General features: G+C 46.2%; 5 protein-coding genes and 1 long non-coding RNA gene across 10 annotated transcripts; 2 read left to right on the forward strand and 4 right to left on the reverse strand.

The window, feature by feature from the left end:
• Positions 1–32,399: 32,399 nt before the first annotated feature.
• On the forward strand, positions 32,400–42,082 carry Alx3 (ALX homeobox 3). The gene is made up of 4 exons (XM_038312065.1): positions 32,400–32,676; positions 37,778–38,094; positions 41,243–41,371; positions 41,774–42,082. The coding sequence occupies exons 1-4, from the start codon at positions 32,400–32,402 to the stop codon at positions 42,080–42,082; spliced, it is 1,032 nt and encodes a 343-aa protein (XP_038167993.1).
• Positions 42,083–49,368: 7,286 nt separating this feature from the next.
• Positions 49,369–67,903, reverse strand: Strip1 (striatin interacting protein 1). The gene is made up of 21 exons (XM_038311433.1): positions 67,718–67,903; positions 64,592–64,661; positions 63,794–63,868; positions 63,327–63,461; positions 63,107–63,227; positions 62,033–62,101; positions 60,968–61,074; positions 60,730–60,857; positions 58,207–58,389; positions 57,631–57,848; positions 56,695–56,760; positions 56,526–56,589; positions 55,567–55,638; positions 54,797–54,871; positions 54,528–54,625; positions 53,306–53,432; positions 52,992–53,092; positions 52,234–52,300; positions 51,658–51,762; positions 50,934–51,138; positions 49,369–49,809 (listed from the first exon to the last, which is right to left on the reverse strand). The coding sequence occupies exons 1-21, from the start codon at positions 67,895–67,897 to the stop codon at positions 49,562–49,564; spliced, it is 2,514 nt and encodes an 837-aa protein (XP_038167361.1). The 5' UTR covers positions 67,898–67,903; the 3' UTR covers positions 49,369–49,561.
• A 27,984-nt stretch (positions 67,904–95,887) lies between these two features.
• On the reverse strand, positions 95,888–130,647 carry Ahcyl1 (adenosylhomocysteinase like 1). Of its 3 annotated transcripts, XM_038311967.2 has the most exons (17): positions 130,255–130,646; positions 110,333–110,444; positions 107,914–108,057; positions 106,743–106,843; positions 106,212–106,314; positions 105,040–105,134; positions 104,150–104,256; positions 103,229–103,345; positions 102,922–102,985; positions 101,951–102,039; positions 101,481–101,551; positions 101,081–101,175; positions 100,903–101,001; positions 100,465–100,533; positions 100,058–100,136; positions 98,249–98,369; positions 95,888–97,862 (listed from the first exon to the last, which is right to left on the reverse strand). In XM_038311967.2, exons 1-17 carry the CDS (start codon positions 130,372–130,374, stop codon positions 97,856–97,858), a joined length of 1,593 nt encoding a protein of 530 aa, XP_038167895.1. In that variant the 5' UTR covers positions 130,375–130,646; the 3' UTR covers positions 95,888–97,855. The 3 variants fall into 3 exon arrangements, with proteins under 3 accessions (XP_038167895.1, XP_038167896.1, XP_038167897.1); XM_038311968.1 differs by lacking the exon at positions 95,888–97,862 and having other exon boundaries at positions 98,245–98,369; positions 130,255–130,647; XM_038311969.1 differs by lacking the exons at positions 95,888–97,862; positions 104,150–104,256; positions 106,212–106,314; ... (2 more) ...; positions 110,333–110,444; positions 130,255–130,646 and having other exon boundaries at positions 98,245–98,369; positions 105,040–105,098.
• Positions 130,648–130,766: 119 nt separating this feature from the next.
• On the forward strand, positions 130,767–217,555 carry LOC119801392. Its single transcript, XR_005283178.1, has 3 exons — positions 130,767–130,941; positions 188,568–188,694; positions 216,692–217,555. It is a non-coding gene; the product is annotated as an uncharacterized LOC119801392 (long non-coding RNA).
• On the reverse strand, positions 161,686–161,826 carry LOC119801391 (thymosin beta-10-like). Its single transcript, XM_038311970.1, has one exon. It carries the CDS (start codon positions 161,824–161,826, stop codon positions 161,686–161,688), a length of 141 nt encoding a protein of 46 aa, XP_038167898.1.
• Positions 174,928–193,934, reverse strand: Csf1 (colony stimulating factor 1). 3 transcript variants are annotated; one of them, XM_038311966.1, is made up of 9 exons: positions 193,456–193,934; positions 189,921–190,043; positions 188,664–188,729; positions 187,028–187,198; positions 183,693–183,840; positions 181,530–181,654; positions 180,845–180,897; positions 180,508–180,569; positions 174,928–176,972 (listed from the first exon to the last, which is right to left on the reverse strand). In XM_038311966.1, the coding sequence occupies exons 1-8, from the start codon at positions 193,492–193,494 to the stop codon at positions 180,521–180,523; spliced, it is 774 nt and encodes a 257-aa protein (XP_038167894.1). In that variant the 5' UTR covers positions 193,495–193,934; the 3' UTR covers positions 174,928–176,972; positions 180,508–180,520. The 3 variants fall into 3 exon arrangements, with proteins under 3 accessions (XP_038167894.1, XP_038167892.1, XP_038167893.1); XM_038311964.1 differs by having other exon boundaries at positions 181,530–182,539; positions 193,456–193,927; XM_038311965.1 differs by lacking the exon at positions 174,928–176,972 and adding an exon at positions 177,685–179,674 and having other exon boundaries at positions 181,530–182,539; positions 193,456–193,927.
• Positions 217,556–287,379: the final 69,824 nt, after the last annotated feature.

Raw genomic sequence — 287,379 nt, forward strand, 5'->3', positions numbered from 1 at the left:
AATCACTGGTTCCCCCTGGAGGGGAGTAGTCAGTCACCCTGTAAAAGTTTATTTTTATACATGTCTGATCTATTTCACATCCGCTCAGATATTTTGACACATATACAGGAAATGTAACTCTCCCCCATATGGCATGTTTGGTTGGCCAGACCTGAGGAAACTCAATAGGGTCACAGAGGAGCAGAGGAAGAACAGCAGCATCAGGGAAGGATTGCCAGAGGCCTGAGGCCTCATGACCATCTCAGGCCAGAAGACTGGGGACAGGGATCACAGTGAGGCCAATACAGAAATCCTTCTGCCTGAGTGCAGAGCCGAGGACGCCAGATCCTGAGTGTGTCTGTGGTCGCTGCTTCCCTGGTAGGATGGACCGAGGATGAAGTGAATCCAGAAGCAGACAGAGCAAAGAGAGGGATGAAAAGTACAATAGAGAGACCAGTCAGGCCTCAGGGACAGAAGCACAGTGTGGCACCCATGCCCCCAACTAAGCGAGGGGAAGAGTGGCTCCAAGGAGGCAGGAAGATGGACGAGAACAGGTCGGAAAATCACCAGCTCGGAGCCTAAAGCCAGAGCAGCTTCTTCCTTCGGTCCTAGACACAGGCACCGAGGATCTGGGTCGTGAGCTGATGCTCTTGAGTGTGTGAGCAGAGGGCTGTGAAGAGCAAAGACCAGCAGCTTCCTCCTTCCACACAGGTCAGGGAGGAACTTTTTTCCCAGTTCCCACATGTCGAGCCCACTTCTGCCAGGGAGAAAAAGGGATCAGATTGTGGACCTCACTGTTTCAAGAGGGGGGGGGGGGGCGTAGCGTGTTCATTTTGTGAGGCTTTTGTTTTAGGTTTAAATTCACAAATATCCCATTCCTATCAGACGTTATAGGAAGGCACGCTGACAGTCTCCTGCTCATGAAGTGATGGAGCAGACACTCCCAGGAGTGCCTTGATGCTGGCATGTGACACTGAGCATAGACAAGAGTCTCGGAATGAACCCTCTCCTGTGAAGCACTGTCTTAGTTTTGTGTAGTTCTGAGCACTTCTGACTCCACCCCGTGAGCTCCACCAGTGTCTTGGGCCTCCTCCCTGGCTGTGGATGCCACTGACCTGGACTGATGTTGTTGCATTGGTCAACATCGCTGCCCCTACTGGGGGTGGGGTACAGACTATTCAGGATTTCAAGGCATCCAGTCCCTGCCTGAAGTGGAGTGTGACAGCCAAGAAGTTCCTAGGCCCTCCCTTCCTCCCCTTTCCTCTGGAAGTCAGTATGTCAGTGCATGAAGGCTGCACTTGGCCTCACCGCCCCCTACCCCCCCAACTCCCCGTAAATCCTGGCGACACAACAGGAAGGCCCTTTAACTAGCACATAAAAGTGCTTTGGGCTTTCAAAGGCCCCTGCTCTGTGTTTACAGGGGGCCCAAGCCTTTTACTGGGCCATTTCCAGTCCTCCTTCTCCTGACCTACTGATGCATCTCAAGGGAATAGTTACAGCCCAAGCCACGTGACCATGGGGCACAGAAAAAGGAAGAGCCCTCTCCAGTCTGGGAGGCAAGGATGACCAAATGCACAGACTGAGCACCCATCCATCCTATGGCCTGGGCAGTCTGCTAGGGTCACACTACCCTTCAGGTAGGAACACAGTTGGACTCATCAAACGGTTGTTTAGCGGCTGAGTCATCTGACGTCATAGAAACTGAAGATGGGTCTTGAAAGGGTCCCAGAAAACATCTCTATAGGGGCAGCAAAGGTCCTGACGTGAGAAGTGCTTCAGGCCATGCCACAGGTGGGCAGGCAAGCTGTGGCTGCTGGGACTTAAATAATGAATCCTGGACATCATTTTGGTTCTCAAGAACTATAAGCCCGCAGGTCCACTAAACCCAGCTAGTCCTGAGACCTCTGGAGGGACCTCGGCACTCAGTGCAGAGGGCTGAGTGTCTCTATTCCTGGGGACAGGGAAAGAAGGGGCATTCAAGAGCTAGAGAGAAGTCCTCACCAGACATCTGTGAAGCCCCCACTAGCTGTCCTCTTATTCTGTCTAGCTCTTTCCCTAGCTAGCAAGTCTCGGTCTACCTCTGCCCAGTCTATGGTGTTGATCAAACCCAGGGCCTCACACATGCTAGCCAGTCACGGCCTTCTTGTGGCAGGTCACAGGCAGAGGCCAGTCTGTGCATCAACAAGCAGTCTTCCTGACTCAGTCTCCAGAGTGAGAGGTCACCAGAACTCACACCACACTGACCCCGTCCTGCCTCGCAGCCTTTCCTTCCCCCTTCTCTTTCATAGTACTTCCCCTCATTCCTGTCCCCTTCTCTGAACCAGAGTCTATTATGAATTATTTTACTTTTCTTCCTCCCTGCTTCTCTGTCTTTCGAATGATCTGATCTCTCTTCCATCCTCTCTTAGGTAGATAGGGTCTTCTCTTCTGGTCTCTTTTATAAGAAACCGTAGAATGCTAAGATTCCATGCACACTGGCCATGCTGCAAGAGTGTTTACAACACACGACCATTCTCCGAAGCTGTTTCTCCCCATTTCGCAAGTCCGTATCCCAGAGGCTCAAGGGATGGATGTGTTTTGCTTAGCACCATCCAAGCATTGTAGGCTAGTTACCTGCGTGTCCTCAGCAGTAGCAATGACAACCTGCATTTCCCCCAGGTGCAATACACAGAGCTGGAATATGCCGCAGACTGTGTCACATGCTTGGCATGGTCAGCACAGTAGTAGGGTGCCAATATTTTCCTTAGTGCCTCCAAGCACATGTATGATCACAATAACCCTGTAAAGTAGGTACTCCCTCTGTCCCCCACGTTATAAATGATGAAATTGAGGTGCACAGAGATCAGCCAAGTTTTCCACAGTCACACAGCTAGAAAGTGGCCGGCACAAGATTAAAAACTAGTCATTTGCCCTCCAAAGCACAGAACCCCCCCTTCCCTCTGCAGAGGGTCCCTCTATCAGGAAGCAAAAAAAAAAAAAAGGCAAAACAGGCCTGCGGTTTGCTGAGGACTGGGAGACTCGCCTGTGGGGTTAGAAGGTGCCCACAGAATGAGTCTGGGTCTGTGTGCCCCTGAGAAGTTCGGAGGCCAAGGGCTGATGGGATGTCATGGGAAGGCCTCTGCTGAGACAAGAGATTCTGTCTTGTTTCTGAGCTGGAGAGAATAAAAGCCTCTATTGGGAGCCCTGCCCCCAGCTGTTTCCTGAAGAATCTGTCACCTCCCCTTCTGGGAAGGCCCCTAGAACTTCCGACCCACTGGTCCTCCCACCCTTCCTGAGATCCACCGTGGAGTCCTGCCTGCGGGGGGGGGGGCATCACCACCACCACTCTACCCCCTCACACTCCAAGGGCTACCACCATTCTACTTGCGCCATGGCCCCCACCACTGCTGAGAACATGGGGCCTGTGCCTGGACCTGGTTCTGTCTCCTGGCATGGCTGGAAAATGTGCTTCTGTTGGTAGAGTTTAGGGGTCTTGAAATGATATAGTCTAGGGGTCTGGATTGGGTTCATTTTCTCTGTCAGTTAAAGAATTAAAAGGCAGGAAAGATCTGGAATACAACAGGTAGTAGAGGCAGAGAAATCTCAAGCACCACAGACGGAATCGACAGTTGGGGGGAAAAAAGGCTTTTATTGGGGGTGAGAAAAAACACATGTGCCAAACACAGAGAAAAAGACCCTCTGCAAAGCCGGGGGGTGGGGGAGACTTGGAAAACTGAAAGTTCAGTCTCTTCTTGAGGGCTGAGGATTTAGTCTCTGAAGTCCCCCAAACACCCCCCCCCTCTCTCTCTCTCTCACACACACACACACACACACACACACACACACACACGCACTTTAGGGTTGGTAGGTTTGAAGACAGGATGCTTGATTGATCCACAACTGTGTTCTGATCCAGCCTTGAACTTGTTGAGTCGGTCTGTCAGCAGGGGGCCTCCTGGTAGGGGAAAAGAAGCTACCAAGCTTTTGTCTACAATCAGAAGGTTGGGGAAGAAGCTGGCCATCTTGGGAATTCACCACCTTTATTTCTAGCCATGGCCGGCTCCCTATCTGTCTGCCTACTAAGGACTCCAATTCCTAGTCTCTCACTGTCACCCTATCCTCCCTCCTAGACCCTACCACAGCACAGATTGGATTAAGAACAAAAATATGAGCTGTGTTTGTTTTAATCAGCTTCAAGACACGGGGGCTTCTAAAGGGAAGGCAAGTGAGCAGGCTGGAGCTGGCCCCGGGGGCAGGCAGGCTGGGCGGTGATGCCATCCCGGGGTCAGGAGCATGCGGAGCAGAGAGAGCATCTGTGGGTCAGATCCCTGGCAGATAAGGGGAGAGGGAGAGGACCTGGGGCCCAGGAGGATGAAAAGGATGGGAAGGGGGGAGGAAAGAGATGCTTTTCCTGAGACATGAGAACTGGGGAGAGGCAGGACTGCCTACAATCCCCAACCTGGAGTGAGGGGGCAGGGAAATGGACAGGAGAGGAGACAGAGAACCTGGGGGGAGGGGAGATGATGGTGTGAAGCTCAGGAGCTTCCTGGAGCCTAGAGGAAACAACTGAAAGCTTTTTTTTTTTTAAACAGAAAAAAAAAAAATCCCTCCAAAGTGAGGGATGATGGGAAAGAGAGGCAGGGTCAGTCAATATCCTTCACTCACTACCAATGACAGAAGGACCCCTGCTGGTGCTGCCATAGACCCCAAGCAAATGGTCTCGAGACATTTTTGAGCATGCCATCCATCATTCAAGTAGCAAAATGTTATATTAAAGGCATCGTCTAGAAGGCAGTAGACAGAGACTGAGGGAACAAAGGCCTGGAAAAGCAAGTGGCTGGGAGAAAAATGACATCCTTAGGGACACATCAGATTGGATAAAGACCTGGAGCTTGGGGAGTGTGGAAGAAGAGCTCCAAAGGGGAGCCAGAAGCCTGGACCCTGTTGCCACACTCTGCCAAGTTTATTCTATGATCTCAGAGGCCACATTTTATCTCCAGGCTTGGGTCTCTTTGTCTATAAGTCTGAATACTAGCCACGCTGGAACTGTGAGATATTTATCAACTTTTCTTTCTGGGGTGTGAGTTCGCACGTGCGTGCGTGTGTGTGTGTGTGTGTGTGTGTGTGTGTGTGTGTGTAAGCCAGAGATCAACTTCAGGTATTGATTCTTTTTTTGCTGCTGTTGTTGTTGTTGCTTTGTTTGTTGGCTTGTTTGTTTGAGGCAGGGTCTAAATTGTAGGTGTAGCTGTCCTGGAACTCACTTTGTACACCAGGCTGACCTTGAACTCACAGAGATCCACCTGCCTCTGCCTCCCAAACACTGGGATTAAAGGTGTGCACCACCACATCCAACTAGGTGTTAATTCTTTAGATATCACCTACCTTAGTTTTTTGAGACAGGGTTTCTTGCTGGCTGGGAACTCACCAACTCGCTTAGACTGGCTGGCCAGTGAGTCCCAAAGGTTTACCTGTCTCTTGTCTTTACTTGTCCAGGAATGAGATGACCACTATACCTGGCTTTAAAAACAAAAACCAAGCACTAACCACCCCCGCAAAGGGACATAGTGGCTCTTTTAATCCTAGCACCAGGAAGGCAGAGGCAAGTGGATCTCTGTGAATTTGAGGCCAGCCTGGTCTACAGAGTAGTTGGCAGAGACTGCTCATTTGTTTCCAGCCACCCAGACCCAAAATAATCACACAGAAACTGTATTTTTACAATACGCGTCTTATTGGATAGCTCTTATACCTTAAATTAACCCATTTCTATGAATCTGTGTGTCTCCATGTGTTTGTGGCCTACTGGTAAAGTTCCATCCAGCATCTGGCATCTGTCTCCTGTGGTGGCTACATGGCTCCTCTGTGACTCTGCCTACTCTATATATCTTTTCCAGCCTGGCTATATTCTGTTAAGCCATTGGCAATAACCAATGGCAATAAAGCATATTCATAGCATATAGAGGGGAACCCCATACCACCTCCCCTTTTCTGTCTAAATAAAAAGGAATGTTTTAACTTTTAACATAGCAAGATTACATACAACAAAACAGGTATCAAGCAAGAATTATAGTTACAATATTTATATCTACTTTATCTTTTATCATAACTAAGGAAAACTATAATTATAACTATTTTTCAACTCCATCAAAGACTTCAGAAGAATATAATATTACCTAAGTAAACAGAAAGCGCATTGTAAACAACTTCCAAAACTCTAGAATTGACAGAGACATCTCACTACCTGGACAGTCACCCAAAGTTCTTCTGTAACATTTCAACATCCATCTTTAGCCTACAGGCCAATAGTTTATGGGAGACTTTTCCATGAAGCAAAATATTTCAAAGAAAGTTTCATCTATATTGGCAGTTTGTCAGTCACTTTCTTCTGTATCCTGCAGAATGTCTGGCAGACTCTTTTATGAAGCAGCAAACCCCAAAGGACCGTCTCACCTTTAGGCAAGTTCAGCAGCCATTTTTCTGTGGGTCCTCCATGTCCAATTCACACAGAATAACATCAAGCAGTCTAGACAAGAGCAGTTTCTTGCCCAAATGGCTAGCAAACTCCACAGGGAGCTTCTTTGATGCCCATCATCCTCTTGAAGTAAACTGGTGCTGCCAGGAGCAGATGTGTCTCATTGTCATGAAAAGTCCTAAGTTCTTAAACATTTTAAATGCCTTATTCTGTTAGTCTTTGCAAGGTTTGAAGAATAACTATTCATCTGAAATATATCTCTGTAGATCTAGAAAATCTAACATGACTACAAGCATAACTATTATAGATGACTATTAATCTGTATTTTTATACATTATATTTTTAAATGAGCTGCACAATAACTTAGTCAAGAGCTGAAATATACACAAAACAAAATTGACCTTAAATTTGTATCAATAAATCAAGATCCCTACCAAAAAAAATCTCTTCAGCATATTCCCCTTTAAATGTAAAGAAACATTTATAAACAATATTTGATAATTTGGACGTAGTTCTCTCCAAACTGCTTCCTGCTTTTATTGGGAGAAATAATTTTGGGAAATCACAGAGACCTTTCGGGGGTCTTGGTCCATCAAACCACATTAGTCTAGAAGGAATTCACAGGTTCTCATCCTCTGTGGAAAGAACCTCCTTTCCAAAGCAACATATCCTTAGACCCAAATTTTGAAGTCAAGATACATGTATGTTGTTGGTTTAACCTAGAAGCCTGTCCAATGAAATATCTCTCTGTACTTAGCTCATTCACAGTCAAAAAATTCAAGGAAAACATAATAATATACATAATCCACACTCTGTATATTTCATCTTTACATGGCTTATTTTCCTTTACTACTTTAATATATGACTATCTGTACTCTGTCTCTTTAAAGACTTTACTTTTTGGGGCTGAAGAGATGGTTCAGCGATTAAGAGCATTGCCTGCTTTCCCAAAGGTCTTGAGTTTAATTCCCAGCAACCACATGGTGGCTCACAACCATCTGTAATGAGGTCTGGTGTCCTCTTCTGGCCTGCAGGCACACATACAGACAAAATATTGTGTATGTAATAAATAAATAAATATTTATTAAAAAAAGACTTTACTTTTTAACCATTTGCTTCTTTTTACAACTGTTTCTTCTCTCTCTCAAGCCTATGTACATTTATCCAACACTGTGACCCATTTAGAGGTCTTTTCCATCTGGATTTGTCTTTATTGCATGTGTATCTGTAATTATTTTCTGACCAGGAGTGCTTTCCCCCCCCCCAATGCTAGCCAGGCATGGCTAGGACCAATTCTGCCATCCTGCCTGTTGGCTCCACCCAGTCCAACATGGCGGAGTCTCACTGCCTCTGAGACTGCTGGGTAGGAGCCGTCCTCACCACCTCAACTCTGGGTAGCACCACGTGGCATATAAACCCTTTTTATCTGAGTAAAGGCTTAATCTGCCCTGCAGTGCACCGCACAGGCTAGAAATATCTCTGTGGATGGTGGGAATCTGCCACGCTCTCCTGCCTGTGCACACACAGCAGACCCGATCCAGCGGCTTTCCCAGGCCAGTGTGCTGAGCAGTAGGCGAGCTCTCCACAGCTTTCCTCCTAACCCCAAGCAGCCATCAAAGCACCCAGACCTGAAGTGTGTGGTTTGCCATGTGGGTTAGCCTCAGTTGTTTGGGCGCCATTCTGTAGACAGAGACTGCTTGTTCATTCCCGGCTGCCCACACGGAGGCTGCTCATTCATTCCCTGCTACCCAGACCTGAAATAATCACACAGAAACTGTATTGGCCTATTAGTTCATTCTTCTTATTGGCTAGCTCTTATTTCTTAAATTAACCCATTTCTATTCATCTGTGTATCTCCATGTGGTTGTGGCCTACCAGTGAAGTTTTATCCACTGTCCAGCGTCTGTCTCCTGTGGTGGCTACATAGCTTTTCTGTGGATTACTCTATCTTTTCCATCCTGGCTATATTCTGTTAAGCCATTGGTCAAAAGCAGCTTTTTTTTTTTTTTTAACCAATGGCAATAAAACATATTCATAGCATACAAAGGGGAATCCCACATCACAGAGTGAGTTCCGGGATAGGCAGAGCTACATAGTGAGACCCTGACTTGTGGGGAAAGAAGTTCTGGAAAGCAAAGTCAGGCATTTGCAAGGAGAGTATTTTACTGACTGAGCTATTTCCCCAGCCCACATTTGCAAATGTCCTAAAGAGAAGTCCTGTGGGCCACAACTGTACACTTCCTACCATGAGTCCATGAGCCAACGAAAGGGACCAGAGAGAGCCAAGGACCGGTACGAGGTCACGCAGGTGGTGAGAGAAGAAACTGGCACAAGTGCCCAAGGCTCAGGGTGTTTGGCTAATGTCCCAGCTCCTCGGGAGCCAAGTAGCCTTAGGCTAAGTGCACAAGTAAAAAGACCCAGATGGAAACAGGCAATTTGGGCAGAGCTCCCAGAGCCAGGCACAAGCTGGGCATTGGTACCCAGCTAGGAGTATGCGCAGCAAAGAGCATCTGCAGGTCAGATCCCTGGCAGATAAAGGAAGAGGGAGGGGGCCTGGGGCCAGGGGGGAATGAGAGGATGAGAAGGAGAGAAGAGACAGGCTTTGAAAGTAAAGGACCAGAGCTACCCACAGTCCCCATCCTCCAGTGAGGAGGGTGGCTGGATTAGTCCCTTCTCCAACCTGACTAACACTCTGGACCACAGTTTCTGGGAGAAGGGGGCTCTTGGGGCAGACCCAAGGGAGGGTCTTGATGGTGGTAAAGGTAATGATGCTTTGGCAATAGGAAGAAAAAGAGAAAGAAGCAAATAACAAGCTCATATGGTGATGCTTTTTGTTTTAAAGTTTTATGTTCTACCCTCCTTTAATGATTTAAAGTGCTGTTTCCTGTTATATAGCATCATGAAGGCAGGAATTCTAAAAAGTACTGGCAAAGGAAAAGTTGTCACACCTATATTCATCCTTCAATTAAAATCGTTAATTGGTCTCATAAACCCCCACCACATTTGGAAACAATTATATTATCTTACCCAGCCTGGGGCACAGCACAGAGTTCCACATGCTGCTAGTACTGGATAATGCCATCATCATTTGGATTGCCAGGCTGGGGTCTAGAACCTCAGAGAGCTGGGCAGGGCTAGGGCAAACGGCTGCCTTTTTTGGATTCAGTTTTCTTTTCTGCAGAATGGGAGACAGCTACTAGGAGATGCTCTCCTGAGACTCCCAGCAGCAGTGGTAACCCATGGAGCTAATAGGGCAATTGAGCTTACGGGACCCAAGTTCAGAGCATACAGCTGTGCTCCTGGCTGAAAACTTAATAGGGAGGCAGCTTGCCCATGCAGAAGGTTTATCAGGAACAGCAGCAGAGAGTACTGCTGACCACAAGAAAAGAGCTCACGTGGACATTAGCCAGGACACAGACCCAGAGCAAACCCACAGTCCACCCTTTCAACCTCTAGCTGAGTCTTCCAGCTCTGTTCCTCTGCCCATCGTGAGTCATCTCACCCCTGTGGTCAGTCAGTCCAATTAGCCCCTGCCCTAAGCCAAGGGTGGGGACACATGCATGACCCAGGACATGTTCATGCTGTACAATATCCAATGACAATGTACAATATTCCCATGTATCTCTTGCATCTTGGAGATGCCATCATGAAGACGGAATTAGAACTGAAGAGACTATGATCTGTGCCGTGCACACCACTCTGCTTGCTACTGACAACTCGCTCAAGCTCTGGGCACATTTTTGCAGCATGAACACTTGATACCCTCCCCGCCCCCCACAAGCCAGTGTTTTCTCTATCAAAATCTTCAATTGCCTCTGTCATATAAGTTTTCCAGTCTGGTTCCCCAACTGTGTCATGGTCCTCTGGGAAGGGAGATTATCCAGGATTTGGGCACAGCTTCAAGTGCCACAGAAAAGAAGGCCCGCAAACTACACATTGTCGCAAGCAGTCTCGACCGTCAAGGACCAAACCGGTCCCGAGAAAGTAGCTCTGCTGACCTGAGGGTACAGAGAAAAGAAGGGGGTTCAAGCATCCCCTGGATCCTTCTGGCATCCAAGAAGGTAATTTGCCCACACATCCAGCAACAAGGCAAAGCAGAGGCAGAGGCTTGGCTGTGGTCATCCATGGGGTCTGCAGTGAAGATGTCAGAGGAGGGAAGGGAAGGGCCTGGGCTGTCCCGCCTGTCCCAGGTCAGTGTCTTCACACCATCTTCCAGGCACTGCTTTAAGGTGTGGGTAGCCTTTTCCACCCTTGGTCCTGTTAGGAAAAGAGGGTTGTCACCAGGGTTCTTGGGTGCAGAAAGAATGTGGGGTGACGGAGTAGCCATGGGGGAGGGGCGGTGGCAGTCTTCCAGGCCCTCATAGGCTCTGTATAGCATCAACCCCATTCCCCAGACACTGAAAGACACCCGCTACTGACACCATGGCGTTGAGTTTCCCCTGGGCCAGTTCAGGCTCCTGTCACCAGGCCTGTCAGGAAATTGCTGTTGACACCAAGGGAAGGGCCCCAAGACCAGGAACAGGGGAGGCTGGAGACTGTGGAGTTGGGTTTGGGACGTTCTGAATGGGCACTAGCCAGTGTGGGAGCAAGTGAGAGAGCTGTAGATCTGAGGAGGCCCAGGATGTCTGGGACCCTCGGTCTCCATCATGTCCTGCCTCTCCTGGACTCTCTTCAAGCGCCTGTAGGACCTTGGAAGCTTAAGGCCAACGTGGCTGTATGAGAGGAGACAGTGGCATCACTGCCCAAGGACCATAGGACCCCTTCCACATCCCCAAAGTTACACAGTTACCTCCCCTCCCTGCCAGCAATCTCAGAATGGAAACCTAGGGCTCCCCTACCCTTTTGCAGGCTCCAGGAATCCCAGAAGCTATAACTAGGGCAGGATCATGTCTTCTCTGGCTGGGGAGGGGTCTTGAGACCATCTTTAGATGGTCTCACTGGCTTTGGGCCCCCACTTCTCCACGGGGAAATGTATTTGTGTTGGGAAGGCTGGGGATGGAATGGCCTGGGTTACAGAGCATCCTGGGCCTTCAGGAACAAAGAAATGTCCATGGATTGCCCTGGTCTGCCAGCAGTCTTTCCTCCAGGTGAGAGCTCTCATCCTCAGACTGAAACATCCCTTGGGCTTGGTCCCAGATTGGCCCAATCCAGCCCCAGGTAGGAGCAAGAGGAGGGCCAAAGATTGGGGAAGGCTCTGTTTTGGGTGAAAGGACAATCTTGTTGCAAGAAAGCCGTAGAGGATGGCAGGACCTGGACTATAGTGTCGAGATGGTAATGCAGTGGCCGTGATGTGGACAGGGATACAGGAGCGTGGCAAGTGGCCTGCATGGATACAAAACAGTGGGAATCGTGGGAGTTCCAGAAGGCTCTGGGCAGTTTCAGATACCAGGTAAGCCGCCTGGGGCTGACCTCAGCAGTCATTAGCCGCACCTCCACGCCATACAAAGGAAAGTCACTGTGCCCATGTAAAGACCTGGTCGGGTCTGGGTGGGGATTCCAACTTGCTGTTCCCAAAGGTGGTATTCACAAATGACAAAACTGCTTTAGTTTTCTTACTTTTTAATGCACTCGAAAAAGGGGGGGGGCATTAAATAACAACCGAAAGAATGGCATTTAAGCACTTTGAAAAAGAAGAGGGGATGGTGGTTATTGCTGTGATAGAGGTTAAGCCAGGGCCACTCTGAGTGCCTGAAAGAATCCCCAGGGTGCCCATGGTGCACAGGTCAGGCTCCATCCAGCTCCAGGGCTGGGAGGATCCCGGGGTGGCGGGGGGGGGGGGGGGGGAGGATTCACTGTGTGCTTAGGGTCCACATACCTTGTTCACTCCTGATGAGACAACATAAACAGAAGCAGGAAGGAGGAGAGTGTATTTCGGATCCCGGGTCTTCCACTTCACACTGTGTGACTCCACACAACCGCCTTAGTCCCTCTGTGCCTCCCTTTCCTCCCCTCTAGGAAGAGTTCTGGTGAGAAGTGAGGTTCTATCCGCGAAGCCCGCTAACCAGCAAACGGCGTGCGGCTATGGCCGTCACCCAGGACATGGTTAGTCCGTGCTGTGACTGTGGTTCCAACACGGCCCAGCTGACAATTTCATGTTAAAAACAAAGTGCAAAAGCAAACACGGTCAATGAAACCTGATTTTATAGTATTAATCGCGTTGAATTGCACTGCTTCTTTCCTTTTTTAAAAGGCTTTCTTTTTCTTTCTCCTCCCATCCCCTACTAGCTGTCCTGGAACTTGCTACGTAGCCCAGGGCTGGCCTGAACACCCAGAGATCTGCCTGTCTCTGTCTCCTGAGTGCTGGAATTAAAGGCAGGTGTTACCGTGCTCAGCTTATTTTCTTCTTAATTATGTACATGAGTGCCTGTGTGAGGCAAGTGTGGTGAATGAGGGTCTCTCAGATCTCCTGGAGATGGCATTACCAGCAGTTTGTGAGTTGTCTGACATGGGTGCTGGGAGCCAAGCTCAGGTCAGAGAATATGCTTTAACTGCTGAGCCGTCTCTCCAGCCCCTAGCTTTCTTATACAAACTTACCATCCCGAAGATCTGTATTTGAAAATTTACAAATTATGTAGCAAGTATCTAATGCATGCTGCTAGCTTCCAAGAATGTTCCTGCCAGTAGGAAGCAGATAAAGCCCCCCATCCTTTTGAATTTAGTCTTATGACAGAGACAGTAGAGAAGAAAGCAAACAAATAGATAATATAATTTCAACAACAACAACAACAAAAATGCCAAATGTCCCACAATGAAACTGTGGGAAATCAAGACAAAGAACAAATCACAGAAGAAGCCAAAAAGCGCAAACACTTTCCTCACGGAGGAAAAAAGATTTGGATTACATCAGACTCCAGGGGATAGTGAGTATTTGAAGCCTTGACACGAGATACCAAGAATTCTGCATCCGGTGAAATTATCCCTTAAAGTCAAAGTGAAATAGTGGCTCCCGGACCGACAATGTCAGTAGCAGTCAGAGTTGGGAGGGAGAACTAGACAGGAGGGAGTCAGCATGCGACGGGGAGGGCTGTCTCTTCAGAGACCTCTCTCTAAGACGCTGCCTAAACAAAGCGAAAGAGTGGGCCATGGGTCGGGTGAGGGTGAGGGCGGAGGGTGCCCCGGGGAGAGGGGACAGCAGGGCAGAAGCCCCTGAATCTGGACAGGGTATGAGAGCCATAGAGAGGCTCAGGGAGGGGAAGCACACCAGGCCTTGGGTAGAGGGCGTGAAGAGAGACAGGTAAAGCAGAGGCTCAGGACACAGAAGGAGCTTTGATTTGCACTGTGTGTCATGAGACTCCGCGGCCGAGGGTGGTGACATCCATTTTAAACCTTTGAACGGTCACTCTGGCTTTGGGCTGTGGAGAAGACGAAGAGACTGGCTGGAGGGCATTGCAGCAGTCCAGGTTCCCGGGTAGCGATAGCAGTCCCTGGACTCTGGGTGTATCCAGAAGGTGCTATCGAGTGTGTGGGACCTGGAGTGTGAGGGAAAGAAAGAGGCTGTGTGGACTCTTGGCCTAACAGCTAGCTGTTGCGAGGCTCTGGGACACTAGCAGGCTGGGGCAGACTTTGTTTGTTTGAGTATGTGATGTTTGAGGTGTCTGTTAGGCCCAAACTTCTGGGGATGTAGGTCCAGGACTCTGGGAAATGAGAGAATATCATTTGGGAGTTGGCGGGGGCAGAGAGACAGCAGCTGGAACACTGGACCATGCTAAAGCTTGTGACTGTCTTGGAATCCTCAGGGGAAACTCCACACAGCTCCACCAAGGCCAGTGAAAAAGATCTTTGTACTGTTGTCCCAACAAGGTTGGAATATTCTGGCAACACCAGAGACCTGCCTCCTTCCCTGCCTTGTTTCCAGAGACTCCCTCAGTTCCTTTCACCCCCATATGCTGAAGAGTATAGGGGCTGACAGCAAAGCCCTGAGACAAGACATGCCCAGGAGCTGACTGAGAGGGGCAGTGGTCAGGGGAGGACATGCACACATCCATGAGCCCCCCCAGTTCCCCGAGAGGACTTGAGATCATCTTAGATGGCGCCTTGTATGCATATCCCTCCAGTCCTCGGTGCATGGGAACACAATGTGCCCTCCAAATAACAACTGCATCAGGTCCCCGAAAATGTGGCAAATGGAGGTTGAGACCCCCTAACACCCACCAACATTCCTACTAAGAAAAGAAAGCAAACCTGAGATCCAAAGCCCTGTACCCGGCTGCCTTAGTCACACTGCTACGGTGTCACCCTGTTTGTTTTTATAGCTGTTCTGTTTATGGCGAGTGCTACTCGTGTTCCATTTATAGTAAAGGAGTAAAATTTCCTCCCAAAGATGCACGTATGTGTATGTATGTGTGTGTATGGTAGGTTAAAGGAAAATGTTAGTGGTACAAGCACACTCAGATGGTAACCAAGACCACAGAGGTTCTACTCAAGTGATTAAAGTGTGAAAAAACAGGACCCTGAAAGATACAGAAACAAAATATATCCCTGGGCTCATCCTTGTACACACAGCTTATAATAACCCAACCTCCCCAGGCTGCAGGGGGATTGTCTCCTTTCCTTTGTCCCATCCATCCCTACTTCCTGCACAAGTGGATAATGCCCCTTTCCATGACCAATTAACTCCTCTCGTGGGAGCTCCCCAGGGGAAAAATTCTCTGCTTGATTCTTATCACAAGACCACAAATTCAAATGTTTGTTGTCACCTTCCTATTGATGGAAATTTGAGAGAGACTCTCTACATCAGCGAAGATTGCACCGAGCTCTGGGAGTAAAAGTGGCACCCCAGCACACCTCTAACTCTAGGGGAAAGTGTCTTCAGAATGGGTTTTAGTATGACATTGTCTCAGGCAGCACGTGGCCAAAGCCAGACCCCAAGCCAGCTCTAAGATCCAGGGGGTCCACCCAGTACTGTGGGTCAGTCAGATGAGCACACTGGGATGGAGTCCTCAGATAGTAATGAGCAGAAATCAGAGGATCATCGCAGAAGTTAATCAGATATGAGTCACGCTGACCCTCTTAGGACCTCATGGAAGGCCCTCTCTGGAGACCTTTGGCCCAGTGATGTTATCCCAAAAGTAGGAAGTGTGGGTTCTGGGCTCTCTCTACCTCCAGCTGCAGCCAGGCCAAGGGAGGCACAGCTGTATTGCTGGAGGCTGTGTCTCTTACGAAGGAGAAACATCCGGCCAATTCCATCAAGAATGTCAATCAAAGACCTGGGGAGGGATCAGCCAGCTTGCCATTCTCACTAGCCAGCTCTTGTGTCTTAGGAGCAAGCACTAGGACCTTCTTAAGCCAAGATAAGGAGCTGCCTGTCTCCCGAAGGCTATGGCCTCTGCTCCAACCCCCACCTCTCTGCAAAAGCTGGCTCACAACCTGTGGGAGGCACAGGGCCTCTCAGGATGTGACCCAGGATGTGGGGACCTGCAGGCTCCTCAGAGAGATATGCAGAGGTGAAAGGGCAAACCTGTTTCTAGTCTTCTTATCAGGGGTGGCTGAGTGAAAGGGAAGTGGGTAACCCTGGAGGTCAGGCTGGGGGATCGTGGCTGGGGGGGTCATGGCTGGGGCAGGGCTCAGCCCAGAGGACCTTGGAGGAGACCCTGCTTGGCAGAGAAGAAAGAGAAAGAGGTGACATGGGGGCCAGAGAGGGAAGGCCCTGGAGGGGCAGCCTGTTCCCAAGAGGAAAGAGAGTTAGGGTGACAAACCGTGCAGGTTTGCTCAGACTCCAAGAGACTCCACAGACCAGGACTCTCAGGTTCAAAAATGGGATCGTGGGTCACCTGAGGTGCAGCCTGGCTACGCGACTACCCCCCTCTACCCTGCTTCCCCTTGTTTGAATGTCTTTTTACTGCTGTTCTGTCTCACACACACACACACACACACACACACACACACTGTATGTATTCCACAGCATTAATGTCATGCCAACTGTGTGCCATGCTCACTACCAGGCACTTGGAATTCCCAGGGAAAGAACAGCACGCCCTAGCCTGTCCCTGAACTTGGAGATGACATATACTCTTCAAAGCCCGGGGGGGATCCTGACTCCCCAGCCCCTGCCATGGGGGGGGGTGTCTGAAAGACCTTCCTCCCTGTGGGGGCCGTGTCTAACACTACCCCACTTCACAGTGGCTGCCTAGCACAAGGACCTGAACAAGAAGGTACTTGTTATTTGTCTTGGGTATAGGGCCTGGGTACTGAGGGCAGGTTGGAGAGGTAGATGCCCCAGCAGTTTATCAGAGTTCCCTGCCTCTTACCCTCCTCCTATACCACAAGCACGCAGGAACACTCAATCTTCAAGTGACATTTTCCACACTTCAAAAAAGTGGAAGCAGGCACCCACTCTCAGACTGGGGAGCAGGGGGACACCAGCAGGACCTATGGACAGAGCCCAGCCTTGGTCAGAAGAAAGGTAGCATCTGGGATAGATGGACTGTGGAGAGTTGGGAGGTGGCTTGGCTTCTCCTGAGAGATCTTGGCCTTGGGCTGTAGCATCCTGGTCCCTCAAGGGTCCTCCCTGCAGAGAGCCCATAGTAAACACGCCAGGTAAACATGAGGGCATTTGGGGAGGACAGAATCCAGCCTAGGATCCTGCGTGTGAGGAAACTAGCTGTGAGTAGCCACAGTGCAGCAAAAGCTAATGATAGATAAGACAGGGTAGAGGCTGGGAGAGGCGGGGGGAGGGGGAGACTGTATAAAAGGGAACTTTTAACCTGTCTATACAGTTCCTCATGTTGTGCTGACCCCCAACCATAAAATTATTTCCATTGCTATTTCATAGCTGTAATTGTGCTACTGTTACGAATTGTAATGTAAGTATCTGTGTTTTCCAATGGTCTTTTAGGGTAGCAGGTTGTGGGAAGTTCTGCTCTTGGCAAATTCTGCAAGTACTGTGACCAAGGCCAAAGCATAGAGGGAAGCCCTGTGTTTGTGTTCTGCCCCCTAGTGGTAGTTTTCTATATTGCAACCCTTGGTGTTTAAGGAGAGCTCAGGAGGCTGGTCGCCCCTGTTTTGGGGCCTGGTCTTTCATCATTATTAGGATGGGAGCCCCTGAGTATTCTAGGAACAGCTGCAACCCAGTCATTCCCAACCAGCTGGGGACCGGAAGAAAGCAGGATGTGGGAAGCTGTGCCATAGAACCTGGCATAAAAAGCCTAATGCTTGCTTTATTCACAGGCCAGAGAGACAGGGAACGCAGAAGGGACTTTCGCTTTTGCTTTAAGTGTATTTATTTTATATGTATGAGTGTTCTGCCTGCTTAGATGTCTGCGCACCACTTATGTGCCTGGTGCTCACAGAGGCCCCTAGGAGGTGTTGGACCCTCTGGAAGTGGAGTTAAAGAGTGGAGTTCTGAGGCACTAAATGAGTTCTGGGGATCACACCCAGGTCCTCTGCAAAAGGAGCAAGTGCTCTTAACCACTGAGTCATTTCTATGCCCTCAGCACAGCACTTCAGTGTTCAGAACTGGGTTAGAACTTAATCATACTCTTTGGTTTCTGATACATTTCACACCTGCATTTGGCTAATTGGTCCCTTAGCTATTTTTCACAACACTCAAACTCCGATGAACAAGAGAAATTCTGTCTTCATTTTTAAGTCGAGCCTCCCCGCTTCCTGCCGGCCTTCTTCCAAAGGAAGCTTCACCTGGAACGCCAGTACACAGAAGCGGAATGGGTGTGACTGAGACAGAGGCCGGAGGCTGCCTGCTTGTTTGTCCTCTCTCTGTGGAGCAGCCCCAAATAGCTTCTGGAATGATTTAGAATATGCTCTAGGCCACAGTGTTTGAGCAGCAGGAGCCTGTCCTCTCTGCTCCCATGCCCCAGAGTCCAGAGCATGCCGGGTCTAGGCTGTGTTGGACAAATGGTGGGTGAACATAATAAATGTGAGAAACTTGTTCCAGTGTTCTCAGCTCTGTGGTGGGACTAAGAAGGGCAATGTTTCTCTGCTCCCCAAGAATCCCCCATATTGATAGTGCTAACACTGTGCCTAAAGTTCCCCAGCATCTCAGAGTCTGACCCTGAATGTCCTCCCGGTGCCAGAACAAATGCTATGTTCTCCAAGCAGCTTTCCCAGATGCTGCCTTTGAACACTGCGCCCATTTTATGACACCATTCTCCAGCATTCATCACACCCCGAGGGCTTTGCCGGTATACCTGCCTCCTTTCTCCAAGAGTGTAGGTGCTGCCTGCATGAAGAGCTGGAGATGAGGGGTGATGGTTGGCTGGCTTTGGGGTGCCTTGAGGTGCTTTCCACAGTGACACGCAGCAAATGCTGGGGAAGGAAGAAAAGGTCTCCGGATGCTCCTGAGGATGCTAGCTCTGCAGAAGTTCATGTGTTCCACCTGGAACCAATTTGACCTCCTATGACATAAAGTCGATGGGCTCCACAACTGTCACCAAGCAGAGAGCACGGAGGGGATCCAGGATAGGTAAGTTTTGGTGGAAAGGGGGTATCTTGGGTCCAGTGGTGTCAGAGCCATATGTAGAGGATGTGTCCTAAGAAGTAACAGTCGGCTTAGCTGTGGAAGAGCAGGAGGGAGGGGCCAGAGGCGCCAAAGAGCAAAGAACGGCTCAAGGAAGGTCTGTCTCCGTGGCACTGAGTCTGCCTTCCCACGCCTGTTCCCCCTGTTTCAAATGTCTGGCAGCCTGGGACAGAGGGGACTGCTTCCCTTTTTCTGCCCCCCCCCAACATCTGGGACTACATCAGACATTCAGATCTGGTAAAGAAAATTGTTATGGAAATATGTAACCGTGAGCCATTATCAAAGGAAAGGCGTCTTTAAAGTCCCTTTCAACCCCCAGCCCGGTGGAGAGGACTGGAAATTGGAAAACTGGGAGCCGATTAGAGGACCATCAAAGTGGCCGAAATTCAATCCAATCTGCAGGTTCTGAGGATGGCTAGCAGACCCCCCATCCCAGCCCAGAAGGCTGCAAATCTACTGTTTAAAAACCAAATGAACGGCATCATCAGATCCGGGTATAAAGCAGACTGTGCCCACAAAGTCTCCCCTGGATTTCCCTTACATTGGGGAAACCTGAGAAGCAGAGGCCCTTGGGGGAGGCGTCTGGCCCCGGGGAAGCTCCCACCTATCAAGGCTTCTGCCTTCTCCCCACCCCACCAAAGCCCCAGTTTGAGCAAGGGCCTTTTGTGTCTTCAAACCTCCTGATATATTTCTTCTGTATTTGTGCTTTCTCTGTTTCCTTCCACTAATCCATTCTTCTTCTCTTTTTTTCTTTTTCTAAGTATTCTATTTCTTTTTTCCCTTCAGAATCTCTGTGTGACTTTCCCTTCCTTTTGTCTTTCAGTGCTTTCTCTGTCTCTTCCTCCACACTCCCCCTCATAGCTTCTTCTTCTTAATTTTACTTTTATTTTTCTATGTTTACTTGCCTTTTCTGCTCGTGAATTTCCTGTAACTCCCGGCTTAGAGGTGAAGGTCTTTGGGCTGGTTTATTTATCGCCTTGAGTCCGGGGTAATTTCCACAGTTGTCCAAACACAAATGACCCTCCGTGTGCACATTAGGGACCCTTCTCCCGATGTGCATCATCAAAAGCTGTCCATCGCCACGAGCTTACTGTGCCAGCACACACAGGCACACACAAAACACATGTGGTTCCACCTATAAGCAAGCTCTGCAGGCATGGAATTTTATGTCGGGAGGCGTGGAATGCTACAGTGCATAAAACCGATACAGGCAAAGAAGTCCACGATTTATAATTCTTTTTTATATGGAGCGAGAGTAAGAGACTATAATTTTACTACTAATAAAATTCTTCATATTCATTCTCAGAATATGCTTCCCTCCATTCTCGGTTCTTCTCACCATAACCTTAAAGGCTCATTTAGATCGTAGGTTCACATTTGTTTGTTTATTCTGTTTTGGTTTTTTAAAGAGCTTAGTTTCCCCATGACCACTCGCATCTCCATTTTACCTTAGAAATTTGTCAGAAGAGTTTCCGAAGGACAAAGGGAAAGGTGGGAAACACACACACACACACACACACACACACACACACACACACCATGTTTACTGAAGAGTGCAATTAGGAAAGAGAAAAACGAAAGCACGCACACAGCTCGGCCCCAAAAGTCCCTGGAAAGCACCGAGCCCATGTCGCCAGCACGGATAACCGACGGGACCCAGTGCTTTGCTGCCGGCTGCCGGCGCCTCGCCCGCCGGGGCCTGTGACTCAGACGGCGAGAATGGCATCGGGGACCCGGTGCGGGAGTCACACACCCGCCTCTGAGAGTCTTTCTGATCGTGAGTCCGTGGATGACTCCTTGCATGCCGCGCTCCCTTCTCGCGGGTTTCACCTCCGGCCGCCTGGCTACAAGCCGACCGTGAGGTCCAATGGCACCCTGCGGCGGCCCCGAAGTTCACGAGCGTGGTGCCCCGTTGCTTTCGCGTGAGCCCCCCTCCGCTGCCCTTGAGTCCTCGCCCCGGCTGGAGAGAAGAGAGCGCTCCGCGGCAGCGGGCTGGACTCTGGAAGCGCCCCGAAGCCCCTGGCGATCCCGGAGGAAGCCGAGCGCCGGTTCCCTTTGATCTGATTTTATAGAGGCTTGTAGTTGACATTAAACTTCGAACGCTTTTTATCTATTTCAATCTCCCTCTTATTCCCATTTTAGAGGTGAACTGTGCCGCTGCGGATCAAACCCCGCTAACCCGCGAGGACGCGAGGGAGGGAACAGGACAGCCCGGCCTTTCAGCTCCACGGCGCGGGGAGCGGGAGAGGCTCCGGGGCATAGCCCCATCTCCACATCCACACTTAACTCCCACTTTCCCCACATACCTCTCCTTCCCCCACATGAGCCCTGCTACCTCTCCTCAAAATAATATTTGGCCCTGGGGCGGTGCAAGGTTGAGGAGAGACTTGGGCACCGGGAGGTTCCCCAAATGCTGTGAGTTGCCGCTGCGCAATCTTCACTCTGCAGCCTCCCGCGTCCACGCCAAGACTCAATTACTTTCAGGTGTGGACCACTTAATAAAATAAATCTTCCGGGGCAGGAGGCAAGGTTTTAGGGGCCAGAATCAAAACAGCCGACTTTGAAATCATAAACAGGGGCTTCCCTCGAGTCCAGTGTACTTGGGAGGGCAGGGAAGGAATCTGGGTACTCAAGAGTGTCTCTTCTTGGGAGCGATAATGCCTATCCTTGTCTGGGTGAGGAGGCCCAGAGACTCTTTTGTCTCCTGCCTGGTGCAGACATTTCAATCTCCACTCTGATGAAGAGAAACCAACGCTTGCTTGATCACCAACCAGAGACCCGGGAGCCCAGTCTGGTAGATGCAATGGGAACTAAAGACTTTGCCCCTTCCAGTCCCGTGTGGCCTGTCCTTTGTCTGTCATTCACTGGCCAGAATTCTCTTCATCTGAGATTTCCAAACCTGCTTTTGCAACGCTCCAGGGAGCTCCGGGTGATTTCTAGAGCTTTGTGGAACCCTCAAAATGAAACTTGAATTGGCACTAATTATTTAGCTACAAAATACAGATCTTGGATGTTGGTGAACCCAACAAGAAGGCTCATCCTCAGCACCACAAACACCTGAGGCAAGGATGCCTCCTTCAGAAAGTCCTGGATGGGGGCGGGGGAGCAGGGGCTTGGTTTGTTAAGCTTTGGAGCCAGAGAAAGAACCCTGACAAGAAGGGCAGGAACTCTGTCCCACATTGGGTTTCCTCCCTCACACCCTTATCTATCTCTTCCCAGACCTTTGGAGAAGCAAAGGCCTGGGTTTTTATCCTCTTCACGGCATTTAAAAATCCTCCAGCAAAGTGCAGCATACTGGACAAAGCAAACTGGTTCGTTCCCTGTTTGCTAGAAAATTCAAGCCAAAGAGAATTTTTATATGGCTGCCCTAAGAATCTGAAAGGATATAAAAAACACTGTCTATGGGGGCTCTACTCCTTTAAAGAAGTTATTCACCTAAAAGCCTCAGAGGGCCCCTTACTCCTTCCAACACAGGCTCTAGGAAACTACTCTTCTGAGCTCAGCCGGGGAAGCCAGATGTGGAGGGCGACCACTCATGCTCACTTTACTCATTCTCAGGGCCTCTGACAAGAACCCACATGTTTCCACACAGAGAACAAATCTGCCCCATCACAGAGTGACCCTGATGGTGTGATATTGGAAACATGCTGGGTCCACTCGTGAGAGCCAGCAAGAGAGGTCCTTCTCCTCAGGAAGGCAGCAGAAACCAGTGTGTGAAACTAAGTTCACCCTCACTTGGCAAGAGCAGACCGAGGGAAGGATTATTGACCAAAACATCTGTAGTGTGAGATCATGGAGCTCATGGGCTAGTTACAGAGAGAATCCGGCCAGTAGAGAGTAAGAGCGTGGTATTGGTGCCTTCGGGGCTAGCTACAGAAATACTGACTGGGCTTGGGGCCAAAGTCGAAATGAACCTTCAGGCTCCCCAGAGCCTGAACCTTACAGTAAATAAATTCAGCATTTAGCTGGATCTGTAGCTCTGCCCTAGAGTGCTTGTCTTACGTGTACAAGGTCCTGAACTGCACCCCCCAGCACCGTAAAGTGGGGGAGCACACAGTTTGGGCACCAGGGATACAACTGACCTAAATAGCTTATTAGCAATGGAAAAATATATAAACACACAACAATTACCTCTAAGAAACAAGTTATTAAAATCCCTCCTTGTGTAATTTGCGACATAAAAAGCTGAGACCATATGGGTGAGTAGGAAAGTGGCAGTGTCCTAATTAGCTATGAGCTGTTGGCCGAAGTCCCCTTTCTAGTCTCCAACCCCCCCCCCCTAAGTAAAGATGACAGACTCTATCAGTGGTTCTCAGAACTGTAGAATGCAGCCGAGTCACCTGGGGGTCCGGGTGAACCATATGCTAAAACAAAAACGGCCCGGCCCTACAGCAAGGAATTTTTTTTACTTGGTGTAAGATAGGGCCTGATAAACTGCCTTGTTCCTAACATAGTCCCTGATGCTGTTGTTGCTGGCTTGAGCAAAGGTTCACTTCAAGAACCTTTGCATATGACATTTAAACATTCATCCAGGCCTCGCACGCTGTTCTATTCCGTGTCTTTAAGAGCCCCTGGAGATCTTGGAGCCAAGCATGAACAGATAGATGTTTTACACCCAGGCATGTAGCTCCTTCTTAGCAAAACAACAAGGACTGACTACCCCACCCACTAAGGGATTCCTGATCATGGAGTGCAGTCTCTCCAGTTTGAATTGCCCCTCCGGTGGCTGATTACAAGACCAAGTCCTCCAACCATAGCCAACGCTGGTTTTCCTGGTGCCCTTGCATCGCTTGACCTAATCCTAGCTAAGTTCCAGGCAGGCCTGATGCGTAGACAGCAGCCTTCTGAAGGATTGGCAGCAGCCCAGGGGATATCTCTGGGCCCCTCCATGTGGACTAGTATCTGCCAAACATTTGCCCCAACACACACACGCACGCACACACACACGCCTGTGTGCACACATGCTCAGATACACACACACTTCACCACACACGGAGCCCCAGTCAAGAGAACTAGTTTTACTTTGATGTACCTCTCAGTGCACATTTGTTTCAGCTCCTCTCCTGGAGTCCCGGTCTTATTTATCTTCTTGGCATGGGTTCTTAGGATACTTCCATTCAGACAGCAGCAAAATCACTCAGCTCCACTGTTTTATGAAGTTTATCAAACAGCAAAATATCCGGTCTCTTTGTCCTAGAGGTCTGGTGTGAATGTGCCTACAGAGCTGCTTTTCCCCAGACGTCCTGGGGTCTGTGTGGATATGGATCCCTCTCCCTGTGAGCACCCTGCAAAATCCAGGGCTTGCACATTTCTTGCAGCAAGCCCCCCCCCCCTACACTCCAAAGCAGATGCGGGGCTTCAGGACTTCTGAACAGGGTCACAAGGCCCATATGCCACACATGCATACACAATGTTCTCACTCACTAGAAAGCCCCATGTGCCACGGCAGACTGGCCTCCCTATACACCCCCGTCTCAAGCAGCCTGGCACGGAGCCCATCCCAACAGTAGAAGCTGCTCCTAAAATCGTCACTACCATCTCAGACTAAAATTTTGGGATCTCTGTGGAGAGAGCCCCATCCCGTGCAGGCGAGACTTGGGCTTTCTGCACCTCTTTAAAAGGAATGTGTGCTTCATAATTATCTCAGGGAAACTCAAAACAGCCACAGGCCTGGGCTTTCCCAGACCTTTGCCCCCTCCCTCAGCAACCTTCTTGTATTGCTGGAATCATGTCAACCCCAAGGGCTAAACTCATCAGCAGCTAGGTGGTACTGTTTCTAAGCCTGGCAAGCCCACTCTAAGCTGTCCTCTTTCTATCCCCCCCCTACCATAACTCCTAAAGTCCAGAGAGTCACCCCAGGCCTTACAGATGCCCTGACATTGTTGTTTTCTGTGCATACGAGGCACGGGTATACTAGGTCCTTCCTGCATGAGTCTGGCTCAGAGGTTTGCAACACTCCTGAAGACCGGTTCCTGTGCTCTATCATAGGAAAACCAATTATCCCTCTTTTTAATGCCAGAGGGGCACTGTGGATCATATATACATCTCCCTAACACACACGCACACCTTACTCCAATGTGGAGATGAGTCTTGTCATTTTTTTTTTCAATAAATACCTTTTCCCTCCTAATCATCCTTCTCCATTTCCTAAGCCACATTCCAATGCAGGCCTTCTCATCTCCTTCCTGGACCAATCTCTCGTCTACTGAGTATGTTCAGTTTGCTTAGTATGCCCACTGGCTACTTTGGGAAAGTTACCTTTTTTGTGCCTCAATTTGTTAAGATGAGAACTCCTTCATAAGGAGGCGAGAACTAAGTAAAAGTAAGGCATTGAAAGGAGTCTCATCCCCAGGTAAGTGTCCGATAAACATTAGGTCTCATCGTTATAATCATCACTCTGGCCAAGCTTCCAAAATTATCTTACCAAAGCTCGTCTCTCACCTTCCAACTAAAGAACAGAGTCATTAATAATATGACCACCAAATCCTCACAATAAGCCAGGCCCTGCTCCAATTGCATCTTTTTCAAGACAGGGTTTTGCTGTCGCTTTGGAGCCAGTCCTGAAAGTAGCTCTTGTAGACCCGGCTGGCCTCAAGCTCACAGAGATCTGCCTGCCTCTGCCTCTGCCTCCCGAGTGCTGGGATTAAAGGCGTGCACCACCACTGCCCGGCTTCCAATTGCATCTTAACACTGTTTAGTGGTTCCCTACAGTCTACAAGAAAACAGGCATTCCTCGCATCCTGCCCGGCCTACCTGCTTCTCCTTCAGCAAACCCTCTGCTAGAGGTGGTCAGCAGGTCCCTGTGCTCAGGCAAGGCCTTCCACACATGGAATTATCTGCCCGCATTTTGATGGCCCTTCGTGTTTTCTCAGGCTGAAGCTCAAAACCTCTGAGGGTTCTCTGGGGAACTGTGGAGAATTCTTTTGTCTTAGTCTCCGTAGTTACACACCTGGGAGTCCGGGGACCTCTCATGACCACCTAGTGGTCTCCTCTACCTAAAAGTCACCTGGCGGTGTATGACAGCCCCCCCCCACCCCGACTGTGACGGCTTCTCACCAAGGGCAAGGACTCACATTCAGGCGACATACTATGTTGCTGGGGAATCATTCATAATTCTAAATCTTGTCTACCTAGAAGGAAAAAAAAAAAACTCTTAATAAGAAGGGTGAAGACAGGTAATGGCATGAGGGTGTATTTTTAGTTCTGTCATTCTGTTGGGTACAGACTCAGTTCCAGTGAATTCCCAGATCCTTTGAAATAGCTACAAAAGGACAACAACCACTGTTCATGTGAGATGATTCTGATTCTGACAGCACTGCATGCTGGAGACAGTGCACGCTCACCATGCGACTGCCGTGGCCTCCCTTCCCCAGCTTACAGCAGTGAATGTATTAGTCCAAGCACACTTCTCATGTTCTTCCTCTGTGGGATGGGCAGAGTGCTGGACACCTGTCTCAGGAGTGCTAATCTCTATCTAGTTTGAGGCCAGAGAACCTGCTTGCTACGACAACCGGACATAAGTGCAGAGAGAAAATCAGAACACACTTTTTCCCATTGTTAGCACAGTGGGCTTTGTCAGGGGCAGGCAGTGACCACCCTGTGAGCTTTGACACTTGCGCACCAAGCACCCTATGCCCTTTCCAATCATCTTAACCCATCAATACAGCCACTCCTCTGACCCAGCACACAGGACCAGCACCCAGCCTAAGACTATCTCAATAGCATGGAGCAGTAGAAGTATATGAGCAGCGGTCTGAATCAGTCTTTGGCAGCAAGCCTCTGAAGTGACCTCCAAGGAGCTCTGTCTGCCTCATGTAATCCTTGTTTCGCTCAACTGGGACTGGCCTAGGTAGCCAGCAGAATGTGGTGGAAGCAGTGGTGTGCTGAGCTGCGCGTGGTTGTGCATGCTTATACTCCCAGCCATTGGGAGGTAGATGTAGGAGGAGAATCAAGAGTTCAAGCTTTGGGTTCAGGAGACCTTCACTCAAAACACACACACACACGCACACGCACACACACACATTGCTTGGAATCATTTTCTCCATTTGTGAGATGGGAATGTTACCACTAAGTTTATAGCATTGTAAAAATTAAACTTGATTGACACACAGCGGGTATTCTGTAAACAGTGGAGGTGGTATCACCGTTCACTTCCTCTCCTTTCCAAATAGTCCAGAGCAGCTGAGAAAGCTGGGCAAAGCCTCCTCTACTTGCTACCCTGTATCATTCCCAATGAGAAGCTGAGAAAGCTCTTCTACTTGCTACCCTGTATCATTCCCAATTCCTCCTAAAGTTCAGGACCAGTCTCAGCTCTCTCTCCCTTCATGCCTGGCAGATCCTGGCCTAGAGTGGGTGCGCCTGAAACTCGGTGATGAGCTCCGTCAAGAACTCTAAGGTAGGTCCACTCCCATTTCTCGGGGTGTCCAGGAGGATACGTTTGCATTTCTTTCCGAGGGCCCCAAATGTGATAATTACATACTTATTAGCCCTATAAAATAACAAATCTGGAATCTGCACTCTGGAACCAATGGATTTCCTGCTGAAATGAGTTCAAGGGGTGCCCTAGCCAGCATCCTCTGTGAGAGCCAAAATCCTGCCACAGAAGGCTGCACAGAGGGACCCGCCTAGCCCACATCACACACTTTGCCCTGCTACTCATCTCTCCACTTCAAGGCGTCCATTGTGAGCGTGTTTTCTGGCTCTCTGTTCTCACTCTTCTTATCGTTGTTGCTTGTCTGCCAACTTAATGTGTGCCTGCTGGGCTGGGCACTAGTCTTGGGTGCCCCCTCCTCTTGGGTTAGACTGAATTACCAAGGACTGGCCCTTTCTCCTCTTCCCCTCCTGTAAGTGAAGACAGTTTTCGAAGCTGTATTCAGCAGACACTAGGAACTAGACTGATGCTCCTGCTGGCTAGAGTGTCTCTAGATCCTGTGGGCTCCTTCTCCACGTGGCTCCAACCTAGGCCCAGCAATATTCACCACATCTGAGTTCCCCCGCAGTGGCTTCCTCTCTCACCTAGGAGCTGCTCTTTCTGGGATACCCTCTCTTCCGGCCCCTCCATTCACCTTTATTTGGGCAACTTCCACTCTGCTTTCTAGATTCAACCTTAGAGTACCTCATGACTACCTGTCCCCTGCTGTCCCCATTACTGGGTTAGACATTTGTCTTGTGAGTCCCTTACAGCTTCCTGAATGTGACTGACACTCTGTGAGACAAAAGCCTGTTGCCTTGCATCCTTCTCATAGTTATCTGCAAAGGTCCCGGATGTGAGTGGTACCATTTCTGGCCCCATTCCCTGTGCAGTCCCACTTTCTGTCATGCGGCAGGCATTCAACACATGTCCGATGAACACACACCATGGCATAAGATCAATCAAGGTGTTAGAACTCCCCCCCCCCAAAGTCTAGAACTGCCCATTTCTGCTTTATACCAAGAATGCATCCCTAAAACTCCTCCACAAAGTGGCAACAGGGTCTACATGGGGCACTTGCTAGAGAATTCATTTCTTTCCACAAAAACATGTCAAGTGAGCAGCACTATTTCAGGACCTCTGGTACAGCCACCCTACAGCCGTCCTTCTACCTCTCTGTGTCTCTCCTCCCATTCCACCTAACCCTGGTGAGATAGATAGGTGTGTGTGTGTGTGTGTGTGTGTGTGTGTGTTCAAAGGTAGATTTAGGCTCAAGAAACAACTGTATAAACACTAGCTCTCCCAGCCCAGGAAAGCCGACTACAGAATCATTCCTCACACTTTAGTAGTATAGAAACTTAGATACAAAGAGGTTAAATGGCTTTTCAATCAAGCACATTAAGTTGATAGAGAAGGATAAAATAGTCCTTAAACTTCCCAGAAATTTCACCCTAAAGCATAGGATCCAACTTACACTGTTAGAATGTAGTCAAGGATCCTGGTTCCCACAATACAAACCTTTCTTAAAAATATCATCCATGGGCAAGGAACACCGGATCTTAAGGTTTATTTACCATTCCTTAGCCTGACCTTCCAGGAAGAATGTAGTTAATGAGAAACAATCCACTTGGGCTCCCAAACCCAGAATTTTCATAAGGATCAATTTAGGATTTCAGTGTCTAAATAGAACAAGGGCAATGCTGACTGTCTTCCCTTTCAAGGGAAAAACAAGCAACTGGAAGGCAGTCTTGTATATATTCCTTTGGATATCCACAGACGGACATTCAACTTCATGGATAGAGGCAGAGGGGTGAAGAAAATAAAGGGGAAAGGTAGCTGGAACTGTTGTTTCCCTCATCAAAGAGCTGACCTTATACTTGGATTAGAAGCCACGACTGACCCACACGGATTCACATCCAAGTGATGGTTTGCTTCAATACCATTGTCCCTCTTCACTTTAACAAAGCCCTGTGCAGGCAATCATACTTTTTGTCTCCTGGTGAGCTAACTTTCACCTGCAGATTCCCTTTTGATTGAATTAATTAAACAATCATCAATAAAAGTATTGTTTCCATTTTAAAACTTGTTCTACTTGGCAAGTGGAGAATTTTTTTTATTAAGTGGTATTTTATTGTCTGTTTTTTAAATTACAGAACCCAGAATTCTCTGGATAATTTATGGGCTCATCTCTTACTCTGTTGAGAATGGATCAGCAACAAATGCTATTAATTCAATGGTTATTAAACAGCATGAACAGTGAATTCATGAATCCTTTCAAAACTCAGCCCTACATCTAAATCAGTCTTAAAGGCACTCAGGTGTTAGTGTTTCATTCGGTCTCCATTTAGCAGAAACCACCTCGCTGCTCTCTCGCCTTTTCTGGCCACCATAGCTGGGTGCCAATTGGTGTTCCTGAAGCCACTAGTGCACCTCGTCTCAAACCAACTCTGCTCCCATCTGGTCTCAACTTCCCTTTGGGCAACAGGTCCCAGCTTTCCCACTGGGAAACAGAATGTATAAAAAATGATTTCTACCTTATTTTGTCATCTGAAAAGAATAGAGAACTCGTGGGGTGGGAAGAATGGATCTGTGAGCAAATTCTGATTCTTCTAACGAGTTACGTTCACCTTGAACAAACGTTTCTCTTACTCTGTAAAGGTGGCCAAATAATTGTGCCTACTTCATGGGTTGTTGTGAACATACATAAAGCCATGTATGTTGGATATACAAGCTAATTCCAGAACACTGTGTACACACACACACACATAGCTGTGAAGTGAGGGGCTTCTGGGTCTCCCAATGCTCCCCAACTCTCAGTCCACCTAGAAAAGAAAGTAAGACCTTGGACGTTCTCCTGTGCTATCTCTGCACCTGCTTCATCAGATGGTTCTCCACTGGAGACAGAGGCCTGCGTTTGGACCAGTAATTCAAAGGGGAGCAGGAGAGGCTCCTCTGGGCTTCTTGTTATCCACAGTTCTGGGAGGGGAGAAAAACCCTTCCAGAAGAGACAGCTCTTCCAAGGAGACATCTGGGCCCTCCTGTCTCCTTCATTCAGTTAGTAACACCATCACAGTGTGGAAATTTTCTCTGTGCAGAGGGAAAGAGCGTCAAGAGGAATCTCTAGGGCTGGGAAGGGGGTGGGTCTGTGGGGCAACAGACTCCTTTGTTCAGCTCTAGTGCTGGGGCCATTCCTTCTGGAATAAGGAGACTTCCAGGGATTCAGGGACAGAACCTTGAACTCTGGGTTTTCCACTTTCTTGAAAAATCATCATTGTCATTAAATTAACAACGTAGCATAGGAAATGCGAGTGCTTCTCAAAGCCCATGTCCATATGTGTGTGACCCATTTCTATGACAAGAAAACTGAGGCAAACGCTCAGCATTTAATCCAGGCTGCCTTGTTTAACTGTCAGTGACATTTTTCTTGGGTCACACTGTCATCCTCTCAATTAATTAAGCTGCTTGGTAACTATCCTAAAATGATACATCCTCCAAGACAATGAACCATATCCAATTGACACGTATTGAGAACTTGTATTAATAATCGATTCAACGGTGTCCATAACTGAAATCCAGTGGAACCCCCTCCAGTACAGGCAGAGGGAAAACCTCATTTTGAGCCAAGCTTCTCTAGCTGGAAATACCAGCCCCAGGTGCTCCCATCTCTGCCCAGCCTGCAGTCTGTGATTAGGGGCCCTAATGGCCATAATGCCTCCAATGTGGTGTTTAAGCCAATAAGGCTTCAGAGAAGTTATGGTATGTTTAATAATGGCTTAATGACTCCTTGTGAGATGCAAGGCTTCTGGTTCCTGTTTGGCCTTGATTTACAGCCCAACTCTGGCTGAGGACAGCCAAGAAACCCCCTCTAAGCCTCCAACGGAAGAGGGAGGTGTTCACACCAGGCCTCTTGGATTCCTTTAAAAATTGAGAATTCAAATGAAATACAAATGACGTCTGACTCCCCACCCCTCTCGCTAATCTCCAGGGGCACTAAAAATACAAATGGTTTAACCCAGACCTAAGGGATTTTTAAACTGGAGTCCCAAGGACCTCTGTCTGGTATTTCTTCCCAACTCTTAGAATGCAAAGAGCATTCTATTTCAGAAAAGCTAAACTATACTCTAATCCCATGTCTCCTTGGGGCTGGGGAGACTCACCTCCTGGGAAATGCATCCTACTCTCGCTATGTCCAAAATAGCAGGCCTGAAATAGTCCCTTTGCGTCCCTGGACACTCTGAGAGGCATTTATTTCATACTGCTCAGAGGGACAATGACCCTTCTACTTCTTCCATACCTGAACCAAGAGCTACCTTGAAAGACCACGGTGAAGCCCTGGGAACCTGTCTGCTGCCTGGCTTTGGAACTCATCACCAATATGTAGAAAGACCTCCACGGTCAGATGAAAACACTAAGTGATGGGTTCAAGGAGCCACAGCAGATTAAGGATAGTATCCAGGCCCAAGATCCCCAAGCCCCCATTAGCTTAGAGCTGTTACTACAGTGCCCAATCACTCACTCATAAGTCTGTGCAAAACCAGTGTCTAAGGGAGGTGTGATTGCTTCCCCCCCCCCCCACCAGCGACCCGCAAAAGACTCAGGTAAAGGGTAAATCAACCACTGTAGGGGGCTCTCCACTCAGGTCTCAGAGAGTATGTTGGAGGAGGGCGTCTACCCACACTGCCTCACCTCTCGGGGGACAAGAGCCACTGAGATGGATATCAGGACTCAAGGGTGCAGCTCAGAGCCAAAACTCACCCGGACTGGTAGACAAAGGGGATCCTGCCCTCGAAAGGAAGCTGCCTTCCTCTTCCTCTTCCTCTCTTCCAACTGCTTGTGATATCGGCTGGGGTGAATCAGGGGGATCCTGGGCTCCGAGGGGTTAACCCGCGCGGGGCCGCACGTGACGTGGATGGTTCCAGCATTAAGTCAGAGGCGCGGCCCCCTCTCCTGCCCCCCACCCCCCGCGGCGCGCGCCGCTCCCCGGGGCTCCGCGCCCCCGAGCCCAGGTCCCTCCCCCTTGGCAGGCGCTCACAGGCCGCGCGGGTAGCGGGAGCCCCGGAGCCCCGGCGGCCTGTGAGCCCGGAGCCGGCATGGACCCTGAGAGCTGCGCGCCCTTCTCCGTGGGGCCGGCAGCCGGTCCCTATGCGGCCACTGGGGACGAACCTCCAGGCCCCCAGGGGACTCCCGACGCAGCGCCTCACCTGCACCCCGCACCACCCCGAGGCCAGCGGCTTAGCCGCTTCCCGGCCTGCGGGCCCTTGGAACCCTACCTCCCAGAGCCCGCTAAGCCGCCCGCCAAGTACCTGCAGGACCTAGGGCCCGGCCCGGTGCTCAACGGCGGCCACTTCTACGAGGGCCCAGCGGAAGGTAACGCGCAGCAGGACCCCGTGTCGTTCCCCCTACACCCCCGGTCCCTCTAGGTTTCCCCGACCCCCTCTCCCGCTTTCCTGCTTCTCAACTTTGGGCCGGTCTCTTATTTCCCACGGTTCCCTCGCTTGATCGCTACTGGCCTGGACAGGCAAGGCCAGTGCGCTGGGGACGGCAGAGTTGCCCGTGTCCCCGGCGGCAGCAGCAAAGGGAGGCGGGAGGTCAAAGAAGGGTTGAGTGGCGACGATCTTGGGCCCATTCCGGCCTCGAAGGCGACAGAACCTGAAAGGAGGGATCATGCTCATCCCTAATCGGGCCTCTGCTGCCACCAACCCAGAAGCGGAGACTGGATCGAGGGCCCGGAAGCCTAACTGGGCCTCGACGCTGGGAGAGAAGAGCTCGGCTTTTGTGTCTGGCGCCCGTTGACAGAGCGCATAGACTGGGTCTCGACTTGGTGGCCAAGCTGGACCCAGCGAAGGGCTGTGGCCTGGACTTACCCAGCTCTCCACGTCGGGCCCAGACTCTTCAGGAAAGGGTGCTGCCGTTGCCCTTAGGCGCTCCGCAGAGTGGCGGTGGCCGATCGATTCCCTTAAGTGCCGGGGCCATTGTCAAGATCGCATAATTATGTTCTTGTTTCTCAGACTAACCTTGTCTCCCCGTCACGGGGATGGCCGCCCTCCTTGCAGTTGGCATCCCGGCACCGAATCGCCACCTCTGAGCCGTCGGAAGCTTCCCTGGACAGTCCTAAACCCTAGGGCGCTTCCCGCTCTGGGGGCAGTGTGTGCTAAGGCGGGTCGGACCGTGTTATTATCTGAGAATGTGCCTGACTGGCCGGGTCTGGCAAGACTGGCTTGCCGCCCACTGTACCCACTGACCCACCAGAGTCTCAGCGCCCACGCCCACCCCTTGTATGCTGCCACACTTCGCAGCCCAGATTCTGAGCTGGATCTCTCTGGAGATTCGCCCATGCGGCAATCGCTTGCACTTCGCGGGCCTCCTCGGAGTAGCTGGGCAGTGAGCAGCTTCGGCCTTCGTCCGGTTCGGGTGGTGGGAGTGTGCAGGGGAGGCCCGGGAGGTGTGTTGGGGTCATCGAAGGAAATGAGCAAGTCCGCTGAGCTTCTCGTCTAATGCCCTTTGAAAGAGGCTCTCCTGATAAAAACCACAGTTGGGACTTAATGAGAAGCAGTTGGCCTGGCTCCTCTGATCCCTGCCAGACGGCGGCATCCGCGCAGCGCCCAGAGCACCGCCAGAGACAGGTACCCGCTTGGATCGGTGTCGCACCCCGCAGCACCCATCCCACAGTAAGGAGTCTCCGCTGCGCAGCATCCTACACCTACTGTTCGGGTTCTTGGACAGCCAAGAAGCTGGTGGTCTCATGACGAAAAGCAGTGAGATTGAATAGGCGGGCAGCGAGTCTGTTCGCGCAACGAAACATGGCTAAAGAAAGTAAAACGACGCCAGCAACAACCCAAGGGGAGATGGGGAAGTTGAACAAAACAACGGATTAGAAGTTGAAGAATAAAGGTCACAGGCTAAGTCAATCGGTGGGGTGGAGAAACGAAAGAGAGTAAATGGACGAACGAAAAGAACACACCGCAGATCGAATGAAGCGGGAAAACGAGGAAGAAAAAGACAGACAGACAGACAGACAGACACACAGAGAGAGAGAGAGAGAGAGAGAGAGAGAGAGAGAGAGAGAGAGAGAGAGAGAGAGAGAGAGAGAGAAAGAAAGAGAGAGAGAGAGAACAAACGAAAGAAGGGGTACTTCCTAAAGGGATAGCGCGCATCAAATGCAACAAATGAGCTACGAAAACTAACGATTTGGGATTTGGGTTGTGCGGGGAGACAGGTCAAACGCAAAGGAAGCGCTGTGGAGCGAGCTCGAGCCTGGGCTGGGGTCCTGACCGCTGCTCCCTCTGACGCCCTGACTGGAGCTCTTCGGTTCTAATCTTCTTCGTTGCACATGGATCCTTAGTAAAGATGCTTTACACACCACACACACGTCCCTGCCTTTAAATTATCGGTCTCAGGAGCGTTGGCTGGTCTTTGCTGAGACCGGGTTGTTGCGCGCTCGGAGCCTGGCTCACATCGCTTTTCTCTCACCTGGCGTCCCCATCCCGGCTGCCTCCGGCCAGCACTTTGCAAAGAGCGTCCTGCCCTTCTCCCGACGCGGGCCTTGTTTTGTCCTTTCCAGCCACCCATCCACCCTCCTCGGGTGGTACCTATGTGTGCGGGGGTAGTTCCTTCCGGCTCTTCCAGGGTTGCCAGTTTGTCCTTAAGTTTGGCTCTCTGACCTGGGAACGAATCCTCTGGAAACGTTTCCTGCTAGAGTTCTGCCCGCCTGCCTCAATTGAGACCTACAGCCCCAAGACCCTGCCGACCGGGGAGAATTTAAACCTTTGGCTAAGAACCTCCGAGGAGAACACCACCGCTTCGCTGGCGTCCCTGAACTAGGTGCTTATTATGGACTTTAGGTCTCCCCGAAGAGCAGCGGTCAGAACTGAGGAAGCCCAAGCTTCAGAAACTACCATGACTCATTTAGAGACCCAAGCATGACGACAAAAAAAAAAATGGCGCATCTTAAAGCAAGGCTTCCGGGAAAGCTGAAAGCCAGGTGGCTGGTTCTGTGACAACAGTGGGTGCCACTGATCCGGACTTTGGAGCACCAGGATTGATGCTGCTCACCAACCAAGCTTGAGGTGACTGTAGACAGCTTATGGTAGGGCTGTGGTGTGCTTCTCCCTCGTCAGGGATGCTTGAAGGCCGGGTCAGAGATAAAGAATCTTGACCCCTGTTGGCATATTAAAGGTCCCAGTCCTTGCACCTGGCTTTCACTCCTACAGAGGGTTTTTTGCATTCCTGCAGTTGTGCAGGCTCGGGATCCTCTTTACGCTTAGCTTCAGGTTCCCAGTGGCCAACAACCAACTTGAGTTCTCTGTCTGGACCACCCCCAATGTGCTGTAATAACTGACAATAGTTCAAACCTCAGATGAGTTCCTTGACAGAACCACCTTCCCCAGGCAAGCTTGAACTGCTGGCGTCAACTCTGAGACTGCCTTCCTGAGGGGCTCCTTTCCTTTTCTCCCATTTGTCTCTGCTGTCCCTAGGCCTGACTCCTCGGGAAGCTGCTTGGGGAGCTCTGAAAAGCAGCTGGTTCCTGGAGTCCTCCAGCTAGAGCAGGGAGGTTTGAGGGAAGGAGTAATGAAGAGAGGGAGCAGTTGTCTGGCCCTTAGAGAGGACTATAGTGGAGGGGGGGACAGGCGTGAGAGAGGAGCAGAGGTCAGCAGGCTTAACCTCTCTTGAGGGATAACTGTTCTGCTGGGTTTTGATCTCTTGACTTTATCAGCTTATGGGCTCAAGATCAGGACTGGGCCCTAGATTTACTTTGAGCTGGCTCTTCTGGGAATAGGGAACAGACACTGAGAGTTAGGAACCAGAACACCTCAGGGAGCTCTCTGTGGTGGTGTTAGTATTCCCAAGCCCTTGTCCTGAGTTCCTCTCACCCATTTTCTGCCTGAAGTCCACTCTCACCTTCCTGAGAATCCGAGACAGCAAAGTTCTTCCCTGCCAGGCCATTTTGAGGGTCCTGATATCTCCAGGGTGACCCATTCCAAGCTCCCGGCTCTCTCTGACAATTCTTTATTATGTAGTTTGACTTCTTTGATTCCTCCTTCCTAGCAAGATGTGATGATGGGAGACGGTAAGGCCTGCGGTATGACTGCGTGACCTGTGTGTCATGAAGGAGACTGTCGCTACAAGCTGGCATAGCCTGAGGCCAGGCCTGGTGTGACTGCCTAGGTCTTCAGGACACCCATGGGAAGCTTATTTCACAGTCTGGGTGGTCCCGAGGGGGTCACTGACTACTTTCCAGCTGAAAAGGACTTTACCCAAGTTGCCCTCCAGATGGGGACTCCTCTTATTCAGGGTGCCCCTCCACACACACACACTTACAGCTGTGATCTTGACATTAAGTCTTCAGGAAGAAACTGCTTTTTGGTGCCAGTTAGCTAGGCCTCCTGAGGGCCAGGCCCCCATTGGAGATGGGCCTGGGGCCAAAGAAGGGGCCCTCTGAGTCAGCAGGGCGTCTTTGTGGCGTCGTGGCTTCCATCCCAGGAGACTGTCTAGGGGGAACTTTATAGGGACACTGCTGGGGGGTCTTTTCCAGAGGGAAAGGGTGGGAGATGACCGTGGTGACCTGTTTTCCACCATGCCAGGTCAGTCATGGGGTTCTGGAGTGAGAGCATATCAGAGGGAGGCTGCTGGGATCTGTTCCCGCCTGGCCTGTTAATGGAGATGATGAGGAAGCACTCAGACAAACCTGGGGGGCAGTAGACAATGCTGAGGGTAACCGGGAAAGGGGGTTGTGGTACTGGGTCCCTCAGAACCCCGTCAAAGCACAGCCTATCTGGCCTCCACCTTTCTGTGCTGGACCCTAAGCTCTTGCTCTGACCTCACAGCTTTAGAATGAATGAAGACCCGTGATTCCTATGGAATCGTCATTGTACCAGCTTGCTCTTCATACTTCAGAGTTGGGAAAGTTAATACTAATGTCAGTGAGACTTGGACTTCAGAGAATAAGGCACAGGGAAACCAGCCAAAGGTGGTCTATGCATCTCTGTCCATGCCTGCCTAGCCCTGGTAGCGAGCTCATGCCGGAGGGCCTGGGAAACCAGGCCGGCACAACCAGAACAAGAGAGCACTCTAGAAGGGGTGGGAGATGTCAACCACCCCATCCTTAACCCCTGCCCCCACCCATGGCCCTGCCAGGGTGGCAGTCCCTGCTGTGGCGCCAATCCTGGCACCTCCACACCCTCTGGGACACACCACCACAGAGCACTTCCCCGAAATGAACCCCCCTAAGGCCCTAGAAGATCTGCCCAGACCACAGAGCACATGGTTCCCCAGGGCCCCCTCCCCAGCTGGAGGCTCAACAGTCAGGACTCTGAATGCCAGGCTCCCAGGGAGGGTGGCTGCCAGGAGGAAGAGCAGGGGAAGGAGGAGGGGGCGGAGACTAGAACTTCAATGCTCCTTCCCTCCCTCGATTCCACCCACAAAAACCCCCTGTTAGGTTTTCATCCTCCTTTTTGTGTTCCCATTGCAGCTGAAGAGAAGGCCTCCAAAGTTGCCAGCTTCCCCCAGCTGCCCGCGGACTGCCGAGGAGGTCCCAGAGACGGGCCCTCTAACGTGCAAGGTTCCCCAGGTCCCTGCCTGGCCAGCCTTCGCGTCCCTCTTTCCCCGGGACTTCCTGACTCCATGGAGTTGGCCAAGAGCAAGAGCAAGAAGCGACGGAATCGCACGACCTTCAGCACGTTCCAGCTGGAAGAACTGGAGAAAGTCTTCCAGAAAACCCACTACCCGGATGTGTATGCCCGGGAGCAGCTGGCTTTACGCACGGACCTGACTGAGGCCCGGGTACAGGTGAGGCCATGGTGGGCACCAGATTTTCTGGTTGACACAGTCGCTCAGACCATGGACCAAGTCGCTCAGACCAAGGAAGGGCTAGGAGAGGTGGGCACTAGTGTCTCACAGCGTCTCCTTGCCCAGCTCCTCCTGGAGGCTGGCCTTTGGAGCTCACCCTTCACACTCAACTCTACTGTGACTACAGTCTTTTCTCTATTCCTAATGAACTGCATTAGGTTAGGGCCAGGCAGTCTTGCATTAGTCTCTGGGAGTCCTCTATTATTTACCAGCTAGCCAGATGATTTGGTGTTTCTGTTGCCCACTTTTGGGAAAGGAATTACCAGTAGCAAGCCAGAGAATTTTGAGGGCCACAAGGTGGAAGATGTGAGTCCTGAACACATAACAGTGCTGCTTCTGAGGTGGCTGGCCAGGGTGTGAAGGTGACTTCAGAGCGTGTCAGGCTCACCATGAGCCAACAACCAGCTTCTAGCTCAGAGGACTTGACCAGGAATGTTCCCCACCACCACCAACAGGCTCTTCTGTACAGAGACCAACCCTTAGGGCCTTTGGCTATTGCAACTGCTTCACATAGTGGGAAACCCAGCCAGTGAAGAAGGGGGAGAGAAGGGGGAGTGGATGCTGGGAGGGGGAGAAGGAAAGCTGTGCCCAAACGTGTTGGACGTGATGGAGAACATGAAGGTGACAAGCAGGACTGAGGTGGAAAGGACTTTCATTGAGAGTCTGGCTCGAGAGGAAGAGTGGTCACCCGTGGCCTTGCTTTGGTTCACAGTTTAGTCAGAACAGGCTCCCCAGTGGCAGAGAAGGGTTTGGGGTTCTAGAGAAAGGTGAGGTCACTGCTCTGGCAGAGGAATCTGCTTCTCCTTCTGTGAGGAAAGAGAAGTTCTTGTTAATCACTCCCGGGATGTGGCCCTTTAGAGACTCGAGAAGATGCTAGGGTGGGGGCCAACTCTGACAGACGGTGGGGCCCCACAGGCCGCTCTACAGAAGCCAGCACGGTTCATCAAGCAGGCCTGATAGCCAGATAGGACTGGAGAGGCTCAAATTATTTCCTCTCCCTGTCGTGTCCTCCTGCTTTCCTGTCCCGTCTAGGTGGCGGCTAAAACTGTCTTCTATGACTGTCTGCCAAGGTTCTTCAAGCTATGGAAACAACCCCAGATTTTACAAGCTAAGAGAGTCCAGAACAGGGAGTCTCTGGAATGTTGTGTTGGGGTGGTGTCTGAAATGCGTGGTGTGTGGGGCAGGGGCACCTCCCTCACTCCTCTCCAAGATCCTCCCCCTCTTCTTCCTCCTCCTCCTCCTCCTTTTCTTTTTCTTTTGTTTTTATTTTTTGGGGGGGACTGCTTTTGAAATAGGGTCTCATTCTGTCTAGAACCTATCCCAGGATACATTTGACAGCCCAGGCTGGCCTCAAACTAATGATCCTCCTACCTCAGCCTCCTGAGGGCTGGCAATAACACACGTTTTAGGCATGAGCCACCAGGCCCAGCTCCTAGGCCTTTCTGACCCTGGAATAATGAAGGAGTAATAATCATGGAACCCCCAAACCCAGTCCAGAAGCCTCCCCAACCACCAAGGCCCTAGAGAACGGGGAGGTTCTTCTCTGACAGGAGCATGACACTTACCATAAACCCCACCCCATGAAGGGGGCTAATTAAGACCACACATGTGACAATGGAGAGGGCGACTCCCAAGCCCAGGCAGAGGTCCAGAGTGGAGAGGCTCCAGCAGGAAGTGGATGGTGATAGAAGGTTAATTGCCAGTAAAGGCCTAATGCCTGAAGAGGAGGAAGAGGAGAGAGAAGGGCATACATGGTGGATACTCTTGACCCTGACCAGGCCTGCCCTGGGATCCCAACAACCTGGAAAAGAGGAGAAGAGGGAGATGCACAGCCTCTTAGCTATCAAGTTACTGGCCTGTGTGAGTAGAGGTAATTGTGGAGAAAGGAACATACAAGGGCTGAGGACGTTCTCATCCCGGACAGAGTAGCGGGGTTTTACACACATATAAAAACACAATCACTGCTCTTTCTATTTTTATCTCTACATGGCTCCCTAGAAAACAATGGTTGGTTTGTGTGTGGTTGGCTTTGACTTCGGTTTTGGATTTGAATCTTGGCAGGGTTACGCGTATTTTAGACTGACTTCAAACTCAGTATGTGACTGAAGCTGGCCTTGAACACCTAATCCTCTAACCCCTGCTCCCCAAGTTCTGGAATTACAGGCATGCGCCACTGCACCCACCTTGGTTTTGGTTTCAATATTACCAGCATCTATTCCACAGCTGACATGGTGTTAAATGAAAGAAATAGAATTATATGTGCCAATACAAATAAATAAAATAGGAGAGGGTATATGCCAAATTCATCACATGTGTGCTCAGATGTGGAGAAGACATATGACCCCTCACCTGCCAAGAACACATGAATGATGGAGAAGTAGATTCCCAAAGAGAGCATGAGGAAGGTCGGGACATTACAGAAGAACCCAGACTGGATGACATGTTGAAGAGACGGGCAGTCCAGGAAGGGAGAACTTACTCACAGGCGGGAAGGAACAACACAGCAGGGATCTGAAGAGAGAGGTGGGTGGGAGCTTGGGAGGCATGAAGGAAGAACAAAGAGCTATTGCATGGCAGGACAGAAGGCTATGGAGATGCAGGCAGAGACCTAAGCAGCCTTGCTGGGCAGTGGGCTCTAGGCCAGGGCTCCCAGGGAGCCACTGAGGGATTAAACAGGACCATAACCTGAAGAGGAATGCCTTAATTCATTGGATGCTACAAGGCAGATCAACCAGACTCCAACACCCGCACACTGGCGCACCTAGGAGGTATCCTGGGCCCCTGAAGTCCACAGGCCCCCTTTTCCTACAACACTATGACAAGACCTAGCCGGGCTGAAAACGAAGAGAGTGACTCAGCCTGGGAATGCTTGCTGGGGCTCCTGGGGGCCAATAGTACTGCTCTGGGATGGGACCTCTCCCAGGCTCCACTGGCTCTGGAAATAATGAGGATTCTCTAAGCTCCTGCCACTTGGGATTTTCTGACTTGATCTAGATCCCAGGAGAGGACTCAGTGATTACCCTCACCCATTAGTCTCTAGTCCTCAGGACTGCTCTGGCACCCCTTAACCCTTCCCAATGGTCCCCAGGTCTGGTTCCAGAACCGCAGAGCCAAGTGGCGGAAGCGGGAGCGTTATGGGAAGATGCAGGAGGGGCGGAATCCTTTCACCACTGCCTATGACATCTCTGTGCTGCCCCGAACTGACAGTCATCCTCAGGTGAGACCTTTAGCCCCACCCTTCAACAAGGCCTGACCCTGATCTATGGGGTTGCCAGTGAGAATATGCGCGCCGAGGGAGGAGGGAGGGGCTGCAGCATCTCCTGCAGCATCTGGGTGCTGTGTGATATGGGCAAATCATTTAATTTCTTCCTCTGCAGAGCAGGGCTATTGCCTACTCTGATACACACAGAACATGGAGGAATTAAGGAAGAAAGCATAGTTTCTGAGAAGCCATGGTGGGGACATCCTGGATGCCAGTATAGGAGGGATGTGACCCTGGGCCTAGTGGAGACTTCTAGAAAGTTTCTGAGGCTTCAAGGATAATGAGAGAGCCAGCAGGGTAAGATGCCAGCTTCTGGGCCAAGAAGTTCATAGCTCTTCTTTTCCCTTCTCTTTTCAGCTTCAGAACTCCCTGTGGCCCAGTCCAGGGTCTGGGAGCCCAGGGGGACCCTGCCTCATGTCTCCAGAGGGCATTCCCTCTCCATGCATGTCCCCATACTCCCACTCCCACGGAAATGTGGCTGGCTTCATGGGGGTGCCAGCCTCCCCTGCAGCCCACCCTGGCATCTATTCCATCCATGGCTTTCCTCCTACCCTGGGAGGGCATAGCTTTGAGCCGTCTCCAGATGGTGACTACAAGTCTCCAAGCCTTGTCTCGCTCAGGGTGAAGCCCAAAGAGTCCCCCAGCCTGCTGAACTGGACCACGTGATGGGTTGCACGAACACAGACTGAGCTGCCCGCTCCTCTTCCTTCTCTCACTTGCTCCTTGCCCATCTCCACCTGAACACCAGACAGCAAACCCTTCTGCATCCGTATCATGGGTGGTTCCAGAAGCTTGGGAGAGGATCTGGGACCCTCAGCCTCCTTCAGGGAACAGGCTACAGGGTCTTATCTCTTACAATAGGTGGGACTACTTGAAGAGACTTCAAAGCATGCAGGACTCTTCCTTATAAACCGGGTCCCCTCAATCAAATTGGGCAAGAGGAAAGGTGACAGACGCTGCCTTTTTCCTCAAGACTTTCTAATCCGGGAAGCCAGTCCAGGAAGATGGAAGGAGGTGGCAGACTGAGCAGGGAGGTGCTCTCTGTGGCATTTAGGGCTGGCCACCAGGGGACATTCGCTCAGCACCTGGAGCTGACATATGCCCAGAAGGCTATAGTCAGTTTGATAAAAGGTGGGGGTCTCCTCTGCCCCAAGCATCCCTCACATCTTTCTACCCTCAGCCCAGTCTACCAACATACTTGGAGTCATTTTCTCCAAGGGGCAGGGAAGAAATTCCACCAAACATTAAATATTTGGATTTGTTTTCACGGAATCAGGTTAGAACTATGCCATAGAAACCAGATTGGATGTTGATCAAAATAAAACAGATTTTTTTTCAAGCCTCTGAGGCCCTGAGATCCGGATCCCAATTTTTGTAAAGATGCCTTTGTTTTGTAGTAATAAACACAGTGGTGGTTTTTTCATTCTGAGTGGCTGTCTATCCCCAACGTGCGCCATCCTCCGTTGCTTTAGGATTAACCTGTATCTATGATCTAGGTTGGGCCAAGCCCTCCTGTGGAACAGCAAGAATCCAGGGGCTTCTAATAAAAGGTGCGGGGTCGGTGACAGAACCCTCAAGGTCAATGGATGCCATGCTTGGCTCTGTCACCTGCATCAGCTCACTGGCTTTGGCAGGCCCCAAGAGGCTTTAATGCACCGGGGCTCATTTATTTGGTAGGGAAATTCGAGGGTGGGAACAGAAGTAAGAAAGCTGAGGAAAGCTTGTGGTTGAAGTGACCACGAAGAGAATCGAAGGACAGGGATCTTATGGAGGTTTTGAGTGCCTGTGGGCTGGGACCCCAAGTGCTGGGGGCGGGGCAGCTGTCTTCTCCCAGATGCCCCAGAAGAGCGTGTCTGAGCTGTGGGGTAGAGACAAAAGCCAGAACTCTTTCTTGTGGTTTTAGAGTATTACCCATTCTACCCCTCATCCCCTGCCTTATCTCTGGAGCCTGGAAAGGCAGGAAAAAAGCAGGCCTGGCCCTCCCACCCTCCCAGTAAACACAACCACATTGCCCTGAAGAATTCCACTCAGCCCAGCCCTGCCATCCCCCACCCCACGCCTCATCTTTCAGGCACAGAGAAACCCAAGCATGCAAAGACACATGGGTGCTATGCTTATTATCAAGGAGAGAACAAGTCCCCCATCAGACTGAATTTCCTAACCGAGACAGTTACCATGAGGTGGCCGTGCAGCTCTATAGACGGATCCTCCTTCTTTCTTCCTTTCCCAGAGAAAGCTTCTGGTAACTTCCTTCTTCTCTATCCTGACACTGGCTGAAAGAGAGCCCTGTCTAGGACTGCCACTCACTGGTGAGTCTCCTAGACTTTTACTCACTGGTCAGTAAGGGGATCAGGGCTCAAGTCGCCATTTCTGATTCCGGGGTACATACCACTTTCCTAGAAATGTCTTCATTCAAGGAGTGGTCAGGGCTGTTTTGACCCTTACGCCCTGCAAAAGCCAGAGAGCCATTTGTACTAGGTGGTTCTCTTGCTGTGATATAAATCCCAATGAAAGCAAGTTAAGTAGGCAAGGATTTATTCTGGCTCAAGGCACAGGCTTCTGTTCTGGTTGTTGTTGTTTTCTTTCAGAGACAGGGCTCTCTGTGTAGCCCTGGCTGTCCTGGAACTCACTTTGTCAACCAGTCTGACCTCAAACTCAGAGATCTGCCTGCCTCTGCCGGGAATTAAAGTTGTGTACCACCGCCTCTTGGCTGCGGCCCAGTTCCTACTGTGCTGGAGGAAGCAGGGCAGCTGCAGCGTGAGGCGGCTGTCACATTGTGCTCACAGCCAGGAAGTACAGCGGAGTGTGCTGCCGCTCAGCTTGCTTTCCTTATTTCCGCCTGGGACCTCCGTCTGTGGGATGGCACCGGCCGTAGAGGTAGAAAGATGTCTAAGGCCTTCCTACTCTATGCTAGGCACTGTGCTACGCCAGCGACAGCAATGGCCAAGAAACACACTTTCTTTTCTCCTAGTTTAGAAAGAAAGATGGAAGGAGAGAAGTAGAGAGACCCTGTGAAGCTCAAGCAAACAAAGCTGACTAAGGACAGAAGAAAATGACATTGAGTCCAGGATGAAGTCAGCGAGAGCGGTGGAGCCTAGGGCAATGCTTAGAGGGCCTGCGGGGAGGGCACAGGGAGGCCGGATGCTGGCTACTGGCTCCCATCCAGGTGCATCTGCCCACAGCTCATATTTTTCTGTCCAGCGACAACTGAATGAAGAGAAAGCTAACTTTACAACCGCCCACTTCACACATAATGAATACGAATGGGCACCCCGGAGCCTGTCTCAGGGGATTATCTGTGAGCTGACAGGTCCTCCCACCGGCTGGGTCATCCCAGCCAGCCTGTCCCCTGGCTGGGGCACAGACAGCCCCTCACCTGCTTCCCATTAGCCATACACCCCTCCTCCTCCATGCCTTTAAAACACAGCCCCCAGGCCTCCAGATACCTCCAGATACCCTGCCTCCAAGCTCACTCTAGAGGTGACTCCCAGCTAGAGCCTGTCGTTTACCAAGGTCGGTGGGTTTCTCTCACTCCTGGGCAGGGAAAAGGAAGTGACTCTACCTGGAACCCCAACTTCAAGGGCCGAGTTGTACTCAATCTGTTTTTGCTGAGGCTCTTCTGGGTCCCACTGAGAGCCAAGCGCAGATTGAAGCTTATGCCTGTTATGGCGGTGCACACTAAGAGGGTATGCCGAAGAGACAAGGGTAGGAGGGTCACAGAGTCCGTCTCTAAATCACGGTTGTGGCAGGAGCATCGACTCCACGGAATTGCAGGGCCCGAGCCAAGCTGACACATTAGTCCAGGCTTCTTCCTCAGTCAGCAGTAGAGACTGTTTCCCATCAAAGTCGTCCTTCCTCACCTGCCTCAGCCATCGACACATCAACCTGAATCACCAACCCCAAGTACAGACTCTCTGTGCCCCAGATGGAACAGAACCCAGCCTAGACGGGACTTGAGTAGGCATTTTCCTGACCCAGCTGAAGAAGCATATAGCTCCTATCCCTCCAGCCTCCTCAGCTCCCTTCCCACTCCATGGCTGTAGGCTCTCCCAGCCCAGTCTCTTGTCCATGGCCTGGGACTCTGGAGCCCATGGTAGGACCTTCAGATGGAATGGTAGACTGTGGTATCCACTTAACCTGGACCTTCAAGATGCCTAACACAGCACCTGGCCCAGGGCAGAGGATGGGAGGAAGTTCCGTCCTTCAAGGACTTGTTTTCTAGGAGATGGAGGAAGCATATGCAAATTCACAGGTCAGAATTAGAAGGGCATCAGAGATGCTAATGGTTACCTATTTATAGCTGTCCCTTGCCGGCCAGGTATGAAACTCCATTACCTGTTACCCTAGTCAGTCTTTGCAACAGCTGCTATCACTAAGGCAAACATTACAGGTAATGAGGCTGAGAGCCTCATTAGCTCAAGGACAGTCAGGGAGTAAAGGTCAAGGCTTGAATTAAAGTCAGGGCTATCTGGGCATGGCAGTACCTACTTTTCATCCAGCATTAGAGAGGCAGAGTCAAACTATGAAGTTAGTCCCAGGCCACCAGAGCTACACATAGTGAAACCCACTACATAGTGAGACCCTGTTTCAAAATTGGGGGAAAAAGTCAGGGCTGTCTGACTCCCAAGAGAGCAAACCTCTTTTTAGAGGGACAACCTAAAGTTGACTGTACCACGTGCCAAATGATGATAGTCTCTACTTGCCATAAGTAATCAGTTCATTACACCACAGACAGGAAGACAGCCTCCAGAGAAATGAACCCAACAAGGACAGCAGGGGTAGCTAATGTAGGAGAGTCCACTGAGGCCAGGAGAGAAATAAATCCAGGCTCAAGGCTGGGCCAAATGGAACAGACCTATAATCCCAATTATTTGGAAGGCTGAGGCAGGAGGATTACAAGATAAGGCCTGCTGGGGTTACAAGGCAGTTCAAGACCAGACTGAGTAGATTTATTGAGCTCATGCCTCAAAATAAAAAGTAGAGGGTGCTGTGGATGTATCTCAGGGGCAGAGTGCTGACCGAGTGTGTATAAGGCCCTGGATCAACTCCTAATGTGTCAAACAGAACAAAACCCAAACACAGAAACACAGCAGTAATCCAAGTTACTGTGAGGGTACACTCAGGGTTAGCCAATAGCTAAGACAAGGCTAAGCCTGGGTGGCCCAGATAGGGCCTAAAGCAAGGGGCATTTGCCATGAATCTTCTGTGCTAGGGGACCATGTCAGAGCCCATACCAAGTAAGTACGGTAAACAAATGGATGACTGAGCAGTGGCAGCGAGTGCCAAGGGATGGCAATGATTAAGGGGGCAGGGGAGGGGAGTACATGGATACTGCAGAGACTGTCTGAACCCTGGCTCTGTCCCTTACTTTTGTTCGCCTTTGGGCAAGTTCTTTCCCCCTTTTGCACCAGCTTGCACATTTGCAAAACTGGGCTTGCGGCAACCTTCATGGTGCACTCGCTGCTTTTCTTGCTGCTGTGGCAACGTACCTGGCAAAAGTGACTTAAAGAACAGTTTTGGCTCATAGTTTTCGGGGACACATGCATCATGGAGGAGGAGGGTGAAAGGAGTGTGAGGTGGCTGGTCCACATTTTCTGCTCAGTCAGAAAAAGACAGGGACGAATGCTGGCGTTCAGTCCTCTTGCTCCCCTTTTCTTTTTCTCCGTCTATGCGATGGTGCCACCCACATTTACGGTTAAATCTTCCCTCCTCAGTTAACCCTCTCTAGAAATACACCCGGAAGTGCATTTCTTAGGTGATTCTAAATCCAGTCACGTTGAAAGTGAAGATCAACCATCCCATAGGGCTATTATGACAGATGTTCTGTTTAATCACTACTATGCAGAAAATGTGACTAAGAGACACCTAATGGTGCATCTGGTCCCTGTTTAGCATCCAGTAAGTGAATCTTTGAGAGGATACGGCCTTGGGGTAATCCATCCCTTGGTGCTTTAAGGAACACTGGACCCTTCTGGGTAACTCAACCATTTTCAGATTGCCTTCATGTACATCTATCTCATCCCCTAGATAAGATATCCAGTCTCCAAGATATTTACACACAAGGACCTGTGTTCTAAGGACCAATATGACAGTACCACACCACAGTTGTGAGAAGCTGTTTTGCTCCCCCTCCATGTGCCCAGGCTCAATGGCCTCTTGTTTTTCTGCATGGCAGAGGAGAGTCTGGGAAGTCTACAAAGAAGAGCAGTGGTGGTCAAAGCCTCAGGCTAAGCGAGTTCAGAAATTGAGCAGCATGTTGGAGTAAGACCGTGAAAACCCACTTTCCCCAGACAGAAACCTCAGCATCTGACCTTAGTTCCAGCTAGCAGCAGCAGATCCACCATGCATACAAGCAAAAGTAGATCCAACATGCATCCAAGCAGTAGCAGATCCACCATGCATACAAGCAACAGTAGATGTACCATGTATACAAGCAGCAGCAGATCCACCATGCATACAAGAATGATAGGGCTTCTTTGTCCTGTGCAGTTACTTTGGGGGAAAAGAGCCAATCATAGGGCCTTTCCATCCCATAAGGCTATGTGACTTTTAAGCTCTGACCCTTCCACCTATCGATGCTACATTAAAGCACAGCCTGCGGCTTAGCAGGTCACAGACCTAGCAGGCATCGAATCTAAATATCCACAAAACAGACTTGTCCTGGAATATTTCCTTTATCAGTCAAGACTCTCTCCCCCTTAGAGATTTAAGACCTCATGCATGTTGCCTTCAGGGAGCTTCTTGGAATTATGAAAAAAAAAAAGCCCTATCACTAAAGTCTCAAGGAGGATGAATCTGAGGAAAAGAAGGTTGAGGCAGATATGATCAGGTACCTGAGCCAAGTGAGGTCCCAGGACTCAGACGGACACTTTTCCCTTGTTTCTTCCTTAGCCATAGAAGCTACACACTTTCTCCACCACTCTCCCACCATGACACTGATTCCCGAGGGCATACAACTTTCCTCTTTGTCCCAACACCTCTGTTCCAATGCAGACCCAATCAACTGACTCCTCTTTAACTGAGCACTAACTGGCTTGACTGAGGACGCCCAGGAGTGTAATCCAGAGAAACCTGAGTTTTTTACAGAAACTATAGCAAGGCCAGTAGTTCAGAACTACAGTGACCCACACCCTAAAGCAATCCTAGACTGATGTGGGCAGATGATCAAAGTACCAATTTCTCTTTCCCTCTACACTAGATAGGAAAAGCAGGCAGGCAAGAGGTAAGTGGGTGGCCTCTCATGCTGGTGGGAAGTGGTACTTGAGAACTGGAGATTTTCAGACCATATTTCTGAGAATCTCATGCAGCCTCGGGTAGCCTTGAATTATGTAGACGAGGATGACATGGAACCTTTGATTCTCCTGCTTCCACCTCTCAAATGCTGAGATTACAAGTATACACCACCATGTGGTGCTAGGGAGCGAACCTGGGGCTTTTTTACCTGCTAATCAAGCACTGTGCCCTGAGCTACAACCCTAGCCCCCAGAGCCTATACAGACAACAATAGGGATAGTTTTGCTTTCTTTTAATGTAAACAGAATACACAAACACATTAAAAACCCCATCATGACACAAGAGAACACAGAGAATTTTTATATATTTACAGGCCATGGCAATCAAGAGGAAAATGGCACCTCTGACTTCAGGAAGCCTTGCCCTATCTTTGATCACATCCAAAATCAGGGTGCAGAAGCTGTGGTTTCTATCACTTCTGGACAAAACTCACCAGGATGCATCGATACCCCCAGAGCACAACCAAAGTGTCAGTTTTCAGTTCTTGACCCTCACACCAATCTCTCCGTCTTGACCAACGGACATGTCAAAACTGCTCAGGAGTCGGTGTGACCTTGAGATTCAGTTGTTGATGAGAAGGGATGCAAGGCCTATCTCAGCTTTCCCCAGCCTAGGGCTAATTGTGAAGTAAGATGCAATCAGTCATGTCCGAGAAGGGAGGGCACAAACTGGGGAAGTGGAGAAAGAGTAGATTCCAGCTTGGAGAAGACTGCTCCTGAGTAGGATGTTGGGAGTCAGGCCGAGGTCAGCCTAGATGTCCTCACAGGCCCAGGGCTGGCTGTGAGAATCAATGGAGCTGTGCTGCCATCTGGAGGGCATGAGGAGCACTGCAGCAATGATGAGGACAGTCCCTCACTGCAGCAACTCTTCCCAGGAAATGGGCTTAGAGAAGACCTCCCTTTCTAGCCACAGGTCATAGTTCATCTGGAAGTCCTCAGGTAGATCTACCCGCTGGCCCAAAACGCTCTGTAGGCAATTGTCCACTGGCAAGAAGTCAGGGTTGCTGTGGGTCCGGTCATAGCGCCGGGCATTGAAGCGTTCAATGTTGGCACGGAGGGCACACTCCTCTGCCTGGAAGTCCCAAGGCCGGGCATCAAGATCTGGGGCAAAGCAAAAAATCTCAGTTAGGAGTCCAGCTCTATAGTAGCTCCCCATGACTATGATCTTTAACCAGGAGATTACTTCCAAGCCCCATCCTCAGGAAGATGAATAGAAATTCTTTCCCAGAAGTAGAGGACAGACAAATATAAGGAGAAAATCCAGAACTACTGAGAAAGATGCTTGTTCTCCAAAATATGTAGACTCAGATGACAGCCCCTGGAAAAAACACTTTTCTAAACATGAAGTCTCCTTGGTTCCAGGGGACAGAAGTGCAGCCCTGAGACTCCCTCATTTGTCCCTCCCCTCACCTCCCTGTCAAGACATCATGTGCTAAATTGAGCCCAGATGCTGGATACAGTGTTGCAGTGCTGTGACTGTAACAATGTAACAAACAACACCCAGACAACAATTAGACGGAGAGAAGATACCAGAGGTATCCAGAGACCCGGAAACAGGAAGTGACATGATAAGGTTCAGGGACTAAGTGCAGTCTATTCTGACAGAGGGCACACTGGAGAGCACATGCACCTGTGTGTGCTGGGATCTGTACAGCAACCCTCAGCAGGTACTGAGGGATCCTACTCTGTGCCTAGAGTCCTGGGTGTGACAGAGGCCAGCTGCCAGCAGATAATAATAGGTTTGAAAAGAAAGTTGTGGACTATGGGACCAGGGAAGTGAGTGAGTGTCCTTTCCCTGTCTTAGTGTTTGACTTCATTCCTAAGGGAAATAAGAAGTTAACCAGGAATTTTACTCAGGAGGCAACAGTATAGGGTGGGTATGTTGAAAAGATTACAGGAGTCAAACCAGAGGCAGAATCAGAGCCGGTCAGGAACTCTTGAGTTTAGGCAGCCAGAAGGCAGCTGCAGTAAGGATGAAGACAGGCAGAATGTTATGGCAATTTCTAGAAATGACATGACTTAGAATGGAGGGACAGAGAAATGGATGAGCACAGACGCTGAGAAGCTTTCCAAAGTCTTGCATAGAGCTCCCTTATTGGTGCCACAAAAACTAGAGCCAGGCCCCTTTCTGTGCCTCAGGGCAGAGACAACTAAGGTACCACAGGCAAGGAGTCAAAGGTGCACCTTGTCCCACCCTCTCCCAACCCTGTTTCAAAGTGCCTCACCGTTGCCATACGCCCAGTCATCATTCAGCCGATGTCGCACCTTCTGGTAGATGGCAGACATTGTCTTCATGTTGCTCTTGCGCCACTGTCGCCCCAAGTACTTGGTCTGCACTTTGAGCAGCTTTAGCACATAGAGCTGCATCATGGCCTGCTTCACCTTGAGGGCGCGCTTCAGGATGGGTGCCGACTTGAACACCACCAGCATCTGGGCAGGCAGTGGCAGCGATGATGAGGGAAGGAGTAGGTGTGTGTGCCACTACATGGTCACTTAACCCTTCTGGGGTAGGGTTAGGGCGACAGGCCATGCAGTTTCTCTTGAACTCCCTGCTTGCTGGTACATGGAGCTTACAGGCAAACCACAAAGGTTGGTCACCCTAATTATGAATCACTCTGTAATCTAATTTCTGAGAACTCATGGACCTGCCCTGTCCCAAAGGCATCCCAGGGTTAAAGCTGCTCTTGGACTCCTGACTATCATTTCCCAATCAGGATCAAGAGGCTATGGAAAAGTATCTGTGAGGGTGGGAAAAGGTATTTGTTTCAGGGCATGACTGGGAGTCTCTTCCAACTTCCAGTTCTACTCAGCAAAGAACCAGAGTCTGAGGGAGGACAATGCTTTTTGCCAGCTCACCCTGAGGACCCCCTGTCCCAGCTGAGGAGAAGCATAGCATGTGGCACTGCTCTGTGAGACCCTGGTTCCAGGACGGCTGCAGCACTGACTCACCATGGTCCTTGAATGTTTCCACTTTGTTAGCTTGTTCAAGATCCGAAGCAGGTTGATGCAAGAAAAGAGGTTCCTCCAGCAAAACTGGTTGTTGTCCCCTGCTTCCTGCAGGGAAAAGCCAGAGACATCACAACTCCCACAGCTGCAGGCTGCTCAGCAGTGTCAAAGGCCTTGACAAATACATGGCAGCGACCGTGTTCCAATGCTTCTAGCACAAAATTCTCTTGTCTCACAGCCAAAGGGAAACCCCACCCCACAAGTTGACAGAGAAACAAGACTTAACAAACTTTTCCTGCAGGAAACATGGGCCACAAAACTAGGGACCATGGCCCCAGACTTTAGTGGGAAGATGCAAGCAACTAGAGTAGGCAAATTCTAGGTCAACCCCTGCCAGACATGCAGCCCTACCCTCACTATCCCTTACTAGCCCTACCCTCACCACCAATCGCTCTGCTCTTTAACACCCCTCCCCGACTTTATGGCCATTTCTGGTACTTTAAAAGCTAAAGGTGACTTCTTCTGGAAGACACCTCTAGCTATGTGTTGGGGGACAGCCAGGGCATCCCAGGCACTCACCAGACTCTCTGCAGTCAGCTCTGGAAGCTCATTGACCACGCAGTGAGGGTAATCCAGGACAGAAATGCTGCAGAATGCAACAAGACCCAGGTGCTCATCGTGAGCAAAGGCTGGGTCTGCCAGAGTAGCCATGGTTCAGTTGAAGCAGAGTAGCAATCTACCTCGCTTGCTCTAACCCAGTCTCCCTGACCGTACGATGAAAAAATATCTGCTACAATATGTGTAGTTTCCCTGTGACTGGACCAGTTTGTAATCTAATTAGTAACTGCAAGGCAGGGAGACATTACTGCATCTTTCCTCGTAACACAAATCAGGAAGGTAGGGCTCAAGACAACTGATTTATGACAAGCCCTCTTAGGAGCCACAGCTAGCCGGACACTTCCCTTGTGACGTCTACATTGATAAGCAGGTGCTGTCAGGTACAGCTGGCACAAGGTGGGTGCTAAGAATCAGACAGTGCTTTACAGTGCACAAGGCCAAGCTCCTTACAGAGAACTGGGAGGGAAAGGGAAGAACAGAAGTGGTAGTGAGGGCAATTCTAGAGCCTCAGATGAGAGCCTCCTGGTCAAACAGAAAGACACGAGAATAGCCAACCTCAAAATTGACACACTGTCATTCACTTTGACTCCTGATTTCCTAGCAAAGTATTAACCCACAGATGCTCAGAAAATGTCTGCTGAACAGTCTCAATGGAGAACCCAGCTGGAAGTCCTGCCATCTGGCTATACCACCCTTTCTTGGCCCCTGGTACTCATCACCTGTTCTTGGCAGTGATGTAGGACATGATATTTTGATTGAAGAACTTCAGGATCAAAGGGATGCAGTTGGCAAAGACCAGGTGTTGGGCCATGTATTCAAACTGAAACCAAGAGAAGATAAATAAACATGCCCTTTGGGACCTTATTTTCTTTCCTCTAGAGATAAAAAGCCTGGCTGGAGAATCTCATATTAGAATGCTCATGCAGAGCTCAAGTGGAATCAAAAGCCAAGCCCTACTCTCTTGGGCGAGAGGAGCAGCACAGACTGAGGCACTGGCCCAGTGCACAAGAAGGCAGACAGACCCTGCAGGTACCTGGTAGACATGGTTCAACTTAAAGTGCTTGAGAAGCAGCAGCAGCACGGCAGAAATGGCCTTGACGATGACCTCCTTGTGGCGGTTCACATCTACCCCCAGCTTCATGCTCTGCAACACTGTGGTGCTAGAAACAAAAGTGCCTGGTGAGTCACCAGCGAGCACGGCACCTTCTTCCTAGGTGTCCATAGTGGGGACGGAGTCCAGAACCCTCTGCCAAAGGCTCACACCTCACAAACATTTCAGACGTCAGCCTTAGGGATCCACCTACCCATCTCCTAAGCGATCCAGCTTGGCACAATTTTTGTCTTCCCATGATGCCACTCAAAACATTCTCAGTCCCTTTCTCTGCTTCTCCTCCAAAAAAGGAACTTCTTCTCTAAATTCTCCCTAAGCTTTGGCCACCCTATTAACTTGAGTTCCCTAAAGCATGATCTGTCGAACACCAGTGTGTGGAGATGTTTTACTCTACAGTGGTAAGATGGGGGATCCTGAAGTTGTATAAATTTAGGAAGCACTGAGTTATAGCTGTTTTAAATCTTCAGAAGAGGAACACAGTATTTCATTATATCTCCTAGGATCATCAAGACGGCCTACTGTTCTGTGAACCTCCTTGTGGTATGAGCCAATCTCCCTCACCTGGCCATCACCATCAGACCAGGGGGGATCCACTCAGAACAAGACACTCCTGGCCAGCAGGCCAATCAGGTGTGGGCCTGGGTCCTTTCTCAGTGTAGAATACAGTCTCAGGCTGTTCTCTCACATGGAAAGATCTGTCAGCCAGAGATGAACAAACCCCGGAGTTTTATTCTCTCCTCTGACATTTGCCAGCATTCGGCCTGCCAGTTCACTGGCCAGCAGGAGAGACTCCATACCAGCACAGGTTCTGTGGTGGCTAACAAGCAGACCAGAAGTTACCTCTCCCATGCAGGGTGTGCCAACCACATGGCTCTAGGAGGGCTGAGAAGTTCACTGCCCCATCTATTTTACAAAGGAAAACTGGCATTCCTAATTTACTGAGAAGTTCACTCGGTAACAGTCCGTGCTGGGATTCAGGCTAAGCTATTTCTCTCTTTATCCAGGGAAACTTATCCAGTAGTTCCCTTCGTCTGAATCAGAAATACCCTAGACTTAACCTGTAGTGAAGCTGGACCAACAAAAGAAAGCAACCTGAAAAACACTGGCCCTCTTCCTTCTACCCATTGATAGCACTGATACTCACGGCATCTCCTCAGGCAGAACATCTGCCAGGATGTTGATTGAGTCTGTTTTGGCTTTTGATGTGGGAGCTGCAGCCAGTAGGATCTTCAGGAGGGCAATCTGGGAAAAGCAGACCACTTAGATGGGCATCAGAGCCCAGGACCATAATGGAGTCCTGAGAAGTGGAACTCCTGCAGGTCTTCAGGGGTGAAGGAGACCAACCTATGGGGTATCTCACCACAGATGCCTACTGATAGGCCCCCAAACTGGTTCCAGACAGAGAGCACTCACCATATACTGAGGCAGGCTGGGGAGCAAGCCTTGGTAGAGGGTTTCTGCAGGAACTTGCTCAACTTCCTCTTCTCCCTTTAATACAAGTCACAGATACAAAACCTACACTCAGGAACAGTCTCCTGAGCAGGACCTCTAAGCAGCAAAGTGAAGAGTGACTCTGGTGACGACGCCAGGAGCCTCACTCGCAACAGTTCAGTTAGTTCTTTCTGTGCAGTGTTCTGCCTGCATATGTATGCTGCACACCAAAACTCATTATAGATGACTTTGAGCCACCAAAACTCATTATAGATGACTGTGAGCCACCATGTGGTGGCTGGGAATTGAACTCACGACTTCTGCAAGAGCAACCAGTGCTCTTAACCTCTGAGTCATCTCTCTAGCCCAGTCTAGTTAATTTTTATTATAACATTCTTCATAAGGTACCATAGTAACACATGAAATCCCAGCACTGGTTAGGCAGAGACAGGTGTTTACGAGGCCAGTCTGAGCTGTATAGTGAAGCCATCTGGGTTATAGATAGATGTTATCTCAAATAAACAAGTAAATAACAGAGAAAGGCACTGGCCTATCTGTAACAGGAAGGGAACAAAGCACCAAGAGATCAAGTTTTGTGCTTGAGTTGCTTGCTGTTCAGGGACTGAAAGACCAGGACATGGACTGGAATCTCTTCAAGAAGAGGCCAAGCCCGGGAGCAGCTTTGTGGGCCAGGTTCAGCTCAGAGACTGAGAGCAGTTGGGAACTCTATGGCTGTAGGCCCCTTAACTCACCCCTGAGAGAGGAGAGCGAAGGAATTCCTCCTCCATCTGTGCCTGGACCTCTGCAATCGACGTGTACTTGTGCTGAAGAGGGGCAGGAGAGGAGGTGCTGAGAAAAACACCCTTATTCTCTGGTCACACTCCCCCTCACCTGCCCACACACACTGGCAAAGACCCAAGATTTTATTCTGGTCTTCTGAGAGAGAGCTAAGTCACAGCACAGATCCCTATGAAACTGCAGACTTATAATAGCTTTCTAAGGAGGCATCTACTTCTGACAGCCTCTGTAAAAAGTAAGTTCATAGTCAATAAGCAAAACGCAAACTAAAGTGGGGGAAAGGGCTTCCAAAAGCAAAAATGACAGGGGAAAAGACATCAGAGGCAAAACTGTGTGCTCAAAATCCTAGCTGCAAAGACCACTTGGTACTGATTTCAAAACTGGACGTAAAACTATTACAGTCCAAATACATTAGAAGTACTCCTCCTGATCCCTGGTGTCTCCCCCGCCTCATCCTTACACCCACAGCTCCCCACAAGCAGTGAGCATGGAGAAAAACACGACAGTCTTGGCCCCAACCCTGTCTTTAGACTCCACCTGGCTGCCAGCCGAGAGCCGTGTCCTGCCTGCCTGTAGCTCTGTCTGGAACTGGGTAACTGAAGCTGCCCGATTCCTACAGTATGCTCTTAGCACAGCCACAATGGTGCTCATGAGCCTTGCTCCCCAGCCATCCATGGACAGCGAAGCTGACAACGTCATCTCCACCTGCAACTCCTCTCAAATCCTCAAACTTGGCTCAGGAAAAGGGAAGGTTACTTACAGGCTTCTTGAACTCTGAGGCTGGTGTATAGCACACCCCTAAAAGACGTCACGCCTAAGAAGAGGTGCTTCCAGGCTATTGCTGGCAAACAAATGTCCCTTCTCACTTGATTCACCTGGGACCAAAGGCCAAAAGTTCCCTTCGTCCACTTACTTGTTTCAGTGTCTTGATGCTTTCGTGGATTGGCCTTGGCAGCCCCACCACTGTGCTGGTGTCACTGGAGAATAAAGAAGGCCTTGTGCTGAGCCCAGACAGCCACACACCTGCCCGCTGCCCCAAGGCCAGGTGAGCGAACTTCAAAAGGAACTCAGGTCACACTCACCTGCCTAGAGTGTAGCCTATGAACTTGCTGCGGCTGGATTCAAGGAACATCTCGATATCTTTCTCTCTACCATAGGAAGAAAGAGGGACATTTTATCAAGTTCCGTCTCAAGGGGTGCTACTGTCACAGGCCTGTGTTCTAACAGACAAAGCAGCTCCAAATTGTGATTTCAAGACAAGAAAAGATCTCTTACAATAAGGGGGAAAAACTGAATTCCAACTACTTTGATTTTTATATAATTTTGTTGGGTTTATAAACTTGATGTTTATATTTCTATAAAATGCATGGCTAGCTGACTCAAATTCAGGGAGGTATATTAAACTTAAAAGCACAAATTAATCTAACAATAGTAATATTTAATGCTTTCAGACACCAAGAAGTTTGAGAGATATAAGCTACAGACTTCAAACAGGCCATTTTCTTGTCTCAACAGAAACACCTTGGCTTTGGGGTGACCTGTTCTACATTCTTCTCACAATATCCAGAAAGCTGAGGACTTGCCCCTTTTACATCAGTTTATATACACATCTATTCATTAAGCTGCTGCCTATAAAGATACACATCTCCAGCTACCTTCCCATCTACTGACTTACCAAGGATACTGTTCAATGCATTAAGTGGTTTTGTGAAACTCTTCATCTATCATTTTATATAAAATACCATATACAACTCCAATATGAGTGGGGATAGGTTTGCCTAAATACACATTTTATTTTTTTCCCTAACTCTCTTCACTATTGAGTTTGACCAGTTCAAATTACTGACGCAAGAGCTGCACAGGGTTGTTTTATGTGTCAGCAAGACCACCCTCCCAGAAGCAACCCCGATGGCACAGAATAACTTAAGGTCATCTAAACCTTGCAGAGGAGCTCAGGTCAGCACTGGCCTGAGGATTTGAGGGCTCACTTCAAGACTGCTCTAGAACTTGAGACTCACCTGACCTTGGGAGCCCAAGGGAGCCCTTTTGGGCAGGTGAGTCTGTCAGTCTGAGGGTGCTGTAGTGGGGGAGGCATCACCTCATCTCGCTCAAGGGGAAATGTCTCCCCCTCCAGGCTGTTGTCATCATCATTCTCCTCTTCCTCTTCTCGAGCGTCATCAGCCTTATAGGGATCCCGCTCATTAAAGGCATCTAAATTGTCCTGCTTTATCAGAGCCTGAAAGCAAGGGAAGGGAGCTGAGAAAGCTAGCCAACTAAAGAGATGATGGCAGAGAGAAACAGTTCAAATGGAACAGAAAGATATCAGATAGGGAGCTGTGACACCGGCGAATACAGAGAAGGAGCTAAACTAGAGTGACAGACCACTTCCTGCTCCAGCACCTCACAAGCTGCCCGGATCTAAGGACCCCACTGTACACAGGCTTGGGGCTGGAGACATGCCTCTGCTGTGGACTCCTGATCAGCCTGATGGGAGCTGATTTCTAATATCCTGCTTACCTCAGGAGCATGAGCTCCCACCCCACCCCGTGTACTCTGAGATTTCTCAGGAGTCCTGGGGTCCTCTGTTGCCTCACCTTGTGTTCTCGCCGGCCCCGTTTCTGCTGCTGCTCAATCAGGTCTGAAGCAGAGGCTGGTGGGGAGGCAGCCCTCATGTTGCGGATCACCTTGATGCTGTCCTCAGGCAGTGGGGGAAGGCCAAGGAGAGCACGCTTCTCAGCCTTCATGCTCTGCAGCTCCTCAAAGCCACCTAGTGTGCACTATGTAAAATGGAGACGCAGAGCCTAGGTCACCATGTCCTTTGTGATATCATTTTGCTAAAAAGCATGCACGACACCATCGGAACCCACACCTTATAGAGACCCAAAAGACCCACCCTTGGACAAAAACAACAACAACAACAAAAAAAACTAAAGCCATCCAAGAATTCAGTGCTCTGTACAAGGAACAAAAGGAAAGGGAGCAAGAAAAAAATGAACCAGCAGCTGGTGGAAGCTGGCACATGATACTTGCAATTCTGTACATATGATATAGTCTCTAATTTTAAAAAGAAGCAGATTGAGCAGGGTGTGGTGGCACATAATTTATAATCCCAACTCTTCTGAAGCAGAAGCAGGAAGATCACCATAATTTTAAGTTCAACCTGGTGCATATAGCAAGTTCCAGGCTACTCAAGGCTACACAGAGACCATGTTTTTAAACAAACAGACAAAAACTAGAGTAGAACCAGTTCTTAGAAATGCCAGCCGACTGATGCTTTAAGGCTGTACATGTCAGTCTTCCAAACAAAACCAAAACATACTATGTGCTGCTTAAATAAAATAATATACAAAAAAACCTCCTGTGTAAATTCATTAGAAGCTCTAGCCCGGCAGTCACTGTGTCTAACTAACTCAGCTTCCTCTCAGCCTGAGTGAGGCTTCCTGAGGAACCAGCAGGTTTGGTCAAGATAAAACTTGTGCACACCCTAAGAGGCTCTAAACTCACTAAGCTCTGGCTGCAGAGTAAAAGGGAGACTCCCCCCCCCCCCCCCCCCACTGAGTATGGTGCTCCTCCTGGAAAAAGTACTCCCTGCTTGCCCTGAGTTTGGAATCTGACAGTACCCCCCATCCTTAGTGTGATGGCTGGTCCACCCAGTGTCCATTCCCTCGCCATGGAGAAACCGTCCACTTCACAGTACACTCTGGAAACAGGCTAGCCAGAAGCTCACTCTTGTTTTTTCAAAAGACACCTTACTGGGTTGGAGAGAGAGACAGTGCTACTGTTCAAAGCTAAGCTCAACCCAGGTAACCAAAGTCATCTGCCCAGTGGACTATAACTACATCAGTTACATCTTTGTCTCAAACCACTTTACAAACACGGGCTTGGGAAGGGTCTCCAAAGAGGCGTCTTGTTTGAGGATGAATCTGCTGTACGATTAGAAATGGATTTACCAAAGTCAGGGAGCCAATCTAGTCAATCTAGTATGACTATGTCCTGCCATGTCCTGCCTGTCCCTACTCAGCTTTTTTTCTTTTCTTTTTTGAGACGAGGTCTTATCATGTAGTCCTTGCTGTCCTAGAACTCACTCTGTGGACCAGGCTGGCCTCAAACTCTCAGGGATCTGCCTACCTCTGCCTCCTAAGTCCTGGAGTTAAAGGTACGCACCACCATGCCCTGTATTTCCTTTTCATCTCTTTTCTTTAACTTTTTAAAAGCTGAGCCTGGTAGCAGATACTGACCAGGCTAAGGCAGGAATATTTCAAGTTTAAGACCAGACCTTGTGTCAAAATAAAAACTAAACAGCTAAGGAGATGGCTCAGTGGGTAAGAGTACCTGCCTTGAAAAGATGAGGATCTGAGTTTCAATCCCAGTCCCATGTAAAAAGCCAGATAAGTCACACATTAGCCTGTAACCCCAACAGAGCAGAGTGGAAGCAGTCGGACTATGGGGATTTGCTGGCTGCCAGCTTAGCACCAGGTTCAGTTAGAGATCCTGCCATAAGGGAATACACCAAAGAAAGATAGAGCAGGAAACTGGTCTCTGAGCATGGGTGTGTGCAACTATGCATCCATGTCATTGTACCAAATGCATACTGGCATGCACAAGAAATAAGTAAATAAATAAGCAAAAACAGTACCAGTGTAAGTAAATAGTCTGTTTACTTAGCATGTTCAAGGTCCTAGATTCAATCTGTAATATCACTAGACAAATATTTTTTAAACTAAGTAGTTACATATTTCATAATTCAGTATTCAAAAAATGTAATTATTCATCATTATCCATGGGAGACTGGCCCCAGGAATTTCCCCTCACCCCTCTCCCACAGGAAGGTATCACATCCCTCAGAAGATGGAATGGGATTTGCATACAACCTAGGCATAAACTTCTGCAAGCTTGAAATCATCTCTAGATGATTGTAATACCTAAAGCTTTGTAAATGACTGCTACTAGTTAGGGAATAATAACAACATAGTCTGTACAGCCTACAGACCTCATTCTATGACCTGCATTTGGATGCATATATGGATGAGAATCCACAGGTACAGAGGGCCAACTGTACAAAGATGCCTTTCCTGCCTCGTCTCCTAGCATATGAGTGCCCCCAAGAAGGTGCTCACCAATACGGTCTTCCAGAGCAGCAAGAGAACTTTCTTCATGGGGAAGTGGGGTGCATGGCCACTGCAAAATTTGGTCACCATCCCAAATAGCATGATGGCAAATGGCTCATTGTTGTACAGAGGAGACCCTGGAAGTGACTCAAAGATATCAGGACCTCAGCCAGTAACAGGACCCACCCAAAGCCCCCCAGTCTCAGCTCCCAGGTGAGGCCTTAACAGAGGATCCCCAGGACCCTACCTAGCTCAGCTCTGAAGGTCTGCCGCATCGTTCTCCACTCGGCCTTGTCACCCTCGCAATCCTGGTGAACAGTCTCCACAATCAGGTACATGATGTTGAGCAGAACCCTAAGTGTAAGACAGGGGACCAAGGGCACTCTCAGCCAGGAGGGGGTATGCTTGTAATACCAGTTCTTGGAAAGCTGAGGCAAGAGGGTCTCAAGTTTCAGGCCAGCTTGGGCTACACAGTGAGTACTAGGCTAGCCTAAATTATATATGGAGTCTGTCTCAAACAAACAAAATGTGAGGGAGGAACCGTTGGGCTTTCACACCCCCTGGCTAAGATGTAAACACTCATGCATGTGGTAGAAGGCTGTCACAGAGAGACACCCAAGAAGACAACCGACACCTGAGGATCCTTACTAGGGCCAAGACTATAACTCACTCTGTATCTGCAGTGTCTGAACAGAGCTTACTCAGAGCCGACAAATATGAACAAGAATGGCCTGCAGAATGTTCTGCCCTAAGCCTCCTGGAGAGAAAAAACAAAACTGACTAGAGGAAGAGACTGAGGTCAAAGCAGGGCAGGATCAGGAGGAGGGAAGAGTCTCCCGGGAGAGGGGAAGCAGGAGGTGAATGCAGAGACAGTGTCTACAGTGAGGAGAATCACACTCCAACTCCAAAACCAGATTTCAGCCCTACAACATGGGAAGAGGATCCTCTCTTTAGCAGTTCTAGTCCTGTACAGACACGAAGCATGGCTGAACTGTCAGGAAAACCAGTACAGACAGTGATCAAACTGTGCACAGTGGGTGGTGGGAGCCCAAGAGCAATGCCCTGGTTTTTGTCCACATAAAATATACTCTATGACCAATTTCTTAGCCACTCTATTGAGTGGCTTGAGCCTAGATTTCCTCTGGATTTTCCAGGCCCCTTCCCTCCCCTAAGACACCAGGGCCTACTAATGACTCCCGGTGAGCCTATCACCTGAGCCGATTGGTGTGCAACAGGAATGCACACAGCTAAGAAATGCTCAGCTTTGCTCTGAGCTCACTCTCTGGTTCAGGGTACTTGAAGCTTGTCTCACCTCAGGTCTGTGCTGTCAGCCAGGGAGATGGCAGGTTTCCTCACTGCACTGCTGCATGCGGCACTGTTACTGCAGAGGAGATATGAATCAGCTTGGCAGGGCCAGGGAGATAAGGGATGCCCTTGACAAGTACTGTCCCACAGGGCAACAAGAAGCTGCTATGTTTAGGCTTTACATGAGACCTTAGGATACCACAATGGTTAAGAACTCAAGCCCTCGACCAGACCATCAAGTCTTAAAGTGTGAATCCTGCTCTACTAGTTAGGTATATGTGGACAAGGTAGAGTCAATTTCTCTGTGTCTAGTTGTCTCATCTACAGAATCAGGGTGATAACAGTACTTGAGTCATAACATGATTCAGTATACAAAATGTCCTGAAAGCAGGATGAACATATGTCTGAAGATGTAGTACTAGGGGATTGCCTTTAGTTACTACTATAATTATTTGATTTAATTTTGTTGTTTCTTTGGCTTTGGATATCATCTCACTAAGTAGCTCTAGCTACCCTGGAACTCACTATGTAGACCAGGCTGGCCTCCAACTTATAGCAATCTCCCTTATTTATGACAGCTGTTAACCTTAACTGAGCAGTAACTGCCTTGTTCACAAGGACCAGAGGTGACAAGCTTTGTTGTGCCTACATGTTAGGTTTGGGCTTGGTGTCCTGCTGAAGGGAAAATACAGAGAGGAGCTCAAGGTGAGCAGTTTCCTTCTGAGGACTGTTTTGGGCATGAGTGGAACCTGCCCAGGTACCAATGCTCCAGCATTACAGAGCATGCGGACCCAGCACAGGAACCCAACACTACTTTCTATCAACAAGGGAACCTCTCACCTCTCTCTGTTATTTTATTTTCTCATCTCTCTCTCTCTACTATATGATTTTCCAAGGAATCATTAAGCAGCTTCTCCATTATTCAACCTTATATGTTCCAAATAGTCTGAGAACAGAGACCCTTCACCTTAAGTGGCCTATTCAGCTGTCTCAAATGTTGTTAGTTCTGCAAGCTCTAACCCCCTTCCCACTACTCCCCTCCCCTCCCTTCCCTACTTAGGCCCTCAACAGAAGTGCTCACTCTATTTCCATGTTCAGAAGCTCCACCAAGGCATTGAACGTGCCCACCTCCAGGAGCAGAAAGATGTTGTAGCGCATCCAGAACTGCACTTCTGCCTCTGAGCTGCACTCTCCAAAAGTACCTGCAAACCCAGAGCAGAGCTTACCAAGACCCTCCAGACACAACTAGGCACTGTCACAGGCAGAGGTGTCAGGGGTCCCTGGGGACATAATCACAGTACCTTGGGCAACATAGAGAATTGCTCGAGCCACCTTGAGTCTTTTCTCCCGGGCAGTGACTTCCAAGCCATCCAGAAGCCTCATGGCATGGGTACGGTGCTGGTTGGTATCCAGCTCAGTCCACTTCTTGTCTGTCACTGCAGGGCACGAGACACTTATAACTGAACCCACATAATTCCTTTCAATAGAGTAGGCTGTGCTAATCTTTCAAATCAGGTCAGGAACAGGACCAGAAAGGCAAGTTACTCCTTCATAAGGGATAAGGCCACACTGCTGTTCTGTGAATTGGAATTCCCATCAGAAAGCCCAGAATGCCCATGTGACATTCTACATGTCACATCTGGCCTTGAACAACTAGTACAACAGTTTTTTTTCATGTTCCTGGATAGATCAGTCTGATGATGAAGAGAAACCCTGTCCTCTCCTGATGCAGTGTGAAGTGAACCAAATAGGGGGGAAGTGCTCTTACCATGGATCCGGAAGTCCTCCTCAAAGCATTTTCGATTCATCAGGAATTCTGGTCCTTCTGTATAGCTGTAAAGCTCTGTCAAAGAACAAAATCTCCTCACCATTACCACACCCCACATCAGTTCTCACGTGCAGCAGAGAAAGTACGGCATTTGTTTCGAGCCCACCTCTACTCCTGCCTGAGTCACAGGGATCCTTAGACTACCCTCTCTGGTTACTAGTGGGGAAGGTCTTAGTGTTCTCATGTACTCGACAGACAACACTGGCCACTTGGAAGCTCTAACTGGAATGTCAGTGGAGCATAAATCTGGACATTTCTAGTATGATATGCATTAGACTGTGCTGTGTCAGAGGCTGGCCATCACCCTGAATACATCTTCAGTGTCACCCCCTGAATAAGGATCGTGAAGCCTGGAAAAGCAGCTTATGCTGACGTTACATTATAGATCAATGACGTTAGCTGTGACAGATGTACAGAGATTTAAGTGCAGTGGCTAGCATTCCTGGGACTCACCACTGTTTAGAGATCTCTGTCCAGTTGTTGTACAGCAAGGGGTACCACTAACTGTCTTACCCTGGGACTGGGCGATATCCAATTCAGCTGACTCTAAACAAGAGCCTTCATGAAGACAAAGGACCATCCAAAATTACTGGACACACTGTCCAAGTTAAACAGCCAACTAATGCTTTAGATATCATTAATAGGAATACCTATAGAAAAATTATATCTGGTCTCAATTTTCTTAAGAACCAAGTCAAAAGTCCTGTCAAGTGGCACGAAGGTCTATCTGTATGTTACCTGCGAGCTCTGCAGCCCACTTGTCTGTGTCGGCATACTCAAACTCCAGGTCCGGAGACTCAGAATAGCCCTAATGAATGGAAAGAACGTCACACAAAAGATCCTCCTGAGTGTTTTGCAAAGGGATAAACACAAATACCTCAGAGACACTGTGGCACTACGTGACATCACTGCCTCTCCTTTTTTCATGTTTTACCACAGTACTTTGTCTCCTGAGCTAGCTAGTCCCTTTAAGCCCTCTCCAGCACTCTGTACTTCACCTTCAAAGCACCTACTATAAACTAGACTTATTCACTGGATTTCTTTTTTCACTCATCCTCCTCTCCATAAGATGGTAAGTTCCTGGAAACAGAAACTCTGTCTGCTGAACAGTGATATTCACTATACACCTGTTCAACAACAAACACAAACTTGTATTCTGCACAGTGCCTGACCATTCCACGCAGCCCTGGGTATCTAGAAGTTGCACTTCGTTCTGAACTGTGGACTGTAAAGAGCTAAGGACAACATGAGTATTGAAAGCCTCAGCCACTTTGCTCTTATCTCAATTTTCAGTGAGAACTGACAGTCAGAGAAAGCAGAAATGGAACAGATTGGCCTTCCTCCCACACACAGGAGAGAATGCAATGAGAATCTGTTAGGGATAGGTGATTCCTGAGAACACGCCATCTTGGAAGCCTTGTGCTAGGAAGAGAGGATCAGAAAAAAAAATGGATAAAGCTAGTCTTGATTAAAAGGTACTTGAAAGAGCAGAGGGTAGAGTTCAGTGTAGGGCACCTCCCGTAGCGTGTGCTAGACCCTAGGTTTAATCTTCAGCATTGGGGGTGGGAGGAGAAGCAAGTGAGATGGAGGGTGGGTCAGGGAGAACTTTATAAAAGATGATGACCATGTACAAAATGACATAATATACCCACAAACAATAGCTCTGCTCCTTATTAATGGACAATAGTGGACAAGCTACTGAGTTTCTAGGCTAGGGATAAAGTGCTAGAATGATTACCTAACATGTGTAGAGTCCTGGATTCATGTCCCAACACCACTAAAACACAAATAAAATCAACAGTAATCATATTACTGAGGCTGAGTTTCTCATTTACAAATGGGAATGACAAAAATCTGCTTTTCTTACCACTTTTTTGACAATCTCATATACATTATATAATGTATTGTGATCATATTCACAATCAAATTCATTACCCTTTCTTCTCCCCTCCCAATGTACTTAAGTCGAGACAAGGTTTTACTGTGGAGACCAGGCCTTGAGCTCTGATCCTCCTTCCTCAGCGTCCTATGTGTTGAGACTAGAAGCCCACTTGGCTGCCTTGGCTAATTTTGAGGACTAACAAAATTTACATAGCACATACTGAGCCCTCCTCCCTGTCCTCTAGACACTGATTTCAGCTGTCACTAGGAGACATGAGCAGCAGCAGCATCTCTAACGCAAGTAGACAGATCTCACTATTTGACGGGCCTTCCAGATGTTGGCTGTGGTGAAATCAAAGGGTAGAAAGAGAAATTAAAATGTATAATAGAGGTTGAGGATGTAGCTCGGCAGTACAGTGTTTGCCTAGCTTGAACAAGGCTCGGAATTTGAGTCTCAGCATCACAGAATAATAAAATGCATGAAAGGGTATTTATCTATTTTGGGGTTAGTTAGGGAGATTTGAAACTTTTTTACCTGTTGAGTCATCTTGCCAGCCCTAAAACATTTTCTTAAATATTTACTTATGTGTCTATCTGTGTGTTTAAGTGCATGCGTGCATGCAAGTTCCCACAGAGGCCAGAAGGAGGGTACTGGATCCCTAGGAGCTGTAGTTAAAGACAGTTGTGAGCTGCTCAATATGGGTGCTAGGATCCAAACTCAGGTCCTCTGAGAGAGCAGCAACTGCTTTTAACCATGGAACCATCTCTCCAGTCCCCTAAAACATTTAAAAGAGAGAGTCTGGGGTATAGTTCGATTCTTGGGGTCCTCTTCAGAAAAACTGAGTAAGTCTGGTCATTAAAGAAGGTGTTTCACAAACTTAAACTTGCATATTCCTCCATACTTGAAAGATCACTGAGAAGTAGCCACTGATGAGCCATTGTTCCACAATAAAAGATTCCTAAAGGATCCATCTTCTGCTTTTTCAAAAAGGCCATTCTAAGCTCAATCTCTCTGCTCTGGGCTTGTTCAGTTGCAACATGTTTTAGCAAGGTTCGAGCCTGCAACAAAAATGTTTGAAAGGAACTAATTTCAGAGATATCATTGATCTCTGGTTTGAGCTGGAGCATCAAATTTGGATAATGAGGAATTCCCTCTCAGCAAGTGCCTGACTGCTCATCACACTGGGAATTGTCTCAGGTGGAGATTGCATAGTAAGTGCTCTGGGAATGAATGTGCTGATTAAGAAGCCCTAAAATGCTGCCACGGGTGTGTGTTCATTCATGAATTCTGCAAACGGAAGCAGTGGGAGGAATTTTAACTTGGGGCGAGGTGAATAGCTCCATACTGCGCGGGCAAAGGGAATGACAGCTCACTAGCAGGAAGGAGAATCCGACGCCCTTTGGGTACTTCTGATCCTTAACAATTTAGCATTGGGTCCACTGGGCATACAGACACTTGTCGGTGTCTGCCCATGGCCTGATCCTGCACTGGCTACAGTTTGGAGGGGAACCCAGGACTCTCTCTGTCTCTGCCTCTCTCACAACCCGGGCCACGCAGCACTAGAGATACAAGCTCTATCCTAAAGCGCCCTCTAAACTCTTCTGGGTCCCTTCGCTGACAACTGGCGTCGCCCACCGCCCGTCCAGGACCACAGGCCGGAAATGATGAGGGGCTAAGAACAGACCACCTACTCTGTACCCCAGGGCTGTGCCTCAGGCCACGCCTCCGGGAGCACACCTGCTGTCCCCGGCTTCAGGACCTTCCCCCGGGCCGCAAAGGAGTTCGAGGCAGCGCTCCGGGCTTCCCTCCCCGGGGCCGCGGGAGCTGCCAGTCTCCCTAGCAGCACGCTTCTCGGTAAAGTGACAGCCCCCAGCCCGCCTGTCAAGCCACCCGGAAGCCCGGCTGGGCCCGGAAGCTGTCCCGGCGCCGGGACCCCCTCTGCCACCCGCCCAGTGGCAGCCTCGCCCCCCTGCAGCTCTGACCTCCGAGTCTTTGCGCTGGTTGCGGTTAAACTCGCGAGTTTTGCCCCCCGGCAGGAGGCCTCCAGCGGCCCTCGGCGCCCCGGGAGGAGGCTGTGCGGTGGCAGGCGGCGGAGGAGGTGGCGGCTGGGGCTGCTTGTTGTTCACAATCAGAGGGCCGGGACCGGCGGCTGCCGGCTCCATCTTGGCTGCTCCACACCCCCGGCTCAATTCTCGGACGGGCTCCGTCAGGCAACTCTCGCGTGATTTCCTCCAGGAAATTTCCCCACTCGCCATGTTGAGTGTGGCGGCGCGGGTTGAAAGCCGGAACTGCCAATCACCTCCAGGTCTTTGTCATTTAGTTTCTCTTCCCTCCTTCCAGTGGAACTAAGGAAGAGACGTGCCACTGGGCTCGCAGGAATTCCTTTAGGTACCTTTTAATTGGCGACATTTAACACCTTCTGTTAATCTGTCCCTTTCTTTAACATTTCTTTGCACTGACGTCACAGCCCTGTCCAAGGTGAGACTAGCAGAAAGGGAAAATCAATAGACAAAGGAATCCCTTACCCATGGGTCTGGTTGAAGCCTCTTTCTAGCAGAGAAGAGTTTCATCACAATTAACAACTGGTTTTTGGCTCTTTCCTCTCCCGCCACCCCGCCCCCAGTTGAAAAACCTGCAAGTTTGTAGGACTCTACAAGAAACCCCTTGTGTAACTCTAGGGACTCCTGGTTTTATCAGATTTTAATTCCTCCCGAGACACCTCTGGAGCCTCGTTATAATTTTACTTATCAAAAAAGAAAAAAATGCAAGGGGGCAGGGTGGAGTAAGGGATTTCTTTTTGTTTGTTTGGTTGGTTGGTTGGTTTTTTCGAGACAAGGTTTCTCTGTATAGCCATGGCTGCCCTGGGCTGGCCTTGAACTCAGAGAGATTTGCCTGCCTCTGCCTCCCTAGTGCTGGGATTAAAGGTTTATACCACCACCGTTGGTCATGGGATTTCTTTGCCTTGTAACTTGAGAGCCATAGAAATAGTACCTATGGCTAATACTCAGACACTAAATGAAAACTCTTCCTTGAGGAAGACATACCCACATGTCTCACTTCCTTTCCTTTCTTTCTTCTAACCTTCACACCTAAAGTCTATATTAGATTATCTTTCCTAAAAAGCCCCAACTCTGCTTCATACTGGATAATCTTGAAATTCTTTTCTGCATTGAAGACACAAACTGGTTTGAGGGCATGCACACGGTGCAAAGACATACTTGTAGGCAAACAAACAAACAAACATACTGGATTGGCCTAAATTATGACCCTTCGATTGGGGTACTCCTTGGGCTGATGAGGATAGGGTGGAGCTGTGTCTCTGTCTCCAAACCACTGACAGGGAGACTTCAAGGCTGAGGTAGTGAACAAAAGAGATAGAATTCCAGTCTTCGTGGAGTTTACATTCACATGGGGGAGATAAATGAGTAAATAAAAACACAGAAAATGGAAATCTATGCACACCAGTGAAATCATGGTGAAGGGTGAAGGTATGTAGCAGACACTTAGACACAGCGCTTGCTAAAAAGCATCAGCTCCTTACTCAGGCCCAAAGGTAACGAAAAGCAGAAAACCCTACGTCTTTGCCTTCATTTTGTAGCTGTCTCATTTACTCTGGGTTACCTGCTGACATCTGCACTGAGGTATAATACTCGAGGAACATCTGTCTAAAAACTCATTTCCTTCAAATCAGAATGCCAAACACACAGGAGTAATGGAGACATTTTACTGTCACTTTTTACAGTGCCCTCTTCCAGAAGCCTTTCCCGAGAGGCACCTAAAAGTAGAACCAGCACTGAGACAATGATCAGTCAGACCTGCTTGACCAGGTCTGCTTCACTATTCCTATCTCTTTTGTTTGTTTTTGTCTTTCGAGACAGGGTTTCTCTGTGTAGCTTTGGAGCCTGCTCTGTAGACCAGGCTGGCCTCGAACTCACAGAGATCCACCTGCCTCTGCCTCCCCAGTGCTGGGATTAAAGGCGTGTGCCACCACTGCCCAGAAATTTTTCCTACCTCTTGTCCCCAACCTCAATTCTTCCTCTAAAACTAAAGCTCTTGTAAATTCCCCCAAAACAGATTTGGAGTGACTAGACCCCTTATCGGTTCCCTCTCCAATGTGCACGTCAATGAAATCTCTGCTTTTCGGCAACTTCTGTCTTCATTGGCCATTTTGGAGCAGGTGATGGAGCTGGACTAGTGGAGCTGTAAAATCCAGCACTTTTGCCCTAAACTTTAGGTTACAGGTACAGGAGTGTAGTTGGATGGAGTTATTTTGTGTGTGTTACTAGGAAGCGAAACTGAATCCAAAGAGCCATGTACATGCTTAGCAAGGGCTCTCTGCCATCAAGCTGTATCTTCGGATTGGACAGAGTAACTTCTAGCGTTTTCTTTAACGCAATACAATAACTATGGCTGACAACATATTTCAAGTAACTTTATAGAAAAGGATTTTGCATGTCCTCAATGCCAAGAAATTAATAAATATCTGAAATGATAGATAAGCAAGTTCATTTGATTTGATCATCACGCAAGACATTATACATTAAAATACATTTGTTATGTAAAATGTTGATACGTATTCAGAAGCATTAAAGAAAAATCGGACTTTTAATGATACTTGTTAAAGGTGGCAAGGCAAGCTTTATTCAGAAGGAGCCATGGCAACTGGGAGAGGAAGGTTTTGGGGGGGAAGGGGGGAGGGAGAGAGGGGAGAGAGACAGTACCTAACTCTTCTTCAGCAAGGTGGAGTAAGGGAGTGTTAACAACAGAAGCAGGGTGGGGGCCGTGGATGGGAAATTGCTAATCAGTGACACTGAAGAGGAGGGTTTTCTGGCTAAAGTGTTTAAAGGATTATTACCAAAATACACCAGGGCACCAAGGACAAAGGGCCTCGAGTTTACAGTGTAGTCAAAGTTGGTCTCATAGCAATCCTCGTGTCTCAGCTTCCCAAGTACTGGCATTGTAGACATGTGCTATTATGTCTGACTTTATTAGGACTCTTGCTCGAATCAGATTCAATGAGGACAGAGAAAGAAACTACAGCTGAGCCTGGTCAAGGAGTGACTGAAGGGAGCCATAGCAAAGGGAAGTCAAAGCTGTTTTTACCAGTTTCCATAGCCACTGAAGGAAGAGGTGATCTTTAAACAATGTGTGCTGCTCCTTAAGGACTTAGCCTAGTTGTTTGTTTGGTAAAAGTGAGTATTTTCTTTATTGTAGAAGCAGCCAGGCATTTGGTGAGGGGGAATTTCTATGAAAATAAAAAGAAGGAGGAGGACAGTTTGTCAAGATTTCTAGATTGAGCACTAAGCATCTCTAACCAATGGGATGCGGATGGCAGTTGCACCCGGACGATTTTCCTGGTTTGCACTGTGAGTGCTTAGTGGACACTTGGGTGAGCTTTCTGAATAACCACACAACAGTGCCGTGAGGTAGCTCATGCCTGGCCTGGTATGTGAGGTTTTAAAAGATCGTATCTAGTCTTAACATCAGTTTCCAAGGCATCAAGAAGATTTAGTTTCCAGTGATAGACAGTCAGGAGGGCGAGAGCCAAACCGGAAACATTAGTTTGAAGGTCTTTATAGCCAGATGTTGGAGGGAGCTGAAAGAATTCAGGTATCTACTACCTACCTAGGTAGGTAACAAAAGCTTGGGAACGTGATCAGGGTTACAAGCTCATAATGATTATGTTCGAGTTTTCTACTAAAACACAAGCTTTCTCTCTCCCATTTCTATAAAGATAATCAGAGTAAGCCAAATGTGGCCTGATTGTTTGCAAAAGTGCAGCAAGAACAGCATTTCACACATGGGCTCACTTTAAGTATTCTTTGCTAGAACTCTATATGGAATGTGAGGTGTGTGTGTGTGTGCGCGCGCGTGTGTGCGCATGCATGTATGCATGTGTGTGTGTCAATCTAAGGTCTCAGGCAAGACAAAGTGTATTAACTGAGCAATCCCCCCACATCACAGAAGGAACTTTTAAAACCCCTCAAGGATAGGAAGGCCAACCTTCATGTCAGACTCTGATTTGGTTAATTCTTCTGCTTTCAGGAGTCTCCTAAATATTCGTATGTTTTTAGGAGTGCCAGAAAGTGGTGTTCTTTATTTCCCTGTAAGGCTGGGAACATTTTTTTAAAACAAGCTATTAGCCTGTTTTGCCAAGGACAGTATTATTCAATCTTGGTTCCTTAATTCTCCAGAGAAACGTCGTCATCCTAACAGAGATGTGGCCAAAGTCTACTATCTGTATCAGTGTGTTTTATATTACATTTATTTAAAAACCTCTATAATAAAAGCATTTAAGCTTAGATAATTTGACCTCTGTCTTTTTTTTTTTTCTTGCTACAACTTCCTATGTCATTTTAGGGTTTTTTTTGTTGTTGTTGTTGCTTTTTAGTTTGTGTCCTTCAGCCTCCATTTTCGTTGTGAAACAGCCCATAGTGTGAACCACCACACCCAGCTTAGGATGCTATTTTTAAGTAGACATATAAAACATACATGAAACAAAACAATCATAGTTGAAAATTTACTTATTTATGTACTTTTGTCAAAAATTTGTTTGTAACAACTGTAGTTGGTTTACTAATAAAAATCTCCTGAGATAATAATCACCTAAAAGTCACCTCATTATGAGCCTTGTGACAGAGATCACATGAACTTACTTAGGAAATTCACGTGGAGTCCAAGGCATATGTCTGGATTATATTTAATGCTGACAACTCTGAGAGGTCATCTTTTTTCTTTCTATTTTACTTTTTGTTGTTGTTGTTGTTGTTGTTGGGTTCTTTTTGGAGATAAGATCCTGATAGGTAGTTCAGGAGACTTGGAATTCACTATGTGCTCCAGGCTAACTTTGAACCTGTGATTCTCTGGTTTTAGCCCCCTGAGAGCTGGGATCAGTTATGCACTACCACACCCAACTGTAAAATCACTCCACTAATCCAACAGTATTTTTATTTAATAAAGATTTTCTCAAAATCTTAAGTGTCTGGGTCAGTTCTTTTTTTTTTTTTTTAGAAATACTTAATTACATAAGAGCTTGTTTGTTTTAAGCTGATTAAGTAGAGCTTTTACAAGTTATTTTTGGAGATAGGAGGATATCATTCATACGACACATATGGCGTATATAAACATAGTGTCAGACACAAACGGAAGCCTCAAATCTTGAAAACTTCAGTCTGTATGTAGGAGTAATTGTACCTGACTCACTACCGTGGAACAGTTAGATCAAAGCTGTGCTCCTGACAGGTGGGTTAAGTTTATCCATGAAGAAGAGGAAACTTTCTTACCAGGATCTGTGGCACAAACTTTGAAGATTTAAGAATGCTTGCTCTGTCTCAGAAGGCCCTCTTTTTCACTGCCTCTCCTCTTCTCAACTCTCCATTCCTGAGGATACCCCTCAAGTCCTAGGTGGTGAAGTAGAACATTTATGTCTTAAAACACAGAAGTTTTTCTTCTGCTCTGTGTGTGCGCGTGTGTACATGTGTGCGTATGCACATGTGTGTGTGCACCTGTGTGCATGTGTGTACACATGTGCGCATTGTGTACGTGTGTGTGCACGTGTGCGTGTGTGTCTGTATGTGTGTGTGGTTTTGTTGGTTTTATGTTCCTTGTTGGTTTGTTTTGAAGTAATGAAGACTGAGCACAGGGCCTCTTTCATGCTCAGCAAGCACCTAACAGCTAAGATACATTCTGAGACCCTCGCTTGCTTTCTAAATTTGTGTTTTATTTTGTTCATTTGCTTTTTTATTCTTTTGGTTTTAGGGTTGGTTTATTATTAGGAGTTTAAGAAACACTTGTCTTGTCGAGGTCAGTTTTATGGGGTCTTTGGATTTAGTTTAGTTAAGAGACTGGAGGGAAGCCATGGCTGACTGAATGTTTCCAAAGTGTTGCTGAACAGACTCCTGGGGATTCCTGAGTCTTTTAAGAGCAGCGGGACCTAAAGCTCAATGACTCGAGTTCTGGACTGGGAAAGGGAGAAGTCTGGCAGTGCACAGAAGAGCTGAACAGAAGAAGGTCATCCAGCCAACCGAGAAGTTCCCGTGGGAGCTGAAGGATAATGGAGAGAACAGAAAGGCTCACAGATGCAGTAAGGACTTCAACCCAGGGAGGCGGGGAGTAATTCCCACTTAGGAAAGAGGCCCAGGAAGACCGCCCAGCCTGAAGGTGCCTCTCAAAAGAAGCTGGGCACACTTTGCCGCCGCTTCAGAAACTGTGCTCAGAATCTTAAGACTCTAATTGCTCCTTACCAGCTCCAACGATGCACACAAGCTCCAAAGATGCGCACCAGCTCCAAAGATGCGCACCAGCTCAACTCGTCATTAGATCCTTGATCGTCACTCTTCTTACCGCTGTGACAAAATACCTAACAAAATCAACGTAAGGAAGGGTGTGTTTTGATTCACAGTACCATGGTACAGTCTATGGCGGCAGAGATTTGGGGACAGGGGTGTGTCAGCTGGTCACATTGCAGCAGCAGTCTAGAAACAGACAAAGAACTGATGGAACTTGCCTGGCTCTCTCCCACCCCCTCACGGCAGTCTCCAGGATGGCACTGCCCAGGTTAAAGAAGACCTTCCCCTGTCAGTTAATCCTCTCTGGAAATGCCTTGACAGACATGCCCAGGGGGTTGCCTCCCAAGCAATTCTAAGTTCAGTCAGGTAAATTAACCATTACATGAATCAGTCCATCAGGAACAAGACAAAGATTTCAAACTCTCACAGCTGGGGTCTTGGGATTGAATGAGAAATCAAATCTTGTCTGAGCCACACACAAAGTAATTGCTAAAAATTATCTATGCCACTTGTTAAAAATGGTAAGCAACAGAGGGGGTGTAGGACCTGATCTAAATACATTGTGTACATGTATGAAATTACCAAAGAATTTCTTCAAAGAGGGCAAGCAGCGGTTGCAACTGATACATCTACAACACAGCTCCTCCACCTAAGAGCGAGGGATCACTATAACTACAGAAGAGGGAGCGAAAAGATTGGAACAGTCAGAACAGTTTGCTGTGAGATTGTCTCCTAGAAATGTCAGCAGCTACACCTATGAAGTCTCTCTCACCAGCATGACTGATTGAATAAGAATGACAGCTAACATGGACAGGGGCCCTAATGAAGCCTCGACCCTAGACAAAAAACTTCAGGCAACAAAGGGATGCTAAGAACAGGAGAAATAGTTTTCCCTAGGGAAGAACATACCAATTAGTTATTCAGTACCAAATGGTCAGCTTTGGAAACGTAAACGTAAAAGCAGCATTATATGAACTGAGTATATTGTAGTTATGTACTTAAGAATATATACATACTGGGCTGGAGACATGGCTCAGAGGTTAAGAGCACTGGCTGCTCTTCCAGAGGTCCTGAGTTCAATTCCCAGCAACCATATGGTGGCTCACACCCATCTGGCACCCTCTTCAGGCCTGAAGGGATACATGCAGGCAGAACACTGTAGGCATAATAAATAAATATAAAAAAGAATATATACATACATTTATATGCACATATGTAGCAACTAAAAAGAGCTATGAATTTGAAAGAGGGTTTCATGAGAGGGTTTGGAGGGAGAAAAGTGAAGAGGGAAGTGTAATTATAGCATAGTTTCAAAGGTTTTGAAAATTATTTTTAAAATTTAAAAAAAATGGCAAGAGATTTTATTTAAGGTGGGGTCATGGCGATGCTATGGCTAGGAGTCACGGTGATTGTGTTTTGCAATGGAGAGAGACGGGGGAGAGTGGACTTAACTCCGAGTCCAAAATAGAGAACTGGGGATCCTGTAATGAAGGCTCAGCGTGGAGGTCAGTGGGAACGTCAAGGACAAGGGTATCTGATTAATAAGATTAACCAGTGTGCGCAATTTGTGACAGAAGCAGCCAGGGTGCTAATAGATTGAGGGCGACAAACATCCCTACAAACAGCAGGCCGCAGTCTGTCCTGGTGAGCTTTTTCTCAACTTGACAAAATAATAGCAGGAGCTGTCTGTCTGGGAAGATGGGTCTCAGCTGAGAAAATGCCTCCATTGGATTGGCTTGCAGCCAAGTCTGTAAGGCATTTTCTTGATTAAGGATTGGTATGGGAGGGACCAGCCACTACTGGCAATGCTACTTTTGGGCAGCTGGTCCTGGGTGTGTAAGAAAGCAGGCTGAGCTAGACTCTGGGAGCAAGTCAATAGCTGTGGTCCCTGCTTCTGCTCCTGCCCGGCTTCCTTTGATGGTGGACTGTGATGTGCACGTGTAAGCCAAATAAACCCTTCATCTTCAAGCTGCTTCTGGTCATGGTGTTTTTATCACAGCAATAGAAAGCAAGCTAGGACACAGTCTAGACACTTCTCTTGACGGTCCATGGTCAGGATACGGTGATGTCGCGATGGGTGATATAGGTTCTTCCCTCCTGAGACCGCTGTGAATTACAGAGTTGTTTTTCATCTTTTCCCAAGATTACAGATTCAGAAAATCTACTAAAACTTTCTGAATAAAGCATTCTTTTCTACAAATAAGTTCCTTTTTAAAATAAAGCATTTGTTTGCTTGATTGTTTTTTTTTTAGTTTGTTGTAGCCCAGCTAACCTCAAACTCGCAGAAATCCTGCTTCAGGATCCCAACACAGGGGTTGGGGTGGGGCTTTCATCTGACTTCATTTTTTCAGGTGCATAGAAACCAGGATTTTCTTAATGTTAAGGATTATTATTTTGACTCATGTTTTTGTTATAGTAATAACATATTCCCAATGCAACTTCTGAAAAAAATAAAATTTTATTTTTCTTTAGCTTTTTTCTAGACATGAAGCAGTAAACTTTATTAGCAGTATTGACTCAATTTTCAATCACTGATAGTTATTTTTTATTTAAAAATAAAAATAGGAGTTTATTTCCAACAATAGTACTTCAATTGTCTATAACTATAAATTATATCATTACTGATAAATTAAACCAGATCGTCCCCAAGTATATGCCATTCTTAGCAAAACAAATCCTTTCTGTGAGAACTAGAGGCACAATAGCTTCAATGGTGGTGAATTTCTCTCAATACTCTCTTTATACACCCATAGCACTTCCTAATGTAAGACACTTAGCAGTTATTTCTGCACTGTGGTTATCCACATACATTGTTTTGGAGATCGGTTCTCATATAGTTCTGCTTGGCCTCTACCACAGCTGAGGCTATGCTTGAGCTCCTGATCCCCCTGTCTGTACCTTCAAATTACTAGAATCATACATCCAGGCGACGGTGCCCAGAGAGGCATTCCTTATTATAGAATTCTATTATCAGCACCATACACTGAAAGACTGCAGTAGACCAGGTTTGTTGGCACTCAGGAGGTAGAAGCAGGAGGATCAAGAGCTAAAGTTCACCCTCAGCTACTCGGCTGAAAAAGGAAAGACCACGAGGAGATGTCTCAGGCATAAAGGGCCTGCTGTGCAAGCGCGAGGATCTGAACTTGAATCCTCAGCATCCACATTCAAAAAAGGAAGAGAAGGGGCTGGAGAGATGGCTCAGTGGTTAAGAGCACTGACTGTTCTTCCAGAGGACTAGGGTTCAATTCCCAGCACCCGTATGACGGTTCACAAGTGTCTCCAGTTACAGACTGTAACACACAGACATACATGCAGGCAAAACACCAATGTGCATAAAATTTAAGAAAAAAGAAAGAAAGAAAAGGAAAAAAAAAAACCCAGAGATGCCAGTGTGGGCCTGTAACCCCAGAACTGGGGCAAAGAGCAACAGATGGCTCTCCAAAGCTCACCAGCTAGCCAGCCCAGCAGAGCTGATGAGCTTCACTTCAGGGAGGGAGACACTCTGTCTCAGAGACAAAAGTGGGTGGTGACAGAGGAAGACAGGACTTGCATGAGCAGCACATGTCATACATACTTGCACGCACACGTGCACACACACTAACACATACAACACAACATACAGACACAAGTGTGTAGAGAAAATAACTAAACTCAAGTCCTTATCTATACATCAAATAGCCCAACAATTTCCTGAAAGTCTCCCAGGCAAAGCCTTTCTGTCTGCATTATAGTTCTGAATGGAGCGTTCATCATCTGAATCCTAGTGCACATCTGTCCTGTAGCCCCTCTTGTCTTAAGAGTTCTAGTGTATCAAAATGCTGTCTTTCCTAGCTCTATACATACTGCATAAACATCTTCCTAGTGTCTGCGCTCTGAAGATGACTGGTGATCTTAACTGCAGAGTCTTGCTTCGTAACAGCCACTGACAGAACATAAACATGAATTTTGAAATCCCAAAAAATACGAACAAAAACTAAAACATTTAACAGGCTACTCAGATTGGACTAAAGGCGAGAATGGAAGACAAGCAGAGGACGTGGAGTAGCCTGACTGTGTCCGCCATGGTTCTTTAAAGCGACAGATGGTTAGAAGGACTGTATCTGTCCATGTATATTAAAAGGCGATCTATTAGAGTGGCTTACAGGCTGTGGTTCAAGTAGAACAACAATGACTGTCTCCCGATGGAAAGGCCAAGGTATTTGTTAGTCCATGAGGCTGTCTGGGCAGTCTCAGTCTGGAGCTGGAGTCCCGGGGAGTCCTAGAGAGCAGCCAGTTTCCAGTCTACGCTGGAATCCCAAACGAGAAGGTTCTAACACCAGCAAAGGAATGCCTCAGGAACAGGATAGCTGGATTTGCTGTCAAGAGTGAGGGCTGGCAGGGAAAAAGCAGGTGTGAGCTGCCACCAGAAGGCCCAGATTTAGGATGGGTCTCCTCACCTCAAATGATCCAATCAAAAGCCGAGCCTGGTGGCCCACACCTTCAATCCCAGCATTCAGGAGGTGGAGGAGGGAGATATCTGTGAGTTGGAGGACTAGCTGGTCTACATAGTAAGTTCCAGGACAGCTAAGACTGTGAAGAGAGATCCTGTTTCAAAACAAAACAAGACTTATCAAGAAAAATTCCTCACAGATACACCCAGCTGCTTGGGTTTTAGTTGATTCCAGATGTAGTCAAGTTGACAACCGAGATTAGCAATCACACGGAACAAAATTTTGGCCAAAAGAGAAAGATTTTTTTTTTTTCAAAAGAAAAAAGAAGTGTAAGGGATCAGGGTGCGGGAGAGATGGCTCAGCAATTAAGAGCACTGGCTGCTCTTCCAGAGAGGTCCTGAGCTTAATTCCCAGCAACCACATGGCGGCTCACAACCATCTATAATGAGATCTTCTGACCTGCAGACATACATGCAGGCAGACTTCTGTACTCATAATAAATAATTAAATCTTTAAAAAAAGGTGTAAGGGATCAGAAGATGGCAGTGTGTGTGGCTATGGATCAGGCAGGCTGCAGGGAAAGCAAGCCTGAGCATGAGAATTTGGAAGCATTCTGAAAGATTATAGGAGAGCTCAGCCAAGATCCAGGAAGGGAATAAGGGTAGAGGGGCCAGCTAAAGGCAGCAGCCCTGAGGCTATGGGGAGCTCAGAGAATACAGGGACTGTAAAACGCATCCTAAAGGACAGACCTCTTATTTTATCCTAAGCATTAACTAAACAGATACCATGGTTTGGTGCTTACAGCTCAACCTGACTGCTTTGGGAAGAAAGAATGAGAGGCCCTGCAAGAACGGGTGAGGGTAGGAGACTCTGTAGGTGGAGGGGATGGCGGCTCACACCAGCATGGAATGTTGGCTTAGCATAGTAATTCTTCTGTCTTGTGTAGGCAACACTACGGCTAGCTTTAATTGTCAGCTTGACCTAATCTAGAATCGCCCTGGGAAGAGAGTTTCAATGACGACCTGTCTAGATCAAAATTGGCGTGTGGGCAAGTCTGTGGGGGGTTGACCTGATTTAAAAAGGGGTGACACCCTTCCCTGGGTCTGAGTCATGAGCTGTCTAAGAGTTGAAAGGGAGCGGAGTAGCAGGCATGCATGCTTTCGATCTTTCTCTTTAACACGCAAGGAAGGCAGAAGAAAAAGAACAGGTTTCGGGGGAAGGCCTAGACTTCTGTGTTGGATGTGTCCCACTGAGGTGGCTGTTATTGCCACCTGTTGCTATGCAGTAAAACTCTCACAGGTATCTCCTTCATCTTTATCTCTCCAGTGTTCTACCTTCGCTGCTCCAAGCCTCGGGCTGAAGTCTCTCTGACTTCCTGTGATGGAACTCTTGTGTGATTTCCTGTGAGTCTCACCTTCGAGGTGTTTTTAAAGTCTCTGCTGTAAATTAATGAATGCATCCGGAGCTGCCATTTGTTACTTCCTCCTTCCTGCCGTTGGGCCCCTTCACATCCAGTAATACATCTCTAAGTTAACATTTCACCCATCCTGGGTTAGGCCAAACAGGTGGGCTAAAGTAAGGAATCTGAAGGATGTGTCAGTATCTAGAGGCTTTCTCTCTCTCTCTCTCTCTCTCTCTCTCTCTCTCTCTCTCTCTCTCTCTCTCACACACACACACACACACACACACACACACACATACACAAAGCAGAAAATCATACATGATCCAACACATATCATTTTAGTGAGCATAACTTGGTCAGGTTCTAAGACTGAGCTACTATACATTGTATTAATGGGGAGAAACATCTTAAACCTTGAAACACACGTGACTATTTCAGTAAATAGTCAGGATAGCAGATTCTGAATCTACTACACTATACTACTATCATATACTAGATGTGGGCTCAATTATTTCCTAGTAGTATTATGGATCTTAAGGAAACAGCAGAGATTTTCATAAAGATGAAAATGTCCCAGGCAGGGTATTCTTGGTGGTATAAAGTAAGGACATATATAATTTGAGAAATAGGAATAAAGTAGCTAAGCGGAGCATATGCAAGCTAGAATATGAAGAAGCTCTAGCATTTGTATGAAATATTAATATGAATGCTTGTTTGCTTTAAATATTCTTATTCTATAGGCTGACCCAGAACTCAATACATAAACCAGACTGGCCTTGAACTTGTGGTAATCCTCCTGTCTCAGCCTCCCAAGTGCTGGGACTGGAGGTAGGTACCACGACACTCAACTGTACGGTGATGATTTAGTAATATGTTTTTGTTTGTTTGTTTTTGCCATTGGCTACCCATTGAGAAAGAACAATGAGACAAAATCAAGTATTTCCTTTATAACTTAGCCAGTGGTGTTTCGTTTTTAGCATCGAAAACAGGCTAATACAAACTGGTGAAGATTTTCAGACATGAAGGCCTTCCAGTGCAGCTGCAGACAAAGCTCATGCCACCAATTTGTAAGGAAACCCCAGGAAGCTACAACCGAGAGGAGAAAGGCCACTGCGGAAGTGTCTTCAAGTATTGCCCGTTTTGCTTGTATGAAAAACGAGGACCATCACACCTACCCTCAGAAGCTATGGATCAAAGCAGACAGATCTTTGGGATTATTCTGAAAGTTGTTCTTAAATGGGAGTGATTATTGTTATGAAGAAGGGATGCCTAAGGCAAGAAGCTTTCCCACCACCACAAGGAATCCTGGTTTGAGTCTGGAGGAGGCAAAAGTTCATAGTGGAACCTTCACTGCATGGCGGAAGCTGCCCAGATCTGATGGTTGTCCCACTTGAGTTATGTAGGACACCAGCCAGGGTTATAAATGTATGGGGTGTCATCAGGTGCTGGACAACAAGGTGCTTTGGAGCCACTGCTGCCTAAGTACATGCTGGAAGACAGAATAAGCTTGTTTCTGGCAATTTCCACCCTGTGTCCTGGCTAAGATGTTCTTGCTCACTGAAATACACAATACAAGCCATGAGCCATGGAATATCTGTAGATCTATCTGGTCCTGTATTCACATGGTGGTATGCGCAATTCTTTCCATTAGTAGCCATGAGAATGAAAGAGTAACAATATTTTAATGAGATAAATTTGCTATGTAGCTGAGGGATGGCCTTGAACTTCTGACCTCTCTGCCTCTACTTCACAAGTGATGGGATTACAGGCATGCACCACCACGCCTGTTTTTATGCAGTACTGGGAGTTGAACCAGTGTTTCTTTGCATGCTTAAGTAAGCACTCCACCAACTCAACTTCTTCCCTAACCTGGGTCAGATTGAGTTATAGTCTTCCAGCTTTTTTTAAGCACTATGAAGTAGTCAAAAGAGCCCACATACACATCCAATGGCTGACTTGGTCTCTCAGATGTCATGGATATTTCAAATGTGGCTGCTTACTGAGTTCTGTCTCCCATCCTAAACCTGCTATAATGGTTTGAATAGGTATGGCCTGCCGATAGACTTGTGTGTGTGAATGCTTGGTCCACAGGGAGTGGCACTATTAAGTGTTGTCTTGTTGGAGGAAGTGTGCCACTGTGGGGTTGGGCTTTGAGGTCTCATATGCTCAATCTATGCCCAGTGTGGGACAGTTTCCTTCTGTTGCCTGCAGATCAAGATGTAGAACTCTCAGCTTCTTTTGCAGCACCATGTCTGCCTGCATGCTGCCATGATTCTCACCATGATTATAATGGACTGAACCTCTGAACTGTAAGCCAGTCCCAATTAAATGTTTTTCTTCATAAAAATTTCTGCGGTCGTAGTGTCTCTTCACAGCAATAGAAATCCTAATTTAGACACTACTCTTCCTTATTTCAACAAATATTGTTACCAAATGCCTATTTTTCTTAAGCCCAAACTTAGCTGCATTGTTCTTCTCTGTTCTTCACCCTTTGTATCTAATCTGCCCATTACTCTTGCTCTGAATTCAGATGATCTGTGGGGCCATCCAGGGCTCTGCTTGCATCTCTCAGCTCATCCCTCACTATGCTCCTTGAGAATGGCTTCATGGCCGATCTCTCCCAGGTCATGCTTACTGCATTGCAATACTGTCTTTTAGGGGATGACTGTTCAGGGAGGGTTGGCTTGCTATTTCTCTAGATATTAACATTAACAATGGCAAATATTGATGTAGGCTGTTGGTGTGACAGGCTCGCCATCAAGGGCCTAAACTCGCTCAGTCCTCACAGCAAAGCAATGAGCTGGGCACTGGCATATCTCCCTTCGCAGATAGAAGAAACCAAGATATGAAGTATTTGCTCACTGTCACACCACTGTCTTAGTGCGAACACGCTTTCCAGGGAGCAGGGCCGTGGGCAGACATCTGTATTTAGCAGGTGTGTTGGGATTGCCTGGTAATGCCTAGGGAGGTGAAAAAGATGCAATGGCAGAGGGAAGATATGTCAAACCATGACACTGCTGAGAAGCTAAGTGGGGACTCTCTGTACTCATGCATGGACTTGTCCTTGGTAGTTGTTTTTGGAGGAGGGGCCAGGAAGCTCCTTTTCTAGAGCTAATAGCTGGAGAAAGACTGCAAGACATTCACGGCAGTAGGAGAGCAACAGCAGTGCTGGAGGGAACTTGGCCATGTGGCCACCGCGCAGCATACCCCATGAAGCACCGTAGCCTCTGGGGTTAGTGAGAAGTCACTAACCCTAATTTTAAAACAGAAACATTATCTCATAGCTTCTATTGGCCAAGAATCTGGGGGTGTCTTGTTTGGATCCCTCTAACTCAACCCTGTTGATGAAAAGCATGCTGACACTTGTTAGACGTGTTTCAGCCAATAAGGATGACATCAAGGACAGCTGCAACAGGTAACAATGACTTTTGTGCTTCCAGAGAAAGCTCTGGCTCAATTCTGAATCCGGTACCAATGCAAAACACAGCTACCACTCCCAAACAAGAGGCAGTTTATTCTCAGCCAAATGTGAGTTCTCAATGTCTGGGAACTCAGATTGAAGGTGCCTTGAAAAGTGTCCTCCATGGTGAAAGTGGTTACATGAATTTTTTTAATTATTGGGGGGCATTGTGCATGTGATGCATACTGCTGATGTCAGAAGAGGGTGTTGGGTCCCCTAGAGCTGGAGATGCAGGCAACTGTGAGCAGTCTGACATAGGTGCTGGGAGTCAAACTCAAGTCATCTCCATTGCTTTCATTGGTTAATGAATAAAGGAACTGCCTTGGCCTTTTGACAGGGCAGAACTTAGGTAGGTGGGGAAAACAGAACTGAATGCTGGGAGGAAGAAGGCAGAGTCAGAGAGAGCAGCCATGGAGCCGCCAGAGTCAGACATGCTGAATCTTTCCTGGTAAGCCACTGCCACATGGTGATATACAGATTAATAGATATGGGTTAAATCAAGACGTGAGAGTTAGCCAATAAGAGGCTAGAGCAAATGGACCAAGCAGTGTTTTAATTAATACAATTTCTGTGTACTTATTTCAGGGTTAAGCTAGCCTGGTGGCCGGGACGAACAAGCAACCTCTCTACAAGTTTCTGTGGCTCTGGCTACATGAACTTTTAATAGTCACAGAAAAAAAATAAAGGCATAATTTAAATGTATGTGTGTGTACACATAGATCATCTTAAAGTCTGATTCTGCATCTAAGAGAAGCCATATAGTAAGAAAGCCATAAATTAAGGAATTTACTAAATATATTAGTAGAGTCAATAGGCAAGTGAATTAAAGAAAATGGGGAGATACCTGCCATAGGCCTCAGATGCTACCAGATGATACTCATAGTTTTTGGGTTAGTACAAGTCTGTGATCTCTTAAGGTAGTATATGTAGGCAGATTTTTCTGTCCCACCTGCCAGCTTCCAAATAATCACACAGACACTTCTTATTAATTATGAAAACATGGTCAATAGCTTAGTCTTGTTCCTAATTAGCTCTTATAACTTAAATTGACCTATATTTTTTATTGATCTCATTTTACCATGTGGCTTTTACCTCTCTGTCTTATTTTCTGTGTCTGGCTTGTCCTGTGTCCGTCTGGTTTCTCCACCCTTCTTCACAGCATTTTTTTCTGCCCCCTCCCCCATATCATGTCTAACTATCGGCCTTTCAGCTTTTTATTAAACCAGTCAGAGTGACATATCTTCACACAGTGTAAAGGAATATTCTGTGACAGGTTCCACCTAAACATGGAGAGTTAGTTAAAGGTTAAAGGAGCTAAAGATAGTCCAGGACAAATGGGCTTAGGATCTGTAACATCTTAACCACCTATAACAAAGTTGTAATCCTTCAATCAGCCTTTAGGATTTGTAATATAGTTTTGGCTTGGGGGAGGGACTGGGGGTAGAGCTTAGTTAGGTCCTGGTGTTACACCTCAATTTATGTCTGTAGAAGCTCATTGGTTTTTTTTTTCCACATCCTACAGAGCTCAGAAGGCCCCTTCCTAGGCTATGATGAAAATCAGGTAGAGTAGGCAAGAAGTCAGTCTTTAGGAAAAGGAAATAGTTGTTAAAGCCTTTAAGGAAGAAGCTGCTGAATTGCTTTAACACCATTAGTCACCACGATCTGGGTATCACTTTTTTTCCCCTGTCCTTTGTGTCTGGCATAACATGTACATGGATATATGATAGGAGCTTTTATACGTAAAGTTAAGATCATCAAGAATGATCTACGTCTGAAGGAAGTAAAAGTAGCAGATGAAGGAAGCAGGCATCCCTAACCAACCAAAAAGCCTAGTATGTCATGCAGAGGGCTTCCAGACCTACCCAGCCTGATGGTAGGGTGTATAGCATCTAGAATTTGAGTTCACCAAATCCTGCCTACAAGTTAGAGTTTGTGTGATTGATAGATAAGGTTAGGACTCATGAAGTGGGGCTGGTAGCCACATTTATAATACAGAGGGTAATCGGAATAAGTCATGCTGTGACAGGAAATACAGGCAGCTCCAACACACTGACCACTAGGAATTTGTTGTATCTTAACATTTCCCATATCAGTAACAGCATAGTAACACAGCTGATTGATTATATCCAATTAATAATAAACCCCTTCTTTTTTGCTATTTGTTTGTTTTTATTTTTGTAGGGGTGCTTTGCCTGTAGGAGTTTGCAACTAAAATAGAGACACTTTAGGAGGCTGAAGAGATATCTCAGTGGTTAAGACCAATTGATGCTCTTCCAGAGGACCTGGGCTTCATTCCCAGCACCCACATGGTGAGTGGCTCACAACTGACTGTAACTCTAGTTCCAAAGTATTCAACAGCCTGTGGCTTCAAGGGCACTGCAGGCACAAGGTGCACATACGTACATACAGGCAAACATCTATACACATAAAATAAATTAATAAATCTTTTATAAAGAAGATCTAAATGTGATAGTACTTAAGAAATAAGCTATAAAAGAGAGACTTGATAGAGTTGTTTGGGACTTTTGAATTAGGTTCACATCATTGCTAAGGCAGTTGAAGATGTGCTAGCTTTTCTCAAGACCACCTGGATATGTCCTTATCAGAGGTCAGCACAAGTTAGAAGTGAGATATACAAATACTGAAGCTTTATATCACAAAGATTGTATGTGCCCAATAGGGTCCTTTCTAGCCTGGCTGACTGGAGTCTTGGATGTGGTGTCTTATTAAGTTGACAGCATTGTCTGGCTCTCATTCTCTTTCCTTTAGGTGGTCATCTCCTGGGAGGTCACTATGGAAAGACCCTGTAACCAATTTTGAATTGTAGCTATTATTTTAAAGATTATTTATATATTTTATGTATATGAATGCATATACATATATCTACATATACACCTCCATGTCAGAAGAGGGTATTGGATCCCATTATAGATGGTTATGAACCACCAAGTAGTTGCTGGGAATTGAATTCAGGACCTCTGGAAAAGCAGCCAATGCTCTTAATCACCGAGCCATCTCTTCAGCGCGTAGCTATTATTTTAAAAGTCGCTTGTAATAGTGTGCAATGTTTCTCTTTGGGCAATGGTTCAGTCCTTTGTCCCATTGTCCTTTCTGTTTCTTTGATAAACATGATTTCCAAAAGCAACTTCAGAGAGAAAAGGGTTTATTTCATCTTACTCTTCCAGTTACAAGCAGGGATGTCAGGGAAGACAACGCCGAGGCAGAAACCAGAGAGGATGCTACTGACTGGCTGGCTCTCTGGATCCTGATCTACTAGCTTTCTTATACTTTCAGAACTACTTGCCTAGGGATGGCACCACCCACAGTGGGCTGGACCCTCCTACATCTGTTAGTAGTCAAGATAGTGTCCTGTAGACCTGTCCATAAGAATTCTGATCCATGCAGTTCTTAAACTGAGATTTCCTCTCCCAGGTGTCTCTAGTTCATGTCAAGCTGACAATAAAAACTAACCGGTACACCCATTAGTTGTTTTACAAGGAGATAATTGATGTTTTCCAAAACAAGTGAATATTAGATTTAGAATTAATGGAAATGTTTTGGCTAAGGAAGATGACAGCTTAAATCAATTTTAGCAACTGATTTTTTATGCTGCTATGTTATTTAGCTGTCAGTCCAGAGGACTGAAGATCACTTTAGACACAGAGACAGTATTGCACAACAGCCCAAATTTTACAAAAAATTTAAACATTGTACAACAGCCCAAACTTTACAAAAAATTTAAACATTTGCCCAGTAAAATGACTTATGTAATTTATCAGAAATGCCCCAACTAGAAATAATTATTTCTAAAGAACATGTTTTTCATACTTCTCAAGCAGTAGCCTTTTGACAAGGGAAAATTTCAACCTAATGAGAACACACACACAAACTGATATCCTTATGCTAGAGGAATTGTAGATAAAGTTTCTGTCCTGTCCAGTTCTGAAGCTCTTCAGTCCCAAAGAAACACACAAAGACTTATATTAATTATAAACTGTTCGGCCTATTCGCTCAGGTTTATTATTAACTAGCTTTTACAACTTAAATTGACCCTTAATTTTTGTCTATGATTTGCCACGTGGCTTGGTACCTTTTCTCAGTGCAGCATTTTCATCTTGCTTCCTCTGTGTCTGACTTGTGACTGTGTCTCTGCCTTTCCTTTTCCCAGAATTCTTCTAGTCTGGTTCTCCCACCCATACGTTCTGCTTGGCTTTTGGCCAATCAGTGTTTTATTAAAACCATATGAGTGACAAATCTTTAAAGTATACAAAAGCATTATCTCACAGCAAGGAATCTGGATTAAAACCTAATTGCTAGGTTTTAAATGGCCCCTTCAATAAAGAGATAAAACAAAATCCCTGCTCTTTGTGTAAGTGTCTGTAAATATAAAGACTTATTGCTTTAAGTAGAAAATTCTGTCTTAGCTTTATGTCAGTGTTTAATTTTGACCTTAGGATTTTTTTTAAAAAACAGGAAATGCTAGTTTTAAAAATATTTTAAAATCTTTTGTTGATGAGTCTATGTAAGTGTATGAGTGTACAGAGACCACAAGAGTGTGCATCCCCCTGGAGCTGGAGTTGCAGGAAGTTGTGTGTCACTCAGCACCTGTGCTGGGAATCGAATTTGGGTCCTCTGGAAGAGCAAGAAACACTTTAAACTACTGAGTCATTTTTCCAGCCACAGTAATTTTAATAACCTTGAATTATAATGAAGTCAATAATTTACAAATTATCTTAAGTTTTATCTTTCACAAACTTTCTTATGACACATGATAAACTTTTAGTTTTGTCTGAATCTATTTTTCTCTTTTTCTTATCAAATTTCAATGAACCAATTTGTTTGATTTGTTTGAGTTCTGTTTCTTTATCTGATGCCTTGGCCAAAATCGCCTAAGGAAGCAGGGGCTTATTCTGGTTCACAGTTCAAGGCACAGCCCACCATGGCGAGAATCACAGTCACAATCAGAACGGAGAGGGTGAAAGTACGCTGTGCCTCAGCACCGCTTCTCCCCTGGGATCAGTCAGGATCCCAGTCAGGCCTTGGCGACACCTACAGTTGGCAGCTCTTCCCATCTTAATTAGTATCATCAGGATATTTCTCCCTGCTGGACGGTGGTGGCGCACTCCTTTAATCCCAGCCACTCGGGAGGCAGAGGCAGGTGGATCTCTTTGAGTTTGAAGTCAGCCTGGTCTACAGAGCAAGTTCCAGGACAGGCTCCAAAGCTACAGAGAGAAACCCTGTCTCAAAAAACAAAACAGAACAAGCAAGCAAACAAACACAAAGATATTTCTCCCCAAGTATGTTACAGGCTCATCTTTCAAGTTGTTCTAGAATCTACCAAGTTGACAATTCATATAAAACGTCACAAGTCCTATGAATTAGAAGACATTTGGACTGAATTTACATGACTGCTTACATATGAGCCATTTTTTTAATTGAACCTTTTTTGGGGGAAAGACTTCTATTTATAAACATACTACACAAAATGTATCTTAAACTTGGCATGCAGAAATATTCAAGCTGATGGACCAAGATAATATAACCCAAATGCATAAATAGTATCAGGATCACCTTTCCCTCCAGGCCTAATCCTATGAAAGTTTTTAAAATTTTATATTGTGTGCATATGGGTGTTGTACTGGCTTAGTTTTATGTCAACTTGACACAAGCTGGAGTCACCAGAGAGGAGGAGTCTTGACTGAGAAAATGCCTCCATAAGATCTGGCCATAGGCAAACCTGTAGGGCATTTTCTTAATTAGTGATTGATGGAGGAGGGCCCTACCCCTTGTGGGTGTTGCCATCCTATTGGTGGTCCTGGGTCTGTAAGAAAGGCTGAGCCAGCCATGAGGAGCGAGCAGTCACATAATGCTCTTTTCGACATCCTGAAGCTGCTTAGATTGTGCCACCTTGACTGAGGGATGGTTCTCAACCCTCATGATGCTGCAACCCTTTAATACAGTTCCTCATGTTGTGGTGACCCCCGACCATAGAATTATTGTATTACTACTTCATAACTGTAACTTTGCTACTGTTATGAGTCATAATGTACATCTCTGTGTTTTCTGATGGTCTTAGGCGACCCCTGTGAGAGGGTCGTTTGACCCCCAGGTGGAGAACCACTACTTCAGTGACTTGTGCCCCTTCAGATTTAAAGGTTGTAGAAGGGCAGCATCTGACATTCAGAACTTCTGCCTGCTGAAGTTAAGGCGGCTCACCTTGTCTGCTTTGAGAGTAGACATTTCTGGCTGTCTAATTGAGGATAGCCAGAAGCACCACAGGTGGTTTTCAAGTTGGGATGAACTAAAAACTTGGCAGAATTATTATTTTAACACAGAAATGCTGAATCTTGGAAGGCACAAGGTATGGTTAGATTTTTTTTTTTTTGGTCAGTTTAACAGAAGCCAGTCATCTGGGAAGAGGGAGTCTTAATTGAGAAAATGCTTCCATCAGATTAGCCTGTGTGCAAGTCTGTGAAGTTTAATGACTGATGTGGGAGATCCCAGCCCAATGTGGGTGGTCCTGGCCTGGAGAAAACAAACCAATACGCAGCAATCCTCCAAGGCCTCAGCTTCAGTTCTTGCACTTCCTTCAGTGATGGACTGTGATCAGGGTATGTAAGATACATAAACTCTTTCCTCCCAAGTTGTTTTGGGTTATTGTGTTTATTATAACAGTAGAAAGCAAACTAGGACCCAAAGTTAAAAATATAGGGGTAAAATAATGGCTTTCATAATAATAGAATTCCTTTGGCAACTACTCACTGGTGGTCAGAGGATGAAAAAGTGGTATCCCGAGAAAAAGGCATGGTTAGAAACAGTTATAGTTTTGTTGAAAGTGAATGTTCGTTCTGCCACTTGGTTCCAGCTGACACATAAGTCTGCCCTAACCCTTACCCTGGAACTGGGCAAGAAACATGCCAGGCCCAAAGAAAAGAAGACTGTTCTCTGGTTACATTAGTATTTTGAGAGAGCGTACTCCTCTTTGAGTATTGTGTCCTTAGTCTGGCGAATCACCTGTTACTTGCCTTTCTGCGATGGTTTCAAAAAACTTTGAAAGAATTTCATTCTTGTTGAGTGTGGCATAGCATGCTTATGGAGGTCAGCTGTCCACTTAGGCGAGTTGGTTCTCTCCTCCTATCACATAGGTTCCAAGGACTTAACTCAGGTCATCGGGCGTTGTGGCGAGTGTCTTTATTTGCGGTCATGTGAAGGAAGCAGCACAGAGTGGGAGAGGGCTGTGCTTTCTTCTTTTTATTTCCCCCAGAAAATTGATTGTAACAGCAAATTAAATTCCATCCATGAGTACTTGATAACATGGCTTGGGGATCTCCTGGGCTCATTCTCATGGCCTGAGTTCCTTCACACAGGGGGCCTGTCACAAAACTGACGACTGTCACAATATTAGTAAGCCAGACCACAGATTTGGATTAGAAATGAAAGAAAACTTTTGTTTGGCTAGTAGGGGCACTGTAGGGTTAGGGTGGGTAAGTTTTGCTGGAGGAATCTGTCTGGAGACATTTTATGTATGGAGGGATTCCAAGTAAAGAGCCAGATTCCCCAGATGTGGTTGAAGGTGAAAAAAATCAGCGACAGGCCAGACTTTGGCTCCTAAGGCTTATGTGACTCATTATTTACTTTTCTCTCCATTCTGTGACAGAAGCAACATAAGGGAGGAAGGACTGATTTTCATCTATGGCTTCAGAAGAGAAGTGCCTGCCATCTTAGCAGACATGAACCAGAGACAGGCTTGCCCCAGTGACCACTGACAACAGCTAGAGCTCATGCCCCCAAAAGATTTCACAACCTCCCAACAGTGCCACCAGATGGAGAGCGAGTGTTCAGACACATAAATCTGTGGGGACAAACCCGCTATAACAGGTGAGGGGGATTATATTACTATTCCATTATCCGTGTGCTAGGAGAATGTGAGTATTACTATTCCGTTATTTGTGTGTTAGGGAGAATTGGGATAACATGATCTGGAAAGACATTATTGAACAATGAAGATGTTCACGGTGAAGGGGGCTAGGATGACCTGCAACAGCAAAGTTGTCAAAGCCCTCTGGCAACACACAGGAGTTTGCAGGTAAAAACTATTAACAGGCAAACTTCCATGAAGGGCTCCCAGGCAGACGCCTTTCATTGTATTACTTATCTGATAATTGGCTTTTATAGTCCCCTTTGAAGATAAGACTTCACTAGGGTTGCAGGTCCAGTTAGAGGAGTCTGCCATCTTTGTTTCCTGTGAGCCCTTAAGAGATTCACAATAGTGGGAGCAAACGGGCTTGGGACAGCCTTCTGCTCACAGCTGATCAGAGGGTAATCCTTCAGGGCTGGGTAAGTAGAAAGATAGGACTCAAGAGCAGCTAAGATTTTCATAAACAACTGTAAAGCAGCTCACAAGAACTAAATTTTAAGGAATTACGAGCTCTTCATATCCTGAGAAGGCATGTGGGTGAGTAGCAGTTCCAGTCAGGATTGAGGTCTCTGAAATAAATAAACCAGGATGTTTTTATGTCTGAGATTAGCATTTAAAAATAATTTATTTTTATGTGTATTGGCGTTTTGCCTATATGTCTGTGTGAGGGTGCCGTATCCCCTGGAACTGGACTTAAAGACAGTTGTGAGCTGCCCTGTGAGTGCTGGGAATTGAACCCAAAGTGGAAGGCTGCTACAGAAACATGCCACAGTCCACTGTTTTTCAGTTTGGGGTTTAGCAAGCTGAGGGCAATCCCTTGCCTCTTAGCAACACAAGATGAATGATGTTTTAAATTGGGGAGGTTCAGGAGATAGGTTTTAGTTAGGACTTGTTACTATTTTTTGCATTTCCTTTGAAGAAAGAGTATCTATCTAGATCTCTAAAAAATCTAACACAACTATAAGTTTAACTATTATATATGATTATTAATTTGTATTTTTAAACATTATATTCTTAAATGAGTTGCATAATCATAATACCTTAAACAAGAGTAGAAATATATAGTATAGCAAATTTGACCTTAAATTTGTATCAATAAACCAAAATTCATACCAATGTATTTTGAGACTAACAGTTGTTTTTTTGATTACAGACTTAATAATCTACCTTTCTAAAAATCATTTCTATATCATATCCCCTTTTTCTTTAGAGATTGACTATGAACATAAACCATTTATAACCAATCCCCTTTAAATGAAAATAAACATTTATATAAACAATATTTTGGGAATTTGGATATAGTTTTCTATACTATGTTTTGTTGATTGGGGGTGCTGGTAATCTTATGGGGATCCTGAGAAAATTTAGCATTGTGGTTAAATCTTGGCTGTAGTAGTCTGTGATTGCTGCATAATCTCAACAGCCTTGACGCTGTTTTGGATGTTAGATCACTTCCATGGATACCTCTCAGAGGGTCTTGCTCAACCAAACCATTATAGGAGGAATCCACAGCTTCTCATCTTCTGTGGAAACAAAAGCAGAACCTCTTTTCAAAGCAACATACTTAGATCCAAATTTTGAAGTCAAGATACCTTTATGTTGGTTTAGCTTAGCAGCCCTCACAATCAAAAGTCTCTCTCTAGTTAGCTCATTAGCAGTCAAAAAATTCAAAGAAAACACAATAGTATACATAACCCAGGCTGTATATTTTCTCATTTTTATGTGGCTTATTATAACTTTATTATTTATTTAGCTTTGTTTTTTCAAGACAGGGTTTCTCTATAGCTTTGGAGCCTGTCCTGGAACTAGCTCTTGTAGACCAGGCTGGCCTTGAACTCCCAGAGCCTCCTGAGTGCTGGGATTAAAGGTGTGAGAGCCACTATCGCCCAGCTTATTTATTTGAACCTGTTTATTATCTTTAGTTTTTAACTTATGACTATATCCTTTATCCTTTTCTTCCCAAGCCTATATATATTTACCAAATACATTGTGATCCATTTAGAGGGTGTTTTGTCTGAAATGTGTCTTTATTGTGTATCTGTAATCATTTTTTGACCAGGAGAGTTTTAAAAATGCTAAGCGGGCATAGTTAGGACCGAAGCCAAGGCTTCTTAGCTCTGCCGTTTGACTTTTTAACATGGCAGAGGTATGTTCACTGCTAGCTCTGGGAGCCATGCTTACTGACCCAACTCTGGGGATGCAGCAGGTCTATGCCACCATCAAGTAGCTTATAACATGCTGCCCACAAACCCTATTCAAGTGCTCTGTAGCAGGATCTCTCAAAAAAAGCATGAAACAGGAGGCCCTATTATACATCTGCTTGCCACCAGCAAACAGAGCCTATCTGAAAAAATATGGCTACCAAGAAGCCATTTCTCACCTTGTGTGTCTAGAATCTTTTTTTTTTTTTAAAGCTTTCTCAGGTTTTCTGTGGATGTACAATGCCATACATTGGGCATCATTCTCTCTCCTGCCCACCAGTTCCCGAATAACAATTACAAACCGTTTGGCCTATTAGCTCAGGCTTATTATTAACTAGCCTTTAAATAATCTTTTTTTTTTTCTTTTTGGTTTTTCGAGACAGGGTTTCTCTGCAGCTTTTTTAGAGCCTGGCCTGGAACTAGCTCTTGTAGACCAGGCTGGCCTCGAACTCACAGAGATCCGCCTGCCTCTGCCTCCCGAGTGCTGGGGCCTTTACATAATCTTAAATTAACCCATTTATTGATCTACGTATTGCCACATGGCCATAGTGTTACCTCACATCTTGCTTCTCTTGCGGCTGCTGGTGTCTGACTCTGCCTTCTTTCTCCCTGTATTCAGTTTGGCTTTCCCGCCTTGCTATATTTTCCCCTGTGATAGGCCAAAGCAGCTTCTTATTAACCAATGGTAATGAAACATATTAACAGCATACAGAGGGCTGTCCCACATCAGCTATCCAGTGCCTATAATGTCTTTGCATTTGGAAAAATGATGTGATTAGTTTTGCCACTGGCCCCAGGATGAACTATATCTTAATAATCATTTCTGATTTGGATGAGCCTCTGGAGTTTTGAACTGGTGCTGGAGTAAGAATTTTGAAGCTACTAGATTATTTTCTAGCTAAGATTCCCCCCCCCCCCCCGAGGCTGGGGCAGAATTTCTGTGGCCTGAATATATGCCCTCAAATCCATCAGTTGAAACTGATTCACCAATGTGATATTAGGGGTGGGACTTTTACGAAGTGATGATGTCACTGTTAGGTCCTGTTTGGATTTTCATTGTGAGGGTGCAAGAGGCACCATCTTGGAAGCAGAGAACAGCTTGTTTCTGACACCAACCTGTTGATTACTTCATCCTGGCCATCTCAGCCTCCAGCAATGTTGAGAGTAAATGTCTATCCTTTAGAACAACAAGTTTCATGAATAGTTTTGTGTGTATGCATGAAGGTCTATATACATATGTGTGCATTTGTTGGCCAGAGAATAATCCTGGTGTCATTCTTGGGTACAGAATCCCCCTCCTTTAAGACAAGGCCACTCATTGGCCCAGAACTCAACAACAGGCTAGATTGCCCCAGGAGTTCTCCTCTGTCTTCCAGGCTGGGGTTATAAGAATGGGCCAGCACCCACAGGTTCTCATACTCGCAAGGCAAGAACGTCACCAACTTAGTCATCACATGTTCTTTTAAAGCAGCAAGAACTAAGACAGCTATCCATATGTGTTAGCCAGCTTTTCATCACTCTCGTGAATACCTGAGAAAACCAACTTTATTATTATTATTAATTTTGTTTTTTTGAGACAGGGTTTCTCTGTAGCTTTGGAGCTTGTCCTGGAACTAGCTCTTGTAGACCAGGCTGGCTTCGAACTCAGAGATCTGACTGCTGGGATTAAAGGTGTGAGATAACCAACTTATAAAGATAAAAAAAATTATTTTGGGAAGCTGGAGAGATGGCTCAGCATTTAAGAGCATTGACTGCCCTCCCAGAGGACCTGGGTTCAATGCCCAGCCCCCATGTGGTAGTTCACAACTGTCTGTAAGTCCAGTTCCAGGGAATCTGACACCCTCACATAGATATAAATACAGGCAAAACACCAATGCACATAAAATAGAAATAAATAAACTATTAAAGACGAAAACCAAAACATTATTTTAGCTTACAAATTCTAGAGGCAGGTTTTAGTCTGTGACTGACTGGTCAGTTACTTCGGGTCTAACAGTAAGATAAACATTTAAGGTGGAAATAAACTACTCATCTCACTAGCCAGGAGGCAAAACGATGGGTGACGTCACACCCATTCCTTCCAGGGCACACTTGGTCCTTCAAGTGACCTAAGCACCTCTATTGCGTCCTAGCTTCTAAAGGTTCCAGTGCACCTCTCAATAGTGATGTCAGTCTTAATGCACTGACTTTAGGAGGATGCTCAACATCCAGATCATTGCAACTTATTAATGCCAATAGTGCAGTGGTTTAAGCCTATAGTCCCAGCTACAGGGAAGACTGAGTCAGGAAGACTTAAGCCAAGCAGTCTGAAGCCAGCTTATGAAAGCCAGACCTTGTCTTCAAATGGCTTGTCTCATCCTAGGAAATGGGGTCTAATGAAATTTTGCTATTTAACAAAAAACAAAACAAAAAAAACCCAAAAAAACAAAATCACACAAGACTACCAGCAAATCTTACATTTTAATTGACTTTAATGATTATTGCTCATCTGCAAGGATTAATATTGCATTCATTAAAAATCATTCAATACAAAATGAATATTTTCCTCCCAAGTTGGTCTCCACATGTTCCCTCTGATGCCAGACATTTTCCAGTGTCCTTTATTACATGGCTTGACAGAGACGAGCCCTTACCTATTATTCCTATGGACACAGTAATAGACACAGGACCAGAGGGCAGATTAGAGGACAGCAAGAACTGGGCCCCTTCCCTCTAGCACAGCTGACCAAATGGATACAGTGTTGTTGGCCAGGGTAAGTCCCTCCTGAATGTGGTGTTCTGACTGGCTGGTTAAGTGCCCTAGGAGCGGGGTCTTCAAATGTTAGCATATATAGAGAAGAAAGCATGGTCACATTGGCAAGGAACAAGAAGAGACTGGGTAGGGAGAAACGGGAGAGGAAAGGCAAAGAAGTTTTGGCAAGATAATTGTTCCCTGCTAAGAAGGTGCAGGGTAAAAGCTTTCTTTTCTTGTATTTCTCTTTTTGATGCCTGTTTCTCTAATCAGTGGAAAGAGAGACGTAAACATTTCTAGTACCTAGAATTAACGCATAACCCATCTTTGAAGGATCACAAGCTAGAACACGTTCAGGATTTAAAATCCTGGATAATTATATACTTAAAGCTTGTGAGCATGAAGCTCGTTTGACCATGCAGAGATACTGGCAAGCAGGGTGAGTGGCCTGGGAATAAATCTCTCTGATCATTAAAGGGCCTCTTGGAATTATCTTGGAACATGAATCAGGATGTACTTTCTCTACCAACTCTTTCTTAAGATCTCAGCTTATAATTTTCATTCATTTATTTTTTTGTGGCAAGTGTCAATCAAAGCGGCACCATGTCTATAAAACTAACACCAGACAAGGCCTACAGTTCTAGACATATTATATAGTTACATTTGTTTCACCTTGGCCCAATTTATCATTCTTTCTCTCCATCTATACAAACATCCCTTCAAATAGTTTAGGTTGCAGAAGCACAGCTGCCCACAAGTTTGCTCTTAAAGGATAAACCCTAAAGATGGGGCTCAGTGTTTTATACTGAGTAATGGCTCAAGAAATTGGCTGTCAGCATAAGCTGCATGAGGCAGAGCTAGGAAATTTTGCTTATGGCTCCAGTTCACTGATGCTATAAACTATGGGCTAGAAACACGAGGGGCTCATCAGAGTCTGAGACTAGTATTTTTCTAGCCTCACCTCTTCACACTTCACTTCAAAGGTTCAAGAGATATTGGTAACCACCTGAGCTGTTCCTCAGTGTCAACATAAAAATTTTCCTTAATTTAAAGAAATACAACAGAAATAAATGCTAAGGGACAAAATTCAACTTGATAGAATGCAGTTTAGTTAAAAACTACGAGAGAGACCGGTGGAAGGGCTGAACCTACTGAGTTTAACACACCTCTGCGCCAGACATGCCACCTTACACAGGAAACACGGCTTAGAGTTTCTAGGGGAAGTGGACATGCGCCACCTACATCTAACCTACCTGGCTGGAAGGACCATCCTGGCTCTTCTGAAGAAGTGAAAGAGCACTAGTTCCAGCAGCAAGGAAACTGGCTCTTTTAAGGCAATTTAGACACTGCAGATTGTTCCACATAGGAGATATCTTAGCATTTTTTGTTAATAAGATAATTAAATACAACCAAAGTCCCCAGAAATGGTTAAAGAATCGACTTTCTGGGCTGCAGAGTTAAACCTTTCTTTAGTGATTACAGTGAGAAACCTTCGACCTCAGTTTCACCTAAAGAGCCATGGAGCAAGTTTCTGTGTGGTCTGCAAAACTCAAATGATGAGATGAGAAAACAAAAATGAAATTATAGAAAAAAATCAAAAGGAAAGTAATAAGAAGAAAATAAAAGTTATCTTAAAAATACTCTATTAGAGTTGGGTGGTTCATGTGGACTCGTCACTGTAATACGTCCATTAGTATCTGAAAAGAGAGAGATGGACCAGTTAACATGCCTTCTATATGAGAATCAAGGGATCAGCTACAGTATCATCTCCAGCTTCCTCCCAGGGTGAGGCTCCCCTTCTAAAGCTTTAGAATACTCCTAGTTCTTTACATTTATTAGCAAATTCACAATTTCTCTACCTTATTAATCTGGTTTTCTACAGGGCTGAGGACTGAACCCATGGAGCGACTCCCTATGGTAGGCAAACACTGGACTCAACAACCTGGTCATTACCTTGCTAATTTGCAGTGGTAGCCTTATACTCTTCAATAGCAGGCATGACACACCTTTGCTGAAGAAAGCTGGCTGTGCTGGCTGATCTAACATTGGGGAGAAGCTCTTTATTGTTTTTTTTCCTAGTTACCTGTAATAATTAGGTTTGAATGGCCCATTTTTGTTTAGTCCCAGATACTTTGCTTGGTCATCTGTCAGTTCGGTCAGGTGGGCATCAAATGACGGCAGGTGCAAGCTGGCAACATATTCATCTAGGAAGAGAAAAGTAGCAGGGGAGCAGGAGACTTGTCAGATATCCCTCCTAGGATACACTCTTCCCCTCTATCTTCATTTCTTAAAGCCATTTAGGAAGACAACAAAAATGGAATAACCCTGAAAAAAAAACCCACAACTTGAAGTATTTGCTTAATTAAGAAAACTTTCAAAGCTGCATTTCTGGGAAGTTACCTCTTTTAGTCCCCACAAGGGCAGTAAAAGGCCATCTACCAGGTCAGCAAATGGGTGCCTCATACTTCTCCATCTTTCTCTGTCAGATTTAGGCTCCACCTGAGTGGTTACCATGTCATACACTATACTCAGCTTTCTGCGGCAACTTCCTTAACTAGATCAAACTATTGTTTAAATCATGAATCACAAAGACGATTCCGGCAGGTTCAAAAGAGCCTACTGTCACTGACATTTATTTAGGGTAAGATTCCTAAAGCTACAAATTTTAGGCTCATGGATTTCTTTTTTCTTTTTTTTTTTTTTTTTGGTTTTTCGAGACAGGGTTTCTCTGTGGCTTTGGAGCCTGTCCTGGAACTAGCTCTTGTAGACCAGGCTGGTCTCGAACTCACAGAGATCCGCCTGCCTCTGCCTCCCGAGTGCTGGGATTAAAGGCGTGCGCCACCACCGCCCGGCTAGGCTCATGGATTTCTAAGGCACATGTTTAGTACTGTTCCATAGATAAATTTCCCTAACTTTTATGAATACAACTTCTTAAAAAAAAAAATCTAGCGGCTAGAGACATGGCTCAAAAGTTAAGGCACTTGCTGTTCTTCCTAGACCCAGGTTTGATTTCCAGCACCCATATGGCAGCTTATTTGTAACTTCAGTTCCAGGCAATTTGATACCCTCTTTTGTCTTTGACAAGCAACAGGCAAGCCTGTAGTCAGAAATAGAGGTAGGCAAGACACCCATAAACATAAAAAATCAAAACACCCATATATATAAAAAAATTAAACAAAAATCCAAGAGCAATCATTTGAAGAAAAGAGAGTAAGAATTTTTTTTTAAACACGTATGCATCTTTTCCAGCATGTTTGGACCACATGTGTGTCCGGTGCTCATTAAGCCCAGAAGAGGGCACTAGGTCCCTTGGAACTGGAGTTACAGATGGTTGTGAGCTACATGCGGGTGCTGGGACCTGAACCTGGGTTCTCTGTAAACGCAGCAGGTGCTCATCACCACTAGCATCTGTCTCTCCAGCCAGCAAGCTGTCTTGTAGCTTAGTCAAGCATCTGGACTAGCTAAATGTATGAAGAAAGGCGAAGGGCTAGAGATGGTTTATGCCACATGAGCAAAGTTTACGTAGTCATACGGAGGTGCAGAAGGTTGAGAAAGAGAATGGATAGGACGACTTGTTTCTGTTTCTCTCACTTTGGTCTAGTCTGTACTTAGTTGCACTGAGAAATCTGATGAGCTCTGGAAGGATAAGAACATCTTCCTTATTTAGCTTAGATTCTACGATTCTGTAAAACACAGTATTGTTCTCATGTTATTACTCATAAAATATGGAGGCTCGTGGTGCTAACAGAACGCCTCCTAAGGCCAAGCATCTATTAGGCACTAGAAGAGCAATCAGAACCCAACTATATCCAGTGATTTTTTTTTTCAGGAAAGTCATTTCACAAAGCCATGCAGCCAACCAGGATGAGTGCAGGTTTCAGTTTCTACTCACCCATTTTCTTAGGAAGTAAGTACACATCCTGTTTGTAGCGCCCCTCAGGTGCATTGTAGAGTTCTATCAGTGCCAAAGCCTAAAGTGGGGAAGAGGACCAGGGAACAAAGCACTTCTGAGACAGGGACATAACAAGAAACTAGGTTTAACAGTGTTCATCCAGAGAGCACTCAGAACTCTGCCCTGAGATAAAAGGAGCTGATACAAGCGGAAGTGATGTTTTTGTTTAGTTTCTAACAAGACACACTAAATACAACTAAGCTGGACACTACAATTTCAGCTGAGCAGTCAATGCAGAGACACAATCAGAGGAGAAAGTGTGAGCCTCAACAACCTGGGACAAGTACAGTACTCTCATCAGAACCCTGACCTGTGCTGTGCCCAGCTCCACACATCTCACCACATACCTGTGTTGTAGCTGTGATGGAGAGAACAAAGGTAGGAACTGTGGAGCAGCTCAAATTGAGTAAACGACCCTGGGAAGGGAAGAGAGATGGGATGAGCTGCCGTCTTTCTCTCAGGTTCTCAGACACAGGAAGGAAAGACTTTACACTCTCTGCACTCCACTTGGAGAGGAAGAATTATAGTTTCAGATCAGGACTCCAAGCTTTAGCGCTTTACAAATCGGTGTGAAGGCTGAAATCAGTCAAGGGCAGGAAACAGTGTACGTACTTAGCAAAAGGGAGGTTTTCCTGAGTGCTTCTCTTTTAGGGGAGAGACAGTGGGGGAAACACACCTCTATCAGAAGACAGGACTCTGAGGAACATAGGTCCTAGTATTTCCCAGTGCCCCCATTCCTTACTCTGTGGATCTAGTACCCTGCCACAGTCTTCGGTGTGTGTTACCTCTGCAAGAAGGACAACTCGTTTGCCATCAGGCCAAATGACATGGTCCACCTGAGAGCGCACTCGCTCCCATGTTAGCTCTGGAGTGCGGAGGCTGGTCTGGAAGGAAGAACAGTTAGTCCGTTGTGGCTCTAGTGAAATGCAGGCAAAAGCACAGCTCTAACGGAAGAAACCTCACCACATCGATTTCCGTGTTGGAGTGGCCCATATTGCAGACGATGCAACTATTTTTCATTCGGTCCAAATGCTCCCGTGTCACTACATTCTTATTTCCTAAAATAAAGAAGAGTGGCTGAAAAAGAAGATGTTGGGCACTTCAAGTACCATTTATTTCCAGTTAGAACCCGGGAGACATCTGCTTCCATAAAAGAGCTTGCACACACTGTGAGAAAGATATGTATAACAAAATATGAAAAATCACCAAGGGAAAAAGCTCTTTCCTTTGGAAAATATAAAAGTTCTGAGAACTTACTCTAAGTCTGAGACTTCATACAGACAGGTATTCCCTTCTGTGTCCCTTTTGAGATTCAGCCTGAGAGTTAACTTTGCTCTACATGTACCAAGGCACTGATACTCACCTGTGCAAGTTATTACAACATCGACCTGCCGGATGACTTCATTTAGCTTCACCACCCTGAACCCATCCATGCTGGAAGGAAAGAAGTAACACTATAAGCAAAGCAAAGTGTGTGTGTGTGTGTGTGTGTGTGTGTGTGTGTGTGAGACACTGATAAAACTTTCTGAAATGATCACGAAATTAGAAAACAAAATCTCCTTCTGAGGTAAAAGATAACATTATTTCCCAGAAACAATAAGTGATAAGTTATACTATACTGCATACATACTGGCTCCTGCAGAGCCCCAAGATTCTACACAGGAAGAAAAAAAATGTCAAGAGGCCCTAGAATTAGTGTGAAGGGAACAAAGCCATATTACTCTTCTCTTCCTGGGAGACTTTTACGAAAAACAACCAAGTGATTCAATCATTAACTCTCAGAAATAAAAAGCACCTATATCAAATCTAATAGACTCATTACTCTAGCCTTACCAGGCTTGCAGAGCACAGATGGGGTCAATTTCTGTGATGTAGACAATTGCTCCAAGGGCCTTGAGAGCAGCACAGCAGCCCTTTCCTACCTGCAAAACACAGGAAAGGCCAAGTTGCCAGGTCTAGTAAGACATGATCACTGGGGGCAGACAGGTTTTGAGGAGGTAGGAATTAGTCTTCTTTGAATTACTCATCATTTAAGTGAACACTCCAACCCAGCTGGAGCAGAGAGAAACCTAAACCAGGTTGTAAACTTCAATTAGAGATAATTTAGTAGACATGTTGTAACAAGAGTGGGAGAGAGGGAGGCTTTGGGTAACAGTTACCATTATGGAAACAAGACAGAACAAGAACAACTCTGAGTTCTTACTGCATAAAAACCCAGTGAACTCACTTGTAATGTGTCCACTCAATAGCCAGCAGCCCAAGAACTTTAGTGGACCATTGCTGAAGACAATAAAACTTCCTAGACCCTATTCCAGTTTAGAGACAGTCAACTATAATGTCACGTCAGTTTCTCCATTCTAATGCAAGTCATAAAATGGGGACAAAATGTTACTTATTCACTTGAATTGTATTTCATAAAAGGTTATAACTAGGGAAGCAATAATGCTGACATCAATCAGTAAGAAAAACTGGCAAAATATGAAAATTCAATACATTCTATAACTTTAATTTACAAATATGAAGAAGACTTTTGCCACTATTTTCTTTTTCTTTTTTCTTGGTTTTTCAAGACAAGGTTTCTCTATGTGGCCCTGGCTGTCCTGGAACTCACTTTGTAGCCCAGGCTGGCCTTGAACTCACAAAGACCCCCTTCCTCTCTTCCCGAGAGCTAATGTTTGCAAGCACAGTATGGAAAAACACTCTGACCAATTCATCAACGTTTCCAGACTGACTCCTTCACCCAGTGTTTCTATTAAGCCCTTCTGATAAGAAAAATACAGAGATACAGGGGCCCAGCTATTTACCTCACCATAACCACACACCACCACTTGTTTCCCACCAAACATCACATCTGTGGTCCTCTTCAGGCTGTGGAAAAAGACAAGGACTCAACTCAAACATTAATAGCAACTCAGTCCCTTTGTACCAAATTAAAGCGTAGGGCAATGCCCAAGAGAAATTCAACTGGAAGCTGGCTGAGGTCACTGTGAAACAGGCCCTTTAATGACATATAAAGGAGGGAGATCAGAGGCAAGCTGTAGGTATCAGACTAACATGTCAAACAAATCCCACTGGTTCCCTACAAGTCTGAATATACACATTTGAACATACCCATCCAAAATGGATTCTCGGCAGCAGTACAAGTTATCAAACTTCTGTTTGGTAACAGAATCATTGACATTCATGGCTGGAACACAGAGCTTGCCAGCTTTGGAGAGCTGATACAGCCTAAAGGGAGAAGAAGCCACAAAAACAAATACATACCAAGTTAGGTGATAAAACAGTACACGGCAAAACCTGCTTCAAATTCCATACTGCCCTCCTTAGTGTTGGTTATCACCCAAGTCTTATTTATTTGGAAACATGATTATCTTGTCATTTCTCAACTCATTTCTTCTATATTTACCTTTTAATTTTGGAAGGAAAATAAACATTTTCAGTTGAAATAATTCACTGCTCTTCCACAAAGGGAACATTATATCTTTAGGCCAGCATTTTTCTAGCTTTAAACACTCATGTCTACTTCTGGTAAACAAAGATTACAATGATTTTGATGTGGTTTCCTGTGTCTGTGAGAGCAATCATGTGCAGTGTACCCCAGTAGAGCAATACTCCTAGATATCATTTAGTCATCTCCACCAAGCCAAGAGTGCATCTCCAGTTTTACTTTTTCTTGCATCACATGTAGTTTTGCAACAGGCTTTCCCCTCCATATTTAAAATGTAAGACTATAATACAACATTGAGTACAATTTTTCCAAGACACAATATTCGCTACACCCCTTCCCCCAAATAATTGATAATTAATTACTCAGTGGAATAAATGGGAGGTAAAAAAAATGTGAATTAGAATCTGGAAAAAAAATTCCTTCTAAGGCAACTTTGATTTTCAAAAGTAAAAACTCAGTTTTATCCAAGGAAGACACTCCCACTTAGTTATTTTAAGTCTGAAACACAGCCCTAAAGCCTAGGAGAGACCAGAAGAATTTGATGAGGCAAGGACACAAGGGGCAGCTACTCCAGAATCTGTTACCTGTGAACACCAGTCACGCTCTCTTCCACAATGCCTCGGATCTTCTTAAACACGTTTGGATACTTCTTATAAACCCAGTGGGTTAAGTCTCCCCCATCATCCAGGATCTACAGAACAGCCAGAAGACTTCTATGGGCATTCAGGCTGCTAGAGCTAGGGGGAACTTTGAGCCCACTTTCTACACTAGTGAGAGAGCCCTGTGTGTCTTGGAAGAGCACTTCTTAAAGATCCACAGAGTAGGCTTAGACAGTGGAACAGTTAAATCTATTGGTGTAAAGTGGTTAAAAGAATTCCTAAATGTGTTCTGGGCTACAGTGGAAAGATTTTGTTTTGTTTTGAAGATTGGATCTTGCTATGTTGCTCAGGCTGGTCTAAAACTCCTGAGCAAGGACTCCTCCTGCTTCAGCCTCTCATGCTGGGATTACAGGCATGCACAACCATGCCCAGCTACAGTAAACAAATTTTACAAATCATGGACTCATTTTCAGTCTAGCTGAAATATGCAGCTCCTCTGAATGCAGAAGGAGAGCTGGGGCAAGAAGGGAAGAAATAAACGTCCTACTCCAAAGAGGGACCACATCACTTCCTTCTGTTCATTTTGCTGTGTTTTCAGCCATGTCCACCTAAGCTTACCCTTCCCCCACATTTCCATTCAGTACTCAGAGACTTTTTTCCTTTCCTTTCCTTTTTTTTTTTGGTGCTGGAGATTGAATCCAGGGCATTGTGTGCCTCAGACCCATACCGAGTAGGTATTGTGTTATAAACACTTTAGCAATAGAGCCAGTAAATAAGATCAAACATACAAAATAATATATTTAGGGAACCACGTTTTAAGGGAGAAAAGGAAATAAATCCATAGTCAAAAGTATGGAATGGACATGAATTATTACCATGTTAGCTTGCCACCCATCCATGTTGACACAGCGGTCAATGCACCACCAGAAATCATCTTCTGACTCGCCCTTCCAAGCGAACACTGCAACTCCTATGGAGACAAAAATAAATCAGCTATCTTCCTTTGAGGTGCATCCTACATCAGCACCACCTTCTGAAATCCATGTGAAGAATGGAAGACAAGAAACAGTTCTAAAGATGAAACTTAAAAGAGAAACAGTAAAATCAAATAGTACTCTCAGTTTAGAAATTACTTTAGTTAAGAATTAAGAGATTTTTGTTTTAAAAATATCTTGAAGCCATAAAGGCCAATTTTACTTTATACTGCATCTTAAGGAGGAAAAATTAAATATGTAAAACAAAGCTCCTTCTAGAACACTTGTACATCAGCAGACAGCTCAAAAATAATGTAAATGTTCAATGAGGAAGTAAAATTCTGTGGCTGTATGAACGAACGATGCAGTCAGTTTTCAGAGACAAGAAAAATTACTTCTGAAAATGCAACGTTTAGGTTATAAAAACGTACACATACTAAGATTTGGCTCACCAATATAATGCATAGAAAGCAACTTGCCAAATCTTTGGTTATTTTGAATTTCCTAAATCTTCTACAATAAACTTTTATCAGGAAAGAATTAGACCAAGCCCTAGAGTGTGAGTTTCTGAAGAGCCTAAGGTGGTGGCAGGTCCTTAGACAAACTCCATGCGGATGGGCTTCTGAATGTTCTAACAATAAAAATTTATTTAAATTAATTAAACTCATCAGCACATACATTTTAGTGTACTAATGAGTATTAAATAAGCAATTAACTATCAATATAAAAGACCCTGTTCATAGTATTCTGCCAAAATTGATAAAACTTTTGAGATCAGCAGAACCCACAGTTTAATCCATTTGACATTAGAATTGGGCATCTCCTTTTTCTTTTTTTAAGTATACCTTGATTTTAGCATAAATTTCTTCCTTCTCTCCACCCCTCTGGTGGCGTTGGTATGGAATTCACTGTTGTGCCGCATGTCAGGGAAACAGTTCATCTCGGAGCTTCATCTCCAGCTCTGTTGTTTTAAGACTGTTCAAGTTTACAGTTCCCAGAATACACGGTATAATGGTAATTTTGGCATATATTTAATTACCTGAAGCAAAGCCGGTAAAAAAGTGGGAACTTACCAGCTTCAGCCAGTGCTGCAGCTACTTCATTCTGAGTTGAATAGATGTTGCAAGCAGACCAGCGACACTGGGCCCCCAGGGCGCAGAGTGTCTCGATCAATACCTGTGTGAGTGAACAGAGAGACAGGGTGAGAAGAGTGGGGCTATGCAGGAGCAGGGGACAATCTCAGCGAGAACATGGCATCTATACCTTCACAGCAGCTGGCCCTACACTGGAGAGTTACACCAAAGTTCAATGCAGCTGTGTGGCACAATGTTACTTAACTATATCTGAAAGACATATTCCTAAAAGTCTTTGAACATTTTTATAACAATCATTTTACATCCTCCTACGCCAGGTGTGCTAAAAATGGGCTTAGTATATGAACAAAAGTAAAGCATGCTCCATGGCTGGACGGGGGTGGGGTCCCAGTCTATTTAACAGCACTTGGATTCGCTAGGTAGAAAGGAAAGGCATGATTATTTTTAATTAAAAAAAATGTTTTCTTCCTCTTATATTACAAGTCCTCTGTTTTCTTCCAATAAACTTACCGCTGTCTGGGCTGTGATGTGTGTACAGCCTACTATTTTAGCACCAGCCAAAGGCTTCTCTCCCTGAGCACGTTTCCTGAGTGAAATCAGAGCAGACATGTCTGTGGAAGAACAAAGGATCTGAGCAAGGTCCACACCACCAACACCATTTGATCCTGCCCAGCCACAGTCAGGGCTGGGTACATGGTGAGATGGGGTAGAAATGCCAAGTGTATTTCCCTGATGAGGAGAATTGGAGAGTTACAATATTGCTTCTGCTTTATATATACAAGGACTGAGAAGAGAATGAATTAAACTTTCAAAACTGGCCAAAGTAGACAGTGAGTCTCCCCAGAGGAGAGGGAAGTAGTTAGATAGATTTCTTTTTTTTTTTTCTTTTTTTGGTTTTTCGAGACAGGGTTTCTCTGCAGCTTTTTTTAGAGCCTGTCCTGGAACTAGCTCTTGTAGACCAGGCTGGCCTCGAACTCACAGAGATCCACCTGCCTCTGCCTCCCGAGTGCTGGGATTAAAGGCGTGCGCCACCACCGCCCGGCTAGTTAGATAGATTTCTATACATTCTCATCAAACCAGGAGGAATGACTTTGATTTCGGGAGAAGACTCTTGCAGTAATTTCTGTTGTCTTACCTTAGCCTGTCAAGCTTGCAGTATTGAACATACCTTCAACATGAAACAAAACAAAACAAAAAAACCAGAAGAGCAGAGACCCCTGGAGTAGAGTAGTGTGGAATAGAGAAACCAAGATTCAGCTGACTGTCAGTCACCTTTACTTTGTTCCAGTAGAGGGTGCCTAGGACTTAAGGAGCCCCAGGCTACCTCAACCTTAGCTTAGAGCCCTGCCACATCAGCTACTTCTGGGGAATGTGGCTCTCTGGTCTTGGCAGCTACAAAAATACCCCACACAACTAACCACTATGTTGTGATCCGACACTTGCTGACTACGCACTGTTGACCTGCGAATATGGTGGCATGACGAGGAAAACAGAAACCACTCTGTAATTAGCACACACTGGGAAAAGGAAAACAAACGTAAGAATCCTAAGGCTCAGTTTCCATACAGGGAGAAGTGTTTATCCAAAGCAAGAAACTGTCCTTTCCAGGACACTGCACTTGCCCAGGTCTTGTAAGGAGTGCAAAGGGTGCTTCTGGTCCACCACTCACTCCCCTCTTTACCTTGCTCTGCAATCTCAATCTCCCGACGTCCAAACTCTGCCTGCTTGATGTTCTTCACACAGAAATTGCTGCTGCCCTTCGAGTTGGTTTGCTGCTTCTCTCGAGGGGAAACCTCATCATCTGAACTATCTGTGTAGGATGCAGCTAGAGCCAGCCAAGAAACAGAGAGAGAAAAACCTCATTGGTCCAAATTCCACTGAGTGCAGTCCCCTAGGGACTCTCATTTAAGTGAAGAGAACAATTTTAATTGCAGGTCCCTTTGACGCCATCAGTTTTGCTCCTCTAGGCTCTAACAGCTGGTGTGAATGAAGCTGCATCTCTCAGCACTGCAGCTCCTTCACCCTCGGGTCTAATCCTGTACATAACAGTAACTTGGCTCATCTGGACTGTAACCAGATCCTGAAAAAGATGGAGTAACAGGAATAAGAAATGTTCTTTCTAGAGATCACGGGTTCTCACACTTACACTTGTTCCCTGGCCAAAGTTTCCATTTGGTAGGTTTCAGGAGGTACTCAAGAGACAGCATTTCCAATAAGTTTCCAGGTGCTGCTCCTGAGAATGACTGATAAGACGAAAGGAATTCTTAAGGGATTTTATACCAGGCTGTGCTCAAGGAATACAGAAAGGACAGAAAACAAGCAGATCTTTCTGACAGCTTTGAGGAAAAAGTCTGTCAAGAAGGTAAGTCTGACATAAAAGCTTCACCTAAGATTTACGTCCGTCTATCCCCAGCTGTGCAATAGGATCTACAGTCACTCATCACCTCTCCAGTCACATCTCCTCTCTGAACTGAACATTTTCCTGGTCAGCATTCTGGCTACTGGACTGAGGCTCTCTTACTGACTTCCACAGATATGTCTTCCAAAGGGACAGAAGCCCAGGCAACACATAAATGCTACTATAGGCCATTTTCCCCACTCTAACAATTCAGCTGTTACTAAGCTTTAAAAACTGTTCTAAGGGTTTCTGTAAGATGACCGTCAAGACCTTTGAAGATTTCATGCATTCTATCTCCTCTTTCCTTACAAAACTCAGTTTTTCACATAAAATTTCCTTGTCTGTTACCTGTAACTGCTCTGCTTATAACACTAATTTAGTTTGTCACTTCAAGATACCTTTTTATTTATGATAGCATTGTATTTGGGATTGTTTCTTGTGTGTTTTAGCCCCCACAGAATCCATACAATCATTTATCTCAGTTTATCCTGTATATCTATATTTGTTCTTGCTTGCCTGTCCTGCCTATATTGGTTGGGTTATCAGTGGCACAGGAAAGAGAACATTTTCTTTGATAATTACTTTTTTACATTCCTTAAACCTCTCATCCAGCCCTTAAAGTTAATAATACAATGCAAACAACACTATTAAGAGACAATGAAGGGCTTTCCAAACAAATCCTTCATTAACTTTAATAGCAATCTGGACTTTGGACAAACCTCATTAAGCTGTTCCTTCTGTTGAATGATGAAGGAGTGGTACCGATACCTCTAATGTTTCCTCCAGTACCCATTTTCTAAGATTCAAAAGCTTCTGGGCATGTACGTGAGCCCAGAGGTCAGTCTCAGTCTCAGCTGTTTCACTGTGGGAACCTTTTGTTGTTGTTTCCTTCCTTCCCTCCTTCCCTCCCTCCCTCCCTTTTTTTTTTTTTTTTTTTTTTTTTTTTTTTGACATAGGCTTCCTCATTGAGTACTGGAGCTTAATGATTCAGGTTAGAACAGGCAGTTGGCCAGTCAGTGACTCTAGGAATCTTCTTGTCTTCCTAGTACTGGAATTACAAGAATGCATCACCACACCTGGCTTTTTAGGTGGGTGCTGAGGATTGAACTCAGGTTCTCATGCTTGCATAAATCCTATACTGAGCCATATCCCCAGCCTTTCCAGTTACTCTTTAATACCTTCTCTGCGGCTGAGACAGGCACAATTTAACTAGAACAAACACTTTCTATAGATGGCTAAGATAGGAGAGGAAGCTGCTGGAGCCACATTATAATACTTTGTATCTTCCCATTCCAGACGTTAACAGGGGAAGACACTGCCAACATAAAGGGTAATCTTGTACATAAAGGAGACAAAATACCAGTTTTGTTGTCATAATTCAAGCAGTCTTAGTGACAAAGAGAAAAACACAGGTGGAAGGGAGTATTTTATACAAAGAACTTATGTTTAAAAGTGTATTTCTTTTTAAATGCCAGTTCTGAAAGCCAAAATACTACTGATTCTACCCTTACTAATGTGGACATAGCAACTTACCAAAACCACCAACTGGGCAATGCTCACAAACCACACAGAAACAGGCTGGGAAAGAAAGTCTCAACAAAAGCATCTTCGCTACAAGTCTTGCTGGGACGGATTTCCAGTCTAGACAAGTGAAGAGCACTAGGCAGTGACCAGGGAGAGAGGACATGAAGTTCACGCCTACCTGAACTGTAGCTGTCTGTGGAGGACTGGGAGATGGAACGGGACAAAGACCTCCGGCCAGTCTTAGTAGGGAATTTGGTGAACTCCTGCATGTCATCAGCAAACTGGATTTGCTAAAAGAGAAAGGTAAAAAGCTGAAAACTTAGTACAAGGGAATCCTATGGGTTTTATTTATCATGAGTGTGTGTGCAGATGAGCACACACACCTGGAGTCAGAGGACAAACTGTGGGAGTCAGTTCTCTCCCTCCAGCATGTGGGCCCCAGGGATGGAACGTAAGTTGTCAAGCTCGGTGGCAGGCATATTTACCCCAAGTCATCTTGTTGGTCCAATGTATTTCATTTTCTAAGGCCATACACAAACTTCCTCCAAAGTCAACATTATCATGTAGTTCCTACTATGCCAGCAATTCTCATCGGAAAGGAGGTGGCAACAAGGTGGCTTTTTGACCCTCTTTTAAAGACCAGCTACTGTTGCTTCCCAATCGTTTCAGTCTTGGATTGGAAGGGGAGCAGGGTAATTCTGAAAGCCAATTTATTTTAGTAACGATTCAATTTTACCAAATTTTCTTCATTAAGTTTCTTCCTTCCCTTTTATATAATCTTCACCACTAAACTCTTTACCCTTTCTCCCAATTCTATCAGAAAACAAATATAATCTCTATCTGTTTTTTGCTCTAAGTCTCTTCTTGCATATTCTTCTTCTGAATTTGGCAGTGTGGCCTTGCTTTTGGATAGAATGCTTAGCAATGGCAAAACATATTAAAGTGTTAATATCACAGTCCAGTTATGCATCTGTATTCCATAAAACCAATGTAGTATTGCCAGAGTTTTCTAGACCCAGTAAAAATTTAAAATATCTTTCCTACACAATATAAACAGCCTGATCATTACCACTTGTCAGCTAGAAAGAGTAAACCAGGAACTAGAGCCATCACTCGGTAGTCAAAGCCCTAGTTGCTCTTCTGGAGGACCTGGCCTCCTCTGATCCCCAGCACCCACATGACAACTAACAGCTTCACCTAAGGCGATCCAATTCCCTTTTGGCCTCTGAAGGCACTGAACTCACCTCGTGCACATACACGCAAAACACTCATATACACAAAATAATAAATTTAGAAGATTAAGAGCTACATTGATTACAGCTGCACCACTTCCCCTTCTGAAACACCCATCCTCTGCTGGGGTGGTACCAGACTGCAGTATAAGAACCAAGCTTTGGTCTGAGGCCTTGGCACAAACAGTTAGTATGATCAAAAAAAAAAAAAAAAAAAAAAAAAAAAAAAAAAAAAACACAGAACTGGTAAGGTCTCTACAGTCACAAAGGAGCAAACAAAAGGACACTGGGTTGTTTTCAACTTTCCTTTTTTGTTTGGTGTGTGTGTTTTCAACTTTCTAACTAGCATGGTTCCCACCGAGAACAGAATCAAACAACAGGCAAGAGACAGAAACCTGGGTGTATTTGTTTAGAACTCATCTTGGTTCAATATCTACCTGGGAAGTCTTTTCTTTAGGCAACTCTGACACAAGGAAGGAAGACAGCCCACAGCCTATTTTGTTAAGCCTAAAAACAGACACTGAAGGTTTAAAGAGCAACACATCCAGAAGCAGGCAAACATGCAGGAGGCATTTAATAAACATCTGCAGAATGAGTGAATCGCTAAAACGCCTTTCTCGTGTAATATCAAATTAAGCTTTAAAGATAAACAATCACAAATCAAGCTGAGCCACATATATTATACCAGAACATGGTTAACAAATATCTTCATGCAGCCCAAGACATTTCTTACTTTTGTGTTAATTTAAACCTTAAATACACTAAATATTAAATGTACAATTGCTTTTCAGAAAGAAAAACAAACAAAAAACTAAACCCTCAACTCACTGAGATGGCCACAAGTCAGCATTTGCTTACTAAGTAGAATTTTCAATTACATGTTCACATGACTTCTCCAGTCAGCAAGATGCAAGTCAAGGAGAGTTGACCAAGTAATGAATTTCAACCTAACAGGCAATTACTCTGAAAAGAGTACCGCCAAGAGCCCATCAGTGGTCTTAACAGATTCCAGAGGCAGCACTTCCTCCCGCAGTCTCCCTGTTGCTGGCAGGGGCAGCCTGTTCGGAAGTGCTCTCTGCTCCAGGCTGTTAAGATTCCCTCTCCTGTTCATCTGTTTTCAAAAGGTTCTGGGCAGGTTTCCAGATACCACCTACGTGGTGGTGAGGTGGGGGAGGAAACTTCAGTAACACTTGCAGATTTTTAGATAAAAAATAAAGAGAAGCAGTTGTAGAATGCTAGAAATATTTCTTCAGCAACCTAAGAACTGAATTAATAGGCATAATCTCTCCTTGTATTATTAATAAAGCTTATCAGCAGCCTAAAGCTTAGCAAGATCTTTCCCATCTAAAAATATTAGACTGTGGCAAGCAGTACTCCTAATATGCCATCTCTCAAATAATGGATATGGTCCACATTTGAAGTAGGCCATGGCATAGTGTGGACAGCTGTCCATAAGGTACCCAGCAGCGTGCAAACGCATGCTACCCCTGCCCTCTGAACTACAAGCTGCAGAGACTGTCTCACAGCAGCTCTTACAGAATGCGGTGGCTCTGCCAGTTTCATCCAGGAGTCTAACTCTTTAGGGTCTTACCAGCTAGCAGCTGTTTCCCCCTCAGTGGAAAGTATCCTTGCATGTTGTTCACCTTTATGCTGTAAATAAGGATCCTGGTGCCAAAAGCAATTTCTGGATGTCATAGTTTCTAGCAAAATCAGATCTAATAGCAGCTTTCTGTTTGGACTAGATTCAGTGTATTTAAGTGAAAAAAAAAATGGTATTTTGGATAAAAGGAAAAACAAAGACAACTGTAAAAGTGTGTTGTATTTCTTCTTCTTCTTCTTCTTCTTCTTCTTCTTCTTCTTCTTCTTCTTCTTCTTCTTCTTCTTCTTCTTCTTCTTCTTCTTCTTCTTCTTTTCTTTTCGAGACAGGGCTTCTCTGTAGCTTTGGAGCCTGTCCTGGAACCAGCTCTTGTAGACCAGGCTGGCCTTGAACTCACAGAGATCCACCTGCCTCTGCCTCCCGAGTGCTGGGATTAAAGGTGCACCACCACTGCCTGTCTGTATTACTTCTTATCATGATTTTACTGGTGTTTTTCCAAATCTAAAGCTTTAAGAAACACCAATTCAAACATGCGATATTAAGCATAGGACGGGAAGAAGGAAAAACAGAGAAAGTGCAAGCACAGAGTCCCCCTCTCATGCTAACCACACATCTGAGAAATGCTAGGCTAGACAGACCCAGTCTCCAAATAACACATCCAGATGCAGATGTCTACTTGCTGTGTCTTAAACCCAATTAAACATCACGTCAGTACAGTGCACTATTTTAAAGCATTACTTATGATGGTTGGCTGACTTCTGTCTAGTACTCAGGCTCATTTAGAAACAGCTACTTTACATATTCATTAGAGGTGGGTGTGATGACAGTAAGCTACAAGACTGGTAGAGAACTTACCCAAGACAAAGGGAACACAGGCAACCCCAAAAGTTATCAACCTCAAGAGAAAAACAACTGTAATTGTTTAACTGATCTTAACATTTTTTACCATCAGAAGTTGAATTTAATTTTGAAAATGTATGGCCTACACACTCATAAGCATAGCTCAGTCGCCCTTTCTCCTTACCATAACCTTATTCCATTTTTCCTTCTCTCTGCTGAATTAAAAAGAAATTAAAAGCTACCAGAGCCCTAGTATAACCCTATGGCTAAGTGACAACTATGAGGACAATATATATAGTGCATTATATTCTTTTAGTCAACATATTCACTTGTCACTAAATACCCATGTCACCCGAGGAGAGATCTACGTGAGAAACAAGGGCCTCTAGATCTGTGTCTGGCTCTGCCTGCCATGCGATGTGAAGAGACGGCTTTGTCACTAGCTCTCACTCCTCCTCTAGGACGCCCGCTACTGTAACACACACAAAACTGAAGTCGACTTGTCACACACCTGAGCTGTGTGGGAGGACCAGGCTTTCTTAATACTGAGACGACTTGAGAGGCCAGTATCCTTTTCTGGTTCTGAGACATTCAAAAATATATACATCCTATCCCATTGCCTTCCCTAGCATATTGTGCACAGAATTTTGCTGCTTTTGAAGTTATGAGTAACATATTTCTTAGGTAACAGCACTGAGCCATTTAGACTATCAGAAACTAGAAATTTTAACAAGGTAATTACTAAGACGTGCATTAAAACACTTTCTAAAACTCCTACACCTTTTCTAATCCCTTTTCCACATGTCTTCCTGCTAATTCTAATCTACTCCCAGCCACTCCCTTCTCAAAGAAAAAAGAAAGTCATGACAGTTAGCCCAGACAGAAGCAGCACCTTTTCTTGACTCTTAGCAGAGATCATTTTAGAAGCATTCCCATTTTAGAAGCAACAACAATGAACACCAATGTTGTAAAACAAGAAAATACCCAAGTTTACCTCAATTAGATAAAAGTGGTTTCCTTATGAAGGATCTTTTCTTTCCAATACCCTGTCCTCAAACACATCCACCAGAGAATAAGGATCTAAAAGACATCACCTTTGGGATACAGACAGCCTCTTCTTTCATTTCCTACTGCAGAAATCAGTTTTCTGAGACTCAGCAGGTTTTTTGCTATTTCCTGTCTTCCTTCTGTCTCAAGTTTAAGCTCTCAGTCTTCCCAGATGGGGTCTGACTTTCTAGGAAGGGGTGAGTGGGCAGGCTGACTAATCACAACACACATCTTCCACTTACTCTTCGGGGTCTCAGCAGTCACCAGTAACACATACTACTAGAATCCAATTCCACAGCCAGACAGAATATCCCCTTCAAGGAACTCAATGTGATGCCATCAAGGCTGGTTGGTGTGAGGAAGGAGGAGGTACTACCAAGGCCATACAGCCAAGTCACTGAAATCATAGAGACAATGCTGGAAAAATTACCATAGCACAAGTGGTCTCACCATCGGCCACTACCCCTTTCCTTCAAGAGACAACTCTTCACTGGCCTTGACTATCTCCCTAGGGCTGCAGTCAACCAAGGAATTGCCAACTAGAGGTAAAAAATTTTTTTTGAACATGTTAAGTAGCACAGGGGCGGGCTTCCTAATCTTCTAAAAACACCAACAATTTACAACATAGTGTAAAAGACATCCAGACCAAGTTCCCTTCTCTACTTAATCTGCTAATGCCTAATTGCCTTACCCTTATATCATGCTAGCCTACCCTCTCCTCACCCACAACTGCTGGCATTTCATTAAGGGAAAATTAGAACAGGTGACTGAAGAATCCTGGTTCCTTAGAACATACCTATCACTTAGGCTCTGTTTACTCACCTCTCCTGGCACCACTGCTGTATCTTTTACTTATTTCCATAAATTTCTTATCATTTTTAACTCAGAAAAAAAGGTCAAACAGTATAATAAATATTTTAATACCCTTGACCTAGAATGGATCTTTGAATTTTTCATGTGGTATATACATACATACATACACACACACGCATATTTTCATATACTGAAGTCAAAACAAAAAAACCTTACAAACATGAAAATTCCAGTTTTTTTGAATTTCTTTGGAATTCATTCAAGAATAAAGACACTCTCCTACCAAATATCAATGTCATTACAAAACTTAAGAATAATAAGCCAGGTATAGTGACACACATCTTTAATTTCAGCACTTGGGAGACTGAGGCAGATGGATCCTGTGCATTTCAGCCTGGTCTACATAGTGAGTTCCAGAATAGCCAGAGCTACAATAGTGAGATCTTGTCTCAAAAAACAAAACAAAAAACCCCCAAAAAACAACAAAAAAACCACCCAAAAGAATATTAATAGTAAGTCTACAAATTTAAAAACATTTTATTTACCATTGTTGTGTAAGAGGCACACGTGGGGGTGGGGTACTCATATGCCGTAGAGCAGAGTGGATTATTACGGAGCTCATTCTTTTCAGCTCTATGTGAGTAAGGGGTAGGGGAAGCTCACAGGCCACGCAGCAGTGAACAAATACCACTGTCTCAAGCACGCTGGAAAATGAGGACCAACACCTGTGGCTATCCAATGACTTCCAAACTTGTGCCACAGTGCACACAAACAAACACAAAGGCACAGAGATTTTCTTGAAGTTCTTTTTGTCCTTATAGTACATTGCATACAGGATGTACAGTTTAAGTACTGTTTACTGGGAGCCTGCACAACCAATTACTACATTAGCTTAGGTTTGCTATTTTAGTTGGGCTCACTTGTGTTCCTGAAGATTCATAATGCTTCAATTCTTTTCTCTTCTATTTAATCTTATTGGCGTATAAAACAGACATAAACAAACTTAGCACATGTGTGTATCCAGAGTCTTATTTCTATCCACGCTATTTTCAGTGGCTTCTGTATGTTTTCATGTTAACTTTCTTCCAGCAAATACATATTTACATTTGCATTTTTCTTCTCTTGCATTTTCAAAGCTATCAATCTGAAATATCCTGTACTTCTGGCCCACCACCACAGAAGTCACTTTATTTAGATTCATAGAGCATGTACTAAAAATCAGGTCAGAGAATTTTGGCAGCGTATGTCTGTGATCCCAGCAGAGGCAGGAGGATCACAAGTTTCAGGCTAGCCTGGGACAGACCAAGTCAGCTTACTATGTTTACCTTTTTTTCTATGTTGATCTTCATTCTAATGGTATCCATAAGTTAAACTGGCATATTCTATAGTAAGGTTATATGGAGATGATTTTTTTAAAGAAGAAAACTTGTCAATTGTTTACAACAGGCCTATCTGTATACTTCACACAAATGTCTATGGGAAGAAAATTTAATATGAAGCAAACAATTAATTCTCTGGCACCATTAGGTGATGTCGTAACCTAACAAGGTAATATCTAAAAGAAAAATTTCCTTCCTTGGTCTAGAAGTACAGTTTATGTGAGGTTTAAAACCCAATTACATTTTAAATCCATGTATTTGTTCTGTGAGTACATAAATCATGCTGTGAGTCAGCTCAGCATTTGGGAAGGCTAGACTATGTCTAACTGGGTAGAACGAAAGGGAAAGTCTTTGCCAAGTAGTGTATGAACGGCAGATCTATGAGCAGCTACCAACATGTGGCAGTCAAGCTGGTAAGAAATGGTGTTTTGAACCCTGGGCTCAAAAAGGCAGGACCTACAACCCTTTTAAGCTGCCATCCGTTAGTTGCTTCCTATAAGCAACTTCCAGGATCCTATATTAAACAGTAACTACGTAGCAACAGCAATTATTTCTAAAGGAGCCAATGACACCTTTCACAATCCATCCTGTAGTCAGGTTATGTTTTCAAGTTGAAAGGCTATAATGAAACCCCTACAAATCAGCTTCAGCTGATTTTAGTTTCCATCCTTCAAGTTTACATAAAAATCTTAGTATGAACCTTCTGTGATTCCAAGAATTGCGAAAGCTGGAAAGGATTGTCACTGTGGCTTCTCTGGAGTTGTTTACAACAAGAGTTACCTATCACTCCAGGATATATTCAGTCACCAAAACTGAGAGAGCAGAGTTTAATCCTGGACAAACATGGTGCACAGAACCAGTTCCTGAATGTTGTCCTTCGACCTCTACATGAACACTCACTCATACGTATACAAACAAAAACAAAGATCCCAAACAGGCCACAAGCTCAGAAGCATTTCCCTGCTTTTGGAACTGGGTATGGAAAGCACCTCCTGCTGTTTTAGGAGCAGTCTACTCAAGTCTGGTTGCAGGAAGGCTTGTGGAGAATAATACCCAAACAGTTGTGAGCTCCGGGGAAGGAGAACAGTTATTCAGAACCTACATTGTGAAATAAATGAAAGGACAGAGACAAAACTTCTTTGATGACTTCTAAGTGGCTAATGCCCTGCTGTTAAGATGCTACTGTGTGGAGCAGCAGGGCTTAAGCTCTGTGCAGGCAGAAAGGCTCCTCTGATTCCCACTTTCTTTGATTCCTTGTTAGGAGTGAAGGGCAGTGTATGGGCAATCCAATGCTGACTACTTTCTAATTAATATCGTATCTATATCACAACCACCTATCTTTGTACAGGGAGGATTCCAATTTGGTATTGTTAAAACTAACTACTGATTTGTGTGTGTATAGGAAGGGGGTTCACCTGAGAAACTCACTGAGTATTTTCAGGAGGAGGTATAATACTTTAAAATATGCATCAGATGTGTATTTTAAATGTATTTTTAAAAAGATTATGTATACAGTGTTCTGTCTGCATGTATGCCTGCAGGCCAGAAGAGGGCACCAGATCTCATTACAGATGGTTGTGAGCCACCATGGGGTTGCTGGGAATTGAACTCAGGACCTCTAGAAGAATAGTCAGTGCTCTTAACCTCAGAGCCATCTCTCCAGTCCTTAAATGAATTTTTTAAAAAATTATCCAGTGTGGGGTGGCGCACGCCTATATTCCCGGCACTTGGGAGGCAGAGGCAGGTGGATCCTTATGAGTTCATGGACAGCCTGGTCTACAAAGCAAGTCATGGGACAACCAGGACTGTTAGACAAAAAAAAAAAAAAAAAAAAAAAAAAAAAAACCAAAAAAAAAAACCCAAAAAAAAAAAAAAAAAAAAAAAAAAAAAAAACTGTCTTGAAAAACAAACAAACAAAACAACTGTATTTCCCAAAAGAATTATCTAGTGCTAAGGATAGTGGTTTTTCTCTTAAATATTAACATTTAACAAAGAGAACATGCCCTGAAACTGAAAAGGTTCTTTTACATCTGCAGTGTGTCACCCCGAAAAGCACCCAGTTCAAGTCACTTTCAATCTTAAAATGTGCCTGAAAGATCTAGCAACGTTAAATTTTCACAATATAAAAAGTTATACTGCTGGGCATAGCGGCACTGACCTTTAACCCCAGCAAAGGGGAAGCAAAAGCAGGCAGATCTCTTTGAGTCTCAGGACAGCCTAGACTACACATCAAATTTCAGCCAGAGCTACAAAGTGAGACCCTGTCTCAAAAAACCAAAAATGTTATATTCACTTTGGGTAAAGTTAAAAAATTAAAAAATGTTGTCACCAATGAATTCTTACTTCCTAATATCACAGTGCTACAGAACTATATCTAAAAACTTATTGTAAGGCTTTTACTTTTGTTGACATAATCTGCTTTTAAGTAACATATGTGAATAATAAATTTTGGTTCCCTAGCTATGTTAGGTATGTTAAATATTTACCTAAATGATCTCATATGTAGATCCTAAAAAGTCAAACTCATAGAAAGAAGGGCAGTTAGTTATCCGGGCTGAGGGAATGGGAGGTGCTGGTTAAAAGGTACAATTCTGATGTCTAAAATGAAGAGAGCTCTGGGGAGATTCTCAACTTCCTAATGCTGCGATCCTTTAATACTGTAGTTCCTCATGTTGTGGTGACCCACAACCACACACACACACACACACACACACACACACACACACACACACACACACACACACACACACGATGCTCTTTTAATTCCTGTGAAAGGGTCGTTTGACCCCCTAAGGGGTCTCACTCACAGTTCAAGGAGTACTTCCTGGAGACTGCTAGACAGTGTGCTGGGAACTTTCACAAAAGGTAACTGAGGAATAGTTATGTAAACTGGTTTGATGGAGTAAACTCTTGACAATGTGTACAAATATCACATTATACCCCCTCAATATAAATAACTTTGCCAATTATATCTTCAAAAAGCTGAAAAAGTTGATGAAGAAAAATAAAATCGAGTATTAGTTTTAACTACATAAGCTGAATAGAATTGTAAAATATATTTTTGTTGTTGTTTTTCAAGTTGGCTTCAAACACAGAGATCCGCCTGCTTCTGCCTCCCAAGTGCTGGGATTAAAGGCGTGTATCATCACTGCCCGGCTTTATAAAATAGATTTTTAAGACCCCAGGAATTGAGGCTTAAAGATCCTTCGGTCATTTAAAACAAAGACTTATTTTTCTTTTTGTGTATATGAACAGATGCGAGCCTTGGATCCCTTAGAGCTGGAGGTACTGGCAGTTGTTGGCTGCCTGACTTAGGCACTAGGAATGGAATTTCTGTCCTCTGGGAGAACACAGAATGAATGCTCATGAGCTGAGCCACCACTCCAGCCAGTAAGGAAAGACAACTGATGTACGATTATATCTCCTCAGCTCTAATGCGTCACTAAGCAAACCATGACAGATCCTTATGTTAACAGCAGGCTTCCTTTATTCCTCCCACAGGAAAGCAGTTAGAACTGGTACCAGGTAGAGACTCCTGACTTTTCTGGGGAGAGATGAGACTCTGTTAACGGGACCTGAGTCTATACACAAAGTTAGCTTGGAACACCCTGATAATACCCCCTTTATTCAGTAGTCTTTGAGTTTGGGCGTGGAAATTTCTTAAGACCATAAAGAAAAAGAATCCTGTAAAAACCCCTCAAGTAGAGAAGAAAAAGCAGGAAAAGCTCCAGCCTCAACTAGACACATCTTTCTGAGTGCCAGCCACCACTGTTCCTGCAGCACTTATCCTAAGGCAGGCCTGGCCATTCTTTCAGGCCAAAGGCCAGAGCCCTATTCCCAATGGCTTTGGCTGGTAACATGGCTCGCAGTTTAATCAACTATCTCCCTGGCACATGCTTCTGATCTTCTTTCTTTAGTTATTTCTCTAATTCCTCAATAATCAACTATTCCTTTCTGTGCTTTGCTTCTTAAGTCAGAATTTCACCAAAATGTTTCTCAAAATCTTTAAAATACTATTATTTTCAGTCTAGGAATTCATAATATAAACTAGAAAGTTTAAATTCTCATATTCTGACTTGACCAACTAGAAACTAGGGGTATGTAAAATGTTAGAATTATCTTAGTATTTCAAAAGTAATTTAGACTGAAGAAAAGGTACTGGCTTAAGAGAAGCCTGGTGCTCCCTGTTTTTTCTACAGATACCCTCCAGCACTCTTTTTAAATCATCTTCCTGTTTTCATGAAGACCTTTAGGAGATAGAAGTCCAAAGAACACAGCTTAGGGCTTCCTTTGACCCTAACACATCCTTAATTCTAGATAAGCAATCATTCCAGGTGCATTGCCTGGGTCCTTGGATAGGCTTTTGGTTGACAACTTTCCTGCATACAAATTGTTTAATTTACTGTATTTTTTTTCTGTCTAGAATATGTACACAGTTCTAAGAGTGCTCTAAACTCCAAAGGTTAAGGGAGCCTATAGTAGATTTAAATGACCTAAATAACAGTCTCAGGGGAATCTAAATTCTACATAAAGGACACATCTGTAGTTGTGTCTAGCACAGGTGTTACTGTGACAGGCTCCTTAACTTCTGCTCCAGACTTACTCTGAATGTGAGAAAAGCAGCAGTAAGTTATTTTTTTTTTTTTGGCTTGTTTTTGAGACAGGGTTTCTTTGTGTAGCCCAGGCTGGCCTCGAACTCACAGAGTTCTGCCTGCCTCTGTCTCCTGATTGCTGGGATTAAAGGTGTACGCCACTACTGCCAGGTTGGAGAAGCTACTTTAAACATCAACTATACTTATTTGTCAATACAAACAGTTCATCTGATAATCCTTAAGAGGTTAGGCAAACATGACAGTCTATCTAAACAAGACAGAGACTTTTTTATTTTGTTTTTGATTTTTAAATATGGTTTAGTTTAAGTTTAGTAAAAACTGGCAATATGCTCTCATTCCAATCATGACCAGTACTCAGCTAATCCCCTCTCTATGGAATCAGAAAGGAATGTGCAAGATTATGAGCTCCATATTCTCCAAATAGGATAACTCAAGGGCTGAGATTAATTTCATCAATCATCCATTCCCAATTACAAACCGGCAGACGGGACTCGTCAACACAGGTGCGCTCCATCTGTACTTTATAACCTGGAAGTTTCCTTTACCCCACTTACATTTACTCTCAATTGGCAAATAAGAACAGAAACCACCTCCAGAGTAATGTTTCCTCCTGGGAAATACTGGAGAAGGGGTGTACTGAGGTCAGTCCCTCCAGGATTTGTTTTTCCTTGGACTTAGCCTACAGCTTATTACAGTGAGAACATGATGTCCCCGACCAACTTAGTCTCTTTCTGTTACAACCTCGAAGCAAACAGATTCTACAGCAGCTACAAGGCTGTTACCAAGGCCACTGTATTGATCAGTGTAATTAAGATTCACAATTCATCAAGTCCAGCATGAGAAGCCAGCTGGGTCACTCTCTTCATAACAAGCCAACACTGGAAATCTTCCTGTCTTGCTTGCTAAGAAGTCTGGTACTGATGCTGGCACTAAAAACCCAAGTACTGAATTAGAAGCTGGAACCACCTGGACAGTGACAGGAAACTGAATCTGTTACCAGAGCAACCGCACATATCTGCCATCTCTACAAAGCACTTATTTCATCTTCCAAAACGGAATTTTGAAAGTCTCCCTCTCCACAAATCTTGCCAAAGTCACATGCTTTACAGAAATGTCACAAAATTTAATGCCAACCAGAATCAGAACTCATGATTAGGACAGCACTGGCGCCATTCCCAGAGGACTGTAATTCTAAAGGTGTGTTTCAAAGACAAGTGTACATCAGGCTTTTGGGTGTTAAGTTCACCTTTGGTCCAGCATCATGAACAGCCAGTTTTGTAGAGTAAGAAAGTTGGGAAATTTGCTCAGCATCACCAGCAAGGCTGTTAATACTTTCAGAGCCCTAATAAACACTCCAAATCCGACTGTTACTGTTCAACTCTTCATTATTCTTCAAGCTTGCAACTCCCTAGACCAAAGTCCCTGCCCCTCAAATCCAGGACATCAGTCTCGACTTCAAGTAGAGGGTCCCCAGTGCTAAAGACTGAAAGTGGTAAGAATTTCAAATTACATCTAAGGCTGTTTCCATGCTACAAAGCTAATAAATGAGGAGGCCATGTACTCTGTATTCTCTTTTTCCTCTCTGACCTTCCATTTGTGGCATTAGAAAAAGCTTTGCTAAATGAGTGGGAATTCTAATTAAGTTCTCCCTGCTGTTCCAGGTTACAGCCTTATCCATTCATAAGAGAGGTGTAAGTTAGTAGAAAATAGCTCTGGCCAGAAGACAGGGAAAGCAAGTCAGGTGCCACATGGTCTAACTTACTTTCTCCTGGGTCAATCCCTTCCCAGTATTTGATTCACTAAACATTCAGACACTACACACAGACACTATGTGTAAGGCATGGTCCTTGACCTTAAAAAGCTCTATGTAAAGAAATCAGATTTCATCAGCTCAGACTTAAACAAGTTTGAAAAGCACGGTCCCATATGAAGAGTAGCAGGACTGAGATTGTTTCCACCAAAGTTGCTGAAATGTTGGCTTCTGTGTGTAAGTTTCTGAGTTACACTCTCAAGGCAATGAGTCCCTTGAGAAGGCGAGAGGCCTCCCAAAGAGGAGGGTAACAATACCACCAGTCTCAGCTTGATTCTAAACCACAAGAACAAAGTACAAGTTAGAAACCTTTAAAAAAAAAAAAAAAAAAAGCAGGCAGATTCTTGATCTGTAAAGAAAGAAAGTAACTATGAGGAGAAGCCTGACTATTTAAAGTAGGATCTATGAATAATATGAGCAAGTTCCAGGCAGCCCTATTAAAACCTCTAGAAGCAAACATGTTTCTGTGCTCCTCTGAACTTTCCTAAGGACAGAAATTATGAGTTCATGAAGTTTTTCAAAGATTAAGACTCACAAGGTTAAGAACAATTATGCACAATCTCATTTCCTCAGTTGGACCAAAGTGAGACTGGTTTCAATTCTCTGCCATCTACACATTCTGTATGTAGTTACCTCTTTTCGACTTAAAAACATAAATGAGGGTTTCCATTTTGAAGATATAAAATAAACTTCTTTTCTACATCTTTAAGATAATGTTAACAACTGAGTCCAAATGAGTTTTCCTTAGGGCCTTCTAAAGATGGAGATGATGAGGTATGGCTGGGGTGGGGGGAGATCCAAATCTCTACCCCTCCAAAATATATATTAAATTTGGGCTCTTAGGGCTATAAGAAAAACAGGTCACAGCCCAAAAGCTTGGACTTGAAGCCAAGCCAGTTGTGGGAGTAACAATAAAGTAATTCCTATAATGCCTATAGAAACCTGTGCCCTGAATGTTCACTATAATGCAATTAGTAAGTACTAGAAGAGTTAGAGCCAATTATTTAAAACAGAACTTTATAAATCTTGTCACTGCCCAAAATATAGTATGAACAACTTCATTCAGGTCTCAACGCCTACACCTCTGTAGCCTTGCAGGTACAGGGAGAAAAGCAAGTAACAGAGCATGCTTTACTAAGCCATCATCCTTCAAGGTTGTAAAGAACTAAGCCTGAGGCAGGTCCGAGACAACAGCACTAAACAGCAATAGATTAAGCTATTTTATGATAACAAGTGAGTACAAGGTGTCCATTTTAAAAGAAGAAAACTGGCTTGAGCTGATAGAAGGAACACATTCAACCCAGAAAGCCCCCAAAATTACATAGTCATGTTAACAGGTGTTTGAGACGTTCATGGCAAGTAAACAGGAGTGTACCTGGAGAGGTCCACAAACATGGTTTTGTGAAAATTCTTTTCCTAATCTCTCTTCTAGAATCCCAAATTCCAGCTATTACTACTAGTCTATTACACCTTTTAACTTTGTGTCTGCTTTGGGTAGTAAATGATTAAGCCCCACTATACATCACTAGACAGTATCAATAATTTGCATGCACCCTGAGATTAAAGCATTGAGCTTACATCTTTAGAGAAACTGATCACAGAACAAATTAGTCTGAGTCTCAACAGAAGTGTGAGTGTCCCACCTAGTTCTGTAGGTGCTGTGGAGCGAAGGGACACATTTCTGTGGGAAAACTCAAAATTACAGTTCAAAGGTATTTCTGTTTCATATAATTCAAGGATTCTGCTTTGGAAAGACCCCCAAATCATTACAATAAGAGAGAGAGAGAGAGAGAGAGAGAGAGAGAGAGAGAGAGAGAGAGAGAGAGAGAGGAGGGAGGGAGGGAGGGAGGGAGGGAGGGAGGGAGGGAGGGAGGGAGGGAGGGAGGGAGGGAAAACCAAATCCTTCTGGACCCCTTGCTAGCCAGTGCTTGTTCAAAGATTATACTTGAACCACAAGTTGTACCACATTCATAGCTACCCACAAATGGGTTTAACATGCCTAACAGGATTAAAGTTTCAAACATTTTTTTTTTGAGATAATTTGACAAGACTATATAATGGGAAACATATTGGACCCAGGTGACACACTTCTTGTGGATCCAAAGCACATTTACTTTCTATTTGCTTTTGTTTTTAAAGATGGGATCTTTCTTTGCAGTCCATGTTGGCCCTGAACTTATTATGATCCTCTTGTCTTGCCTTTTGAGTGCTAGGATTATAGGTGTACACCCAACCATATTTATAATTTTACCAGCCAAAGATGTAAACAATGAACCTATTATAAGTTAAATGTCTAAAGTTCTGAACAAATTCATTTAGAAATTAGAGTGTATCTAAGGCAATCAAACCAAGTAAGAGGAGGAACCATTGTCCGTGGAGAAACTGGGGAAAAAGAAGTCTTCTGGGCGGGGGCTATAGCTCTGTGGCGGGGCACTTGGTTTGCATATCCAAGGTCCTGGGTTTGATCCCTAGGACTTCAAAAATAAAAATAAAAATCTTATTCTCCTGACTTCTATTCAAAGACTGCAACTAACAAAGCAGCTGCTTTAAAGAGAATAACATGAAGATGAGATTGAATTCCAGCACTCAGGAGGCAGAGGCAGGCAGATCTCCGAGTCTAGAGAGGATAACCAGGACTACACAGGGAAACTCCATCTCAAAAAAACAAAACAACAAAACAAAAACCAACAAACAAAAAACCATAAAGCTGAGAAATGGCAACCAATCTAATTTCTTTTTGATGACTTTAAGGAGCACAGGTATAAAATCTACACAGCAGCAAGAAGACTGTACCATCAGATAATTAAAGAGAAAAGGAGCACCCCGGATTTTACCTCTGGCATTTTGTCCTGAGCAGTTTTTTTTTTAAAAAATATTTATTTATTTATTATGTATACAATATTCTGTCTGCGTGTATGCCTGTGGGTCACAAGACCTCATTACAGATGGTTGTGAACTACCATGTGGTTGCTGGGAATTGAACTCAGGACCTTTGGAAGAGCAGGCAATGCTCTTAACCGCTGAGCCATCTCTCCAGCCTGAGCAGTGCTTCTTAAGGCTCCTGATGAACTAGTCCTACATACACTTTACCCAGACCAACAACTATGCACAAAAGTAGTTTAATATGCCACTCAGAAAAATCCTGTGTCCTTCCTCCTCAGATTTCAGAAAATGGTCAACATTCTGAGAGGTATTTGGAGAAACATATCCATTAAAGGAGATTTCATCAATAAACTGGAAATTTGGGTTTGTTCTATGGGGGAACACCAATCTGACACAAAGTCAATTTCTGAAGGTCCGAAAACAGCTACTGTCTCTGCAACAATGTAGCAGATGTATTTGATTCGAATTACCGCCAACACGTCTTACAACTCAAGGACTCCTTTCTCACGTCAAGCTTTCCGGACCTTACTACCCGAAAACACCTTAAGCTGTGAATAAGTTTTACCATGTGAGTTTAACCAAAACAACCCAATGAGATCCCGTGATAACCGCCTTTATAATTCTAGGTCAGGAAAGCATGTCTTCCATTACTTCTCATGTCTACTGAGGGACACGTTCTTAGGCATGTTTTTACAGAGTTGCTTGTAGTAACCAATCTCATTAATTATATTCAAGGTTAATAATTTTCCCCATTATGTCTGAAGTTTTGTCTTCCCTATGGTATTGTATTTATGACCTCCTACAAGCTACCTCAAATGAGAAAAGGCCTAGCAAGATTCTCAGCAGGTAAAAACATTTGCTGCCAAGTCTGATGTGAGTTTGATCCCTGGCACCCACAAGGTGAATGAGAAGAGAGACTTCTGCAAATCATCCTCTGACTCCCCACACACTATGTGGCACATGTGTCTTCCCTCCATAAATTAATGTAGTAAAAAATGTTTAAGCCGGGCGGTGGTGGTGCACACCTTTAATCCTAGCACTCAGGAGGCAGAGGCAGGCAGGTTATCTGTGAGTTCAAGGCCAGCCTGGTTTACAAAAGTTAGTTCCAGGATAGGGTCCAAAGCTGCAGAGAAACCTTGTCTCGAAAAACCAAAATAAATAAATAAATTTTAAAAAGAGGTAATAAAATATACTTTAAGAAATTACTGTTGCTATCTTAACTTCCAAATGTCTCTAGTTTCATCTATTCCAAACAGGTACTTATTAGGCAAATGAGGAAACTGAGGCACACAAGTTATTCACTTAAGGGAATACCAATTAATAGTTGGTTTCTTGACCACCAATTATTTCAAGTCTTAATCAAACCAACAAGCCCTGTAATAAGGATACAAAACTGGGTATCATTAACGTTGAATAGTAAGATGCATACACTTTTACATATGCTGTACCGCAAAGCAAACAATAAATAAAAGCTGGTGAGAAAAAAAAGTACACTAGGATCTGATCTTATTGAGAAGCACTGAGGTCACCTATATTCTTTGACCCAGGAATATCCTCAATTCCAGCGGGGCCTCAGGAATGGGAATGACCCACGGGTTACTTGGTTTAGAGTCAAGCTGGAATCCTCATGGGTAAAGGACTACACCATTTGAAAAAGGCTGTTTTCTCACACTATCCAGTACCATGCCAAGTTCCGCCCACCCTCACCTTTCCCATACTTGGTCACATAATCGTCACATGGAAGAGGTACAAAAGTGATTTAAGTCATAAATCCAGCTGCAATTCCGAGGAAGGATAAAATACCCAAAACCAGACTACCTAGAATTTACTACATGACCTTGACTAGTTCTTAACTGGTCCATTAACTAAATAAATGCCTTTTATCATCATTAAGGGAAGGGTAATTAGTCTTTGCAATGCATTTCAATATAAGTACAACGTAAATGACACACAATAAAGTTCAAAGAACAAGATTAATAACATGGAGATGCACATACTAGCAAATGGAAACTTACAACAGGGTCTTCCCACACTCCTGGCAGACTTGCTTATTTTAGCTAATGGGAGTCTCTAAAGTCATTAGTACTTGGCTTCACAATAATACTCATTTGTGATCTTCCTCCCAGGAAGAAGAAAGGGAAAGGGATATTAGTGCTGCTGGCATTCAGCATTTCAGTTACTGGTTAGCCAGACTGGCAATTAACAATTGAGTACTGTGTGCAAGGTACAGAGCTAGGTTTCATGGCGATAATGGTAAGCAAGAGTCCTTGCCTCTAGTTTACAACTTATAGTACAGATTTTGGTTTTATCAGTATCGGCTTGCAAGAATATAGTTACACTGAAATAAAGAAAAGGAACAATAAAAATACTTCCAAGTAACTAGACAAAAGAAGGTGGGCTAATGGTAAGAGATGAGCCAGAGGGATTAGGCTATCAGGGTTTCCCTATTCTTTCCCTTAACTCATCTGAGGTACCATGCTTAAGCAAGCATTTTGCTTGTAAGAACTGCGTATCCAAATAGTGCAGATTGCAAAAGGTCACTTCTCCAACAAATCAGAGGAATGAGAGCACTAAAAAACGAGGTCGACTGGATCCCTTAGGATCAAGGGATCTTCCAGAATCTTTTAAAGGCCCTACTGGTAAGGATCTCAATTTTGTGAGAAAATTAAGCTTAAGTACACAGTGATGACTTCTCTTTGCTAGACTTGTCTATTAATTCGTTTCCTGGAGGGGGAAAAAGCCCTCTCAGGCACTAAGAACAACTTAACTACTTCAGGTGCAGGGACCTCGGGGCTGACTACCCCTGCAAACCTTGCTCTACTGAATTTATACCAGCCCCGAACCCCAACAAGTACTGTAGGACAGGGTTAGCTCTGAAATGACTTTATACAAGAGGGGAATGTTTGTCCTGGTTTTCGCTGGCTTCAGGAAGGTCACCTCTTGGCAAAGGTTCTTTGGTCTACTGTTAACTGGGTGCCAAGGTGTAGAGTCGAGTAATGTTTGACAGAAAGCTCTGGGGATCTCAATGCCACCGCGGAGAGGGCTAGTTAAACTCAGCCCTCCATAGATCACCTTTTCCAAGAGCAAGAGAAGCTCAACCCACAGCACAATAGGTGGAACTTGTTCTGCTTCAGCGAGTGCAGTAAAGAATGAGCAATCATTTCTTACCACCCACCTCTCCCACCTACCCAAGCTTCTTTCTGGAGGGATGGCTAAATGATCTATTCACATGACTGGGATCAACCTGCATCCATGGCAGTGTCTACTGTCTCCAACCCTTAAATTTCCCGTTCTCGCATTCTTCCAAGCAACTGGAAGACTGGGATGCGAAAATCATTTTTGACTTTCAATCTTTTGTTGCTTCTAGAGCCTTCAGCTGATTTTTTTTTTTTAAAAAAGCCAGTTTATACAGCTTTTCCTCTTGCCTCTAATCTATCACGCAGTTGTTGGTTAAACGGCCAACGCTCCCCAAGAGATGCCTTGAAAAAGCGCTGCCTGATTTCCCAACTCGCTAGAGGGGAAATTACCTGCACAGCCCCATCACCTAGAGAGGTCACAGGGGTCAGCTGAGCCGTTCATCCCCTCCCAATCTCTTCCTCAAGGCCCTTCATCCAGAAAAATTCAGCCGCAAATACAAGGCCTGGCCCTCCCGGGCTTCAGAAAGAGCCAGGAGGACTCCGGCCGAGGGACAAAGAAAAGCGAGGTCAGAGCGGCCTCTTCGGCCCCAGATAGGCCCATGGCCGCTCACCGGCCACCCCCAATATCGTGTCAGTGGTCTCTTAGCACCCCAACCCTTAGCCCGAAGTCCCGAACTACCCGAGCCTGGGCCTGGGGCTTGCTCGCGCCCCTTCCGCGAGGGACCCCGCCGCCACCCAGAGCTCCGCACCTTCTTGGGAGCCTTGGTGACTGTGGCCATGAAGGAGTACTTCTCAGCGTCCTCGATCTCCTTGGCCTGTTTCAGCTCCTCCCCGACACCGGGCAGGGGCATCGCGTCAGGCATCGACATCCCCCCGGCCGGCCCGGCCCGCGGCTAACCCGCCGCCCCCGCCTCTTTCCCTCACGGGCGCTCGCCCGTCCGCGCGGCACCCTCGGCCACGCGCTCGCCCGCCTTCCCGCCAGGCCCCGCGCCGAGCTGCTTGTGCTTCTGAAGGGCTGGGACTCGCGCGTCTCGTCGGCTCCGCCGTCCAAGACTGCCGGACGGAGACCGCGGCCACGGAACAACCAGAAGCGGCAGCGCGCTGCTCCGACCTGCCCGCGCAGCAACCTCCGCCGCACGCAAGCACGCACGCAAAGTAAGGGTAGAGGGCGGAGACGCCACGTCAAGTACTGGCAGGCCCAAGGGGGGTGGGGAAAGAGGCGGAGAGAATTGGCGCACTCTGGTGACGTCGCCACGCTGGGCCTGGCTGCGAGAACAGTTCCTTCCTCCTTGGCTGCTCCTGGGTGATGAGCTTCACAGGGTGAGTTGTAGCGTGTTCGCCACCAGGTGGTGCCATCAGCCCTACTGTGTGTTCCCTGTAAAGATGCCACAGGACTGAGCGACCTTGGACTTCTGAATTTCCCAGGAGATCTCGGGGTAAGGAGGTGGGGGTGAGGGGCGGAGGGGGCACCGTATAAAGAGCAATGCTTGGGAGCATAGGCCAGAGTCCCACAGGACTTATGACCTTTCCTGGGACAGCCTACTCACTCGCAGCCCGCACCATGGCTGGACCCTTTGGACCAGAAGCCCAATTTCAAGGGCCAGTGTTTGCTTTTTGACTTCATAGGGGGCAGAACAAGCTGAGAGCCGTCTGGTTTCTACACAACCCTTTATGACCTCCATCACTATCTCCTCCTGGGCCTTGTCTGTTTACAAAACCTTCTGGCTGCAGTGCCGATGTGAATAGGTCATTAAGATAGGGTTGATGGATCTGAGGGTAGAGAACTAAGGGCAGATTGAGAAAAAGCTCAGGCCAAATTGACCCTCCCGCTGTGTGCTCTCTCTAGGCATTGGTCTCTCCCTGCCAGCTCCACTCGCAGTGAGCTTGTAGGGCGTTCATGAAGGGCTCTCACAGTTTCTGGATTCTACTGTGTACAGTCCCCGTGTGAGACCCTGGATATCAGAGGTGCATGTGGCACTTTTATGTTTTCCAAGAATTCGTTCATTTGGAAAGGGAAACCTTGTTTGGAAGCTGGTGTCAGCTGAGCTAGTTTGTCCTTTGCAAATCATTCAAATGACATTGGCTCCAATTCCTATGTCCTGTGGAAAGTACAATGTTGTCCCCCAGGATTTCTGTGAATTGCCGAGGGTACTTAGGCTTTCATGGTCACCTCTGGCTCTAGTTCGCTGCCTAATCTGAAATTTTATTCACCGTTCCAGTCTTATGACTGTTCCTTTAGCTCTTGCTGTCACCATCAGCCCATTCTCTTTCCAACTCCCACCCCTAAACCACAAAAATGAAGCTATAACATGCAGCAGAACTTTTAGTGAAGGTTTGTGGGTCACAGGGGAGAGGTTACATCACATGGCAAACAGTCTTCAATCACATTTCTGAAATGTTTCGGAAAGTTACTTTGGCCATCTCACCACCTTGGGATTTCTCAATGGCCACAAGATCCCACAACACTCTCTCCTGCTACACATCTAGCTACCTCCTGCGTCTCCCTTTTCGTCCCTTTCCTTCACCCTTCTCCTCTCTTCCGTGGACTCTGAGAAGCCAGACTCTTCTCTACTGTGCTAAGAGTAAGTCTTCCTGGGACCTTTCCCCTAAATTCCTCTCCATGTCTGCTTTTTTATATCCAGCACCTCACCAGGTTGTGGTTTGTTTGTTTGTTTGTTTGTTTGTGACAGAGGTTCACTCTGCTGAAGCCTAGGCTGGCTTGAACTCTTACCCTGTGCCATTTATGCCTGGCTTTACCAGGTTTTTTAAAGGATCAACACTATCAAAAAAAAAAAGCTGTGATCTGAAAAGACACCATTCCCCCCCCCCCCACCCATATCAGTTTATGTTCAGGGTTGGGGAAGGTGTGAAATACCTTCTGGAACTGCTGAATTCTTCCTCTGAAAAGCCTGTCCTAACTACTCAGACCTTTAGCCACGTGGATGTTAGAAGAGGGTCACTGAAGTGCCTGAAAGGACCCCTATGTCTTAAAACGTTAGGATTCTCTCATCTCTTCTGAGTGTTCAGACTTCTGTTTTGGAGAATCCTATGGCCACTGGGCAGAGAGATGAAATCAGAACACTAGGCACATCCACACAGGCCAAGTAGGCTCTCTACTGCTCCAGGAGTCAGAGCATCATCTTAACTCCAGGCCCCCAGGGCCAGTGCCGATGCTGTGACCTAGGCAGGACCAGCCCTAGAGCGAGTAGAGCATTATTGAGTGATCCAAGATGGAGACCGGCACGTGATCCCCTCACCCAAGTGACTGACTTAAAGGGAGGCTGATGATTTGGCCTTAGGGGGCATGAGCAAGGATGCTTGGTTTAACAGTGGGAAGGGCACCCCTCCGATGCTGGAGAGGCAGTAGGTTTCTGCGGGTCATTCTAGCCCAAAGTCTGGGCATTCCTGAAAACCAGCCGCTGTGGAAGGTATTGGTGACTGCCATACCCCAAGGTGTAGGCTGGAGATCAGAATGCTCGCCCAGCCAGGGAGTGTGGCAACATAACATCCGTGAGAACCAGTGAGTGATGCCTACCTCAGGCCCAACCCTGAGACAGCCTCGCCAGCCTCGCACGGTTCAGTGGAGAGACGGCCCCTTCTGGATGCCTGGCACTACCTTCGTCAGCAAGCAAGTTAGCTCCTCAGAACATCACAAGGCACATAGAGACTAGAGAAATAGCCCTAGGCCAGTGTATGAGAAGAGGAGGGGCCTAAGGATAAGGCTACCTGTTGTTTGCAGTGGTAGTAAGTTTTCAAAAGATCTGGAGACCAAAGGAGACCCTGCCCTAGAAAGGGATGGCTGGAGGTCAAAGGTCCATCAGATCATCATACTTAAAGTATAACAGCATTGCAGTTTTCCACATGATTAATCTAATAGTTAGTCTACCCCAAAATTCGTGGTATTCTTTTGTTCATAAAGCTTAGTCATATAGTGCATGGTGATTCAGTCAATGCCAGACACTATACAACAGTGATTCCATCAGATGGAACCACATGTAGCACACACCTGTAGTTCAAGCAGTCAGGAAGGTGAGGCAGGAGGATCACCAAGAGTTCAAGACTACAGAGTGAGTTTGAGGCTAGCCTGGGATACATGGTGAGACCCCATCTCAACAATAACAACCAAAACTCTTCTGGCTAGATTTTTGTCAACTTGAAACAAGCTGGAGTTATCTGGGAGAGGAATCTCTACTGAGTAAATGCCTATATCACATTGCCTATAGGCGTGTCCGTGGACCATTTTCCTGATTAATGGATGATGTGGGAGGGCCTAGCTCAATGCAGACAGCCACACAACTAAGCAAGAAGTCCTGGGTGGTTAAGAGTGCTAGCTGAACATTTCTGGCACCCTCTCCTCAGCTGCCCAAGGAACTAGCTGGGGGCGTCTTCCTGGACCAAACCGGACTCTCTGAATGTGGCTGACGGTGGACAAGGACTGAGAAACCAAGGACAACGGCAGTGAGCTTGAACTCTACAGCATGGACGGGCTCACTGTGAGCCTTGTCAGTTTGGTTGCTCACCTTCCTGGACTTAGGGGGAGCTGGGCGGACCTTGGACTTAACATAGTGAAGGGAACCCTGATGGCTCTTTGGCTTGGAGAGGAAGGGAGTGGGGGTATGGGTGGAAGGGAGGGGAGGGAAGGGGGAGGAGGAGGGGAGGAGATGGAAATTTTTTATAAAAAAAAAATAAAGAATTAAAAATAAAGAGTGCTAGCTGAGCAAGTAATGGAGAGCAGGTCAGTTACCAATGTTAGTCCATAGCCTCTGCTTCAGTTCCTGCCTCTAGGTTCCTGTCTTGAGTTGTTTTATAATAGACTGTGATCAGGACGTGTAAGCTGAAATTCCTCCCTCCCCAACTTTCTTTTTGCTCATTTTTTTTATTACAGCAATAGAAAGCAGACCAAGACGAAAACCAAAAACAAACCAAGATTACAATGGCATTGAAACATTCCTACAATCTTGCAACACAGCAGCTATTACGGTGTTTTTAGCAAATGTTCATGGTGGTACTGATATAAACATACCTTTTTGATATGTTTAAGTTTTTAAGTACCGACCATTGTACTACAGCTACCTGACATATTCAGCATAGTAATATTTTATAGAGCCAGATGCAATGGGTGTACTATATGACATATACTGGGCTATATGACTACAGTCCACGAACATATTCTGTATGGTGTTCAAACAGTGTTGACACTGCCCATTGGTGCCATTCTCAGACTGTAACATGAGGGTTAAGTTCCACGGCTGTCCTGAGTGTTGAAGATGTACTAGGAACAGTGCTAGATGTTTCTTGAGAGACTAGTAAGATGAGGTACTAGCCTCTGGCTGGGAACAGGTGCTGTGGGGCTCAGGCTGAGCGAAAGGGGCTTTTCACGTGGAGATGCTACGTGTGCTGTCTTGACAGTAGACAGTGGGGTAAGGTTGAGAAAACCCAGGCTGAAGCCAGTCTTAGGAAAGACAGGACAGTTAAGACAGCTTGGCATGCCAAGGGCACTGGCACTATTTTGACGTGTTTAGGACATAAGGTACAGTAGCACAGAGCAAAAGCTGAAGCTGGAGACAGACCTGATAGAGCCCTGTGGACCGTGGCTGAGTACTGCTGGTAATCACCAATTTGGAGAACAAGGGGAGGAAAACACTCCTTCACGGAGAGGCTGATGAGATACGGGATCAACGTGAAACACTTTGAGTTTAATGTGTTGTGGAGAGCACTGCTCCTACATCTTAGGGAAGTCTAGTTTTTGTCTCTGTACTCCCAGATAGCCTGGCACCGTACCCACGAAAGTCTATAGTTGTTCTGTAGGTCTTTTGCCTCTTGTCAGCTAGGCCTCACTTTAAGTGCCCCATAATTGTAGTGATGTGGGTAATACTAGAAGCCCTTCCTGCACACACTCTTTTTCTGTGTTGGACATGGAGGCACCATTGGCATGGTTATTGATATGGAGGGTCTCCTTGGAGCAGATCTCTAGACCACCACAGCAGGGCCCTGCAGCAACGCTAGCAGGAATTCTTCCTCTCCAACAGCGCCCTCTGGGCTTAGTATGCTAAGCGTATTTGCCACATGCATTAGGAAATTTTAATACTTATTATTTGAGCACCATAGGGAAAACCAACAAAGAGAAAAATCTTTCATTCATCTTTCTCAGTCGCTTCTTATTAATTTGCAGATGCTCATTTGTACAGACGTGATTGGTAGGTGCCTGCCATTGTAGCTTCTTCTCTGTTCCAACCACAGTATTGCAAAAATCTTACCATGCACAGGGATGGCTTACATACTTGTCATGGCTTATGCTGCCCTGGCATTTCGTCATTTACCTTATGAGTTTAACTGTTTTTCCTGTTATTGGGCATTTTGAGTCATTTTCAGTTCACTGCAGTTGAATTTCATGTTTGGGAGTGAGGAGTAGGAGTGGGTGTGATTGGCTTTCAAACAAAACAGACGAAGTTGGGTCACAGGACAGAAAAAGGGAACAAAATGTAAGTGGCAGGGGCAGTTGTTCTTGTTGTCAACAACGATAGTTGATCCAAAGGTGCTGGATCAAGTACCTTTTGCCTTAGGGCTTCTGAGATTCTGTGCTGGGAACTTGAGAGCTTCTGATGGCTGTCTGTCTGATCTGTCTGACTCTCTCTCTCTCTCTCTCTCTCTCTCTCTCTCTCTCTCTTTCTCTCTCTCTCTCTCTGTGTGTGTGTGTGTCAGGGTTCTGGGTGGATGAAGAGGAAGGCTCAGACTGTGCTTACAATGTGGCCGCAATGATCTTAGATCTTTCTGGATCTGTTTCCCATGCAAAACAAGAAATAGCTCTCCATCTAGGGCTTGTGATGACTTAATCCAATCAGATAACAAATACAAGGGAGCTTGGAGGAAGTTGCAAAAAGTAATTTATACAAACATAAGTTACTAAGATGTAAGTCCCAGCAGAAAAGCCTGGAGGTTTTAAAGGAACTGCTGACAGAATTCCAATACAAATTCCCTTCCTCCGTGTGTGTGTGTGTGTGTGTGTGTGTGTGTGTGTGTGTTTGTGTGTGTTGAGTTTACCATAATAGCAGAAATTTTGAAACTGGCCTTGGACTTTAGCCTCTGCCTGGTAAGTCACTTTAATAACCTTGGCTTATGACAGGAGATGTGTTAGGGATCCCATAGAAAACAGATCAGCCACAGCCCTGTCCTCATGGGGCTTAGAGTTAAGATCACAACTTTGTCAGAAAATCTGGGTCACCAAATATATTTTAGAGAGGTCCAATTCTCCTGTCTTTCTTTGCGCCCCAGGCTGAGAAATATTCCTCAGGAGACTGTGTCATTTTTCAAAGGTGAGAAGGGAACAACAGTATAACTCAAGAATTCAAAGACGCTTGCCCATTCTTGAAGCTGTTATGAGTTGTTGTTTTTTAAGAAGCTTCTGGGGGTTTTTATCCAGGATATACCCTCTCCCAGGATGATGGTAAGTGGCTAACAGGGTGGAAGTACCAATTTGCCAAGATCAGAGACTGTCTGTGCCTCCCACAGTCTTGACACTTCCACCCTCGGCCTGCACCTGTCCCAAAAACTGAACGTAGTCTTGGAGTCAAAATAGAGAATGGCTGGCTAGACCAGTTAGGTACCTGATGGACAGACTCCAGAACATGTAAGGTTGGTGGAAAGGTTTACTTGACTCGAAAGGCTCAGAGGCTGCATGGAATAGGGCAGCCAGAAGCTGCAGTTTCCCACAGCTCAAGCAGACAGGTTTTTTTTTTTTTTTTTTTGTTTTTGTTTTTGTTTTTGTTTTTACCTGCGAGCCTACCCACCCTGTAGCTGGTTTGCAGAACCAGAGGAGAGAGTGGTCATGAGCTGGTGGTGTGGAGGCTGCTGCTAGGTGGGAGTCAGCCTTCCTCACCCTCTCTGGTGTACAGGGCGGGCCCCATTGCATCACCCTTGGAGCCTTTGCTCCTGGCTTTGCAGCCAGCTGGGCCCCTAGAGGAGGGACTCTCCCTGTTTTTCAACAAACTGTTAACCATTCACCCTCCTAACTCTCGTTGTGCCAGTCCGGATTTCCAGGATTAGCCTGCAGTCCTCCTTGCCCTGAAGGTGATAATCCTCTCAAGGCCACAATGACCAGAAGCTCTGCCTGTGCAGCTTCTGAGCAGTCGCAGGCTCCAGCACACCCATGCAAGCCTGGTCTCTTCCCAGGGAGAAGAGTTAACCTCCCTCATCCCCACCCTCATAATTTGTCCCATTCTGCAGTGGTGAGAACAGAGCTCCCAGACCTCCAGCATGAGCTCATGCCACTTCCACACTCCAGAGTCCCGACAAAGGGTCAACAACATTTTGGGCTAAGAGCAAGTATGTAACTCAAGCTAGAGACCTGGAGCCTAGACACTGGCCTTTCCCCAAAATCCCTCCAACCATTTTTGACAGACGTGCTTAGGACTTTGAGTTATTTGTTGGGTCATAGGGAAGGGATGGGCGAAGTAAGGTCCCTAAAAGGCCCAAGAGTCATCTTGAAGAGAGTCCTGAGGACACAATGTTTCCTTGTTCCTGATGGGTTAGACAAGGAAGACAAGCTGCTAGGGGCTGTTCCAGTCTCTGAAGCCCAGATCACATTTACGTTCAGAACTCTTATCTCCCAGTCCCAGCATTCCCTTTATTACCCCACCCATTCTGGGGCCTGAAATAGCTTGGAACTGCATCCAAACCTAAGCCTAGGTCCCAATTTTAGTTCCACAAACATCTGGCTGATAATAACTCCCAGAATCTTGAGCTGAGTCCTGTGGGTGAACGCACAGATAAGTGAAGTACAGCTCCTGCCTTCAGGGAGCTTGCAGAATGTACCCAGATGACTGTTCACTGGTAGTAGATGCCCATTAGAGAGGAAAGAAAGATGGAGAAGTAACGGTGGCCCTGTGAAAGGGAGTCATTGAGTTGAATCTTCAAGGATGAATAGGACTTGAAAAGGCAGTGAGGCATACCCTTGCTAAATGGAAGGAATAGCAAGGGGAGTGCCAGATCTATGCAAGCGTCAACCTCATTATTTGTCTGGGAACAGGTCAATAGTATCTGGTTTGACTGAAACACATGGGAGACTCCAAGCTGCTTATCCCTTCTGTGGATGTGCATCTGTCCAGATTTTATGTAGAACAAGTACTACAAAGTGGCAAAGGCCTTTCAGTTTGCAGAGCTTTGCAGATCAGAAAATGGAGGGATGGGGGTTGTGGTGGTGAAGAAACTTTCTCTGAGCTCTAAAGCATGTCTGAGAGGGAGCTAGGGCCGGACTCATTATCTTGCCATTTCTGCCTTGGCCCAGTTCATTTTTCATAGTCCAGGGCTTTAGGCTACAGGGTTGGTTGAGCCAACAGACCTTGCCACTCCTTAGGGGCCAAGACGCCATCAGAGGTGAACAGCCAGTGATCATAGGTGAACATCCAATCGGAGTGTTCATCATGGTGTGGCATGCAGAAAGGAATGGATAGCTTTGTGACAGTTGGTGGGAAAGAAAGGATCATATTCTTTATTTTCTTTTTTTAAATATTTATTTATTTCTTATGTATACAATATTCTGTCTGCGTGTATTCCTCCAGGCCTGAAGAGGGCACCAGACCTCATTACAGATGGTTGTGAGCCACCCCATGTGGTTACCGGGAATTGAACTCAGGACCTTTGGAAGAGCAGGCAATGCTCTTAACCACTGAGCCATCTCTCCAGCCCCATATTCTTTATTTTCTTGAAGTTTATTTAAATCTGGTTCCAAACCAGATTCACAATTAGTTAGAGGTCTAATAGAATTATTAAGGGATCTTCCCCATGACTCATTTGATTTTTTTAAAATGTAAACTAAAGTGAAATCCCTAAGCAGGCGAATTAAAGACTAACTGGACAGCTGGTCCTCATCTGAAGGGGCTTAGGCAGTTAATGGCTGCTCCGTGGCTACCTGTGGGGTGCTGGCCTTTCCTTTCTGTGGGACTGTTCTGCCAGGTAGGTTGCTGAGCTGCCCACTCACTGTGTGTGCCCTTAGCCATTTCAAAGCCTTTCTTCCAGTTCCTCTTAGCCATCTGCATACCAGGTTTTGCATACTAGATTTCGGGAGGGAAAGGGGACCCACCTGGGTCTCAATGTCCGCTATCCTTGGCCACTCGTGATCTCTGACCCTCTCCCCAGTTGCTAGAAGCTACTACCATAGATAAGCTAACTTCCCAAATAAAAAACCACCTCTCCACCTCTTTAACCTACCAGATGTGAGTCCTGGCCTCTCTTGGGAGGATGTGGGGAAAATACCTCACATTCCTTTCTGAAGAATCCATAGCCAAGAAAGCTAGATATGGTTGATTTCCCAATCAGGTTTCTCTACCGCAGTTAGTGTGTAATTAACCACTCTGTTACACTTCCAAAAGCAAAGGAAAAATTTGTGACAGGTGACGCTGTGCAGCCAGATAGAAGGGTAATTAGTGACATGTGTGACAATTTTACTACCTGAAAAAAGTTAACTTTTAAAACAGCATCACAGTGTAGCCTACTTTTGAGCAAACATAAAATTGCATGTTTATATAAGGGAAAAGTGAGAGCTAAAAGGTAAAAATAAAAATGCTGTCTCCTCGGATGAGGTTATAGTGTGCATGACCTCTTTTTGGTAAGGAGAAAGTTCTACATAAATTTTAACTTATTTATTTATCTCCCACCCTGTCGAATAAGCAGTAGTACTCTACAGTGGGCCAGTGAACACCTAACTTTCTGTCCTGGGCTTCCTTGTGGAGGGTTCTCCTTTTGCTACTCTCCTCTGCCTCAGCTGACAGTTTGGGGCAGCCTTACCCTGAGGGGACCAACCGCAGGCCGTGCTGTTCCTTGTTAATTCAGTTTCTACCTATGTTTGTTTGTTTGTTTTGTGGTGGTGGTGGTAGCAGCGATTTGTTTGTTTGTTAGTTTTTGTGAGTTATGTTTTGAGATGAGGCTTGCCTTAAACTCATGGCAGTCCTGCCTCAGCCTTTCAGGTATTGGGATTACTCGCATATGCCACATGCCAGGCTGCACTTTGTGTTTTTATGGAGCAAAAGGAAACAGGTATGTCTGGACCTGGAACGCTCTACAGTTGTGAACTGCTTGGGAGTCTTTGGCTGTCTTGGTTTGTAGATTTTAGCATAGGTGTGGCAGCCAAGCAGAAGAACAGATTGATAATGAAGCTGTGGGAAAGTGTAAACATCTGTTGCGTCAATCATTGGAACACGTGTCGTCTGGGGAGACTACAGTCAGCAAAAAGGCAGAGGACAAAAGTCTGTTTCCATGGAGAATATATGACTCCATCTTGTGTTTTAGATTCAGAAGCAAACTATAAAGCCATATCCAGTTCACAGGCCAGCAAATGTGGCCAGCCCAGACTCCAGGAACTATACGATCTGAGATATTTGCAGAATCCTTGTCAATCAATCATATTTTTTATGTATTACCAATAAAAGCTGGGAAGTAAAAGTCAAAAAGTAGTGCCATTTAAAATAGCAAATACTGCAATATTTTCACATCCTAAAACAAGTCCAGGAACTACATGTAGTTTTTACTACAAAACACTGACAGAAAAAAAAAAAATCATATAAGATCCAAATATCATGTTGGAGATTTGAAGACTCAACAGAGTGTTCTTTAAATTGCTAACTAAATTGAACTTTGTTCTATTAGTCACTATTTAATTATTGTGAAGATAAACCATGAGGAAGGCAGTTCTTATAAAGGACAGCATATAGTTGGAGGCTGGCTTACAGTTTCAGAGGTTCAGTCCATTGTCATTATAGCAGGGAGCGTGGCTGCACACATGGCACTGGGGCAGTAGCTGAGAGCTATGCCTGATCTGAAAGCCTCTGGAGGAGAGAGAACTGGGCCTGGCGTGGGCATTAGAAGCCTGAAAGCCCATCCACAGTGACACATTTCTTCCTGTAAGGCCACATGTTCTCCAATAAGGCCATACCTCCTAATCCTTCTCAAATAGTGCTACTCTCTGATGACTAAACATTCAAATATATGAGTCTATGAGGGCCATTCTTATTCAAACCATTACAGTGGTTTCAATCAAAACCCTTTAAAAGACCCAACCTAAAATATATGCAGATGCACATAAGAAGTAGTTGTTTTCTGTCTGTTTTAATGTCACCCCCACACTCAAATCTACCAACCAGGCCAAAGGTAAGAGCACTGCTTTTGCAGATGGTCTGAGTTTGGTTCCCATCGCCCAAATGGCAGCTTACAACAACCTGTTACTCCAATTCTAGGGATTCGAAACCCTTCTCTGGCCCCCACAGGCTCCTGCTAACATGTGATGCATGCATGTGCGCGCACACACACACACACACAAATAGATACATCTTTCATAAAAAGAATATATGAAGAATTCTCAAAATTAGACAGTAGGAAAACAAACAATCCTGTCAAAACTGACTCAGAAATAAGCAGACATTTTACTAAAGAGAATATGAAAACAAAAATGTTCAGCATCGTTAGTCATTAGGAAAATACAAACTAAGACCTCGATGAGATAATGACACAAATATTAGAATGACTAAAGTAAAATACTAGACGATGACAAACATGCACTCATATCTAAAACCCTCATAACACGCTGGTGAGAATGCAAACATGGCTCAGCTACTGGAAACACTGGGTAGCTTTTTATTAAACAAAACACAATGTAACCTAGCAATTGCATTTACAGGTAACTGTCCTGATAAATGAAAATTTGTATTCATACAAAAACCTGTACAAGAACATAGCAGATCTATTCATAATTGCCAAAGTGATATAATCCAAATGTTCCTCACAAAGTAATGGATAAACAAATTGGTTTATCCATGCATTAGAGAGGACTAAAGCCATCGACACATGGAACAACCTTGATGTATCCCAAAGGAATTAAGCTGAGTGCAAGAAGCCAGTCTTAAAAGTTGTATGATGTCTGGTTCCAGTGATGACACCCTCCAGTGACAGAGAACATAGCAGTTTCTGTCAAGTGTTAGAGATATGTAATTGCAAAGGGAAGGTGTGAAGAAATCCCAGGAGTGATGGCAATGTTCTATATAGTGAATATGATGTTCGTTACACAAATTTTTTTTTTTTTTTTGGTTTTTCGAGACAGGGTTTCTCTGTGGCTTTGGAGCCTGTCCTGGAACTAGCTCTTGTAGACCAGGCTGGTTTCGAACTCACAGAGATCTGCCTGCCTCTGCCTCCCGAGTGCTGGGATTAAAGGCGTGCGCCACCACCACCCGGCTTCGTTACACAAATTTCATAATTATTCACATGCACATCAATTCAGCTTAATGCTAAATTTAAAAAGTTTCATTTTCAGAGCAACTTTTGGGTTACAGAAAAATGGAACAGGGGCAAGTGAGGTGGCTCAGTGGGTAAGACCACTTGCTGCCATGCTTGACAACCTGAGTTTACTCCTCCAAACCCACATGGAGGAAGGAGAGAATCAACTACATTGGGGTGTGGGGGGCAACTGGAGGAGATAAGGAGATTTCTTACAAAGCCGCTGTCCTCCCATATGGTGGGTCTTCAGTTATGTCCCACCAACGTGGTACATTTGTTCCAGTTGTCAAGTGTTTTGTTTTGAATATAAAATATCCCCCACAGGTTCATATGTTGGGGCTTACCACTAGCTGGTTGACCCATTTTGGAAGGTTCTGGAAATGTTAGAAAGTAAGTCCTAACTAGAAGAACTATGTCACGGGGGTGGGGAGCCCTTAGGTGCACTCTTGACTGTTTCTATCTCTCTGTTTGCTTCATAAGGTGAGGTGGTGCTGTCACATGCTCCTCTAGCCCTCTGAAACCGTGTTAAAATGAGTCTGTCCTCTTGTAAGGCATTCTGTTCTCCCAGGTATGTCTGCCACAGGAATGAAAAGAGTAACTCGTGCAGTGAACCCCCGTTAGCGCACACTGTTGTTTTAGATCTATAGCTTGAATCAGGACTCACTTTTGGATTTGTATATGAGTTTTCAAAAATGCATGCTGACATGTATATGCCATGGCAGTACCATACTGAGCACATTCTTTGCCCTGAACGTTTTCTGTCTTTGCCCAAACATCACTTGTATTAAGCACTTTATTTCATATGGGCTTTTTAGTTTTCCTCACTTAGATCTTGCATGTATTTTATTAGATTTGTACCAAAGTATTTCATTCTGACAGAAGCAAGAGAAAATGGGAATGTTCTGCATTTTATATACACTTTTCCTTGCTTGTGTATGGAAGAGCTGCCGTCCTATACGTAGCCTTGTATCCTGCAGCTTTACCATAACCTCTTACTACTACCAAGGCTTTGCCTCTGGTTTTGATCCTTTCATAATTTGTACACAATTGTGCCATCTGTGAACAAAGACAGTTCCCCTTTCTCCTTCCTAATATAAATACCTTTTGTTTTTTTCTTGCCTTTTTTTATTAGCTAACACTTGCAGTATAATGTTGAAAAAGAATGAGAGAGGACATCTTAATTTGTTCCTCATTTTAGTGAAAGCTAGTTCCTCTTTAATTATGAGGTTAACTCTAGGGTTTTTGTAAACATTCATTCTCCATCAAGCTGAGAAAGTTCTCTTTGTGATTAGATTTTATCAAGAATAAATAAGTGTTGAATTTTGTCTACAAATATTGATATAATTTTTATTATGGATCACATCAGCTGCTTTTTGAATCAGTATGTTAACTTTGTATGTTGAGCCAATGTGTACTTCTGTGTCCCATTTCACTGTGGTGCATAATTCTTTTTTTGTTTTTGTTTTTTTTTGTTTTTCCAGATAGGGTTTCTCTGTAGCTTTTGGAGCCTGTCCTGGAACTAGCTCTTGTAAACCAGGCTGGTTTCTAACTCACAGAGATCCACCTGCCTCTGCCTCCTCAGTACTGGAATTAAAGGTGTGTGCCACCATCACCTGGCTGCATAATTCCTTTAATGCGCTGTAGGATTCAGCTTATCTATTATGTTGTTGAGGATTTTTATATCTGTGGGGATGTTTTGATTTGTGCTTTCTTTTCTTGTCATGCCTTTGTCTGCTTTGGGCATCAGAGTGTGCTGGTCTTATAGGAGGCGGTGAGAACATTCTCTTCACTTTTGTCTTCTAAAAGGGATTGTAGAGATTTCATGAATTTTGTCCCTTGAAATGTTTGTAGTATTTACTATATGGGCCTGAGGTTTTCTGTTTTGAAATGTTATTAATTATTGATTTAATTTCTTTCGTAGACAGACTTATTCAATTTTTTTCTTTTTCCTTCTGTATTAGTTATGGAAGGCCGTTTTCCTAGTAATTGGTCCATTGTAGCACAAATTCTAATTATTCTAATTGTTCTTAATAATAAAACCCCAGAGTCGGATATAGGGGTTAATGTGGTGCCAATAATTAAACTCAAAGTCTCAGTCACAGTAGGTAGGCACACTATCAGCTGGACTATATCCCGAGACCCTGTCTTCCTAAATCTCCTTCTTTTTACTTGTATCGATTACCTTTTAAAAAACTTTAGCCGGGCGGTGGTGGCGCACGCCTTTAATCCCAGCACTCGGGAGGCAGAGGCAGACGGATCTGAGTTCGAGGCCAGCCTGGTCTACAAGAGCTAGTTCCAGGACAGGCTCCAAAGCTACAGAGAAACCCTGTCTCGAAAACCCAAAAAAAAAAAAAGAAAAAAAAAAAGAAAGAAAGAAAAGAAAAGAAAAGAAAAAGAAAAAGAAAAAACTTTAATTACACATGTTAATCATACACACCGAGGATCCTTCTCTGATGTTCTTTCATTTTCTAGTACGTCTGTCTGTGGACTCTGCCCTTTTCTTGTCTCTGAAGATTTTTAACAATTCATGCGAGGCAGTCAAGAAATTTCCTCAGTTTTTGTTCGTTTGAGAAATCTTTATTTCTTTTCCCCCTTTTTAAGAAATGGAATCTTGAATGTTGCCCAGGCTGGTCACATACTCCTGGACTCATTATCCTTCACCTGCCCTAGCCTTCTGCCCTGGGTCTCCAGGAATATGCCTGCTGTACCCACTTTCTTCACTTTGGAAGGCCCCCTTTCCAGAATTCTAGACTATTTTTTCTCTCTCTTTCAACATATTAAATATTTCACTCTACTCTCTTCTCATTTGTGTGGCTTTAGAAAAATTCAATATAATAATTCCTGTCTTTGCTCCTGAATAGATAAGGCTCTTTATCCTCTTTTCAAGTTTTTTTTTAATTTTCTGAAGTTTAAATATACTAGGTGTATCTTTTGTTACTATTGATGTTTATTTCCTCATTACTATTCATTCCCTTTTCTTGTAGATCAGGTTGGCCTCGAACTCACAGAGATCTGTCTGCCTCTGTCTGTCACCACCGCCCGGCTTCATTCTCTTTTCTGTCTCAGATGGGTTGTACTGGTTTTGAAAGGAACTCTGGGAAAGAGGCCATTCATGCTTGCAGATGTGTACATATTGGCAGCAAATATTCAGTAGCAATCTTGTCTCTGAGCTATGATCATACATTGCTTCTTAGTCACTGAGAGACAGAATGGCTGTACTGAGTGTCTCCCTTATCCATGTTATTGGACACTGGTAAAACTTCTTTAGGTGAGACACTGGAAAAATAGTTCCCTTGAGGGCAGTCCTGGCCTTGGTATTTCAAGGCTGCTCTTCCCTAGAAGTGTCAGATTCCTTTTTCCTCTAGGGCACTGGTTCTCACCCTTCCTAATGCTGTGACCCTTTAATACGGTTCCTCATGTTGTGGTGACCCCAACCATAAAATGATTTTTATCACTACTTCATAACTATAATTTTGCTCCTGTTACTATTTTGATGTAAATATCTGTATTTTCTGATGGTCTTAGGCAATCCCTGTGAAAGGGTCATTTGACCCCCAATGGGGTACTGACCAGCAAGTTGAAATTACTGCTCTCTAGTCCTTGAGAGAAGCTAGAAGAGTTCCTGGACTGAAAGTAATGAAGATTTCCCCACTCTGCTCCACCGACTGAGACTTACTGCAGTCTTCATTGCTCAAGCTGGTTCTACACTTTGTGCTAGCAAGTCCTCAATTATAGTCTAGGCTTTCTTACCCTGCTTCCTGGCAATCTTTCTTTTACAGTTTCTATGATAAATTGTAATTCTCTGTATCTACATTTTCGGTGTGTGCGTGGGGACATAGTTTTCCCTGTGACTCCCTTGCTTTAAGGGATCCAAGAATACTCGGTGATTTTTGTTTGTTGAGAGTTTTACTTGCTGAGATGAAGTGGTGACTCTCCAGCCCTTACACACTGGAGACAAACTTCTAATCAAAACCATTTAAGGGGTTAAAATACTAAATTTTATTATATTTTTAAAATTCTAAAATAGATAAATAAGGAGTTGATAAATGAAGAACAGATATAAAGAGCAAGATGATTTTTTTTCGAATGTTTGTAGAATACCTCTTCTCATTTATGCCACCATTATGTCAAATTCAACATATCTGGAATCCTTTAACTTACTGTATTGGTTGCTTTTGCATTACTGTAGCCATAACACCTGGCAGAAGCATTTTAAGTTAGGATTTCTTTTAGCTTATGGTTTTAGAGGGTTTCAGACTGTGGTAAGGAAGGCATGGCAGCGGGAACATGTGGCAGAGGCTGTTCATATCATTGCTAGCTAGAGAACATAGAAAGAGAATTAGGAATTGGGGATCAGGTATAACCTTCCAAGGCTCATTCCTATTGATGTATTTCAGCTAGCCATACCTTCCTTTCTAAGGTCGCACAGCATCCCAGAATAGTGCACTTGGAAAATGCACTATTATGAACCTAAATTAGGAACCTTGGAGGACATCTCAAACTATCCACAGCACTTACCTGACTTCCTGTGTTCTTCTTTGTTGTTATTAGTGTTGCTGTTTTTTCAAGACAGGGTTCTTCTGTGTAGTTCCAGCTGTCCTGAAACTCGCTTTGTAGACCAGGCTGTTCTCAAACTCACAGAGATCTGCCTGCCTTTACCTCCTGAGTGCTGGGATTAAAGGCATGTGCCACCACTGCCCGGCTCTACCTGTGTTCTTGAGTTTTAGTATACATATATATTTCTGTTAGCTAACTATGTTCCAAACCTTAGCTCATCTTTGACCACTATTTGCAGTCTTACCAGTTGTCATGACGTGTGTATTATACGCCCATAACTTAGTTACACATCTGTTTTCCCTTCTCTGTCTCTCTTGCCCTTCCATAGTTCATCACCACTTCCCAGAATCCTGCGATTGTTTCCTAACATCTCCTTAAAAGTCAGATTTGGAATCAGAATAGCCTGAAATTAAGTCATGGCTCTGCCGCTGTAGCCACCTGACCTTGAGAATAGTACATTTATTTCTCAGCTGCAGGCCTCATCTGCCAAACTGAGGCAGTAACACTCAACTCAGGAGATGGCTGTGAGGACTGAAGACACCTGGGCCAGCACTGTGTCGTAAGTGTGCTCTTACTTCTTTTCTGTTTTGTTTTTGTTTTTCGAGATAGGGTTTCTCGGTGGAACAGCCCTAGCTGTCCTGGAACTCACTGTTACTTTTATTAAACAAGACAATCTATGTCATGTCCTTGATAGTCTGCTGGTGCAAAGTAAGTACTTAGCTTTTGATGACTGTTTTATATTATTATTCCTTACCTTGGTCCCATTTAATTCTACTGATCATTGTGAGCATGTCTGCTACTTGTTCTGCATCTTTATGGAGTCCCTCTTACCTGTTGAAGAAGCTCTAAGTCCTTTCCCGGGCATCCAGAGCTGTACCTAGTTGCTCCTTTCTCTGTAGAGTTCCCTGCTCACTGTGCCCCTCACGCGGCCGTGTTGTCTCAGTCCTCTGTAGAGCATTCAGTTTCTTCCCTTTCCCTGGCCTCTCCCTGGAATGCTCTTCCTCCTTCCATGTTGCTCAGTAAATATTTGCTGAGTAACGAGATTGTGTTCTTTGGAAGGGCTTTCAGAGAAGCCAGTCGCATCCAACCATATGCTCCTCCTGTGCTGGAGACACACAGGGAAAGTTATGTTTATTTCTGCCCTGACTCTCTGCAGGGGAGGCATGTATACAAAAGGAGAAATTTTAGAGAAGTCTTTCCTGTTCTACCACCTCCTCCTGACTAGCAAGGCTGGATCATGTTGATGCCCAGAAATGATGCTGCTAGACTCTGCTGTGTCAAGTGAGCCCTCAGTCTATCTAGAACACACTGGTGGGCAGAGAACATCGAGGAGCCTCTGGCTGGAGTCGAGGACAGCTGCAACATCAGCAGGCATCGCACAGGAATTCAGAATCAGCTTCTAAATTTTGGTATAGTAGAAAAAGAATCCATGACTAAGATGAGCTTGTCCACTAGGAGCAAGGATGAAAGGGGCAGCAGCAGGATGAAGCTCTGGCCAGCGGGGCCTGGGGGGTATCTCCGTTTCTCATATGTTTTGAGAATGTATGGTATGAGAAAGTAAACAGCTGACAGGGGCTAGGAAAAGGCAAACCAGCGGAATTCTCTGTTCATGTGATACCCGGGCCTAATGAAGTCCTCCAAAAGGCAGCTTTCCCAACGACACAGAGGACTTTCTCTTTGAGGGCTTTTTCCTGGGAAAATATGAATATGTGTCTTCTCACTCTAGGTGGGGCTCCAGTGATAGAGCGAAGGAACAAATCTACCCTAGTCTAGCTTGGTAAACCAAGAACTTACTGAGTTATTTAAAGAGGCACAGTGGTGGGGTTTTTACAGGAGCGTGAGTAACCACAGAATAGCACGTCACAAAAGATTCTTCCCCCAGTATGGAGGATGGTTACCCCATTGATGTTTGGGTTTCTCTCCTTCCCTTTCACCCTCTGTGTACTCAGAGAACCCTCTGAAACTTTGTAAAGATGGGCAGAAATACATACAGCAAGGAGGGACAATACAGGAGGGAATGGCTGGAATCTCAGGTGGGGGCTTATGGCCCTCAGTCCCTTCTTCTAGGAGTGACTGTCGCCAGGCCTGATCTCGAGGGTATCTTGCAGGCAGTCACAGCTCTTCTGACTAAGACTGTAGTTGCTATTATGTTCAGCGGGTAGAGCTCTGCCTCCACTGCTGAATGCGGTGGTTCAGGTGAAGACTTTCCTCTGAGTACTGGGTCCTCATCCAGAACTACATCTGGCTTTCTTGTTGAAAATGCCAAGACATGTTTGCAACAATAGGAGTGATAATCGTAGGAGCCGACAAACAGGCTCACACAGCCTTGTAATCCATCAACATCTTAGCCTATCTTAATTTACAGTCTAAGTTGTTAAAAGGCTTTCATATAGTTTAATTCCCACAATATGCCCAGCTTCTCATTTGTTCAAAACAAGAGATGTGTTAAGCCTTAAGTGTGCTCTGAAATTGGAAGGATTGGGCGGCTTTGAAGCCTTTCAAGCGCTGCTAGCTCTGTGACCTTGAGACACTCTGAAGTTCAGTTTCCCCGTTTTTGATAAGTAGGGTAACAGTACTGATGGTCAGTTGTAAACATTTTATGTCAAATGTGTGTGGCACACCTGACAGAATTGGCAGTCATTATGAATGACTATTGCCACCATGATTTCTGAAGATCACCAAACCACTCCATTCTCTGTCTAAATTATCTTCTTCAAGGTCATTCAACTATAAATGTAACAGTGCTTCAGCATCTACTTCGTACCTCATAATAGCTACGTCGTTATGAATAATAACAGTAACTAGGAATAATGGTAGTGTAGAACTCAGCTGTAGCCTCATCCATGGCCTGTGGTAGACCTTCCTGTTGCTCTCACCCTTTACCCTCCTGTGTATTTCTGACTCGCAGTGCAAGAAGCGGACGCTCAGCACAGAGAAGGGACTTGCACAAAGCAAGGGCAGAGTCAGAATCACAACTTTGTCATTGCTTGGCAAAGCACATGCTCTTTCTAATTACCTACTTTTTTGGTTTTGGTTTTTTGAGACAGAATTTCTCTGTGTAACCACCCTGGCTGTCCTGGAGCTAACTTTGTAGACCAGGCTGGCCTTAAACTCAGAGAGAGCAACCTGTTTCTGCCTCCCCAGTACTGGGGTCAAAAGCATGTGCCATCCTCACCCCCCCCCCCGGCCTCTTTTTACCTACATTTTTTCCTCAGAGAAGAGAGCGCTCTCTTCTCTGAACACAGTGACCAGACACATTAGTTTCTTACTAAGATGGCTAGACCTTTTTCACTTAGTCTGCCACTGTAAATGCATTTCTTTCATTCATTCACTTGCTTAGCAAATGCTTATGGGGTGTGTATTACGTGCTGGGGATCTTAAAATGGTTAAGACAGCCTGTATCTTCAAAGAGCTCATTCTCTTGTGGAGAAGATAGACACATATATAGGAAAGTGGGGACTCGGGAACTAGGGGACCCAGAGTTCAGAATGGCGGTGTTGAGTGGAGGTGTGACCTTATCAGGTAAGGCTTTCAAAGGAGGCAGTTTGAGTTGATTCATTATGTTTCTCTTTATATCAGTCATCTAGAAATGTGCTTTAAGTTTAAGCAACTTTTCTGTTATAGGTTATAGGCAAAGCCCTAGGTCTAAACTGAAACAAAGTCTCTTCCAGTCTATGCCCTTAAGGATTTATAGTCCAGCCAGAAAAGAAGGCCCATAATTAGTCAAATGCCATTAAAATTGTATGGGGATTATGCCGGAAGAATGTAAGAGCTACTTTGGTGGTGAGGGTGGTTGGGTGGATGGGCAGCCATTGAGGAAGTGGTTAATTCTATAGGGCAAAGGTTCTTCTGGAAGTCCAGTTTACTTTAAATATGTTTTGGTCTATTCATTCCTGTCTTGCTGGACTTTTTTCCTCTTTAAATACTCTGAGGATGTCTCACAGACCATGCCAAGTAAAAATAGCATATGTAAAGCTACATTGTATTTTACAGCATTTTCCTGGGAAAAAACCTATAATTTAAACAATAATACATCAACATAGGATGGTGTCTCCATAATTAACAGCATCTTGGTAAAACTAAGGAGATGAGTGTATTACTAATCACACTCAAACTGTATATTACTTGACCACTATTGCCCTCTATGAAGTGGACAGTAGTTTAGCATCAAGTTTAGCTCTCCAATTGCGTGATTCATTTCTCAGACCCGGTATGTAACAGTAGGTTTGGGAAAAGGTCAGAAACTTAGAATCCAGCAAATGAATATTGTTATACTAACTATACAGTGCGCATCTGTATTTTATCTTCATTTTGCACTGCACTAGGGTGATGGTTAAGTGGGGACCACAACTGCACTGATGATTTCCACTGGACACGAGATCTGGTTTCCTCACCCACTGAGCAGGGCAATGTATCTCACAAGGGTAACAAAGCTATTGTCCTATGGGACACGTGTTGACAGAGACTGCAACGAAATCCTCTCCTCCCTACTCCTATGGTAGGAAGGGCTGATCATTGCCTCTATCCATATCAGATCTTAGGTAGAACCTTCAGCAAGGTGTAGCAATCAAATGACACAAAGCAGTTTGTCTGGCAGAATGCACACATTTTATCAATGGGATTCTCATTAAGAAGGAAAGATCCAAAGCTCTAAGGTTTTTAAAACAAAAAATAAATTTATAAAGAAATTGCAGAATAGACCTGATCTAGAGGCAGTAAATTCTAGGGTGGTTACTAAGAGAGCTGTGGTGGGGGGTATGAAGCTGATGAAAGCAAGAGGCACTTTCTGAGTGTGTTGGTTTATTGCTGCAGCATTCCCAGTCTTGTAATAAACTCTGTGTGTTTGTTTGGTCTGGGAACAGAGATGACACCTCTCCCAAAGGAATCGTTATAGCCTGGTGCAGGCATGGAAAGGAGGGCTGGCTAGCACTTTCTGCAGTGACAGCTTGAGCAGCGACATCAGTAACCAATGCACCAGTCCAGCCCATTTGGGGGTGTCTTGTTCGTAACCCCTTCACCACAATTGCCCACCTTTGACATTCAGTTCACTGAGAAACGTCTGGCTCATGACACTGGTCCACTTGATGAGGTGACAACTTGATATTTTCCTTCTTTCTTGGCTTTACTTTTATTTTCCCTTCACTCTTGTTATCTTAGGATTGTGCTCACTCAATAAATCATTAGCATCTAAGCTTTATTTCTTAGAGAGTCTGAGCCAAGATCATAAATATAGAACTATCATGAAACCACATAGAAAGACCAAAACTCTATTTTAAAAAAAAACTGGAAGAGATGAGCAGTTTATGGGGGGGAAAACTAACTATGAATGTAAATTGCTCTTAAAACTGGGAAAAGGCCAGGCGGTTGTGGAGCACGCCTTTAATCCCAGCACTCGGGAGGCAGAGGCAGGAGGATCTCTGTGAGTTCTAGGCCAGCCTGGTCTACAGAGCTAGTTCCAGGACAGCTAGGACTATTATACAGAGAAACCCTGTCTCCAAACAACAACAACAACAACAAAAACAAAACAAAAAATAAAAACAAACAAACAAAACAAAAAAAAACCCAAACCACCACCACCAACAAAAACAAAAGCCCTGGGAAAAGATGTTCAGTGGCATGCCTCATAGGAGCCCTGGGGTCGAGCTAGAGCACGTGCGCTGCTGCAGGCTGCTGTGTCAGCCTGCACCACTGCTGCTGGACACACACACTGGCATCGCTTCCGTGGAGAGTGACTCAACAGTCTTCAGCCTAGCAAGTCTATGTTCACTGTTTATAAAAAAGAATGGAAATAGTCCAGCACACATCAATTAGAAACAGAGGCTCAGTAAATTATGGCACGTCCCTAAACGAACCATTATGTAGTCTTTTTAAAAAGTGATTTAAAAGTACTGACATATAAAAATCTAAAATTTATATTAAGTAAAAATGTTTCGAGAAATATATGCAGGAAACTAGTCACAGTAGCTGCCTCTGGGCTGAGCAGACTTACCTGCATTGACTCTGCCTTTTCAGTTGTGTACTGTGAAGCTGGATCACCTGCTTTTCAGCTCACTGAGGAATCGTTTACATACAGTTAAATCACAGTCATTTAAAGTGCACAGTGCAAGGACTTATAAAAATTATGTCTTCCTGCAAAACCACCACCACCACCATCAAAACATAATGTGTACGTGATCCTTGGAAGATTCCTTGTGCCTTCATCCCAATGGTCTTGGCCCCCAGAAACCACTGATCTGCTTCTGTCATGAAAGGCTCATTTTTCATTTTATGTAAATGGGGTCATACAGTGAATGCTCTTTTATATCTTGCTTCTGCATGTAGTATGTGATTTTAAGACTTATTTATGTTTTTATAAGTACTAAGCTCTGTTCTGTTTTATGAATGTGCCACATTTTATTTACTCAGCCAACTATTGAGGAATATTTTTTAATATTTATTTATTTATTATGTATACAATATTCTGTCTGTGTGTATGCCTGCAGGCCAGAAGAGGGCACTAGACCTCACTACAGATGGTTGTGAGCCACCATGTGGTTGCTGGGAATTGAACTCAGAACCTTTGGAAGAGCAGGCAATGCTCCAGCCCTACGACTGAGTTAGAAAAGAAATATAACTAGCCATTACCTACAGTAAAAATAATTAAAACCTGACTTCTAAAAATGGAGGCTAGTATGAAAAGAGTATCCTGAATTCTCTAGTGAAAATAACAAAACATGATACCAAATAAAAGAGATTTTACAGTTATGAGCATGAATCATGAAAACATACATTGGAAAGAATAATGATCAATTCTTAAGTTTTAGATGCCAACTAATATTAAAGACATGCAAAAATCTGAGAAAAAATAAAGCTACACTTGAATCCCATGGCATTTCATTAACTAGCAAATGTTCGTTTTCAAAAGAGAGAAAATGGGTGAAATTAAATCACAAATGAAAAAGATAAGCAAATTTTAAACAAACAATCATTTTAGTCATTTCTATTGTCAGTAAACTGTCATTGTCTCCCTCCTTGGAGTGCAGAACTGCATACTCCCTCTGAGCACTGCTGTCACACTGGGAGCTGCTCCTCGAAAGCCCAGCAGGTTTTTCGGGTTATTCTTTTTGGCATGGTATTAGAAATGCTGGTAATAACTACTTGGGAAAGACATAAAATATATAAGGTAAAAAGTAGTAACCCACTGGATATGATGATAGGCCTAAATGTTCCAAGAAAAGCATCCTCTAAACTGTTATAAATAATGAGTTCAGCAAAGACTGAAGCCAAAGGAAACCCACACAGAACCATTGTGTTTCTGTCAGTGAAAAATAGCTGCTTATTAATAAGAGCATAAAAGGAGAGATCCCATTCACAACCATGACCCAAAAATAAGTTTCTTGAGGATTTTCCTTGAGACACAAGATTTACTCAAGAAAATAATTAAAGCATACCAGGAACAATAAAGGAGGATGTGAACAGATGGAGCAAGAGCCCCGGATCATTACTGGAGAAGCAGCAGTGAGTGAAGATGAATGGGGCGCTGTGTCAAATTACAAGATTGCATGGACAGCAGTCCAAGGCTTCACACACTCATCATAGACACTGAATAATGGAAAGCTACCTTCGAGAACACAGAAAATAGGACTCTGCCATAGGATTTAAAATACATTAAAACTGACAAAATAATCAGCTTCTAAATGGGGGAGGAGTCAACTTAACCTGTCTACTTAGAATAGCTCTTTAAAACCCTACTTTTGAGGTTATGATGTAAATACATTTCTCCCTTCTCCTCCATCCAAACCCTCCCATATACTCCTCCCTGTCCTCCTTCAAATTCATGGCCTCTCTTTTTCACTAACTGCATGCATGTATTTATATGTATATACATAAATATTCCTAAATATAACCTGCTCAGTCTATATAATGTTACTTGTATGCATATTTCCAGGGCCGACCATTTGGTATTGGATAACCAGTTGGTATGCCCTTCCCTGGGGAAGAGCGCCTCTTCTGCTCCTAGCTTTTCTCAGTGGCCTATAGCTCTTTGAGTAGAGCTGAGGCTTCATGGGCTTTTTCCCATCCACTTAGGCATGCCCATTGGTGTCATCCTTGACCAGTTCATGTTTGGCAGTCATGTTGGTGAGACTTTATGGGTGCAGTTTCCAATATTACTTGGAGACACAATCTCTCAGAAAAATTCTCTGAACTTCTGGCTCTACAATCTTTTTGCCCCCTCTTCGGCCGTGTTCCATGAGCCTTAGATGTGGGATTATTTGATAGATATATTTAGGATACTTTCAAGCTTAGTTAACACCAAATTCTGTTCTTCCTACAGACAGTTCCATCCCAGTAAAACCATTACTATGGCAAACTACTGATGGTTTGCCTCCCAGTAAGGTCCTTTGCATTCATGGCTTTGCAAGCCCTTAGTGCAGTGGTATTGAGTCGATAATCTTGAAGTGGTGGGACCTACATCATTGTATCTGCCCTCCTCGGGAAGGGGCAAAGGTCATTCCTTTAATTTGCAAAGAAGACATTTGAATGAAAGCCCAAGTCTTGCTTGAAGTGCCTCTCTGGCTTCCTGTTTGGCAGTGTGATCATTTGGACACACACGTGTTCCTGCTCTTGCCATTCTCATTGATAGAGTACAGCTGCAAGGGCCCTTGCTAGAATTGGACTGATGGAGGTGACTATGTCCTTGAGCCTCCAAAACTGTGAGTTAAATAAACTTCCTTATAAAGTGAAGCTGAGATATTTCATTATACTGACAAAAAGCTGGCTGATACAGTCATCTTTCCAATAAATGACCTGGCCAGAATTTATGGCGCCATCCTTTATCTCCTCCCTTTGAATTTCTGCTAGAAGAGCTATAGATAATCTACCATTTTCACCACTCTGACGTTAGCTATCTTAGCCTCTTGTCCACACCAGTCAGGGTCCTCTAACATCTTCCTGGCTCTGTCATTGGTCTCCTATGACTTTTTGCCTCACCATAGCCAGAGCGACCCTGGTAAGCTGTTATGTCAGATACTATCTTTCTTTTGTGCAAAACCATCTGAAGGCTTCCACCCCTCTCTAGAAAACACTTCCCTTTCCTGTTTGATGACCTCTTCTCAGTCACCCTTTACTCACTCTGGGGTGGCCTCCAACGTATTAGACACCTTCCTGGTTTTGGAACTTCACACTCCTGGAGTCTTCTTTCTCCCAGATGCTTGTTTGCTCCCTGTCTCCCCTCCTTCACGTACTGTGCAGATGTCACCTCAGTGAAATCCTCCTGAGCTTCCACAGGAGAGTTCTACTTTTCACTTCTTGCTAGCTCTGATCACTCTTTCCTGTTTTACGTGCTGTTTACTTACCCACCTATCACCTATTTTCAAACTTGTTTCTCTCCAGCTAGCATGTTATCATGCTTATGAGGATGTGTTTTGTTTATAGGTTATCTTTAGTGCTAGGATAGTGCCTGGTACGATAAGGACTTTGATACATCTTTGCTGGTTAGTGATCAAATGAAATAGACTGAAACCTCTTCTAGCACAGCTGTCCTACTTTCTAAACTGACTTTACAACTAAGCCAGAGCAACAGATATTGTGGAAAGATTTCACAGCTTGCTAATTGTTTTGTGCACAATATTATAGCAGAAAGGTAGTTTATACTTTAGAGAAGTGGATCTCAACCTTCCTAATGCTGTGACCCTTAATAAAGTTCAACATGCTGTGGTGACTGCAACCATAAAATTATTCCATTGCTCCTTCATAGCTATCATTTTGCTACTGATGTAAATACCTAATATGTGACCCTCAAAGGGGTTGCAGCTCACAACTTGAGAGCCACTGCCTTAGAGCAATGCGTCATATCATGTTTAATAAAACAGTTCAAAAGATGGGTCAAAATAAAACATATGGAAGTACAGTTTTTAATATGCCAGAATTTCTTAAGATAAAAAAATAACATGAACATCGCATGTTTGAAGGATTCACATATTTTAAAATGAACAATATTAAAAGTAGATATGGCATATATGTATGGAAATGTATAAAATTTTCAAAGGATTGTATAAAATATATTTAAAACAAATACAATATATGTAGATTATCGTGGAATTTACAGATGATATAGTCAACAAAAGCTATAGAAATACAAACTATGTGAAATATATAATTGCTAGAAAGTTATTCTAAAAAAGAAAAGATTTGATATATGTAAATAGCCCATGTCTAGATTTTACTTCATAAATTTCCAAAAATGACAAATAATTTATTCTTCAATAAGGGGGAAGACCAACAATCACATAAAAAGCCTACTGCTTGAAAAAAATTCATATGAAAACACCATTGAGAAGCTAGCAACATGGCTGAGTAGATAAAAACTCCTGCTACCGAGCCTGCCAGCCTGAATTTCTTTTCTGGGAGCTGCGAGATGGAGGGAAAGGACTGGCTCCTGAACGTTGTCCTTTGATAGACACACACGAACCCCACCTGCACATGCAAGGAAATAAATAAATATAAAAGAAAAAAAGCAAAAAACACCATTGGGGTATGATTTTAGAACTATCAAGTCAGTAAAAAGCAAAATAAAAGCGATAAACCTCACATTGGCAGAGGTCATGGAATCTTCTCGACAAACAAAAAGCCATAAGTATGTTCTATCTTCTGGAGTTACTTAACATAAAGAAACTTATCCATAAGGAAGTAAATAACCAAAAATTAGGTCAACAAAATATCAGTCTATTTTATGCCATGCAGAATAGTGAAAAAAATGGAAAGGAGAAAAATTCCAAGTAACAGAGGAATTTTTAAGCAAAATTTATTTTAGAAACATGGACCATTCAAAATGACAATGTGGGGACTTTGTAACCTGAGGGAATGTGAATGTCAACACAGTAAAGCTTCTATAGATGCTGAGCTGGAATGTCATCTTCCTGTAGAAAAGCCAAAAGAGATCACCCTTGGGATATATTAATGTTTGGGAGAATACACTGTCCAGAACTTACTTTGCAAGATAAAAAATATTATCTTATATTGGATCATAACCGTTTTCTAGACTGAATGTCCTAAGAAAACCCTTGGTGAGACTTGAAGCTTTGAAACCAAGGTTTAGTTTAGCCTCAAAGATTTAAGTAGCTCTGACTGGTGGATTACCTTGTCCTTGGGGAAGAAGAAGGCAAGGGAAGTGCCTAGACAGACTGGACCAAAACATCGGAGGCTGCATTCAGCCTCATCAGACTCGGGTGTCGACGGAGAGGAAGCAAGAAACCACCTTAGAGGCAGAGCTAGGGAACAGACAGCTGAGGAAGCACCCCGAGAGTAACAGGAGGTAGCGGCAGTGGAAACAATGGGCACCAGAATAGTTGTCCAGTGCTGGGGAATTCTGTGTAGGTGTGACCCAGAGTCCTCTTTCATAGTGGTAGGACGGCTGCAGATCCTAGTGAGAACGTGGTAAATTGAAGAGCAGCTGTGATTTATTTGTCCTACTCTCTCAGTTACCCTTTTATTGCTGTGCTTAGTTTTAGATGCCATGACCAGGGCAACATACAGAAGAGTTTATTGGGACTTCGGTTTCAGAGGCTGAGTCCGTGGCCATATGCTGGGGAGCATGGCATCAGGCAGACAGGCATGGTGCTGCAGCAGTAGCTGAGAGCTCATATCCTTATCCACAAGTAGGAGGCAGAGAGCCAACTGGAAATAGGATAAACTTTTTAAACATTAAAGCCCACCCCCAGTGACATACCTCCTTCCACAAGGCCATACCTCCCAATCTTTCCCAAAAAGTTCCATCATCTGGAAATCAAGCATTCAAGTATATGGGCTTATGGGGCCATTATCATTCAAACCACCACATCCACTTCTATTCCAGATGCTTGGGAGGACAAGATTTATCCCCTATGTATGCCTGAATGCCTGGATTTATATTCTTACTCTATCACTTATTAACTGTACAACCTCAAGCAAGTCAGTTAGCCTTGCTGTGACTCAGTTTCCCTCCAGGAACAACTTGGGTCAACACTATTGCTTATTTTATCATGTTTCTGGGAGGAGCGGATGCCTGGGCCTCCTGTTACCTGTGAACTCTTGTCATTATTACACACTCTGCAGAGCTCCCAGGAACCCATCTTGGAGATTCAGAAAGGCTTAGAGTAGATCTGCCAGGAATTGATAACTGAGCATACTGAAACAGTTGAGGTTTTATTCAGACTCTAAACTTGGAAGGAGGGAAAAGGAGGGCCTTTAAGGCATTCCTACTGGAGATGCTAGGATGCATCCTGATCCTGCAAGTATCACATGGGCTGCCTGGCCAGTGTCTCCCTTTGTCAGAAGTCTGACAACAGGCCCTGAGGAACACTTCCTCTTGAATTGGCTCTAGTGAAGCAGGACTGTTCTTAAATAGAGTCATGAGACCACCGGGTACTGGACACTGGGGACTCATGTACCCCACTGTGTGGGAGGTAGAATTTAGGAAGTGGCTAGTGCTTTTGTCTCCTTTCCAGGCTTGCCCATTAACTGAGGTGGGTGGTGTCCAATTAAACCCTGATGTGCTTGCATTTTTTTCCTGGGAACAGCTGGAAACTTGGCTGTCTGGATGGTGGACAGACTAGCAAACATACAGACTGAGTGAGGGGCCTGAAGAGGGGGTGAGAAGCGTCTCCCCCGGGCATTTTTAGGAAGCTCTGCTGTATAATGTTCTATGTAATTTCCTCCTCCATGTTCCCAAGAGAGTTTCATTAAAGACTGCCATTTATTTTAAGATCTCTTTTGGAAGTCAGATTCCGATTTGTTTGGAATGCTGTGCTACGTGGAAGGTTAGGACCTTGACACAGACACAGTGGTAGTCCATGGGTGTAGGGTTGTTTATCACATAATAACTTAATTTTTTTATCTTGTGTGTGTGAGTGTTTTGAGTGCATGTGTATGTGCACACTCTGTGTGTGCCTTGTGCCTGAAAAAGTCAGAAGAGGGCACCAGATCCCCTGGAACTTTATTATTGGTGTGTGTGGGGGGGGGGGCATGAGGGCCATGGCTCATGTGTAAATTTCAGAAGACAACTTTGTGGAGTTGATTCTCTCCTTCCATCTTTACGTAAGTTCCTGGGATGGTCATTAGGCCTATATGACAAGCATTTTACCTGCTGAACATCACACTTGATTCTTATGTAATAATAATTTGGTAAATGCCCCGCCCCCTCCCCCATACTGAGGAGCCATGATAAGAGATGGTGATATGGAGATAGCTGAGGTACAGCCCTGTCCTCATGTTGTTCACACTGTCTTGGAGACATAGGCAAATACACACAAAGAGGGAAATTCCATGTACAGTGGTCGCTGTGGCAGACTGAATACCATAAAAAGTAGGTCCTAGTCCCTGGGACCTAGGAATAATATCATTCCTGAGGACACTAAATATGATCTCAAGGGACTTTATAAACGGGAGATTTGACCATAGAGAAAAAAATGATGTGATTAAAGACAAAGCCATTGGAATGGTGCACGTTGAAGATGGTAGAAGAGGCTTCCCAACAAAGGATTCTGTAGACTTCTAGAAATGATAACAGATAAGGAAACAGATTCTCCCCAGAGCCTCCCTCAAGTAACTGTCCCTAGACATCTTGATTTTTCCCAGTGAGACTTCTGGCTCCCAAAACTATATATAGTAGTGTTAAGCTAGGAATTTTGTGATACTTTGTTACGGCAGCCATAGTGAATAAGGGCATAGAATGGAATGGGTGTTCCAGCAATCATAATGTAGGGACTATCATACACTGGAGGCAGGTGTCAGAGGGAACTCAGAGAAGTGATGCTTTTACCTCTTCCAATAAAAGAGGCTGTCTGCCGAAGGGGAACTGAGGCCTTGTGTGTGTTCACACATGCATATTCATCGAGCCAACATTTTTGAACATCTGTTCTAAATTAGGTCCTGTATTAGGTTTACTAGGATTTGAAGACAACGAAGGCAGAGTTCATGTCTTCAAGATGACTGTCCAGTTGGGAGACTTGTCATGAAAACCCCTGACTTATTAGCATACTGATTCAGTTAACTCTCTGAGTTCAAGTTCCTCTATGTCAATCACAAAAAGAGGTGGTTTACTGGATGTTATGAAGAACAACTGATAATTTGTTTTTGCCACGAGGTGTGTTTTATTTTCATCAATCATACAAATAATTTTCTATAATATCCCAGGGCAAACCAGTGATATTTGGCAGTCTGATTAGTGGGGGGGGGTGGTCCCCCTTCAGAGACCTGCAGGCTGGTGGCATCGGCTCAGAGTGCCCGGGTTCACAATGCAGCTTGTGGCTCATGTCCATCTTGGAGATGGCTCTTCCTCCACACCACGAGGGGGTCTTGGAGATGACGGGGTGGGGTGGGGTGGGGTAATCCTCCAGTCTTGGCTTTTAGGAAATTTCACTCCTCTTTTCTTGTTCAGTGGTCTCTTTGGTCAGCAGGGTGTTTTTCTGTGTCTCGGTCTTCTTCAGCTTGGCCTCATCAAAGCTGGCAATTCCCCCCCCCCCCCGTGTCCACGGCTTGTCTGCCATTTTCTTACAACCCGTGGTGTCTCCTTCCGAGCTTGTGCTCCAGGTGCTCCCACTCGCCTTGCTGCAGCAAGAGACTGGACATTTTTTATAGCTATAAAGCATTATAAAACTAAAAGGAGCCGGGTGGCGGTGGTGCATGCCTTTAATCCCAGCACTTGGGAGGCAGAGGCAGGCTGATATCTGTGAGTTCGAGGCCAGCCTGGTCTACAAGAGCTAGCTCCAGGACAGGCTCTAAAACTGCAGAGAAACCCTGTCTCGAAAAACCAAAAAGAAAGAAAGAAAGAAAGAAAGAAAGAAAGAAAGAAAGAAAGAAAGAAAGAAAGAAAGAGGTATTGTAGAAATTTGGCATGAGAAAAAATAGACACATGAGAAAGTGATTAATGACATAAGATTCCTGGGGAGTAACAGAAGTGATAGATGAGACAAGTTTCAGCTAAGGGCATCAAGAATGCTTTCTGAAATCATGATTTAGCAGGCCATGGAGAAAGCCTGAGAAAGGGCACGAGAGAGAATCCTCATAGAAATGGGAGTGTGATTCAATGGGAGGCAGGACCCTTGGGAAACTGCCCGCTACTTTCATAGGTGACCTTGAGCATTGATGAGGTGCAACATCTGGTGTGAAGTGGCATAAAGGGCAGCATCTTCATTCTTAGCCCTCAAATTTTCCCTGGCTCCCCAGTTTTGTCCCCCCAAAAGTGTCTCCTGGCTGCTTACCACAATGCCTGTGGAGAGCCCCGGCTGTGTGACACCAGTCAGCCATATTTCAACACCAGGCTGGAATTAATAGTTGATCTTTAACTTCCATCCCTTCCTTGCTCTTCCCTTTAAGACATCCTGCTTTCCTTAAGAAAATAGTTTTCGTTGTTTTCATGAGAAAATTGTTCATTGTCAGGCCATGTGAACGATGAAGGGAATAGTTGTTAGGAAGACAGGACTATCATTTTGAGCCTAAAAGTCAAATGCTACTTAAACTATGTTCTATTTGACATCTGCTCATATTGCCATATCATGTTACATTATGTTGAGAAGTTGCTGGAGAATGTTTTTACTGGAACAAAAGGCTCTGTTCAGAGTTGGGTTTCTGGTTAAAAACTATAAAGACGAAATAATTGATCTGAAGGTTGTATTCTCCTCCTCCACAGTCCTAGGCGGTCACTGAGTGTCTTCTCTGTACCATGCATGCTGGGTCACGGGCAGCCCCTGTGCATAGTGCAGTCTCGGGAGTGCTGGGGTTCAGGAGAAGTTCTTTCACCTTAGTATTTGAACTTGGAAATTAAAGGTTATGATTTTTAGGGAAAATTGTAAACCCCACTTCTCTCCCCCCTTTTGTATTTTTCCTGATAGTTGGCTAGAAGCCAGCCTCCTCCTCTTCTCCCTTTCCTCCTCTCCACTGCCTCCTCTTGGTTCCTTCTCCTCCTCTGCTTCCTTCCTTCCATTATTATTCCTTCTTTCCCCTTCTATGCCCTTATCTGTGGTAGGGGCAATCTTTTATTTTATATTTTCTATTACAGTTTAAATTTCAAATATTTTGCCTCCCATTTTCATATTAAGTTGTGCAAGAAATGCAAATAATTTGATAAATAAGTAACAGCTTTGAAATATTTTGTATTCTCTGGGTAATATAAACAGCAACTACTCACATGACATCATTCATACACTCCGTCCCATTTAAACATGGTTGAGGAAGCAGGTACAACACAAGGTTAAATGACTCCAAGTAGCTTTGGTTAGATTTTGTAGCCCAGGTTTGATTCAAAAGATATGGTCCTCAAAATTAGCCATCATCTCTTTTCCATTCCTCAAATATACATGATTTCTTTCTGAAAGCTTTGCCATGTCTGTTTCACACTAATGGGTAGAAACAGTCATGGTCACATGTCCATCAAATGCTCCTTTGGCCTGTCTCCTGTGTAGAAGCCTAGTATGTAATCATTGATTAGCTTATTAGCTTAGAGAAGCATGAACAGATAAGAACAGAAAAACAGCTATAAGAAACTGAGAATATTTGAAAAACTTCTCATAATTATTATAAATAACATTAAGTAAAATAGTACGTAATGGTATTAACTATGTTTAAAAAACACTAACATATTAATACAGTAAGGAAATACAACAGTTGACATTAATTCCTTCTGAATGGTGGAGTTAAAGTTTTCTTTTACTAGGCTAGGAATATAATGTAGTAAAAGAAGACTTGCCTAGCATATACAAGGCCCCAGGTTTGAACCTCAGAACAGAAAGAAAGAAAGAAAAAGAAAGAAAGAAGAGAGAAAGAAAGAAAAGAAGGAAGGAAGGAAGGAAGGGAGAAGGAAGAAAGAGAGAGCTTTTTAAATAGGTTTTTTAAATGTTCCTATTCTATACACCTATAATCAGCTTGTGTTAACCTTAGAGACAAAACCATAATATTTTAAAACAGAGCATCCCTTTAGAGAATCTTTCAGGGTGAAAACTGGTTAATGGAAGGGTAGTCCTAAGGCATCTGAGGTTCCATTAGGGGCTGAGTTGCTTGAGTAGAATTTGTGAATGAGACTTTGTTGCTGCTCTTGAATGGCATGTAAGTGGTGGCAAATATTTCAAGATGCTTTTGAGTAGGGAAACAAAAGTTTCTTTCCTGAGTTTAGTTTCAGGTATTCTTGGACTTTGGAGGAAAGTGGTCCCAGAAAAGATTATTTACGACGTTAAAAGTGAATCTTTCCTTGGTTAATAATTTATACACCCTGTATGTAGGGCATCGATTTAGGTTAACCTAGACCAGGAAGGAGATAAAGGTTAAAATCAGAACTGGAAATCTCAATACTTTCTCTGCTCAAGTCAAACCAGAAGGCTGAGCCTGCTGTCCTGGTAGAGCAGTGGTTCTCAACCTTCCTAACGCTGAGACCCTTTTTTAATACAGTTCCTCATGTTGTGGTGACCCCAACCATAAAATTATTTTCATTGCTACTTCATAACTGTAAGTTTGTTGTTATGTGTTTTATGATGTTTTACTCTTCATTCTTTAGACTTTTCTGGGGGGGCACCACCCAGCTTCCAAGTAAATTACACACAGAGGCTTATTCTTAGTTATGAATGCCTGGCCTTAGCTTGGCTAATTTCTTGCAAGCTTTTCTTAACTTGAATTATCCTGACTACCTTTTGCCTCTGCAAAAGAGCCTTTTCCTTTTCTTACTTCTATATATCTTATTTTTTTGTAGTCTTTTTTATTTATTTTATTTATTAAAAATTTCTGCCTCCTCCCCGCCTCCCATTTGCCCCCCTCCCTCCTCCACTCTCCCTCCCTCTCCTGTCCAGAGAGCAGTAAGGGTTCCCTGCCCTATGGGAAGTCCAAGTTCCTCCCCCCTCCATCCAGGTCTAGGAAGGTAAGCATCCAAACAGACTAGGTTCCCACAAAGCCAGTATGTGTAATAGGGTCCAAATCCCGTGTCATTGTCCTTGACTTCTCAGCAGCCCTCATTGTCCGCCATGTTCAGGGAGACCGGTTTTATCTCATGCTTTTTCAGTCCCACTCCAGCTGGGCTTGGTAAGCTCCGAATAGATCAGCCCCACCATCTCAGTGGGTGGGAGCACTCCTCGCAGTCCAGACTTCCTTGCTCATGTTTTCCCTCCTTCTGCTCCTCATTTGGACCTTGGGCACTCAGTTCGGTGCACCAATGTGTGGCTCTGTCTTTATCTCCATCCATCGCCAGATGAAGGTTCCCTCACGGTCCTGACTTTCTTTCTCATGTTCTCCCTGCTTCTGCTCCTCGTCAGGACCTTGGGAACTCAGTCCAGTGCTCCAATGTGGGGCTCTGTCTTCTCTTTCTTCGTGGCTGACTGAGTAACTGGCTGTCTTCCTTTCCTTGTTCTCCCTTGCCCCTCCCTCCTTCCGCATTTCTCCTTCTATTTATACTCTGCCTGCCAGCCCCACCCATCCTTGCTCCTGCCTCGCTATTGTCCATTCAGCTCTTTATTAGACCACCAGGTGTTTTAGACAGACAAAGAATCACAGAGTTAAATAAACATAATAAACATAAACAAAAGCAACACACCTTAAAATAGTATTCTACAACAGTTTGAAATGTAATGTAAACATCTGTGTTTTCCGATGGTCTTAGTTGACCCCTGCAAAAGGGTTGTTTGACTTCTAAAGGGGTCACAACCCACAAGTTGAGAACCGCTGTGGTAGAGGGACCTCCAGGATGCCCCTGTGGCAGGCTGCTGCACTGGGCTTGCTCTTCTGAAGGAGCAGCTCCTAATTGCTCCCAGAGTCCTTGCTGCTGGAAGGCTGATGTTTTTATGACTGTGTGTGATGCCTCTTGATAAGTTATTTGAAAGAGGATCTGGGGCAGCAAGACTGAGCTTTCTGAAGATTCAAGTCCTAAGGCATGCCGTTGTGCCATTGGGTTTGTTCTCCTTTACTTTCTTATTTTATGTTTTTCTGGTGTGTGTGTGTGTGTGTGTGTGTGTGTGTGTGTGTGTGTGTTCGCATATGTGCAGGCATGTGAGCATGAGGTGTGCATGCATGTATATATGGAGGCCCTAGGTTGATGTTGAGAATCTTTCTCGATTGCTTTCTATCTTATTTATTGACAAAGAATTTCTCAGCTGAGCCCAGGGATTGACTATGACTATGCAGCTTCCTCTGGGGATCTCCCATCTCTGTCTTCCAAACTGGGATCTTAGGTGAGTCTCCCCAGTGATCTACCTATTATGTGGGTTCTAGTGATTCAAACTCCAGCCCTCACACTTGGGAGGTAAACACTTTAGTCACTGAGCCATCTCCCCAGCCCTCTTCCAGTTTTTCTGACAAATTGTCTCTACTCCTGCTAGCCCCTTGTGACCAGCACTTTTCTATGACCAAAATGACCATTCAGAGGAACAAAACAACCAGTGTCCAACCAGAAACTGACTAGCAATTTGTCCTGTTGTCACACTACTTAGTATGCTTAAATCTTACCTCAAGGTTTCATTTTGTGGTTCTGTAGATGACTTCAGATAGAAGATTTACAAAATACCTTTGTTGATTATGAAAGTAATATAAATGTAAGACTACAAGTTGGAAAACATGGAAAGAATAAAGAAAAAAAATCACCCATAATTCTAAATCTTGGTAACTGTCTTTACTAACACAACTTTTTCTTTCTTTGAAGTTTTGTGGTTTCTTCTAATCTTTTTTCTATGTGCATTTTTTAAAAAACTAAGACAGGGTCTCACTTGTGATCCTGCTTTACCTGGAACTCATCAGAATGGATTTTGAACAAATGTCAATTCTCCTGCCTTAGTTCCTCAAGTGCTGGGATTATAGGTATGAACCATCATGCCCAACTTTTATGTGTAAACACATAGTACACTTATATATTTTATTAGTGTATGTGGTGTGTGTGTGTGTGTGTGTGTGTGTGTGTGTGTGTGTGTGTGTGGTATACATGTGGAAGTCCCAGGCAGCAACTTTGTGGCGTTTGCTCTCTCCTTCCATTTTTACATGGTTTCCTGGGATCAAACTCATGTTACCAGCTGCAGCAAAGTGCCTTTAACAGCTGAGCCTTCTCACCAGCCCCTTATGCATTGTTGATTCCCACTCTTAATACTGTAAGCATTTTGTCCCTCATGTCATTCAGTGTTCTTTGAAAACTCTGATCAGTAATGACTGTATAAAATTCCTATATAATGATGAATCAATCTTCTATAACAGTTCTTCTAGTATCAAACATTTAAGCTATTTTCTAGTTAGAAAGATTTAAGCAAGTGGTAATATGAGCAAAGGGGTCAAGACCATGATGGAAATACCCACAGAATCAGCTGACCTGTGCTAGTGGGAGCTCACTGACTCTGAACTAACAGTGAGGGAACCTGCATAGGACCAAACTAGACCCTCTGAATGTGGGTGACAGTTGTGTTGACTAAGGCAGTCTGTGGGGCCACTATCAGTGGGACCAGGATTTATCCTTGACCAGTGCTTGAACTGACTTTTTTGGAGCCTGTTCTCTTTGGAGGAATACCTTGCTCAGCCTAGATATGGGCGGGAACATCTTGGTCCTGTCTCAAAATGATGTGCTGAATTTTGTTGACTCCCTATGGGAAGGCTTACCCCCTCTGAGGAGTGGATGGGGGTGGAGTGGGGGAAAGGTGCGGGGAGTGGGAGAAGGGGATGGAATGGGAACTGAGACTGGTATGTAAAATAAGAGAAGATTGTTTAAAAATAGTATAGACAGTGATTTAAAAGAAGGACTAAAATAATTGTTCATATACAAAAAATAAAAATAAAAAGGCTTCAACATCATAGACTGTGTGGGGAGAGACTCAGTCTGTGATACCCCAGAACAGAGGACAAAGAACTTCTGTGAAATGTTCTGGTAAGAAAAATGAGGATGAATATGCCTGAGTCTTCTAATCTAACTTCTAGTTAGTATAATAGGAAAAGCAGGATGAATATTCTTGAGTCTTTTAATCTAATTTCCAGTTAGTATAATAAAAAAGGCAGGATGAATATGCTTGAGTCTTTTAATCTAACTTCCAGTTAGTATAATAGGAAAGGCAGGATGAATATGCTTGGGTCTTTTAATCTAACTTCCAGTTAGTATAATGGGAAAGGCAGGTAGCAGAAAAATACATTAATAACACTAGAGAGCTCCAGACTCTTGGAGACTACAATACAAGTAGAATATACTTTGTTTTACTTTGTTTAGCAAATACATTATAAGGGAAAAAGAAATGGATAAAATTTTTGAATGAAAAGAAGTTTGAGAGGCTCCAGCCATTTGTGGCATATGAACAATATTTGGGTTCACATGTAAACACTTTAAAAAATGTTTACACTTTTCAAGAAATTGAAATACTTAGAAATTTGGTTATTACATTAATGCATTACTAATCTCTTTTAAAGTGATAAGAGCACCATGGGTATGCTTTTCTGGATGAATATCCTTTAAAGACAAATACCAAAAAGTTTCATTTGAATGGATGTATTTAGGATCAGATTCAAAATACAATTGGTGAGACACAAGGGCCTTTTCATGGGAAAGAGCTCCATCATGACTGGCCACAAACTGAAGACAAGTAATGGGTACATGAGGGTTATTTTCCTCTCTTTTTATTTCGCTATAGGTTTGATGTTTTCCATAATTGAAAGTTAGAAAAAGGATGAAACAAAAAGGAAGTCAGCATCTCTAGGACCAGGTATTGTTCCGCTCTGTGGGAAAAGATCCCTGAATGAGACAGAACTCAGCATCAGCTCTCACAGTTACTAATGTCCCTGGGCTGCTCAACCTCTGAGCCTCAGCATCTTCATTCCCTTCTCTTTTTATTTTCTGGTATGTGTAGAGTAACCAGAGGAGGGTATTGAATGTCCTTCTCTGTCATTCTTGTCTTATTCCCTTAATCCAGGATTTCTCACTGAAACTGGACTTTGCTGTTTTAGCTACACTGTCTGGTCAGCAAATCCCGACTATCTGTTCTTCTGTCTTTGCTTTCCACAGTGCTGGGGTTTCAGACAAAAGGACAGACATGAGTGGCTGGGGATCCAAACCCAGGTTCCCATGCTTGTACAGTAAGCATTTGTACCCACTAAGCCATCTCCCTGCTGCCCCAATGTCCTCACGTGGTTATAAAGCCCCACACCATTGCTGTGAGGAGGAAATAGGACCACTAGGGAAACTGAGGGAACTAGGGTGTCTTGAGGTATGCATGGAGGATGGTGTGAGGTGAGTCAAAGATTATATACCTCACCTCCCCTAGCTGTCCCGGAACTCGCTTTGTAGACCAGGGTGACTTCAAATTTTGAGTTCCACCTGCCTCTGCCTCATGAGGGCTGGGATTAAAAGTGTGCACCACCACGCTTAGCTGGCCCCTCAGCTTTTATGGATTGCTAGAGAGTGAGGTTTGCACAGAAAACCTACTCTGCCACACGCTTTGTCATTTCTTTCATTTTATATTTATGGGTCATTTTCCTTAGTGGTTACTGTTAGGTCTAAGGGAGTCCATATATCCAGAAATGAGCTCAAGCTGAATTTCTGGCAATTACTATCAGTACTTTACATCAGTCTAGTTCAGTTCAAATTCATACCCATTGCATTTTGCTTTGTTTCCATGGGGCTACCCCCCCCCCTTTTTTTGATGGTGACGCAGAGCCTGGGAATTTTCTTTTTAAGTTAAATTATTAAAAAAATTGTAGAACATATTTTATATTTAGCCCTGTTGTAACCCTTACTGACATCTTCATCTTTTCATATGGTTTTAATTTACTGTTTAATGTATTTTCATTTGATCCTGGAAGCCTCCCTTGGTATTTCTTATAGATCAGATTGACTTAGCTATAAACTTTCAACTTTTGAGAATGTCTTAATTTGTTCAGTTTGGAGGCTAATTTTTCTGGGCATAGAATTCTTGGTTGACAGTTTTTTCCTTTCAGAATTCCAAATGTGCCATCTTGCTATCTTCCAGCCTCTGTGGTTTAAGAAAAACAGCTGTTAATCTTATCGAGGGTCTTGGTACTGCATGAGTCTTTTTCTTCTGTTGAGAACCTGTCTTTCTAAAGTTTCTAGGTCTGGATCTCTTTGAGTTTATCCTCCTTGCGGTATTCTGAGCTTAAATGCGTAGACTAAAATCTTTATTTACATTGGAAAAGTTTTCAAATATGTTCTTAAAATGCTGTTTTCGGCCCTTTCTCTCATGTCCTTTAAGTCCCATCATGAAGGAACTGGGATGCTGGGCCCATTGGTCTCTGTATCTTTGCTCATGTTTGATGAGTTCAGCTGACTTACCTTCAGGTTCACTGACTCTTTCTTCTGGCTGTCCATCTGCTGTTGAGGCCCTAGGATAACATTTTTATTTTAATTGTTGTGCTCATTTTTAATCCCATAATTTCTAGTTGGCTTGGGTTTTTTTAAATATATATATATATATCTTATCCTTATTGATAGTCTTTATTTGGCAAGACACAATACTCATATTTTCCTTTAGTCCCTTAGACATGTTTTCCTTTAGTCTTTGAACACATTTGAAGTGCTGATTTAAAGTTTTGTTTAGTAAGACCATGCCCAGACTTCCTTGTGGCCAGTTCCAACTGTTTGCTTTTGCCTCTGTGTGTAGACATACTTTATTACAGTTTTACATGGCTGGCCTCTTTTTTGTTGTTGTTGTTGAAAACTAGACCCTGCCTCCCTCTCTCTGTCTCTGTCTCTGTCTCTCTGTCTCTCTGTCTCTCTCTCTCTCTCTGTCTCTCTCTCTCTCTTAGTTATATGTGTGCACAGAGGTACTCATTTGCCAAAATGCTAATATGGAGGTCAGAGAACAACTTCCGTGAGTTGGTTCTCTCATTCCCCCATGTGGGTGTTCCAGAAATGGAAGTAAGATTCGTAGACCTGGTAGCAAGTACCTTTACCCACTAGGCCATCTCATCGGTTCCCAAACCAGACACTTAATATAATGTAGGAAATCAAGGTTTGTTGTTATTGCTGCTATATAAAATACTCTTAAGCATAGCATAGGACTTGAACTAATGACCTTCAAGCCCGAAGTTCTTCAGAGAGGACTTGCTGTATGATTGTGTGGAACTCATCTCAGGAAAGCCAATGGTTTGAGACCCCCAGAACATTTTGATAATGAGATAATGATGCCCTTTAAGGGTCCCCAAATACCGTAAGTTCTGCTCTACCCGCAAGGTCCTGTAATCTATAACTTATTTCCTCAGAATTGCTAGAGCACATTGAGCTATAGATGTCAAGTTCAAGGATTCTAGCCCAGGCCTGGGAAACCTTCTCTGAAGACTTGGCTGGGCAAATTGAAGCAAGTTTCTGGCTCTTAATACAAGGAGACCACGATCAGCTAAAACATGAATGACAGCAAAACCTGTTGCAAGCTGGAGTGCCCAGTGCCCAGATGTTACTTGGGACTAGGAGTGTGAGAGACGCTGGAGTAGGTAAGGAGAGAATATGGTTCACAAAAAGCTCCAAATGAAGCCAGGAGGAGGGACTGATGGTCAAGTGAGATCTCTCTCAGGAAGTGGCACACAACCTAGAAGGCTTCTCTTCCTTTCCTGGTGAATTTAGGGTTGGCAGTAAGAGGAAGAGAGCAAGGGTTTGTCATAGGTTTCTCCTGTCATTTCCAGACTGTACAATTCGTTTGAGGGGAGCAGAAAACAATGCTAAGGCCCTGGGGACCCTCCAACCTTACTAAGCTATTCCAAGCTATCCATTTGTGCAAGAAGTACCCATGAAATGGCCACTTAGGTACAGTGTTGTGAGAAGAGTGTTGGTTTTGCCTCTTAACCACTATGGTGAGTTGGCTGAGTTATTAAGATTCTCTGAGCCTTGGTTTCTATATTTGTCGAGGAGAATATTAGCATTTGGCTTGCAGGACTGTAGTAGGGAATGGGGTTGCATTTTTATGGGGTGCATCACACATACCTAGTAATTAGTGAGTACTTTTCTGGTTCATCGCCTTGGAAAAGGAGGAAGAATAAACCACTTCCTCATTGCATGAAGCCTTTCTCTACAGCCTTCTCCATCTTCATCTTCCTGAGAGATTGGCTTGGCTCCTTTTTATAGGTTTTTGTAGTGTCTGTATCTTCCTACCTCCATTTATATTTTATGACTAGAGACTTAGCCTTATGATTGCTTGATTAATCTGTCTCCTGGAGTGACTTTCAAAAAAACATGCCTTTGCAAAACTCTCCTTTTATACACTTAAATTTTTAAATTACATTTTAGTGTGTGTGTGTGTGTGTGTGAGAGAGAGAGAGAGGGAGGGAGGGGGAGAGAGAGAGGGAGAGAGAGAAAGAGAACACATGTGGAGGGCCGAGGACAATAGGCAGGAGTTGGTTCCCAGGGATCCAGTGCAGACTGTCATCTTTGGCAGAAAGTGCCTTTACCCACCAAACCATCTCACTAACCCACCCCACATCTTAGCTTTCTTCTTCCCTTAAAAGGAGTAAATTGTGTATAGGTGGATTAAATGCTTTGCAGGCAAGAAAAACTGGTAGAAGCAACTTGTTCATCACTGTCTGCTTCATCTCACCTCCCTCTTTGCCTCTTCTTGCTGTTTCCAGCAAGGATGCTTGAAGATGCTCTTTTCTGCAGCATCAGGTTTTCCTTTAACTTCGTCTGCAGCATTATGCTCTGTGCTTTTGCCTTCAGCTCAGCAGCCTTCTGTTCAGGAGGCTGCTTGTCATCTGAGGCAGAGTTTTCCCACATCTCTCTATCTCTTTGCAGCAGCATCACCAACCGATGGCCTGGAGTGTTCATTGATTTCAGAATTGGCCGCAGAATAGAAAAAGAAGGCTAAAGGAGGAGGTTCCTTGAATATATTGGGATCCTTAAACTTTTTCTTTTTGTAATGCTGAAGACCAAACCCAGGGCCTTGTGCACACTAGGCAGGCACTTTACCACTGACCTACAACTTTAGCCTTCCCATTTAGGAGGGACATAGATTCCCCATCTCTCTCCCTCCCGCCCTTCCTTCCTCCATCCCTCTCTCCCTCACTCCCCTTTCTCCCCCTCTTCCTTCCTTCCTTCTTTCCTTCCATTCCTATTTCCCTTCTCCAATTCTCGCTTCAATGTTTTGAATTCACTAATGTAGCCTAGGCTGGCTTTGAACTTGTGATCCTCCTGACTAGTGGACTGCAGTGGCTGTCATCTATAACCTCTTCTGACTTCCAGCTACCAGTCATGGAGCTGGGAGTCTGGGCTCTAGACAGAGCCATGGGGGTCAGCCTGTGGTATTTTCTGTAGCCTGTGGCATCTGGGGGTGGGGGGAGAGCCAGCCACTCTATGTTCAGTAACTGGCATGAGCTACTCTGCTCCCTCAGCAGTTCCAGTATCCAGGACAGCAGAGTCTGCTCACCCCCTACCCCCAAGAAACTGAAAAGGAAAGCCAAGGAACAAATGTGCTACACTGGCACAGGGGCTGACCCTCTGGAAATTGGGACTTTCCTCTAGAGCTGCGTGGTTACTGCCCACCACCACTGACTTCAGAACCTGTAGAAGGGGTCATGGGACACCCACCAGTGTCCCCTCTACCCCCTTGCTGAGGCCCACAGTCTGCAAGAGGTTAACCTCAGGTTTCTTCCTGGTTGCATCTGATTCACTTTCCTGTCTCCGGCCGGATAGAGGTTTCGAGGTTTGGCTGGGCCTTTCTACTCAGTTCTCTAAGCCAGAGTTCCTGACCCTGCCTGTGAAACAGCAATAGCCACAACGAAGGACATTTTACCCTCTAGCGTTCTACGTGGTCCCGTCCTCCAGCCCTGCATCTTCAGTTACACAACATAAGACTACTCATCCCCACCAGTAGGACCCCAGCTCTGTCACCTAGCTGGGTGAGCAGCCAGGCCCTGGTGCACCAGTGTGTGCCCAGCGGTTCACACTTAAATCAGAGGTGCCTGAGCCTCACCCCGAGATTCTGGCTGTGTTGATATAGGGCAGGGCTTAGGGATCAGGATTTTGGGAACAACCCAGATGATTCTGCAGTACGGCAGGACGGAGCAGCACTCTTCTAAACTTTTGTCCTTTGTACTGCCAGCGACAGGGAGGCTCCTGCTGTCTCAGTTTCGCTAAGCGGTGGGTATTTGTGCCCACCAGGACCTTCACTTGCTGTGGTTATCCTGACAGATCTCTTCATGGAAGTCCCCGTCTTTGGCTTTCCTCCACTTCTGATAAGAACAGGTTTAAGGCTTTGCACATAAACTGCAGGCTCCCCCCACTACTAGGTTTGTCCACTTTCCAGCCTAGGACAGCATCTACATACCTCAGTACCCCCACTGGACCTGCCAATTCTTTCTCCCTTGGACAGCAGGGATCAGTGGTCCAGGAGATTCCTCCTTGCAGACCCCTGGGGCCCTTGGAAAGAGCCCAACCAGTCATTTTCCCAGGCTGGGCTGGACTTGAGGTGGCGGGTAAGGGGTAGTGGCCAGGCCTGAGGTTTGGCTGCTTTTTGCCTATTAAACAGATATGCAGATGAATGCCTTTAGACACCAATAATACAGAAGGTTTTAGTAACAAGACTTAAATCCTGAGAAAACCTTCTCCCTGCACCTTAGAAAAATCTCAGAGTGGAAGTTCGCCCAGCAGTTGCTCCTCTCCCCTTTTCTTTTGCCACCCACACCCCAAAGCAACTTTCCCCATGACTCACACGTGGCAGCATGTGCACTTCTTTTATTATTAAATATAAAAGCAGCTTCCTATTTTTAAATAGATATTTAAATGACCTTATATAAAATAATTCACTTCCAAGTATAAAAAAACTGCAGTCTCACAGTTTGTGAGCCAATGTTCCCTCCGGGCTTTCTCAGAGGAGGGAAGGGGTTCATATGCAGTGGAGGTTCCAAAGAGTTTGGGGCTCCTCTGCTCTGATGTAGCCAGGTCCCACAAAGAGCTTCTTGCAATGGGTTGGATTTGCTCTTCTGTTTTTAATAATATATGTTTAAGGTAGAGGGGTAGGAAAATGCCTTTTTTTTTCTGTTTTTTCCTTCTATTTTAAAATATGTATTTTCTTGCATGGAAATAGTTTATAACTAGAAGGCTAAGTAAGCCCCACAAGAAAGTCTCCAGTGTCCTTCCCCTCTGCTGTCTCAGGATGGGGTGGTGGGGCCTACAGACCACCCTCTCCCTCTTGCCTGAAAGATTATGGACCCAGTAGCCAGGGAGGGCAGGAAAGGGGGACACAGCAGCATAAAGAGACCAGGGGCAAGTGAGAGCCCTGTCACCTATGCCCAGGTCTCAGAGCCACAGGCAAGGCCTGGCCCAGGAAACAGAGGGCAACAGAATAGAGTTGTAAGTAGACAACCCATTTCTTGATTGCTCTCTTGCTTGGCTAGAGATGGCAGGGTGGGGTGGGTGAGACCAGGAGGGTGTCACTGCCTACCTGGGTCAGGTCTGGAGAAAAAAGGCCAGAAGAGGGTGGGGCTGGAGCATGTAGCTCAGTCCCAGGAGCTGATGACAGGACAACCTGCTCAGCTCCAGGCTGGAGGCAACAGGGGAAGGAGGCTGGCTGCCGGTTAGAGTCTAGACATCAACTTTAACCATGGGGCTCTCACATATTCTCAAGACCCATTTTCATTCAGAGCTCTGCCTGTGGCCTTTCTGCCACCCCCCCCCCCCTTCTCCCTTCATTAGTCACTTCCCTCCTGGGAATGTCAAAGTGCAAGATGCAGAAACCTGGGCAAGAAACACAGCCTAAAGACCAGCTCTGGCTGGTAGCCCAGGCAATTCTCTCACAGCGCCACCCTGGGCAGTCAAAGGCCAAGGCAGGGGAAGGTCGGGACTTAGGGGCTCCCTCAGCCGGCAGATGAGGCCAGCTCAGTGCAGGAAGCTGAGGAGAGGCCAGAGGGGGTGGGAGAACATTCGGACGGATGGTCGCTCATGGGGATGGACGGGACAGGCTGTTCAGCAGGCAGGTTCAGTATTCACAGTGCAATGGCTTCCTTCATGAGGGGTGCCTCTGCTGGGCAAAAGAACTCTGGCAGGGGCTGTGGGTAGGAGGAGGCGAGAGCTTGGTCCTCCTCTTGGCATCATGAGCCAGGTCAGACAGGTCCTGAGGCAGGGCTAGTCTCCCCTCCTTCCTGGCTATCAGCTGAGGGCGCGTAGGCAAGTTGAGGGTGTAGACCCCTTTAAGCTGTCAACACAAGCAGCCAAAGGCCTCCTCTTCCCGTCTTCTGGGCTGCATGCCTTTATGCCTTTACGGGAAATCAGGCAGATGCTGTCCCGCCCTGTGAATCTCAGGCTTTCCTCTTGGGAAACAGGTCCCTGCCTGTCCATGTTGGATTCCTTGGCAGCAGTTGGGTCTTCTGCGCACAGGCTCTTCTCCTTCTTGTGTGCCCTGGTCTCCCATGGGCCATACAGGCAGGCAGGTCCCTTGCCAGGTTCTGGCTTTGAGAGGAGGGTACAGCTCCTGAGGGAAAGGGTCCTGAGCTAGCTTGCTGGCCTTCCTTGAGTGCAGGGAGCCTCCAGGGCCCACAATAAATAGTGACAGTGTGGGGGGCATCCTCCAGCCCTCTCTCAGTTAGTTGAGAGTCTAAGGGTTAAGATGGAAAGACCCCCATCAAGGCTGCTTTCATCCAGTCTTGGTCTGTAGGAGCTCTGGTAGTGGCAGGCCACATTCCCAGGAAGATGGCAGGAGAGGGTGGTGGTGGACAGTCCCATAATGTCTCCTTCCATAAAGAGATAGTCCTTTGTGCCCAGCTGTAGGGAACAGAAGGAAAGAAGGCTGGTCAGCAAGTGGGAGTGTGGGGAGGGTCGCTGAGGACATGGTTGGGGGAGGTGTGGCATTCCTGTGGGCTGTTGGCCGGCTTCAGGCAAGACTTCCTCTGGTCCTTTCCCTGGCCTTCCAGGCCACCCCAGACACCACAGAGAAACCAGGCAGCTTTGCCTGGCAGCAGTCCAAGCCTCTGGCCTGACTGGCCTCACCTCCTACCTCTCCTCCTGGGGGACCAGTGACCACAAAATGAGGGAGTGGGGCCGGAGGAAGTCTAGGTCACAAGGTAGAGGGGTTATTGCTCATGCAGATGGGAACTGGGAACATGTTCTTGAATTCTCTACTGGACCCCTCTTCAAGCAAGGTCCTCTCACTCGTCTTAGACCAATGAACTAAGGGTGATTTCTGCCAGTTCTAACAAAGAATTTTTGATATTCACCTCCATACCGTTCCTCAGAGGGGTCTGCACAGAAGATAGTTGGGCAAAGGCAAATGAATAGAAAGAGTTTGGGCCTGAGGGACAGAGACTAGGGGCAATGCTATGAAGAGGGAGGGCTCAGCCTGGCAACCCTTAGTAGTCCTGCATTCTCCCAGATGGGGTGAGGTACTTGCCTCTTAGCATTCGTGGAAGCCAAGGCCCTGCCCTCTCCCCACCCCACCCCCATCTTTGTCCCCTTGCCCAGCATCCTCAGAACGCTTCGTTCCACAGCAGAAATCCCCTGGATTCCATCCAACAGTTTAACTTTGGACCCTGTGTGGCGCCTCCCCCCTAATGTCCATACCCCCACAGGTCAAGTCTATGATGGGTAAGGAGGGAAGATGAGACCTACAGCCTCTGGCTCCCAGCCCATTCCCATGCTGGAGAGGAAACAAGGGGGAACTATAAACTGGACATGAGCCATGCTGGTACAGCCAGGCCACAGGCTCTGCCAGGGCCATTAGGGAAGAAGGCCTCAGAGGGCATACCCTAGCCTGTGACCCAACTCCCAGCTCCCTGGGGTTGAGGGCCTGAGTTTTCTGCAGCTCTGTGTCCCTCCCTCAGTATTCACTCTGTGTGTTCCAATCATCTCCTCAGAGTACTAGTTAATCTGGACATAGACACTCATTTCCCATAGGCTCCTGGAACCTGCATGGGGACCAATTTAGATCTGGACCCACTGAGCAAAACCTTGAAATCCCACAGTGAGAAACTTGAAATCTTGGGCAGAGTTGAGAGTTAGGAATCAGGAAAAGAACGATTGGAGTATAGAGAGCTCAGGGCGGAGGGCAAGTCTGTACAGGGGACAGGGAGGAGGAAAACTGATGGCCCTTGGTAAGGGTGGCACAGCACTGAACCCCAAAGTCCCCAGCAACCTTGACTGTCTGATTCAGTTCTGATGTGCTCTGGATCCTTCTCTCATGTGTTCCAGTGAGCCAGCTAATTCATTGCACCATCTCCATGCTCCATACTGCCAAGGGGGCCCCAGGATTCTATATATGGGTTACTGCTTGCTTTTATTCAAATAAATTTCCTTGGTTCTGAGCATCTGTCAGATTTCCTCTGTCTGGAGAAGGGGGTCCAGATTCCTCATCCTACATACACGGGACTGTTTGCTTACATGTAGCAAGGGATATAACTGGAAATTTGAATGGGTCATACAACTAGTTTGACATCCAGTCAATTGGCAAATCAGCTAAGCCTTCTGCCATCCAGTTAGCCAGTCAGCTCACCAATCAAGAACTAGTCAGTTAACAGTTACCAGCTAGTTGGCCGAATAGTCAATCAGCCAACCAGCTGGCAAGATGAGTTGACTTATTGATTGGTCAGCCAGAAGGCTGGTCAGTTAGTAAAATCTGGCCAGGGTTAGTTGATGATTTAGACCTGGAACCAGTCAGGCAGCGTTTATGGAATTTTTGACAAGGATGGAGGGGCCCTGTCTGTCCTAGAATCAAGGATTGAAAATGAAATGCAGAAAACGTAGAAGGTAGTTCCTGCCCTCTAGGGGCTTACAGTCTTCTTAGTAGTGCAAAAATGTACACACACACATAAAATGTGGTTTTAAAATGCATAAAAACAACATCCAAATGTGTGCAAACTGATATAGTATTAGCTATATACAAAAAGAGCAGAAGGGGTAAGAGTTAAAAGAGCAACTGGAGGGATGTGGAGACTTCAGGAGGGAAAGCTTCCCGATAGGCTGGTGTGGGCTGGGTTCAGATAGGAAGAATATAGGTCACATCTTCATCAACATTGTGGGCAAGGACAATAAATGACACTCATCAGTATGCGGTGGACACAACCAAGAGTTACAAAGTGACCAAATTAGGAGTTAAAACACTTTCAGTAGGCTCAGGGCATGAGCAGAAAGCAACAAGTAGTTTTAACAAAGGTGAACATAAACTACATTTTGGCTCAAAAGGTTAAGCTGTCCAAGTATGGAATGGCGAAGTTCTGCTGGACAGAGGCTCATGGGAAAGTGAACTGGGGTTTTTAATAGTCCACAAGCTCCACATATGACAATATATGATGCAGCTGTTAAAACTAACGTGATCTTAATCTGCACGAGTAGAAGAGTACTGTCCAGATCAAGGAAGGCAAGAGTCCCACTGTACTCTGAGCAGTCAGACATCTGGAGTACTGTGTCCAGGGCTGGGCGCCACATTTTCAGAGGGGCATTGACAAACGAGTGTGTCCAGGATGGTGAGGGGTCTGAAAACCATATCATATAAGGAATGTTTGAGGGGCTTGGCCACACTTAACACAGGGGATTCTTAGAGGGGACATGAATGGCTGGCTTTAAATATCAGGCCTTGTTAGAAGATGAGATGATTAGTTGGGGACGGGGAGAAGGGAAGGCAGCTTTGCAGGCATAAGGGAGGAACTCCTGTGTTGTGTGCAGGTGGAACAGACTGGCATGCAGGGAACTTGCCTGGAACTGGGAGTGTGTGACAGGAAGCTGGCTGACTCCCTGTTGGGGATGCAGAGTGGGCCCTTTTAGGATGGAACTCGGGGCCAGATGACCTCTTAACAGCCTTGTCAAGGCTAATCTCTATGGCACCATGATTATAAAACAGGGAGGCAGCCATGACCTTGGCTGGGGAGCAGGACCAAATGAGGCACAGTCTGGCAAGAAGTGGATGCTGAGAAATTCAGGGCTCAGCATTAAGCTGGGAGTGCATGTGTTTGAAGGGGCTGGCGGCCGCCGTGCAGAGGCTAATGAAAATTCCCCAGGGTGGTAAAGACCTTGTAAAAGCCTCATTAGAGGAGGAGGAATGTGGTTGCTTTGGGATTGAATGTGTCAACAGCAAGAATAGAAACATAAAGCAGAAGTAGCGGTAACTAAGTCTCCGTGGGGGAGGGGCACAGGAGTACAGGGGAGACCTGAGGCCTGGAAGGGAGGGGCCTTGCTAGAATGAATGAAATGGGAGTGGGGTAGAGGAGAGGAAGTTAAATGTGTGGGAGTTGGTGGCTTCTGCAGCAGGGGAGGGTTACTGGAGATAGTTCTTTATAAAGGATAAAGGGTATCAAAATTAGAGCCTTACCTTGGAATCCTTTCTATACTGGCAGTTCCACCCCATCTGTCTCATCTTCTGTCCTCAAGGGGCTGCAGGCAGAAAACAGGGCTGACATAAGACTTTGTGAGGCACATTGGATTGAGGGAACCTCTAGCTTATCCCAAACCCTGCACCTGGGTTCCATCAACTGCCCACATCTCTGATGATGAGGAGAAAACCCAGCTGCCGTGGGAAGGAGAGAGGCCCTTCTTTCTTGGTACCCACCCTGCTCTGCAGCTCTGGTTTATTAGGGCAAGGGAGAGAAGCCCCTCCTCCAATCTAGAGGGTAAACAGCCCCTCCCACAGTCCCACTCCAACTTCTCACCTGCCCTCTGGTTGCCCCACAGAGGAATTCAATGTCGGAGGCTCTCGATGGCTCTGGGAACAAGAAAGAGTTGTCTCACAGAGGTGCTGGCATTCCCCCCCCCCCCCCCCCCCGAGCATTACTGAGAGAGAATTCCTGTAGCTACACCAAAGCATACACAGTTAATTTAAGGGAGACTCCAGGGCCTCTTGAGGATGGGTGCTCCTTCTCCTGTCCCCTCCAAGGCAGAATACTACCCATGGGCCCTCAGACTTCCAGAACAGCCTTCCCCTCCTCTCCCTTCCCTCTTCCACCTGGTTGCTCAAGAATTCTCTTTTCTGTATATATCTTTTCTCATTCCCTCTCAATGATATTGAGGCTGGAGACTTCTTGATTTTGTTATTTATTTGTTTGCTTGTTTATTTTTGAGACAGGCTCTCTGGCTGATCTAGAACTTGCTTTGTAGATCAGACTGGCCTTAAACTCATAGAGATGTGCCTACCTCTGCCTCTAGATTATTGGGGATAAAGGCACATGCCATCACCACACCTGGTACCCCTGATTCTTGAAGCAACACTCACTCCATCACCACCTTCTACCCTTTGGGTTGTCATCCCCACCTCCCAGCAACTGCAGAGCCTGTTGGAACCTGGTTGTCCTCTAACCTGCCATATAGCATGTCCCCCTCTCCTGGGGTTCTCCTTACCCTCCGCTTCCACCTGTAGAACAGGAGGCCCCCAACAGCCAGCAAGACCAGGATGATGCCCGGCACCAGCAGGTGGAAGACAAACTTGTTGGGGTTAGGGTTTACCCCTTGCTGCTCCACATAGCCTGTGTCAGTCAAAGGAATGGAGTTAAAATGGGCCACAGGCCTGGCTGCCCCCTCACTTGCTGGTCCTCCTTCCAGCTCTGTGGGGCTCCTTCGATCCCTGGTACTTCTCTTGCCCTCAAGCTCCCTGAGGGGCAGCACAATGCCCCAAGAGTGGCTTCTGGGAGGCAGTGACTGAGCAAAGCGGGTGGCTGGGTTTCTGAGGCCCTGTGGACCCAGTGTCGAAATGTGGGGAGAGCCTGGCTCCTGGTGGTCTCCAGGCAGCGTAGATGAACCATCTGTCTTCTCAGGAGTGTGAGTCTGTGTCTGGCCAGTGGGTCTCATGGCGTTCACCTCTGGCAATGGAGTGTCTGCTTCTGCTGGCTGCTGGTCCTCTGTTGATTTATGGAGTGGAGAAGATGCTGAGAGGTCTCTGGATCTGTCCATCTCTGCCTGGATGCTGTCCTCTACAGGCTTGGAGGGGGAAAGCTTTGCTTCCTGGCTCAAAAAACCCTCACTAGCCTCTCCAGAAGCTTCTTCTAGGACCCAGTTAGTGCCCAGTGAAGATTTAAGGATGGCTTCCACATCAGGGATAGGGGCCTCTGCAGAAGGATGAGGCTCTGAACCCTCAGTGAGTCTGTCCTCATGGTTTGGGGTCTCTGGTGATTCGAGGCTCTGGCAGGTGCTTCTGGGTAGTCGCTGCTTGGCACTGCCTGGGTCCTCTGTGCGAAGGGGCTGCTCACTGGGCAAGAGGGAGTTGCCCTCTGTCCTCTGAGAATCATCCCAAGCCAAGCCAGCCAGAGGGGCCATGGAGGGGGCAGGGGGCTGGTGAGGGGAGGTAGAGGCCAGGTCACTGCTAGGGGTGGCTTTAGGGTACAGGCAGTTGCAATCAGGCTTGGTCACCACATCTGAAAGAACCACAGAGAAGGGGAGAGAGAAAGATGGGGAGGAGATAGAGTCACCAGCCTCTAGCACAGCTCTCCCAGAGGGGTAAGAGGGGGTAAGGCCCTGGGGCATGGGAAGGGGACCCTCTTCTTCTAACCCAGCCCTGGGGCTGGGGAGAGGGCAGGGCAGCAATAAATAAATGATCATGACACAGAACTCAGGCAGCAGGGAGCAATTTTGGACAAGGAGGTATCATGGACAAGGAACCAAAAGCAAGGCACAGACAAACAGGAGGACTTGAAGAAGACCACAGGACAGTGTACTGGGGCTCTAGCTGACTGAATACCAAGCCAGGGGTAAGCAGCGGTCAGGCTAGGGGACTGAGCAATAGCTCCTGAATTAACACAAGACACTCGGAAGCCCCCAAGACACTGGTTTCATGCACAGCCAGGAGCCAGACCACCACAGCCACAGCCACAGCAGGAGAAGGCTGGCTCTGGGAAGCAGACAAAGTTTGGGACTTTGGGATTGAAGCACTAACGCTGGACTTGAGTATTGTCCCGTCGCAGGGCCTCATCCCCTGCTTTGGGGAGTGAGGCTGAATGCAGGACACATGTGGCACAGGACGCAGAGATGAGGACACGCAGGGTACACAGGTAGGGAGAGTTTGAACGATGTTCAGACTTCAAATTCAGCCTTGTCCCTTGAGGGGACATCCAAGGCATCCTGGGGACTTCTGGAGCCAGGGTATCCTGGTGTTTTGCAGCAGGGCTCCTGGAACAAGGACCCTGACTGCCAGATGAAGCACCTGCTCTTTCCATGGAATCCCCATTTATTCAGCCACTCTGCAGAGCCAAGGGGAGAAGCCACCATGCCTACATGGCTTTCTGAGAAAGGTCCCCTTTCCCTCTCAGTACCATAACAGCCACCAGCATGAGCCTTCTTGACGCTGCCACATCAAGTAAGGCAGTGAGACAGTACATGCAGGCATAAGTCAGTGTACATGCACACACATGTCAGCAAAGACATGTGCCCAGGACCCTGCAGTACATGAAGCCACATGAGTACATAAAACACACAGAAACAGACTTAGCAGCCAGGCTGCCTCTGGGATCCCCCTGTCCCCTTATCTCACCCTACACACACCCTCCCTGTAGCTGGCCCTCCTGTGCTTACCTGGGCTGGAGCACTTAGCAAAGCTATTTTTGCAGTTCTTGCTAAATATATTCCAGTCTGTTTCAAGGAGATTCTTTGTTTTATTAAAGACATCCTTGATTTTCTCCAGTAACTGAAGTGGAGTCTCGTGGAAAGTTCGCACACAGTCCTGGAAAAAGAGCAGAGACCCCTTCAGTGAGCTTGAACATGGGCCTCCTCTCACTATTACTTCTGTCAAATTCTCTTGGGCTTTCTCATATGGATTTTCTTTCCACTTTTGCTTCCTCCCTCTCATCTCCTCTGCTTTGGAGGATCTGTCCTGAGGTTGAGAAATATGTCATTCACTCACAAATCCATATAACACATATTTAAATGCCAAGTGTATGGTAATTTACCTGGGCATCATGCAAGGGACAAAAGAGAAGTGGTCTTCCTGACCAAGCTGGACACTGATTCCAGCAGATGCTAGCACTAAACACATTGTTACAAGAGAGTGCCCTGAGACATCTGAATGAGTATAACTAAAGAGAGCTAAACGAGGCCCCAGGGGGAAGATTGCCAAAGGGGCAGCTAAAAGATGAGCAAGGGAAGAGAAGGAGGTGGGGTTAGGGATGATAGAAGATGCAGGGGTCCTGATGCAGGAAAGCATGGAATGTCAAAAGATTGAGAGGAGGCTGGAGTGGTTTCAGTGCTGTCATCTAGGAGGAAATTGGCAAGAGATGAAGCTGCAGAGAGTTCTGCCAAGGCCAGGGACTTGTTGACCCTGCCAGGAACTTGTAATTTTTATCCACAGAGCCAATAGGAAACTGAAAAAAACTTCTCAGGAGGTGGTATAAGACCTGAATTTTAGAAAAATCATCTTGGTGTGGTATAGAGAACAGATCTGAGGAGGCCAGAGGAAATGAGGCTCCTTGGTTGGGGCCACGTTCTGAAGAAAGTGCCAAGGATGCCCTGCTCTGCCTGTTGAGTGGGCCCAGCTGCTCACACCCACTGCAGTTCTGAGAAGCCACACCCTCCTGGGATCATCCCACCTTACCAGCTGCTCCTTCAGGCTCTGTGCCAGACTATGCCTTCTAAATACTGCAGTGCCTCAGGGTTCTGCTCTGGGCTCACCTCCTCTTCCACAGCAAGTTGTGCTATGTGCGGTTACAGTGTTGTCTACAGCTTATTTCCAGAATGCCAAGTTTTCCTTAAACTTTCTGAACTATTCAGTGAAGAACAGTAAGTTTTCCAAGGCTACTATAAAGTCCTTGATTCCATCACTGCCAGCCTGCCCATAGCAGGCTTATAACAAACAGTTACTAGACAAGTGAATGAAAAGACCTGGGCTCAGCTTCATCACTCAGCAACCAGGAACTGCTTTGCTTGGATTCATCTTCTTGTCTGTGATGTCATGAAAACAATACCCAAACCTCTCCCGGGAGCTGTTAAGGCAGGCCAGCTGGCTCTTTCTGGCATGTGTCTTTATAAAGCTCTTTGCCTCAAACCTGACCTTATGTGTTGTAAAAGAAACCAGGCATCTTCACCTGGAACCCTGACACCCAAGGTTTCTCACAATGGAGGTGCCTGCTGGGTCAGGAGTTTGGAATCCTTTTTTGAGCCGCGAGACTGGACCTTGGCTCCTTGAGCTTACATTTTGCCTCCTCCCTCAGCATGCACTGCACAAATAGTCACTGAGCCAAGGGAGTCTGAAGACCTTCTAGCTCAACCAATGGTGGGGCAGCTTCAAAGATGTAGTTTCCCAGGCCCATGGCCCCGAGGAAATAGAGTCTCTAAGGGTGTACGCTGGGACTCTGCCTTTTAAACAAGCTCTCCAGGTGATTTGCTGGCACTTTAATGTTGAGGAAGCATAGGTTTAATGCTGGTAGGAAAGAACCACCCCTTCCTCAACCAAACAGCCAGTCCAGAAAATCTGGTTTTCGGTTCCCTTTGGGGGCAAGTTCTTCCACCAGGTGGTCTCTGTTTCCTCTCTTTCTCTTCTCCCTGATCTGCTTCCCAAAGCAGTTTCCATGTTACCACATCAAGTGGACCGGTGGACACTCAGCCTCATTTGATAAAGTGCTGGCTCCTTCCATCTGGGAGCCCTGCGGTGCTGCCCTCCTGTTTTCCTCCTACTTGAGGCTACACTTCATTCAGGGTCCTGGACCTCTTCTCAGTTGTACAGTTCTGTGTATCCAGCAGTCACAGTCATGACCGCCTCCTGCAGCTCTCTGATGCGCCCCACACTAAACCGAGCCACTCTGCCTGTGGTCATCCTTATTTTGAAGTCAGTGAAATCCCCAGGGGCTCAAGATGAAAGCATCCTGACTAACTCTTTCGCTTCTATCCCCAGGAAGCACCAAGCCCTGTCTGCCTGGGGGGAAGCACATCTACTCACCTTCAATTTTCCTGCACCACCCTGATTCAAGGCACCACCAACACTAGCTTGGTTGAGCTTCCCGCTGGTCTCCAGATCTCCATTCTTGCTCTCTATAGCCTACTCTCCAGACCATCACCAGAACAATCTCACATCATAAGTGACTTTGTGTCATTCACTAGTTTATGGTGGCTTCTTTCAGATTTAAGACAAAAAGTCCACTGTCTTTGACACCCGACTTACCTCCCTCCCCTCCACATCCCTTGCCTGGGCCCTGCTGAGTCCTTTGGGTCCCTGAATGCAAACCTTCTGGTCACTCTTGGGCTTCAGCATAGCACTCCTTGCTCGGGACTGTTTCTCCATCTGTGCCCTTACTGCTCTGACTTGAGCTGGAGCTCCAGTTAAAGTTGTCTACTCTCTCGTTCCCTCTGCATCCTCAGCAAGTTAGCATTCCCTGTTGCACTCCGTGTCCTCTCAGCCATTACTCAGGCCTCCACTCCCCTGCTCTACTCCTCTCCAATGCTGCTGTTACTATCATCCATTCACATACGTGTATTTTAGCTGTCTCAGCACCCATTCCCTCCCTTCTGTCTTCATGATTGTGGAGGATTTTCGCCTTCTTTGATCATGGCTATTTCCTGTTGTCCAGAACAGCACTTTAGACACAATGGTCACTCAGTAAGTGACCATTTTGCTACATGGATGAACAGTCCTTCTGGTTATATTCACAGATGCTATCGTTTAAGAACTGCCTGCCTCATTTGACCCTAAGCTCTGTAAGGGTGGGAACTGGGAATTTCCTGCTCCAAGGATATCATCAAGGTCCAGCACTGTGCCTCCTGTCCAGTGAATACTTGGTGAAGGTGGATGGAGCAAAGAAATGGATGAGTGAGTGAGTGAGTGAGTGAGGCTCAGGCAAGGCAAGCATAGGGGGCAGGGTGAGACCGCCACAGCCTCCCTCGGCCCCTTCCCGGGTGCTCTAGCCCCAGAACCACCCTACCTTGTTCTCCACTTCATGATCCGTGGCGAAGCAGCTCTTTAGTCTCAGAGACAGTTCCTGGAGCCTCTCGGTGGCATTGGCATTGGGAGTGTTGTCTTTAAAGCGCATGTTCTCCTCAATTATGTCTTTCACCAGAAAAAATGCCTTCTTAAGGTAGCAAACGGTATCATTCTGGAGTACAGGAGACAGGACTTAGGGCCTGGCTGAGGTGGCCTGGGAATCCAGGCTTTCTATGGGAGGACCACCACCCTAGGCACATGGAGGGCTGCAGCCAGCCATCCTGTGCCTTTGGGGGGGGGGAAGCACACCACCCTGGTGCTGAGCATGATCCCCGTGGCTTGTCTTTTATTCTTTTTCTTTGACTCAACCATAACTGAGAGTTGCGCTAGAGTGAAGGGTGGGTGGAGTCTGATTAGAGAGCTTTGGATTTCCAAGATGAGGCTTTTTTTCAGGATGGACACACACAGGAAGGTCGAGTTTCAACCTCTGTCCCTCAGCTTTTCCTGACTTCTCCTTTCACCTACTTCACGGAAGTCCTCAGCCATAGAGCCCTCAGACCCTCCAGAATAGAGAGACACTGGGACTACCCTTTTCCTCCAAGGATACAGTAGTTGGTTCTCTAGTGCCCACCAGTAAATGTGTGTCATGGTTCAAGTGAAGGAGTAAGAGAAGGGATGAGTGAAACCCTGGGGCTATGCAGGCCATGGCATTTTCACAGAGTTGCATGGATCTAGTGCATGAGAGCTCAGAGATGGAAGCAATTCTGGACAGACTGGTTGTTCTTCTAGAGGTACACAGATCTCCAGAAAGGTGTGGCTCAGGGTACAGTGGGGAACATGGAAAGGTAAGACAGACACCACAAAGAACTGATGCAAACACCGGGAAGTAGAAGGAAGCAGAGAAGGGAAATGGGAATATGGTGGGGTAGGTACTGGAGACTTGGAACTAGACTGTCTATGCTTTCTCTTGGAGCCATGGGGTGGGGTTCCTGACAGGTAAGGAGAAAATGAAGGCTTTGGGGTTTCAGAGAGCTCCCCCTAGTGGTAAGATGAAGAGTGCCCTAGAATCAGGGAAGTTGGTTAGGAAGCCTCCAAAGGATGGATGGCGAGGATGGAGAGACTGCATCCTAAGGTGCAGAGAGGCAGTTTTAGCTGCAGTAGATGGCTGATTGGTTAGGTGTGGGGTAGAAAGCGAGGTTAGACTGCCTTCCTCACTCTGGATAGTGGATGGAGGAGATACGATCTTCCTTTAAAAAAAAAAAAAACAAGCAAACATGCTACAACATTCTTGGGTTCAAATTAGGCCTCTATCACTTGACTAGCTATGCTCCTAAATCTCTGTGTGGGTAATAAATATTTGTGGACCTCAGAGTGGACCTGTTAGGGTTAACTAGAGAATGTACCTAACATTTAGCGAGTGCCTATTAGATGCCAGGTCAAAGGAAGGAAACAGCAAAGGACTTAAACTCTGGACCCTGCCCACTGGTTGTTGACACTTGAGTGCCCAGGACGCCTCACATTTCCATCCTGTCCTGCTCTAGGCTTTCTGCTGCATTCATGCTGTTCCATGAGACCACCCTGGGGGCAGAGAGTGAGCACTCACTAAACACCTGGGCCTTGCAACACCTGCTACTCACCTCGAACTGTTCCTGGTCTACAAAGTCAAAGGTAATCTGGCATGAGGTTTCCATTTGGCTGTCGATCTGTGAGACAGAATAGATCAGTGATTACATGGAACCTATAAGTCAACTTAGCTTCAGAATGGAATCCTGGTTTTTGGGTGAATGAGGTTTTAATTTCATCTACCTCCCTAAAACAATGCTGGAATGACAGAGCCACAGCTAGGAGGAAAGCTGTAGCTTCCAAATGTCCAGGGGGTATTAAAACAAAACAAAACAAAATGAACAAAAGCCCTTATGCTTTGATCTATGAAATAACACATCCAGTCTTTTATAAGGAGGAATTATCTTTAGGAAAACAAGATGTAATCTTTTGGGGAGGCAGTTAGCACCCTATCATGAAAAGAATTCAAGCAGAGAGTAGCCAAGCTCTGGGGAGTCTGAGTCTCTAGCCCCAGCCTTTCCGTGGAGCAAGTTCTTAACCTGGGAGAACACCGTGCCACTCATGTACCTTGGCTTGCTATGGAAGCTGCATTATAAAAAAGTGGTGTTGAGGAGGGAGGTTGGGAGGCTCAGCTCCAGGACCCAAATTCAGAGCTCTGAGCTGGCCTTACCCATTGGTTCCCCACCCTGTTGATAAATTCTTTACTGAGAGGGACATAAGCCATGGCAGCAACTGGACCCTGACTGGGGATGGCATTTAGAATTGTTGATGATTCTGTTGACCCTATTAGAAATAGATCTGAGTTCCTTCATGGCCCAGATGAGCAGAGTGCCCCCAACCTCACGGTAAGGGTCAGGGAAGTGAAGGTAGAAGGCTGGGAGTTTGGCTGGAGCCTCCCATCTAAATTTGGGTGGGGCCCTAGTGCCAGGCTGTCAGAGGATCTGGCTATCCAGGAGCTGGATAAACCATCTGGACCCAGCAGGCAGACCGGGCTGGCTTCCGAAAGGAGGCATTCTCTGAGTCAGAGCAGGGTCACGAAGTCTTTTAGAATCCATAGCGGACATTCCTGGGCTACCATTAACTCAGGCAATCAATAAGAATCCCGCCCTACCCATTGCCTATAGGGGACCCAGACAAGGCTTCAGAGTCGAGGGGGAAACCTAAGGTTACCCTCCCCCCCCCCCCCCCCCGGCTTGAGAAGATCAGAGAGAGAAGTATCAGGACAGCCATGATCCAGGCAGCGCTGTTTCCTGCAAGCCCTCTCTTTGACTGTGCCTTGGGGCTGCTGCCTCAGTTTCCTCAGTGAGGAGGAGGGGTGGCCTCATACTCACCAGTTGCTGCAGGACCTGCAGGTGCCCATTCCCAATCATGTGGCTACAGTGTTCCGACACCTCCTTGGCAATGCTCCTGCCCACCAGGAGACAGACCAGCAGCAGCCGGGGGCCCAGCCATGTCTATGACAGAAGGGAATCATGTCTCTCCAGTGCTTCCTCTCCCCAGCTACCCCCATGGCCCACTAAGAACAGAAAACAAAGCCCTATTCCCATAATGCCTCACACCCCAGGATGTAGCACTCTCCAAATTAGATTTCTCATCAGTCAGGGTGCCACCTTGCTCTTCCCTTGATAATAAACCAAATGCCATCTTCTCCAAGAAGTCTTCCCAGGTTAACCAGGCCAACCCAACAACACAGAGCTTTGGGGGAGTATTGAGACAGGGTTTGTCTGTGTAAGCTTGGCTGTCCAGGTAACTGACTCAAGCTAGTTGTCTCTCAGGCTACCAGCTCATGGTGTATATGGTGTGGAGGACAGGACCTGGGCATGGAGACGTACAAGTCTGTAGACCAGGCTGGCCTCGAACTCACAGAGATCCACCTGCCTCTGCATCCCAAGTGCTGGGATGAAGGCATATACCACCATCCAGCTCACAGAACTTAAAAATAAAATTAAAAAGACTTATTTAGTCCTGTTCTGTGTTTATGAATGTTTTACCCGCATGCACATATGCCTACTTTATGCATGCTTCTTGAAACTCCCTGGGCCTGAAGGTATAGAAAATTGTGAGCCAGTACCATGTGTGTGCTGGGAGTTAACTTGGGTCCACTGAAAGATCAACAAGTGTTCTTAGATACTGAGCCATTTCTCTAGCCCACAGAGAACTTCTAATGATAATATTAGTGGTGTGCCAATCTGTGTAAGTTCTCGTGGACGGGAAACTCCTCAAGGGTAGAGTTTCCTGTCCTTTCAACTTTAACGCTGAGGCAAATCCTTTGTAAGCTGGCTTCAAGATTGTGGTCAGACAGTAGCTTTCAGACTACAAGCATCCTGCCTTTCTTCCTACCTGGATCCACAGGTCTGGCCCTACAGGAGGGGAACTCTGGGACCAAATTCCATTTCACTGGGAACTCAACCCAAGTGGGAGACCTCCTGGAGCTTTGGACTTGCATTTGGAGAAGAGTCCAACTGACTAATCAGAGACAATGGTGTGTTTCACCGCTGACATCTGCCTATCTGAGACCCATCAGACAGTTTATCTAGTCAGCAGACTCTTGCCACAACAAGGAAATTCTCCCCTTTTTATCAACACCCACCTGGCCCAGCAGCTGCTCATTCCTAGAGAAACAGGTCTGGCTCCTGATACCTGACTTGGTCCTTCCTTTCTCCTTTCTTCCTTCCTCCTCCCCAAGATCCTTTCATGACTACGGCTCAATAGGGCATCCCAGGAGATTCCAGCCTGAGGCAGAGGGGCTCTTGGGCTTCCTTTCCCTAGCCTGAGATTGCCTCCTAGGAGCTCCTGAGCATCCTGGCAGCTGATGTCCCGAATTCAGGGAAATGCTGGCAGGGTGGAGTGATGGCTGGCACCCTCCTAGATCTGGGCTCTGCCCCAATAGTCCAGATGATGAGACAAATGCTGCGAATAGGAGCACATTGAAAAAAATCCCTGGGAGGCTGTGAAACGGTCCACAACAACACTGCTTACATCTAAAAGTCCGCAGCCTTACCAGTGTGTACGGGGGGGGGGGGGGGGGGGGGGAGGGGGGGAGGAGCATTGGCTGGGTACTGATGAGGGAAGAGGGACTTCAGTGAGGTTTTAAAGGGTAGCAGACAGAGGTGGGGATCAAGAGAAGAGGCACAGGGATACCCAGTGCCATTAAGCACAGGGTCTGTTAGGGTCCTGGCCTGTCCTCAGAGGCAGAGTGTAGAAGAAGGTTCAGACAGCCATGGGGTGATACTGCGCTGGGCACTATTGAGCAATCAAAAGTTAGCTCTGAGTGGCATCCCAGCTCTTCAGAACTTCACACTTAGGACCTGGTAAAGGAAATGACTGTACAGAAGGTAACTGACCCAAGCTAGTTGGCCTATCAGCTCATGGTGTATGTGGTGTGGAGGACAGGACCTGGGCATGGAGATGTTGAAGAAGACCTCAGTCCTGGCACTTCAAGTCATTGGTGTTTGAAGATAGCCAGGTGAATATATTACCCCAGGGATACCTGGCTTTTGGTGACGTCTCAAGAATGCACAGGAATAATGCACAGCTACCATTTGAGAGACTAACTTCAAAGATGACCAAAGGGGGCCCCATCCTAGACCTGTAACCGTTGTGCTACCATAGACAAGGATGCAGATGGGCACCTAGGGGTTAATACTCTAGCTTACATCTGGCTGGACAGGCTCTTCCTGGCTTGCCTCTTCCTCCCACCCACTGCTTCAGCCTCTGACTATGGGAGCAGCCCTGGAAAGAAACTGCCGCGGTCTCAGAATGGTTCAAGACATCACACTCGTTCCACTTCCCAATCAGTAAGGTCTCGGAGAAACCTGGCATGACTGGCTCCTCCGACTGATCTGGTCTAAGTGGCCTTCTTTCCCCTTGTTTTCCCTCGGTGGCCCTTCTTTTTGCTTGTTGTTTCTGTTCCTTCTCTCCTCCTCCTCCTAACTCCATCTCCTACCTCTCAGCTGGGCCCTCTCTCCCAGTGGATCTCCTCTTCTCTCTCAAACACCTGCAACTTTCCCCTGCCCTCGAGGCTTTTCCTCTCATTCTCTTCAGAAGGAGCCCACTTGCTGTTCACTGAAAGTGCCACCCTGCACTCCCTAGGAGCCAGAGCATCATCTGCTGCCACTTTTGGGCAAAATTTCTAGCAGCCTACCAGCAGCTCTGCAGCTGGGAACTCTCATCCCATCTCCTCAGTCAGCAGCTGAGCCCAGAATAGCCCCATTCCATTGAACCAAATTCTCCAAGAAAAGAAGGTTTAGGGTTAGCTTCAGGCCATCCCTAGAGTCCCATTTTTCTCAAACAGCCACCTAAGTCCTTAACAGCTCCTGCCCATAGGCTCGAGCAAGTAGCAGCATGCCCATCTCTTTTCCTCTGACAACAGGTTGCTCAGCACAGGTCATGACATTCTAAAGCTGAGTGGCCCTAAATTTTCCCTACCCAGAAGGCCCACTACCAACTAGGGCCTAGAAACATGTGCAACAGCCAAAGGAAGATGCTGACTGGGGATGATGCCACACACGGGTCTGTCACTCGGTACCTGGAGACCGGTTGATCATCCTGGCAGATCCTGGGCCTGTGCCGATGGCTGCGAACCTCTCTCTCCTGCCTGTGGGTGGCTCAATTTTCTCCTCCGTTCAATGGGGTGAACAGCCTTCCCTTTACCCCTCAAAGACCTGTAGCCCCAGGAGCAGCTGCTGAACTACAGCGGGCCTCAGCCCTAGCGCAGAAGCGGTTAGGAAGCCGGAGCCCAGGGCCGAGATGCCTGAGCTGCGGGCGTGAAGGGGCTGTACGCTCGTGGGGCCGCGCCGCGCCGCCTGCTGCTGCAGAGCTCCCTCCCTAGCCCTGCCCGGGCCCCGCGCCGCGGTCGCAGCTTACCGACGAAGGGCAGCGCCCCGCGGCGCCCCGCGCGGTCATACGGGCAGCTGGGTCCCGGCCCGGCGTCTTGGCCGCCCTAGTTCGCTCACTCCGTCGCTTGCTGCCGGCTAGAGAGCCTGCGCCCCGGCCGAGGGCCACGCCGCTGTCCCGGGATGCAGAAAACGGCAGCGACACGCAGAGCACCGAGGCAAACTTTCACTTTCCTCTGGCCGAGCTTCGCTGGCCAGCTCTCGGCACAGCCTTTTAAGCGGGAGGACTGACGGGGCATGTGGTTTATGGGAAATCACCCTGGCCCTCCGCCAGACACACACACACACAAACACACACAAACACACACGCTCACACTCACAGGCACTGACACATACACCCGGGAGGCCCACTGAGCTGCCGCCTCCCTTCCCCCAAGCGTGCCGCCTGGTCGTCCCCGCTAGCTAGCTCTCTTCCCAGTCTCTGTGGCTGTGCTAGCTCCGCAGCCTTCAGCAAAGTAACCAGGGCTCCACCGCCCTCCCCCTCCCTTCTCTGGATAAGACACAGCCTCTCCTTCTGTGCTCACCACTCTTGTCAATCTCATGTGATTGCCTTCTTTCTAATGTTGGCCCCTAGGGACTTTCCCTCCAGACCCGAAAATCCTCAGATCTGAGCAGGAAATGGACAGGGTGCATTGAGAAGGACCTGAACCGGCATGGACCAACCAGGGAAAATAGGGCCTCTCTGCTGCAGTTTGATTCAACACCTTCAAGGCGGCAGGTTTGCAGGTTGGCAGGTTGACTTGCTCCTTCCTATGCACCCTTCAAGAAATCTGCTAAACCTCCTGCCCCCTGGTTGTGGGGAGAAGTGGGAATCAGGGAACAGCCTGGCAATCCAGCTACCTGGCCAGGAGAGGAGGGCCCTAGTCCTGTGACACCTAGCAGGGTGGTGCTATATTCTGTGCCAGGAGGCTCTTCAGATGCTGACCCATGAATGATGCAAAGACTGACTGGTACCCTGCTCCTGGGCTGCCAAACCCAGCTGAGGTGGAAAGGCCAGTGTACCTGGGCTCCAGATTTCCCTCAAAGCATTTGGACATGCATTATGGAGACAATCACATTTTGTCTGTGCGTGATAATGAATCTAAATGAATCAAGAGGAGCCTATAAATTATACTGTCAACATCAGGATCTTTTTCCTTCTATTCATTATTGACTCAGTGTGTTTCGATCCCTCCATATCTACCCCTATCTCTGATGAGTGGCCTGGTCTCAAAGAGGCATTTTTTGTCACTTGGCCTACATATTCCTCTAGCTTCAAGCAATGATTTTATTCTCATATGCCTTTGCTCAGGCTGGTTCCACTGACATGAAGGCTTCTTTGCCCCATCAATCTTAAGGTGTTATAATAACATCTCGTCCTCCTCCAGCAAAGCTTTCTGGGATGCCCCTGGCTGATGGATAATTCTTTTTTCCTGTGTTCCCACTGGACTCAACCCACTCATTCCCCATAAGTTGGCATTCATTCATTCATTCATTCATTCTCTACATTACTTTAAACCAGTGGGTCGCTAGTCCCTTGGAGGGTGGTCAGATCATATCAGATACCTTGCATATCAGATATTTACATTATGATTCATAACAATAGCAAAATTATATTATGAAGTAGCAATGGAATAGTTTTATAGATTGGGGTCACCACAACTGTTTTAAAGAAGGTTGAGAAGCACTGCGGTATTTCAGGTGATACTCGTGGTTACGTTTATCCTGCATCCTGAGATGGAGACTTCCTCTAGGTGGCACTCCATTTCACTTACCTCTGAACTGACAGTCCTAGCACATAATAGGAATTCAGTTAACTGGGCAGATGGAATGAAGGAGTAAGTCATTTGACAAATGTTCACTGCTACTGCAAAACAGGTCACATGCTGGACCCTAGAGGTGTAACAGTGAACATGATGATGTGGTCCCTACTCCTTGTCATGGGTTTGTGAGCCATTGGAAGCTGAGGGGCTGAGGTAGGGACTGGTACTCAGGACCTCCCGGAGGAATGCAGCGGCAGCATTCAGCCATAGGAGATATGGTCAAGGATTGAGGGAATGTTCTTTTAAGAGGTCTTAATAATAATAATAACCAAAGAATAATAAAGATTTAACCTCAGTTCTTAAGATTGACAAGAAGCTAGAAGAAGTCGTGTAAGCATGATAAGCCTGCAGAGTGGTTGAGAAGAGGGTCAGTTTTTACTGGTTACATCCTCCCTTATGAACTAGGTTCTGCCCAGGCTCATGAAGCTTGGAGTTAGAGCTAAGCTGATTCTGGAAGAGTGTGTGCCTCTTCTGCCTCAGCATAAGGACAAGCTCAGTCATCCACCATGTTAGTACAAGGTGTGGAATCCCCTTCCCTACTCTACCGAAACCCTTCACATAGTAGGGTTTGAACCTTACTCCACCACTTAAAAGCTATTTGCCCTTGACATCTCTGCCCAGTTTTTGGCTGTGTGACTATAGATACACATTTTGGTTTTTGGTCTCAATACCTATAAAATGGAACCATTGATTTCCCTTTTATCGAGGTGTGAACTGAAAGAGATTATGCAGTGTGTGTGTGTGTGTGTGTGTGTGTACATTTGTGGGAGAGTCGGAGGACAGATAGTGGAAGTTGGGTCTCTCTTTCCACCATGCAGGTGCCAGGGATTGAATTATGGTCACTAGGCTTGGCAGCAGACCTCTTTAACCACAAACCATCTCACCAGCTTCCATTTTATTACTATTTTTTATTCTCAGGCAATGACACAACAATGGTGTTGTGGACTTGGAAATCTCAATGCAGAATTGTCTCCCGCCTCTACCACTCACCTTCTGTGGAACTTTAGGCAAATCTCATCTCTTTTCTGTTCTTCTTTGCTCATTTGCTCAAAGACAATGCCAAGATCTCTGTTCCTGTGGACTTGTCGAGGGATGAACTATACTTCCACAGGAGGACTTCGGGCTACCTTATCTGTCTTGTTTTAAAATAAGATGTTGTGCTTCTGGTGGCCAGACAAGCTTTGTCTCCGTGCATAAGCAAGTCAAGTGTAGTCAAGAATGAGCTAACGATGTGTTTGAAGTGGCTGCTCCAAATGGTCTTCTCTGACCACCCAAAGGGACTGGTTCTAGTACCTCCTCCTCTGCCTGACTGCTTGGAGTCTTGCCTGGGTTTCAGTGTCGAACCTTAGGAGTCTGTCCTGTGGGTCCAGATGGGCCAGCAGAAGCCCATGCATGCAAGGGAAGTGATGGAATCGCAGAATTGATCCTTTTTAGATAAGGAAATGGAGACCCAGACAAGCCAAGCTGCCTCTTCCAGAGCCACACAAGAATTACTGTGGTCTGGGATGGGGCCGCTGGGGGTAGAGTCTGGGGTGATCTGATCATCTGCACTCTTCCTTGCTGACTCCTGGGGAAGTCATGTCCGGAGCCAGGTCCTCAGGGAGGGACAGAGGAATTTGGCACTATCTGAAATCTGGAGTTCCGTGATTTCCAAAATGCAGCATCACCAGGGAGGCAGCACTCAGATGACTCTGGGGGAGGGCAGAGGGAATTTGGGAGAGACCCTCCTTGCTAGAGAAATGAGTCAAGGGAAGGGAGGGTGAATGAAAAGAGAGATGGAGATGGATGGCAGGAAATGGGAGGAAACCTCGTCTGTAGATGGTTCTAAACTATTTGTCAGGCAGTTTCCTCTGGAAATCTTCCTAGTGAATTGACTTCTGTCATAGAGGGTATTTCCCACCCCACCCCCAATCTCTGCATCTCTCTTCTCTCTCCTCTTTTCTACAAAAATGTGCCCATGGAAGTGGACCAGAGTAGGTATTAGAGCCTAGGGTTATGCAATGCTGTTCTGTGTCTCAGTGTTCTTGGCAAAGTACTACATGAAAGTCGGAGTGTGCTAGGCACCCCCTACACACACACACACACACACAAACACACACACACCAGGTTAACCACGTTAGGAAAGTGGAGGCTCCCACATGGACTATTGTGCTACCAGCTGCCCTTTAAATGGCATCTCCTATTTTCATAGGAGAGGTTAGCAGGAAGGGTGGCAGAGCAGCCATAATGGAGGGACACTTGGGACCAAGTTTCTCTGTCACTTAAATGGGAATGGTAGCTTCCAACTTTCTGGTGCTTAGGGCTACAGTGTAGACTTTGGATTTGAAAATTGCCAAGAGCCAGTAGTTAATATCTGGGGAGGCTACCAATATTTGCCTAGCCCATCTCTCCCCACTGCGAAGAAACCAACTGTCCTTTGTGTCTATCATTACTGGAACGGTGAAAATCATGCTGGCTTCCAGGCTCATGCTGCAGGAGACTTGCCAGCCTCTGCTAAAAGGCCTGTCTTCTCAGCAGCCCAGCTGCCTCTCCAGGCTCCAGGTTCCTACCCATGGCTTTGTCTCCAGAACTCCTTAGAGCTGGTGACTCTAACCAAAAATTAAGACACAGTTTAACCACAGTTCAATTTTGGCTTATCTAGTGCCCTCCTCATAGCTTAAAGTAAAAAACTCCAACAGAGGAACCTTCTCGAAAGTTTCTAACCTTCTTTGGAAAAAGAGGATCATCAAGAAGAAGGCATGTTTTCTGGTGTCTAGGCCATGCACCGAGCTTGCTTCAAACCTTTGGCCTTGTGTGGCCTCGGAGCAAATGAAGCGGAGAATTACCTGGAATGAGGACATAAGGAACTTGTTGTCTGCTAATGCAATAAACATTTCTGAGTGCGGGCTGAGAGCTGGCCTGTGCTTGTTCGGGCCAGGTGAATTGTATGCCCTTCCAGCTGACAGGCTACTCAGGACAGACGTGTCAAAAGGCAATGAGAGTGGAAAAAGGTCCCAGTGTCCAGAGTTACCCAGTATAACCAGAAACCCATAACAGAGCAGAGACTGAGAATTGGAAGAGTTGAAGTCTAGATATAGCCAGAGGCACACATCTGTTTTCTGTTTATATGATTTCCTTGCCTTGGCTCTCCTAAGCTGGTTTGTTAAATCAAGAAGAGGATTCCCCAATGTGAAGCTGGGCTGAGAGTAGCTGGGGAAATAAGAGATAGAAGACACCTTCCTAGGATTGGCCCATATGAGGGCTAGGAGATTCACATTCTAACCTGCTCATCTCCGTGGTTTCCCTGGCCAGCCAGCCCTTAGGCCTTCAGCCAGCTGAAAACAACAACAACAACAACAACAACAACAAAAACCTCCTTGCTGTTTGCTGGTGCTGGGCATCTCTCCCTGGGGGGAGAAGGAAATGTCATGGCATTGCTCAGATGTGGATATGACAGGGGAGACCATTAGCTATGCTGTCAGCGTGCCTGGGTTATAATCTCACCTTGTGTTAGCTCTGTGCACGGTCCTGACTGTGTGTGTCCTTTCTCTGACCCAGTACCCCCATTTATACAGTGAGGATAACCAATAGCACCTTCCTTAGGAAGCTGCTGAGCTATCTGCACAATGTCCCAGTATCCCTGGGGCTATAGTAAGCCCAGCAAGGCAGAGCTGTCATTACTCACAGGTTGAAAAGGCTAAAAGGGTACAACAGCTGCTGTCTAAGCAGGGTCACCCCGGGCTCCCCTTAAAGGAGGACTCTAGAGTGGCGGCACCAGGGAGTACTGGGGACTGACATATGAAGGCAGGGCATAGTCAACAGTGCCACTTCCGGCTCTCATGTGGGGACCCAGGGCCTTACTCCTGCAATCAAGATCAGTGGAGGAAAGGTTTCTGTCCCACCCCTTGGTGGAGAGTTGCTGACAGGAGCAGAACGCTTTCGTTTCTTGAGAACCTTCTCATTTCTCCTAACCACACTGGACCCGCAAGACCCAAAACCACCATTTTGTCCATTCATCAGAAAGCCTCCTGATTGCTGGAGCCCCAAACAGTTCTCACTCCTCCTTTCCATGCTGGCATTCAGCTCTGGGCTACTGGCCACTAGAACAACAAGCCATTCACTCTAGAGCAGCCTCTTCTCCCAGGACAGAGGCCTGAGGCAAAGTCCAGGCAGAACCCTTTGCATAGTCTGCAGGCCTTTGGGACGGCTAGGTGAGAACTATACTCTTGGAATTAAGTTTCTTCTGGAATTCATCATAGCACTCTGATCTAGAAGTAGCTGGGGGTCCCAGGGTGGATAATCTAGTCCCTTCTAGACTGTAGCAGCAGGAACTGAGGATTTGGCTTCAGCTTAAATCTTAACTTTATCGACTTACTCTTAGGGACATTTGATGAGTTAAACCTTCCAAGCCTCAGGGATTTTGTTTTGTTTTGGTTTTTTAATGTGTGAAATGAGGATCATCATAATCTGAATCTCATATGATTAATGATTAGGTAAAATTGAAAATTTACCCCCAAAATGTTCTGTAACCTTAGAAGCCATGCACTAGTGTTCTCTGAAGCCAGAGCTATCTACTTGAAGATCCCAGATCTGCTGTTTCCTAGATGTGAGGCCAGGGATAATGTGGGAAACCCTTTCGACCTTCAGGTTCCTCATTCATTAGGTAGAACCTGTACAGCTTGACTCAGAGTGTGATAGAAAGTCAAAACGATGCATAGCAGAGCCCCTGTTGAAGACTTGGGTCTCAGGGATTGCTAGCTACAGGTTTTCCTTGAAATCATGGCGATGGTGCAGTCCAAAAGTCTGCACCGCGGAAGCAAACGAGGGGTGCACATGTGCTGTATTTCCCTCTGCCACCACTCTCCACGATGGAGTCGCTCAGTAAGTATTTCCTGATTGACTGAGGATGCTTGACACCTGGCCTCTGGCACCAACTTTCTTGAAATACTAAAACTCTAGGAGTTCCGAGGCCCCAAGCCCTGCCTGGCCCTGGGCCTTCTCTAGAGCTGGGACAGCCTCTCGAGGACCTGCTCCCTTCCCTTCGCCCCAGCTGAGGTTAGATATCTGCTTCCCTTACGGCTCATAAAGTGCTATTTCATTAAATTGTGAGTTCACTTTTGTAAAGAAAGTATCATGCCAAAACTAGCTTATTATGAAGCAAACGAGAGATTAGAGGATGTATTTTTAGAACACAACAATAGAAATCATATTTCTGTTCTTCCTAGAGTTTTAAAAATAAAATTATAGATCATACGCCTAGTTTTAAAAGTTAAAACATAAAACTCCAGCTTCAAAGAGGAGACCTTCCCAGAGCTGAGTTTGGAGAGCTTCTCTAGTATAGACTCATGTCAGCTTGGGTACTTTGTGGCCCCAAAGGGCAGCACTCCTTTTTGCAAGAGAGAACTGTGACTGTCAGAGTGAACTTTTGGAACCGCTGGTGGTTGGTCTCCCTGTGTCACCCACAGCATTCACTTAGCAAGTATTTCTTGAGTAAGCATTGCAAGGCCCTATACACACTAGGAGAAAAATCCAGAGCCATCCTAACTTCCATACAGCTCCCAGTGGAGGAGGCCACCTTACACTACATTGTTCTCACACAGTGAGAGGTGCTTGAGTGGGGAGAGGGAGAGAAATGCTTTTTGAGGAGGAGATCCTGCAGGTTCATGGAAGGCAAATGTGATCCAGGCATGGAAGTAGGAAGCAAGAATTCCTAGAGAGACAGTAGTGTGCGCACAGAAGTCAGAGATGGTGATGGCCGTGTGGTGGGCTCTAAGTAATGCCAGCTCCCTGGAATAATTGGTGCTAGTGGGTGAGATAGAGAAAGTGGGTAAGAGGCCATATCAGCACTATTAATTGCACCCACAGACCATCCATGTGAAATCTGACTGTACATGCAGAATGCCAGGAAGTCATGGGCAGGATCAGATCCAGTCATTCATTTGGTAAATATTTTTGAGAATAGGACAGTGTCCTTAGATTCTGGCTCAGAAACTATGGGGAGGCGTGACTGGTGCTTCACTGACTGAGCAATCTCTCTATTCCCCCAGGCAGCTAAGTATCTGATACTTAGTGAGGTTTTGTCAAGTAGACATGTGAATGGAGCCCAAGAACTCAAGTCATTTCCAAATGCTGGAGATGACCTTTCCTCTTCCCTGGCTTCAGTGTAGAGCTCTGGCCATCTCACTGCGGCCTGTAGGGCCACGTGCTTCTCACAGGCACAATACCACTTGGGTGAAGTCGTAAATTATGGCAGAATACCAAACCTGTGTGCCAGAAACTCACACTTGTCTGTGACCCAGTTTTTAAGCTGAACCTGGGTAGCATGGGCAACCTCCTCCAAAGGCGCTAGGGACCTGGAAAGCCATCCTCCTCCCTCTCTCTTATGTGCCTTTGCTCCCTGATAGCCCTCAGGTGACAGTCACCCTATTAGTCAGCACTTCCAAGCACACCTTCACACTCTCACCAGGGCTGGCACTTTTAGGGTGGTCCCAACCTTCAGCTGCAGCCCTTTCTTCTATTGCAATATCCTTGGACCTCATTAAGTTGGATATTTGCCCATTGGCTATAGCCTCACTAAATGTTTACTATGTCTTGGCTGAAATTTACTTAAGGTTAATTGCTGGAATCTCTCAAATATAAAGATAGCCAGTCTACTGTCAAGAAGGTTACAGTCCTGTGGGACTACAGGCATTTAGGCAAGCAAACAGTTAATTACTGCACTCCATCATTAAGGGGGTGGGGGGAAAAGGGACAGCTTGCAATGGAAGTGTCTCATTTTTTTTTTTCTGAGCTATGCTTTCTCTGTGAAACAGCCCTGCTGTCCTGGAACTCACTATGTAGACCAGGAGAGATCCACCTGCCTCTGCCTCCCGAGTGCTTGGATCAAAGGTGTGCACCATCATTGCCCTACAATGGAAGTTTCTAGTACTGAGTAAACCAAGGAAAAAGAAAAAGGCTGGGAGAGTGAGCAACAGAAACAAGGGGCAACAGGAACAGGGTTCAGTGTGACTGAGCATAAGACAGACGGCTGGAGGAAACATGGAGGTGGCCGAGGGTGGCCATGCATGTGCTCCCGTGCCTCCTTCCCCATATGTGGAGACAACCTAATGGAAGGCTCTCAGCTGCCATGGCAGTGCCTTTGTTGGTACCCTGAGGCATTTGTAGCTTCTCCTGGCTTAGCTTATTTTAGCTGTCTGTACCTGTTCCACTCCTCCACCAGGCTAGGGACATTTCTCGAACAGAAGATAGCATTTTGTTTTCCTGCATATGTGCCTACTGAGGACCTACTCTGGGCCAGGTTTGGGGCACTAAGACATAGCAGAGAATGAAAGGGAGCTAAGCTCCCACCTGATGTCCCTGGGTCAGGCCTCTGAAAGAGTCCTCAGAGATTGCTCCAAAGGATCAAGGAGTCTATCTGTTGTCCCTAACTGTGACTTTCACCCAATTGTGTAACATCATTGAAGGGATAGGAATGATTCTCCTTCAAGACCTTGTCATGAGGAAATGTTTCATGGACTGTGTAAGTGCTTGGTAAATCTTAAAGCAGCCTTCAAAGCCAGGAACCAGGGAAGGTGCTTCCCCCTGCTTCCTGCTCTCTTAAACCTTCCAGAACTCTCCACCTCAATGGTCATCCCAGGCTCAGCTCCCTCTCCAGTTGCCTCATCCTCTCCTAGCCCTTTTCCTTGCATTTTTTAAGATCATGAGAAACCTTCAGCCGTTCTGAGAGACTTTCTGTGTGGGGCTGTGTTTCTAAGACTGCAATTTATCCACCGATTCTCTAATTCTGGGTTTCTTTAACCACAGAGTTGAACTGCATCCACATTTCAACATCAGAGGAATGAAAAGTTCTCAAACATGTTCAAACAGTGAGGCTTCTAGAAGCCTGTGTGTGTGTGTGTGTGTGTGTGTGTGTGTGTGTGTGTGTGTAGCTACCAAAACAATTTTAAAAATAGTACATCAACTGCACACCAGAGACCACTAGAGCCTTGTTTGTTATGTAGGCAGGCCAGACCAGGCGTTGAGGGTTTAAGAAAAACATTGGCATCCCAAGTCCTAAGTGGAGGATACTTGGCACTTCATCTTCCCTGTGAGAGGAAGAGAGTACTTCTATTTATGTTTAGGGGTGGGACTTCTGCTCCAGCAGACAGACTCTGAGAGGTTTGGGTCTCAGAGTAGGGTCAAGCCTCACAAAAATTCTCCAGTAGCTGGGGGATGCAGCTCAATGGTAGACCACTTTTGAATAGCCTGTGTAAATCCTTGGGTTCGATCCCTAGTACTTGTTAAAACAAACATACTAGCTAAAACCCTAATGAAACAAAGCAGTGGCCCAAACTCAGGTGTGGAGGAAGCCACCAGCCATCCTGTCTCTAGGGGGACTGAGGCAGGGGATATGGGAGTTTGAGGCCAGCCTGGGTTATATAACAAAGTCCTGTGAACAAACAAACAAACAATACCCAAATAACAACAAAGACCCAGAACAATAAAAAATATTCTGATCGCATGTAGTCCTAAGAACTCTGTTGCCATAGTTTTTTTCCCTCCATTTTCTTCTTTTTATATGTTACTTCCAGAATTCTAAGATAAGCTTAATTCTCTTCTCCCCTCTCCATTCCTAGAAAACTTATGAAACACTGTAGCTAGCAAGGAGCCTAGTCAAAACTGCCTGGGTTCAATTCCCACCTGCGCACTTACTAGCTCTGTGTTCTGTTCCATGCTCTCTGTGACTAGGTCGCCTTATTTGTAAAATGGCATCAATAACAGCCTGACCTCAGGGGTGCTGAAGGGGATTGTGTGAGTTTACACAGGGCCAGCAGGCCTTTTCTGCAAAGTGCCAGGCTGCTGTAAATGTTTTTAGCTTTTTGGCCATGCTGCCCTTGTAACAACTACTCAGTTTTATCATTGCATCGCAGAAGCAACTGCAGACAGCACAGGCATGAAGGGGTGTGCTCCATTAAGGTATATTTGTAAAACCTTTCAGAGAACCATATTTGCCTTGAAACCCTCAGTTTGCTGACTCTTGAGGTCACACATGAACAAAGTGCTTGGCATGTGGTGAGTGCTCAACAAATGCTAGCAGTTACTACTCACAAATAAACTAACATGTGAGCGCCTGCTTGGAACCAGGCATTGCTCTGTGTGCTGTGAATATAGCCACTACGACTGTGTATGACACAGGCAAGGTCCCTGTTCTCGAGGAGTGTCTATTATGCATGAAGACACAAACAAAACCAAATGTGAAAACTGTTAAACCTGAGAATCATGAGGAGAAACACCAAAGCACAATTGTCCAGTTGAAGCAAGCTATATTTTGGGATGCACCCGGGACTGGCCAGTGCGACTGCCTCTCTTTAAGTCGGGTTAGAGAGCAGCCCCTGACAGCTTTTCGAGGTAGGTCCCTTTTATAAGAGAGATTAAGTGTTCACAGGGATGAAAGAGCTGGCTGGCCAACATTGTTAGAAAAATACAATGAAAGGAAAGGAACAAGGGTAAGGATTTGCATCATGTGAATGGATCACTAATTTAGTGTAGGTTTGAAAACATGTTTTGCAGTTTATATCAAATCTAAGAGACAGGAATTTATTCTTAATTACAAGTAGAAATCTTAACTTGCAAGGACTTAACAGAGCAAGCAGGAACTTATTCTTCAACTACAAACTGAAATCCTAACCTGCACAGGACAATCAGGGACTTTTTTTTCTGTACAGATCAGTCCTGGGTACACCCCCAAACTGAGCTTGCTTCTGTTGAACAATCTTTGGTCTTTCTCCTCACAATTCTCAAGTTTGACAAAACAGAGAGAGAAAAATACCAGGTAGCAGTAAGTGCTATGTGGAAATCAAACAATAGAGACGCCAGGACCAGCTAAATCAAAGAAGTCAGAGAAGGCCTCTTGGAGGGTGTGACATGTAAGCTAAGACCAGACGAAGCCAGCTCTGAGGCTATTGCCAAAAGAGGATTCCAGGCAGAGAACAAACTAGTCTGCTTCTCATTTGTGCCCTCAGCCCAGCTCTGCACCAGCAGCCGTGGTGCGACAGAACCCGGAGGAATGCTTGGGAGAAGGGAGCAAGGAGGAAGAGCCATGGACAGGAAGGAAGCCCAGTTCCCTGGGATCTTGTGCATCAGGGTACACGGAGGTGACTGTGGGAGGAAGTGCTTTTTCCTTCCTCTTGACCCTAGCCCTTCTCCTAGGATCTTTCTTTTTCTCAGTGTCTCAGCCATCAGCCCAGATAAGGACTCATTTCCATGTCTCACCTCTGTCTTTAAGTCCTAGGCTTGCTAAGGCCAGCTAACTACTTCCTTAAGGCAAGGTCTTCTCTTCCCTTCCTGCCATTTACTGTTGTCCTTTGTTTCAGCATTTGCTAATCTCTCCTTGATTGAGAAGATGCATGCGGATGCTGAGCCCTGCAAATGCTCTAAGCTCCCTTCTTCCTTGTCTCTCGGGTCTGCAGCCTTCTCTTTTTATTTTACGTTTCCTGCTCCAGCAGACTTCCAGGCTCACCTAGCCCAGGAAGGCCACCCGTGTGACATAGCTCTTCTATAGAGAACACATTCTAGATTCTAACGACTGTTGGAGCTGTAGCCAGCCTGTCGAGGTAATTCTTGCAGTTCCCACATCAGAGTGACAGCTTTTTTGAACTGGGCCTGGCCCAAACTCTTCTGGGGGTCTATGTCCCTTTTCCTTTTCTTCATGTCTCACTTCTAAAGAAGCCTCACCAGATGCTGTCCCCAGTTAAGAGCCACGCACTGGCTCTCGCACCCTTCTAAATATGGCTCTCACAACTCCTGTTGCCCGGTGTATCTGCCTTGTTCCCTCGCCTGAGAATAGAGAGAAGTGGTGCTGCCTCTCTTCTTCATGTCCTTGCATCATACTTCTTGAGAGTTTCTACGGCTGCCTGAGTCACCGACAACTGTTAAGCCAGGGGACACGTGGCACGGTGGGTCCAAGCCTGTAGACGGCTGACATGATGTAGGTGTGTTCTCTACTCCACACACTATGTTGTCTTGGGGTCCAGCAAGTAGGCTGGAGGAGGGAAAGTCTGGCCCCTCTTCCTGTCAACAATGCCATTCTGCTGGGAGCTGAGCCTTCCAGGGTGAGTCATCAGGAAGGGCAATCTGTCTCTGTCCAGTTGAGGAGCAAGTGCTGGCAAGAGGAGCTTGCCTTCCTCCCACCCCTAGAAGGGCCAGGAAGGTGAAAGGTCTGGTTGAAGGAGTTCTGAACAGGCCCTCTGCTGACCCTCAAGAGTGGGGATACCCTCCAAGTTTCTCCTCTCTCCTCAAACAAGTCAGACTGTAAGCTGCTGTAGCATGATGTCCTTACACATGTCTGTGCCAGCCGCATCCTGGCTTTGATGCTCAGTAACGCCTCTGCCATAAAGTGCTCATGTCTTAGCTTGGCTCTAACATCTGTCCTCATTACTCTCTACTCTCCTTATGACATTTGCCCCAATAGACTGGCCTCTTGCACTTTGAATGTGACACATGGCCATCCCCACGCTTGAGCCTTTATCGGACCCCCTTTTTGCATTGCTTCCTACTCTGGAATGCCTCTTCCTTTCCAGATGCTCCCAGGGTTCACCCATTCATCTATTGGAAAAATATTTATTGGTCAGACGTGATGAAATATGCCTGCCATCTCGGTACTGAGGGGGTTGAGACAGGAGAATCATAAATTTGAGGCTTTATTTCCGGGGAAGGGGGAGGCCATTGAGCTTGTGTGTGCCAGCCCTACGCCTTACTCTGAAGTTCCTGCTTAATTCACGCTAGGCAAACACTCTTAGAGCTGTCAGCCTGAGGAGCTGACACACACACACACTGCAAGGGAGCTAGTATCTCAGGGTGACTCGGGGTGCTGTCATGGGAGGAATACCTTCCCTGGCCTAGAGAGATCAAGAAGGATGACTGGAGGAAGGAATACCTCAGCTGAGCTCTTGGGGCATGGGTAGAGCTTGGGGAGGCAAGGGAGCTGGGGTGGGGAGGAGGCAGCAAGGGTGTTGACTGGAGGAAACAGAAAGTAGGAAGCACAGTGCATTCTAGGAACTGAAGGACTGTTACAGCCTGGAGTAGAAGGTATAAACTGGGTGGTGGGAGATTGGGTTACCTTGTGGGCCTTTGTGGCTAGTAAGCTCTCCTAAGAGTTACAAGAAGCCAGTGAGGAACTGGTAGCAGCGACTTGAAATGAGTAGGTTTACACGTTGACAATTCTGGAGTAACTGGAGCATAGAGCACAGCAGGGAGAGGACTGGAAGGGAAATGATGGATATGGAGGGATGGTGCTTTAATCCAGCGATGTGGGGGAGCCGAGACAGAGAGGAAAGACCCAGGCACTTTCCAGTGAAGAGGACTGGTGGGTGCTGGGGTGGGTGGTGAGGAGGCACAGGCATGGCTTCCTGGTTTTCGATCAAACAGGCCTTTTATGGAGAAAGCAGGTCCTGGGGCAGGACATAGTGAGCTCAAACTTGGAAGTATCTGTTTGAGCTGCCTGAGGGCCAGTCCGGGACAAGTGTCCAGGTCTCTGAGGTGAGAACCTCTCCCATTTCACTGTGCCCAGTTCTTCCAAGCATCCTGCTTTTTGTAACTCAGCTTTCTCTGAATGATTGTGTTTGTGACTGGAGAGCTATCAGAGACTCATTAGTGAAGAGACGCTGGCCTTCCGCGGTCATTATGATAGGGCGAAGGGCCTGGCCCAGAGAGAGTAGAGGTTTAATACCACTTTAAGGGAATGTTTATGAGTGACACTGATTACCAGGGGTCCCCAGGAGAGTGAGAACAACTAGGGCCACATAGAGTTTACTATCATGGGCAATTGTGTAGACTAAGGATTAGAGGAGCAGGTTTGGGAATTAAGAGATTAGTTAATGAGGTGAGAATACAGCTCAGTGGTAGAGAATTTACTTAGTGTGGATAAGGTCCTATGTTGATTCTCTAGTACTCCTCTCACCCCACCCCACCCCAAAACAAACAGTACTAGAAAAGATAAAGAAAGAGAGCAAGAAGAGTTAAGTCGGAGACCCACTAAATTCCTAGTGACATCTGAGGGATTGGTAGCTAGGGAGAGCAAGGGGTCAGTGGACCCTGGGGTCTGAGGCTGAGGAGCATCTAGTAATTCAGGTTCCTGGCCAGAGTTGGCCCTTTCTCCCTTGTCCTGTTTCATCTACAACTTCAAAACACCAGATCATAAACTTTTCTGAGACGTTTTTCTGTCTTCCCTCTGGAAGTCTGTGGTCTCTTCACCTTCGCTGAGCAGATGTCAGAGGAGTGCCCAGAGTGGATCCCCACTCAACTGCTGAACAAAGCGACTTAACTGATGGGGGGTGTGCGCCTGCGCTGGAGGTAGGAGGAAGCATGGCAGCAGATGCCAGTGAGGGAGGAGAGGGTACCTGGGCAGAGTTCAGAGAGGGGATAGAATGGGAGAGGAGGGCCATTCAGAGGACGGTCCTTGGGCCCCTCCCTTCACAGGAGCCCTGGCTAGTATGGAACAGTGTCACATTTCTTGAGAACGACATGGACCATCATGGACAGCTCTAGAGTGAAATCCCTCCTTAGGGCTGGCCCCAGGACAGTCTGTGATGGGATTGGAAGATGAGAGGTGAGGATGTAGGCCTGGGGTTTGTTCCAGGCTCTTGGATGTCAGAGTTTGGAGTGATGGCCATTGGTGGTGCTGGGAAATGACCTAACTGTTCTGACTCCACGTCCGCAGGCAATTCTTCACACAGAGAAATCTTTCAAAAGTGTAAAACAGATTGTTACTTCTCTACTCAAAACTGATCCTTAGACTAAAACACAAGCTCCCTGGATAGATAAAAAAGGCCTTGGGGGTTTTCTGACCTCATCTCCCCAACCTCCTGTAGCCCCTCCTTTCACCTCAATGGCCTCCCTTGTCTGAGCGCATCCTTCTGTTGGAAAAGCTCTCCCCAAGTTATCACCTTCACTCCATGGCCATTTTTGGTCTCTGTTCAAGTCACCTCCTCTAAGTTTTTCCTGAACCTGCTAAGATAGGGCTGTTTCATTCGTGACTTCTCACCTTGTTATACTTTCTCTGCATGGCAGAAAATCTATGTTAATTGCTTGTTTGCTTCTTGTGTTCGCCACCAAGGTGGGCATCTCTCAGGGCATGCGTGTTTCCCACCAGTACCTCTTCAGCCCTGGCAAAGTGCTTTATGGATATTTGAGTGTATAACTAATATCTGCCAAGCCAGCAGAGCTGTGCAGGGTCAGCCCCAGAGTACAGAGGAGCATGCATGGGCTTGAACAGTTCAGGGACTAGTCCCAAGGCAGAGCCCATGGCGGCCGCAGAGAGCATGGGCCAGGTGTTCCTGACTCTCCCTGATACTCTGGAGACACAACCAGTCCAGAGAAAGCAAAATAGGGCCCTGGCCCTCCCTTCAACATTTTTTCTAGTTTAGGTGAGGGAAATGAAAGGAAAATAGCCAGAGGAGAAAATTGTTGGGGAGATGGAAGGCTCCGAGTGAGCCAGGAAGAGGAGCCTGGTTTGTAGGGAGCTGAGAGAGGCTGCGGGGACTCCCCACTAAGAACTGAGAAGCACTGAATGACATACTGAGCCTGCAAAGGGCATTCTGTGTCCCAGCAGTCACTCAGTTCAACTTCCAGGGGAACAGCAGGGACTTGCCTCAGGAGGGGAGGGCCCTTGCTAATGAAACCCTCCCCTTGGAATCTTCTTAATTTGTTTGCTCCTTGAGCTTCTGGGAATTCCCCATTTCCTGATAGGAAGAATGAAGTCTTAGTGGGATTTTCCTCAGTCTCGGAATTTAGGATACATTCTAGCTTTTTATTTTAATGCCTTTACCTTTCACATACTGACCCCCCCCCCCCCGTCCCCAAACACACACACAAATGAGGTGGGGAAGAGCTGTGTGTTTGTGTGTGTGTGTGTGTGTGTGTGTGTGTGTGTGTGTATGCAGATTTTTTCCTTACATTGCCTCAGAAGCTGCTGTCTTGGAGACCACACTTAGAGAATTGCCCAGTGGCAATTCTTAAGGTGATCACTCAACTGCTGACACACCCATACTGTTGAACCTACAACCCCTAAGTCCCAAGGGTCTCTGTTTCCAGATAGGGAGGAGGCCTTTCCTCAGACTGCTGTGCATCTCAGGGGACCTCCTGCTGTCTGTCACATGAGTCACTCCAGCAGACCGGCAGTTCTTCACCCTGCCCCTGCTTGCTTTAAGTGTTCTTTTCCTCCTGCTGGCCCTGCACAGAGGGAGCCATGCCAAGGCTAGGCTAAAAAGACTTGGTTAAGCAGTGGCTTGGGGACCCTAGTGGAGTTAACATCAGCTGGTTGGTGTCTGGGGGGTCTGGACATAACTCTTGAGTATGTGTCTGGTCTGAGACATGTCCCAGACTAGCTGTGTCTCAGAGCACCTGACACTTCTCAGGAGCAGTCTCTTAATTTAGATCAGCAAACGTTGTCTCTGCCAGGCCTTAGGACAAGTTACTGAATGGGAAAGAGCAACAGAATAAGGACCTCACAGCTACTCAGATCCCAAAGAACAACAGGACAAGGGCACCCCAGAGTGAGGGGACAGTGGGGGCAAAGACCCAGAGGCAGTGGGAATATGACCTACCACAGTACCTGGTGCATAGTACCTAGAAGACGGAATGGAAGGTGGAGGCAGGGAATACCCCTCCTCGGGTCAGCGGAAGTCTTCATACCATATCAAGGGGTCTGCTTTTTGTTAGCGCCTCTGAGGAATTGTAAGAGTGGACTTGTTGGAGCAGACAAGGATTTGAGGAAAGTTAAACTGGCAGTGGTGTGGGAGGTCATTTGGGGAGTGAATCATTAGTGGAGATACCTCCTTTGCCTATGCCTCTTGAGAGTGACAAAGAGGCCAGTGGGGGATTAGCAGAGAGGTTAGGAAATAGATGACAGAATAGAAAGACAGAAGCAGAATTAGTAGTAACTAGATGTGGGAAGTGAGACTGCGTTGTCCAATCTGAGTGGCTGAAGGGACGCAAGGGCAGATGCCAAGGCATGGGAAGAGAGACACGACATTCTGAGTTATTACTAGGGTAGTAGTTCTTAGACGAGAGAGAAACGAGTTTTAGAAGTCATTCTTAGTTTTAGTGCTTCTTGATAATAAGCTATGTATACTTCCTTGCCTATGAGTGTTCAAAAGAATTAGAAACTTACACAAATGACATCTTTTTACCCGTGAAAATGTTTTACAGACCACACCCAGCTTTAGCCACCACCTCCTCTTTTTTTCCCCACCCACCACCATGGCAACTCTTACAGCGAACAACAGAGAGGTGATGTCAGGAGAGATGGGATTGCGCAGAGGACACAGGGAGGCTCTGCTGTCATCATGGATGACCTCAGTGGCCCAGCCCACGTTCTAGCCTTTTAGGTACTTGGTGCCTCCATCTCTGCCCATTGCATCTTGGCTACTCTTTCCCATTACACTTTCTAGACCTTCTTACTACCCAGAACTAGCTCAGCTCTGAAGTCACTCACCCTGACATCCTTCTAACCCTCAGCTTCCTGGTTCAATGCCATTGCCTTCTTCCTCGCTGTCTGAATCCCACCCTTGTTCACTTTCCTGTCTCATAGCTCAGAGCCTCCTCTACAGCACAAGTTCTTTGTTACACCCTCTGGCACAATTCCAAACATGGGTATGCAAGGTCTTCTCTTCCTTGGAATGGTGGCTACATGACCATGTGACTTTCTGCTGGAGACAGTTGTTGCCATCATGGTCTCTTTGATCCGGGCCTCAGGAGAGCCTGCTCTGCCTTCCTCGGGACATCTGTTCCACTCCTTAAGTAATTGCCTTTGCAAATCCCATTTCTTGTTCTTAAGCCTTCAGCATCTGGATTCTCAGCAGATGATAAAGTCTCTCCTTCCAACAATAAAGTGGGCCAGCCATGGTGGTTCACGCCACTATCAGGACAGCCTGGCCTTTGCATAGAGACCAGTTCCTAAAAAACTAAAAGGTGGGTGCAACGTGGTGGCAGAGCTCTAGCTTAGAATGTGTAAAGCCCTGTATTCAATCCCCACTATCACAAAACAGATAATAAATAGAAGAATAGATAGAAACGCCGCCAATTGTCCCATAAACCAACCTGCTGGACCCTTCCTCTGCATTTGGCCTCCTGGCTTCAAGTACACTGCGTGCCCTGTCTGACCTTATTATTTTCCTTCTATATCTAACTCTTCTTTCTTGGGACCTCCCCCCCCCTTCCCTTACTTTCTAACAACTTCCTCTCCCCACTAACATTTACCAGTTTACAGCTCTAATATCAAATCAAGCCATTCTTCTATCCAACCTCTTCCCCCTGTTACCACCTGCTCTTTCTTTGGAAGACATGGCGAACACCCACCACTGGCCCTACAGCTGGCTGTGATGTTTTCCTCTCCAGCACAATACAAGTGAACTGTAGTCTCCAGTACCACTAATGACCTTCTCCATCTGGGGAATACTCTAGTTCTGGATGTCTGATTTTTTTTTCAATGGTGAGTCATTCCTTTCTTCTACCTTAGCTTTTGTGATGTTTTCCTCCTCTCTCAAACACTAAACACTGGAGTCAATGAGATGCTTACTGTGGCAGATATTGTGTGTCTTCCAAACATTAACTGACAGCTGCCCCCATTTGTCTGATATGTCACATGCCCTCCGTGCTGACCTTGTCCCCTGTGCTCCTCTTTCCTGAGCTTCAGAGCTGCATAGTCAGTTACCTGTTGGGCTGTCAGTCTTGGAAGACAAACACTTAGGATGTCTGGCTAAATCTGAGTTTCCAATTAGCAGTGAGTGGTTTTAAGAACACAGGCATACCCCCCATGTACTTTTAAAGACTGATTTATACTAAACACTGCTGGTTGTTTGTCTAAAATTCAAATTTATCTGAGCATCCTTGTTTGACCTGGCAACCCTCTGTGACTTGAGATCTTTGTCTGGAGGCCTTACTGGTATCTCCACACAATTAGAGCCATAGGTGAACTTCCTACAAACCATTTTCCATCACCCACTGGGTTATACAAGTGAGTGGGTCTTGACTCCGCTGGTCTCTTCTGCTCCTGCACCCTCCTACATAGGACTAACATCCAGGGCAAAGAGCTGCAGTGAGAATCCTCCAGGTCATCTGATGGCCTCAGAAGGTCCAGCCTTGGAACCGTCCCACCACTAGAGCTTCTACCTGCCAGTATTCCTTCTGATGCTTCTTATGTGATTATCACATAATGGCTAAATGTTTGTTTTTTAAATTTGTATTTTCTCATGACTCTCACTGGTTTGCATTCCAAAATCCCAAACTCTTATGGGGTCCCTGATTGCCTGGCATAGCCCAGCCTTTTCTCCCCCTCTCTCCTCTGTATGAGCTGCCATTCCTCTCTCTACGACCATTCCAAGTCTCTTGCAGGTCCATGAGAGTTGTCAGTTTGTTCTTGCCTTGGATCTTTGAATCATGCATAACCACAGGAGAGAGGTAGAGCAGTCAGACAGAGGGCCTGATAGCCTCTGGCTGCCTGATGCTGAAGAGTGGACATGAGAAACCAGAAGAAACCAGCACTTAGAGCAGCTTGGTCTGCAGGGCCAGCTGCTGTAGTGTCGTCTCCCAGCATGGCTCTCTCTCCCTCCATGAAGAGTTTGTTACATTGGGGGATTAAGTAAGGTGTCTAGAAGGCCCACTTGGCAGGCTATCTTAAGGGGTGGGGGTATCCTAGAATTAAGGATTGATCAGGGCCAAAGGAGTTAAGGTTGGAAACCACCATAAGCAAGTGATCCACGTCTGTGAGGAGTGAGAGTGCTTCTGGAGAACATGGGGATGCCCAAGGAGGAGCCCATGAGAGCATGTTAGACAGCCAGGCAGTTCTCTGTGAGTTTGTGGAAAGCCTGGTCTATAGAGCTGGTTCCAGGACAACCAAGGCTACACAAAGAAACTCTGTCTCAAAAAACTGGGGGAGGGGAGGGCTGGAGAGATGGCTCAGTGGTTAAGAGCATTGCCTGCTCTTCCAAAGGTCCTGAGTTCAATTCCCAGCAACCACATGGTGGCTCACAATCATCTGTAATGAGATCTGGTTCTCTCTTCTGGCCTGCAGGCATACACACAGACAGAATATTGTATACATAATAAATAAATAAATAAATATTTTAAAAAACTGCGGGGAGGGGAGAGAGGGGGGAGAGAGGGGGAGAGAGAGAGAGAGAGAGAGAGAGAGAGAGAGAGAGAGAGAGAGAATGTTAGGCACGGCACACGGTCTACTGTAGGAAGAGAAGTGAATAAACAAGACCTGAAGAGGAACTGGTGTCATGGAGGTGGAAGGAGAACCATGTAGGTATCAAGGCCGGAAACCAGGGGGCAAAGGTTGAGCAACCGTCAGCTGCCGCAGAAAGGGGGAGCTCTGAGAAGTGACTACTGGGGTTGGAAAAAAGGATGTCAGCCGTAGCCCAAAGAGGAACAGTAGCTCATTTCTTGGGTTCACCCCCTCTTTTCTCACTCTGTGGACCCTCTGTAATCAGGTCCTCTTTTTCTGCCCCACCCCCACCATGATCTACAAGACTGGTTTTTGACTTGGGGGACGGTCTGTAGCCCCTCTGGGGAAATTCCATTCCATGTGGGCTAGGCCACAGCTTCTCTGTCTAGTCTGTAGAACGTAGAACCGTGAGCTGAGGAAGGAATGGGTGAGGCTCCCATTTTGGTAGCATAGAGATTCAGTGGGAGTGTCCAGCGTGTCTATACTCAATTCTGTCCCTTGTCAGCTAAGGGATGTTCCCATACCCTGAGATGGCTCTTGAAAATGGAATTATTCTTTGTACTCTCTTTTCAAAATATTATATTAATTCAGTGTGCAGAGGGTCAGAGGCCCGCTTGTAGGAGTTCACTGTGTCCTTCCACCGTATGGGTTCTGGATACTGAACCCATGTTGTCGGCTTGGCTGGCAGCATGTGTCTTTACCCACTGAGTCATCTCACTGCCCCTCCGAACCCTCTTGCTGCCATCTGCTCGTCTGTACAGAGTTTGCCCCTCACTTCTCCCCCCTGTGAGCCCCAGAGCCTGTCTTCAAAAGGTCCCAGCTTCCCTGGTTCTCTACTTCGCTTTATTAACCTCTCTTTTAGGAAAACAGAGACCAAAAGAAGCAATAAGTCCACCCCAGCGGGAACCTGAGAAGCCTGACAAGGGGTGCTTGCAGCTGTGTCTAGTTCCCTGTCTGTGTTCCTGCCCCCTCCCTAGGGCCCTCCTGACCTTTGACCTTTCAGATCTTTGGTAAAACCTCCTTCTTTTCTTCATCTCAATTCAGCCGTGGAGAAGATCCCCTCCAAGTGCTCTTGCTTGTCATTTGTAGGTAGTCTATCCCTTGACTCTCAGGCTAAGAGGGTACCCATTCCACACAGCTCCATACTTATTCAAAGATGTTCTGCCAGGAGATATTTTCTAATGACAGGACTCGGGATATACCAATCTTTCATAATTATGTTTTATAAATATCACTTTTTATATTATAACACGGTCATCCTCAAACACTTATGAGGGCTTCCTGTACGTGGATGTTAGGGGAGAAAGGATCTGTCATTTGGTTTATTCCCTTGGTTTAGATCCTGAAGAAAGTAGAAAGAACTCAGTTATATCTGCTCCAAAGTCCCTATGAACTTAGGTGTGCCTCCCTCTCTAGTATCCCCACTCACCACCCCCACAGGCTTCCAATCCACGAGGCAAGGGAATTTAAGCAAGAATGAGAGAGTCTTAGGGTGCAGAGTAAACTCAGAGCTCAAAAGTCACCCTGTGAAGATGTAGCCCTGTGTGCCAGTCCCACATCATACAGACCATTTGTAAACTGTACACCTATTCCTCAGGGACAGGAGGCTTGGGTCCAACACCCCTGTCATTAGCCTCCATGGACCCGGGCAAGGGCTTTTCCCCATTAGACTTAATACTCTCTAAGTGAAAATGGTGGAAATAGGTCCTGTGGCCCATTCTCCAAAGCACAAACTTGCTCCAGCCTGACCCATTTTCTGATCCTTCTCCAGCCTGGACAGAGGGGCAGATCACCCCCTCCCCACAGCTTTAATTGATTTGGAATGGCTGCACTGAGGCGCCTGCATCTGAGTGAGTGGGAAAGGTGCGAGGTCCGCTGTGGGAAGACACAAGGATGGCATGTGACAAGCGTCATGCCATGTGTCCTTACATTGACTTTCACTTTCTCAGCCTTCCACGTCTGACTGAAGCCATTTCCTCTTTCTGAAATTCTCTCTTTTATTTTATTTTCTTCACTTGTCCCAATCCTTATGAAGTCTGGATTCTTGAAGAAATTGGAGTACTTTTCCCGTACATAAAAGCTCCCTGTTCTTAACTTTATACTGTAGTCAGGAATTTGTTAAGGAGCATTACTAAAACTATTCTTGTTACAGGGCAGAGGGTGGGGCAGTAACTATATGAGATGATCCATGTATTAGCTACGTTCCTTGTTTCCATTTTCAGAAATTATGACTACAGCTTCTATCAGCAACAGCAGCAGCAACAAACTTAACCCCTCCTCCTGTGCTCCTGGAACATCGGCTGGAGGCTGTCCGGCGAGGCTCAGTGCATCCCGGTGGGTGTGGAGCTGCAAGGCCAGAGGCTGAGACTTCCATTCTGCGGCTGTGATAAAACACCCTGACAAAAATCAGTATAAGGGAGGAGTTTAGAATGCACGATTCCAGATTGCAGTATATTGTTCAGAGCAAGTCAAGGCATGAGCTCCAAGCAGCTAGTCACATTATATCCACATCTAAGAGCAGAGAGAGGTGGGTGCATGCATGCTTTGTGCTCAACTGGCTTTCTCTGCTCTCACATAGTCCAGGACCCCAAATCAGGCAATGAGGTCCCTACTTTCAGGGACCCCTGTGTGCCCTGGTTGTTTGTTTTTGGTTTTGTTTGTTTGCTTGTTATTTGACATAAACTAGAAGAACCACTAGTTTGATATTTTCCAGTTGAGAAAACGCCTCAATCAGATTACCTATAGGCAAGTCTAGGGGGCATTTTCCTGACCCATGGATCAATATGGGAGGGCCCAGATCACCATGAGTGTTGCCACCCCTGGGTAAGTGGCCCGGGTTTTTTAGAAAACAGCCTGAACAAGCTATGGGGAGCAAGCCAGTAATCAGCACACATTTATGGCTTCTGCTTCAGTTCCTGTCTCCGGGTTTCTGCCTGATGGAGTGTGATCTGAGAGTTATAAGAGGAAATAAACCCTTTCTTCCCCCCATTCACTTTTGGGCATAGTGTTTTTCTCATAGCAATAGAAACCCTAACACACTGTGTCTTCCACATCAACTAAAGCAGTGAAGACAATCTCCCACAGACTGCCCACGGGACAGCAAGCTCTCTCTGAGACTCTTCCCGGGGGTGGGGGGGTGGGGGAGGAGGGTTTCCAGGCTGAGATTAGTTACTCTTCCTGTGGCTGTGATAAAATTCCTGAAGGGAGCAACTTCAGAGAGGAAGGTTTTATTTTGGCTCTGTAGGGAGGCAGTCCACTGTGGTGGGGAGGGCAAGGAGTCGATAGAACTAACCACTCGGCACCCCATCTCCTGATGATGTACCCCAGAGATGAGTCCAATACGGGTACTCAGAAGGGTTTGCTGGGTGTAAGAGCATTTTTGAACGTAAGAATTGACCAGAGAGTTATGCTGTTAGTGCAGACAGACCGTTGGACCGCCCACACTGCACATCTTCAGGCAGGGCCCACTAGCCTTAGTCAAACCTGCAACTGGTTCTTTAGAATCTGGTTTCAAAATAAGGGTGGGGCTTCTGGTGAGAGGAGGTGGGGAAGTTCCAGTAGTTAGGAAAATGTGAAGGTTCAGAAGTGAGAACCAAGGAATCTGCTTTGGAAAATGTCAGTGGGCAGCAGCCCGAATCCTTTCTGTGCCTCCAGCACGACACTGTCTCACGTAGCCAGCTCACACTGTCTTTTCCTGCCCGTGTGCCATCTTGCCTGAAACCGTGAGTGCTAGCAGCCACTGAGAATTATTAGCCTGTCAAGTCGCTTACAGCCTAATGTCGTTGTGTCCTGGAGCTGATGTCAGCAGTGTGAGTGTCCCCAGAGCAGAGTGAATTCCCTGAAAGTGCTGTGCCCTGTAAGAGCTATAAATCCAGGACTGTCCTTGCGATGCTGCAGAAGCTTCAGACTCCTGATTTACTAGGCGGTTATTCCCTGGTCGCCGCTGCTGGCTGTGATCCCTGTCTCCACTGGACTCCATGTGGGGTGGGGGATGGTGCGGGGAAGACAGGAAATAAAAACTCAAAGTCTGATGCTTAGCCCAGTGAATGACTGTCCCCCTCCCCTGCCATTGTGCTGTATCAGCGGCCGCTTGCCATGCACTCATCCTCAGCTACAGTCTGATCTGTATGTGCTTCTTTTCCCTCTCCTTTTTACGGAATTTTGAAGGCAGACCCTGACTTTTGTTTTTAGGGGCTGCCTCCCTTGCTCCACAGCAGGCTCCTCAAACCTCACTGGGCTTATGGGAAGCTGGATACAATGGGGAGGCTGGGCTGATTAAGTGGCTGAATGGAGAGGAGGCGGGGTAAATTAATTCTAGAAGGGCATCCCAGGAAAGCCAGAGTCGCCTTTCTGAAAGCCATCCACCAATCAGAGGCACCCGTTACCTCTTTGGCCTGGCCCTTCCACTGCCAGCTCTAGGCTGGGCCATGCTCCGGAGCCTCTGGGGAGCATGGTTGGCCTTCAGTTCTGTGTGTTTCAATTGGCCCTATGAACAGGGCCTGTTCCAAGACCAATGTGAATGATTTGGCCACCTCCCTGTTTTATAAGTCCTGTTCCTGGAGCTGGGTCCTACAAACGTCTTCTTGCCTTTCCATCTTCAGAGACAAAACATCTGGGCCATCCTCAAGTCCTTCATGCGTTTCCTCCTGCAGTGAGCAGGGCACTTGGTGAACCTCAGCTTTGAGCATAGGTGAGGTGACCTGGGCAGCCATTTGAGAAAAGCATGAGAGGCCCCCTGCTCCCTTGTAGCTCCAATCCCACTGGGGTGACCAAAACACAAGGCTTATTGCGAAACCCTCCAAGGCAATGCTTGCGTGATAAGCACCACATGTGTGGAGAAAGCTCAGCCCAGCCCTGTCTGGCTTTGCCTGGGTGGGCTGGGGTCTGGGAGGGACCCACATACGGAAGAAAAGGGCTGCGAATGCGGCTTGGTGGTAGAGCACTTACCTAGTATGCACAAGTTCTAGCTTCAGCCTCAGCCCCCGGTATCTCGCTCTCGCTCCTTCATAAACACACACACACACACACACACACACACACACAGAGAGAGAGAGAGAGAGAGAGAGAGAGAGAGACAGAGAGAGAGACAGAGAGAGAGACAGAGACACAGAGACAGAGACAGAGAGACAGAGACAGAGAGAGAAACTGAGAGACAGACTAGAAAGATGTCTTTTCCGAGAAAATGGGAAACTAGCTAGTCACCAGCTGTGTGACTTTGGTCAGGTCATCTAATCTTTCTGGATTTAGGTTCTCTATTAGAGAGGTTTTCTGAGAACCGGGATTCTGGGCAGACATGACACGGAGGTGTGACTTTGTTGCTGGAGAGCTCTGAGCGTTTGCTGGCCTAGCAGCAGAGGCCCAGGCCAGTAGGCTGAGGAAGGTCCCTGACGTCTGAAGCATATCTTCTTCCCATGACCTTTGGCTTGGAGAGTCAGACCTGAGAAGCCATGGACTGGATACCAGTGCCATAAGCTGGGGCTTCAGCTCTCCCAGCCACCCTTTTATTTGGTTCTAAGGCTACAATGACAAAGAAGAAAAGGACCCTAGCTAGGATAGGGGGGATGGGGTGGAGGCAAAGAAGCCACATGAGCAGCAGCCAGAACAGACAAAGATGTGCTGTTTCCCCAGCTTGTGGTGTTGGTTTGCAAACAGCAGTGTTTTCGTGGGACACTGTTCCTGTGTCTTCCAGACCAACAGAGGCTGTCTGTACCACAGCCCCTCCCTGTCACAGCTCCATCTCCTGCCTCCACGGCACTCGATACGTGCCCACATCCCCTCATCTCCGCACTGGCTCCCCATCCTTGCAGTCTGAGCAAACACAGCACTCAGACAGGTAGAGAAGGCAACATGACTTAAGAGAGAGTATAGAGGGGGTGCACTGCAGCCTTGGGGATACTTACCAGTATGTCAGGCAGGGAGAGTATGTGCCTGTCAAACCCCCAGACACCTGCTCTGGCAGGCTCCACAGCTCCACCTACATCACAAATCTGGGGCCTGTTAGCACTGGGAAGTCCAGACAGGTCCCACCTCTCTGAACCTCAGCTTCATCTGGACCTGACCGTTAGGTAAATCGAAGCAGGTAGTGGTTGAGAGCACCTAGCACAGAGTAGTGCTCATAAATGCTTAAAGCCCTGGACTTAGGCAGGGAACGGGACTATATCCCCAACTCTGCCGCACATTCGGCTAGGCACAGGTCACTAATGTGGGCTCATTGCTACATCAATTCTTAGCAGCCTGCTGCTAAACATGGAGCCCAGGGACAGACTCTGGCTGGGCAGAGATCTGCTTCCACAGGTCACAGTCTTTTTTTTCCACTCTTCAAAGATGTGCAGGACATCTTTGGGTTGGAGTGACAGTACTCAGTTTCTGAAGTCACAGAATGGATGTCTACGTTTCCCATTTTCCTGTATGCCTTACACACACACACATACACACACACACATACACGCCACAACAAGCATTGTACCCCTACCCTAAATTAGATCAGTTTCCAAGTTGTGTGCTTTGCCTGCAAGTAGGACTTGGTGACGTCAAAGGGAAAGCAATCCTGAGGACTGGGCAGCAGCAGCTCCAGCTTGCTGCCTTTGGAGAGACCTGTCTCAGAGCCGGCTGTGCTCATAGAAAGGCCAGTAAAAACTGGACAGCTGCTGCGCCTCCCTGCATTATCTCCCACCTGTCATCCCTGAGTCATGGCTCATCCATCTGCCCAGGGCCTTTGAGGTAGTCTCCAAATATTTTGGACCTGATTACTCTGCTATTCCTTTTTCTAAAAAGTCCAAGAATAAGCTGAGAGAAGTCCCAGCACACACACAGGGAGACGTGGGGCCTTGGGAAAACTTTGTAGCTTGAGAGAGATTGATTGTAGGGGAGGACCGGGTGTGCAGTGTTGGGGCAGAATCCAGGCATAGTCATGTGAGACAAAGGAACCAGCGTCTAGACCCTTGAAGTCAGAAGTGTACATCTGCTTTGTGGGTCAAACCCACCCAGGGCTTCTGAGCGCCACACTCATATGCTAGCGGCCATAGTTCAGATTAGTGTCCTCCCTGGATCGAGGGGTCCAGTTCCTGTCTCTTGGGGTTATGAGGATTGAATGAGATAACTGGGCAGAGGTGTTGGCCGGGGAATTGCCCTAAGGTTGGTGGTCAGTAACTAATGACACTCATGATCTAAGTCAACTCCATCCTTCTAGCAGTAAGACCCAAAGCCATGGAGTCCTCTTTGTCTCACATCCCACATCAAAGCCATCAGCAAATCTTGCCTTCCAGGTGTGGTGGTGCATGCCTTTAATTCCAACACTGGCAGAGGCAGGCGGATCTCCGAGTTCAAAGCCACCCTGCTCTACAGTGCTAGTTCCTGGACAGCCAGGGTTACACAGAGAAACCGTGTCTTAAAAACCAACAACAAATCCTGCTTATTTTCCTCTATCCAGAACCCCCCTCTTCTCAGTGCTTGCTGTTCCTCCTCCCAGGCAGACCTAACCTGTGATCCCTTACCGAAGCTGTCATAGAAGCTTTCCGTATTTCCCATTGTCTGTTGGTTCTTTCTCAATATAGAAGCCAGGGGGATGCAACCCTCTGGGGCTCTGGACTTCCTTCTGGAAAGTCTATTCAGCATTTGGGAAGACAGCCTGCATGCCCACTACTCATCTTCAGGACGTCTCCCAACCCCGCCATCCCACCTTTGTAAAAATTTTCCGCACCCCAGTAAGCCTCTCTGCTGACACAATAATCCAAATCAGACCAAATCAAACTGAATTAGAAAAAGCCCAGGTTTAATGGGTACCAACGTTCACGGGTGGCCTTCCAGCCCCCCAAAGAGGAGATGGGGATGGAAGACCGAAAAACCACGTTTGTTCTCTGGGGTATAATTTAAATACCCCGTGGGAGTGGTCTTGAGCATCTCTGGGGAGGGGTCATCGTTTGGCGGGCTTTCTTGGGGTGGGGTCTGGACTGAGCCAACTCCCAGGGGAGGGGACTTGGGGCGGAACTTCCACCCGAACATTCAGACTCTTTGGGTATACAGATGCCAGGGGCTGGGGTGACACTTTCAACCAAACACTTTGCTGCCATTTTCTCAATACTTAAGACAGGTCTCCTTGGTATGGGGTATACGTTCCCAATGTCAATTTGATTCAGTTTCCTCTTCCCTACACATTGGGCCTTTGCCACTGCTGTCACTACTACTGTCTGCCTCAACCGAGAAACCCCCATCCCTGATTTTTCTCACAGTACTTAGCACATTCGGGGCTTCCTGATTTAATCTCTGTATTGTTGTCTGATGCATCTCCTAGATCTCTGTGTGAATGTAGCAATCTCACAAGAAGTCTGGGAAGTGGCTTAGGTAATCTACTTCTCCCAATGGCAAAAGCCCCAGGTTTTCTACAGAAAGTTGTGATCTCAACAGGTACTTGGCAGGGTTCGGAGGCAATGAACAATGGCTCTTCTGTCCCTCAGTGTCTTCCTCTTTAAGGTCTTCCCACCTGGAGGCCAGATACACACTTAGTTACAAACCCATTTCCTAGGTCCCCTTTGCACGGTTGAGGCCAGTTGCACTATTCCGACTCCCCTCACCCTCCGCCGCTTCCCTGAAGGGGGTAAAAAAAAAAAAAAAGGAAAAGTAGCCTAGACAATACAAGCTTAAAGCCATCTGATTTATGAAATGCAGGTTTCTGATCCAGTCCTCAGAGCATACATACTCTGCCTCATTTCCAGTGCCTTCTAAAGAGGTTGTGTCCTTGTATCAGAGGCCTGGCCAGGCTCTCTGTGCTGCCCTACTGCCCCCCCTTTTCCCCAAGACTCCACCTTCCAGCTGGTATCCATCTCCCACCTTCTCCTCCTGCCCAGTTACTCGAAACCATGCACCCTGGGCCCACGCCTTTGGGACAGGAGTTTCTTCTGTGGAAACACTTCTTTTAGCCTTGAGGTATGAACAGAAGAATGGGTGTAGTGGGCTTTGAAACATTCAGGGGTTGCTCAAACCTAGGATAAATGGAAGGCTGTACAGTTGGGATCAGGGCTCATCCAGAGCCAGCATAACAAAGGGGCAGTTAATAGGACCAGTGAGTGCAAAGCCCACTTTCCTTGAGTTAGGTCACTTTTGCTAGGGACTTGCAATATGACCAGAGTGGATGGGAAGCCTACACTTTATATACCAGACAGCACTATGATGTTTTTTAAGATTTGCATTTACTTATGTGTATATATCTGTGTGTTTGCTGTGTGTGTGCACACGCATGTGCATGAGCACTCTAGAGGAAAGTGTCAGATCCTCTGGAACTGGGGTTACAGGCATTTGTGAACCACCTAACAGAGATTCTTAGAATGATTTGGGGTCCTTTGGAAGGGCAGCAAAGGCTCTTAACTACTGAGCCGTCTCTCCATTGATCGTCTGCTTACCTGGCTGTAAGTGGGTAGGAACCACGGAAGCTAACACTGTCTGAATGTAAGACTCAAAGAGGAAAACACATCAGGCAAGTTCACAGACAGTTGTTAATAACAAAGAAATGCTTAGAGGGAGGTCAAGGGTATGCACCAGGAGAACTTGTCTTAGTGGAGGGGCATCAGAATGGGCTTCTCTGAGGAGGTGCATTTGAACTGAGAACTACTTGCAAGGCATTGATTCTAAAACTTCCCAGATGCCAAGTCGAATCCCCACATGCAGTACCCAGGAAACCGGACAGTGTGACCTGAAGTCCTTAGGCCACTCAGGGCCACAAGTAAGGGTCAGGTATGGGGAGGGTATGTTCTGAGAGTGCAGCCTAGGCTGGGGCTCCAGCGGTTTGAGGACCGCTTTTCAGCCCTCCTGACCCTGCCCATCCCCCAGCATATCCTTGAATACACTGAGCCTTTGGGACCGGACAGCAAGATTCTGGCAGCTCAGCCACCCGTAGATGCAGAGGGGCAGGGCCCCATGACCTCATCGCAATGGTGTCTCACAGCCCTGCCAGCGGGAGAAGAATATAAACAGGGAAAAGTCCCCCAGTACTCTCCACGCTCTCGCTAAGGAAGACTGGGACTTTGCAGACTCCTGCAGACAATGTGCCGGCTCAGGAGGCCTGAATGGAATTTGGAATTCAAAAGTACTTGTTTCTCTGCAGAGAAAATTCCAAAGATTGCTCAACATTCCTTTGACTCCAGGAGCAGCAGAGTTTGGCAGCAGCCATTGAAAGCCTCAAGAGTTGGGAGCCTGTGGGTGTGTGCCTTGCTGTCCTGGCCAGGACAGTTGGGGGAATAGCCCCTCTGCCCTTTTCCTGGGGCGGGGGGGAGGATGAGGAAGAGGGCAGGGATTAGAAGTTCTTGCCCTCCTGATGGGGGAGCTGCCTTGTTCCTAAGCCAGTCAGTCAGAGATTGGAAACCCAGACTCTCTGACTCTATGCAAAGCCCTGTTTTCATAGCTGTCAGGAGCCATGGGAGTAGCTCACTCCCGTGTAGCTTTCTGTGGTTGCCAAGCAGATAAACTCCCTCTCCCCAGCTCTGCTTGATACTGGCAGATACTGACATGCCTCCTCCTCCAGGAAGCCTGCTCCCTTCCTGGGTTGAAATGCATCTCTCAGCCCCTCTGGACACTTACATTATGACTCATACTGTAGCTGTTTCTGGAACTGTCTCCCCTCTATCAGAAGGGAAAGCAGGACCCTTTTTGGTCCATGTCTATAGAATCGTGCAAGGTCCAGCTGGCAAGAGACCTGGATACCAACATGTTCACTGCAGCATTGCACAAAACATAGGCAAATTGTCTAAATGGTGAAGAACAAGATTAAGTTAAGTATTAAATAAGTTAGAGTGATCCTCATGATCCACATGCCAAAATGCTAACTGCTGGCAATTCCATTTTCAAAACTACAAAAAGATGGGCAATATTCCAATTAACAAATTCATACTAAAGGCTATTACTAGTTAGTGTTTACTTATTTTCTGTGTAGATTGGAAATATAGTGAGATCCTCCACTATGTGATCTATATGGTGATAAATATTAAACTGTATAAGTGTGGAGGTGATATCATTGTGGAAGAGAAAACAGCCTTTGGAGTATAGGTATGAGTCTGTAGTTTCGTTGAAAGAACAATACAAAGAAACTGAGATTTCACCAGAGGCTGGAAAGCGAGAGGCTTCCAGAGGCTCCTCTGGTGACTGCTGGCTCTGTTGTATTTTGGGAGGTTCCACGCACTTTAGGAGGAGGGATCTAATGGGGAGAAGTGGCTTCTGGAAAAAGATAGAGACATGCTAACCTAGTCCCTACTCCGTTCCTGCGGCTCTGCTCTCTGTTTGCCGTGGTTGTAGCCTACTGCACCACTACACCCGTGGGTCTCACCACAAGCTCAGAACCAACAGGACCAAAGACCCTGGACTGAAGACTATGAAACCATAAGCTGTGAAAGTCTTTCCTCTTAAGTTGTTGATGTTGGGGGCTTCGATGTAGTTAGGGAGAGTCTGACGGCACACCCGTAGAACTCCGTACTAAGTAGAGAGAAGTTCCCAAATGACTGACAAGCCGCCACTTCCTAACCACACCCACCTGGTTCTCAGAAGGGGAGAGCCCTGACTGCTTTGAGAATGAAGGCAGGGGAATGAGTATATCTAATTTTACATACTCAGCATACTTTACACATGCTTTTAATGAACTTAGATATTGTGTATCTTATTGTGTATCTTATGCCTTTTCTTCTTTAATATTACCTTAATTCTCCATCTTATTAATCATTTTCTTTTCTCTTTGTGTTTGCATGTGGGCTATGCTTGTGGGCTCATCTATGCAGACAGACCATTTAGGAGGCAGAGGGTATCTTCCATAATTGCTTCTCCATATTATTATTGTTGTTGTTGTTGTTGTTATTTGAGACAGAGTCTCTCAAGGAAACTGAGGCTCATTATTTTGGCTAGTCTGGCTGGCCAGGGAACCCCAAGTTTCTCCTGTCTCTACCTGCTTGTTCTGGGGTTATAGGGTATTTACCACCATGCCTCACTTTTACATGGGTTTGGGGATTTAAAGTCAGGTCCTCATATCTATACAGCAAGGAATTTCTTACCTGTTGAGTTGTTTCTTCAGCTCTAAATATTATTTTAAAGAGTATTATTATTGCAGACATTTTTGTATTTTTGGTTGGGTGGGTGGTGGTGGTGGGAGTTCTGGTAAGGAAGGAGAGAGAGAGGGAGAGAATTCTTTGACAAAAAAGGAAGAAACAACATTATGGGATGCTTGGCTGGCTGTGTCCTTCCCAGATATCACTGTTCCAGGTTTTATACTGTCTTCACAGGTGCAGATCTTCAGTGTACAGAAAGAATCAGACTTTTGCTGTGACCTGAAAGTGCTTGACCTCGTGGTGCTCCATCTCTAGGCCCATCTGTCTGTCTGTCTGTCTGTCTGTCTGATCTGTCTATCCATCCATCTATCTATCTATCTCTACCTATCTGCTTATCTCTTTGAGTCAGGGTTTCACTGTATAGCTAGGCTGGCCTGAAGCTCTGCATCCTCTTGCTCCAGCCTCCCACGTGCTGAGATTCCAAGAATGCATCACCAAGCCCCATTTCACATCGGTGTTTAAAGAAGCAGTTGACCTTATCCTTGATTCTTCCTCTCCTTTATCCATGGAGTATAATTGTTGCCCCTGAAGCAGAATATTTTTTGATATTATTGAAATGTATTTCAAAATTCTCCTCCAGAGAATTTGTTCCAATTTATACTCTACAGCTAATGAGGGTGGGTGGCCTGCTGTCCTGTAAGGGCCGGGGAGAATTTCTTCTCTGTTAAACCCAGTGAATGGTTTTGAGATCTAGCTGGCAGGCAGTGATGGGGTTAGGTGGCCACTTTAGAGTAAGAGATTGTCTTGAGAAGGCAGAGCTGGTGATATTGAAGTCCCTTGCTTAACTGTATGTTAAGATGGGGAAGCATTTAGTTGTTAAAGTGGGGGAAGAGAATTAGGATAAGGGGGCTAGAAACTGGGTCTAGAAATATCACACATTCAAAGCAAACCCCACATAAAACCCAATGAATAAATAGCCAAAAAATTTTCTCCAAAGAAAACCTGCAAATAGTTAAAGAAAATGTCAGTTTTAGTATTTTATTCATTCTATTGGAAGAAAAATAATAGAATTCAGAATTGTTATAATTTTAAAGAGGGGGTTGGAAGTGAGTCACATACAGCCTGGAAGAAGAGATGTGGAGAAAGAGAGCCTCGTGGGATGACTACACTTTCATCTCCTTTTCTCTAGAAGTCATTCTATTCAGTGACATTGTCATATGGTAGGAAATGGGGGTTGGATAGCTCATGACTCACTCACCAGAGAGTTAGTGTCTTAGTCAGGGTTTCTAACTGCTGTGATAAGACATCACGACCCAGAGAAACTTGGGGAGAAAAGGGTTCATTTCAGTTTCTGGTTCTACATCACAATCCATCATCAAAGAAAGTCAGGGAAGGAACCCAGAGGCAGGAACTGGAGCACAAGCCATGGAAGAGCGCTGCTTACTGGCTTGCTCCCCATGGCTTGCTCAACTTGCTTTCTTACAGCATCAGGACCACTAGCCCAGGAGTGGCATCACCCACAGAGAGCTAGGCCCTCTCACAATCATCGTTCAAGAAAATGTACCACAGGCTTTCCCACAGGCCAGTATGGTGGGGGCATTTTCTTAATTGAGATTCTCCTTCTAAAAGAACTTTAGCTTTTGTCAAGTTGATATAAAACTAGCCAGCACAGCTACCAAGACCTATTTATGAACTCCAGGTCAGAAATCTCAGGGATTGACCTCAGTCAATCAGCTGTTGCCTGAGAGTGAGCTGTGGAGATTGTTCACTGTGAGTCAGTCAAGGGTGACTTTTTTTTGCCAAATTAATACAAAGGCTCTGGGGACAGGGTTTAGGAGAATGGAATCTGTATGTGGCTCATGTAATTAGAGTTTTATAATTATTTTTAACCTTTTGTGTTAGGTTCTGGGAAAATCCCTCAGTTGCATTTTCCAAAGCTCTAATTGTTTGTTCAACTGTGTCCTGTCCTTAGCTTTCCCATCTGTTCAGACCCTGCAGCTCTCACTTCTAGGGCTTTATGTTTCTCTTTCTGTTCTCCTATTCTCCTAATTCCTTTGCTTTGCTCTGGGTTGTTTTGTAACCATTTTCAAGTTGCTCTACAACTTTCCTTTCATCTGGAGGGAGCTCTCTTGCTGCTTTTGTTGGCAAGTTTCATGTCTTCCTGTTTCTTTTCCATGGAGATGTTTGTTTCTTTTGAAGAGAAATGTGGCAGTGTGATTCTTTTCTCTTTCATCAGGGAAGCAGCTTGAAGTGATGGTTGCAGCTCCAACACCCTAGTGCTCAAATTTTGGCTATTTAATGTCTGACTAAATAGATGCAGTTTGTTGTGTGGTGTGTGTGTGTGTGTGTGTGTGTGTGTGTGTGTGTGTTTGACAGAGTCTCACTGTTTAGGTCAGGCTGATCTTAAATTCACTAAGTACCTCTCTCTGCCCCTGACCTTGAACTTGATATTGTCCTGCCCATCTTAGCCTCTTGGATACTGGGATTACAGGTGTGCAGCATTGTGTCTATCTCTTGGCCGTTTTCTTCATCTCTTTGAGCCTCAGTGTCATCGAAACACCTCCTGGTTATATTTGTGCTGGGGGAAGACTGCTGACTGAGTGAATGAAATTAGGCAATGGAAGAAAAGAGTGAGTTGGGTGGGTATGGAAGTGCTGCTTGAAGCTTGAGCATAGAGAGGAATTTGGTAACAACTTCAAGTCCAGGATTCCTGGCTATGCCTGAGCCTCTGGGTCAAGTCTTCGTGTAGCTTCTTTATTACAACTAACAACTGGCTCTAACACGCCTGGTGTACAATGCTGGCGAGAAACAGGGCAGGTGTCACACATGCCAGCCTTTACAGTTTGTGGGAAGGAAGCCACTGCCAGTGGCTTCTGGTCCAACCTTTAAACACACCCAGCTGGATAGGGATGGTGAGGTCAAGGCCATAGTCTGTGAGCATTCCAGTGTCCCGGACAAGGAGTAAGTCCTCATTCCAGTGTCCCGGACAAGGAGTAAGTAAGGACAAAGGCTCTCCAGGTGTCTCTTAGGGAGAGAATTTCCTTTGCCCATATCTGGAAGACCTCTTTTGAGTTGACAGTGAAGATCCTCGTGCGCATGGCTGCACTACCTCAAAAACCAAACTACTGCCTGTTGATTTGGGTATCTTTAAATTGTCTCAGGGAAGAATTTCCAGAACTTGCTTGATAATAGAAATCTCTTGGGAAGTGTGATAAAAATACAGATTTCTGGTCACACTTCAGATCCATGGACTCTTCCAGGGAGGTGCCCTGGCATCTGCAGTTTTAATGATTATCTGGGAAAGTTTAGGAAATAACAACCTCAATGGCTGAGCACCACACACTTCAGTTTGGCAGGCTTGGGAATTTTTGAAGAACAAAATCCTAAATCTTTCATGTAACCGTGAGTTTGATTTGGTGACGGTCATGGAGTGATCTACTGGCCCATAACCAACTCTAGAACAGATGACCTGAGAGCTGTATCAGCACATGCCAGTGACAGTCAGCCTCAGGGGATTAGCAGGAAACAGTGTCAAGGAAAGGCACGGTTGTCTCCACAACTGGGACTTTTGCTCCTCTGGGGTGGGGTGAGAACAGGATGCTAATTCTCTGACGGAAAGGGAGGGGTAACATTATTTGCTTGGCTGGTTGCGCTCTTTACCAGGTATCATTATTCTAAGTTCCAGAATTCTGTGGCGTCTTTGTGGGTGCAGATCTTCAATGTCTGGTGAGAATTCGACTTTTGCTATTTTTTTTTTAAATTTTTTTGATGTTGCCCTTTTTTTAAAAAAAGATTTTATTTATTAAGTATACAGTGTTCTGCTAGAAGAGGGCACCAGATCCCATTATAGATGGTTGTGAACCACCATGTGGTTGCTGGGGATTGAACTCAGGACCTCTGGAAGAACAGCCAGTGCTCTTAACCTCTGAGCCATCTCTCCAGCCCTCGACTTTTGCTATTTAATAGAAGATATGTTTATACACAAAGGACATGACTTAGCCATTTATGGCTGTTGACTGCTAACAAGAAGACCCCTTTTAATACTGTATCTGTCCAGAGGATAACTTAATCATGCTTCTTTGGAGATAATCTCTCTCCCTCTCTCTGTCCCTCTCTTATTTTCATATCAAATTTCCTAAGCACATAGTTTAGGATCTGGGAGTGGCCATCGCCAGCCCCTTCTCCCTATCATGATTCGGTTCTGTGAAGTTTGTCCATTTTCATACCCCAGCTCAAGTTCCTGTTTCTGTATTAAGATTCTATTAGTGTGAGGGAAGGGAGCACGTAGAAGTGACTCAGTGGCTAGGAGCTCTTGCTGCTCTTACAGTGGACCCAAGTCCAGTTCCCAGCACCCACGATGGCTGGGTGACAGCTGCTTCTAAATCCAGTTCTAGAGGATTGGACCCCTCTGACCGCAACAGGCACTCGTGTGCACGCGCACACACACACACACACACACACACACACACACACACACACCACCACCACGACCACCACCATTATCATCATCATCATCATCATCATCATCATCATCAATTTTCCTTTTAAAATCACTGTATTAGTGGGAACTGCAGATGTGGCCCAGCAGGACGAGTGCTTATTCAGCACCCGTGACCCGTGAAACCTTGGGTTTGTATAAACTGGGCATGATGGCACACACACCTGTAATCTCAGCACTTGGAGGGCAGAAGTAGGAGGATCAAAAGTGTAAGGTCATCTTCAGCTACACGTGGAGTTCAAGGCCAGTCTAGGCTATCAGAGACTGTCAAAACAACAAAAAACAGACAGCCAAACAAACAAAACAAAAAACAAAAGCAAAAAAGCCTTAGTGGTAAGCAACGGAAACAAAACTGAATTGCTTTTGGCATCTTTTGTTCAGTAAAAGGGTCACAGCCAGAAGAGCAGAGTGTCCCCACCTCCATCCTTGTTTTCCTCTGCTCATCCCACCCAGTTCTCGGACAGGCTTGGTTCAGAGAGCAGCACTGTGACTCACCTCTTCCTTAGGCACCAACAGAGCCACAGAATTGGAGGCGTTTTTCTCCCTCTAGTTGCAGAATCTTCTGATAAAGAAATGCTTCGTAGGGCTCAGTTTGACTCCTTATCCAGCTCTCTTTTGTCCACATGCTTAGAAGAAGCATTTCTTAGGACAAGGTACTTTCTGAGTAAACAACCAATAGATGCACTCCATCCCCAATCAGAAATACATTAAAATGACAATAAATACTATTGGAATGAAATGAAATATAAATCTCCAATGCTGCTACAGCACAAACTAATGTCTTCCAGTTTTGTGGTGAGAAGTCCAGCAGAGGTTTCACGCGGTTACACAGGTGCTTTTCCGGACGCTCTTGGGGTTGGGGAGAATCCACTTTCTTAAGTTTTTTTTTTTGTTGTTGTTTTTTTTTTTTTAAGGCTTTTGAAGTTTTTCCAAATTCCTTGACTCCTGGCTCTTTCCTTCATCTTTAAAACCAGCTACTCAGTTGGAGTTCTCGAACAGCTGTCTCTGTGGGTCTCCTCAGGCCCCCTTCTCCTTTGGCAGACCTTGTGAGTATTGTGGACCCATCTGGACAGAGCTTGTTGACCAACCATCCCACCGCTTGCCATGGTGGTCTTGTCATAGAGGTTAGGAGGGGAGAGCTGCTGGGATCTGGATATGTCTTAACTGTGACCCCATATGATGGAAGCCTGACCTCCAGTGTCAGTGCTGAGACAAGGTGGGACTATTAGGAGGTAAGACCCAGTGAGGTTGTGCCTTCCTAGAGGATTGCATCGTTCTTCCAAGATTCAAGCATTGTTCTGGCTTCCTCTCCCGCTACTGGTCTCTATCTGTTGCACGAACTCCCACCGTGGTGTTCTTTATCGTGATGTGGCCCAGTCAAAGAGCTCTCGCCAGAGGGAGTCAGTGTAGTCACCCAGTGCTGGGCTTCTGGATTCTAAAATGTTAGCTAAGTAGACCTCTCTTAAAAAAAAAAAAATAAGCCACAGCTTTGAGTATGTTGTTACAATACCGGAAAACTCACTGATACAATGTGTCAGTGGGTAGGAACAGGGAGCAAGTGTTCTCGCCACTACAGTTAGCAGGGGGATTGTACAGAACCTCTCAGTTCTCAGAAAGGGTATGAATTTCATGAAGCTTCTACAAATTTGTGGTTTGGAAAATAAGCTGTAAACTGTACTTGTCCAGTCAATATTTCTAATCCTCCAGTCTCAAGAAGCAGCGCTAACATGTGCTCTGCTGTGTGAGTGTGGGTGGTCGCGGGGCAGCTATGCACTGAAGTGCTCTTCCTTGCTTCACTATTACCACTCCCCAAACTGGAAATAACCTCACTGTCCAGTTCCAGGGCGGCTAAGTAAACCATGTCACATCCATATAAGGAAATATTATGCTGATTGTAGAAATTACAATCATGAAACTTTTTATGAAATAAAAATACGCCTATGTCATAATGTTAAGTCAGAATCAATTTTGCTGTGAGCATAAAACATTAAAAATATATAAATAAACCCTATGAGAAACAAAGGAGGATATAAAATAATCAAAGACTCAGTATGAGCTCAGCTATATAAAAATAAATTACAAAAAGACCTGAGAAGGAAAATGTGTTTACCCATGGAAGTTAGCTCTGACTGGTGGGGTTATTTTTGGGTGATTTTTTTCTCTATATATACCTTTTAAAATAATTTTGATCATTTTCAAATGGTGTTTGTCACAATCCTTGTATCCTGATGCTCTTCCAGTCCGGTCCAGCATGGCCATGTGCATTTGTTGATTAGCTACTTCACTAGTTATTTTTGATTATGTAATAAAGTGCCCAGAACTCCACTCCCTAAATGCATCCCTAACCATTTGATCATTTCTGCTCTGACTCCCACAGCTCTGTGCAGTTCAGGTAGAACTGCGATCATAATACGTCTATCGCCATCCTGCTTTTCTTTCTACACGGCTTCATTGTGTACAGTGAGGATGTACGATACGCACCTTGTAAAGTCTTCTCAGTTTCCTTTTCCCTGAGGTTCAGGCGAGGGAATGGTGGGAAGAAGGGGTTTCCATTGTTAGACCAAAGGAATTATTCTTGACTCGAGTGGGGAGTGTTGATGTCATAATAATTGGCAAAATCATCCTCACCATCATCATCAAACTCTCTGCATTAGCTGTTTTTTCTAACCACAGTGATGGCATACCAGACAAAAGCTGCTTAAGGTGGAAGGGTTTGTTCTGTCTGATGGTTTGAGGGCCCACTCTATGAGGCGAGGAAGGCACAGCTTACAGGAATGGGAGGCCGCTGGCTGCCTTGTGTGAGCAAGTAGAGAGAGATGAATACTCAGCTGACTTCCTCCTTTCTTGCCTTATTATTCAGCTCAAGGTTCCAGTTTGTGGAACGGCGCCAGCCATCTATAGCGGGCCTTCAACCTCAGCTAAACCTCTCTGGAAAACACCTTCACAGACACACCCAGAAGTGTTTCACCTAGGCGGTTCCAAATCCGGTTAGTTGACAGTGAAAACTAATTACGACACCATCTGCACTCATTTTGATATGATCCAAAGTTGTTTCCAAAGGTGTAAATCCTTTTTCCCATGTGGTCTTATCTCACATTATTGGTAAAGGGGAATGTAGTGAGGTTGCTCTTCCTTGAGGAGAGGCCTTTCCATGCTCTCATCCTCTGGTCCGTCTAAAGAGGGCACAGCATCTTCCTTGTAGAACTCTGTGGACCCACCCGAAACCAAGAACACAAGCTTCACCTAGATCCTAATAATTCTAGGGCTTTCAGGTTGACTTCTGTGCTTGTGAGTTTGATTTCTTGTCTCTAGGTAAGTGTTTCGCTGGGATAGGGCTGGGGAGGTGGTGCAATGGATCAAGCACTTGCCACAGAGGTGTTAGGGCCTGACGTTCATATCAAGCTGGACGGGGTAGTGAACATGTGTAATTACAGAGCTCCGTGGAGATACGTGGGAGACAGAGACCGGTGCTTTAGAAGCACGTGAACCATTCAGCCCGTTCCTGGTTCCAACAGAATCGACACCTCAGGCCATCTTCTGATCTCCATGTATCAGTGGGAGTACATCTGCCTACACACACACACACACACACACACACACACACACACCACCAGGACATCAGGAGAACTCTTCTAAGCACCAGCTGTCTGATTCTGTACCAGTCTGCTTTCTGAGGACTCCTGCCAGAATTCATTTGAGGAATTTTATAAAAATGCAGATGCTAAGGTCCTGTCCACCCCCAGACAAGCCCATAAGGTCATGTCAGGCAAGTTAAAACATTCCCCTGAGACAAGACAAGCTCTCTTCATTCAGAATCACAGCATCAGATGTCCGGCCAAGGTTTTGATCTTCTCCAGATTCTTTCAGCATGCCGTGTCAGGAATCAAGTGTTCACGTCTTGCTTTATCATGCTTCTCAGCAGATTGATATCCCCCTTCTTACTGTTAGGAAAATTGCCAGATGCCCTTGAGAGCTGCTAGCATCGGCTGCATTCAGCGACTCCTACAGCTACTTTAGCTCTCTTCCGTCTGGGTTTTTGTCTCTCTATCCGTCTCTCCACATCGTATTTCAGATGAGCCCGCAGGCCAGTTTGTTAATTTCCTCTGCGTTCCCTTCTGCAAGGGTTGTGCATGTTCTATTTGATTATGCAGATATTCACCCTCCACTTTTGAGACATAAGCAATAAAAGAAATGTCCTGTTCAGGACCAATTAGAAAAATCTTAAAGAAAGAACATAGTTAAGAGACAGTCAGCATAATGGCCAAGAGCCAGGATTCCAGAGTTACAGTTTGAATCCCAGCTGAGTGAACACAGACAAGTCCTATGATCTCTGTGCCTAGGTTTCCCTATTTGTCAGTAAGGTTGATGATGGCCATAGGATGTCCTTGGGTTCCCGGAATGACTCGGTGAGCTAATGATATATCCAGAACAGTGTCTGGACCAGATCTGTGGGGTCTATATCCCTGGACTCAACCAACGTTGGATTAAAAGTATTTGTAGGGGTCGGGCCTTGGTGGCACACGACTTTAATCCCATCAGTCAGGAGGCAGAGGCAGACAAATCTCTTGAGTTCAAGGCCAACCTGGTCTACAGAGTGAGTTCCAGAATAGCCAGGGATACACAGAGAAATCCTGTTTGCATGCGTGTGGTATATACATATATATTCATGTGGGTATGTGCATGTCATCGCCCGAGGACAGTGTTGGGTGTCTTCTTCTAAACTGTCCACCTTATTTTTTGAACCGGGGTCTTACTGGAGCTGAACTTCACTCACTGTCTAGACTGGTTAGCCAATGAGCTCCAGGGGTCTGCATGTCCCTGCCACCCCCTGCTGTGCTGAGGTTACAGATGCGCATCATCACCTGGCTTTTGGTGGGTGCTGGAAATCTGAACTCAGATCCTTAGGTTTGCACAGAGGCATTTTCCCTATCGAGTCCCTCCTAGCTCATCAGAATTTTTTTCCTCATTTTTTTATTAAATATTTCCATCTCCTCCCCTCCTCCTCCCCCTTCCCTCCCCTCCCTTCCATCCATACCCCCACTCCGCCCCTCTCCAAGCCAAAGAGCCATCAGGGTTCCCTTCACTATGTTAAGTCCAAGGTCCTCCCAACTCTCCCTAAGTCCAGGAAGGTGAGCAGCCAAACTGATAAGGCTCACAGTGAGCCCGTCCATGCTGTAGAGTTCAAGCTTATCGCCGTTGTCCTTGGTTTCTCAGTCAGCCTCCACCGTCAGCCACATTCAGAGAGTCCGGTTTGGTCCCCTGTTCCATCAGTCCCATTCCAACTGGACTTGGTGGTCTCCCGTTAGATCTGTCCCACCGTCTCAATGGGTGAACGCACCCCTCATGGTCCTGACTTCCTTGCTCATGATCTCCCTCCTTTTGCTCCTCATCAGGACCTTGGGAGCTCAGTCCGGTGCTCCTATGTGGGGCTCTGTCATTTTCTCCATCCAACGCCAGGTGAAGGTTCTATGGTGATATGCAAAATATTCATGAGTATGGCAATAGGATCTGGACATTTCTGGCATCCTCTCCTCAGCTGCCCAAGGAACTAGCTGGGGGCGTCTTCCTGGACACCTGGGAACCCCTCTAGAGTCAAGTCTCTGCCAACCCTAGAATGGCTCCCTTAATTGAGATATAAAATTCCTTGTTCCCATATCCACCCTTCCTATCAGAATTTTTTTTTAATTGAAGCTACACTCAACATTGATACACAAACCTTTTTTCTATTCACTAAGCAATGCAGGATGACAACGCCACATAGCATTAACTATCTAATTAGTTCCTTTTTTGTTATTCTGATAAAATACCCCACCAAAAGTAACATAATGGAGAGGAGGATTGTAGTAGAAGTTTTTGTCACACAAGCCGCTCCCAGGTAACCACACAGAGGCTTAATATTAATTATAAATGCTCAACCAATAGCTTAGACTTGTTAATAGCTAACTCTTACATCTTCAATTGACCCGTATTTTTATCTCCACTTCTGCCATGTGGCTTGGTACCTTTTCTCGGTGTGACACATCCATCTTGCTTCTCTCTGCGTCTTCTCACTTCTAACTCTGCCCTTCTTCTTCCCAGAACTCTTAGTTTGGCCCTTGTGCTTAACCTTATCCTGTCCAGCTATTGGCCAGTCAGCTTCTTTAGTAAACCAGTCACAACGACATATATTCACACAGTGTAAAGGAATATTCCACAGAGATTTATTTGGGCTGACAGTTCCAGGGTGTAGTCCGCCATGGTGAGGTAGTCCTGTTGCAGCAGCTCCAGCTCGCTGGCCATATTGCACCCACAGTAAGGAAGCAGAGAATGATGGTGCTCAGCCAGCTTTCGCCTTTGTATTCAGACCAGGACCCAAGCCTAGGGAGTGGTGCTGCCCATATTTAAGGTTGAGTCTTTTCACCTCAGCTAACCTAATCATGATAAGCCCTCATAGACATGCCTAGAGAGTTGTCTCCAAGACAATTTTTAGGTCCTGTCAAGTTGACAATATTAGCAATCACATGCATTCTAAATTATCTAGAGATAATTTAAGCTGACAGGAGCCTTTTCATGGGCTATATTACCTGGGTAACCTTACCTATCCTCTTTAGTATAAGGGATTTACACATCCATTAGTGCAGGGGTAGGAGTGTAGGATTCTGGAGCCAACTTCAGCACACAGATCAATGGCTGTGCAGATGCCACAAGAATGCCTAATTTGCTTTATAAAAGCAGTTCCACTGCCTGGAGTCCTTTGTGGTGCAGAGGGGACCTACTGGTCTCACTGGAGGAGACAGATTTTAAGAAGGCGAGAAATCCCCATGAGTCAAAAACCTGAAAAAGTCTATGGCTAAAAAGAGAGTGAAATCTCCAAAACATGAAACTCTCATTGGACAATCACAGATTCACCAAAGAAACAGGCCTGGCTTCTTCAAATTCTGTCGCAGTAAGCTATGGACTTGGCTTATTCCTTTCTTCCACCTCTACAACACCTGCTACCATTCAGGCTGCCTTTGTTTTCCCGCTGAGCCATGGCATCAGCTGCTCTCTCCTGTCGGCTTTGGCCCCTTCAGTACTCCAGTGTATTCTCCACACTCCACCTGGTAGCTGGAATGTACATGGAGCCAGTGGGATGGCTCACTGGCAATTGTACTTGTCACCAGTGTGATGAGCTGAGTTCTGTCTGTGTTTCCCACATGTCAGAAAGACAGAAACAACTCCCGCAATTTTTTCTCTCCTCCTCTTCCTCCTCTTCTTCTTCCTCTTCCTCCTCTGCCTCCTCCTCCTCCTTTTTTGAGACAGAGTTATTCTGTGTAGCCCTGGCTGTCTTGGAACTTGCTCTATAGACCAAGCTGGCCTCGAACTCAGAGATCTGCTTGCCTCTGCCTCCAGAGTGCTGGGATTAAAAGCATGTTCTACCATCACCCAGCCCCGCAGTGTTTTCTAATCTCCACACATGTGTTGGTGGTTCCTTCATGCCCCACCCATAATAAATAAATATTGAAACACAAATCTAATTGTAGTCTTGGCATTGATATCCTGTCACCATAACCTTAAGACTGCTCAGGGGGTTCTCATCGCTTCCAGAATAAAGGAAAAGCCTTAGCAGCTCACCAGCACTGGCAGAGTCTAGGCCACCCTTGGCTCTCCAGCCCACCAAGCTCCATCTTCCTCTGTTTTGCTCATGATGCCTTCCTGCATAATGATGAAACTTCCCCAAGTATTATCTCTTCTGCAACTTGTTGTCTCCTTCCTTCACCCACTTAAAAAAATTAGTGGACTTTATTTAGAGCGGTTTCAGGTTCACGAAAGCGGAGGGGGTGGGCAAAGGGTTTGTGTACAGCTTCTCGCCCATTCCCACCCCCATCCCTAGCCTCTACCTCTACCAACACCATGAGACACGGAAGTTTGTTAGAGTTGGTGAGCCCACATTCACACACTGTTACTACCTAAACACACAAAGTTTAATTTGCATCGGTGGTGACTTACTTACTTTCTGTGGTTTAAACAGCTGGGCTATGGCAGGCACCCTAGAGCAGTGGTTCTTGGCCTTCCTACTGCTGTGATCCTTTAATACAGTTCCTCATGTTGTGGTGACCCCAACCATAACATTATTTTTGTTGCTACTTCATAACTGAAATTTTGCCACTGTTATAAATTGTAGTGTAAATATCTGCATTTTCCAATGGTCTTAGTGACCCCTATGAAAGAATCTCTTGACCCCAATGGTCGTGACCAACAGGTTGAGAACCACTGTCCCCTAGCATCATACAGAATCTTCCACTGCACTGTTGTCAAAGTTCCTTATTCTCTACACACGTACCCTTCCTTCTCCTCAGACCCTTGATGAATACTGATCTTTTCACTACCTCCATAGTTTTACCTTCTCTAGAGCATTCTATTTTCCCTTCCTTAAAAAAATGTATTTGTTTTTATTTTTATTTCATGTGCATTGGTGTTTTGCCTGCATGCATGTCTTTACAAGGGTGTGATATCTTGGCGTTACAGACAGTTGTCAGCTGCCATGTGGGTGCTGGGAATTGAACCCAGGTCCTCTGGAAAAGCAGTCAGTGCTCTTAACTGCTGAGCCGTCTCTCCAACGCCTTCTAGAACATTCTGTCATTGGAATAACACACTATATAGCTTACCAGATTGGCCTCTTTCACTTAGCAATATGCTTCTAAGATTCCTTCGTATCTCCATAGCTTGGTAACTCATTTCTTTGTCATCTGAATAATAGTTTGTTGCAGGAATGTGTTCGTTTATCCTTCCTCCCACTAAAGGACATCTCGGATGCTTTCAGGTCTTGACTGTTATAAACACAGCTGCTGTAAACATCTGCATGTAGATTTTTGTACAGATGTAAGTTTGCAGTTCCCTTGAGCAAATACCAAGGAGCAAGCCTGCTGGGTCATTTGGCAAGAATGTGTCTGGTTTTGAAAGAGATCACCAAACTGTCTCTCCAAGTGACTGTGTCATTTTTATTCTCACCAACAGATAGTCAGAGTCTCGTTGCTGCACATCTTAGGCGTTTGGTGTTGTCAACATTTTAGGTTTTAGCCATTCTACTTTGCATATAACATTGTGGGTTTTGTGCATCTAAAAGTAGTGCCTTTCATGCTAGTCAAGTTCTCTGCCACTGAGCTACACCTCCAACCCCACCGTGACTGTTTTAATTGGCAGGTTTTGAAGGATTACACATAAACACCATTCACACTCATTGGCCATCAATGCATCTTCTATGATTCATATTCTGTTCAGATCATTTGCGCCTTCCCCACCCCTTTGTTGGTTGGTTTGGGGACATTTGGTTTGGGGACAGGGTTTCTCTGCATAGCCCTGGCAGTCCTGGAACTCACTCTGTAGACCAAATGGCTTTGAACTCAAAGATCCACCTGCTTCTGCCTCCTGGAATTAAAAGTATGTGCTATCACTGCTTGGTTTCTTTGCCCATTTGTTAACTGGGTTGTTCTCTCTCCCTTTCTGACTTCAGTAAATGGCTCATTCGTCTCTTAGAGCCAGTTACCTTGCCTCATCTTTAATGTGATTGAAGGAAATAAAGCTTTTCTATGAGCTCTGAGAGTGATAAGTGTGTCTGCCCAGGTCTGGAACTGTGATCTCATACATATTCATACAATTATTTGAATAATGTCTGTTTTTCTTGAATTTGCAAGAGCAGGCGGCACATCCGGCCTTGTTCCCTGGACTAACTGCTGAGAACGCTAGTGCTGGCCCCAGCACACAGCAGCAGCTCCATGAATAGAAGGAGGGGTGCCTAATAACCTCCCCAGGGTGGAGCTGGGGCTGGGGCAGAGAGGGAGAGCACAGGATCCCAAAGACCCCTTACGACAGTGGCAGGGGGGCAGATGGCCAACAGTGATTCCCAAAGCAGCACAACCAAACCCGACAGAGCAGTGTCAGGAATTGTAATGTGCAAGCTGAGCCGAGACAAACAAATGACAGAAAGACAGCCAGGCCCCAGGCCCCGTACATATTGGAGAAGGCAGCATTTTTACTGCACCGGGTTGTTCTTCTTCAAGAGGAGTAATTCTCCAACCAGAGAGCCGGAAAGGCAATTCCAGAGGGAGCACGTCAAACTGGAGGACACACCGATTACGCGCCGGCTTCAGATGAATCTCATTAGGACTTGGGAACATGACTGCAGAGCCATCATCCATGATTTCTGAGAAACTTGGGCAAGAAGCCCGATTACCCAGAATGTGTGAAATGTTTGTCAGCCTTTAAAAAGCAAGAATGTGCAAATGGACTAAATCTAATGACCTCTGACTTCCAAACTTGAAATTAATTAATGCTATGAATCTGGACTAGATTTGTAACAGAGTGCCTAGAAAGTGGAATTCAGAAAATTTTCTGCCTCACTACGCTTCCATTTGAAACTTGCCAGCAAGCAAGATGAAGAGAGCCGGTCTCCTTGGAGAACAATTGAGTGAACAGTCTTCTTGGGCCCTGGGAACACTGGCAACTACGCCAGTACCCCAAGGGTGAAACCTGACATTTCCTCCTAACGCTTAGCTTGGGAAGCTGCTCTATTTCTTGGTGTGAAGTGTTGATTGCTGGAAGCAACTGAGCAAAACTACAGAGGGGTAAGGAGCCTTCTAGGGGAGAAGAAATCAGAACTAATTTTTGTGCAGGATAAGTATTACCACATCTCTCATGGATTGAAGTAGAAATACCTGAATCATGCATGACTTCCACCAGAAACCACCATGGGCTCTCTTTTGTTATGAGAGATTGGTGGCAGAAGGCCTCGGTTCAGGAATCCCAATGGGGCCACTTGTCTGGATACGACAATTCAAGATCAGTAATGGCAACAAAGGAAAGGAGATCTCATCAATGTTTGCACTGGAAAGAGGAATAGATAAAGGTGTGCAGACCCACCCCAGAGTCCATTTTCAGAGGATAGACATGAGGTTTAGGTCTGAATTGAGGAAAAATTGGGGCAGAAGGCAAGAGGCTTGCATATTGAAGCAATCTTGGTCAAGGTTTGGTCTGGGTGCCTGGGCTCTGGTTGTACAAGTAGATCAGAAAATAGTTTATCTTCTAGGCTTGTCTTAAGGTGGTTCTCTGCAGAGTGCTACCCTGTCATCATTTATAATTACTCTCACTTGAGCAGCGATCTTGAGGCTCATGTTCACCCGTGCTTAGTGTGGAGGAACAGTCCTTTGTCGTAGAGATGTTTATCAATGTGCCCTGTTGTTCCTGGAACCCAAAGTAACTGCAGCTTAGGACAATGACTGGAGCACGTTCTGGCGTACTGTAGCGGGGTGTTGTAAAAGCTGACAGTAATGTGACTAAAGGATATATATATATATATATATATATATATATATATGAATGAAAACAGAGAGGCCAGGATTGACCCTGTTCTCAGTGGGCCCAAGGAAGGAATCAGTGCTTTTTAAACAAAGTTTCTAAATGCCTGTTGTACTCCTAAGGGAGAAGCCTGACAGCTGGGAGGGAGAAATGGAAATGGTGGCTCGAGCACTCCCTTGCTCACGTGACTAAGACTGAAATATCCTCCCAGCCCACCTGCCTAAGGAAGCATACAGTGTTCTTATCTAAGACCGACACTGGAGACACTAACTTCAGCCTTTGGGAGTTCTGGAATATTGATTATCAGTTTAGAAGATCAGATGAAGCCTTCAGATTTCATAAGCAACACCGCTGGCAGCAACCGGGCAGAGAGAGTCAGCTATACATGCACACCCGAGTAGAGGGAAGGGTTAATGTGATCTCTAAGTCTAATGCAACTGGTACCCTCTGTAAGAAGAGGAAACAGGAAGACACGAAGAGGAAGACCTGCTAAGCAGAAGCAGAGACCATTGTGAGGGGCCTGCAGGCCAAGGGATGCCAGCAACCCCGGAGCAAGGCAGACTGTGGACAGATCGTGGCTTGAAGCCTCCAGAAGGAAGTGACCTGCCTCCACCCCAGTTCCCAGAACTTCAGGAGAATATGTTCATGGTTTTTGTTTTTTAATCAAGTCTGTGATATTTTGTAAAGCAGCTCAAACAGCGATTTGATTTGAGCATGTGTGGTTCAAGAGACTAGTCTGGGAAAAGAAATTATGTGACTCTTACCCGAATCCTCAAGTTGTAAGGCAAGTTACACTGGTTAGGCTCACTACAGGTGTCTTATGATGAGTCAGGAAAATGCTAAACTAATGGCATCTTGCCATATTTCTGTGGCTCATCTTAAAACGCGTGACTTTGTCTTCAGTGAAAATATGAAGGTTTCTAGATAGCTTCACACCTAGTCAGACCGACAGGCCAGCGCCGGCCTGGAAAGTTGCGTGGCTCCGTCCTTCACGCCAACCTGAATTAGGCATTGAGGATGCTTTTTCACCAAGTGCACACATGGCACAGGATGGGCAGAGACGACCGGTCCACTAGGAATCCACACTCAAGGTCATCAGGACAGCTGGCACAGTGAACCTGGAGCCCACAGATAAGGTATTAGGGAGAGTAATGCAAAGTTAAACTTCAGCTGCAAAACAAAACAAAACAAAACATGGTGAGAATGAGTGGAGGGCCTGGCTTGAGAGCAAACTGTGTGGGCAAAGGTTGGGAGTTTTGTAGCTGACACTAACTCAAATAGGTTGTGGTGACTCAAAAAGGTAACCAAGGCAACTCTTGACAGAGATGCGCCAGTAACACCAGCTCACTAAACAAGTTTCTTACCCTAGGAAGGATGATCGTGATTCAGGTCGCTAAAGTATTTAGTGGGAAAATCATATGATGAGTACTAGCTGATACGCAGCAGAGATGCAGGGTGTCCTGTGAAAAGGTTCTGGGAAAATGCCGAGCTCCTATTAAATATGGAATGCGGAGTCTCAAGTTTCCCAGCCGTTCCTTCCCAGGAGTGCCTTTCCTCACGGAGACAGCTACTTAGGCACCAGCAGAGGAGTTGGAGAGGCAGAAATGGATCAGCAGGCTAGCGGCCGTGGGCCTTGCCATCACGGTGATCTCACAGACAAGTGTTTGCGGCAGTGCCCGGTGCCCGCCCCACCACACAACCACTCTCTTACCTCTCAAATCTTCCAGAAAGGTCTCGGGTAGGAAATGTCGGCTCCAAACTCTATAAAGAAGGGAAGTCTGGAAATTGTGCTTTTAAAAATAATATATATTTTCTTTGAGCCAGGGTCTCTTCATGTATTCTGGCTGTCCTGTAGCTTACTATGTAGACTAGACTAACCTCAAACTCATAAACATTTGCCTGCCTCTGCCTCCCGAGTGTTAGTATTAAAGGTGTACATGACATTCATCTAAAAGCAATATTTTTATTAAATAAAGATTTATTTTAGTTTTAGTTCTCTCTCTCTCTCTCTCTCTCTCTCTCTCTCTCTCTCTGTGTGTGTGTGTGTGTGTATACACGTGAGTGCAAGTGTCTGGGGAGGCAAGAAGAGGGCATCAGACTCCCTGGAGCTGGAGTTATAGGTGGTATGAGCCCCTGGTGTGGGTGCTGGGAATCAAACTTAGGTCGGTTCTCTTCAAGAGTAGCACATGTTCTCAACCGCTGAGCTGTCTCTCTAGCTCCAGTAAGACCTTCTATTCTTTGAAAGTTGCATGCACTTATATATTACGTATTGATCATAGTCACCCACCACTACCTCCTTCCAGCTCCTAGCGCCACAATCCCATCCCCCTCCAAACTTCATGTCTTCTTTTTTTATTATTAGTAGTAGCCTCTTGAGTCCAGTCAGTGCTGCGGATCTGTGCACCGGTCCATGGCCATCCACTGGGGCGCGAGCAACCTTATTAGTAGCTACGTCCCCAAGGGAGACTCTCCTTTCTCTCCTTAGTGATTATCTACTGCGAGTAGCTTATCTGATAAGGGTGAGGCCTCAGAGGCTCCACCCTCTTCCATGCCGGAACTTTGAGTGTCTTGATCCTGTACAGGTCTTAGGCAGGAACCCATGCCAGTGGGTCGGTGAGTGTAACAGCCACGTCACGTCCAGAAATCAGCACTGCACTGCTCTCCTCTCATCTGCTGGTTCTTACTTTGTTTCTAACCTCTCTTCCTCAAAGCTCCCTGATGGTGGGGTGTTGGTACAGATGACCCAACCATAACTGAGCACTTGGAATTATTTAAACTTTGACAAGTTATCAGCTCCTGGATTAACCACTACCTACTGCAAAAAGTTGCTTTGCCCAAAGTTGAGAGTAGCACAGTTCTATAGGTATAAACACAAATGTTTAGAGAGCAGTTTGACAGTGTGAGCATTTAACAAGACAACAACAGTAGTCCCACCCTCTCCCCCAGGCCTATATCTAATGCAGAATCTGAAAGACGAGTTTTTAAAAACTTCATTGGGCTGGGGGGGGCAGGGTGTGGCTTAGTGATAAAGTGAATGTTTTGCTTGAATTTGGTCTTCATCAACACACACACACACACACACACACACACACACACACACAAATTCGTTTTCATTTTAAATATCAGATTAAAACTTTTTTTTTGCACAAAATTTCCCTTTCACTGAGTTTCCCCAAATGTTAATGTCTTACAAAACTGTAGTGCAATGATCAAAGCCAGGGACCCAACTTTGAATACTATTAGCTCATTTATAGGTTGCATTCAAATTAAGCCAGTTGTCCCAGTAATCACCCTTTTCTGGCTCAGAATCTTAATTCAGATTCTTATATAGCATTTAGCTTTCAGATCTTTTTAGGCTTCTGCAACCTACGAGAGCTCATTTATCTTCTGGAGAAAACCAAACACAAACAAAACAAAAAGCTCTCCAAGAATAAATATATTAGGCCAGAAAATGTGTAGAGTAGTGAGACTCTGGAAAGCAAAGACCCAGAAGAGCCACTGTTAGCATGGCCAGCCTGGAGGAAAGCCTCAGAAGGATGCATTCATTGTTTTCAAAGCAGCTTCAACATTGGATGACATTATGCAGAAGATGGAGAAGACTCATTTTTTGTTTGTTTCCCAAGCTGTTGAAAGCACAAGAAATAAGTAAATGTAGCCTAGAAATGATACTAGAGAGGACATTGGATTGACTGGAAGTGACTCTCTGTGGCCTTGGCCTTGTGTCATTTTGAACTGGCTCAGGACCTACAGACAGACCTGCAGAGCAAGAAGCCAGATAGAGGCAGATCAGGGATAGGGCAGCTGTCCAGTATCACATGACTTGGGGCGTTTACAGCCCAGAGCAGAAAGCAGAAGATTCAGACTCTCAATTGAAGGTTGAAAAGCCAGCATCTAGAGCAGGGGACACCTCTGCAAACAGGTCGACTGCTAAAGTGACTTCTGCCATGTGCTTCTGCCATGGTGTGCCACCTTGCCCCGGGCCCAAGAATAGCATGTCAAATGACCATGGACAGACAGGTACATCTGAAATAGTAAGCTACTCCGTTAAGTTTATTGTATCTGCTTCCCAAACACAGAGCCTATTGCTGTTGCCTTTGGTCCTCCCACTCCCAGAGGTAGATTAGTCCCTGTTGTTGAAGACACTTCAGAAACAGTCCAGATGCCCCTGTGCTGGACCTAGCCTGAATGCCCCCTTCCTTCAGACTAGCTTTCATGATACCAGAAGGTACATGCAAGTTTCCAAAGGAGGCAACTAAGAGGCTCACCCAGCTTTGATGCCTATGAACCACATCAATAACCAGCATGGCACAAAACCCCCACACAGGTGCGGTAGCAGCACACACATCTTGGCAGTAACCTACGGCTAAGTGGACTTCAGACCTGCTCAACAAGAGAGACATGCCTGGTACTGGAAACCTCGCTAACTTTTAAGTGCTTATGCCCCATGGTTATTGGTGGAGAATCTACAGCCACTAATTTGCTAAACCAGCATAATCCCTAACAGCAAACTATAAACGTTTATCCTTCTACCCACAGATAAGTGCAGTCTTCATCCTTCATCAAGGAAAGTTCTCTTTGCAATAGACAGAGACCATTGCGGAAAACCACAACCAATCATTATACAAAGGTGTAAAGCCCATTTGTCCCCAATGGATACATTTACAAAACACTCCCATACCTAAGGCCCAGGGAACGCTGCAGAAGACGGGGAAAGACTGTGAGAGCCAGAGGACCATTTTGATGTGAGATTGTGTCTCCTACTAACATCAGAAGCTGTTCCCATGAAGTCTCACCAGCATGTCTGTCCATGAGTTTGCTGAACAAGAAGGACTCCAATGAACATACCGAAGGGACAGGAAAAGCCCATGAAGCCACAACCCTACACAAAGAACTGTAGGTGGGAAGAAAGCTAGGAGGGGGAGAGGTGGTCCTCCCCAGGAAGAACACACCAAATGGCTGTCCAGTGCCAAACAGTCAGTGCTGAAAAGCATACATATAAGTTACATTATATAGGCTCATCAGGAAGTATTTATGTGTATACAAATACATATATGCGTGCAATAACAATTGATTAAAAAGAGGCCATAAATTTGAAGGAGAGCAAATCTCAGTAAAAGCCACACACAGTCACCTTTACCTGTTCTTAGAAATTTGACTAGACCCACCTCCCCTAATGCTGGTGGGCATTATGTGTCAAAAGAAACAAATGCTTTCTCCTTCAGAATTTCACAGTCCAGGAGGCTGTTACAAACTCAGAATGTGCCCTTTCAGGGAGCCTGCTGTCAGATTGGCGGCGCTTCCTGTTTGAGAAGGGAACCTAGGAGGCTGCCTGTTTCCAGTCCTTTCTCTCATCCTGTTTCCCTCCTGCCTCCCACCCCAAATAAAAACAAGAAACACTAAAAAAAAATTTTTTTGAAGAAGAGTAGGAGAGTATATGGGAGGGTTTGGAGGGAGGAAAGGGAAGGGAGAAAAGTTTTGATTAAAATACAAACTAGCCGGGCGGTGGTGGCGCACGCCTTTAATCCCAGCACTCGGGAGGCAGAGGCAGGCGGATCTCTGAGTTCGAGGCCAGCCTGGTCTACAAGAGCTAGTTCCAGGACAGGCTCTAGAAACTACAGGGAACCCCTGTCTCGAAAAACCAAAAAAAAAAAAAAATACAAACTCAAAAATAAACAAAAAATTCATCTCTATTATTTTGTTCTAGTATCAGAGGTCTGACAAATAAATAAGGAATAAGTAAGTTTTTGTTTAAGTTTTTATTTTTAGAAAGTGTTAGGATTAGAATCAGATTCTGTGGAATTAAATCAAGCAACAGATAGTGACTGTCGATTAGAGGAAAAGATCAATATTCCCATCCTTTTCACTTTTTTGGACATCAATTACAAGATCCTTTCAGATGAGCTAGCGCGGCCCCGCATGAGAAACACCTGGAAGAAATCCATCAGAGCCAAAAAAAATCATAAGGGAGGGAAGTGAAGAGAAGAAGGGAGGGAGAGAAGAAGGGAGGGAGAGAGAGAAGAAGGGAGGGAGGAAGAGAAGGAGGAAGGAGGGGTTTGTTTTTTTATTTTTCTGTTCTTTTTCCCTGCATGGGGATCAAACAGAGCACTGTACACACTAGGCGAGTCTGCTACCATTTAGCTATATCTCCACCCTGCAAAAGCACGTGCTTCTTATCCTTTTTCTTCCCTTCCTACCCCATAGCTCTATCATTTTTACTTCATTAACAAAATTAATCCATTTTTAAAAACTCCTTTTGAATCATGAACTCATTATATATCCCAGGCAGGCCTTGAATTTCTACTCTTTCTGCCTCAGCCTATTGGATGCTTGGAAATGACTGTGGACGCCACGGCACCCATAGAAGGGGGTGTGATGGGGTGGCTTTTGTCAGCACCTAGGTCAGCTGCCCTAACAAAGTGTGTGGACTCATGGAAGGAGATTTCTGGGCTGAGCTCAACGCTGCACCCTGGCAGTCCTCCCTCTGGAAAACCACCAAGACCCACACAGAAGTCCACAGTCCAGGACCATGGCTCCAGAGAGCTGGGAGAGACCAGTTGAGGTCAGCAGCAATGGCAACAGAGCATCCAAGTTCCAGGAATCGCTCTGTCCCTCATCGGCCACCTGGCATGGTTGACATCCCTGGGTATAATTTTGGAGGCATTAAAATTTCTTTCTCAGCAGGGCCCTCCAGAGGTTTAAAGGCTAAAATGAGTGGACACGGGACAAGATTCTCTATCAGTGAGGAGAAGTGCATGTTCAGGAGGTCATGCCAGCCAGCCCTTTCACAGCCTCAGGTCAAACATCACCTCCTAGTCACTGCCTCTTTGGTGCCTCTCAGGCAGGAGAAATTGTTGACAGAGCTATCAGTCATCAGTATTGTCCTGCATTCGACGGTAGCATAGCATTCCTTGATTTTTTTTTTCCTGTGAGAGAAGGTTTCTCTGTGTAGCCCTGGCTGTCCTGGAACTTGCTCTATACACCCAGCTGGCCTCAAACTCACAGAGATCGGCCTGCCTCTGCCCCCACCCTCACCCCCAAATGCTGGAATTAAAGGCGTGTGCCACCACCGCTAGGCTTGATATGTATTTTTTAAACTTAATGTTTCTGGGAAAAAATTACAAAATAGCATCTGGTGTGGTGGCTCACACCTGTAATTCCAGCACTCAAGAGGCTGAGGCAGGAGGATTACTGTGTGTTTAAAGCCAGACTGGGTTAGCAACCAGTGTGTCACCTTATCTCCAAAACCAAAATAGAAACAAATGAACAGAACCCTATAAAACTGGCTAAAATAAGATATCATGTATCACCACAAAGCAAGGCCTGGCACAGAAACTTAGTTTCTTCTTCCTTTCCTCGGATCTTCAGTGGTTGCATGCAGGGAGGTAGTCAACGCAGCTAAGACTACGGCTTAAGTTTACTGAGAACTTAGTTTCAGTAAGGTACTGTGTTGTGGTCCTTTTTGCTGGTGGCAGTTGGTCGATTCCCTTGGTCCCTACGGAGTCCTCTGGCATCTGTATAAAGACTGTCACTATTTACGAAAAGGAGCAAACACAGAGAGTAGAAGTGCAGAAGCCCACAGAGCCGGGGAACACTAGAGGCAGTGTTCAACTCCCACGCTCCACTCCCGGAGGCTCTGCTCCCAAGTGCTCTGCGGTAGAATCATTGCTTCTGTGGAAACAAACCCAGTCCCCACTCAGCCTGAAAGTGGGTAATAGTAATGAAATATAGGTTACCTCTAGTTAGCGCAAAACCGTGGCCAGATGGGGCTTAGTTCCATCTGCTTTCTGAATCAGAGGTAATTTGATCTTTTAATTTAATATCACTAAATGGCCACGTGCAAGAAAGGGTTGTGTGTGACCAGATTAACATAATACTATGTGTCATGGATGGATATTAGCTTGAGTTCAACTGGATGTAACGTTTTAGGCCAAATATGCCAGAGGAGGAAAGATCCTTTTAGAGCACAATGCTTGGAAACTAACATTTCAAGAGTCACAGTGAAAAGTAAGGATTTCTCTAGACAAAGGAGCATAGGAATGATATATAGTGACCCCGAATGATCAGGGTGAGATGGGGAGGCAGCTGGTACCAAAGTGGGAGCTGGAAGTACTGAGCTGCATTGAAATGGGGGTTGCCATGGAAGCCTACCATGCTGGGCAACGCGGTTCAGAAACACAAGGGACGGCAGAGTCCAGGCCAAGGGTGTAGATGGGTCACATTCTACTTGGAGAGCCATGCCTGGCTGCCTGCCTGCCTGGTGTCCAAGTTGTCACCCAAACCGGGGTGAGCTACACTGAATTTCTGCTTCAATCAACGGCCACATATTTCTTCCTTGGCGAGTGCCAGGACGCAGAGATGAGGTCACAGCTGTCTCAGGAAGTTCATGTGCCTCCTGGGACACATTGGCGGGCATGTGATTGCAATGCTGCATGATGATTATTTTCATAGGCTTGGCTGGAATGTGGCTTGAAGGAGCAAAGAGAAAGCTGGTCCAATACCGAGAAGGTGCAGTCTAAGCTACAGCTTGGAGAAGAGCATGTTTTCTAAGTGGATGACCATGGGGTGCTATCTCTCTGGACAGAGCAAGCTTCATTCGCAGGAAGCTGAATCAGAGCTAGGTAGGTGTGATGTTGGCGTGGTACTGGAGGGCTTGAGCGGGAACATGTGATGGAGGAAGGCGGGCAGAGAGTGAGTCCAATTAAGGATTTAGTTTGTCCTGAAGGCTCTACTTCCCTATGGTGGCTTGCAGAGGTCTCCTGCTAGGGGCCTATCCTCCAGTACAGTGTTTTTTAGTACAGTCCTCCCAGCCCCCGAAGGTCATAGGTTCCAAGACCCCCAGTGAATACTACAGGTTGATCAGGTTCCTTACATAGAATGACATAGAATTTTAATTTCATGTGTGCACATCCTCCCAGACACCTTTAGTCCCCTTTCAATCACCTATAATACCCCAATGCAGCTAAATGCTACGCAGCTAATTGTTACACTGTACTATTTAGGAACCAACGACAAGAACATAAATTGTATGCATTTTTTCTTTCTCTTATTCACAATTGATTATACATAGGTATAGAACCTATAGAAATAGGTGCTGCCCTATTTGTCAAAATCCAGATCACAACCCATTAGCAGGTAATCAAATCAACTTTCTTGAACATTGCCTTGATGGGGTTGGGGACCTTCTTTTTGTCTTTTCCAATCCATCATGGACTGATTCTTTTGTAAAATGAAATAAAACAGCAACAGGGAACTAGAGAAAAGGATCACACACTTAGATATTACAGTAGTGTTGTTTCTGTAAGTTTCTTAAGCATTCTTTGTTTTCTAACAGTTTCTTTAGGATGTAATCAACAGACTGTACAACTTACCCGCCTAGTGTTTATGATTCAATGATTCTTTGTACATTCATTCATGCATACATTATACTCCAATCAATTCTAGAACATTTCCATTCCTCCTAAAGCAAACTTTCTACCCATTATGAGTTAATCTCCCTTTCCCTCCAGGCTCCCATCCCCCACATCCTAGGCAGTCACTAACCCACTTTCTGTTTCTATAGAGTTGTCAGTTCCTGGCACTTCACATAAATGGGATAGTTCAACATGTGGTCTTTTATGGCTGACTTTTCCCCTTTACACATCTTTATTATTATTGATTTTCCATACATCCTGACCACAGTTTCCCTTCCTCCACTCCTCCAGTCCCCCCCCCCCACATTTCTCTTCTCCCCCAAATCCACTCCTCCTTCATTTCCCTTCAGAAAAGAACAGGCCTCCCTGACCTTTTTTCTTAATCATAATTTTTACTTCAAGTAAATTCATACTAGTGCTTGAAAGAAATTCAAATGATTCCCAAATAAGGGTCATTTCCAAAGATCTCAGTGGAACTGCTCTGAGTTATCATAAAGCTAATCAACTATCTGAAAGCATAGTCAATTATTGCCACCATCAGGGTGGGTGAGTGGTTAGGTCAGGACAGTCTCAGCATAGCACTTGGCACCCACACCGCCAGATTCCTGACACCCCCCAGCCCCAAGTCATGAGGGCGGATTGGAGGTCTCCTCTCCATTGCCTGGAGATGGCAGCTGAAATTGGGAAATGTCGACAGCATTGGATGTACAGGACTTCCTGAAGACGCTCCAGCAGAGGTGCACACAGTGAGGGCCCCACCTTATCTCCCTGGTGCTCAGCGGCCTCTGCAGTGTGGAGCATGGTGCAGATCTTCTTTATTGTCATCCTCAGTCCATTTGGAACAGGCCAACACCTTCCCCCAGGAAGGCAGGAGAGAAAGATTCAAACACCACCTTTCCCTCTATTCCTCGTACCCGTGGTGATTTCCTGTAGGCCAGAGCCCTGCAATGGACAGCTTGAATCCTCTCAGGATTCCCTCCACACACATCTCTTTCGGAATCTCAGCCTCGGTGGTGGCGTCCAGTCAAGACACAGGAACAGCTCCGTAGGCCAGCTCGCCCACCCTGCTCCTGAGTAATCCTGAGAAACCGCCTCCCCTCCTATCCTCCTTCCCCTGCCCCCTCCCACCCAGTCACCCCCGTGCTTTCTGACAAATGAAGACTGGCTGGCTTGCTTGAGGACCGTTCTGAGGTTCTTAGAAACAGCACAGCAGGATCTTGCTGCCGGGGGGGGGGGGGGGGGTCTACTTTCTGTCCGCTCACACAGTGAAAGATCTTTGGTCAGGACAGGTGGGCCCAGAGAAGCTTCTCTTCAGCAGAAGGAAGCCACGGAGGGAATCAGACAGAAGTGACAGATGTTTCTCAGTGCCTCCGTGCTGGGGACTGCGAGAGGCCTCAGCTCTGTAAGGCTGCCTGAGACCCTTGGCAATAAATTCCAGAAAAGCTCCCAAGAATGTAGAAGGCACACGGAATCTAAGTGATTCCTGGGGTATGAACATATGTCACATCTGCCACTGAAGAGCTAACTCAACAGCCCCAGGTCAACCACATAGCCCTTACCAGGCCCTCCGGGATAACTTTCTGGGCTGTCTCACTAGCCAAGAAAATGAGTGTTTCTTTTCTTTAAAAATAATTGATATAGCCAGGTGGTGATGGTGCACACCTTTAAGCCCTAGGGAGGTAGAGGTAGCAGGATCTCTGGGAGCTCAACATAAACCTGGTCTACAAAGCCAGTTCCAGAACAGCCAGGATTGTTACACAGAGAAACCCTATCTCGGAAAACTAAAACAAAACAAAATTAATATAAATGAGAGAAACCCTGTCTCGAAAAACTAAAATAGAACAAAATTAATATGAATGAAGTTCAGATTGTGCAAGGCAAAGCACACTCTACGGGCCAAACCAGTCTGCGGACATTCAGCGCATGCTCAGAAACTGGGCCCACCCGGACCCTGCAGGCTGCTGTCAGAAAGTGGTCGCTGCAGGCATCGCTCTGCAGCTGTATGGAAGCAGCATGCAGGGAAGAAGTCGAGGAGGCCAAGATGGGAGCAAGCCGTGGAGAAGGAGCTGGCGTTGGCACCCATAGGAATGGCCGAGGCAAGTCCTAGAAGAAGGGAAGTTGAGGCTGGCTCCTGGGATGGGAGGGGCACTCCTGGGCCGTAGGAGAGAAGATGCCCACACATCGTGAGCAAGGCTCACCAGGGTGCCAGGAAGGAGTCAGCAAACATGCCTATGGCCTTCTAGTTCAAAGTCATGTTTCCCACGAGCTGGAGAAGTACTGCAGCTTGGGCTCCCAGGAGCTCCCTAGAGCTTGTCCCAAACATGCCCTGGGTACCAGCGCTCACTGATTGTTAGAGAAATAACCAGGTTCGGCCCAAGTTTGAGACGGTCAATGACTGGCTAGCCATGTGCACCAAGGCAGGGAAAATTCTCCTTGATGCATGCAAAGACGACACCCCAAAATGCGCATCTGCCCATAGCAAGGGTCATGCACTGCTCAATTTCAGTGGCTAAGCAGGTACACCCACTGATTCTCTGGTTTCCTTTGTCTAAGCAGAGACTCAGAAGTTTGCAGGTGTCTATTATCTTTCTAATGAGTAATAATCTCTGATTACTGGTGCCCTCCTTGCACAGGGCCCAGCGTCTCCTCTGCCTCCATGGCTTACTGGCCCACAGGCCACTTACTGTGCTAACCACGTGGTCCATCTCTGCAGCCCTGGTGGCACAGTCTCCAAAGCTCACCGGTCTGGTAGTATGGGTCCACGCCTCTATTTTTATTTCTGACTAGTATTCCACTGTGTAGCTGCACCACACCTGGCTTATCTGGCTGATGGGCCTGTGATCTGTGTTCTCTTGTTGGCTATTATGAGTAACGCCCCTATGAATACTGACATACGGGGTTTGGGGTGAAAAGACAGACTCCTTTCTCTTGGGTGTACACCCAGGAGTGGAACCGATGGGTCATATGAGAACTCTATCTTTATCTTTTTGAGGAACTTCTAGACTGTTTTCCACAGAATCCACACCACTTACATTCCATCAGCAGGATGGACTTTCTAATTTCTCTGTATTCTTGTCAACACTTGTTATTATCAGTGGGTTTATTTTTGCTGTACTGTGGTTTGGGTTTCCATTTCCCTGGTGATGAATGATTCATGTGCTCCACCCCCACTCTTCATCCTGCACTTACCTCTTCCCCGACTAGTCGTAGGCAGCTTAGCCACCATCATCTGAGCAGCTGGAAAGTGTGAATGTGTCACATAGAGGAAGGCTGAGTGTCACTTCATGAGCTTTTGCTTCAGCTAGTGTGTTAGTCAACTTCCTACCACGTAACGAATACTAGAGATAAGTCACACAAAGCTAAAGGGCTTATTTGGCCTTTGACAGACAGGAAAATGGAGAGCAGAATACTGATTATCTAGAGATGGGAGGGTGGCCTGGGGGAAAATGAATATTCCTTGCTAATAAGTGGAAAGTTTATTTCAGGAAGGATAAAAGTGTTCTGGAATCCGCTGCGGTAATGGCTACATGATCCCGTGAACATACTGATTAACAGTTTGAAGATGTCTGTCTGTTGCTGATCGGCCCCATTGCTTTGGGCTTATGGTGAGGCAGTCTACCACAATGGAAACATGTGGTGGAGTAAGCCCACTTCCCTCATGGTCAGGAAGAGAGAGAAAGGTACCTCAGCTTGAATGCAGTGTTCATAAACTCAAAGTCACCAATAATATGTTGGTGTCACATTAAGGGAAAGAAATTAAAAGTACTTCCACTCGGATTCACTTAACCAAGTGTGAACCCAGACTTAGATTCTCTACTCTCTTCCCCTGTGTCTTCTGCGGTCTCCGATCTGTCTGTTGTATGGGTCTGAGTCTGTGTCTGCCAGAAAGTGTCTCGTGCATCTGCCTGTCCCTTTGTCTGTCCGTGTATACCTCCAACAAAGGGTTCTGCTCTGTATTTGCTGAACGACACAGAAAGCATCACATGGGGAGGGAATGAGGAACACTTTACAGAAATCTTAGCAGTTTTACACAGGATTAAGTCACTGACTCCAGCTGATCCCAACCAACCCAGATAATAAATAAACAAACACTATCACGAAATGTCCAAATGCTGTGCCCATCATTTATGGGGGACATTTGTTTTTAAGGTCACTTTTCAAGCTATATGTTGTTTCAGCAATAACTATCATAGCACACACACAAACACACGTACATTACTCTCTGGCAGAGGCATATGTGGAAAAACACATAGTCTAAGATTGCTGCTCTGCTAAGACTGGCTTAGATTGTGAAAGCTCATCACACGGGAAATCCCGAGTAAGTAAGGTTGGTTGGTAATTGTCCTCTTCAGGTTAAACAAACAGGAACACAGGGGTCTTAAGCGTTGAGTGACTTCCGTGTATATTTCTCTGACCGCGAGGTTCAGCAAAAGCTGCAGTCCCTTTGAATGTAATGACGATCTTCATAACATTTCAATAACATGAAGACTCCTCACGGGACCCACCTCCTCAAGTTTCCACTCTGGCCCTCACAACCGGGGCTTTTCAGAGACAGTCTGGATCCAAACTGCAGCGACTAGATACATGTGCTTATGTGTTCTGGACTGTAACATAAAATACATTTGTAATCTCAATACTGTAAGGCTCGGGCCTCCAGCTCTTCTAATACCCATCCTCAGTCAGAATAGGCTAAGCCATCCTTGTCAAGAGGGACATTGTCCTATCAAACAAACACGCCTATGGCAAAAGCCAATCTCATAGCCAAGAGCCACTGGCTAAGCCCTGAGAAAAATTGCCTGGGATCTCCAAAACTGAACCTAATTTTTAAAAATGCCTACATCGCAAGCCAATTTAATTAATTCGATAGACTGCTTAGAACTAAGAAAATAACAATCTTTAAAAATATTTTCAAAATATTTTTAACACTTTGTTAATCTGATAAAAAATTTTAAAAATAAGTGATGTTATTTCATGAAAACAGGGTTATTTAAAATAAATCAGTTTGGGGCTGGGAAGATAGTTCAGGGTTTAAGAGCACCTGTTGCTCTTATAAAGGACCCAGTTTACATTTATTATTTGTTTGTTTGTTTGTTTGTTTGTTTATTTAATGTATATGAGTGACCTGTCTTCATGCACACCAGAAGAGGGAATTAGATCCTATTACAGATGGTTGTGTGCTACCATGTGGCTGCTTGGAATTGAACTCAGAACTCCGGAAGAACAGCCAGTCCTTTTAATGGCTGAGCCATTTCTCCAGCCCTGAGAACCCAGTTTTGACTCCCAGAACCCACATGGTGGTTCACAACCATTCTCAGTTCCAGACAATCCAGTGCTCTCTTCTGAGATCTGCAGGAAATAGGGAAGCTATGATACACATACATGCATGCAAGTGAAAGACTAAAAATAAAATACATCTTTTTTTTTTTTTTTAAAAAAAAGTTCATTTGCTTTTCTAGGCATGACAGGACACAGCTGTAATACCAGCACTTGGGAAGCTGGGGCAGGAGTATCACAAGTTTGGGGTTATAGAGTAATGCCCTGTCTTAAAGACAAACCCATGCTGGATCTGGTAGCGTGGACCTTTAATCCCAGCACTCTGGAGGCAGAGGCAGGCAGATTTCTGTGAGTTGGAGGCCAGCCTGGTCTATAGAGTGAGCCAAGACTACATAGCCAGATCTTTCCTCAAAGAAAAAATACAAAAAATAAAAATGAAATAGTGAGACATGTCCAAAGGCAGGCTCTACCTGTCCACTCCTGATGGGCATGTATGCACACACATTTGAATATGTCTGTTTTTTGTATATGTGTGCACACACATGCAGATGTGTGCTTGCTCTGACAAAGCTTGCTATAAAGCTCCTTTAGAGCCGTGTGGTCTCCGTGCTGCAAAGGGCCACCTGGGTGTTTAGCAAAGCAGACAGCTGTGCCTTCCAGGTGTAGCACAGCCTTTCCCGTTGTACTACGTCTGTCTGTCCATTGGTCTATGGACATAGCTGTGGTGACATGGCCTGAGTCAATCTCAGGAAGCCCCTCTCTTAGGGAGCAGGCTCCTGGCCATCACAGGCTCAACCACAATCTCTGAAGACAGGAGTTTCTGCCCTTAAAGAAAAAAAAATGCTCTGTTGCTTTGGGACCCAGTCTCGGGGTTACTCTCAAGGGTCTTTTACCAGCTCGTTCTGATTTCTGGCTTATGGGAGGCGGCCAGAGGCCAGCTGTGGGATGTTAGGTATGTTTCTGGAAAAACAGTAGGGACTTTTTGTGCCCAGGAAGACGCCCTTGCTAGTTAAGTCCTCATCCCTTGGCTCAAAGCTTTGTTCTCTCATAAAACACACATTCCTGAAATCATACAAATGCTCTTATAATTAAATAACTTTACCATTTCCTAAGAACTCCCACATCCAGACTAGCCATCCAACTTTAGCCGAACTGGGGCAGTAAGGTTGTGAGCACTGTTTTTACTGAGGAGCATTTTCAGTCAGTGCTCTGTCTCTATGAGAAAATGCCTGAGACAGACTTACAAGAAGGAAAACACTTGGTTTGCCTGGGTCTATTTTACGCTACTGCCTTCGGACCTGAGGAAAGAAAGCACCTTGTGGCGAAAGCACATGGCAAAGGGAAGCTGCTTGCCTTGAGCTAGCCAGGAAGCAAAGAGAGGGAAGAAAGGACTGACATCCAATAGCCACGTCAAGAGAATGCCCACAGGGAATTAACTTCCTTCCACCAGGCCCCGCTGGCACCATCACATCACCTGGGGACCAAACCTTTAACACATGAGCCTTGGGAGGACATTTCAGGAGGTCAGTATCTCATCCATCGGACCACTAATCTTCTGGACTCCTCCCAAGTTACCTTCTCTCATCTGTCATGAGCCAGGCAGGACCAGGGACTGACCGGGAGTTAGCGTGCACCTGATGGGTTCTTTCCTGAGCCTCTCATGTTCTCCCCACGTCATTTTCACCTCAGTGTAAACTACCAGCCCTCTTCCAGCAAACAAAGAGAAGAGTATTGCAGGAGACTGCCTACAAGGGACAGGCCCAACAAACGGGTGGGTGTCACTATGATGGCAGGCTAAATGAATCAGTGCAGGGATGGGGGAGACCAGGGCTAGGTGATCTTAATCCTGGACTAGCTGGTCTGCCCTGCGTGACTCTCTGAGGCTGTGACAATAACAGACATACTAGCTTAGGGTCCACAAGATAGAGGCTCGAGTTTCCATAAGCCTCTGGTTGCTCATCAGTGCAATGAGAATAGTAAGAGTGCCCACCCTGAAGTGGCGCACACACATATGCACATGCACGCATGTACACACACACAAATGCATGTGCACGTGTGTGTACACACACACCACACTTATCACAGAAAAAAATTAAAAGATGCTCTATAGCATTCATGTTCAATCCCAATAAATGTTTAGCCCTTCCATCCATTGGCCACATAACTCATGGCTCCATCCTACTGTACGTCTCTCTCTCTAGCTTCTTCCATCCTTGAAAGGGCCACTGGGATTTGCATGTGAATTAGAGACAGCTGAGACAAGAGAGGATCCAGGCTGCATCTGAGTCCCTACCACCTCTGTTCCTTGTGGAAACAGACTGAGCCATCAGGGCCAGCATCGGGGACCAGACTCCCTTGTTGTTGTTTGTTCCATCAGTGTCCCTGCCATCTAAGTTGGCCCAAGTGACAGGTGCTGAGGTTCAGCGTTAGTCTTCAGATGCAGCTCTTAGCCAGGAAAGTCACTGGTTTGGGTCCCAACCAATGGGCCAATGCATGCTGTGTACAGACCAAGACCAGAGGTGTTCTACAACTGCTCAGTCTAATGGGGTTTGGTATACTCCTATTAGTAGGCTAGTGCCCTCCCAAAGGGTGTCAGCAATCCTCAGATGTCCTGTTTCTTTCCCTAGCCCCATGCCTCAGAATCTCCCAGCCTCATTAGCACCCCACCCCAGTCACTTTTCTGCTATTTTTGAGGACCCCATCCAGATTTAGACCACTGCACGGATGGTGTTCTACCTGGGAGAAGTGTGATGCAAAGCAAGGCCACAGCTTTGGAGCCAACTGTGTTCCAGCCCAGCATTCAATCTGCCAAGAACTCCTCAAGTCTGGAAACCTCAATTTCCTCCCTTCAAAGGGAGTTTGATAACACTTTCTCTACAAGGTTATGGCATGGATTAAGATGACTTAGGGAACTTCCTAACATGCTGAGCACACATTCATCACACTTAATAAATGTTTCCTCCACTTCTGGGCAGAAAAGTCGTAGGCCAGAATTTAAAATCAATCAGACACCCTAACATTGACTAGAGGGGGAAGAGGTACTGTCTCAAGCCCAGAGAACTTCCCAAATGGTGAGGAAAATACGAAACACATGCTATCTTGGCAACCCAAGATGGTGCCGTGAACACCACCCTGGGACCCAACAGGCACTGGGAGATTATTACTACTGTAGCTGTTCTTTGCCTGGAACATCTGGCTGCAAGGAGTTTCTTTTCTTTTAATATTTTATGATATTTTAAAAAGTGATCTTTGTTCTCTGAGGATTTTATATGTTTTGGTCATAGTCACACCTCTTCACCCAACTCCTTCCAGATCCACAACCCTCTTCCCTACACACTTAAATTTGATGGCACACGCCTTTAATCCCAGCACTCGGGAGGCAGAGGCAGGCAGATCTCTGTGAGTTCGAGACCAGCCTGGTCTACAAGAGCTAGTTCCAGGACAGGCTCCAAAGCCACAGAGAAACCCTGTCTCGAAAAACCAAAAAAAAAAAAAAATTTGAGTCCCCCCCACTATATATTTATATATATATATATATATATATATATATATATATTTATTATGTATACAATTGTCTGTCTGTGTGTATGTCTGCAGGCCAGAAGAGGGCACCAGACCTCATTACAGATGGTTGTGAGCCACCATGTGGTTGCCGGGAATTGAACTCAGGACCTTTGGAAGAGCAGGCAATGTTCTTAACCACTGAGCCATCTCTCCAGCCTCCCCCTACTTTTTTAAACCATCGAGTCTAATTTGGACTGCTCCTATGGGCCCATCCACTGGAGCATGGCCAACCTCCCAAGGTCAAATACTTAAAAATAAAAGGACTTCCCCTCTCATCAGCGATCTTCTGCCAATAATTGATGTGGGATTCCCCTCTGTGTGCTGTGAATATGTTTTATTACCATTGGTTAATAAAGAAGCTCCTTTATGACAGGGCAGAATATAGCTAGACAGGAAAACTAAACTGAATACAGGGAGAAAGATGGTGGAGTCAGGCAGATGCCATGTAGCTGCTGAAGAAGTGCCAGAATCTTACTGGTAAGCCACAGCCTCATGGCAACACACAGATGAATAGAAATGGGTTAATTTAAGATATAAGAGCTAGCTAGGAATATGCCTGAGCCATTGACCAAACAGTGTTGTAATTAATATAGTTTTTGTGTGATTATTTGGGTCTGGGTGACAGGGAAGCAAAAACACAGTCTTTGTTTACAAATAATTATGGGTGGGACTTTGTGCCCACCTTTGTCCTCTTACTGAGATTCTGTCTTGCTAAGCTTGAACCAGTCTTGTGTATGCTGTCAAACTCTCTGTGAGTTTCTATCTTCCCTGTTGTGTCTGGAGAACACTATTTCTTTGTAATCTTCTATCACCTTGGGCCCTTTCAATCTTTTGCCCCCTCTTCTGTGATGATCTCTGGGCCTTGGGAGAGGATGCAGATAAAGATATCTCATTTAGGACTCAATATTCTACTTGAAGTCTTAGCTAGAACAGTTAGACAAGTGAAGGAGACCAAGGGGGTTACACACAGGACAGACAGGAAGAAGCTGAAGCTTCCTTGTCTGCAGATGATGTGGTTCTAAGCATGGAAACTCAAAAGGAGTTGCTTTTAGGCGAGCAGCAGAAGCAGCAGTGTTCATTCGAGCGCTCTCTCCTTTCTTCAAGAGCTCTGAAGGGTTTTGTTCTTTGAAAATCTTATACAGTGTAATTTGATCATATTCACACCCCTTCACCCAACTCCTCCCAGACCAATACCCCTCTTCCCTACACACCCAACTTTGAGTCCTTTTTTTTTTAAACCATCAAGTCTAATTTAGGCTGCTCCTATGGGGCCATCCACTAGGGTGTGGCCAACCTCCCAGGGGCCAAATACTTAAAAATAAAAGGACTTCCCTCTCTCATCAGCTATCAGTTGCCAATAATTCCTCAGTTAGGGGTGGGACCTTCAACACAAAAATGTAAGTCAGAGGATGTCTGTGGAAGACAGAGCCGACCTCTGAAAAGCAGACTGCTGTGCCCAAAATGTGTTCCTAGAAGGGGAGAGAGATGGGGGCTTATTGTAGCATTCTCTTCCAGGTGACTCCTAGCTAGAATCCAGGACCTTTGTTGTTAGTGACATGACAGCCAGAAATCGGTAAGAACTTGGTGAAGGTTTCCTAAGACTCTGGGGGTAAGAAGAGCACCGCTGTCTGGGGACCTAGCTGATGAGGCACCCGCTGAAATGCTGGCATCTCTGATGGCTGTGGCGACCATGTCTTTCCTCTTAACACATTTCGTGAGGAAGAATTGCTGGCACACAACACAACTGTTGATGGCAGAGCAACTAAACAACGGGCCTTGGTCTGGGTCCAGCCTCCCAACGGCCCAGGTCTTGCTGTACTTGCCTGCAAAATAAGACAGCGAGAACAGAGGGGAGTAAGGGAGCCCACACAGAGTACTTAGGACAGGGCTGGCGAGAGTTCTATTCTACATAAGTGTCAATTGTTATTTTGCAGCCAACTAAAAAAGCCACGAGCTATATTTGCCTGTCGATGTATTCTCCCGGGTTTGCTTGGTATGCGATTGTATCATCAGCAAATAACAATGGATTTGGCAGTTCTTTTTCCCATAATCCCACTTCCTATTTTTACTTCCTGCTGTATCCCGTTAGCTATAAGATAGGCCCTTGGGGTGCTCAGTGGAAAGGCAATAGCCAAACTGAATTTTCTAGCAGCTTTGGGAAGGATGGGTGTGAGATAAAAGGGTGGCAGGAAGCAGCATGGTGTGGCTGGGAAGCCATTGTGTGATGTGGCAATCACACTTGCTCTGGGTAAGAGCCTAGAAAACAGAAAGGAGGGGCTCCAGGGAAGAGACACGGTGCAGTCCAGGAGAATGGATGTGGCAATGGTGGTCAGTCATAGAGATAAACCAGGAACACGACTGACAAGCCAAATTCACTGAAAATTTCAGTTGATTTATTCACGTGAAAAGGGGAGAAAGAAAGGCAGATTTTTAAGTCATGGTTAGTTTGGAAACAATAGAATTAATTGCAAGTACTTTATCAACCAGCACAATGTGGCTATTTCCAACGTATTTTACAACTGATTAATGCTTGCAATTTTTTTAATAGTTTACAAAGCAGCTTCTTGTAGTTGACCTTACTTAGTCCTCACCAAATCTCCATGAGGATGGTCCTCAAACTTTGTCTATAGGAAATGCTAACGTAAAGGTTCAGAGTTCAGGGAGCCTGAACACAAGCCTGAAGAGCTTCCTACCATACTGGTTCTGTGGCCATTGGTGCGATCTGGGCCTGGGTTCTGTAGGACTCTGATGGAGTCTGCTGTGGGCCTGTTTTCTTCAGCCACGCCACCGAGAGAGACATGTGCAGAGGAGGAAAAACAAGGAATAAACAGAAGACAGAGGTCAAGAAGCTCACAGTGGGTGGAGCGATGGTGTTCTCAGGCAGCCATGGGCCCACAGGGAGACTGGGGCTCCAAGGAGCATTCTGAAGGGATGGCTGTGGGGAGGGGTGGGTGTGGCAAGGAGGAGAAGTCATGGTGAACATACATATAGGGTGGACTCCAAAACAGGCCCTGGCCATGGCAAGGGTGGGAGCAGCCCTTTGGCTACAGTGGAAAATCCCAGCCAGAGGCAAGAATTCCATTCAACAAATATTTATGGCGCCTACCCAGTGCAGAGTCAGCCGGGTCTAGTTCTGACCCGGTACTAAGGTGCTACTGACAAAAGGGGCCAGTGACAAAGGCAAGGAAGATATGCAGAGGCCAGGCTGGCTACTAAGGACTTGGTCTCTTGTGGAGGCATGACCCCCTGAGAACCAGGGTTCAGCAGTTAGTGGATCCAACCCTCTAGCAAAGAAAATGAATTAAAATAAAATAAAGATAGCTGAGTCACTGACCACTGGGGACATGCCAAGGCAGAGCCCAGTGGCTCCGGGGGCTAAAGGGAACAAAATCTGTTCTAATAACGGCAGCACAGGACTAGGTGGTCGAAAGGAAGCCTTAACAGTCAGGTGGAGCCGCGGGCGCTTTCCTCCTCCCTCCGGCTCTGCTTTCTTAGCAGTGCCAGCCCTGAGCTCGCGGAGGGAACTGGATGGAGGTAGACTGTCTTTCTGACTTAATTTCTCTACCTTTTCTCCACACCCCAGGGCCTGATAGTGTTGCTAACTGCTCCTGGCCCCACTCACCAGCTGCTCACTGTCCTGCCTTGCCACAGGTCCGTGCCCCACCATCAGGGGCTAACCCCGCTCTTCACCCCTCCACCCCTTAGCCTGCAGATTAGTTCAGTCTCTGCTTTTGCCTCGACTTTCCCCGGGCAGGGTCCAGGTCCTCTGGGTCAGCTGTATCTGGTCTCAAACGAAAGGACCCCAGAGTGAATGGAAAAGATCGAAAGACCAACCTCACCCAGCTCCTGAGAAATAACATGACTGGGTGAGAGCGGCCTCGCGCGTGGCCTTTGCTCAGGAAGTAGCGCTCCTAAAGGTCAAAGCTGGGGGCGCCTGGGTGCTAAGGCTGCTGCCGAAGTGTTACCCAGTGATGCCTCCGGGTTGTAAAGCAGCTTAGAGTTTACAAAGCACTACCACACTGTGTTATCACAGAACCTCCGGGACCACAGTCACCCCGTGACACAGAGGAGGAAACTGAGGTATAGGGCGGTAAGTACCGACCCTCACTCAGCAGCCTCTGTAGTGGAAACCAGGTGTGAGCCTAGGCCTTCATGGATCCAGCTTTCACCCTCCACACGAGACCAAGGCCCACCCAGCATCAAGAGGGCTGGCAAAGCCTCTATATTACAGGCTGTAGGTCCTGCCTCCTGCTTCCTTCAGTTGCTCTGGTCCTGCGGTGTCTCCTGGCCTTTGCCTGGAATGTCCTTTCCCACTGTCCCCGCTCTTTCCTCAAGAAAGACTGACCTCTACAGCGGCCCTTTCCCAAACCAGCAGAGCCAAGTCTTTTCCGCTGCCCTCACCTTTGCTAAGACCCTGCGGGGTGGTGGTCGGTGTTAGCGTTTTTTAGCACTGCCTTCTCCCCCAGGCTCCGAAGCACCACATTCAGCTGCTTGTGACCGAATGAGGGAATGAAGGGATGGAGTCTAAAGAGTCAGAACTCAGGGGGCTGGAGAGATGGCTCAGTGGTTAAGAGCACTGGCTGCTCTTCCAGAGGTCATTAGTTCAATTCCCAGCAACCACATGGTGGCTTACAACCATCTGTAATGAGATCTGGTATCCTCTTCTGGCGTGCGGGCATACATGGAGGCAGAATGTTGTATACATAATAAATAAATAAAAATCTTTTTTTAAAAAAAAAGAGTCAGAACTCAGGTCTTTTGGAACGAGTTTGCCTCAGAAGCGCACCCTGTCATTCTGACCAGTGGAGAATCTGAGGCCATGAGTGTCATTTCATTGGCATTTGAGCCCATCGAGGGCCACACATCCTCCTCATTTCGGCTGTCCCCTGAGGACATTACTCAGCAAGTCTTCAGCTCCACCCACAGTTGGGAAGGGATAGCTCATGGAGTAACCATTCCTGCCTGCCTCTGTCCTTTTTATTTTTCCTCTGTCTGGAATTTCCCTAGAGGCACCTGCTTTTTCACCATTGTCCCCAAGGAGCCTGCCTTTGCATCTCCTGAAAGCCTCCCATAAACCTCAGCTGTGGATGGGGTGCAATGTGCCTGAGCCAGGAATGCATGCTGTGCTGAGGCCCTGTGTAGGGTCAGGGCCATGGTGACAGCAGCCCTCCTTCTCTAGAGCTGAGATCAATGCCCACCTTCCCTTCCACGGAAGCAGCCCACCCACTCCATATGGACTTCTGGGAAAGAGCCAAAGGATTCCCTGAAGAAGGCTCTCTTGACCTGGGGTCTGGACTTGCTGGGCTCCACAGCCATCTTCTGAGAAACCTCATCTAGACCTTACCTGTACATTTGACAGCCTACCCAGTGGTCCTTCCTTTGAGGAATCTCGGGTGTGTAGCAGGAGGGCCACTGACTTTGGTCAGTTACTGACATGTCTCTGAGGATCCAGTGGCCGTGAGGGAGTCTTCTAGAGTGCAGGCTACAGAAGAACCCTGGCTTCAGGGCAGGGCAATGGTACCAAGAGGACTTTAGAATCTTCAAGCAAAGATAGCTGACAGACTAAGACCCATTTACCTCCGAGAGAAAGGAAACACAGACATCCATCTCCTAGTCCCTCTGAGTCATCCCTGGGTGTTAAGGCTTACAGTAAGAGGGGAAGGGGCATGGCGGACTGGGCATAAGATTATGTACCCTCGGATGCAAGCCTGGGTCTCAGACTCATTGCAGAGAAAGCTGTTTCTCCGGGTATAAGCTGGTGCAGGAAGCAAAGCTGAGGCTTCTCCCCTGCAGCCTCCCGGAGGCTGAAGCAGCACCCCGCCTGCTCCCTCACACCCTGCCTTTCCCTGAATCCCAATCCCAGGAAGCCGTGCTGGCACGGGACACAGACCACTGACTCATCAGTGGCGGCGGCGGCACTCACACCAGCCACATGTGTGTGTCCCTTGCGTCCTGTTCGCGTCTCCAGCCAGCGGGCTTCCCTCCAGCTGCGGGAGGATGACTACCAGGGCCAGGCCAGAACTATTGCCCCACAGGACCCAACTGCACAGGGCACTCATCACAGAATTCTTCTGCAATGTGGTGGACACTGTGTGCACCAACTGGTACCTCCCACTGTTCTCCGTGCCTCAATCCTGAAGCACAGCCACATCGCCCCTCCCCCTTCCCCCCCCCCCACTCCATCCCTGAAATAGTCTAGTGTTTTGGTCCTAGCTGAACTGGAGCTTCAGTAACCTTCCTTCCTCATCCTCTCGAGTGTGTGCCACCATGCTCGGGTTGTTTGTGCTTTCACCGGTTCCCCTTTGCCCTGGCATGGAGCCCATGTCCTGCAGTCGTCTGTATCCAAATGGTTGGGTTGTGATCTAGTCCTCCCCTGCCCAGAATACTCGTCAGGACCTGAATGCACTCTGTCCTCACCCAATCCTATCTGCACTCCCATAATGCACTACACGCACTCCTGCTCTCTAGGATGTTTCCTCTAGGCTCTCCCTGACCTTCCAGCAAGTCACGTCATTTCCCATGACTGCTCAAAGGGCAAGGCCACTCTTGGGAAGGTGGGACACCTACACCCCACCATGATTTCAAGGGTCTGCAGGCCTTCCACTGTAAGAGCGAGGCAAGCCCCTGGGCCAGCCATTCTGGGTATGAAGTGGCAGAGACAAGGCTGTTGAAGCCTGGAGACTGAGTGCTGATAGGACATGCATATCCCTGGGATTTGAACTCCCAGCTCCACCCCATGAAAAGGGCAGGAAGGATTCTGATTTCGCTGCAGTTTTTCAACCCCTCCCTCCTCAACTATCCCCACCTTCCCTGGGGTCACAAAGGATAAGGCTCCTGGACATCACCCTGCTAAAGAGACTGATTCTAGGCCCTCCCTTAGGACACTCCAACCACCCCTATCTTCCCCCTGCTGCTTTTTCAAGAGCAGTAAGGAGACTCAGGCAAAGGCAGGGGATGAATTCCCTGGATTCTTATGGCTGGGACTTATGGCTGGCTCTAGGAGCTCTGTAATTACGAGGTTAAAATAAGGTTAATGGTCCCGAGGGCCAAAAAGGGAGGAAATGGCCCAAATGCTGGGAAGCACAGTTGGTAAAGCGGATTCTTTGGCTCCATTTGGCTCCTGACACTGGCCTTGAGGAGGCCTTCTCTCAGAATCTTGGTCCTCACCTCTGTAAACCATGCTGATAATGATGTCCCCAAATGCTCAGCACACAGCTAGGGAGAGAGGTGCTCAGTGAAAGCCACTTTCTCCTCCTCCTTCTCCTCAGCGTGGAAGAGCAGGGCTAGTCTGTCTCCTCAGGCTGCAGCCATTAAGGCTATGTGGTAAGATGACCCCACATAACTCCTTTGGGAGGGCTATAGCAGAAGTCAGTGGGTTCCTAGGCTTGGGCTCCCCTGACCCTACTCAGCCTCTGTGCCCACCATCAGCTGGAGAAGAGGAAAGACAGCTCACCATGGTCAACTTGAGAGTATTCCCCAATGCCCAGACACCCAGGCTCTTGATCTTTGATCTCTGCCCTCCTGCCCCTCGTGATTCTTGGTGTCCCAGAATCTGGTGTCTTTCTTTCCTGAACACGCTTGTCTACTTCATTTCCTTCCGTCTAGTGAGGCTGCAGCTCTTGAGGTGGTCTGGGGTCACCAAGGGTGCAGTGGCTCGGTGCCCTTGTCTTCTGGACTCGCTTGCAAAGGACAAAGTGTCCCTTAATGGTTTGGGTTCCCCAAAACCATAGTCTAAGCAGAAACACTAGGGAGGGCTTTCTCTTCAAACTGAGCTGTGGCTCACTGTCCCCTCCCAAAGGCAAGCTCCCATGGGCCTTGCTGCTGAGGGAGGGCGGTAGGGGGAGGACGAGGCTTAACCCACAGCAGTTTTAGGCCTGAGGCCTGCTCATGACATAAAACTATCCCAAAGATGAATTCAATTCGGCTGCGCCATAGCAATGAGGTCTGCGGATCGAAGGCACATCCATCAATCCCTGTAGAGTGCTGTGGCCAGGCCTCAAGCCCTGTAATCAGAACAACAGGGGTCACAGTGTCCGAGCAGAGGTCACAGGGCAAGGACATCACCAAGAGCTTTTGCCCAAAAGGCAGAACGATATTATCTTTACATAACACACTCAGGCTGGGCTTCTGGCCAGGATACACCCAGCTCTCAGCTTCCTCCACAGGCCCAGAAGATTCACTCACTGCCCTCCTCTGCCTTGACCCTCTCTGGTGAAAGACAACTTTGGGGACACCAGCACAGAAGGATGGCGGCACAAGCCCCAGGCAGGGCTGAACCTGGAATTCTTTCTGAGGACAGGTAAGGTGGGTGAAGACCTCTGACCTCCCCCGGGGTCTCTACTCAGGCTCATGGAGACCTGGTTTACGCTGGGGTTGGAAGCTGAAGCCATCCTGGCCCTCAGGACACCCACCCAGACCTCCTCATCCTGACTATTTGAAGGCAGAATCAGACCACACTCACAAGTCTGGAATACCCCAATGTACAAGATAGTGGAGAGGGTGGGCTCTCATGGAGGATGGTGGGAGAGCAGGCCCATCATAGCACGCGGGATGCTCTTTTTAGTTTGCTATTTTTGCTGTGGGTTGGTGGTAGATAGGGGGAGGAGGAGGTAATGGCAATAGCCTGTCAGACCAGAGTTGTCCACTGGCAGCCAGCCCTTGACAGGTTTTCCTTCCTCTCTGAAGGCTCCCAGCATCTGCCTGTCTGAATCCATGAGCTAGGGCCCTCAGTGGTGAAGCCCTCGCGGCCAAAGAGGAACTTTCCACAGTGAACCCCTCTCTGGGAGAAGCGTATGGTTTTTAACCCTCCTTCACTGACAAGGCCAAGGAGCTGGAGTTCACCTCCATGTGCAGAGGAAACTCAGCAAACCGCCTTTCCTGTGTTCTTGGGACAGGCGCCAAGTGCCTTTCACCTCACGACTCGCTTTACCATGCCAGCCTGCAAATGCAGAGCGAGCAGGTGCCCGTCACCCAGGGTGCTGGAGGTGCTTTTCCTCCCTGTGTTATACCTTGTCTCTAGGGAAAGGAAAAGGGCTCGCTGACTACCTCGTGTCTTAGCACCCAGGCTAAGGTTACATGGCTACTGATCTTGCCTACCTGTGATGGGTGGCCCTAGGCTTTCAGGCTTGGGGACTTCATTATCTGTTCTCCCGACACAGCCTGAAGTGCAGACATGAAGACTCCTTCTGCAGCTCATTCAGACAGACTTGGAAAGGCCTGACAAGAGCAGGAGGAGGGACTGAGGTTGGGTATATGCTTCTCGGGGAACTTTCTAGGCTCCCACAACCTTGACCACAAGATCACTGTGGGGCCCAGGCACTAACTAAGCTAGGTACCTAGTAGTACCTGACTTTGGATAGAGAAAAAGCTTTTCCAGCACCCACTACAAGAACACAGACCCGGGAGCCCTACAGGCTGGGCTCAAATCCCAGCTCAGCTACTTGGCAGCTGTGCCTTAAAGCAAGCCCTTGACCTTTGTGCCTCCAGTATTTATGAAATGAAGGCATTAACCAGGCACAGTGGTTCACTCCTGTAAACTCAGCACTCAGGAGACCGAAGCAGGAGGATCACAAGTTTGAGTGCAGCCTGGGCTACATGCCAAGCTTGAAGCCAGCCTGGGCTGTAGAGTGCCTTCACTCAAAATATCAAGAAGTAAAGGTAGTAACGTAGTATCTACCCTATGCAACCATAGTAAGTGTATATGTACATACACAAAACTACTTATGACAGTCCCTGACATAAAAGATATTTATGTAACTGACTTATTTCTATTTAAGAATTATTTTGTATTACCCAAGAGACTATGAATATCAGGGCAGGCAAAAATCTCACTTCCTCAAGGAAGGTCTGTGGGAGATGTCAAGATAGCTGTGCAAGGGACTGTCATTCTTCACACTGGGGGCTCACCAAGGACTTTACATCAGGTAGAAATAACCATTAATAGCAATTTCCCCTGCAGCCAGGCACAGACCTACATACAGAGCCTGAGGGAGTGACACCTTTTACTACTGCTGGAGAGGGAAACTCAACTCCTGGGCAGCTTCCAGTTTTTGAACGAGAGAGTCACTCTGAGCGGAGGCAGGGTGTTTTCTGGCCTTTGTTTTGTTTTGTTTTTAAAATACCCTCCAGCCTTCTAACAATCTTCTCAGGCTTGCCCCGTCGCAGGGAAATCAGGGCACAGTGGGAAGCCTCAGCGGACCTCCAGGTTGCTAGGCAACGTGCTCCCCTTCCCCAGCCGGGGCTAGAGGAGAGCCTGGTTAGGCGCCACGCCTCTACCCACCCCAGGTGCCAGAACTCATTAGCCTGCTCAGAGCCCCTCTCAAAAGTGTCCAGGGAAAGGAACTGAGATTTCTTCTCAGCCTTGACAGTGTGGGACCCAAAAGCCATCAAAGCCTTCTTCTGTACAGTGTGCTTTCTTTTCCTTGACAAGAAGTTATCTCTCAATGTATCCTTGCCCGTCCTAGAACGCTGTAGACCAGGCTGGCTTCGAACTCACAGAGATCCATTTGCCTCTACTTTCCAAGTGTCGAGGTTAAAGGTGCGCTACTACATCTGGCTTTTGCAGGCATAAGTACACACTGAAACTAAGCCGTCTGCAGGTAAGTAGGGGACAACGCACTGATGCCTACTTAGGTTCCTACTAGCTGCAGGCACTTTTGGCTTACAGCTAAGCCTCTCAAGTCACTGTATCTCTTTGTGTCCGTTCTCCCCCACCTTCCTCTTAGAGTCCTACTGTGGTGATAATTCAGACATTTCCGCCCATTACAGATTGTTAACTTAGTTACATCTGCTACACGGATGCCAAGAGATGGGGAGGCCAGGTCTTTGGGAATCACTATTCCGCATACTGCCCTAGCCACTGTCTTCATTGCCCTTCTCTTCCTCCTCCTCTCTTTCTTCATAAGACTTATTTATTTTTTTATTTTATGTGTGTGTGTGTGTGTGTGTGTGTGTGTGTGTGTGTGTTGTGTGGTAGACTTTTCCTGCAGAGATGCAGCACACACAACTATTCCCCAGATAGGGAGCCTACTACGACAGACCAATGCACACACACCACTAACGTCCAACACGGTGAGCAATGAGTTTTATTGGGGTTATTTACAGGAATTTTGGGAAAGGTTGCTTACAGGAGCAGACACGACTCCAAGACAGTTGCAACACCAAACTCAACACCAGCACGGGTGACAGCACACAAGAGCTGAAAACTGTGAGCCCATGGCATTAGCCTGCAGGAAGCTCAGCAGGTTGAGAAGGGTCATTTCCAGATGGCTCAGCTGCACTAAAACTCTTCCAGGGAGCTCAGCTGGTGTCTCCTTTTTAGGCTGCTTGCCTGGTCTCTGTGTCTTTTAGGCAGCTAAGCTTGTCTGTCTTTTTGCAACCAGGTTTGTCTGAAAGTGATGCTGACCAATCTTTATTGGTTACTCTTGGGGGGGCTAGTAGTCCGGTCAATTTCAGGGACTCGCTGAAGCTATTTGAGTTGTTGAGCTTCTGTATTAAGGAACTACCTTGTAAAATGGAATGCTTCGTTCTAGGAGGAAACTGCTACACAGCAATGTATTTTCCAGACTGTATGCATGTACACCATAAGCGTGTCTGCTATATGCAGACATCAGAAGATCTCTTGTAACTGGAGTAACCGGTGGTTGCGAGCCACCACGTGGGTGCTAGGAACCAAACCTGGGTTCTCTGCCAGAACAGTAAATGCTCTTAAATGTTGAGCCATCTATCCAATCCCACCCTGTCCCCCAACTATTCCCTTCTAACAAAATTGCCCAGTGGATCATCACTGAGCTACCTGGCATGTTAAATCAGTTCACCATGACTGGGCACCACACGCCAGCCCAACATGACTGAACATACAGCCCCACCGTGAAGTCCACCCATCCTGAAGTCATCTTGCATGGACCTGGGCGTTCCAGAGAGGCTGAGGTGTGGTTGCTTATTCAACCACTAGGAGCTCCCTCAAGACCTCTGCTTACCTACACAAAACGTAGGGTGCTACAGACGAGGGTCCAGGACTGTAATAACTTTTCTTAGAATTGTATCTAAGGGCCAGGGAGATGGCTCACCAAGTGAAACACTTCTTGGTAAGCCTGATGGCCTGAGTTTGCTTCCCACCTGGTAGAAGGTAAGAACTCGCCCTCACAGGCTGTGAGGCATGTTAAATCAGTTCACCATGACTGGGCACCACACGCCAGCCCAACATGACTGAACATACAGCCCCACCGTGAAGTCCACCCATCCTGAAGTCATCTTGCATGGACCTGGGCGTTCTCTAGCCTCTATGCATACTCAAACACAGAAAATAAATACGAGTAATAAAAAATATCAAATTTTTAAATCAGTAAATATGAAGAAGGTATAAAATATAAATCATTCAGAATTCTCCAGGGCCAGAAAAAAGTTGGTTCTTATTCTGTTGAGATAGCATCATAGTTTTGTGTGTGCCTGCATGTGAATGTGTGTGCCTGAGTTTGTGAATATGTATGCATGTGTGTGTGAATGTATGTGCACGTGTGAATGTGTATGCCTGTGTGTGAATGTAAGTGCACATGTGAATGAATGTGCTTGCCTGAGTTTGTGAATGTGTGTTCACACATGTGTGAATGTGTGTGCCTATGTATATGTGAAAGTGTGTGCATGTGTGTGTGAATGTGTATACATATATGTGCCTGTGTGCCTGTGTGTGTGAATGTGTGTGCCTGAATGTGTGAATGTGTGTGCCTGAGTTTGTGAATGTGTGTGCCTGTGTTTGTGAGCCTGTGTGTGTGAGCCTGTGTGTGTGAATGTGTGCACCTGTGTGTGGAATGTGTGCATGTGTGCTTGAGGAATTCACATCAAGATTTCTTCCTCAATTGTTTCTCTACCTTATTTTGAGAGACGATTTCTCTCACTGGACCTGAAAGCTTAACATTGTGACTGAACTATCTGGCCAGTGAGCCCTCAGAACCCTCCTGTCTCTGCCTCCTAGCCTGGTTGTTTGTTTGTAGTCGTTGACTTATTTATAACATGGATGCTGAGGGTGTGAACCCAGGGCCTCAGGACTTTACTCACTGAGCCAACTCTGCAGCCCCAGAAGCAGAGTTTTAACAAAAAAAAAAAAAAAAAAAAAAAAAAAAAGAGGATGGATAGGAAAACGAGGAAAATGAAAGGGATCTGGGCAGGAACAGAGCCCCTCACTCAGAGCCTGCTGAAACCTCTGGCTATCTGAACATCCAACGTTCCAGCCCAGCTAGCACTTGCTGGGAAGACTGCTGCCCTAGAGATGGCATTTCTTACAGAGAGCTGTGTTGTTGTGATTGTTCAAATAATGTTAAATTAACAATGAACCATGCTGAAGACTAATGGCCTTCGGTGTGGCCTTGATCCACGGGGATACTTTCTAGGAATCTCACACAAGACTGGTGTTTACAGTAAAAACATCCTAACTCCCCACACTCCTGTGATCTAGGCTTTAACCTTATCAACAGTAATCCTGACCAGTGCATGCTAGGAACCGCCCTGTGGTCTCCATTCAGCTGCTTAGCAACCCTTGGAGATAATTACTTCAAAACTCATCAAAACCATAGACATGGCTATGGTGAAGACAAGGAAGTCAGCCTGCGCTTAGTGTACTTAGGTGAATTATTCTTCCCCTGGGAGCCTTTCTATTAGGATGCCTTTAATAACCCCCAACTGTGTTTCATACTGGCCCGTCCAAAAATTCCTTTTTGCAGTTAAGTCAAGGATCCAGCCTTAGAGATAATTTTGAGGTAGTTTGGGGCTAGTTTTCTTGCCAGTATGTAAAGACATTTTCTCCATCTTTTGGGGGGGGCTTATTTTATATTTTAAATTTACGGGTCCTGCTAGGAATCCCAGGTTGTCCTGAAACTTGCACTGTGTCAAATAGTCTAGCCTCAAACTTACAGCAATCCTCCTGCCTCTGCCTTTGGAGTTCTGGGGGTGCCGAAATTCCAGATGTGCACCACGATGCCCAGTCTCCATCTTTTTAAGTCTCCAGAGCATCTTCCACAAGGATAGGCCGCCAGTGAGTACTCTGTCGATGATTTCAGTCAAAACTACTGTGGTGGGGGTAGTGTAGCCCTACTGGCTTGTTCACGTTGCTCCAGGAGGCTAAAAGGTTCTGCATACCGATAAGCTTTCCACCGGCGCAGCAATCCAAATCAGACCAAATCAAACTGAATTAGAAGAAGCCCAGGTTTAATGAGTAAAACACTCCTGGATGGTTTTCCAGCCCTCAAGAGAGGTGACAAGAAAGAAAGACTGGAAAACCACGTCTGTTTTCTGGGGACGGGAAAGTTTAAATACCCTATGGGAGTGGTCTTGAGCATCTCTGGGGGAGGGGCCATCATTTGGTGGGCTTTCTGAGATGTAGCAGCATTTGGAGAGAGATGGGGGACGGGGCTCGGGGTGGAGCTTCCACCAGAACAGACAAGAGATTCCATCTCCTCCTCACACCATCCCAGATGTATTCCAAAGCAACCAAGCCTTGGGTGGAGGAAGCTGGGGCTTCCCTAGCTCCTCAGAACTGACAGACCTTTGCTCTCTGGGGCTGAGCCTCCTAGAGATATGGAACCCTATTGTCTGCTAGAGGGAGAGATTATGTATTTGCAGAGAAGCTTCCATGGCAAGCTCACAAACGTTTCTCCCAAGCCAGTTCAGACAGCCGAGAACATGTATTGCCTCCCGCATCAGAAAAGCCCAGGGACTGCATGGAATTTGAGTGTAGTTGGATCCAAAGATTCTCTTGGCTCAGACTTCATTCTTGTATTAAAAATAGCTAAAGTAGAGGGCTGGAGAGATGGCTCGGAGGTTAAGAGCATTGGCTGCTCTTCCAGAGGTCCCGAGTTCAATTCCCAGCAACCATATGGTGGCTCACAACCATCTGTAATGAGATCTGGCGCCCTCCTCTTGAGTGCGGGCATACATCAAGGCAGAATGTTGTATACATAATAAATAAATAAATCTTTAAAAAAAATAGCTAAAGTAGTCAGAGTCATACAACTGGCCACACTATAGGGGAAAAAAAAAACATCTGACCTGGGACTTCCACCGAATTCCTGTGATACGTCATGAGAGCACAGGTTAAAAGCATGTGCCCACATCTAGATCAATTGCTGCCAGGGAGGCTGGAAAGTCCTGAGGGACTGCATTCAAGCCAACCCTAATCTGGAGTTGAGGAGTAGACAGCTTTCCTAAAGTTAGTGGAATTTTCCAAAGAAACCTGGCTTGTTGGGAAAGGGCAGGTAGGGACCTATGTGGGGTGGATGGGTATGTGGGCTCAAGGAGAGCCAAGGAGAAGCTCTGGACCATGAAACTTGAATGCTCCAGGTGCTACATGGGCACAGAGAGCCTGAGTCCAGCCCCGTGAACACTGTCTCCCCAAAGCTCTATGAATATCAAAATATGATAATGTGTCTTTAGAATAAATTCCTGCACATAGAGTCATTGGGTCAAAGGGCTTACACATTGCCAGTTTGTAAGAGATATTGCTAATTGTAACGTCTGGAAGTGTCTTTTCTCTCCTATTTTGTAAATGTTCTTCATCATTTTCATATTTGGTGCCCTCACAGATCTGACCTGGCTTTTTGAAATTACAAGGGCTAGCATTTCTTCATGTACTCATCGGCTGCCAATTGTAAATCTTCTAGGAGTCGCTTGCCCCGCCCTTTGTTCTCCTCGTGGTGGTTTGTTTATCTTTTCCTTTTCTTGTTGACTTGTGAAAACTCTTTGTAGCTCATGGATACAAACCATTTGTTTCATCTGTCATAGACATTTCTCCCAGCTTGTCTTTTGTGTTTTAATTTTGTAGAGACTTAGAGCTTTTGCTGCCTAAACTGGGCTAACTTCATGCATTTAAATATGTCAGAGTTTCGTGGGTTTCTGCTAAGAAAGGTCTTATCTTTCTTGTTCTAAAATAAAAAATAATATGAGCCAGGTGGTAGTGGTGTATGCCTTTAATCCCAGTGCTTTTGGAGGCAGGAGGATCTCTGAGTTTGAGGTCACCCTGATCTACAGAGTGAGTTTAAGGTTAGCCAAGGCTACAGAGAGAATCTGTCTTGAAAAACCAACAATAAAAAAAGAATGATAATAATAATGTACATCATGTCCCCTGGTTTTGTTCGTGTTTTTATGGGTTTTTACATTTAAACACCGTCTCTATCTGAGAGGTACTGTATTGTGGTTGGATGCTGAGATGACTGGCTGGTGGGCAGGACAGGAAAACTTTCTGAATTGCCGAACCTCTGCGGCTTTCCCCCATCTAACCAGAGGAACTGGAAGGAAAGCCAGTGTCTCTTTATGTTCAGAGATAGCCAGAAAAGGAACTCAGTGGGAACAGGATGCAGCCTTCTGATGTTGGTGCCCCAGAGAAAGAGACAGGCTGAGCCCTGCGACAAAGAAGAAAGGATGGTGGGAAAAGCCATCTTGTTTGAGGAGGAATCCTGACAGGGATGTGGGGGAGCCCCGCCAAAGGCCCGGACACCGGGGAACATTGTTTTCCTCACCTAACAGGGTGGCTTCATTAGCATACATGTGTTCGGTTCACAGGATTTCCAGCAAGTACTCTGAGGCCAAGAAAGGACCACCTTATCCTGGTCCAGTGGTAGTGGATGTCAGCCATGACACCCAGACAGCAGGAGAATCCGCCTGCTGCAGAAGGCAGGAGGCCATCGGCTTACAAAGATTACCCTCAGATGTCAGACTTAACATCTTCTTCAGCTCTGAAGAAGTGATTCTGGACTCTAGAGAAGTGAGTGCATCTCAAGGCCAATAACCAAACCCCACAGCAGGGGCGGGAAGTGCAGGGCTCACAAGGCAGCTGGCCCTAGCTGCTTCCACACGGCAGCAAAGTGCGTGGACCTGCTCTCTCTCACACGTCTGCGTCCTAGTGCCACCATAAGGTAGAGGCATGCACCTTGGTGTGGTAGGCACTCGACAAGAGCTACATGGTCACGGGTCTGGGAAGCAGGGCTGTCCTTTTCATGTCTAGCTGGGGACCGCATAGACAGCCCCTCCCATCTGCTTGCTAGGTAGGAGTCTGCAGAGAATCAAAAGGTCTTGAGAACAGGTTGGCTGAGAAATGGCCCACTACCGTGTCTCTCTCTGGCCCTTGATAGGTAACCTCTGATGAACAGCACCCCCACCCTCAGAAGCTCCAGCAATGACAAGCCCTGTGGTCACCCATTGCCTGGCCTTCCTGACCCTGTTCCTGCTGACTCACTGCAGTCTGGCTGATCCCAGCTTCCTGCAGCAGGCCAGCGGGAGGGGGTGGAGGTGAAGGGAAGCAGAGGGGAGGGGTTGCATAGCACAGGAGGCAGCATGGAGACCCTGGGCTCTGTCAGGAGAGAGAGAGGAACCTTCCTGTTTTCTGCTACTTTGAAGGGGCAATCAAGAAGTGGACTCTCTGGAGGTCAGAATGGACTTCTCCATCCATCCCTGACTCGATAGGATCCTCACCACCTTCCACTCTGAGAACTGGGTCCCTCCAGCCCTGATGCTGAGTCAAGGTCCACTCCACTGCTGGCCTTATCATTCCCTAGGATCCCCGCTGGGATCAGCTAGTTGGATTGCCTGTGCCTGCACTGCGTGTTGCCATGCGCTGCAGAGTGTGGCTGAGTGTGATTGTGGTTGGGTACTGCGGTACCAGGCCATGTGTGACTCAGAATCACCGTGTAATTGTGTGCAGCTGGGTCTGATTACGCACAGGAGAAATGGTTGATTGTACATGGTTCCATCTCGCCGTGTGATTTGTGAGATTGTATGCTACAGCCCGTGAGTACTTGTCTGTGGTTACGTGTGTTCCAAGTGGCTCTGTGGCTGAGTACAGTATGTGATGGATGTGTCTATAAGTAGCCGTGTGGAGGTGGGTGGGGCTTCATGCCATCCCAAGGCCCAGACCTGAAGAGATCATTGTCTGCAGTCTGTATGCTGTGGTAGGGAAGAGGAGGTAAAGAGCATGCATGTGTGTGTGTGTGTGTGTGTGTGTGTGTGTGTGTGTGTGCATGCTCTTCCCCTGGGTCACTGACCATTTTTAGAGTGTTTTCTCGGAAGTCAGGCTGTGCTTCGGAGGAATGCCAGCCCATCTGAGCTCTCACAGCAACTGGCCTCTGGGCTCACAATGTCTCATTATAGCCCTCATCCGGCCTGGCCCAGGCTGCTTTCCAGCCCAGCAGAGACACACAGTCCTTATCTCTCAGCCTGGCCACCTCTCTCCATTCTTCCCATACCTATTCTGGCTACACGTCGTTTCCCCACTTCCCAACCCTGAAGACAGACTTTCTAAGAGCTGACCGCTAGCTTTCAGGAGTGACAAAAACCTTCCCTGCAATGGATTTGCGATGCCTTCTGGGTTTGCACATTTAGATTCCTGACTTCGGGGCTGCCGCACTGGAACTTTTATCCTCCACTTTTCGACCTCAGAGCTCCAAGTCTGGTCTACTCCCTCCTCTGTACAGGTGAGCCACTGCCACCGCTCCATGCAACCCCTACCACTCCTTCCTACAGCTAAGGCGTCCTCTGTTCCTCTGAGGAGACTCCTGGAACCGTGACCTTGCCCAGAAATGACAGGATTTACTCTCTGATTTATTTTCTGAAGGCCTCGGCTGCCCAGGCATGCAAGCCTCAACCTGCTTCTGTCCCTGCTAGGAGAGAATCCTTGCAGTCACTATTGATGCTGGACATGCTGCGAGCAAGCATAGGGTGACCAGACAGCTGCAGTACTTTGAGGAGATGAAGGGCGGGAAAGAAGAAACGCTGGGGTCAGGAGTCAAAGTTCTTAGTGTGAAGGGCTGGACTGGAGCCGGGGCAGGCCTATCCTGCCAACACCAATGAACAGCAGACAGGTGAGGGCTTCTGGAGAAAGGAGCTCCCAGACTAGCAGCGTCCTCACCCACCATTCCAAAGCTGCATGAGTGGGGAAGGCTCATTCCCTTCCCCAGGCTTAAGTTTCGTCACCTCAAAGACTGAAAAAAATATGGTCGAAGTGAAATCTATAAAGAGCTCAATGACTGCCACTTGCAACCTGAAGACAACTTTGGCTCCAAGTCCAAGTTCCTCCCCAGCCCAGCTCAGTCTACATCTCTGAAAGCGTTAGTCTTTTCTTCTCCCTTCAACAGAGCCCATGGAGACACTACTTAAAAGGGATGGAGAAATAGCTGGGCAAGAATTGAAGAAAGCCGGTTGGAGGAGATGTGAGGGTAAACATGGCCACCAGGCTATGGAGCAGGGTCTTAGGCACTGGAACCTTCCAGATTTCCCCACACCTCCTCCCACCAGCCTTGTCATCTAAGTTATGCTCTCCTCCCAGCCCATGCCTACCCCCCACCCCCCACTGCCTTCCAACTTCCTCAGATCCCCGGGGGCTGCAGTCCTGGGCTTCGTTAGGCAAGCATTCTAGTTCAACATTCAGGGACTATCTGAACTATACCAGCGTCCTCCCCATGGGAAGGTCAACAGAGAGGCTGGAAAAATGATCAAGACACCACTAGCCTCATCTTCCAGAATCAGTCAGTTACAATAGCAAGAACATCTGTTGACCACCCTGGCCAGTGCCGCGTGACAAATCCCACTGACCCCAACATCCAGAAAAGTAGTAGAAAAGGCAGAGATAGGTTGGTGGACGTGATCAGGCATAGAGTGGGGCCTGAGGACCCGCTATCGGCCAGCATTTCAAAATAGGCCAAAGAAACGACAGCTGCTCCTCATTGCCTTCTGTGTCATTCCTGTGCTAGGTGCAAGGGCATCCTTCCATCTCACACCTAGGCCCCTAAAAGTCCCATTAGGCCCCAAAAGTCCCATGGAACAAAGGTCGGATTGCTAAGAGACAGGTTTAAGGTACTTTCCATTATATTGCATTCTCACATTGGTGCCTTCCCATGACCACTCCCCCTCTGTGCAGCAGGACCCGTGTCTCAGTTATAGCCATAAGGAAAAGGTGGGATAGCCACTGCCGTCACTATATTATCAAAGTCCTAGCCTTGCTAGGGGCCAGGAGCTGGAGACAGACTCTGAAGACATCAACATCAGGGATCTAAGAAAGGCTTATAGAGAAGTCCTCCTGGAAACGAACCGTTGGGAGTTAGGAACTGCTGTTGGCTAGCAAGGAGACTAGACACAGTTCTATGGCCAGAAGGAATGCTCCTTCCTAATCCTGTAAGCGGGTCCATCTCCATTTGAACCCCAGATTAAGATGTGCCCTGGACTTGATTCCACCTTGATTATACCCAGCTAAGAGCATCCTATTAAGCCATATCTGGATTCCTGGTCCATAGAAACCATGGGACAAATATATGCTGTTCCTAGTCCCCAAGTTTATGAGAATTCACTGTAATAGGACATGGATATCATTCTGATATCTGTCTTATCAGATGAGAACCCTAAAGCTCGGAGACTTTGGTAAGAGTCCGGCCCTTAATTTGAGGTTCAGCAGAGATTAGAGTCTGCCCTGGGCTACATATGTTGATGTGTTTGACAGACAAACAGACCATTGTTATTCAGCAGTCACTTAGATAAGCCTGCATGGTCATTGATTAACATCTTCCCAACAAGTGATGCATATCATCAGTGTGCCCAGTCAAAGAGAAATAACGGCAAGCTACGGAGAAACACACCAGTGTCTAGATGGCAAAGAGCTCAGTGGAGAGTGTAGACAATGGGCAGGGTACTTATGATGAAGCTTGGAAATACAAGTGGATGGGATGAAATGGAAGCATCCTTGGGCCAGGGACAGACTCCCTAGGTAAGTGATACCCAGGTCTTTGGAAGGTGGGCCTGCTAGGGAGCCAGCCCCTCTACATTTTGTATAAGTGAGTAGGTAAATAAATAAGCCTTACTGGTCAAAGATCCCCAGAGAAAAGGAATCTCCCTGCGATGTGAGATCACCCTGCTTCTAAGATGCATGTTCTGAGGATCCCAGACCCCTGTGACTAACTGGTGATGCTCAAAGGCATTAGGGTTCACTGACTACCACTTCTGCATGCATCACAGGTGGCGACAGTTGTCATGGGCCTGTGCAGCTGGGCTCGTATTCTCCAGACATCTGGAGGGGGGACGGCGACAGGTGGAGGGAAGTAGGGGGAAAAGTGGGGGGATGAATCGGGCTGATGAACAGAGCCAGAGCAAAGGGCAGGCATTAGAGGAGACCTCCATGTGCCAAGTTTCGGCCTATGGTGACTCAGCAGCTCCAGAGGTCTTTGCCAATGAGCTGGCTGGCTAGTATGGATCAGGCAGGTTCCTACCAGGAAGAAGACAGCACACGCAAATTGGCCATTTGAAGAACATTCCATAAAGAGACTATTGTTAGAGGTCTTGGCAGATACACAAAACATCAGAAGAACCTTGACCAAGATTGGTAACCCATCCCACTGTCTCACCAAGCAACAGAGGTTATCAGAGCGGCAGGGAGCTTGAAATGAATGGACCGAGCACCAGGCAGGACTGTGCCTCCACTCGGGCGGACAGCCAGGTTGTGGCACCCTGAAGGAGGTGTCCTGTGTCCTGCCCTTACCTGGCTTTCTGCCTCCAACAGGCTGAGAGTGCGCCCATGGGTCAGAACAGAGCAAGGCTCCTGCTGGCACAGCACTCTCAGGGCAGCCTCTGTGGAAAGGAGCAGAGCAAAGTTGGAGGCAGATTGTGGTGAAGTATTTGTCTGGCACTACCAGAGGGAAATTTTTTTTTTCTTTTTGGGATGTTCTTTTCATGCGCCAGATCAGAGGTTCTCAACCTGTGGGTCGCAACCCCTTTGGCAAACCTCTATCTTCAAAAATATTTACATTACTATTCGGAGTAGTAGTGAAATTACAGTTCTGAAATAGCAACAAAAATAATTTTATGGTTGGGGGTCACCACAACATGGGAAGGTTGAGAACCACTGCTCTAGAACCACTGCTCTAGATGATCAACACCAGTGCACAAGACCCTGTTGTAGGAGCCCATGAAAGCCCACTTGGAATTAAGATAGATTTTCCTGACAAATTCTAAAATGACCGTAAACATCTCTTAGCCACTTTGAGCTCTATTGTTATGTAAAGAGGCATTCTCAGTACTGACAAAATATTGGTCAACTCCGAAAAACATTCAAGATGCCTCATGTCCTGAAAAGTCAAATATTAAGTCAAGATTTACATTTTTATGTAAAAGAACAAACAGATACATATACAGATAATACGGGAAATTTCTTTTTATCTTTGGTAAGTGGTAAAATTGTATGTATACAAAATTATTTGAAACTAAACATATTTGTGGTTTATTGCAGAAAAAGAAGAAAGAGGAAGAGAATGGAGATGAGGAGGAGAAGGAAGAGGAAGAGGGACCCACTTTTAACTTTGTCCTCAGTTAAGGACGCTGAAAAACCCACGGAACTTTCTCAGGCCTCAGTTTCCTTCTCTGTTAAAAGAAGGGTGAGTGTCCTTGAGTTTCCGCTTTCCACATTTGAAATGAGTTCATGTACTTAAGCGTCCCAGATGGACCTTGAAATGCATAGGGCTGAGAGTGAGCATTTGCTAAGAGCATCTGGAAAGCAAGATCTGGACCACCGAGAAGCCAGATGCCAGCCGCAGAAGCTAAGCAAGAGAACCAACCATGAATGAATGACAGCCTGGCTCAGATGCCTCAGCACCTTTAGCAAGACTGGTGCCAGAGGCCCTCTCTCCACATGAGTGCCAGGCCTGAAGCTACCGAAGAAGGGTGCTTTGTCTCCTGGTCCCTCAGAGAACAGCCTGATGCCCAGAAACCCAGGGCTGGCCCTTAGGGGAGGTGTGAATTGGATGAAGGAATGGAGACCAGCATGGGTTCAGCTATAAAGACCTTTGGCAGCACATAGCCCCTCTTGAGTTCCCACACTCCTGCATCTTCGACTCGGACATGTATAAATAAGGAGCTCATGGCCTCATGGGTACCTGAGGGTGCTGGACAGCTGATTATTAGAAAGTCACAGCCTGCCCCAGATAACCTAGGGGTCTCCAATGCAGAGGTTTGACACCCTCAGAGTCTCACCAGACCTGACCCACCTCTAACCTTCTAGTGCCCAGAACAAAGGCCCCTCTGTGAGACATGAGACCCACAGGCCTCTTCTCTTTGCTGCTTATCGCCCACATCAGAGTTCACAGGAAGAGGGTTTCAAAACCTCAGAGTCAGAACTGTACTGTGGTAGCGGTTTTTTGTTGTTTTATTTTTTCAAGAGAAAGGAAACCAGAAGGGCGGGAAGAGGTGCAAGGTGCAGCCGATTAAGGCCCTAGCTATGGAGGGAAGGGCTTGCCCAAACGGTGCGAGCTCCAGAGGGACGGACACCTTCTCCCCCAGCCTCCTTGCCCAGGGGCAGACAGGTCAAGGGATATATGTGTGTACTGGGGATTTGCTCTCGGAGGGCCATGGGTTACCCAAAGGTATTTGATAAGACCCGCCCTTATCTGGTGTCCTCTCTGCCTAGAGAAACTGAGAGGACTTGAAGCCAATGCGGTCCAGCCTCCCTGTCCCTGTACTGCTCAGGCACAGAGCCCTGGTCTCATTTCTGAACCTTGCCACACCGCTATGCGGCCTCTGAGCAGGGGTCTTCTATGAACACTCAGCTCTTTTGTATTCTAGAGCTGAAAATGGGAAACTTTCCGTTTCCCTGTCTCCAACAAGGCTGTGATGAAATGTTCTGAGTGACTTGCAAGATGATTATCTACCACATCTGATGTGGGGGTGGACTTGAGGGTGTTTGTTTTACTGTCTGTATTTTCCATTGATTGCCTCTGTATTTGTTTAATCTTGCTATGTTGAGTGAATCCTTCTTTTTAAATGCCTTTTGGAAGTTGTGGAATATCTCAAAAATTTCAGAAAGTGACAGGAAACATGATTACCTGCTATCTAGCTCTTTTAATTCCTCCTTTTCCCCCTCCTCTTCTCCCTCTCCGTTCCCCCCTTCTCGCCTCTCTCTGTACGATCTCATGTGTTTCAGGCTCGCCTCAATCTTAATGAATGATGCTGTCTTGCTTTCTTAACAAAACTAGGCTTGCTCTACAATACTGTTCTTCAACTTGACATTTTCTCACAGTTTGTCAGCGTTTTTTTTGACATCTCTCCACTTGACTATTAATTAGTAAATGTACAACAGTCTCCTAAACATCTGCCTGGGGTTCCATTTTATTTCATGTCTCCATGGGCAGGCACTTGGGTGGTTTCCAGCCAGTGTGCTATTCTAAACGAACCCACAGAGCACTTTTGCCATGCCCTTCTGTTCGCTCATGGGGATTCTGCTTGCTGTAGAACACATACCCAGAATTGGAGCTTCTGGAGAAAAGTATACTGAACATTTGCCATCTTGAAAGAATTGCCAGTTTTGCCTTCTAAAAATGATCAACTTGAACACCTATCTAGAGCGCAGGGGAGTTTTTTTCTCCCCGCACCTTCAAGATCTTGTTCCGTTGCTGGCCTTTTGTCTTCTGTGAACTCTGTGCCCCTATGCTTTCCCCCTAGAATCTTATATTTTCCTTTGTCTTTTGGCTTTTTTTTTTGATCCATCAAGAATCAATTCTAGATGCTGAGGGGCCAGTTATTCTTTTCAACAAACACGTATTAACGTGCCCTGCTCTGTAAATAAATCTGTAAATAGTCACCAAAGTGATTAATTTGGGGAGATATTAAGAAGGGAACTGGTAAAGTCTGAGTCACCAGGAAAGCTTGCTGAGGGGTAGAAGAATCAGAGCTGAGGCATCAGGGAGATGATGTCTGCTCCCTGAGTAGATTATGATGCTATAGCTGGAGAAAGCCTGGCCAGGGCCAAGTTCAAAGGCAGCACAGCAAATGGGAAGTGGTGGCTTCTTCTGAGCACATGACTTGTCCATAATATGGAAATAACAACAGTTCCATTTACTACACAGCTGCTAGAAGAGTACAGATAATGGCTCCATCTATTCAGCAGCAGAAAATGGGTTGAGCAAGGCTTGCAACGTGTAACAGATAAGGTGGTTAGTACATGAGGCATATGATACATTAGTGGCGACGCTAAGGAGAAGGAAACGGAAGTTGGGAGGGTAATAGAGGAGAACAGTCAGTTTTAGGTAGGGCGTTCATCTGAGTAGGATGAATCAAGATTCCCAGAGGACTCTGGGGTATCTACATTCTAGAATAGCTCTCCTTTAGGAAAAAGAAGATTTAAAAAATCTTATGCTTGCAAATTTTATGAAGAGGTGTTACAGTCTGAAGAAATCTCCATTAGAAGGGCCCAGTGTCAGCTGGTGTCTTCCAGCACAGGCTCCAGGGTCCCTTTGTGAGCAATAGCGCTATGGGAAGTAGATGGTAGGCATGTGTCAGTAAGAACCTATTTGTGTGATGTAGAGCAAGAGGCCACTATGCCAATCCCCAGTTTCCTGATTTGTAAACAAGAACAATATCACATCCTTATGTTTTTAAGGTGTGAATAAAGACATAGAAGTAAAACATTTGACTGACCGTTAGGAATAAATGATATCTGTTTTTAAATATTTTATTTCCATCCTACACAGATGGAGAGCCACAAGCCTCAACTTCAGGACCAGAAAGAACTAGAATCCAAAGGGAATGACAGGCAAGCCCCATATGGCTGTAATTGCTGGGTTTAGTGGCGCCAGATACATACACTGTCTTCGGCTTTTGACCTGTGGAATCGGTCTGCGTCCATGACCCTCATGTGCTCTTCTCCAAAGCAGAACCCTGTGGAGATCAAAAGTCCCTGCAACATGCAACTGCTTCTCTGCACCAATGCTTGAATGCAACCAGCAATAACAGCAGAGGTTGCAGGCTCCAGCGGGCCTGGATTCAATTCCTGCTCTGCTGGTGACAGCCTGGGACTGCAACCAAGGACCCCGCTGTTGGAGCTGCTGTTACTTCACTTGCAGCCTGACAGATCAATAACCTGATCAGTGTTGCCCAAGGGGGCTCTGAAGGTGCAATCAGGTAGCTTGCAGGGTTCTGCAGAGCTGGAAGAAGTCAACACACAATCTGGGTGCTGCCAGGGGAAAAAAAGGAAACAATGTTTTGAGAACCTTGAGGACTGGGTGACTCTTAAAGTCTCCCCAGACCTAGGCTGTGTGGCTATTGGGAAAATCCTCACAGGCATCGAACAAAGCGAATGTGGCCGGTGGTGGCTGCTGGTGACGTTCAATGACCTAAAGTAAATAAACCAGTAATCAGAGGGTGCTCTTGCTTGGCTGCTGCGGGCTTGTTTGCCCACGAGTCATAATAATTTGTTGGGATAATACATCAGCCGTTAGCCCTCAAAGTCCTGTTACTAAGAGGTTAGGAGGCGGATGATCTTTCCAAAAAGAAAAACCACTACAGGATGTTCCAGATTGGAGCCACAGTAGCGGCCCAAACAGAATGGACTTGTGTTGTTGATAAACTCTATGAAAGAGTTTGGGAATGGAGTAACTGGGATGTAGCCCAACTGTACACCTCACAGGCTTGCCAGGAGAATATAATAAAATCAGCTTGACAGTAGGATGATATAATACCTTCATCATTCCAAAGGTTCTTAACCAAGGTGCATCTTTCGGAGGTCCATTGTTTTGTGTGTATTTATGACCATCTCGGGGCCACATTTGGTTTCAGGAGTGACTAAGTCTAGCAAGCTGTAACCACCCTTGCTTGGCCCTGGGCCTGTTTGTGATAATTAAGTGACTTCACGCAGCCATTCCCAGCCACTCCGTTATTGCTTCGTTACTGGGGCAACAGGAACCGGTCAACCAACAGAATCCAGGTTAGAACAGAACATTAGGAAGTCGGCAAACAGGACACTTGCCTGGGCGGGCAGTCACATGACGCCAGCCTACCACACTTTGCGCCTGTGGTTTTCCTGGGAAGACACAGCCATT

The sequence above is a fragment of the Arvicola amphibius genome, chromosome 14 (genome assembly GCF_903992535.2).
Source record: "Arvicola amphibius chromosome 14, mArvAmp1.2, whole genome shotgun sequence".
Lineage (NCBI taxonomy): Eukaryota > Metazoa > Chordata > Mammalia > Rodentia > Cricetidae > Arvicola > Arvicola amphibius.

Bases quoted from the DNA above. Each gene is read 5' to 3' on its own strand.
- Alx3 (XM_038312065.1), top strand. From the start codon at position 32,400: ATGGACCCTGAGAGCTGCGCGCCCTTCTCCGTGGGGCCGGCAGCCGGT. The intron at 32,677-37,777 runs GTAACGCGCAGC...TTCCCATTGCAG, and splicing joins CTACGAGGGCCCAGCGGAAG to CTGAAGAGAAGGCCTCCAAA. The intron at 41,372-41,773 runs GTGAGACCTTTA...TTCTCTTTTCAG, and splicing joins GAACTGACAGTCATCCTCAG to CTTCAGAACTCCCTGTGGCC.
- Strip1 (XM_038311433.1), bottom strand. From the start codon at position 67,897: ATGGAGCCGGCAGCCGCCGGTCCCGGCCCTCTGATTGTGAACAACAAG. The intron at 64,662-67,717 runs GTCAGAGCTGCA...TCCATTCATTAG, and splicing joins ACCAGCGCAAAGACTCGGAG to GGCTATTCTGAGTCTCCGGA. The intron at 63,228-63,326 runs GTACTGTGATTA...CTGGGTTTGCAG, and splicing joins AATTCTCTATGTTGCCCAAG to GTACTTTTGGAGAGTGCAGC.
- Ahcyl1 (XM_038311967.2), bottom strand. From the start codon at position 130,374: ATGTCGATGCCTGACGCGATGCCCCTGCCCGGTGTCGGGGAGGAGCTG. The intron at 110,445-130,254 runs GTGCGGAGCTCT...TTTCTCTTTTAG, and splicing joins TCACCAAGGCTCCCAAGAAG to CAAATCCAGTTTGCTGATGA. The intron at 101,176-101,480 runs GTGAGTATCAGT...TCTTTATTTTAG, and splicing joins TGTTGTAATAACTTGCACAG to GAAATAAGAATGTAGTGACA.
- LOC119801391 (XM_038311970.1), bottom strand. From the start codon at position 161,826: ATGGCAGACAAGCCGTGGACACGGGGGGGGGGGGGAATTGCCAGCTTT.
- Csf1 (XM_038311964.1), bottom strand. From the start codon at position 193,494: ATGACCGCGCGGGGCGCCGCGGGGCGCTGCCCTTCGTCG. The intron at 190,044-193,455 runs GTAAGCTGCGAC...CTTCTGTCATAG, and splicing joins CGGGGCGCTGCCCTTCGTCG to ACATGGCTGGGCCCCCGGCT. The intron at 180,570-180,844 runs GTGAGAAGTTGG...TTCTGCCTGCAG, and splicing joins GTGGGGCAACCAGAGGGCAG to CCCCTTGAGGACAGAAGATG.